At 40.2% G+C, this 288,358-nt stretch overlaps 8 protein-coding genes, 4 long non-coding RNA genes and 1 pseudogene across 18 annotated transcripts; 8 read left to right on the plus strand and 5 right to left on the minus strand.

Moving 5' to 3' along the window:
- Positions 1-4,097: 4,097 nt before the first annotated feature.
- On the plus strand, positions 4,098-181,332 carry LOC309492466 (C-type mannose receptor 2-like). Of its 2 annotated transcripts, none has more exons than XM_082161467.1 (6): positions 4,098-4,291; positions 59,491-59,529; positions 59,610-59,960; positions 108,810-108,925; positions 179,926-180,163; positions 180,328-181,332. In XM_082161467.1, exons 1-6 carry the CDS (start codon positions 4,189-4,191, stop codon positions 180,687-180,689), a joined length of 1,209 nt encoding a protein of 402 aa, XP_082017593.1. In that variant the 5' UTR covers positions 4,098-4,188; the 3' UTR covers positions 180,690-181,332. The 2 variants fall into 2 exon arrangements, with proteins under 2 accessions (XP_082017593.1, XP_082017594.1); XM_082161468.1 differs by lacking the exon at positions 4,098-4,291 and adding an exon at positions 59,086-59,312.
- LOC309492552 lies at positions 11,713-13,156 on the minus strand. The gene is made up of 3 exons (XR_014203574.1): positions 12,787-13,156; positions 12,209-12,283; positions 11,713-12,074 (listed from the first exon to the last, which is right to left on the minus strand). It is a non-coding gene; the product is annotated as an uncharacterized lncRNA (long non-coding RNA).
- On the plus strand, positions 130,139-131,940 carry LOC309492534 (macrophage mannose receptor 1-like; annotated as a pseudogene). Its single transcript, XR_014211757.1, has 4 exons — positions 130,139-130,177; positions 130,258-130,611; positions 131,115-131,310; positions 131,475-131,940. The product of XR_014211757.1 is annotated as a macrophage mannose receptor 1-like (transcript).
- On the plus strand, positions 138,666-142,518 carry LOC309492433 (uncharacterized protein). The gene is made up of 2 exons (XM_082161406.1): positions 138,666-139,442; positions 139,592-142,518. Exon 2 carries the CDS (start codon positions 140,501-140,503, stop codon positions 142,451-142,453), a length of 1,953 nt encoding a protein of 650 aa, XP_082017532.1. The 5' UTR covers positions 138,666-139,442; positions 139,592-140,500; the 3' UTR covers positions 142,454-142,518.
- Positions 153,655-166,814, plus strand: LOC309492943 (early activation antigen CD69-like; the record flags this gene model as incomplete). The annotated part of the gene is made up of 4 exons (XM_082161978.1): positions 153,655-153,680; positions 153,859-153,897; positions 153,978-154,325; positions 166,723-166,814. The coding sequence occupies exons 2-4, from the start codon at positions 153,861-153,863 to the stop codon at positions 166,812-166,814; spliced, it is 477 nt and encodes a 158-aa protein (XP_082018104.1). The 5' UTR covers positions 153,655-153,680; positions 153,859-153,860.
- LOC309492567 lies at positions 170,836-175,669 on the plus strand. Its single transcript, XR_014203592.1, has 3 exons — positions 170,836-170,933; positions 175,372-175,402; positions 175,542-175,669. It is a non-coding gene; the product is annotated as an uncharacterized lncRNA (long non-coding RNA).
- Positions 170,923-177,834, minus strand: LOC309492500 (uncharacterized protein). 2 transcript variants are annotated; one of them, XM_082161517.1, is made up of 6 exons: positions 176,308-177,824; positions 175,707-175,921; positions 174,359-174,428; positions 174,112-174,286; positions 173,745-173,907; positions 170,923-172,405 (listed from the first exon to the last, which is right to left on the minus strand). In XM_082161517.1, exons 1-5 carry the CDS (start codon positions 176,324-176,326, stop codon positions 173,745-173,747), a joined length of 642 nt encoding a protein of 213 aa, XP_082017643.1. In that variant the 5' UTR covers positions 176,327-177,824; the 3' UTR covers positions 170,923-172,405. The 2 variants fall into 2 exon arrangements, with proteins under 2 accessions (XP_082017643.1, XP_082017644.1); XM_082161518.1 differs by lacking the exons at positions 170,923-172,405; positions 173,745-173,907 and having other exon boundaries at positions 174,118-174,260; positions 176,308-177,834.
- On the minus strand, positions 180,999-181,767 carry LOC309492575. The gene is made up of 2 exons (XR_014203599.1): positions 181,425-181,767; positions 180,999-181,137 (listed from the first exon to the last, which is right to left on the minus strand). It is a non-coding gene; the product is annotated as an uncharacterized lncRNA (long non-coding RNA).
- Positions 181,768-208,034: 26,267 nt separating this feature from the next.
- LOC309492429 (ATP-binding cassette sub-family C member 12-like) lies at positions 208,035-249,464 on the minus strand. 3 transcript variants are annotated; one of them, XM_082161397.1, is made up of 28 exons: positions 249,433-249,464; positions 248,880-249,046; positions 247,388-247,534; positions 247,016-247,163; positions 245,393-245,629; positions 245,053-245,226; positions 244,805-244,952; positions 244,558-244,706; positions 243,789-243,896; positions 243,247-243,453; positions 243,090-243,161; positions 242,885-243,009; positions 237,407-237,479; positions 237,040-237,243; positions 234,416-234,541; positions 234,207-234,285; positions 231,763-231,866; positions 231,475-231,663; positions 230,829-231,055; positions 230,593-230,730; positions 227,875-228,064; positions 224,207-224,296; positions 223,890-224,079; positions 213,033-213,192; positions 212,629-212,707; positions 211,901-212,014; positions 210,322-210,486; positions 208,035-208,963 (listed from the first exon to the last, which is right to left on the minus strand). In XM_082161397.1, the coding sequence occupies exons 2-28, from the start codon at positions 249,023-249,025 to the stop codon at positions 208,871-208,873; spliced, it is 3,882 nt and encodes a 1,293-aa protein (XP_082017523.1). In that variant the 5' UTR covers positions 249,026-249,046; positions 249,433-249,464; the 3' UTR covers positions 208,035-208,870. The 3 variants fall into 3 exon arrangements, with proteins under 3 accessions (XP_082017523.1, XP_082017524.1, XP_082017525.1); XM_082161398.1 differs by lacking the exon at positions 249,433-249,464 and having other exon boundaries at positions 248,758-249,022; XM_082161399.1 differs by lacking the exons at positions 247,016-247,163; positions 247,388-247,534; positions 248,880-249,046; positions 249,433-249,464 and adding an exon at positions 245,926-246,062.
- Positions 213,305-217,877, plus strand: LOC309492944 (uncharacterized protein; the record flags this gene model as incomplete). Its single annotated transcript, XM_082161979.1, has 9 exons — positions 213,305-213,546; positions 215,979-216,067; positions 216,308-216,457; positions 216,587-216,732; positions 216,867-217,003; positions 217,128-217,221; positions 217,312-217,423; positions 217,512-217,730; positions 217,821-217,877. 8 exons carry the CDS (start codon positions 213,305-213,307, stop codon positions 217,559-217,561), a joined length of 1,020 nt encoding a protein of 339 aa, XP_082018105.1. The 3' UTR covers positions 217,562-217,730; positions 217,821-217,877.
- Positions 249,465-267,849: 18,385 nt separating the features above from the next.
- On the plus strand, positions 267,850-269,570 carry LOC309492559. The gene is made up of 4 exons (XR_014203580.1): positions 267,850-268,079; positions 268,260-268,361; positions 268,492-268,712; positions 268,789-269,570. It is a non-coding gene; the product is annotated as an uncharacterized lncRNA (long non-coding RNA).
- Positions 269,571-284,067: 14,497 nt separating this feature from the next.
- Positions 284,068-285,030, plus strand: LOC309492510 (uncharacterized protein). The gene is made up of 2 exons (XM_082161533.1): positions 284,068-284,381; positions 284,466-285,030. The coding sequence occupies exons 1-2, from the start codon at positions 284,310-284,312 to the stop codon at positions 284,940-284,942; spliced, it is 549 nt and encodes a 182-aa protein (XP_082017659.1). The 5' UTR covers positions 284,068-284,309; the 3' UTR covers positions 284,943-285,030.
- A 177-nt stretch (positions 285,031-285,207) lies between these two features.
- LOC309492465 (putative nuclease HARBI1) lies at positions 285,208-288,140 on the minus strand. 2 transcript variants are annotated; one of them, XM_082161465.1, is made up of 5 exons: positions 287,775-288,140; positions 287,225-287,247; positions 286,007-286,840; positions 285,715-285,921; positions 285,208-285,573 (listed from the first exon to the last, which is right to left on the minus strand). In XM_082161465.1, exons 1-4 carry the CDS (start codon positions 287,968-287,970, stop codon positions 285,718-285,720), a joined length of 1,257 nt encoding a protein of 418 aa, XP_082017591.1. In that variant the 5' UTR covers positions 287,971-288,140; the 3' UTR covers positions 285,208-285,573; positions 285,715-285,717. The 2 variants fall into 2 exon arrangements, with proteins under 2 accessions (XP_082017591.1, XP_082017592.1); XM_082161466.1 differs by lacking the exon at positions 287,225-287,247 and having other exon boundaries at positions 285,212-285,573; positions 287,775-287,871.
- Between the last annotated feature and the right edge of the window lie 218 nt (positions 288,141-288,358).

Genomic DNA, 288,358 nt, shown 5'->3' on the forward strand with positions numbered 1-288,358 from the left:
GATGTAAAGATTGTCCACCCTGAAAGTCTAAATGTGGACCTAAACAAATGAGTGATGAGGATGTGTTAACATGCAAATGTGTTCATGTTCTATAAACTAACACAGAACAGCAGGAGTATGACACGAAACTAAATAAGAATTTTCTAAATAAGACTAATTCTTAAAAATGTAACAATGTTTTAATGAACACATTCCAGCCAATCACAATCAAGTATTTAGACGGAGGAAATAAAGACGTTTATTCTGAAACAGCAGAAGAAGATGATGATATTATTTCAGTGGGATAATGAGTCTAATAATCTTTACTAACATTAGAGATGGACTATAGAGGAATGAAAGCATAATATGAGCATTTTAATGAATGTCTGCCGTGATCTCCTCCTCAACACCAGCGATCTCGGCTCTCAGAAGAGGAAAAAGAAGAAGCCTATATATATGAGCAAAACAGTTTATACCTTTTTTCCACAGAAAAACAAACAAACAATTGTCTTCCTTTACTCTTTTTTAAAGCTTCAAACCCTCAAGCCCCAAACTCCCTCACTGGTCAAACTCACTCCTTCATCTCACACACGTTTCTTTCTCTTTGACTGGAGCCTCAAACCGTGTTTTTTTTTAAAGGCTCTCAGTAACCAGTATCACCAGTCTAATACCCACACCTGCAGTCTTGGCCACTAGAGAGTATGTGCACGTAGCAGGCTACAAGTGAGCACATTCTACTGGTGCAAAGATGTATGGGGCGCCGTTTGTAAAGCGCCCCATATTTGCATATTAGTTAAATATTTAGTTTCACCCGAAACATTTAGATTCAACATTTAGATTTAGATTTAACATTTAGATTTAGATTTAGCATTTAGATTTAGCATTTAGATTTAACATTTAGGTGTAACATTTAATATTTAGATTTAACTATTTAAAATATCTCTAAGTTGACAAATATTGTTGTAAATGTGCTAAAAAGTGACTGTCAAAAATTCATACCAGTTTTTTAAACATTGTTTGAAACTAAATGTGACAAAATGTTGCTGTTATTTTCAGCGTGAGCCGCTTTACAAACGGCGCCTCATAAAGATTAGATTAGATTAGATTAGATTAGATTCAACTTTATTGTCATACACAAGAACAGGTACAAGGCAACGAAATGCAGTTTAGGTCTAACCAGATAGCAGCAAGTGCAGGATATACAGTGGTTCCATAAGTGCAGAACATGGATATGAACTGAATAAATATAGAATTGAATACTATTATAAACAGAATTTTACAGATAGATTTGTCCTTTTAATATATACAGATAACTATTACTGTGAACAGAATTTACAGCTAGATATGTACTGAATATAATATACAGATGGCTATTACTATAAACAGAATTTTTACAGATAGATCTGTACAATGAACATAATATACAGATGGTTATTACTATAAACAGAGTATACAGGTGAATATGTACTATGAATATATATACAGATGGCTGTTACTATAAACAGAATGTGAGCATAATATACAGATGGCTATTACTATAAACAGAGTTTTGCAGATAGATATATGTAATAAGTTAGGCTAAAATGAGCAGTATAACAATGGATTTAAAGTAGTGCAAATAAAGTTTGGAGTAAAAAGTGCAGTGGAAAGTAATTGCATATTACAGTAAAAGTACGGTATTGCAAATGTATATGTAAACAATTGGTACTGTATAAATAAACAGTCGGCAGTGCAAATTGAGCATATTCCAGTCAAGGTAAGTAGGTAGTAGTGCAAGATGCATATGTAAACAGTTGTTACTATAATAACAGTCAGCAGTGCAAATGAACATTATAGTATTGCAAATAACAAAATGGAGGCAGGTGTGAGGAGGGAGAGGAGAGTCAATCAGTATATGAGGGGAGTGGGATCAATGAGGGTTAGAGTTTAATAAAGAGACAGCTCTGGGGAAAAAACTGTTCTTTAGTCTGCTGGTCCTGGTCCGGAGGCACCTGAAACGCCTGCCGGAGGGCAGGAGAGAAAACAGTCTGTGGGCTGGGTGAGAGGAGTCCTTAAGGATGCTGCGAGCTCGATGCAGACAGCGTTTCCTCTGGATGTGCTCGATGGCAGGTAGTGGAGTCCCAGTGATGCGCTGGGCGGTTTTCACCACCCGCTGCAGTGCCTTGCGCTCTGCAACAGAACAGCTCCCATACCACACTGTCGCACAGTTGGTCAGGATGCTTTCTATTGCACAGCGATAGAAGTAATACACATAAAGATGTGTATTTGTACATTTTACAACATTTGCAAATGCTTTTTATCACTTAATTAAAAGCATCATCATTACTTGTAAATCGTGTTACATATATGTATATGCCTATAGGCTCTGCTGTACAGACACTTAGAGGATTATTTAAAAATGCAAAGCTTTGAGAATCAAAATAAAGCTCTGTAAACACTTGCATTTTTACAACACTGTAAGTGTGTCCCATCGGGTAATCAAAAGTTCTACACACACTTGCGGTCTTCATGCCCACTTGAACACTTGGGCCAAACACAAGGAAAATGTCATGCAAGTGTAGCAGGAGTGCATTAAGAACATTTATTTTGTGATTCCACTTGCCATGACCATTTTTGGGTTTTCCTCATTCTTTCCGTCCACCAGTGACACACTTTGCTTCTTCCCAGTCTGCATGTGCGTTCCCAGCGGTGGGTCACGCAAGTTTACATGCTGATTTATGAAGGCCGTAACCTTGTAAATGATTGTTTCATAGGTTATACTGTTGTAAGTGTGACTTCAAGCTCCTCTGTGATGGACACATTATCTGTTTTTTCCTACAGATGTTATAAAAGGAGGATTTGATGGGACAAATTTCTGCATTCAAGAGTGATTCTGAGTAGACACAACACAGATAACACACCACTACACACGTAGACAAATGGTGAAGTGCAAAGATCGCAAGAATGGAACGGCCATTTATGTCAAGATGATCCGGGATGAAACATGAGTTATGCAGTCCAGCAATATCATTAAAGCTGCTGTTTAGTTGTGAATGTTCAAATGTAAATTGTAAATGTTCATATCATTTTTTGATTAAGGTTCATATTAACATAGACTATTACTGACAAAGACGTCAATATGCAAATATAGAGAAACAGAGGAAGACAAACACAAATAAGGTGGACAAATACACAAATAAGGAGGAAGTAAAATATGAAAATTAGTTTTAGTACAATACACAAATGATGTGATGAGCTGAAAGAGGGATGAGAGCAGATATAATAATAGCGTAGTGTAAATCTGCAGACAGAAACATCAGACTCAGGACAGAAACACACGACCTCTAAAGTAAGAACATGTTCATTCTTCAAACACAATTACACTTTCAGATGTTAATATTGTCTGAATGATTATGTACAGTGAACTCATGCTGCTGTTCAGATACTAAATGAATTGTCATATTTTACTCCAAAATGAATCTGGGAATGTTTGAGTTTTTCTATGTGTTTCTTCCTCAGAAATGGACCAAACTCTATATTTGATTCTTCTTCTCATTGGTGAGTGTGTTTATGGTTTATAGTTTCATCAGGTTTGACCCTGTTATGAAAAGCATTAAATCAAACGCTCTCTCTTTCACAGCTCTCTGCTCCGTATCTGAATGTGTTCAGCGTCAGTATCACTTTATAAACGTGAACAAGACCTGGACTGAAGCTCAGAGATTCTGCAGAGAGAATTACACAGATCTGGCCACCGTTGACAACATGAACGACATGAACGAGCTGAAGAAGAGTGTGAATGATAGAGGTGTTCAGGATATCTGGATTGGGCTGAAGAGGAAATGGCAGTGGCCTTCAGGTGAACCTGCGCTCTATCTGAACTGGGGATTTGGACAACCTGATGGCAGAGATGAGTGTGCAATGATGAGAAATGGAGAATGGCATGATTGGCCATGTAGTAACAGCCTGACCTTCATCTGCAGTTCATCTAACAGTAAGTGCAGCTCCATACAATCACAATACACATTCATTTATAAAAGATACACCATATTCTGTACTGTAAAATCTAATTAGTTAGACTTACTTAAAAGCATACAAACCGATTGGCTTAAACAAATCAAGTAAAGTGAAATAGGGAATAGTATGTTGTACTGACAAAAGCTTAGTTAGAATAGTTCAGGTACACAAGAGTTCCAGTAACTAAAAAAGAACCGAGAGTACTTGATAATTGACATGGCTACTGGACAACCTGAAGGCAGAGATGAGTGTGCTAGGATGAGAAATGGACAATTTCATGATTTGTCATGTAGTGATACTCGTCATTTCATCTGCAACAGTAAGTGCAGCTATTTACAATTACAACCATTCATTTATTGATGCACCATATATATAACGGCTCCAGAACGTCTTCTACTAACACACACACACAGTATTAACGGTAACACTTTATATTACGACCCGCAAACAACTGCGTAAGTAAACCGAAAATACGGTGTACGTTTCTGTAATTATAGTATACTTCCGTGTAAGTATAAGGGAACAATATGTTAAGTTTTGGGTAATAAAGGGGTACAACCAGATATACAAGCAAATTATTTATAATGTAATTATTTTAAAACTAACAGGTACCTATTCTGTTAATATATTCCAGGCAAAAATTGTACGTCTGTTGTATATAAAGGTTTTTATCACATTTCTAGCAAAATATGTTGTTGTGCAATGTAGTTACAGGGTAATTTTGACATCTGTGGGTTGTAAATTAAACTTGGCTGTATGTAAGCACAGTATGATAAAATGTTTATTTATTGGCTTTTCTTACTAAACTACTTAACGTCAAGCCAAAAAAAAAAGTTTATGCTATGATTTTAATTTAGAACGTACCATGTAGTACTTAGTACTTACATTATCACTTTGTATTGCAATGACACTTAAATGTCAGGGCAAATATACTGTGTAATTAAAAGGTATTTTTTGTTTTGTTTTCTTAATACGAGTACCTTTCTCTGTAATTACTGTGCAAATAGTGTTGTTTCGTATTGTTACATAGTAAGTAGTGTTTGTTACCCGTTTCAACTGTGTATTTACAGGGTAAGTGTAACTCCTGCGGGCTGTAAATTAAAGTGGCGCTTGTTACCCCCTTGTTCTGTGTAGTTACAGGGTAAGTGCAGTAAATATACAATAAAGGATCCCATTTAATTTCTGACTTTTATTTTACAAAAAAATTTCAAAACACTTTTTCATCTTAATAAAACATTGTCTTTTCTACAGTATACTAAAACAACAAAGTAACCCATTATACCGCGCCCACAGACACACACACACAATACACAAGACGAGAGAGAGACAGTGGATTCATGAACTGTGACAGTACCCCCTCCCCTAGGAACGCCTCCTGGCGGACTTACCTGTCGATTGTAATCATCGATCAGGGAGTGATCCAGAATGCCCCTAGCAGGAACCCAACTTCTCTCCTCCGGACCGTAACCCTCCCAGTCCACCAAGTACTGGAATCCGCGTCCCCTCCTTCTCAAATTCAGAATACGGTTAACCGAATATGTTGGTTCCCCATCTACGAGACGCGGCGGGGGAGGAACCGGGACCGGCGGATTAATGCGTGCATAAAACACAGGTTTTATTTTTGACACATGGAGGGCGGGATGAATTCTCCTGTACGCAGGAGGAAGTTTGAGTCGGACAGTCACCGGACTAATGATTTTGGTGACAGTGAACGGGCCAATAAATTTAGGAGCCAGTTTGTTAGATACGGATCGGAGAGGAATGTTCTTACTAGAAAGCCACACTTTTTGACCAACGACGTATACGGGAGGCTTCGACCTGTGGCGATCGGCCTTAGCCTTGGTGCGCACCCCCACCTGGAGAAGAGTCTCACGGGCTCTGTTCCAGGTGTGACGGCACCTCTGGATGAAGGCGTGAGCGGAGGAGACCGCGACTTCGGATTCCATACTGGGAAAAACTGGTGGCTGGTAACCTACACTACATTCAAACGGAGAGAGGCCCGTGGATGACACTGGTAACGAATTGTGGGCGTACTCCACCATCGAGAGTTGTTGACTCCAGGAGGAAGGATTCTTGGTGACCAAACATCGCAACACTCTCTCCAAATCTTGGTTGGCTCTCTCGGTTTGTCCATTGCTTTGGGGATGAAACTCCAAAGATAAACTGACGCTCGCCCCCAGTAGTTTACAAAACTCTTGCCAAAATTTGGACACAAATTGGGGACCCCTGTCAGAAACCACGTCCATCGGGAGGCCATGTAAACGAAAGACGTGATCTATAACAGTTACCGCTGTCTCCTTGGCGGAGGGTAATTTAGGCAAGGGAATAAAATGAGCCGCCTTCGAGAACCGGTCCATGACGGTCAAAACGACCGTCTTGCCCTGGGAGGGCGGAAATAAAATCTAGTGCGATGTGGGACCAGGGTCTTGAAGGGACTGACAGCGGTTGGAGTAACCCATCTGGGGGTCGATTGGAAGTCTTACCAGTGGCACAAACCGAGCAAGCCAAGACAAAACTGCCGATGTCGCGAGCCATTAATGGCCACCAGAATCGTTGCTTTACTAAAAAACCTGTGCAGTTGACCCCTGGATGACATGCTATGCTGGAACTGTGTCCCCACAGAATGACGTCGGTCCGATACCCCTCTGGCACAAACAAACAATTCGGTGGGCAATCGGGCGGAGGAGTTACCCCTTCTAAGGCCGACATGACCTTCGATTCGATCTCCCACCTGAGAGTGGAGACAAATAGGGTCTCGGGTAAAATACACTCGGGAGTGGAAAAAATAAACCAGCCAAATCAGCATATTTTTATCAGCATAATTTTTGTTGTTTTTGAACAATTATTGTATTTATTGTTTACTAGCAGTGTCTATGAAAGGTTTTACTGGATGGATGTGTGGATACAGATCATGGGTGCAAGTGCGCCACATACACATTTAGCTCGTGTGCGTGTATTATGGTTAAAACAAATGTTTTGTAGAGATTTAATGCGTTTGTACCAGCTATTATGGCAACCCCTAACTGCACAAATTATGCCGGTGTTCCTGGATTTCATCAAGGTGATAATTTTAAGAATATTTTGTGATTTAAAAGTATAATAATTTTTGCAATGTGCACAAAGTTAATGGTGCTGTTATACTAAGAGGCTTTTCTATTATTTTTATCCATCCTCTATTAGCCTGGGAAAACCCAGACAACTTCCGGCAAAATTAGATATGCTCTGCAAGTAGTCTGGCAAAGAGCTCATTCAAGCCCATTTCTAATCCCTCGAAATCGTGGCACCAATCAGAAACGTTGGGGCGGGCTTTACACGATGACGATCGCTCTGATTGGTTTTAGGTCCATCCAATTGCGCAGGCCAGGCGCAGCAACTTTTAAATGCATTATTATATTAAAATTGCAAACACATGAGGACAGTCTCCATGAAAGACCCACTGGCAGATGAACGTGCTACTACATTTCTCTCCGAAACGGTAGGAAATGAAATTATATTTAATAGAGGATTTTAACTGTGACAAGATGATTGACAGGGCAGTTTACGTGACAGGATGCACGCGACAGATCCGTCCGATAAAGATGACGAAGTAGTGTGTCCCAAAGCTTGCCTACTTTTTTGCAACACATTCAAAAGTAAATACCTTTTCTTCACAAAAAGAGTGCATACTTTTATGGCGTAGTGTAACTTAGGCGAATTGGGACGCAGCATATGGCTTTACACGATGACGATCGCTCTGATTGGTTTTAGGTCTATCCAATTGTGCCCAGAGGCATTTGAGCGACATCCGTTGGTGACGCCCCTTTGGAAATGAGTTATTAATGAAGCTTTGCCAGACCATAACTCAGTTACTACTGAGAATGGTCTGGTTTTAACCAGGCTAATCCTCTATATCACTTATCCTAGGCTAAATAAAAGAAACACACTTCTTTATTGCTGTACAGTCCAACAGCAGTATAAAATATAGCCTTTAGTAAATTAAAACCTATTAAAGGGCAGGTTTAATGGTATTTGATGCATTCTGATGTATTAGCACAGTTGAAGAGTTGGATTACTCATGCTAAACATTGGCAAAGGTTAAAAAAAAGAAGTTAGAGTATTTCTAGGCCAAACTCACACCTCCTCTTTCCTTATTTTTTTTTTTAAATCACTTTTAACAGAAAACATGATGTACCTTATAAAACAAGTTGATAGTCAAATTCAGGTACATGTCTTGACTGAGCAGTGTTTACTGCTTTTGTTAATAAATGTAGAGTTTTTTTCTAGGTTTTTGTGTTTATTTTTCAAGTACCGTATTTTCCGGACTATAAGTCACACTTTTTTTCATAGTTTGGCTGGTCCTGCGACTTATATTCAGGTGCGACTTATATATCAAAATTAATTCAGACTGAGATGAACCAAGAGAAAACATTACCGTCTACAGCCGCGAGAGGGCGCTCTAGTTGGCGGAGTTATTCAGAAGCGACACCATATGAAGAAAATTCAATGGATTCAGTGATGTGGAATGAGATCGCGGGAGCTTGGTGAACTTGTTTACTGGTAACTTGCTTGTTGGACTCCCTGGCTTATGTTAATTTAGCCTATTCAGCTTCCCAGGTATATGTTCTTTATGCTATTGTGTAGCTGAATAACTGTTAATGTGCTGCGTTAACATACCGGACACCTACTCAGCCTGTTGTTCTGTGTGCTACTGTGTAGTTAAATAACTTGCCTTTCCAGATTAAATGTCTGTTCTTGGTCTTGGATTTTGTGAAATAAATTTCTAAATAAATGCGACTTATACTCCAGTGCGACTTATATATGTTTTTTTCCTCTTCATGACGCATTTTTTGACTGATGCGACTTAAGGCGGCCGCACACCGGACGCGCAGCTCAGCGCCGCGCCGCGCCGCGCCACGTCTAGGACAACTGTCACCTGAAAATCCGATAACATCAGCAATTTTCTGATTTCTGTAAATAAACATAAAACTAAATGTATATTGCAGCACAGGGTGAAGTCCGTATATACATTAACTACGATTTGAGACACACACATGTACATTTTATATAAAACTATGTAAATGGCGCTCTGTGGCGCGGCAGGATTTTGAACACGGTCCTGAGCCGTCGCGGACAGACGGCGTAAGGCGCCGCCGGTGTGTGTACTCTCATAGAGAATAGTGTGTTCGAATTTAAAAGACATGGTGCTGCGCGGCGCGCCGCCGAGCCGCGCGTCCGGTGTGCGACCCCCTTTATACTCCGGAGCGACTTATAGTCTGGAAAATACGGTAGTCTTATAGACCCTTGATGCACCACTTTTGTTATATTCATTAGAAGCTACTCTATTTATACCTTAGCTTTCTAAACTGCATGTTTTCATGCAGCTTAATATATGATATGATCTGTACTGTTATAACATGTATATACCCGCTGTATAGTCTTAAAGGTGATCTAAGTAACTTTTTTTACCTTAACGGAACAGCTTCGGAGTCAGTGGAATGGTTATATTACTTATTTCGGGTTGAATGGTGGTGGTTTCGCAACCCCCTGGTGCCCGAGAGCGGAAAAAACTCACTTGCAACTTTGGGCCGGCGGGCTCTAAAAATACTTTATTTTTAACAACAGGAGATAAAGAATTTACAAACGTGTGGAGAGCCGAAACATTTCAGCACTCGGACAGCGCCGTGAGTGTTTTAAAAGCATTACCGGTACTTAAAAATGTTTCTCATCTCATCATATCCAGAGGTACAAAGTAATCATATACAATAAATCCGTGGGGTAGCATTTAAAAAAACATTTAAAAATAGATGCAATATTTACATTTGTTTAAAGCAAAACATTTAATTACTTACCAGGCTACAGGTGAAGCAGCTCTTTACGCCTTCTAACATCTCGTAATCGGTCCTCATTTATGTCCAAGAGACTCAATAATAATCTTTTACATTTTAATCCTTTAATTTTTCATATTATAAAAAGGGTTGTGTGCTGCTGCGCATCCATGTGTGATAAGCAAACGCGCATTGTCGTCCCGTAATACTAATGCGCTCATTAAATAACAAAAACAATATGGCGCCATTGACTTTAGACTTTAGAGCAGGTTTTAGTTGATCAATGGTGTAGTCTATTTTTGTTGCCTCAAAATAGCAACGCACCAACAATGTGCCTGAACACACCTCATTTTCAGACCATGGGCGCAAAATTGGGCACAAATGCATTTGCTGTTTAAACAACATGGTGCAAAACGTGAAAATGATCATTGCGCCGGGTTGAAACTAGCAAAAGACACTTGCGTCCGGGTGTATGATAGGGCCGTCACTGTTTATGTGATACCCAAAAAATTATTGGTGTACTAGTGCAACCTTTTTAGATATTCTACTAACTACATTTCTGTACTTGTGATTACAGGTGACAATAGTGTCATGAATCGGGCTCTTTCCTCTTTCTCATCTCTCTCTCTTGCTTCCTCTCCTGTGCTGCGTTCCAAACCGCATACTCAATGAGTAGGTACTTAATTTCAATAAGTACTTACTTAACGAGCGCTAAAAGAGTAGGTACTTTATAGCCAGATCTCGTTGAGTATGAATGCGAACCGGACATCTGCCATGTTGACGTTATCATGTGACCTACGACGCGTTATCACAAGAGCCACAACTTGAAAAATTTGAACGACACGTTTAATTCATCTATCTGTAAATATCTTGATATTGATTAAACTTGCTCATTTTGTGGTCTTTTTGAAGAAACTGCTGCCCATTTATTTTGTGAATACATTTAGGGTTGATTTAAGTTCTTATATTTAACCCTACTAATGTGACCCACCGTTATATCCTTAACGATATAATTTATTTTTATTACAAAATCCCCAAATTGTCATCTCTTGAATATGTTGTTAATTTCTTTATTTTATATCCAAACATTTTCATCCACAAGCAAAAGTGGCAAACTGCTTTATGTTTTCCTCTTTTTCTTGCTGAATTTAACTCTCGTTTCATCCCTCAGGCCTATAAATAACAAAAAATAATTTTTGAAGTGTATTATAACTAATTATTTAAGAAAATATATATTACGATATTCAACCTTGTAGGTTCTTTTTTCCTGTGTATAAAATCTCATATTATGTATGCAAACCCATGATTGATATATGTGTGTGTATATATATATATATATATATATATACACACATACCTCATAACACCAGTAACTCGACAGCCCTACCTAGAACGGTTTTCTCCAGCGTTTGTAATGTCTGCACAAAAGAGATGGGCAGCTGTGTGAAGATTCGCCTTTAGAGAAAACTGTTGATTTTATACTCGAAAAATTTAAGTATAATGATATTAAATATGAATATTACCCCAGAATGAATTGCATTGCTATCCCACCCCAAAACATACAATAATAACAACGATAAATGCTGACCAATACTTAATTATATTACTTTTTACTGAAAATAATTCAATAAAACAAACAAAATGTAATGTGTCATATGACATAGCTATGCATGAATACACTCTAGATGTGTATAGTGAACATATCTACATTTTCATTCAAACAATAAATAAAGCATTAATTAAATAATTATATTTTATTTACTGACAACAATGAGAAATATTAATAAATTAGTAAAAGAATGAATCAAAGTCACCATCACACAATAAACAAATGCATATACAAGTCAACACATGAAACAAAGCTTTATTCAAACTACAATCATGTATGTATGTAGGCTACAGGCACTGAACCCCACATCCTTCTGCCGTCTCAACACAGCGGTTCCCATTCTGCAGCTTTATTCTGATGAATCAGCTGACCGCCAGAGATGAGCCGTGCTTTCGTGCCTGAGGTTGTTGCGTGATGCGTTGTGCTTCACAATCTGAGGGCAGGTGGAGTGATGGAAGGTCTCTCCATGGCACCATCTCCAGGATTCAGCTCTGGGCTCCTCATCCTCAGTGCTCACACCAGCCTGCTGACATTTCAGATCCTACAAAAATGCACAAACATAACACAAAAACAGTCATTTTAACCGCACAATGTCATTTGATTTCAGTATTATTTAGAAGACAAAAACGTTGTTTTTCACAAATGCCGCCATCATCTTCCCTCGCAGGTCCTGCTCCACCACAAAAGATCTGCAGCAAATGCACAGAAATCAAGAATCAGAAAAGTGCTGTAATAGCTCTGTTTGAAATTACAATAATTAAAATTAACTACAACTTAATATTTAAATAGTTGTTGTTGTTATTCATTTCTGTAGTATACTCACTCAAAGCCTTTGATGGCAGCATTCAGCTTCATGAGCCACTCTCCACTGGATAAACACACATCTGTTCATCTGTCCCTGTAACATCCAGACAAGATTCACATTACATCTGTGATTTATGAGCTCAACACTACATTTACATGTTGAGGTTGTTTTAACTTTTTATCCAACATAAATGTTCCTCAATTTATCAACATAATGGACAAATAAAATAGATAACTTATGTTTAGTTACTTTATAGATTTGTTCTAGCACACATTCATCACTCAGATGTCTATTTCATGTAGTGATGTGCTCTTCTGCAACTTACTGAAGATTTTCCTGTCAGATGTAAATAGACATTTAAAATAAGCGTCTTTAAGATGTATATGGTTTATGTAAATCCACTTTAGAGACGTAACTTACGTGTCCTTACTGGAGCTCCCCTGTTAGCTAACGTTATACATAATAAAACGTGTCTTTACAGCAAAATCACAACTATACTACACTGTGTAACGTCTTTACACCTTCAACAATTCAACAGTTTACTCTACCGTAGTTCAACACATGCAATTTTAACACAAGGAACCATGTTTACTCACATTTGAAAGCACCCGCGTCGCTGATCTCCGCGATGTTTGATAATGACGTGTCCTCTCGCGTGGCCTCCTGGGATAGAAGAGTATCCACGGATCAGCACTCAAAATCTGTGTGGAAGCAGTAAGCCATCCGGGAACTTCTCGCCTACTCTTTTATGAATACTGATGTTTCGAACGTACTGCTTCCTTCACGTACTGTTTTCGCCTACTATATAGTAGGAAAGTAGGCATATTCGAACGCACTTAAGCCCGAATCTCGCGATAATTAGTACGTCACCCAGGTAATTCTCGCCTACTCTTTTGGATTCGTACATACTTTTTCGCTCGCCAACTCTTTTTCCCATACTAAATAGTACGGAAGTATGCGGTTTGGAACGCAGCCCTGGTCTTTTTCCTCCTTACACCATTTCCCCGTTTCTTTTCTCTCGCTCAGCTGTTCTCTATCTCATCATCTCGTTAACGCTCACACCTGTTCTCTCTTCCTACTGATTTCTTTCCCTATTTCTTCTCCCTCTTTTCCTTTGTTCCCTGCCAGAGTATTACCTGATATGTGTTACGTACCTGATGTTTCTCTATCGTTTACCAGTCTTGTCGTGTCCAGTGTGGTATATGCTGTCTCCTGATTATTACTTCTGATCATCATCTGCTTGCCTGCCTCTGGCTGTCGGTTCCAACTATTGTTTGAAGCTACTCATCCGCTACTTGGACCCTTCTCCGCACCCTGGTGGGATTTCCAGTACCTAACCTGCGGACTTCAGTTGCCTTTTTCCTTAAAGAGACTTTCTGTTTGAACTGTTTTTGCCTGTCGGCACCTGTGTTCTGATTTTGCCTATCAGCGCTTCTGAGTTTATTAAAGAGACATTTAATCTGCCTTTGCGTTTGGGTTCTCTCTCTCCAACTCTCATCATGACAAATAGCATCAGATGGGGAACAGTTTTCTGTTCCTACTTATACCCCAGGGACAACTCTGCAGTCCTATGCCAAGGACCTACAGCAATTTGTGGCCTCCTGTCCCCAACTTTGGAAGAAAATTGAGGACATGAAAAAAGAAAATAAGCCGCTACCTATAAAAAATAAGTTCCGGCATTGATTTTTTTTTTGTGTACAATTTGTTTAAACCAATTGTTTGTTTTCTCTGTTCAACTGTTGGCGATTATTGTTATTTATACACGTTGTACAGTGTAATTTCAAGATTATTTCTGTTCTGTTTACAGTTTGTACAGTGTTGATGTCATTTCAACATTGTGATTGTTTATTGTTAAATTTGTTTTAATCAATGTTTTTGGTTTAAATTGTGCTACTGTTCTTTTACAAGTACTAATTTAGAAATTTGTTGATAATGCTAATGGTGAAGCTAGGTTTGTCTGTTTCAGCATACTGGTTTAATGTTGTATTTACCCTGTAACTACACAGAACAAGGGGGTAACAAGCGCCACTTTAATTTACAGCCCGCAGGAGTTACACTTACCCTGTAACTACACAGTTGAAACGGGTAACAAACACTACTTACTATGTAACAATACGAAACAACACTATTTGCACAGTAATTACAGAGAAAGGTACTCGTATTAAGAAAACAAAACAAAAACCTTTTAATTACACAGTATATTTGCCCTGACATTTAAGTGTCATTGCAATACAATGTGATAATGTAAGTACTAAGTACTACATGGTACATTCTAAATTAAAATCATAGCAGAAACCATTTTTTTGGGGGGGCTTAACGTTAAGTAGTTTAGTAAGAAAAGCCAATAAATTCAATTTTTATCATACTTTATATACAACAGACGTACAATTTTTGCCTGGAATATATTAACAGAATAGGTACCTGTTAGTTTTAAAATAATTACATTATAAATAATTAGCTTGTATATCTGGTTGTACCCCTTTATTACCCAAAACTTAACATATTGTTCCCTTATACCTACACGGAAGTACACTATAATTACAGAAATGTACATCGTAATTTCGGTTTACTTACGAAGTCCTTTGCAGGTTGTATATCTGCTTCTTACCCCTTTATTACCCAAAACTTAATTATTGTTCCCTTATACCTACACGGAAGTACACTATAATTACAGAAACGTACACCATCATTTTGGTTTACTTACGCAGTAGTTTGCGGGTCGTAATATAAAGTGTTACCGTATTAACTTATAAATTAAAGGTGGGGAATGTTACTTCAGAGAGGCCAGCAATATCAAGCTAGCTTTGAAAGCATGAGATCCCACTCTCCCTTCAGAGTCTCCAAACCCACGGCTCCTTTAAAACACAAGCACACACACAGCAGAGTCGGCTAAGCACCAAGAGAGACAGCGTTAAATTACCTCATGACTCATAAACACAATAAAATTACAATAATAGTATGAACGCAGAATAAGCCCGTTGTTTTGGTTCAGGAGGAACTGTAAAAGACGACAGCTGTGTGTTTGTGGCGCTCAGTGACTGTGTGTTTCTGCAAAGCCTTACAGAACGCACTGATGATGTGTGCCGTCTGCGCAGAAGGTGCATATGCAATGATTTATCAACATTAAAACACAAAGAATATAATTTTTTTCAGGTATGCTAGTTTTCATTTGCATATCTTAAGTGTAGAAAAATATATAAATCCAGAGGTTTTGTAGACAAATTTGCAAATGTTTTAAATTTCGATTTTTGGGCTATGTGTAATATAAATAAATAAATAAATGCTTAAAAAGAACAATACTCAAACGTTATGTATACTGATAAACTGTTTGCAGATATTCTCTTTGTCAAGTATCCTTGGTCAATTTGTTTTTAAGCCAGATTACAAAACTAACTCAAACCCCTATTGTTACAAAAATGATAATTAAGGTAAATTATTGACTGACTGTATTCAAATGAGTAAAACAGATAAGTATTATTACTCACATCATCACTATGCCTCCTTTTCAGATATCTGAAAAATGCCACTAAATTAAGCAGCCTTTTCATGCTAAAATGCTAAAACTGTTTTATCTTCAATCATGGAGGTCTGCACAATCGGGCCGTTTTGTCTATGGTGCACACTAGGGATGTTTGGACCCCAATATATATATATATATATATATTTTTTTTTTTTTTTTTTAAAGAAGGCCTTAAACACTTTATTATCTTTTACCTTTATAGTTGTAGACTAAATTTAGTTTAAAGAAGATATAGCCTACATTTCTCTTTTTCATTAAGGGAGATATGGAAAATATGCCATGCTTTAGTTTAGTGGAGGATTTCTGTCCCCTAGTGGAAAACATCTCAGGTTACGACTGTAACCCATGTTCCCTGAGAAGGGAACGAGACACTGTGTCGTTGAAAACGACTCTTTGGGGACGCTCCCTTAGCGTGCGCTTCTGAAGTATGAATGAAACTAATCCAATCCTGATTGGTGTTGCGTCATGACGTAACATGTGACGGCATAACCGGATGCATAAAAGTGACGCCGGCACTAAGTATGGTAACCCATACTTGGAATTTGACCTCTGCATTTAACCCATCCAAGTTAATGCACACACATTAGGAGCAGAGTAGTGAGTAGTTAACACACACACACTGCAAACGTGGATACACACACCCAGAGCAGCGGGCAGCCTTTTGTGTGGCGCCCGGGGAGCGATTAGGGGTTAGGTGCCTTGCTCAAGGGCACCTCAGTCATTTCCCACTGGTTCTGGAATCGAACCAGCAACCTTCGGGTTACCAGTTCAACTCCCTAACCACTAGGCCATGACTGCCCCTAGCAAGCCGCTCCGAGGCATCAAGGGCCGTGGCAAGACGACGCAGTGTCTCATTCCCTTCTCAGGGAACATGGGTTACAGTCGTAACCCGAGACGTTTTCCACTAGGGGACAGAAATCCACGGTTTGCTGGGCAGCGCCGGCTTTAAGCGAAGATGCCGCTTCAGGAGAAAGATAGCTCGCTAAAGCTTCCTCCATCTGCGGCATCTTGCCATAACCCGCCTCTCTCGCACCCACCATATTCGAATAATCATATAATGAATGTGATGAGATACGTGAAGAGTGGGGTTTTTCCCAGGATCTAGAGATCTCTTTATGAAGATCTGGGAAAAACGGTAAGCCCCGGCGCTGAGGTTGTGATCTGTGCTGCTGGAATCTCTCCTCTAGCTTGCTTCGACGAGTATCATCCTGCTTATCTTGTGGCTAGCTGATGTTGAGTCTGGCCACAGCACGCGTCGCAACCTCTACCAGCTCCTCATAAGCGGGAACATGAGCCAGCGAGTGTGACTTATGTTCCTCGCTTCCGATGCTGAGCACATCCACTTCCTCAGAAGCAGATAGCTCGAGCATCGGGCACTCGTCACGGGCAGAAGAAGCCGCATCGCGGGCGTCTGCGCCGTGAACGAGCGTTATAGAATCTGCGGATGATGAACGAGAAAGTGCCTCGGCAGTCTTCAGTCGATCTAAGCTGCCGCGCCGCCTCAACGGACGTGGGACCTGAACCTGGCCATCATTATTGAAAACAGCCAAGCGGGAGCACAGCACTCTAATAGGGAGTGCTTCACAGTGTTCACAGGCAGCCCCCTCGAGAGCCTGTGCATGCTGCGCTCCTAAACAATACACACACAACTGATGCGTGTCCCCACCCGTGAGATATATAGGGCAGGGTTGCACACACTTCGTGTATTGTTCACTCGCCATACTTATAGGGTTTTTGCAACACCAAATAAGACAGACAGTTTCACAGAGAGCGAAAGCTAATGTGTGTGTGTGCCGGCGTCACTTTTATGCATCCGGTTATGCCGTCACATCATGTTACGTCATGACGCAATACCAATCAGGATTGGATTAGTTTCATTCATACTTCAGAGGCGCATGCTAAGGGAGCGTCCCCAAAGAGTCGTTTTCAACGACGCAGTGTTGAGTTCCCTCGATAGGGAATAAAAAACTTTAAAAGGAAAATGACATTATGAAATTACCACCATAACCAGTAGATGGCAGCAGAGGAATCGTTTGCTCATACAGTGCTGCAAGTATGATGTCACTGTGTAGGCCAACCGACAGTTCGCATCACACTGGTTCCCTCGACAAAAACACAATAGGATTTTCCCATAGGCTTTTGGATTATCGCTAAAAACAAGCTCTGTGATCAACAAAATTTTATGATACTTGCACGTTTTGTCCATCAAAATCACAGATGAACACAACTTTTATGAATTTTGAAGCATAAATGCAGTCGCCAGAAGTAAAAAGCTAAAGTTTGGCTATAAACGAACTACACAATGGTCCCACAAATTCAAGACTATCATCACTAAAGCTTCTGACAACTCTTTCAGTTTTTATCTAAAGTCATGTTCCCAGAACATTGAGTTGGAATACAGTTTATAAGAGCAGAATTATGAGCATAATGAGTCTGTAAAAGTGGACTGAGTTTATCTGTTCGGCGTGATGACATTTAATCTCCGACAGCCTCTGAAGTCCCATTTAGCCACTTGTTAGCAACAGCCTTTTTCAAGACATGTAACAGCTTAAAAAAATCACCAGTGGCGTAATATTGATGTATTTTATGCCGTAGAATAAAACGTGAAAGTGTCTTGAGCTTGTGTTCACCACAGACATTATTTCAGCCATTTAACCAAAATCCCATTCAAAAAACCCATTGACTTCGGGACGATGGAACCAGAAGTGCTAAAATGCTAATCTCTACAAAGTGATGTCATACTTGAACCACTCGATTTGCTCTTGCCACTTCATAATGTAGTTCTTTTCATGTTTTGCTTTTGGATTTATTATAAAATAGCTTTAATAACAAGTAAATATATATAAGTAAATAATGCATTAAATATTTTTGGGATTTAAAAAAAAAAATAGTAAACTGATTTTTAAACATTGCTAAAGGACACAAATTGTATTACAAAAATATTTAAAGCTGCTAAAATTACCCAGACAACACAGACTTGTTTTCTTCTTCTGGTCTATATTGCTGCAGGTCTATTAGTCTGCATTTACACCACAGCACTTAATGCACAGGTTTATTTTGACAAAGGTTTTGTCCCGTCCATTCCTACAGTTATCACTGTCAATCATAACAATTTCAGGAGTGACTGAGGAACAATGTAACGGATTCATTCCTGTAATTATCTATTTTTTTCTTGGCAATTTGGGATGCAGTTTTCATATTCTATGGTTTACGTATCCAGTTTTATAAAGTCCTTTCCATTTCTGGCCTCACTCTCTCTCTCTCTGTGTGTGTGTGTGTGTGTGTGTGTGTGTTTAAGTTTCCTCGGAAATACTTCCATATTAATTAAAACATTTTCCTTACAAATTATATTATCAGCATAACAATTTGAGTAAATGTAACTGTGTAAAATATAATCACGTAATTATTGTATGTAATCCATGTAATTTGTTAGTGAATATAGAACAGACTGTGGATAAATGTAGAATTTTGTTTTATGAAAAAAAAAAATGAAAAAAGGAACAAACTGATTTTTTTTTGTGTTTTTTTCTTAAAGCGAACACAGGACTTGTCTTTGTCAATCAGCAGAAGAACTGGACAGACGCTCAGAGTTTCTGCAGACAGAATCACATTGATCTGGTCAGTGTGAGGAACCAGGATGAGAGTCAACAGGTTCAGAAGATCATCAATGATAGTCACATATCTAATGATGTCTGGATCGGTCTGTTCAGAGACTCATGGCAGTGGTCAGATCAGAGTAACTCCTCATTCAGATACTGGAAGTCTGGTGAACCTAATAATGCTAGAGGTGTTGAAAACTGTACAATGCTCAATCCAAATGCTCAGGGAAAATGGAATGACATAATTTGCAACAAGCAATTTCCTTTTGTGTGTCATGAAGGTGAGCAGATCCTCACAAACACACACAATCCATCCATCACCTCCAGATATCTTAAAGTTCACGCTACATGTCTGACATGACAGATTCCTCCACAGTGTTTGTTCTGCATGTTGTTTTTGATCAGTCTCTCTCTAGTTTTTGCTTGTGGTTTGTTTTGTGTCCAGATAAACTGATTCTGATCACAGAGACTCTGACGTGGCCTGAAGCTCTGAGATACTGCAGACAGAATTATACGGATCTGGTCTCGGTTCATTCAGAGGAGATGCAGGAGGAGGTGATGAATGTGGTTAAACGTGCGTCTACTGAGGCGGTGTGGTTGGGTTTACGTCACTCCCATATTTTGGGCATCTGGTACTGGGTGAGCGGAGAGACCGTGTGCTATCAGAACTGGGCTCCAGGGAACGGCACAGGAGACGAGGACTGTGAGTCTGGAGTGAGATCTGGAGCAGTTCTGTCTGGAGGAGATCAGCGCTGGATCAGCCGTCCTGAGACTCACAAACTCAACTTCATCTGCAGCAGATCTTAGGAGTGAAGGATATGTCATTATCATCAGATAATGTGCTTATATCAGTAAAATTAAATTAATTTCTGTAATTTAAAAGTATCATATGAGTCTGTTTAATATCAATGCAATGTTCTTTGGGTATTTAAAATACTAATGTGCACTATATGTTTTAAAGACCCCATGACATCAACATGAGTTTTCATCTGTGGCTTTTAGAAACATTTATATTTTAAATTCGCATTAGTTCTCCCCTGAAAAAACGGCTAATTATTTTCAACACAGACTGTTCAGTCAAACATACTTGCTGTTAAATAGAAAGTAGAAGATCATGATTCGAGGATGTGTCTCAAAGTATATTGGCTGTTTAAAATAAAAGCAAAGCACAAGCCACGTCAGTTGATTTCATGGTATCTTGTTATTCTGGTGGTGAGGCTTCTTTCTTCTCCTCACTCCTGTGTTTTGCACTAGTCATATATTTACTAATTACTTGTTTAAAATATAATTGTGAGCATCTATATGTGTCTCAATTAAATTAAATATGGTTTATTCTTAAAGCTACAATATGTCTTTTTTTTCGCCACTAGGGGTCACTAACCTCTTACAATAACAAAGGCGTCGGTTGATGACGCAGTGATAAGAGGAATCATGGAGCTTGTCGTCATGCTGATGGATCTAATAATGTTTGTGGATGTGTGAATACTGTACATTCATGTTTTTTATTACACGGCTTGGTTGAATTCTAATGTAGAATGCATAGAATTATTTCTTGATAACACACCGTTGCCATGAAAAACAGAGCGTTGCTATGGATGCAGGATTCTAACCGTAGAGACGGAACGGACTATTTTCAAAAACAATCGTTTTTAAATCAATAAACTCCTTTTTAAATCAATATTTTGTGTCAAATTATTGTTCTCTTACGAGAGGTTCTCTCGTATTGCGTAAGTTTAGCTTACGCTACGGGTAAAGTCATCTTTTCTTGAGATATGAAGCAAAAAAAAAAATTATCCTTAATTTTTATATCTTGTCAACGCAGTGCGGCAGCAAGCAGACCTAGAGCAGGCAATCTAGCGTGCTCATAGGCTGCTCTGCGGCAACTGCAGCAGCCTATCACTGAGCCCTTGGCGTGACGTCACGCCCAATGTGCGCGAGCAGCGCGCCTACGCGTCACGGCCCGAGGCGGGGCGTGGCAGAGGGTATAAATATGGGCTGAGAGGCTGCTTTCACTGATTTTTGTCTCTTCAGCGAAGCTCTAGGCATCGCTGATCTCTGAGGAAGCCGCCGTTGAAACCAGCGCCTTGCAAGCCGAGGATTCTGCCTGAGGAAGCCGGCCGCCTTCGCCGCCTTCAGCTATCCCTGCCTGCTTCGCTATCCGGCGAATATATCCTTTATTTGCTCTATGTGTGTGTGTTGTGTGCTCGCCCCGCGACACACTTTGCATCTAAAAGAGCGCGAGGCGTTGTTTCAAATGCCTCGCTCATCCTGTGGCTCGTCAGAGCCACGCTCAGCGACGGAGACCGCCTTGTGATTGCGCTCTCTGCCTGGCCTTCTACCCGGGCGGCTGCGTTCAGCGAGCCGGGTATGACAGCTGAGCGCTCGCCGGAGCCCCTCCCGCGAGCCTCGCTCTCTCCTTCTCCCCCGCCCTTCACCGACGCGCAGCGGCCGGCCATTGCCCGCACTGCCGTCGCCTCGGGGGACGAAGCAGATGACGTCAGACCCCTCTGTCAAGCCGCGCAAACGGCGCCGCTCACAAGGGATGTCAGAAACGGACGGTCTCGGGCTATAGCTTCCTTTACGTTACAAGAAAGCTACCCCCCCGTCACTGGCTAAAGGAGAGTAGAGTGTTAGCGGACTAACCTCCATTCCTGACATATTTCTCAGTCCCCTCCTAAGCTCAGGCGACTGGAAATACATATATTGCAGTAACGAGCCTGTTTTTATGCACGCACGCCTGCAAACTAACGCTACGCAAAACATGACGACGCTCGCCCTTCCTGCGCTCTCCCCCTCTGTTCGAGCCGCGCAAACGCGCCGCTCACAAGGGATGTCAGAAGTAGGCGGTCACGGGCTGGCTTCCTTTACGTTATAAGAAAGCTACCCCGCGTCTCGGTCGCGCGCGTCACCTACCGGCCACCTCCATTTATCAGTCCCCTCCTAAGCTACAGGCGACTAGAAATATATATGTTGCAGTAAACGAGCCTGTTTTCTTACACACACGTCTGCAAACTAACGATGTCACAGCACATGATGACATCTTCCCGCTCTCTCTCCCTTTGTCCGAGCCGCGCAACCGCGCCGTTCTCAAGGGATATCAGAGCGGACGTCACGAGCACCGGCGAAAAGAGGAAGTCCCACCCAGGTCGGACTAAACTCCGTTCCTGACATATTTCTCAGTCCCCTCTAAAGTTCAGGCGGCTGGAAATACTAATACTGCAGTAAACGAGCCTGTTTAATACACGCGCGCCTGCAAACAAACGCCGAAACGAAACACGACGCTCTGTCATATGCTCGCGCTAACTGAGAGCTTATGTGTGCCCCTGTGGCTCAGTGGCAGAACACTAAGCTTCCGCGCGGGAGACCCGAGTTCGAATCCGACTCTGGCGGCAGATATATATATTTTTTCTGCTGGCTTCTCCGAGCTCGCGGCAGCTTTCTTACATACAGAAAGTGAACCCGCATCTCGCACCCTCCCGCTCACAGGATGGTGCTTGAGTATTTATGAGCGTCTAAAGATATGAGCCATCAAAGCATTTCGCTCTATCAGTTTCCTATAACGCCAATGGTGTTATAAGTGTAGAATATGTGCCCACTCCCACGTGCTCACTGCTACACACAAACACGGTCTCCCCGGTAACGCTCACAGAGCGCACTCTCATAGCGGGCATGCGCCGCTCGAGTGCTAAGCGTAGAGAATGTGCCCACAATTCTGTGCCCACACCTACCCACTGCCCGCTCTGTTACACAGTTACCCCGGGTTGCAGATCCTCCAAAGCTCACAAACATTCCGGCTCTGGCCGAAGGCCGGCTCACGCCGAAGGTGTCATGAGTGTAGAATATGTGCCCACGCCCCAGTGCTCACTACTACACGCAAACACGATCTCCCCGGTAACGCTCACAGAGCGCACTCTCATAAAGCGGGCACGCGCCGCTCGAGTGCTAAAGGTAGAGATTGTGCCCACTCTTCCGTGCCCACACCTACCCACTGCCCGCTCTGTCACACAGTTATCCCGGGATGCAGATCCTCTAAAGCTCCCTTACACTGGCCGTGTTGCATATGTAAGCCCTGTGCCCGCTCACGAGCGCGCGCACTTACTAACAAACACGTTAAACCTCATGCCGCTCTCGCGCCACGGGTTTCTAGCATCAAAATGTGCCCCGTCCCCAGTGACCGGGCCGTTATGTGCTGTACAGCCAGTCACCATTGTTCGCGAGCCCCCGTATTCGAGCACCGGCAGCGCGCGCGCCGCCCCGTCCTCTCTGATAGAGGTTCCCATTCCCGCCCAGCGCGGCGATCCGAACCCAGAGATCATTCGACCCCTAGCTATGTGTGCGAAAGCATGGCAAGCTATCCAGGGCGTGTCAGAATGGGTGCTGAATACTATAATGCACGGCTATTCGCTTCAATTCGCTCGCCGTCCCCCGCGCTTTCTAGCACGGACAGAGACGAGAGTGAATACAGAAGTAGCGCATCTGCTTCAGGCAGAAATAGCAAAGCTGCTGCACAAAGGGGCTATGGAACAGGTGCATCCTTCTCAGAGCGAGTCGGGCTTTTACAGCCGTTATTTCCTCGTACCCAAGAAGGACGGAGCGCTGAGACCTATTTTAGATCTGAGACATTTGAACAAAGCTCTCATGAGACGGCCGTTCAAAATGATCACAACCAGACAAATCCTCGCGCAAATTCGCCCGGGAGACTGGTTCATCTCTCTCGATCTAAAGGACGCATATTTTCAGATTCAGATAATACCCCGTCACAGGCCATTCTTGAGATTCTCCTTCGACGGTCGGGTATATCAGTACACCGTCCTGCCGTTCGGTCTATCTTTAGCACCCCGTACATTTACGAAGTGCATGGACGCGGCTCTCTCTCCCCTGAGGAGACAAGGAATGCGGATACTGAATTATCTGGACGACTGGCTAGTCCTCGCGCAGTCAGAGGTAGACGCTCACAGAACAGCGCTTCTCAGCCATCTGGAATGCTTGGGTCTCTCGGTCAACTGGACCAAGAGCTCATTACTGCCCCGCCAGTCGACTTCCTTTCTCGGAATAGAACTGGACTCGGTGGCTATGACGGCCAGATTGTCAGAGCAGTGCGCGCGCCGGATTCGACATCTCGCCGCGTCTTTCCAGACGGGCAGTCAGGTTCCGCTGAGGACATTCCAGCGAGTCCTGGGGCATATGGCCTCAGCTGCAGCAGTGCTCCAGCTGGGCTTACTGCGCATGCGCCCGCTTCAACGCTGGCTGAAAGCGCGAGTGCCTCACCGAGCCTGGACGGCCGGCCGCTTACGAGTCAGAGTGGATCATGGCTGTGTTTCAGCCCTGCAGCCCTGGCTAGCAGCCGAATGGTATCGCACGGGAGTGACGATGGGAGTTGTCTCGCACCGGAAAGTTGTCTCGACAGATGCGTCCAACCTAGGATGGGGAGCGCTATTAGAGGGCAGACCGGTCTATGGCCCTTGGTCAGACCAGGAGAGTCACCTTCATATAAACTGTCTAGAGATGCTGGCGGTCGAGAAAGCGCTCAAGCACTTCCTCCCATACCTACAGGGCCACCATGTACTAGTCCGCACGGACAACATGTCAGTGGTAGCCTACGTGAACCGTCAGGGCGGTGTCAGATCCAAAACACTCTGCGCCCTGGCGGAACGCCTCCTTGTGTGGGCTCAGCACTCACTGCGCTCGCTAAGAGCCGCGCATGTGCCGGGTCTCCTGAACGAGGGTCCAGACAGACTGTCCAGGGACAATGTTCCCCTGGGGGAGTGGTCTCTGCATCCCCAAACAGTCCAGTCACTGTGGCGCCGTTTCGGCAGAGCGGAAGTCGACCTCTTTGCGTCAAAAGACAACGCGCACTGCCCACGGTTCTTTTCCAAGAGCGAGGACGCGCTGGCCCAAACCTGGCCCAGCGGCCCGCTTTACGCTTTTCTCCCTGTCTCTCTGCTGCCACAAGTCATCGGGAGAATCAGGGAAGCGCGCCACACGGTGCTCCTCATAGCCCCGTATTGGGAGAATCAAACGTGGTTCCCAGATCTAATACGGCTGGCGGACACACCCCCCTGGCCGATACCGGTGAGAAGAGACCTTCACTCTCAAGCCCGCGGCTCGATCTGGCATCCTCATCCAGAGCGCTGGTCTCTGCATGTATGGATAGTCAACGGATACCCGTTGACTTGCCAACAGGGGTTGTGAACACGATCACACAGTCTAGAGCTCCCTCTACGAGACGGCTCTACACATCTAAATGCTCTGTGTTTAATAAATGGTGCACCGCCCAAGGGCTGGATCCACAAACATGTGAGGTGTCGCGTGTGCTTTGTTTCCTCCAAGAGCTGTTGGACATGGGCAGGTCCCCCTCCACGCTCAAAGTATATGTTGCGGCCATATCAGCTTTTTCCGACTCGGCGCTGGGCCGCGCATTAGGGAGGAATGAGTTCATTATCCGCTTCCTTAGAGGAGCTAGGAGGATGAACCCCCCGCGACCCCCCTCGGTTCCTATTTGGGATCTTTCCCTGGTCTTAGAGGCCATGAAAGCGCATCCCTTTGAACCCATGGAAACTGTGGATATGAAATACCTCACGCTCAAAACCGTTTGTAGTGGCGGACCACTCTTAGCTGGGACGTATTGCTTAGCTTCTTTGACAAGCTATCCAACACAGTGAAACTTAAATTGTACCTTTTTGAGGTGGATGAGACGGGATTCCAGCAGATAGGTAAACAGGGCAGGTAAGTAGAGCAAAGCAGGCAGCAGGCAGGTAAGTAGGTTGGTAGTAGCAGACAAAGTATGGACTCCAGTAATCCAACAAACGATTGGTAAGTGGTTGAAAAATGGTGGTTAAAAAAGGCACAACTTAATATCAAAAAATAATGTCCAAATATTCAATAGAGATCCAATAAAGATTCAATAGAGTTTCAATAGCGATGTAAAGAACTGTATGCTTAATACATTCCAACAGCTTCCTTGTTCTTTCTTTTATTTTAGAAATGTGAGAGGCGGCCATCTTTATCTACAAACATTCTCACCGACCGTCAAACTAAAAGTCCCTACAAAATAAAGGACCCTAAATCTAACAAAATATACTAGTGCTCCAATAGCACAACAATTTAGATTAAACTCAAAATGGCTCCTACATAGCCGGCCCCTTATAGCTATTGCAGGAAGCAAGCTATAACTAACTAAATGTAATTTTCCAAGGAGCCATATATTATTCCCTTAAACTCATTATGCATTATTTACAAGAATAAATGAGTGCAAAGATTCAGTGTATGTATCTGTATGACAGTGTGTGCTCGTGCGCAAGTTCATTCAGGTCTCACTCAGCTTTAGATTGCTGGCCTTCTACTAGCAAACAGATCTTACTGATAGGTCTTTCAAGCTGGCTTGTTTTGGTTTGAAGCCGTACACTGCGGACCAAGCCTTTAGAGTCAGGGAAGGCTTCAGTGACTCTAGCCAGCATCCATGATCCTCTTGGCGCTGTGCTATCAGCTACTAGCACGACGTCTCCTGGACAGAAGTTGCGTCTGACACGAGACCATTTTTGCCGTGTTTGCAGAAGAGGGAGGTATTCTCGGACCCAGCGTTTCCAAAATAAGTCGGCAATGTACTGGATCTGTCTCCAACGATGTCTGGTGTAAAGATCTTCTTTCACGAACAAACCTGGAGGTAGAACAGGCTGCACCTTAAGCTGCAGTATATGATTAGGTGTTAACGGCTCCAAGTCATTTGGGTTATCAGAAACAGTCGTGAGTGGACGGCTATTGAGAATGGCCTCAACCTCACACATTACTGTCTGAAAGTCTGGGCCACTGATCCATGTTGTTCTTTTCAAGAATGTGTTGACATGTAGTCCTCGGGAGGCATAATCAGCGGGATTGAGTTTTGTGCCTATATACTTCCATTGGGAGACATCTGACTCACTTCTGATGACATTAACACGGTTTGCCACAAAGGTTAGGAATCTTCTGCTTTCATTCCGGATGTACCTTAGAACAGTCATGCTATCTGTCCAAAACAGAGACTTTTCCAATTCCATATGCAACTCCTCAGATAGCATCTTGTCCATTCGTACGGCCAAAACTGCAGCAGTGAGCTCCATTCGTGGTGTGGTCATCAGTTTTAAGGGAGCAACTCGGGCCTTTCCCATTATAAAGGTGACGTGGACCTTGTTGCTGCTAGTCAGCCTAAGATAGGTAACTGTTCCATACCCCTGGTCACTCGCGTCACAGAAGTGGTGCATCTGTGCCGTTTTGACATCTCCAAAGTTGTTTGGTACAAGGCATCGGTTGACCTTGAACTCTCTCACTCTTGGAAGATCTTGCCACCATTGCTTCCAAGCTTGAGCGTGAACCTCTGGCAATTCTTCATCCCATCCAATGTTCTGCTTGCATAACTCTTGCAAGATGTGTTTTGCCGGAAAGGTGAGAGGTGCAAGGAATCCAAGTGGGTCATATATAGAACTGACCATGGACAGAATCCCACGTCTGGTGCATGGACGCTCCTTTATGGTCACCTGGAATGTGAAAGTGTCTTCCTTAACACACCATTGCACACCGAGAGCTCTTTCAACTGGCAAATCTTCTATGTCAAGGTCAAGATTCTTTATGTCCTTGGCCCTCTCAGGCTCTGGAATGGAGGCCAATACAGCTCTGTTGTTACTAATCCATTTGGTCAACTTAAAGCCTCCAGTTGCACAGAGTAATTTCAGCTCTTTACAAAGTCCAATGGCATGGCCCTCTGTGTCCACCGCCTTCAACAAATCATCTACATAGAAGTTGTTCTTGACTGTGCTAGTTGCATCAGCTGAGAAGTACCCCTTGTTATCCTCAGCTGTCCTCCTTAAAGCATAACTTGCACAGCTAGCTGATGATGTTGCACCAAAAAGATGAACGATCATCCTGTACTCTTTCAGTGGCTGACTAACGTCCCCATTTGGCCACCAAAGAAAGCGCAAGAAGTTCACATGATGAGATGGGACCTTTACTTGATAGTACATTTTCTCCACATCAGCCATGATAGCAATGTTGTCAAGACGAAAACGGACTAAGACCCCAATTAAGCTGTTTGTAAGATTGGGTCCTTGAATGAGTTCAGTGTTCAGTGAGGCACCCTGATAAGCTGCAGAGCAGTCAAATACCACACGCAAGCTCCCCTTCTTTGGGTGAAACACACCATGGTGTGGAATATACCACACTTTTCCATTTTCCTGCATCAACTGGTCTTGGGGTACAAGTTCAGCATGTCTGCATGATAGGACCTTTTCCATAAATGCCTTATACTCATTATGAAAGTCACTATTCTTTTGAAACTTTCTTTTTAAAGACAATGCTCGTTGCTCTGCCATGTGACGGTTGTTTGGCATCATAGGATTATCCTTCTTGAATGGCAAAGGCAATTGATAATGTCCATCCATTATTTCAACAGAGCTGTCCATTATCTGCATGAATTTGTGGTCTTCCACCGACATTTGCTTCTTTTCCTCAAAACTTTTTTCTGGGAAATCATGATTGTATTGCTGAATCAAAAGTTCACTCAGGTTATCAACAGAAATCCGATGTGCATGAACATATTTCTGACCTTGCTTGTTGATGCATGCATCCTCAGTATGGAGAAGTCCATTCACCACCCAACCTAGCAGTGTTTTAACAGCGAAGGGTCCATTACCCTGGCTATTGATAATTCTCCAAGGTTCCATCAATTTGGGCGCATTAATCCCAATCAGAAGGTCAATCCCAGCATTAATGTTGGGAATATCAACATCTTGAAGATAAGGCCATTTTCGAATATCTTCTCGTCTGGGGATATGTTCCCTGTTGACTGGAAATTCCAGCTGAGTGTAAACTTCAGGCAATTTTATGAATTCCTTTCCTTCCAAGCTACATACTTCCAGGCCCTTGACTACCAGGCTGTTAACAGATTTCTTTTGCCCCATAGTGCGCAGAAGTATTTGTTGATGTTTCCCATTAGCATTCAAGTTCCTCCTAAGTTGTTCTGTGCAAAAGGTTGCGGAACTCCCTGGGTCAAGGAAAGCGTATGTCTGAATTACATGATTTGAATTACTCATTTTGACTTGAACTGGTATTATTGCAAGTGTACAATGTTTATCACTGCAATCAAGTGCTTCTGTTTTCAGTGAAACCAACCCGCTGCTCACTGCCTTTTTGTCTGAAGGACCTGCATTACTCTGCTCTTTCGTTACATTTTGAGGTATATGCAAGATAGTGGGATGTAATTTTGAACAAATTGAACAGGTTTGTCTATTTTTGCAAGTCAAACTCATGTGTCCTTTAGCAAGACAACCAAAGCAGACACCTTTAGTCTTTAGCAGCTCAACTCGTGCGTTGTGAGACTTCTTCATCAGTTCTTGACATGACACAATCTCATGCTCACCATTACAGGCAGGACAGAGTTTTGATGAACTGTTTTTGGGCACATTGGATACTTGCATTGTGCTCTCTGTGTTGTTCTTTGGCGCAACTGCTACTGTTGTGGCGAAACTGCTCCCTCTGCTCTTCTGCATGGAACTCATTGGCTTGCTACTGTTAGCGGCTGTTTTTGATGACCTTCTGTTTGAGGAGCTGTCTTGGAGGTAACCAAAAACTGGGTCTTGTAAAATCCTGGCCTGCCTTTCCAGGAAGAGGACAAGATCGTCAAATGTGGCTCTTGCTCCTGTTCGTTCCCTGATGTCAAAAGCATGTGATCTCCATTTTTCTTTCACTTTGTAAGGCACCTTGGAGATTAGAAGCCTCAGGTTTAATGGAAGGTTCAGCTCATCCATGTACCTTAAGGTACGCATTACATTACAGCATCCACGGAGGAAAAGAGCATAACTGTACAGAGCTTCTCCATTGTCTGATGGGATATTATTCCAATTTAAGGCTTTATCCATATAAGCATTAGTAATTTTAAATTCATCTCCAAAATGAAGTTCCAATAACCGTTTTGCCTCTGCATACCCTCTATCTGCATCCATATGAAGGCAACTTCTGACCAGCTCCTTAGGTTGGCCAGAGGTGTATTGTTCAAGGTAATACAGTCTGTCTTGGCTATTGCTGGTGTTTTTCTCAATACAGTGTTCAAATGCCTGCATAAATGGTCTGAAGTTCAGAGGTTCACCGTTAAACATGGGTAGGTGCCTAGTTGGAAGTAAAGTCATTTTCTGTTGCTGTGCAATAAGATCAGCAACAGCACCCAGGTTGCTGGTATCTGAACTTAAAGGCGCATGTGGAAAGGAAGTACCTGCAGCTGCTTGACTGGTCGGATTCAATTGTAAGGTCTGAATAGGCCTTTGTGACCTCCGCAGTCTTGTATCCTGTGTTAAAACCTTTTGCAATGGTGTTTTGGGAACAGTAGAGATTCTGGCATATTCCACTGGTGAGGGTTCTGGATGAACATGTTCCTTGATTCTGTCATAATTGTTCTCCAGATACGCATTCATGCCATCTCCTTGCAATTCTGAAACTTCTGTCGATATGAGTTTAGAGTTCATAGATTCAGCATCAATGCTCTGTAACACTCGTACCTTTGCATTAGCTGCAGCCAACTCTGTTTCAAGTTCAACTCTTTCCATTGCATTTTGCACTTTAATTCTTTCCATTTCCAAGGCGTGTTTTTTCTTCAGTCCTTCAGTACGTTGCAATAGAGCTGCCTTTTCAGCTTCAGCTTTTAAACGTGCGGAAGACACTGACGAAGATTTTGAGGCAACACTGGAACTAGAACGTGAACGTTCTACTTTACTGGCACGTGCTGCCACAATGGATATACTGTCCAGAGGAGACACCACAGTTTGAGGTTCATAGCTTTGAGCACTCTTCCACATTTCTACCTCATTCAAAAATGTTTCAAAGGTTTGCATCCTTGGTTGGTACCAATCATCATTGTCACTTTTCTTTTCCTCTTCTTCATACAGCACTTGCACAGATTGATGAACATCTTTAAGTTCGTCCAATGCCACATGGAGATGTTCAATGCCTGTGTCGACGGCTTCAATATCTCCACCTTTTAATAATTCCTTTAATTCATTCATTTTACGTGTACACACGCCAAGTTTTCCTCTGCGCGTTGCGCAAAGCTCTTTAAGTTTGTCATCAGCCATATTTGAGCTTTTTTGAGAACAACAAAAAATATGTTACTTTCTTTTTCCTTTTCAAAAAATTATAACACAGCACAGTTATCTTCAACTCTTCAACTGAGCAAAAATCATAGTCCGCTCCAGTAGCAAATCCAGTAACAAACAATAATGCACTCCAATAGTGAACTTGAAAAGGTAAATTCTCAAAAGATCCAAAACTTCGTCAACTCCAAAGTATCAAAAAACTTTTATGCTTCAGTAACAGTCAAACAAATGCTTCCATGGGTTCCAAACAATTCAATTGTGAAGCAGTGTAAATGGTTGCAAAGTTCTTTACTTATTGTAGTAGCGGACCACTCTTAGCTGGGACGTATTGCTTAGCTTCTTTGACAAGCTATCCAACACAGTGAAACTTAAATTGTACCTTTTTGAGGTGGATGAGACGGGATTCCAGCAGATAGGTAAACAGGGCAGGTAAGTAGAGCAAAGCAGGCAGCAGGCAGGTAAGTAGGTTGGTAGTAGCAGACAAAGTATGGACTCCAGTAATCCAACAAACGATTGGTAAGTGGTTGAAAAATGGTGGTTAAAAAAGGCACAACTTAATATCAAAAAATAATGTCCAAATATTCAATAGAGATCCAATAAAGATTCAATAGAGTTTCAATAGCGATGTAAAGAACTGTATGCTTAATACATTCCAACAGCTTCCTTGTTCTTTCTTTTATTTTAGAAATGTGAGAGGCGGCCATCTTTATCTACAAACATTTTCACCGACCGTCAAACTAAAAGTCCCTACAAAATAAAGGACCCTAAATCTAACAAAATATACTAGTGCTCCAATAGCACAACAATTTAGATTAAACTCAAAATGGCTCCTACACCGTTTTTCTGATAGCCCTGTCTTCAGTCAATCGTGTGGGTGACCTGCATGCGTTATCAGTTAACGCGGCATGTCTCGAGTTCGGACCTAATGACTCTAAAGTCATTCTCAAACCGAGACACGGTTATGTCCCCAAGGTGTTGGGCACACCCTTCAGAGCACAGGTCATTTCTCTCTCAGCTCTGCCGGCTACCGGCAGCGAAGTTGACAGTAATCTCCTTTGCCCTGTCAGAGCGCTGAGAAATTACATTACGCGCTCCGCCGCCATGAGGCGCTCGGAGCAGCTTTTCGTTTCGTTTGGTGGGCGCACCAAGGGTCTCGCCGCCTCGAAACACACTCTGTCCAGATGGATAGTGGACGCTATTGCAGCTGCTTATGCGTCTAAAGACCTGCAATGCCCTTTGGGCATCAGAGCCCACTCTACTAGAGGCATGGCCTCGTCATGGGCTTGGTCTAGCGGAATTTCTATTCATGACATTTGTACGGCGGCGGGCTGGGCCTCCCCATCTACATTTGTTAGATTTTACAATCTAGAAGTTCCCGCCCTGCAGGCTAAACTTTTATCAGTCTAAATCTCGCGTAGGCCGGCCCACTTCTGTGCGCGGGCTACTGCTGTTTGATTTAGCCCTCCTGGTTGAGCTGTACAATATAAGGGTTGGTTAGTCAGACCGGCCGCGCCGTTCTGTTCCCCCTACTATGTGCTTATGTACTTGCGCTAGCCATATCATTGGCCGCCTGGCTCACACTCTCGTGTTCCCCGGGCTTCCCTGGGACTCATTCAGTGGATGCCGGGCGCGCACGGCGTTGACAAGGGAGTTCCCGTAGCGTAAGCTAAACTTACGCAATACGAGAGAACCTCTCGTAAGAGAACGTACTCGGTTACCTAACGTAACCTCTGTTCTCTCTAGAGAGGGAACGAGTATTGCGTAACCCGCCGTGCTCGCGCCACGAGCTCACTCGCTTCTGCGACAAAAACCAGTGAAAGCAGCCTCTCAGCCCATATTTATACCCTCTGCCACGCCCCGCCTCGGGCCGTGACGCGTAGGCGCGTTGCTCGCGCACATTGGGCGTGACGTCACGCCAAGGGCTCAGTGATAGGCTGCTGCAGTTGCCGCAGAGCAGCCTATGAGCACGCTAGATTGCCTGCTCTAGGTCTGCTTGCTGCCGCACTGCGTTGACAAGATATAAAAATTAAGGATAATTTTTTTTTTTGCTTCATATCTCGAGAAAAGATGACTTTACCCGTAGCGTAAGCTAAACTTACGCAATACTCGTTCCCTCTCTAGAGAGAACAGAGGTTACGTTAGGTAACCGAGTACAATTTATTTGGTAGGTAGCCATGTAATAAGCGGGATAATGTAGAGCAAGGCGGTTGTTATAGCGAATACACTACCCACAAGTGCTGAATCACTACTCACACAGGACAGTTTATTTGACAAATTAAACTTGTGAAGTAACGCAGCGCTGTTTCACTTTCTCTAACGTTACACTATCACACCAAACTGCATTTGAGTGTGTTGAAAGTTATGTTATTTATTGTGTTAGTTTGTTGGCTATATGAGACTTGCAGTAAGCTAGATCATAGGTCTCGTCAAGTCTTAAAGCTCTGTCAAGTCCAAGTTTGTCGAGAAGCTCTTGGCATCTCGAAAACAACATGCCGATATTGATCCTCGTTTTAGTTCTCCTTTTGTCCCAAAGTCTGCTTGTAATGGTCAATAGTGTTTGAACAAAACAACAACAGCGTGAGCGTGGCGATAAACATTACGCAGTTGTACACGTCTGTTGCCATGGTTACTATGGCAGTACTAGCAGAAACCAGGGATAACGCGGATATTACGTCATTGACAGGCGACAAGTGACAAGAAACGGGCTCTGTTTAAAGGTGCAGTGTGTAATTTTTAGCAGCATCTAGTGGTGAGGTTTGCGAATTGCAAACAGCCAGTCACTCACGGCCTATCCCTCCCTTTGCAAACTCGAAGGAGAAGCTACGGTGGCCGACGAGCTGTTATGCTGTAGGTTAACGTTAGTGTTTTACGGTCAATAGTACAATAGTACTAATCAGCTGATTGTCTCACGAACGTAACCAGCACATTTATACCCACATAGCAAAGCCATAACACAGCGAGGGAGAAGAACTAAGTTACATGAAACAATCTAACTACATATTTTACACCACTGACAAGGGAAAAGTCACTTCTCAAGATGTCTGTGGCTAGCTTCTAGGTAATGCTAACATTTAGGGGTGTCCCCGACTATGGATTTTCATAGTCGAATCAGAATCGTCAAGTCTTGCCTATAGTCGACTAACAGTCGAATCATGTGTATGGGGGCGGGGCTTTAACATTTCAAAGCCGCGATGTACAGAAAATCACACAAAGATATAGAAGAACATGTATAAAAACATTTTGGATCAATAAAACTAAGAAATAACATTAATAACTCCAGAAAGTCCACACTGCAGACAGGATTTGCATTTCACATGCAAAATTTTTTTTTATTAAATCGGCTAAATGACCTGTGCGAGCAGGCTTTAAGTACAGCACAACATCAATGCACCGAAAAAATAAACAATTAATTAAATATGAACAGAATATACCTTTCAAATAAATAAAAATACAAAACGAAATAAATCAGAATCAAGTCACAAGATGAGCAAATGTGTGCAAAATGCCTAAAGTGCAGGGGAACATATATTCAAAGCACAAGCCACAAATAGTTAGATTAGATAACCCTGACAGACCAATAAATTAAATTAAAATAAAGAAATTATTAAAATAACGATAGTAGCCAGAATTTTCAACTTTGTCTTTTTAACTGCAGAAACAACAATAAATGCTAAACTGGAGTCGCAGTCTTTTTAGCTAAAAAAATTTTTCACAGCATCCAAAAATCAAATTAGAACCGGCTGAAAAGTTTTGAAATCACTTGTACCCTATACCTGATCGAGAGAACAAATCCAGTCTTTCACTCTGTCTGTGTCCGTTGGAGTCTTTTGTGTGCGCGCTGATAAAATACATTCTAAAACACGCAACGTGAAAAACGTTTAATGACTCAATCTCCTAAAATAGTTCAATTAAGGAAAACCATGATCGCACTTCTGCCGGCCAGCAGTTTTTCCACGGGACATTCTAAAATGCTTAACGTGAAAAAAGCTTTTAAAACGCTTAAAAGGCACGGACCGTGGCTTAATGTACACAGTAGCCTACACACTTTATGTGCAGATAAGCAGATGAACCCAGAATATGAACGCAATGTGTTCCTCCTATATTTTTTATTTAACTATTTTAGGAGATTGAGTCGTTAAACGTTTTTCACGTTAAGTGTTTTAGAATGTATTTTATCCGCGCGCACAAAAGACTCCAGCGGACACAGACAGAGTGAAAGACTGGTTTTCCTGATGCTAAATCCAGCCTTGGAGAATATCCTTTCTGATGGTGTAGCCTACATGATCCACACTTTAGATTTTCTTATCCCAGACATTGTTAAAGATTTAAATCCTTGCCGCCAAGACGCTCCTCTGTCGGTCACGGATTGAAAGTGAAACTTAAATCTGTCACGGGGTGTTTGGATTTATTCACGTACGTTAAAAAATATTTATTAAAAGCTTCTTTCTTTGCACATTTTTATATACAGCATTATCATAATAGGCTGAATATTAACGTATTGACAGAAAACCGGTAGTTCTATGTGAAATCAGACATACAGCCAAAGTGGCATGATCCTCGTTTCATAACACCTCTGCGAAGATTCGACCGTGAGATCGGTAGTCGAATCAGGCTCCTCCAATCGAAGCATCGAATCTTCGACTATTCGGGGTCACCCCTACTAACATTATGAAACAACAGTTTTCATTTGCATTGTTAAAGTTGGAATACCAAACCTGTCGCTTTGAAAAGCCTTTTTCCCTCATAAGACCCTTCCATCGGTGAAAAGCCATACCGATGTTGACCCGTGATTTTTGCCTACGTTTCTCCCTTATTTTTCTGGCTTCTTCATACTTTCTCTTCTTCGAAGCAGATTTACCCTCCGTCGGCTCTTGTCCTAAACAATAACTGTGGTCATTAATTTTCCCGAAAATCTGCTGCGTCTTTTTCTGCTGCTTCTCATTCAAGTTAGTGACGAAACGCACTCTGTAGCGCTCTGTTCGCTGTCGGCTACGGTAGAAACATGACGTCACGATATGTCGACCTTCATAGAAGGTGGTGCCCATGGTTATGTAGATATAAATGACTCATTCTAAGGTAATAAAAACATAACTGTTCATTAAGTAAGGTCTTTATAAACCACTGAAAACATAGTTATGGATCTTATATTGCATTTCTGTCAATAGATCCTCAGAAATATTACACATTGCACCTTTAAAATTGTGAATTTCTCTGAATTTACAAATTCTTGGAAACATTTAGGATAATGTAAGTACACAATTGAAAGAAATATATAACACTATGCAAGTGGTTTTTGGATATTTTGATACAAAATTCGTACATATTGTACCTTTAAAGAAAAACTAAGAGTTGAGTATAAAGTATCTTGTGTACCATGTGAATAGTGTACCGCGTGGCGGCCTCAGCTCATTAGAGATAATGAAGGGACTGTACATCTCCATGGTTTCAAACGGATTACATAAACTGAGATTATTATTTTTTTATATGAATTACTTCATTTAAAAAAAGACAATTCAAGCTTTATAAAGACATATCTCTCGTGAAAGTGTGGCAGGCATTTGCATGAGTTACAGTTCATTTTCGGAAGCGTTTCAGAATGGACTTCACTGACAGAAAGACGGCAGAACTTTTTAGTTATTTTTTTTTGCGAAAAGCACAACAGTGTATACAAAGTAGACACTTAACACAATCAAATTATGTATAACACTTATATCATTACTATGAACAGTCAAATCCTATACTGAATGCCGCTAAAAATAGGTCAGATATATGCGGTGCTTGCCTTGCATTATGATCATTGTATATTAAACTTGAGCATTCACTTAAGCAACGCTAGCCATTATAGACATACAGACCCTTTCTAAAAAATTTGAATATCATGGAAAAGTTTATTTATTTCCATAATTCCATTCAAAACGTTAAACTTCCATAGATTATAGATGCAGGGCATACAACTTAAACGATTCCAAGTATTTAGTTGTTTATTTGTACATAATTTGGGCTTCCAGCTCATAAAACCCACAAAAACAGGATTTCAAAAAATTTGAATATTACATGAAATCACACAGTAATTACACAGTAATACCATGGTCATTGAACCAGGTTTTGGTTCTTTTGGCAGTGTGTGCAGGTGCAAATCCTGCTGGAAAATGAAGTCAGCATCTCCATAAAGCTTGTCTGCTGAAGGAAGCATGAAGAGCTCTGGAAATGTCCTGGTAGACGGCTGCGTTGAGTGGACAGCACAGTGGACCAACACCAGCCGATGACATGGCTCCCCAAACCAACACAGACCGTGGAAACTTCACACTGGACTTCAAGCATCTTGGATTGTGTGCCTCTCCATTCTTCCTCCAGACTCTGGGACTTTGGTTTCCAAATGAGATGCAAATCTGCTCTCATCAGAAAAGAGGACTTTGGTCCACTGTGCTTTATTAAATCCAGAGTCAACGCAGCCGTCTACCAGGACATTTTCAGAGCACTTCATGCTTTCTTCATTTTCCAGCAGGATTTGCACCTGCCCACACTGCCAAAATAACCAAAGCCTGGTTCAATGACCATGGTATCACTGTGTAATTACTGTGTGATTTCATGTAATATTCAAATTTTTTGAAATCCTGTTTTCGTGGGTTTTATGAGCTGGAAGCCCAAATTATGTACAAATAAACAACTAAATACTTGAAATCGTTTAAGTTGTGGGCCCTGAATCTATAATCTATGGAAGTTTAACGTTTTGAATGGAATTATGGAAATAAATAAACTTTTCCATGATATTCAAATTTTTTGGAAAGGGTCTGTATTTATTCAAATCAGAGTAAATAGGACCAATAAGTTCAAGCATAATAGCCAATTATAAACAGATTTCCTCAAATAAAAGTTCATCCACATAAGTCAGCATGTTAAGGTTACCACGGCAACCACTTGCTTGTCCGGGTTTGAACTCGCTTCTAGTGTATGAAAAGTATCTTTACACATGACGGACGGCAAAAATCACCAGAAAAGCTTGACATGTACTTACAAGTACATTATTTAAGCATATTCTCTTTGTTAGGATCAAGTAAGTGTCAAGTAAGTTTCATTCATAATGTTTCTTCTTAAATCTGATATACAATTTCATACAGTTTTGTCCCTCATTACCAGTAGTATAAGAAGCCTAAGCAAGCTTAATTGTTATTTGCTAGTTTGACATGACAGAAGAAAACGGAAAGGTTTTGTGTAGGTTGTCAATGTTTTTATCATTCATCAGCTTGAAACAAAATCGTTCTAAAAGTGATTCCAACGATTGTTCTTCTGTGCTGTTATAGACCTTATGTGCCAGAGAAACAAGTGCGCAACATCTTTACAATATTGTCTTTGAACTTCCGTTTTAGCGGTAGCTCTGTATCGCTGTGGAAGAGTAATTAGCTGGTGAAGTGGATTTACTTATTGTAGAGTTAACGAAAGTTATCATGAGCATTGTAATGGTTAAAGCAGATGTCTTAACAAAAGTCAGTAGACCTGGAAGATTTTAAAAAGGGAAGTTCATTCATAAATTCTTAAGATCGCTGTGGAAATACAAACCGGAAGACAAAAGACAACAAGCGCAGCGCTGAAAAGGTGCAGGGCTACATAAGGTCTATAGTTGTGATGTAAGGTGTGTTGGACATCGGCTGTGGCTGGATCGATCGGTGAGAGTTCGCGTTCAGGAGCTGAAAACTGAGACGTGAAGTCGGACACTTTCTGCTTCTCGTAGTGACGCTAGCGCTGTGTTTGCATACTTTACCACAGCTGAAGTGAAATAAATGCTATATTTGTCAAATACACAGACACTTCAGATACTTTTCTATTTAATACGTTATGCAGCCTACACTGTAGTACTGCTTAATACAGCGTCTGTTTATACAAGAATAAAGTTCAACATAAGCTTATATATAAATACCAATGTAATGGGGTCTGCGTTTTTTTATCAGTTATATTTTGACATTATATACATGACACAATATAACATCGACTAGATGAAAAGATTTGTGAGCATTAGTGGAACTGAAAGTGTGAGAATAAACACAAAACACACCTATCGTTGTCATGCGGTGAATCTGGCCAATCGTGGAACAGCTGTGTCGTCATCAGAGCTCGTGAGTCACTCTGGAGAAGCTGATCTGGCTGAGTCCTCCTGCTCTGAATCACTCTCGATGTACTTTGATGGCATACGTCACAGTCACGTGGCGTCGGCGCTGTCTCATATTAAGTGACACCTGATATTAATAAGCAGAATCACTGAAGGAAAGAGACTCGCGGGTTCAAGTCTCAGTGCCAGCAGGAAATGTAGGTGGTGGGAGTGAATGAACATTACCCACATGTAGCGAGTGACATAAATCACATGATTCAAAATTAAGTGTCTGTATTAAATAGCAGACTCTGATAACAAACAGAATTGAAATGATTAACACTTTGGGCGATTATATGTGTAAATGGACCAGGGGCGTAGCACAAGATCCCGGGCCCTATGCATTGGCAGTCCTGATGGGCCCCCATGTTCCTCAACCCTTATTGCTTATACATGACATTGGAGTTTTCCCCCCAGTAAATGCCATTGAAGGTAGCCTAATATTAATGCCATATGTGCTTAAGTCATCATTTCAGACTTTCTTACCATACTCTGGTCTACAGTCACTTTACTTAAATGATTGAAAGTGAAATGCTCTGGAAGTGTATGTTCTGCTCTTTCAATGGGTTGTCTCAGTTCATTTTTAGCACTAACGATCGCAGAGATATTCAAGCAGTTTAGCACTATGGATTTCGCGTTCTAGTTTGTGCTCACCTTTCTTTGAAAAGAAGTCAGTTACCAATTGTTTCCCCTCATTTTGTTTTCTTTCCTTCTCCTGTCTTTCCTTTCTTTTTTGGTGGCCTGATTTGGCTTTCTTTCAGAAAGACATTTCTACAGCAGAAGTTTGCACTCCACCAGATGCTCAACTAACTAACTTAAACAAAATGCGTGCAGATGGACTAAACCATTTGGCGCATTAGCAAGGGGTGGGTCCGTGAGACCTTAGATAGTCTTTACTTTTTTCTATTCAAAATGTAGTCAGTCAATCAACCGAGTTATTCAGCCAATACACTTACTTTACATTTCATCTGACATTCATTTTGAAATTTAATTATGAAATGAAAATATCCAGGTAAAATAAAATATATTCCAGACTTTTCAAGGGCCCTCTCTCCCCTTGGGGCCCTGGTAATCAGTACTGGTTTTACCCCCACAGTCCGACGCCCCTGAAATGGACCAATCGCCCACCAGAAAATCACAGGAACGGCAACTGGAGGTAGTGGATATTCACTGAAGAACACAGGAGCGTGTTGTGATTCATGTGCTGATTTTTTATCTCTGTGAAGTACAATTGAGTTTAAAAATCTTTCATAATTGCTGATTGTTGTACTTTCACAGTGGTGGTAATGTAGAATTCAAGTGTGTTAACAATATAACACATGTTTGATAACTGATTAAACAATGGATTAGATCAGTAAATCAGGGGTCATACCATGATGGTAGTTGAACAAACTCAGGGTTACAGGATTAGTTTCGAGTTGACAAAACCAAACCAATCCAATCAGGTTTGTTGGTACCGTGACTATCGCGATGAACACTGCTAAAAGCCGAGCCACTTTCATGGTGCCTAAAATCCAGGGTTGGTGCAAACTAAACTGAAACATAATTTGTTAACTTAAACCGGCTTCATGGTTTAGGCTTCAGGCCACTACATGTTATCATCAATACATTATAATCATTTACTACATAATCATTTGTCACTGCTTTTTTTCTATAACAAATGTGCTTTATAACAGCCAGAGAAAAACTAATGTTAGAGTTAAGTGTAACTTAATAAAACTAACAGATGAATAAGAAAGAATGAGACAATGGAATATGTCTAGAACAATAACACACTGTTTCTGCTTCTGTTTCACGTCAGAGATGTAAAGATTGTCCACCCTGAAAGTCTAAATGTGGACCTAAACAAATGAGTGATGAGGATGTGTTTACATGCAAATGTGTTCATGTTCTATAAACTAACAAAGAACAGCAGGAGTATGACACGAAACTAAATAAGAATTTTCGAAATAAGACTAATTCTTAAAAATGTAACAATGTTTTAATGAACACATTCCAGCCAATCACAATCAAGTATTTAGACGGAGGAAATAAAGACTAATTTATTCTGAAACAGCAGAAGATGATGATGATATTATTTAAGTCGGATAATGAGTCTAATAATCTTTACTAACATTAGAGATGGACTATAGGGGAATGAAAGCATGATATGAGCATTTTAATGTCTTTATCTCATCTCTCTTGTGAATGTGACGGGTCTCAGCTCTCAGAAGAGGAAAAAGAAGAAGCCTATATATGAGCAAAGCAGTTTATACCTTTTTTCCACAGAAAACAAAACAAAACAATTGTCAGTAAAGTCAAGTCAAGTCACCTTTATTTATATAGAGCTTTTTACAATACAGATTGCATCAAAGCAGCTTCACATTGATAACATGAAAATAATACAACAAAGTTTGTTTCTAGAAGAAAATTGCGTCATCGTCCACCTTAAGTAAGGCAGATCAATAATATTGTTGAATATTAAATTTCCCCAACTAAGCAACCCAAAAGCCAAGACAACAGTGGCAAGGAACCAAAACTCCATCAGTGACAGAATGGAGAAAAAACCTTGGGAGAACCCAGGCTCAGTCGGTTCTCCTCTGGCCAACGAGCGAACAGTGTATGATTATGATCCAGGCAGCATTACAGGTCAGAAGTCAGATTGCTCGTGTCGATGAGGCCTTCATAGGGCTGATGAGGCTGGCACTTCAGGGATGCGTCATGGATGGGTCCAGGTGCAGGTCCACTATCTGATCTGGATACGGCCGGGGTCCAGCTGACTTCAGTAAACAGGGAGAGACTGGTTGACACTTCAGGACTGCGTTGTCATCGTGTCCAGGCGCAGGTCCTTCATCGGATCTGGATACGGCCTGGATCCGGTAAACCTTGGATAAACAGAGAGACTAATATTAGCGTAGACGCCATTCTTCTTATGATGTAACAAGTACATCAGGATTTATGGGAAGTGTTCCCGGTTCCGGCTGACCTAATCTATGCAGCCTAACATTGAATTATAGAAGTCTATAATGTATTAAGTGTATGCTAGGTCAAAGAGATGTGTTTTTAGTCTAGATTTTAACTGACAGAGTGTGTCTGCTTCCCGGACAATGTTAGGAAGATTGTTCCAAAGTTTTGGTGCTAAATAGGAGTTGATTTGGATATTCTAGGTATTATCAACTGGCCGGAATTTTGAGATCGCAATAGACGTGAAGGACTATAATGCGTTAAGAGCTCGCTCAAGTACTGCGGAGCTAAACCATTAAGTGCTTTGTAAGTGATCAGCATTTAAAAATGTATACAATGTTTAATAGGGAGCCAATGCAGTGTTGACAGAACTGGGCTAATATGGTCATACTTCCTGGTTCTGGTAAGAACTCGAGCTGCTGCATTTTGGACCAGCTGTAGTTTGTTTATTAAGCGTGCAGGACAACCACCAAGAAGAGCATTACAATAATCTAGCCTTGATGTCATGAACGCATGGACTAATTGTTATGCATTTGTCAATGAGAGCATATGACGTAATTTAGATATATTTTTAAGATGAAAGAATAAGATACTACACACGTGACTTTTAAATGAAAGATTGTTTACTGGTTTACTGGTCAAATAAATTGAAGAACGAGTGAAATCCTGAGTTTGATCAAGTCCTTCCCTTTTCAAGTGTGGGAAGCCATGATGTTTTAAATACACTTGACAGTATCAAAGAGCACACCCAGGTTCCTAAACGACAATGAAGGTTTGTCAGAGCAGCCATCAAGTGTTAGACAGTATTCTAGATTATTACGTGAGGACATTTGTTGTCCAATAATTAGAATCTCTGTTTTTTCAGAATTAAGTAGTAGGAAGTTGCTAGTCATCCAGTTTTTTATATCAGCTGTGCATTCCGTTAATTTTGTGAATTGGTAAGTTTCGTCTGGGTGTGAAGAAATATAGAGCTGCGTATCATCAGCATAACAGTGAAAACTAATTCCATGCTTCCTAATGATATCTCCTAAGGGTAGCATGCTCAGAGTAAACAGCAACAGTCCTAGTACTGAGCCTTGTGGTACACCATACTGAACTTATGATCGATAAGACATCTCTTCATTTACTGCTACAAACTGATAACGGTCTGGGGTGCGTTCTCCGAAACTACCTTAACGCTACGTCGTTCTTAAGTTGTACCTTAAGAAGTACCTTATCGTTAATACGTGGTTTCCGAAACCTTCTTAGTTAAGTATACCTTCTGTAAGTCATACGTTCGTAAGGTTGGTCTGGAGCGCTCTTAGCTATACCTTATCGCTGCTGACGGTTCATACCGCTAGTGGCCACCACTACGCAAAAAGCTTTTTTACATCGCAGTTTAATTACACATAGAAAATTTTATATGAACATTTAATATAAAATCTGATTTAGTATTAAAATTACATTTTTACTTTACTTAAAAAATTTACACATAAAATACTTATGTTGTTATAGCCTACACCCAGTGTATGGAAGTGTTTTCATTAATAAAGTTTCCATACACTAATGGTTGTTAGCTTTTTTTAATTAGGCTACTATCCTAAGGCACATCAGCTGGCGAACCATTTGACAGAAAAGGCTTAGGAGTCTATATAAAGAAAGATGAGTTTACACAAACTTTATAGCTATGGCAGCGAGACAGCGAGTACTTGTTTTAAATCAAAGACGGCGCCGTCCGCGGAGCCAGTTAGTGTATGTCAACTACATGGCTGGTGGATAATCAGCATACGTTGTGGAGAACATTAACACACTTATGGCCGTGAGGGTTTGGGATTGCACACTTGCTAAATTATAAACACATACTCATATTTATTTCTGCATGTACATATTTCAATGAGCCCCGATAAATGCAGTTTGTACTATTTCTAAAACGCTTCTTTATAAAGAACATTGTTTTCTCAATACTTTACCTATACCACTGTGAAGGAAAGAGCGCACAATCGATCATCGAGGCATCGATATCAACCTATTCAGCGCCTCCACCATGGACAGCACCTGCTAAGGTCGAACTTAAGAAGGTTTACCTTAAGCAACATCCTAAGGTATAGTTCGGAGAACACACGTAGGAAAGGTATACCTGTAGTTAAGGTGTACCTTTTGAGTCTTCGTAGCGCGCTAAGAGACAACGTTATCGGAGAACGCACCCCAGATTAGTATGATTTAAACCATGCTAATGCAATTCCACTAATGCCAACATAATTTTCGAGTCTATTTAAAAGAATGTTGTGGTCGATAGTGTCAAATCCAGCTCTAAGATCGAGTAACACTAATAGAGAGATACAACCACGATCGGATGATAAGAGCAAATCATTTGTAACTCTAATGAGAGCAGTCTCAGTACTTTGGTACGGTCTAAATCCTGATTGAATATCCTCGCAGATATCATTTCTTTCTAAAAAAACCAACATAGTTGTGAAGATACTGCCTTTTCTAGTATCTTTGACAGAAAAGGTAGATTCGAGATTGGCCTGTAATTGACTAATTCTATAGGATCAAGTTGTGGTTTTTTAACAAGCGGTTTAATCATAGCCAGCTTAAAGTTTTTGGTAAGTATCCTAATGACAAAGATGAATTAATGATATTAAGAAGAGGATCTGTGACCTCTGGAAGCATCTCTTTCAGTAGCTTAGTCGGTATAGGGTCTAACATACATGTTGTCGATTTAAATGATTTAACGAGTTTAGTAAATTCTTCCTCTCCTATAGCAACGAATGAATCAAATTTTTCCTCAAGGAGACTACAATGCACTGCCTGATGCAATACTGTAGTAGATGGTTGCATAGTTATAATTTTGTCCCTGATATTATCAATCTTATAAGTGAAGAAGTTCATAAAGTCATTACTGCTGTGTTGCTTGGAAACTTCTGGGCTTGAAGCTTTCTTTTTCGTTAGTTTAGCCACTGTTTCAAATAAATACCTAGGATTATGTTTATTTTCTTCTAATAGGTTTGAAAAATAAGCAGATCTAGCAGCTTTTAAGGCCTCTCTGTATGCAATCGAGCTCTCTTTCCATGAAATGCGAAATACCTCTAGTTTTGTTTTCTTCCAGTTGCGCTCCATTTTTCTGGCTGCTCTCTTAAGGGCCCGAGTGTGCTCGTTGTACCACGGCGTTGGACTATTTTCTTTAATCTTCTTTAAGCGCAACGGAGCAACTGTGTTCTTCTTTAATCTTCTTTAACCCCCTGAGGTCTACGGTATCGCCGGCGATACCAGCTCACTTTTTTTTTATCAATGTAAAAGAAACTCATAAATACTCTGTTGACTTTGATTTTCCATAGGAGTTTCATACATCAATCGATTCTGTTAAATGTGTATTATTTTTGTGTATACTCACAATAAAAACAAAGTGTTGTGCTTTTTGCCAAATAAAGAAAAATAAACACGAAGCGAGTTCTGCCTTCTCTCTGCCAGTGAAGTCCATTCTGAAACGCGTCCGAAAATGAACAATAACTGAGCGAATACTCAGTCAAACAGGCATACAAAGACACAGGCATGAAGCTTGAATTCTCGTCTTTTAAATGAAGTAATTTATATAAAAAACAAATATCTTCATCTTGTGAAATCTGTATTAAAAGAGAGCGATTCCAGTCGAGCTCATCTCATCTCATTACGTTATAATCGGCCCCGCCCACGGAGAGCGCGCGCTATTCAAACGCAAATGACTGAGACGATCCCATACAAACTGTGAACGCCCACATATCAGCTCGAGAAAACACATCAAGTTTATTCAGATAAGTGTAGTTGTCTACACTGTCTCGCAGCGCTGTGAGGAATAATAATAATGGAAAACTTACCTCAGAAGTGCTGGTATTTCGAGGAGCAACGGATGGAATAATGTAGTACGTTTTTTTTTTTCATTCTCAAGTAAATCGCGTTTCTGTGTGAATGAATGAACGCAGAGATGCGCTGTTTACCACAACTCGCAAAAAGACGGTTTAAATTTGAATTGCGTTTCTGTGTGTGAATAAATGATCTGCTTTTAGCAAACTATTTTGCTATACTGAGTAAAATCGATTGAAATATGTTGAAATAAAATGTATTTGTATAAGCAACGTATTAAACTGCAAATTAACATTTATATTCCTTATAATAAAAACGAAAGACCTATGTTACAGACATATGAAAGACAACATTTCGTTGATTAGTTTTGGATAGATTACACATTTTTACTGTAAAATATCTGCCACCTCAAATAAGCTTTTGTTTGCCAATTTTTGCTAATATGTTAAATATAGTATGTTTTGTCAATGTAGGCTATATTCGAAGTTTGAAGATTACACTTCAATTGTTGTTGTAATTGTAACCTTTTTAATAAAAATATATATATTTACAAGGTAGATGTAAACAAATTTTAAAAGGTAAATATAAGCATTTTCTTTAAATAATTTTTATTGTGTTTTATTATTGAAAAATTTGGGGAGAGGATACATATTCCAAAACTGAAAATACAGTATGAGAATTAACTGCACAATTAATAGACATGTTTTCCTTGGATATTATACAATTTGCAAGCAAAATTTGTGAAAAAAAATAAATAATTGACATGCTTCCAACTGTGAACCAATTTGGTAGAATATATATATATATATATATATATATATATATATATACTGTATATATATTGCTCTTGCATTCTTTCTTGTGGCTATAGGTGACACACCTGAATGAATGGCTCATTAAGTATGCGGGCCCCATTGTCTCCTGAGGTGTGAACCACTACATATGCATGATGCTGTTGAATGGTTGACGCCCCTTGCGCATATTGCCTTTACAAACAAAAAGTGTTTTACAAGATTTAAATCAATGTATTGTGTTATGTGAATGATAAGGGCAGGATGATTTTCACATCATTTTGAAGAAAAAACTCTAGGCAAAGACATCAATTAGTCAAAAGTCTTATTGACACGTATTTAGTATGTGTTTTGTGGCCTTATTTCAGAAACTTTAGTTTTTAGTTTTTTCAATAACCATGCATAAACATTATTCTCTCAAAAATACAAACATGTACATGCATGTTGCTCACATATTATGGTAGCCCTGTTTGTGCTAAATAGAGTGTAATTATACCTTTGCCATTAATATGTTTATAAGCAACTGAAAAAAGCACAAATGTCAGGGCATGTCAGAACATCTCAAGGACCCCAAAAACCCCTCAGACCTCAGAGGGTTAAGCGCAACGGAGCAACTGTGTTCTTCTTCGCAATATCTAGTTCTTCTAAGCTATCTGGGATGCTGAGATGATGAAACTGATCAGGAAGATTTTTAATAAAGCAATCTTTAGTGAAAGAAGTGATAGGTCTAACATATTTGTAACATGGAGTCGGCTTTGCAGCCTTGGCTAAATGAAGTTTACACGAAACTAGATAATGATCTGAGATGTCAACGCTCTGCTGCAGAATTTCAACGGCATCAACATTGATTCCATGTGATAATATTAGATCTAGAGTATGATTACGAGAATGAGTAGGTCCTGACCTACTCATTAGACACATTAGACAAAAGCAGGAGTTAGACACGTGTTGTCTAACTCCAATAGAGTTCAGAATGTCTTTAAATGCCAATCCCAATGCATCTTTTTCATTATCTACATGTATATTAAAAGCACCAACAATTAGGACTTTATCTGCAGCCAGTACTAGTTCTTTGATAAAGTTTTATCAAAGATAAATTTATCATTTACACTATAAACTCACCTAAAGGATTATTAGGAACACCTGTTCAATTTCTCATTAATGCAATTATCTAATCAACCAATCACATGGCAGTTGCTTCAATGCATTAAGGGGTGTGGTCCTGGTCAAGACAATCTCCTGAACTCCAAACTGAATGTCAGAATGGGAAAGAAAGGTGATTTAAGCAATTTTGAGCGTGGCATGGTTGTTGGTGCCAGATGGGCCGGTCTGAGTATTTCACAATCTGCTCAGTTACTGGGATTTTCACGCACAACCATTTCTAGGGTTTACAAAGAATGGTGTGAAAAGGGAAAAACATCCAGTATGCGGCAGTCCTGTGGGCAAAAATGCCTTGTTGATGCTAGAGGTCAGAGGAGAATGGGCCGACTGATTCAAGCTGATAGAAGAGCAACTTTGACTGAAATAACCGCTCGTTACAACCGAGGTATGCAGCAAACCATTTGTGAAGCCACAACTAGGCATGTGCCGGTATCAAATTTTCATGCTGCGATTAATTGATTGAGCTTTTATCACGGTATACGGTATTATCACGATATTTTAATTGTTTAAGAGAAACGGATGGATTGGGGGGATGTAGAAAAAAAACAACTTGCATCACAATAGGTGTAATTGTGATTGTCAAAATATTTGGTAACTAAACAGAATTTTACACAATTTTCACGATTTCAATTCAATTCTTGGGATTTGATTTCAATTTTGATTCAATATTGACTCTTTGGATAAATATTAGGTAGGCTACAGCAGATAGCCTAAATGTTAATATTTCTCTAGAAAAAATATATCTCACATAATGCTGTAAACATACATAGAGCCCTGTCAACTGGTATTATTAAAGGTTAAAAATATAATTTGGTTTTCATTATAATAACAATTATGACACAAGTAAAAATATAATACAAATGTAATATAGTGCACATATTTAGCAAAATACTCCTGAGTCCTCTCTATAGCTATTTTTTTCTAGTCAACTAACGTGTTGGTCATTAAATAGCTTTCCTGAGGTAAATGTAACGTTCTGTGACATAATTGTTCACCTGCAGTTTTATTGACCTCTTTTCGTGGTTGAAAAACACTGATTGATCGATATTATGTATGAGGCACAAATACCTTTCAGTAAGTTGTACTGTATCTTTAAAGAAAAAGTAGCAGATGATCGGTTTACTTGAACTGAGGCGTTACAGCGATAGGTCACGTCACATTTACAAACGCCAAAACGGTATTTATTGTCTGAATTTCGTAATAAAATGGACAGAACCTGAGAGCTGAGAATTTTTTTTTCATATCAAAAGTAACCTGCTCTGTCTAGTCTGTCGGTGTCGGTGTCCTCTTTGCTCTGCGATTTTTCTCTGCGTGAGAAAATGGATGTGTGGCGCGAGAGCGTGTGAAAAGTGTAAATTGCGTGAGTCTCAAGCTGAATGCGTAGAGTTGACAGCCCTGCTTTTAGAAGGGGGATAAATCCTTTATTTTACTGTCAATGGATAAATCGTCGGCAGCGTTCCTCCTTCCGCCATGCTGCTTCTCCTTGTGAGGATCGTTTACATTAGACTAGAGTGCGCACTGCGCCGCATGCACACAGTGCTTCTTCATGTGGGGATTGTTTACATCAGAGTGCGCACGTGTTTTGCGCAGCATATACGCAGTGTTTGTTTAAGCGGTTGATGGAAAATAAGCTAATGCGCGTTCTATAAATATAAATTCTGATCTATTATTTTTCACGGTATTTTGAAGTGCCCGCGATAACAATATCGTGCATATTCATTACCGCGATTTATCGCATTACCGAATACCGGCACATGTCTAGCCACAACACGCACAACCTTGAGGCGGATGGACTACAACAGCAGAAGACCCCACCGGGTACCACTCATCTCCACTACAAATAGGAAAAAGAGGCTACAATTTACACAAGCTCACCAAAATTGGACAGTTGAAGACTGGAAAAATGTTGCCTGGTCTGATGAGTCTCGATTTCTGTTGAGACATTCAGATGGTAGAGTCAGAATTTGGCGTAAACAGAATGAGAACATGGATCCATCATGCCTTGTTACCACTGTGCAGGCTGGTGGTGGTGGTGTAATGGTGTGGGGGATGTTTTCTTGGCACACTTTAGGCCCCTTAGTGCCAATTGGGCATCGTTTAAATGCCACGGCCTACCTGAGCATTGTTTCTGACCATGTCCATCCCTTTATGACCACCATGTACCCATCCTCTGATGGCTACTTCCAGCAGGATAATGCAACATGTCACAAATCTCGAATCATTTCAAATTGGTTTCTTGAACATTACAATGAGTTCACTGTACTAAAATGGCCCCCACAGTCACCAGATCTCAACCCAATAGAGCATCTTTGGGATGTGGTGGAACGGGAGCTTCGTGCCCTGGATGTGCATCCCACAAATCTCCATCAACTGCAAGATGCTATCCCATCAATATGGGCCAACATTTCTAAAGAATGCTTTCAGCACCTTGTTGAATCAATGCCACGTAGAATTAAGGCAGTTCTGAAGGTGAAAGGGGGTCAAACACAGTATTAGTATGGTGTTCCTAATAATCCTTTAGGTGAGTGTATGTTGTTACATTAAGAACCAACACTTCAAAAGAATTATATTTAAAACAAGACTTCTTAGTAATTCTGAAAATATTACTATAAATTACAGCAACACCTCCCCCTTTGCCTTTCAGACGAGGCTCATGTTTATAACAGTAATCTTGCGGGGTGGACTCATTTAAAGTAATGTAATCGTTTGGTTTTAGCCAGGTTTCTGTCAAACACAGCACATCTAGGTTATAGTCTGTAATCATATCATTAACAATAAGTGCTTTTGAAGTAAGGGATCGAATATTCAGCAACCCAAGCTTTATCATTTGCTCATTTGTATTATATCTGTTTTTTATTTGTTGAACATCAATACAAATTTTGCCCTTAGATGGGTTTGTATGTTTTTTGTATGTCCTAATTTGGGGAACAGACACAGTCTCTATATGATGATATCTAGGTGAAAGAGGCTCTATGTAATGGGATTTATCTGATTTTGAGCTCTAAGACTATGTGCCATATTACTAGAGAGAAGAGCAGCACCATCCCAGGAGGGATGAATACCATCTCTTTTCAACAGGTCAGGTCTGCCCCAAAAACTTTTCCAATTGTCTATTTTCTATATTGTTTTGTGGACACCACTTAGACAGACAGCCATTGAGTGAGGACAGTCTACTAAGTATCTCATCACTCCGGTGAACAGGAAGGGGGCCAGAGCAAATTACAGTGCCTGACATCGTACTCAGAGCTGCCAACTCTCACGCATTCACCGTGAGACACACGCAATCGACACTTTTCACACGCTCTCACGCCACACATCCATTTTCTCACGCACAGAAAAATTGCGAATCAAAGAGGACATGAACACCGACAGACTAGACAGAGCAGGTTATGATATAAAAAAATCTCAGCTCTCAGATTCTGTCACTTTTATTATGAAATTTAAACAATAAATACCGTTTTGGCGCTTGTAAATGTGACGCGACAGATCCCTAGCGGCACGGGAACCGATCATCTCTAGCTAATAGTAAATAAACACGAATGAACACTGTTGAAAGATACCGTACAACTTGCCGATATGTATATTCCTCATACATAATATCGACCAATCAATCAAACAAAGGGGTCAATAAAACAGCTGGAGAACAATTATGTCACATAACATTTACCTCAGGAAAGCCATTTGATGACCATAATATAGGCTATAGCACGTTAGTTGACTAGAAAAAAAGAGCAATAGAGAGTATTTTTCTAAATGTGTACTATATTACATATTTATTATATTTTTACTTTATAATAATGATATTTTATATAATTAAATAAAGTTGTTAATATAATAAAAAAAAACGCATTATATTTATTTGAGTTATTTTTAACCTTAAATAATACTGCCAGCTGATAGGGCTCTCTGTATGTTTACAGCATTAGGTGAGTTGTTTTTTTCTTGAGAAAAATGATTGCCTATCTTGTGTAGCCTACCTAATATTTATCCAAATGAGTCAATATTAAATCAAATCACAATAATTGAATTGAAATAATAAAAAGGCGTAGCTTGCCAGAAATTGTACCATGTAAACATTGTAACATGTTGTCACTAAACCTAATAAAATTCAGGTTAGTTACTAAAATGTTTTGACAATCACAATACACTTATTGTGATGCAATAAAAAAATTTACAAACCCCCAATCCCCCCCCCCCCGCGCTGTCGCCGCCGCCGCCGCCACCATAAATCTCACTCCAAGCAAAACTCAAAATTTGGCAGCTATGCGTACTTGCGAGTTCACACACCTCTTTAATAAAAAATTTTGTGATCTCCGACTGGCGGAGTCGAGCATCATTAGTGCCGACATGAATAATAATCTTAGAGAATTTATGATTAGCATTAGCCAGCATTTTAAATTTGCTTTGATGTCAGGCGCTCTGGCTCCCGGCAAACATGTGACTATGGTGGCTGGTGTCTCTATTTTCACGTTCCGTGTGATCGAATCGCCAATAACTAGGGCACAATCAACAGGATTCACAGTGGGCGTTTCACTGAGAGGGGAGAGCCTGTTTAATGTTGTAATCGGAACGGAGGAGCGGTGTTTTGTCCCGCAACTACAGCATCTCACGGTCACCCAATTGCCCTGCTGCATGGGCTCTGTAGCCGGAACCGAACAATGTACAGAGTTCACTAAAGCCCCTTTCACACAGAGATTCCGGAAAATACACGGATAAAGTGACCCGGGATTTGACCCGGGTTCGTTTGATTTTGGTTCATTCACACTGCCAGTGATTTTCCGGAATCAGAGAGTGCGTTCACACACAACCCGTAAAAATGCCGTAAAGACACGTGACATCGATGTGACTTGTAATCTCAGCAGCGTCTTAAGTTTGCTTATGAGCTGCGATCTCTCTCTCGAGAAACCACGCTTGTGCATTTTTTTCTCTGATTCGATCATAAAATTGCGCTTTACGTACCGTTTCACAGCTGGCGAACGATCCCGGCTTCAGCGTCATCACTACGACACGGCATTATTACGTCTTTTGTTCACACAGCGCGCGTTCCGTGACTGAACACGGCAATGTTACTAGGTCCCGACCCGGCATCGATCCCGGCATAAATCCCGGGTCGAGTTTGCGTTCATACAGAAGGCACTCCGGCAATTTGCCGGCAATTTCCCGGGTTCAAAGCGCTGTGTGAAAGGGGCTTAAGCCAGTCGCATCCAAAGCAGTATCTAAAGCCCTTGTATTCTTACAATTAACCTCGATTAAAGCTTGGATGCGTATCTCTAGTTCTGAAATCTTCCCCGTCAGCTTTACTATATCCCTGCATTTATCACATGTAAATCCTGTGCTGGCAGAGAAGGCTATGCTAAACATGTTACATGAAGTGCAAGTAACAATAAGAGGAGGAGATGACATGACTCACCGTGTCTGTTGACTGATCCTACTCACTTAAGTTGTTTGATGAAGAATTTTTTTATATATTTTTATAAATAAATAAAGAGCGGACGGATGGCACGCTAACAGGCTAGCGAATTACTAGCGTGTTGTGCTGGCAATAACGATTTAGATTGAAGCTAGCGATGTCAGGTTAATGTGTGATGTTGAGTAAGTTATATTTAGCAGTATAAACAACAAGGAATGATAGTAAATAATGATTCATAACAGAAAGATATACGAAGCTTACAGACGCAAACCAACGCAACAGCAGCAGCAGGAGCAACTAGTAATTGTCTTCCCTTACTCTTCATTATGTCTTTTTTAATGCTTCAAACCCTCAAGCCCCAAACTCCCTCAATAGTCAAACTCACTCCTTCATCTCACATGTTTCTTTCTCTTTGACTGGAGCCTCAAACAGGGGTTTTTAAAGGCTCTCAGTAACCAGTGTCACCAGTCTTCACTTATGGACTCAACCCTCATTGTTCAGTTCAAACAGCAACAGATAAAAGTGGCCTAAAAACAGAGAAACTCAAACATGGGGTCTGTCCAAATACCCACACTTGGCCACTAGAGAGTATGTGCACGCTACATGCTATAAGTGAGCACATTTTACTGGTGCAAAGATGAGTATTTGTAAATTTTACAACATTTGCAACTGCTTTTTATCACTTAATTAAAAGCACCATCATTACCAGTAAACTGTGTTACATATATGTATATGCCTATAGGCACTGCTGTACAGACACTTAGAGGATTATTTAAAAATGCAAAGCTTTGAAAATCAAAATAAAGCTCTGTAAACACTTGCATTTTTACAACACCATAAGTGTGTCCCATCGGGTAATCAAAAGTTCTACACACACTTGCGGTCTTCATGCCCACTTGAACACTTGCGCCAAATAAAAGGAAAATGTCATGCAACATTAATTTTGTGATTCCACTTGCCATGACCATTTTTGGGTTTTCCTCATTCTTTCCGTCCACCAGTGACACACTTTGCTTCTTCCCAGTCTGCATGTGCGTTCACAGCGGTGGGTCACGCAAGTTTACATGCTGATTTATTAAGGCTGTAATCTTGTAAATGATTGTTTCATACGTTATACTGCTGTAATTGTGACTTCAAGTCCCTCTGTGATGGACACATGTATGTTTTATTAATTATTTTCTTTCTTTAAGTGGTTTTCTTTATGTTGATTTTATCCCTTATCTTTCTCAGCGTCGTTCATTACTGCTCTAAGGGCTGCTCGAGTCCTCATTATCTGTTTTTTTATTACAGATGTTATAAACGGAGGATTTGATGGGACAAATTTCTGCATTCTAGAGTGATTCTGAGTAGACACAACTCAGATAATACACCACTACACACTGTTGATATATTGTCTGAAAGACATGACTTGGGAGATCGCTGGACCTCGAAACTTCCTCCTTTGCTGTCGGACATACCGGAGTATCTGCGCCGTTCACCTGCTGTTGTTCTTCCCCGCAAGAAACGTTACAGGAGACGGGGAAAACGCGGAGGTGCGCTGGTACGACTCAAGGCTTACCTGGCGTCCACCTGTGTGACGTGTCCTGATGGATGCTACGTTCCTGCTGTTGCCGGGCGTTTGCTGAGGATGAGAGATCGCTGGTTGCGTCCTGTTTTCCCTGACCCACAGATTATCTCCGAGGCTCATCTGCTGACGGTGCCATCTTCTCCCAGGCAGGCTCGGATCCACCGAGGTGGTGGTGTGGATTTTTTTAACCTGCGCCCGTTAGATCGTGTGGCGTCTGCAGCCACAGCCAGTGAGGATCAGACTCTTCGTTTGGCTTTGTTTAATGTTAGATCGCTAGCCAACAAGACTTTTCTCCTCAATGACTTCTTTACTTCTCGGGAGTTGGATCTCATGTTCTTAACGGAAACTTGGCTCCATGATGGCGATCTTACGTCTTTCTCCGAACTTCTTCCTCCCCGATGCGGCTTCCTCAGCTCCCCTAGGATCACAGGTAGAGGTGGAGGGCTAGCGCTGTGTTTAAGTGTACTTTTCAATGTCGAGAGATTCTGTTTGACAGCTGCTCCAGCTTTGAGCTGCAGTTGTTCGAGTTAAATTTCCCAGTGATCGTATTATGTGCGGTGGTGTATCGACCTCCAAAGTTTAACAAGGATTTTATTCAGGACTTTGCTGATTTTGTGGCTGGGATTGCGTTAAAATATGATCGCTTTTTAATTGTTGGTGATTTTAATATACATGTATGCTGCGAATCCAGACTGATGTCTAAGGATTTTAGTACTTTTATTGATTCTTTTAATCTTATGCAGTCTGTCACTGGTCCGACACACGAAAAAGGTCATACTTTGGACCTCATACTGTCATATGGCTTAGATGTTGCCGTTAGTGAAATATGTGACATTGGTATGTCGGATCATCTACCCATCGTTTTTACTATAGTTGTCCCCTGCTCGGACACTTTGACTGTTGCTCCCGCACGCAGTGTGCGTTCTATTAACCCTCAAACTGCCTCACAGTTTTCTGTTGCTTTTAAAGACTCAGTGCTGTACAATCTTGAAGATTGTATTTTTGAAGTGGATGAACTCACAAACCTTTTTGACTCTACCTGTACTGAAATACTAGATTGTGTTGCCCCACTAAGGGAAAAACGTACTAAAACGCTATCTGAACCTTGGTTAAATGACCATACCCGCTCTCTCAGACGTGTCTGTAGAACGGCTGAGAGAAAGTGGAAAAAGGACAAACTTCAAGTGTCATTTCAAATTTTAAAGGATACATTACATAAATACCAGGGAGCGGTTAAATCCTCAAAAACTAATTTTTTATCTCACCTGGTTGCTAATAATAAACAGAGGCCGCAGGTTCTTTTTAAAGTGTTTAACTCTCTTGTTAACCCTTGTGAAACAGATTGTGTTGTGCCATCCACTTTGTTGTGTGAAAATTTTCTTAAATATTTCATAGATAAAATCGCTGGCCAGAGTTTTTCATCACCTGCATTTACTAGTGACCTCTCGGTTCCATCTTTATGCCATGCTGTCCTCCAGCAGTTTGAGCCAGTCACATTACATGTTCTCTCTGACATAGTTAAGCAGCTCCGTCCTACAAACTGCCTGCTGGATAGTATCCCTGCCCGATTACTCAAAGATGTTTTTAACATTGTTGGTTCCAGTATTTTAAGCTTGGTTAACGCATCTCTCAGCTCAGGGTGTGTTCCCGTAGCTTTTAAACATGCAATCGTGCAACCCCTCTTAAAAAAGAAAAATATGGATCATTCGGTTTTTTCGAATTTTAGACCCATTTCTAAACTCCCATTTTTATCTAAAGTCTTGGAGAAGGTAGTTTTTAATCAACTGCAATCATTTTTAGATGATTTTTGCATTTATGAAAAGTTCCAGTCTGGTTTTAAACCCCGCCACAGTACTGAAACCGCCCTTCTAAGAGTATATAACGATCTTCTCTTAGCAGTTGATTCAGGAAAATCAGCTGTTTTAGTCCTTTTAGATTTGACTTCTGCCTTTGACACTGTCAACCACTCTATCCTCTTATCCCAACTCGAACAAAGTGTTGGCGTTACGGGTACGGCCCTGAAATGGTTTAAATCATATTTGACAGATAGGAGTTTTGCTGTCCACCTTGGGAATTGCTCTTCATCTGCTGCACCTCTTTCTTGTGGGGTTCCCCAAGGTTCCATTCTGGGACCCATGCTCTTTTCCCTGTACATGCTGCCCTTAGGGTCCATTTTTAAAAAACATAACATTTCTTTCCACTGTTTTGCAGATGATGTACAAATCTATTTGCCTGTAAAAAACAATGAGAAGAACAACATCCAACCTTTGTTAGACTGCTTGAGTGATCTCAAAATTTGGTTAGATCAGAATTTTCTATGTCTCAATGATAAAAAGACCGAAATTGTTGTGTTTGGTCGTGCGGGACATTTAAGTGAATGTGCAGATGTTCTTGGTACTCTATGTTCCCATATTCGACCTTTTACCAGAAATCTGGGTGTAATTTTTGACAGTGCTTTTAAATTTGACAAACAAATTAGTTCAGTTGTTAAAACTAGCTTCTTCCACTTGAGACTTCTGGCTAAGGTCAAGCAATACATGCTACGCAAAGACTTTGAAAGAGTCATACATGCTTTTATTACGTCGCGATTAGACTACTGTAACTCTTTGTATGCCGGATTTGAGCAGTCATTACTTCGACGGCTACAGTTAGTGCAGAACGCAGCAGCTCGACTTTTAACCGGGACCAAAAAACGTGAACACATTACACCAGTATTGGCCTCACTTCACTGGCTTCCTGTTTGTTTTAGAATTAAATTTAAAATTGCATTAATTGTTTTTAAAACCTTAAGTGGGTTGTCGCCTTCATATTTGACGGAGCTTCTACATGTCCACACACCTGTTAAAGTACTGAGGTCTTCTGACCAGATGCTCCTCGATGTGCCCAGATCTAGGCTAAAAAACAAAGGTGACAGAGCGTTTGCAGTGGCTGCTCCTAATATCTGGAATAGTCTACCAATTTATGTAAGGAAAGCTCAGACTATTGAAATATTCAAGTCCTTGCTTAAGACGCATTATTATGCTTTGGCTTTCAATTCTAGTTGAGCTTTGATATCTTGACCTGTTGGTTATTTTGTTTGTAGGCCTACTTTGTGTGATATTGTCTGTATAATAATTTGTTTTTGTTTCTTTGTTGGATTTTGTGAAGCACTTTGGTCAATTATGGTTGTTTTTAATGTGTTATATAAATAAAATTGAACTGAACTGAACACACGTAGACAAATGGTGAAGTGCAAAGATCGCAAGAATGGAACGGCCATTTATGTCAAAATGATCAGGGATGAAACACGAGTTATGCAGTCCAGCAATATCTTTAAAGCTGCTGTTTAGTTGTGAATGTTCTGTGGTGGCAAACAATTTTCTAATACTGAATAAGAGACAAACAGGTATCACTTTAACAATTATGTATTTCCTTGCAAGGAAAGATCAGCAGTCATACAGTCATTACAAAGTGCCTGCAGAGTGTGATAACAAGTGGGGGGTATCCTTCATTCTTTATAGTCGTCCCTCCCCCAAGGTTGTTTTCCCGAGGCTAAATCAAGATACATCTTAGCCATAACTAACACATTGTTTAGATTTGTCTATCATATTTAATCATATTACAGCCTTGAATGGAGACTCTCTGTCCTGGTCATACATTCAGTCACATTAACTTTTGTCAGGTCATACACAAGGACATACACATACATATATTAATAAGAATACGTATCGACACCACATTAATCTAATTACCATCATATTTCTAAGATTCTATGAATATAATTAAATGCAAACATAATAGAAAATTTAATTTCTTCCACAGTTCAAATGTAAATTGTAAATGTTCATATAATTTTTTGATTAAGGTCCATATTAATATAGACTAATACTGACACAGACGTCAATATGCAAATATAGAGAAACAGAGGTAGACAAACACAAATAAGGAGGAAGTAAAATATGAAAATTAGTTTACACAAATGATGTGATGTTGGTATGAGAGCAGATATAATAATAGCGTAGTGTAAATCTGCAGACAGAAACATCAGACTCAGGACAGAAACACACGACCTCTAAAGTAAGAACATGTTCATTCTTCAAACACAATTACACTTTCAGATGTTAATATTGTCTCAATGATTATGTACAGTGAACTCATGCTGCTGTTCAGATATTAAATGAAATTGTCATATTTTACTCCAAAATGAATCTGGGAATGTTTGATTTCGGAGTTTTTCAATGTGTTTCTTCCTCAGAAATGGACCAAACTCTATATTTGATTCTTCTTCTCATTGGTGAGTGTGTTTATGGTTTATAGTTTCATCAGGTTTGACCCTGTTATGAAAAGCATTACATCAAACGCTCTCTTTCACAGCTCTCTGCTCCGTATCTGAATGTGTTCAGCGTCAGTATCACTTTATAAACGTGTTGAAGACCTGGACTGAAGCTCAGAGATTCTGCAGAGAGAATTACACAGATCTGGCCACCATTGACAACATGAACGACATGAACGAGCTGAAGAAGAGTGTGAATGGTGGACGTGTTCAGTATGTCTGGATTGGGCTGAAGAGGAAATGGCAGTGGTCTTCAGGTGAACCTGCGCTCTATCTGAACTGGGGATCTGGACAACCTGATGGCAAAGATGATTGTGCTTTCATGACAAATGGAGAATGGCATGATTGGCCATGTAGTAACAGCCTGACCTTCATCTGCAATTCATCTAACAGTAAGTGCAGCTCCATACAATCACAATACACATTCATTTATAAAAGATACACCATATTCTGTACTGTAAAATCTAATTAGTTAGACTTACTTAAAAGCATGCAAATCATTTGCCTTAAACAAAAATATGAATAGTATGTTGTATTGACAAAAGCTTAGTTAGTATAGTTCAGTTATACAAGAGTTCCAGTAACTAAAAAAGAACCGAGAGTACTTGATAATTGACATGGCTACTGGACAACCTGAAGGCAGAGATGAGTGTGCTATGATGAGAAATGGACAATTTCATGATTTGTCATGTAGTGATACTCGTCATTTCATCTGCAACAGTAAGTGCAGCTATTTACAATTACAACCATTCATTTATTGATGCACCATATATATAACGGCTCCAGAACGTCTTCTACTAACACACACAGTATTAACTTATAAATTAAAGATAGCTTAGGTAATTTCAGAGCAATATCAAGCTAGCTTTGAAAGCATGAGATCCCACTCTCCCTTCAGAGTCTCCAAACCCACGGCTCCTTTAAAACACAAGCACACACAGCAGAGTCGCCTAAGCATCAAGAGAGACAGTGTAAAATTACCTCATGACTCAAAGCACATAACATTACAATAATAATGAACGTAAACAGCATACGGAGCTCTAGTTGTACCACCTGACTGCTGTAGATTAATTTCGGCGTTGATAGTGTTGATATAGAAACACATCAATCCGAGTCTGAGGACGTGAACAGCTCCAGTTTGTCACCTCATAATTACGGTTACTCATGGTGTGAACGCAGCATGAGCTCGTTGTTTTGGTTCAGGAGGAACTGTAGAAGACGACTACTGTGTGTTTGTGGCGCTCAGTGACTGTGTGTTTCTGCAAAGCCTTACAGAACGCACTGATGATGTGTGCCGTCTGCGCAGAAGGTGCATATGCAATGATTTATCAACATTAAAACACAAAGAATATAATTTTTTTCAGGTAGGCTAGTTTTTCATTTGCATATCTTAAGTGTAGAAAAATATATAAATCCAGAGGTTTTGCAGACAAATTAGCAAATGTTTTAAATGTTGATTTTTGGGCTATGTGTAATATAAAAAAAATGCTTAAAAAGAACAATACACAAACGTTATGTATACTGATAAACTGTTCGCAGATTCTCTTTGTCAAGTATCCTAGGTCAATTTGTTTTTAAGCCAGATTACAAAACCATCACAAACCCCTAATCTGTTCCAAAAATGATAATTAAGGTAAATTAATTGACTCATTGTTACGTACTGCTCCGAGAGACGAAGGTTAAGGATCCAATTGCAGTTTTATTTAAAGGGTTATACAGAATCGTATTCAAAATCCAGGCAAAAGTCATACACAGGCAGGCAATCCAACAAACAGACAAATCCAGAGGGTGAGGCAGAAAACAGGAAAACCAGGACACGGGCAGAGATCAGGAACAACCACAACAAAGGAAATGCTCAGAAATGCAGTGGAAACGTACAAGACTTCACAGGGAATGATGAGGTAAACCAGGCTTATATGGGGTGAACTAAACAATATAATGAGACACAGGTGAATGTGATAATCAGGGATGATGAGTCCGGGCAGTGAATTATGGGAAATGTAGTAGTGAGTGAATAATGATAGTCTGATGCATAGACATAATAAATACATAGACGCCCTATTGGCCGCTGGATCGTACGTCAACGGCGCCGCCATACTGCGGAGGGCAACTTTCCCATACCTCACATAACGAGAATTGAGAAAAATGCCTATTTCGTGTGTGCTGCTTGGGGCTTTACAAATCGCCACACAATTTCTGCAGGTCTATTAGTCTGCATTTACACTACAGCACTTAATGCACAGGTTTATTTTGACAAATGTTTTGTCCCGTCCTTTGCTACGGTTATCACTGTCAATCACAGCAATTTCAGGAGTGACTGAGGAACAGTGTAGCGGATTCACACCCGTAATTATATATTTTTTCTTGGCAATTTGACTTGCAGTTTTCATACTCTATGCTTTGCCTATCCTGTTATATAAAGTCCCTTCCATTTCTTGCCTCGCTCCTGATGTGTGTGTGTGTATGTGTGTGTGTGCACGTGTGTGTGTGTGTTTTAAGTTTCCTCTGAAATACTTCCATATTACTTGCAATTTTTTCCTTACAAATTATATTATCGGCATAACAACTTGAGTAAATGTAACTGTAAAATATAATAATGTAATTATTGTATGTAATTCATGTCATTTATTAGTGAACATAGAACCGACCGTTGATAATTGTCACACTTTCAATGTTGAGTCAATTTCTGTAAAGAAAATATTTTTCTAAAAAAAGTCCAGTTCATGTAATGATAGTCCATCAAAACAAAATCAAGCATCGAGATACACTGCAACTATATTAGTTTATAAATTACTAGTCTACAGTACAAGTATGTTAAATGTTTATATATATATACACAGTTGTGGTCCATCAAGTGTGGGGGGAAATCACATTATAAAATAAATGCTTTTCTCCAAAAGACGCTGGCCATAATTATTATCTCCCTGTTATTACTTTTTGCAACCTCCTTTCGCCAAGATAACAGATCTGAGTCTTCTCCTATAATGCCTGATGAGTTTGGAGAACACCTGACAAGAGATCAGAGATCATTCCTCCATGCAGAATCTCTCCTGATCCTGCAGATTCCCAGATCCATGTTGGCGCTTCTTCTGTTCAGTTCACTCCACTCATCTTCTATAGGGTTCAGTTTAGGGGAAGCTTCATTTTCTGCTCAGTGACCCATTTTTGTGTTGATTTTGAGTTTGTTTTGAACTGTTGTCCTGATGGAAGATCCAACCACGGCCCATTATAAGATTTCTATCAGAGGCAGTCAGGTTTAGATTTTTTTTTATCTGTTGATATTTGATAGAATCCACGATGCAATGTATCTGAACAAGATGTCCAGGACCTCCAGCAGAAAAATAGGCCCACAACATATAAGATCCAGCAGTGTATTTAACCGCAGGCATGGGGTACTTTTTATCCCTGTTTGCTCCAAACACATCTGCTGGGTTTGCTGCCAAAAATCTATTTTTTAGTTTCATCTGAACACAGAATCCGGTCCCTTTAGAAGATCCAGTCGTGTCTGAAAACTGAATATGCTGGAGTTTATTTCTGGAGGAGCGAGGAGCATTTTTCTTGAAACCCTCCCAAACAACATGTGGGGATTTAGGGGTTGTTTGATAAGATTTTTTTTAGGCTTTCTGACCCCCAAGACTCAACTAATCTCTGCAATTCTCCATCTGTGATCCTTGAAGAGTCTTTGGCCACTCAAACTTTCTTCCTCACCGTCCATTAAGACAATATAGACACACATCCTCTTCCTGGCAGATTCGTAACATCTTTAGTTGATTAGAACTTCTTAATTATTGCCCTGATGGTCAAAATGGGGATTTTCAAATCTTTAGCTATTTTCTTACATCCACTTTATATTTTGTGAAGCTCAACAATCTTTTGCTGCACATCAGAACGATATTCTTTGGTTTTCCTGATTGTGACTGATTGATAATTAAGGGAATTTGGCCTTTGTGTATTCGTCATATTTAAACTCCTGTGAAACAAGAAGTCATAGCTGGACAATTTCATGTTCCTAGTCACCCTGGTGTGCTAAATAAAGGTAGATATTAATGGGAATATACTTCAGAGATATTTTACTCGTAAAAAATTCTAGGGGTGCCAATAATTATGGCCGACGTGTTTTGGAGAAAAGCTTTTATTTCATAATGTGATTTACCCCCCACTTTCAATTATTTTACTTCAATGAAAGGTTAGATTTTTAAATATGTTAATTATTAAATAATTAACATATTTAGATGCAGTGTAACATCTTCCTCTGTTTCCTCTCTTCAGGCTTTTAATCAAGTGTTCTGAAGAGGAAGCGCTTTAAAATCATAGTAATAATCAGAAATGTTACTGAAAAACAAAAACAAAAAGAACAAACTGATTTTTTTTCTTTTTCTTAAAGTGAACACAGGACTTGTCTTTGTCAATCAGATGAAGAACTGGAGAAACGCTCAGAGTTTCTGCAGACAGAATCACATTGAATTGGTCAGTGCGAGGAACCAGAATGAGAATCAAAAGGTTAAGGATTTCATTAGTGGTCTTCAGTATTCTGGATCATGGATCTGGATCGGTCTGTTCAAAGACTCATGGCAGTGGTCAGATCAGAGTAACTCCTCTTTCAGATACTGGGCTCCTGGTGAACCAAATAATAGTGGAGGAAATGAAGACTGTACAGCGGTCATTCAGAACACACAGTGGATAGACATCTCTTGCAACAAGCAATTTCCTTTTGTGTGTCATGAAGGTGAGCAGATCCTCACAAACACACACAATCCATCCATCACCTCCAGGTATCTTAAAGTTCACGCTACATGTCTGACATGACAGATTCCTCCACAGTGTTTGTTCTGCATGTTGTTTTTGATCAGTCTCTCTCTAGTTTTTGCTTGTGGTTTGTTTTGTGTCCAGATAAACTGATTCTGATCACAGAGACTCTGACGTGGCCTGAAGCTCTGAGATACTGCAGACAGAATTATACGGATCTGGTCTCGGTTCATTCAGAGGAGATGCAGGAGGAGGTGATGAATGTGGTTAAACGTGCGTCTACTGAGGCGGTGTGGTTGGGTTTACGTCACTCCCATATTTTGGGCATCTGGTACTGGGTGAGCGGAGAGACAGTGTGCTATCAGAACTGGGCTCCAGGAGAGGAGAACTGTGTGTCTGGAGTGAGATCTGGAGCAGTTCAGTCAGGAGGAGATCAGCGCTGGATCAGCCGTCCTGAGACTCACAAACTCAACTTCATCTGCAGCAGATCTTAGGAGTGAAGGATATGTCATTAGATAATGTGCTTACAGTATATCAGTACCAAAAAAATTAATGTGCACTATATGTTTTAAAGACCCCATGACATCAGCATGAGTTTTTATCTGTGACTGTTCAGTCAAATGTTCAGAGAATTTACTTCCTGCTCAGCTACTGTTCGGACGCTCTTGCTTACTGCTCCGCGCTTTGCTCTATCACTTTTATATTTTATCTTCTATACTTTTATAATTTGAGCTCCTTTTATCACCTAATTTTAACTTCAGCAAATCAGCACAGTGCTCAAACGACAAAGTTTGGATTACTACAAAAACGCAAAATTCTTCTACCCGACCAGCTTACATTCCGGGGAAAGGAAAACACAACTGCCTACAAGGATAAGAGAGAAAATGCCTCTTCTGGAATCTACTTGCTGCACTAACTGCCACAGACTTTTACAAAGGATTGCAGTTCTTGAAACAAAGTTATTTACGGGACCACCAAACCAGACGGAACACACAACAGAGCTTCGTCAGGGACACCCTCAGCATATAGCCGGTGTGTCCCATGAAACTAGTGCTCCTCGACAGGTAGAGAAACAAGCCGATCGACTTACGAATCGATGGCACAAACAGGGAGCGAGACCCAAAGGCACTCGAGACATCAGATTGTCACGAGCCCCACATAGTGCCGCAGTAGCATCCTCTACCCCAGATACAGCTCTGACAAAGATTGCAAACACTGGTCTCCCACCAACACCTATACATCTTGAGAACAGATTTGAAGTACTAATGAATGTAAATGAGGAATCCCCAAACGTGATAAATGTGATCGAACACAGACTGTATCAGCCAGTAGCTAACACTGATGCTAACTGGCGCTCAAGGTCGAGCAGACAGCGGCACTCAGCTCAGAGCTCAGCCGAGCCCAGGACTCTGATAGTGGGGGACTCCATAATCAGAAACATTAGCAGCAGGGATACAACTACATGCTGCCTTCCACAAGCAACAACTTCTGATATAAACAGGGAACTTCAGAACATTCTAATGAAACATAAGACTGCAAATCGACTCATCATTCATGTGGGGAAGAATGACATTCATAAAGAGCAGTCAGAACTCCTTAAGAAGGATTTCAATGAACTTTTTGAAACACTTAAAAAACTGAAAGTTCAGACATTCATCAGTGGACCACTCCCAGCAAGAGGAACAAACAGGTTTTCACGGTTGCTTGGGATTAATACATGGCTGCAAAAAACCTGCAATATAAAAGGAGTAAACTTCATTGACAACTTCAATCTCTTCTGGAGTCAGAGACAACTATTTCATCGGGATGGCCATCACCCAAACAAACTTGGTTCAAGAGTGTTAAAGGACAACATCTACTTCTCCCTCAATCATCCTTCTGCAGTGTGTGTCAATCCACTCAATCAGAACGGCACACACACACCTGGACACAGTATGAATGACCACAGGACTTCACTTCATGATGTTGACATATCACACAAGGACAATGATAACACCACTGAGCCACAACAACCTCTGCTCACGGACACAATCTCAGCTGAGCCCTGCCCACAGAGCTCACCACAGACAGACACATCAGAACTGCTCCAAGATTCAGCACCCAAGGACGACTTCCTGGAAAACAGCCAGGGAAGCCAGGACAGCATATCACAGCCTCCTATAACACCAGAGCAACAGCCCCTTTCACCAGACACGTTCTCCCTCTCGCCAGCAACTCCACTCCTGTGCTTCTCACAGAAAATGGAAGAACTTGTGCATGCTGGAACCAGACTATCACACTCTTTTGCTGCAAGCCCCCAGATATCAACCAAAAAACGTCGGGCACCGCTACCACCAAAGCCTGCAGGCCCAGCTCGCCCTCCCCCTGCCTCTGTGAGAGCTCTTCAGCCTCTGCCACAACGCCAGGGCCCACACCCTCCTCCATCAGCTCGAGGTGAACCAAAAACAACTGATACCAGCTCTCAGTGATGTGTTTTGGGTTCCTGTTATGATAACAGTAATTTTCTCAAATGTTTACAGAACAAGCGGGAACCCAGTGTGCCTGTATCTTTCTCTATTGCTGTTCTATTACAAGATAGAAAGTCTAAGGCCTTCAATAGCCGTACAGCAAACTCAACTAATCTGGTGCCTATTGCACGTCTAACTAAGATTGGTGTAGGGAAAAAAAGTAAGACTGTTAAGTTAGCAATTTTAAACATCCGCTCACTTAAAAATAAATCACTTCTAGTCAATGACTTAATAACCACAAACAACCTGGATTTTATGCTTCTAAATGAAACCTGGCTAGAAGACAGCTGCAGTGCAACAATCCTCAATGAAACAGCCCCTCCTAACTTTACTTTTATAAGTGTCTGCAGAGCTGTTAAGAGAGGTGGGGGTCTAGCTGCTCTTTTTAAAGATATCTATCAATGTAAGCAAATATCATTTGGGAACTACACGTCTTTCGAATATCTGGGTATTGTATTAAAAGGTGCTCCACGCATTTTACTCATCATTATTTACAGGCCTCCAAAATACTCTCCAGCCTTTGCTGAGGACTTTACAGAACTGTTATCAACAATTACCTCACAGTTTGACTGTTTTGCCATTGCTGGAGATTTTAACATTCACATAGATAATGCAGAAAACAATATGGCAAATAGGGCTGTGACGGTGGCAGTTTTTTACCACCGCGGTGGTAAGGGACCAACTACCGGCGGTGTTGCGGTGGTTGGGAGGTTGTTTTGAAATGAATAATAAAAATAAAAAAAACAACACACTAAAGCCGGTAAAGCATTGAAATAAATATCAGTAAATACTAGTAACTTACATCATATAATAAAGTTGAATCTATTTAAAAAAAAATAATAATAATAATATTTCCACACAAAGACGCGTGATATAGCCTACCGCTCTGCGCTTTGAGAGGGATGTGGGACACGAGCAGGAAAGAGACCATCAATCTCTTTTATGATATCTTCATGTTAACTACTTGTTGTAAAAGTTATGAAGAGCGAATTTTATCTTCAACAAGGGCAAGGCATTTGGGCTATGTTTGCGCGCTGCCAGAGAAAGCCAAACTAAAATCACCCGCGCGTGTGAAACGCGCTTTACAAATGAACTTAACGCGCCTTACCAATTACCATATGTCTAATAACAAGCACAAACTGTTTAAAAAAGAATTTGACGTACAAGTAGCCTAAAAATGTAGGCTATCTGTCCTACAGCGTTTTTTCTACTTTACCACAGTAAAGAATACGAAAATAATAGATCTAATTAAAAGCGAACAAAGGAAGAAACGTTTATAATCCCCTTTGGAAATGGGTGAGACGCGAGTGAAGATATGGGAAAAGAAACAAGAGATTCCATGCAGGGATGAGTCACGATTTTGTAATATTCGATTAGTTGATTTAATTATAGAATATCTAATATGTTGTGCGATTATTCTCTAAAATAAAATCTCCATGTTCTGGTGCTGATGCGGTGGTGACGAGTTCATGTAACCAGAGGGTGACGCTGCCAGTAACGCACATAACAGCTGTCACAAAGAACCGGCAAAAGTAATGATTATGAATGTGTCAAATATAGCAAGGAGACATTTGAATTGTTTATTAATAAAGTGTTTTTTTTGTGTCAGTGTCGGGCTGCAAAGATGAAGTTGACGATGCGGACTCGTCATCTTCGCAGTGAACGCGCCTATAGAGAGAAATGCACACTTCATACGGAATGCATATGCTAGTCGGTTTATTTTCGTTTTGAATTGTTTTGTTTAAAAGTAGACAATTCAAGCTTTCTATAAGGAATAACTAATGGAATATATTTAAATTCTCTGATAATCGGTTGTCCAGATCGCAAACCAGAATTCAAAGCCGACAAAGTTTAAATGTATGGGCTAAACTCTCTCATTCGTCATGAATTCAAACTTTTCCATGGCTGCGATATAACATTTAATTGCTAACCTATTATGTCTTTTGTAAACAAAGCTTTGTGTGTCATAATATTAATGTAAAACAGCATTCACAAACGAAATATTTTTTTGGCGAACCACCGCCGGTACTACTCAGCCACCGCGGTGGCGCTTTACAACCGCGGTGGTGCGGTTGTCAAGTTTACCGGCACAGCCCTAATGGCAAAAGAAATCAAAACTGTTTTAAAAACTTTTGATCTGACTCAGCATGTACATGGACCCACACACAATCATGGACACACTCTAGATTGACTTATCAGTAAGAGTCTAAACATCTCATCGATTGTTATTAAGGATGTAGCACTGTCTGATCATTTCTGTATTTTCTTTGATATATTGATCTCTCCTGCCACTGAAGCTAGATCTCTGTCTGTCAAGAAGAGATGCTTAAATGAGAACACTAGTGTACTATTTATGAAGGCTATATCCTTAACACCAAGCATATCTGCTGACTCTGTTGATCTTCTCCTTGATTCTTTTAACTCAAAAGTTAAAAGTGCAATTGATGATATTGCTCCTGTGAAAGTCAGGAAGAAGAGTGGCAGACAAAAAGCACCTTGGAGAAACTCAACAGCAGTGCAAAATATGAAAAGACAATGCAGAAAAGCAGAGCGCATGTGGCGGAAGACAAAACTTGTAGTCCATTATAACATCTACAAAGACAGCCTGCATGCTTTCAATATGGAACTAGGCAAAGCTAGACAGACTTTCTTCTCAAATATTATAAACTGCAATTTAAACAACACACGCACTCTTTTTGCTACTGTAGAGAGACTGACAAACCCCCCAAGCCAGATTCCCAGTGAAATGCTCTCAAACAGCAAGTGCAGTGAGTTTGCTTCTTTCTTCTCTGACAAAATCAATAATATCAGAAAGGTGATCAGCACATCCTTGAGTTGCGCTGGGGTTAGACAGATCAGACCACCTGAGAAAGTAGTAACTTTGTCTGATTTCAAAAAAATTGATGGAAAAAATTTGGGAGAAACCGTACAGCACCTTAAAACATCAACATGCGCTCTTGACACACTTCCCACATCTTTTTTCAAAAGTGTGTTAAACAGTTTAGAAGCAGATCTTCTAGAAGTGGTAAATGCCTCACTTCTCTCTGGGAGTTTTCCAAACTCCCTGAAAACTTCAGTTGTCAAGCCCCTCCTGAAAAAGAACAATCTGGATAAGACCATATTAAGCAACTATAGACCGATCTCAAATCTTCCTTTCATAGGCAAGATCATTGAAAAAGTTGTCTTCAATCAGCTGAACAAATTCTTAAGCTCGAATGGATACTTTGATAATTTTCAATCTGGTTTCCGACCGCATCACAGCACAGAGACAGCGCTCATAAAGATAATAAACGATATTCGCTTAAATACTGATTCAGGCAAATTATCAGTGCTGGTACTACTCGACCTCAGTGCTGCATTTGACACTGTCGATCACAACATACTTCTGGACAGGCTGGAAAACTGGGTGGGGCTTTCTGGGATAGTCCTAAAATGGTTCAGGTCATACTTAGATGGGAGAGGTTATTATGTGAGTATCGGAGACCATAAGTCTGAGTGGACATCCATGACATGCGGAGTCCCTCAAGGCTCAATTCTTGCGCCACTCCTGTTCAACCTGTATATGCTCCCAATGAGCCAAATAATGAGAAAGAACCAAATTGCTTACCACAGCTATGCAGACGACACACAGCTGTACTTAGCCCTATCGCCTAATGGTTACAGCCCCATTGACTCCCTGTGCCAATGCATTGATGAGGTCAACAGTTGGATGTGTCAAAACTTTCTTCAATTAAACAAAGACAAAACTGAAGTTATTGCGTTTGGAAACAAAGATGAAGTTCTCAAGGTGAACGCATACCTTCACTCTAGGGGTCAAACAACTAAACATCAAGTCAGGAATCTTGGTGTGACACTAGAGTCAGACCTTAGTTTCAGTAGTCATGTCAAAGAAATAACTAAATCAGCATACTATCATCTGAAAAATATTGCAAGAATTAGATGCTTTGTTTCCAGACAAGACTTAGAGAAACTTGTGCATGCTTTCATCACCAGCAGGGTGGATTATTGTAATGGACTCCTCACTGGCCTTCCCAAAAAGACCATAAGACAGTTGCAGCTCATACAGAACGCTGCCGCCAGGATTCTGAGCAGAACCAGAAAATATGAACATATCACACCAGTCCTCAGGTCTTTACACTGGCTCCCAGTTAGATTTAGGATTGATTTCAAAGTATTATTACTGGTATATAAATCATTCAATGGCCTAGGACCTCAATACATTGCAGATATGCTCACTGAATATAAACCCAACAGATCACTCAGATCATTAGGATCATATCAGCTAGAAATACCAAGGGTTCATTCTAAGCATGGCGAGTCTGCTTTTAGCTATTATGCCAGCCGCAGCTGGAACCAGCTTCCAGAAGAGATCAGATGTGCTCCTACAGTAGTCACATTCAAATCCAGACTCAAAACACTTCTGTTTAGCTATGCATTTACTGAATGAGCACTGTGCCGCTGTTCGTCCGACTGTACTGTACTGTATTTCATTTTATTTTTCTAAACTGTTTTAATTATTCTTATTTCTTTTTATTATTTTAATTTCTTCTATGTAAAGCACTTTGAATTGCCATTGTGTATGAAATGTGCTATATAAATAAACTTGCCTTGCCTTGCCTTGCCAAACATACTTGCTGTTAAATAGAAAGTAGAAGATCATGATTCGAGGATGTGGCTCAAAGTATATTGGCTGTTTAAAATAAAAGCAAAGCACAAGCCACAACAGTTGATTTCATGGGATCTTGTTATTCTGGTGGTGAGGCTTCTTTCTTCTCCTCACTACTATGTTTTGCACTAGTCATATATTTACTAATTACTTGTTTAAAATATGATTGTGAGCATCTATATGTGTCTCAATAAAATGAAATATGGTTTATTCTTAAAGCTACAATATGTCTTTTTTTTCGCCACTAGGGGTCGCTAACCTCTTACAATAACAAAGGCGTCGGTTGATGACGCAGTGATAAGAGGAATCATGGAGCTTGTCGTCATGCTGATGGATCTAATAATGTTTGTGGATGTGTGAATACATTCATGTTTTTTATTACACGGCTTGGTTGAATTCTAATGTAGAATGCATAGAATTATTTCTTGATAACACACTGTTGCCATGAAAAACAGAGCGTTGCTATGGACGCAGGATTCTAACCGTAGAGACGGAACGGACTATTTTCTTTAGCGGAAGCAATACAATCGTTTTTAAATCAATAAACTCCTTTTTAAATCAATATTTTGTGTCAAATTATTGATTTATTTGGTAGGTAGCCATGTAATATGCGGGATAATGTAGAGCGAGGCGGTTGTTATAGCGAATACACTACCCACAAGTGCTGAATCACTACTCACACAGGACAGTTTATTTGACAAATTAAACTTGTGAAGTAACGCAGCGCTGTTTCACTTTCTCTAACGTTACACCCAGCGAGCAAAAAGTCGTCTAGAAGACGTCTAAAAGACGTCATTCTTAGACATCCAGAAGACGTCCTCACAGGAGCCAGAATGAAAGTTTTTTTTACGTCTTTTCTGGACATTCTATAGATGTCAAGTAAAGACTTGCTACAGATGTAATTGTTAGACATCTAAAGGCAGTCAGAATAAAAGTTGTATTAGAAGTGTTTTCTGTAGTAGAAATGTCAAAGACTGTTAAAGACCTATACTGACATGGAAATCCTATATGTGCATTTTTCAAGGATCCAACTTTAAAAAATATTTACTTACAAATATTTACAACAGTGGCAGTGAGGGAGCTAGTTCTCACTGAGAAAAACCCAGTTACTCAATGTTAATGGTTGTCGTGTCATGAAACTGCAGACACACAGACCATAGACCTAAATAAGATTTTAAAGAATATTGATAATATTGAATATTCAATTGAATAACTGTGTAGTGTTTATACTAATCTTGCATTTGTATATCTTAACAATATAACTGTAATAAACTGCTTACCATTTTCCTGTAAAACAAACTAATCACTCCAAGAAATCAACTATTTAAATCTCAAAATATATTTTTATTACTATTTTGTTCTGCTGGACCAAAACTTAACAGCCGGAAGACTAAAGTATAAATTAACACAATACAACTTAAAAGCCTGAACAGTAAAGTTGTAAATTAACACAATTTCCCTTTAAATAATCTATAAAATGTTAAAACAATATAACATAACAATTAACAAAATATGGCTGCTATAAGGTTCACAAGCTTCATTTATAGCAGCAAGCAGTTTCAGATGATCGGCTACAGACTTTATTTGGGCCTCTATTGCAGCTGGGTCCCATTTCATGACAGCAGCTACAATCAAAGCAAAAAAATCCACATGTTAAATAAATAAATACAAAAGCCACTGTTGTGGTTTAGCTTATAGCAGAGATACATGGTTGAAAATTTTAGTACTCGAATCAATTAAATGAAATAAATCACAAATCAAGTAAAATTACATCAAGCCTGATATAAGGCATTCCACACACACACACACACACACATATAGGTGCCATTTACAACAACATGTGATTTTAGTGATCGGATAGCTATATGATCTTGAAAAGACCAGGATTAAATGCCCTCCGAAACGCATTCGTGACGCATTTGAATCTGATTGCTCACACCACTTCAGGAGGAGGTCTGGGCCGCATTCCAGAAGAAACTGGACAAGTGTAAATGCATCTGGTTGTTGAAACCACATGTAAATTTTACTCCTCCCAAAAACGCTCTAAAATAAAGTTGTGAGAGCATGTTATAGGCTATATGTCATGTTATAGCAAGTTATGACGACGCTACTGCCGCATCGCCGCTGACCATCTAACGTTATTCATCAAGCCAATGTGCAAACTATCGCAAATTAAAGTGAAAGTAAGTCCCCGATGCTTAACACACAGTTATCATCATTAAAAGTAAAGAAACGAAATGATCTTACCAGGGCTGTTGCGCTCTCTCCTATTGCGGTCTTTGATTTAGAAATTTTAACGGATGATCAATAAAATGCAGCTCATATCTGTTGCTTTCGGTGACGTGAACACCATTAAATTTGCATAGCGAGGGAATCGAAGATCGGATTTATATCCGTTTTGCAAAAACACATTTATGTGACCAGGTGTAAATGGAATTGTTGTGATAAAACAGATAGCTATCCGATCTGAGAAAACAGATCAAGTGGCCAGGTTTAAACAGCCCCATATACACACACACACACACACACACACACACACACACACACACACACACACACACACACACACACACACACACACACACACACACACACACATATTAGGGGTGTAAGTTAACGGTTCACAAAATTCATGGTTCGGTTCAATACGATACACTTGTGTCATGGTTCGGTACGTTTTCGATACAGGAAAAAGAAAGAAATGCCAGAGAAATTTCCTTGATTTAATATTTGTAACTTTTTTTTTTTGTATTAAACGTACATCATAAAGTATGATTTTTTTTACTTTGAGGAATGATGAAGCTATAATTGACTCTTAGAAGCATGTAAAACAGCTCCTTGAAAAAAAAATGTAATGTAATATTGTAGTTATAAACAAAGGTTTATTTTAGTTCAGATTAACATTTGAGGGCAGTAATTTTCAGTGGGGATCTCTTAGCGCCGTGTAGTAACAGTGTCGCTTGATCAAGATCGGCTCGCGCTGCACTGGTCCAAACTGATAAACGGCCCGTGAAGCACATAATAACAGCACCTGCTTTCTGGTCAGTTAGCCTACAGTACCTGCTTTCTGGTCAGTTAGCCTACAGTACCTGCTTTCTGGTCAGTTAGCCTACAGTACCTGCTTTTTTTGTGGAAACCAAATCTTTTGATTGTGAGAGAGCCATGTGTTAAAAGTCAGATGGCACTTAAGCTACTTTATGATTTGCCCTATGTCTGAACAAAAGAAATAAAAGTTAACTATCTATACCATATTGAATTGCATGCATCATATTTTTGCAATGCGTTGAATCGAAATCTAATCGCACCGGATCGTAATAAAAGTGAATCGTATTGCATTGCTTCGGTAGCTGGCAGCTGCTTATATGTATCATTAATGTATCGTTGGCTATGATCGAGATGCGTATCGTATCGGCCTCAGTTATGGAGATGCACATCCCTAATACCTATATAGGAAAAGTAATACATTTACATACTGTGAATCGTTTTTTCCATCGAAAATCGCAATTGTATCGAATTATGACATTTTCTTAATCTTACACCCCTAATATAAACACATATAGTACTTTGGAGACCAATTGTGTTGAAATAACATTGAGACAAAGGAGGTAGAGGTCGAATACTCCCTTCTCTTGGTAGCTGTTCTGATGAATGACGGATCCTGGCCACAGAAAGATAAAAGAGAGAGGTAAAAGGGGGGAATTAATTAGCATGGGTCACATTTCATTCGTTTTGTCTGGTATCTAAAACTTATGACTGATAGAAAAATGTGCATCACCAAAAGAAGGAACATGTAGATTAACACAGTGGATCTGTCCAAACGGTAATCGTTTTAATAACATTGTCATCTGTACAAAGAAAAAACGTTTCCGTTTTTAGTACATTGTTGATGTGTAAAAGTTCCTTGAGTTTGTGTGTTCTTGACGTCTTTTCTTTTAACCCTGCAGTTAGTTACATTAACGCATCTGTTAATAAAAGTTTTACCTATGGAACTTCGGTATGATGAAAATGTGTGTAATATAGCAAACCCAAACAAACATCTCAATTATTCTATGTTAAATTGAACTCTTCCACCATATCTACTTTAAAATGAAACACAGGAACTTGCCATCCTAGGTCACATTACCATAAATATAATATAAAATTACTATAAGATAAAATTACTTCAGTTAATTTACCATCGGATGCATGTCCCCCTTTGCTAACCCTTTTGTGGAAGGGCTCTTTGTGAAGGGATTTAGATGTTTGCTTCGAACACCCCTTTAATTGTACATTTATTAAATCACATGTAATGTTTATAAATAATACTAGGTAAAGGAGAGCAAACTGATTCCCCCTTCATTTTATCTACCTTATGCCGACCAAAAGGTATATGATTTTCTTTCTTCAGATGAAAACACATATTTTAGAAAAAATAAACTAGACTTTTAGAAATATTATCCATCTCTTGTGTTTGTGTGTCAAATAATGCAAGTGAATAGACACCAAAATGCTGAAGGTCGAAAAAGTCCAAGAGCATTGTAAAGCTCACATGATAAGTGCAGAAAACATCTTGTGTGAACAACACAGCAAGCTGTGAGTACGCTGTATGAAGTTTCTGGCGTATGCACTTGCATTATATTGGCTTACAATAATGGATAATTTTTCAAAAAATCTTTGTGGAAAGAAAGTCACATATATATCTAGAATGGCACGAGAGAAGAAAAAAAGAGATCATTTTTTAATTTCGGAGTGCATTGTGCCTTTAAAATTGACTGCGGATTTAAATACTGGGTAACACTTTATTTCGATAGTCCACTTTAGACATTCTACTAACTATAAGTAACTTTGCAACTACATGTCAACTATCTGTCATTAGAGTATTAGTAGACTGTCTGCTTAATAACACTCTGTTTTGTTGGTCCCCTAACAGACATTCTACTGACTATAAGTTACTTGGCAACTACAAGTCAACTTATTCTCCTAACCCGAATCCTAACATCTAAACTTAACCTACCAGTCTATTGACTGTCTACTACAGCCTACTAATACTCTAATGAGAGTTAGTTGACATGTTAGTGAAAGTGGACTATCGAAATAAAGTGTAAGCAGATACTGCAGTGGATACTTACTAGTGATGGACTTGTTTCTCTGTTGGTGCCTATTCTGCTCCATAAGTCCAATGCTTGATCTAAAAATATATATTTAAATAAAAAAAAAAGTGTGTTAATAGGATTATTGATCGCGTAACAAAGGACCATTTTTTAATGTTCCATAAGTGTTGTATAAATCTGGAGAACCCTTACTAAAAATAAACAATGTTTTGCGACACTAACCGAATGGTAATAAATTATTGTAATACGTAAAATAGGAAAGAGGCCGCACTATGCATAAACTTTTAGAGTGCTGGCCTGGATAATTGTAATACGTAAAATAGGAAAGAGGCCGCACTATGCATAAACTTTTATTTGCAAAAACAGGTTTCGGCGCGTGCCTTCATCAGTTTGCACGCGCCGAAACGCATTTTTGCAAATAAAAGTGTATGCATAGTGCGGCCTCTTTCCTATTTTACGTATTACAATTATCCAGGCCAGCACTCTAAAAGTTTATTAATATATGCAGTGAAGCCTGCTCCTATACTCACTATCCACCATAAAAACATGGTTTCTACACTATAATAAAAAACATGGTTAATTTAGCAAATGTCCTTAAAGGATTAGTTCACCTCAAAGTTGAAAATTGTGTCATCATTCACTCACCCTCAAGTTGTTTTAAACCTGTATGAATTTCTTTCTTCTGCTGAACACAAAGAAAGATATTTTGAAGAATGTCGGTAACCAGACAGACTTGGGTCCTATTGACTTCTATAGTAGGGAAAAAAAATACTATGGAAGTCAATGGGACCCAAGTTACAGACATTCTTCAAAATATCTTTCTTTGTGTTCAGCAGAAGAAAGAAATTCATACAGGTTTGAAACAACTTGAGGTTGAGTAAATGATGACAGAATTTTCAACTTTGAGGTGAACTAATCCTTTAAAAGAACAGCTCATCCAAAAAAAAAAAAAAAAAAAAAAAAAAGTTATCTCATTATGTAGCTTACTCACCCATATGTTGAAATTGTATGAGTTTCTTATGTAGAACCATAATTAAGATATCTTGAAAAATGCCTTTTATTTTTGTCATAGGCAACAATGCATACAGTTGTTTTATTCCCAAAATTCTTGTGTTTCACAAAAGTAAGTTATACAGGTTTGAAAATACTTTCATTTTGAAAGACATTTATTTTTGGGTCAGCTAGGCCTGTAAACTCAAGAAGATAAAGCTTGTCTGGAGGGTTTGAACCAGTGCATTTGAGCAGATTCACATGTTCTGCCTCTATTTCACGTGTATTTTATGACAATACTCACCGCATCTGAACATTGTGTGGCTGGATAATATTTATTCCCCAAATGCCTGGATCATGAAGGAAACACACACATACACATCAATATTAGTTATTTGTTTTACTTACTTACGGAGACATTTGCAAAAGCTTGCTAAATTGACTCACCAGCTCCAAAACATATTATTACGACTCGTTAATTTAACTAATCGGTTAGCCATCCCACGATCAATAGATTCATAAGCCTAGTTTGCAGATTCTTATAGTATAAGACTGTGACAGTTCCTTTCTGTCTAAAGATACAATATATGAAGAGTTCAGATGCAAAAGCCTCTAAGTGCCATCTGAAATTTTCTTCTAGAATGATCATTTTTATCAAGCTTGTATATTTAAGTTCAGTAATTTCACTTAAATGGCAATGAAAATGACCTATTAATTGTCCTTCAAGTGAAATTACTGAACTTAAATATACGAGCTTGATAAAAATGATCCTTTTAGAAGAAATTTTCAGATGGCACTTAGAGGCTTTTGCATCTGAACTCTTCATATATTCTCAGTTCACTCGTTGTAAGCTCCCATGCTGGGTTTTATTTTATCATAAACTAAGTTAGACAAGTTACACAAGTTACATGCTAGCAGCACATAACATTAATACATTGGAATACCGTATGCACTAACAATATTGCTCTAATCGCGTTTAGATTCTCAATTTAATACACTATATCTTGATGTAGCAGAATTTGTATAAAATAAAGTTTTACCTTCCGTAGATTGCAATATTTCCGTTGATAAAATTCTTTGTCCATATTCCTTGTTTGTTCTTCATGTACATCCAGCAACACCCAGCAACTCGCTCAAAATAAACATTTAGCAGTCCGATGAAAAATAATCCATGTTTTAAACGATGTAAAACCCACAGAATAGGCAAATATTGAAGATCCCGCGCAGCAGCAAAGCAAACACCGACTCACTCAACTGACGTTTATTCAAACTTGACTCGTAAAGGCGCGCATAGTTGTCATTGGCTAGATTCCTGGATGACAGTCAGAATAAACAGAGAATAACCAATCATGCTCAAAACAGCTAGGAGAGACAGGGCGTCGTAAAGGGGGGGTAAAGGGTACCGAGTACCCAGGGCCCGAGGCGGGGGGGGGCCCTTAGAAGTCAGTTTTCTATACATACATATATATGCACTAACATTTGTATAGCATTTATGTACAAATAAAAAAGTTCCTGTGCAAAACTAAACTTGTAGTTAGGCACTGGTTTGGTATAAAAAAAGTCATTTCCATGCTGTGCAGGGCCCCACCACCCCTCTCGAATCAATGTAAATGGTACGACCCGCAGGTCAGGTGCTTCTGCTGCGGACCTGCGGTCGGTGAATCAGTTGATGAGACAGGAGCTGGAGTGAGCCGTGATAGGGACTAGGAAGACAGGGGAAGAGTCATGTCTTTCCTTAAGAAAGGAAAATCAGGGGCTCAAAAACGAAAAGAAAAGAAGATTAAAGAGAGAAAGGCAAATGAGGGCAAGCAGTTGCTCACTCAGTTTTTTTAAAAGAAAGGTGAGCTCCAAATGCATCATCGAGCATTGACATTGTTTTAACATAAATATCTACTCCAGGTAGAATAGCATACATTTATGTTCGTACTCTATTTGAATTATATATCAATACTTTATAGTATCACACCCTACATAGCGAGCAAACAATGTTTCTGGGTAAATAACGGAGTGAGAAGCAGACGGAGGCGGAGCTGGGAGCTCAACACACTGCCACTCCAGGCAGATGCGCAGCTTGTCTCCTCTTCTGCTGCAGTTCTCTCCAGAGTCAGAAGTTTACATGAAAACACTGTATATTTCCCTCCATTGTCAAAATCTAACACCCGCGAAAACACAGATCGTTAGCGCCGATTTTACCGCATTGTTATGCAAATTAGCTCGCGCACGCTCTTACATTAAGTACAGGATTGTTCTCAGTTTAATGCACATCTTATTGATTGAAAATGACTTATTTTAAAAACGTAATTCAAAGACTGAATGTCTAGTTTGGCGGTTAGTGTACCCTGTGATTCTATAGTCTGCATTTATTTTAAACAGACAAATAATCATCAATTATCTTGTACTTTTGACAATAAAACAAAAATATATTAATCAGAGTGTGGCTTATTTTGTTTACATTTTAAGTGTTTTTATGATAAAAATGCAATACCCCACCCATTGGTATCACTATGGTATTTGGTACGGGGGCCCAGCAAGATGGTTTGTACCCAGGGCCCAAAATTTGGTGCTACGCCCCTGCCCCTAGAGACAGCCAATAGTGTGGCAACATTGCAATTACAGGGAAATATGAAAATATAATATAATATATAATAAAAAAAAATATATATATATATATATTGCTATTTATTTGGTTGTATTTGTAGGCTGGCTGTTATATTTAGGCTAATCAATTGGTTAAATTGTTTTTTCATTGCAGTGCATGATTAAAAATTCAACAATAAAAATGAAAGATTAAAAATACTGTAAGAACTTACAGTAACTGACCATATATAATATTTATTTACCACTGTTCTGATAAAGTGCAATTTAATAGAGCAAACAGTATATTAAACAGAGCAAACACTGCATATATTCATATACAATTCTGTATGTAGATCTATATGAAAATCTAAGGAATTGGCATCATGGTGGTGACAGTTACATTCATGTGACCCATAATGACCCTTTTACACTTTCACAAATTATTGACCTTTCCTTTAGAAACACTCTTATGCCTAATAATGTCAACATCCCTTTTCACCCTGTGTGGCACAGTTACACAACCTGTTGGTTTAGAGTTAATCCTCTGTCCAACGCAACACTTTGGTAACATTGGCATAATTCTATACAAGTTACAACATAATACCCCGGGTTTCACACTTCACAGGCAAGCCTGTAGTCCCAGACTAAAATGCATGTTTGAGCTGTATTACCTGAAAGCAACTTATCTTATGGCAGTGCCATTGTTTTGTCTCAAGATGCACGCCAGTAATGTTTTTTTTTTTTCTAAGGCACATTTTTAAAAGCTATAATTAAATACCCAAATTGAACTAAGGAGAAATCCTGGCTTTATCTAAACCCTGTCTGTGAAACCGGGTCTGGGTTAGAAATTAAGGGTTAAGGTTAACCCTAACCCTAACCTTAAGACTTGTCTACAGACTTTTATTTAACAGCATGGTGTTAACTGCAGTGGTTAGGCCTTTAGCATTGATAAAGGACAAAAATCTTCTCACTGTGACAGTCTGTTTAATAAAGATTGTTTGTATGGATTGTCCCTAAACTAGAGCTATTGATGCATTCAAGACATACCTAGTATCATAAAGATCGTATTTACAAATTGAACACACATGAACGCCGCCACAATGATGAAAATATGAGTAGGAAGCTTGGGATTTTCTTTAATCCACAATCTCGAGTTATGAGTGTGTCAGTGAGAAACATTGTGGAATACCACAATACTTGGGTATTTAGCAGTTACATTGTCAGACTTTTCTATTTACGATGAAGTAAGCTAATGCCTGCACAAAATATGACAGTGTTATAGTATAACAATATAACATGTAGGCTAATGATACATTTTACAGTGGCTTCATAAATTAATTTAAAACATAAAAAAATTAATAAAAAATAGTAAAACCTCATGAATACAAACTTAAAAGTGCCATGTGTGCATCATGAACCCTGTTGGTGTCTGACCAGCAAGATCAATTTAACAGTTAATGATATAGTCCGTAACAGTCAGTTAATTAATTTACAGATATTGTTTGTCATTTTGTTCTGAACTAGTTCTGGCTGTCAGTCATTGACTGTTTCTGGATTTCAACGGACGTCTAGATTATAGTCAGTATGAACGTCTGTTCTGAACTAGTTCTGGCTGTCAGTGGACGTTTAGATTATGGCCGGATTGGACATCTTTATTCACGTCATTTATGGACTGTTTCTGGATGTCAACATGAAGTCAGCATCTCCATAAAGCTTGTCTGCTGAAGGAAGCATGAAGAGCTCTGGAAATGTCCTGGTAGACGGCTGCGTTGAGTGGACAGCACAGTGGACCAACACCAGCCGATGACATGGCTCCCCAAACCAACACAGACTGTGGAAACTTCACACTGGACTTCAAGCATCTTGGATTGTGTGCCTCTCCATTCTTCCTCCAGACTCTGGGACCTTGGTTTCCAAATGAGATGTAAAATTTGCTCTCATCAGAAAAGAGGACTTTGGTCCACTGTGCTTTATTAAATCCAGAGTCAACGCAGCCGTCTACCAGGACATGTTCAGAGCACTTCATGCTTTCTTCATTTTCCAGCAGGATTTGCACCTGCCCACACTGCCAAAAGAACCAAAGCCTGGTTCAATGACCATGGTATCACTGTGTAATTACTGTGTGATTTCATGTAATATTCTAATTTTTTGAAATCCTGTTTTTGTGGGTTTTATGAGCTGGAAGCCCAAATTATGTACAAATAAACAACTAAATACTTGAAATCGTTTAAGTTGTATGCCCTGCATCTATAATCTATGGAAGTTTAACGTTTTGAATGGAATTATGGAAATAAATAAACTTTTCCATGATATTCAAATTTTTTGGAAAGGGTCTGTATTTATTAAAATCAGAGTAAATAGGACCAATAAGTTCAAGCATAATAGCCAATTATAAACAGATTTCCTCAAATAAAAGTTCATCCACATAAGTCAGCATGTTAAGGTTACCACGGCAACCACTTGCTTGTCCGGGTTTGAACTCGCTTCTAGTGTATGAAAAGTATCTTTACACATGACGGACGGCAAAAATCACCAGAAAAGCTTGACATGTACTTACAAGTACATTATTTAAGCATATTCTCTTTGTTAGGATTAAGTAAGTGTCAAGTAAGTTTCATTCATAATGTTTCTTCTTAAATCTGATATACAATTTCATACAGTTTTGTCCCTCATTACCAGTAGTATAAGAAGCCTAAGCAAGCTTAATTGTTATTTGCTAGTTTGACATGACAGAAGAAAACGGAAAGGTTTTGTGTAGGTTGTCAATGTTTTTATCATTCATCAGCTTGAAACAAAATCGTTCTAAAAGTGATTCCAACGATTGTTCTTCTGTGCTGTTATAGACCTTATGTGCCAGAGAAACAAGTGCGCAACATCTTTACAATATTGTCTTTGAACTTCCGTTTTAGCGGTAGCTCTGTATCGCTGTGGAAGAGTAATTAGCTGGTGAAGTGGATTTACTTATTGTAGAGTTAACGAAAGTTATCATGAGCATTGTAATGGTTAAAGCAGATGTCTTAACAAAAGTCAGTAGACCTGGAAGATTTTAAAAAGGGAAGTTCATTCATAAATTCTTAAGATCGCTGTGGAAATACAAACCGGAAGACAAAAGACAACAAGCGCAGCGCTGAAAAGGTGCAGGGCTACATAAGGTCTATAGTTGTGATGTAAGGTGTGTTGGACATCGGCTGTGGCTGGATCGATCGGTGAGAGTTCGCGTTCAGGAGCTGCAAACTGAGACGTGAAGTCGGACACTTTCTGCTTCTCGTAGTGACGCTAGCGCTGTGTTTGCATACTTTACCACAGCTGAAGTGAAATAAATGCTATATTTGTCAAATACACAGACACTTCAGATACTTTTCTATTTAATACGTTATGCAGCCTACACTGTAGTACTGCTTAATACAGCGTCTGTTTATACAAGAATAAAGTTCAACATAAGCTTATATATAAATACCAATGTAATGGGGTCTGCGTTTTTTTATAAGTTATATTTTGACATTATATACATGACACAATATAACATCGACTAGATAAAGAGATTTTACTGTTATAAAAACAGATTTGTGAGCATTAGTGGAACTGAAAGTGTGAGAATAAACACAAAACACACGTGATCGTTGTCATGCGGTGAATCTGGCCAATCGTGGAACAGCTGTGTCGTCATCAGAGCTCGTGAGTCACTCTGGAGAAGCTGATCTGGCTGAGTCCTCCTGCTCTGAATCACTCTCGATGTACTTTGATGGCATACGTCACAGTCACGTGGCGTCGGCGCTGTCTCATATTAAGTGACACCTGATATTAATAAGCAGAATCACTGAAGGAAAGAGACTCGCGGGTTCAAGTCTCAGTACCAGCAGGAAATGTAGGTGGTGGGAGTGAATGAACATTACCCACATGTAGCGAGTGACATAAATCATATGATTCAAAATTAAGTGTCTGTATTAAATAGCAGACTCTGATAACAAACAGAATTTAAATGATTAACACTTTGGGCGATTATATGTGTAAATGGACCAGGGGCGTAGCACAAGATCCCGGGCCCTATGCATTGGCAGTCCTGATGGGCCCCCATGTTCCTCAACCCTTATTGCTTATACATGACATTGGAGTTTTTCCCCCAGTAAATGCCATTGAAGGTAGCCTAATATTAATGCCATATGTGCTCAAGTCATCATTTCAGACTTTCTTACCATACTCTGGTCTACAGTCACTTTACTTAAATGATTGAAAGTGAAATGCTCTGGAAGTGTATGTTCGGCTCTTTCAATGGGTTGTCTCAGTTCATTTTTAGCACTAACGATCGCAGAGATATTCAAGCAGTTTAGCACTATAGATTTCGCGTTCTAGTTTGTGCTCACCTTTCTTTGAAAAGAAGTCAGTTACCAATTGTTTCCCCTCATTTTGTTTTCTTTCCTTCTCCTGTCTTTCCTTTCTTTTTTGGTGGCCTGATTTGGCTTTCTTTCAGAAAGACATTTCTACAGCAGAAGTTTGCACTCCACCAGATGCTCCACTAACTAACTTAAACAAAATGCGTGCAGATGGACTAAACCATTTGGCGCATTAGCAAGGGGTGGGTCCGTGAGACCTTAGATAGTCTTTACTTTTTTCTATTCAAAATGTAGTCAATCAACCGAGTTATTCAGCCAATACACTTACTTTACATTTCATCTGACATTCATTTTGAAATTTAATTATGAAATGAAAATATCCAGGTAAAATAAAATATATTCCAGACTTTTCAAGGGCCCTCTCTCCCCTTGGGGCCCTGGTAATCAGTACTGGTTTTACCCCCACAGTCCGACGCCCCTGAAATGGACCAATCGCCCACCAGAAAATCACAGGAACAGCAACTGGAGGTAGTGGATATTCACTGAAGAACACAGGAGCGTGTGGTGATTCATGTGCTGATTTTTTATCTCTGTGAAGTATGTGGTGGTAATGTAGAATTCAAGTGTGTTAACAATATAACACATGTTTGTTAACTGATTAAACACTGGATTAGATCAGTAAATCAGGGGTCATACCATGATGGTAGTTGAACAAACTCAGGGTTACAGGATTAGTTTCAAGTTGACAAACACCAAACCAATCCAATCAGGTTTGTTGGTACCGTGACTATCGCGATGAACACCGCTAAAAGCCGAGCCACTTTCATGGTGCCTAAAATCCAGGGTTGGTGCAAACTAAACTGAAACATAATTTGTTAACTTAAACCGGCTTCATGGTTTAGGCCTCAGGCCACTACATGTTATCATCAATACATAATAATCATCTACTATATAATCATTTGTCACTGCTTTATTGTGCTTTATAGAAAAATGTGCTTTATAACAGCCAGAGAAAAACTAATGTTAGACTTAAGTGTAACTAATAAAACTAACAGATGAATAAGACTGAATGAAACAATGGAATATGTCTAGAACAATAACACACTGTTTCTGCTTCTGTTTCACGTCAGAGATGTAAAGATTGTCCACCCTGAAAGTCTAAATGTGGACCTAAACAAATGAGTGATGAGGATGTGTTTACATGCAAATGTGTTCATGTTCTATAGACTAACACAGAACAGCAGGAGTATGACACGAAACTAAAGAAGAATTTTCGAAATAAGACTAATTCTTAAAAATGTAACAATGTTTTAATGAACACATTCCAGCCAATCACAATCAAGTATTTAGACGGAATAAATAAAGACTAATTTATTCTGAAATGATGATATTATTTCAGTGGGACTATGAGTCTAATAATCTTTATTAACATTAGAGATGGACTTCAGGGGAATGAAAGCATGATATGAGCACTTTAATGTCTTTAATGTCTATCTCGTCTCTGTTGTGAATGTCTGCCGTGATCTCCTCCTCAACACCAGCGATCTCGGCTCTCAGAAGAAGAAAAAGAAGAAGCCTATATATATGAGCAAAACAGTTTATACCTTTTTTCCACAGAAAAAAAACTAAACAAAACAATTGTCTTCCTTTACTCTTCATTATGTCGTTTTTAATGCTTCAAACCATCAAGCCCCAAACTCCCTCACTGGTCAAACTCACTCCTTCATCTCACAGACGTTTCTTTGTCTTTGACTGGAGCCTCAAACAGGGCTTTTTAAAGGCTCTCAGTAACCAGTGTCACCAGTCTTCACTAATGAACTCAACCCTTCTCTGTTCAGTTCAAACAGCAACAGATAAAAGTGGCCTAAGAACAGAGAAACTCAAACATGGGGTCTGTCCAAATACCCACACTTGGCCACTAGAGAGTATGTGCACGCTACAGGCTATAAGTGAGCACATTCTACTGGTGCAAACATGAGTATGTGTATTTTGTTATCTGTACAACATTTGCAACTGCTTTTTATCACTTAAAGCTGCAGTCCGTAGCTTTTTAGGGTTAAAAATAATCCAAAATAATTTTTTGTTTTGAGCAAGTACATAACCAGCCAGTGTTCAAAACTCTCTGCTTTCTTTAGCTTGATTCAAAATGGTACGCTTGTAATAATGATTTTAATTCCAGAGGTACTGGTGGATTTCCGCGGGAAATTCGAGGATGTCTTTGCATCATTACGTCACATCTGTCCACATAAAGAAGAGTCTCGGCTAGTAGGCAATGAGTGTGAGGATGCTGGAGGTGGAGATTTATAGCCTTTACTCACATCACTTGATATAATTAAACTTATCAATTTGATGGCGGATCCAGAAAGGTTCAAACGACAATCACCAGGACATTCACCCGCTGTAAAATGCGAAAGACTTCAGACTTTGGAGAAAAAAAGAGACTGCAACCGGCCCATGCGAAAACAAGGATGAAACTCGGAAGGGCATTAAATGTCGTCACGCAATGCTGATGTTGTTAACATTAACAATTTGAGAACAAAGTATAATTTGCACGGTTTGACGTGATATGATAAGCGATCGTTAGATTTAATCGGCTCGATTTACTGCAATGTTTTTTTCCCCTTAACATTAGTTGGTCTGAACAAAAGTGGATGTTACTTACTTGTTTAGACGACATTTTCCGATGAAAATTCTTATGTTGGTCATACTTCCAAAAAGTAGAATCTGTGATTGCGAATGACAGTATCAACACCACCGGCGCGGTGACTGACAGCCGCACATTCTCCTCAAAACATTGGATTCATCCACGCTGTGCCATGCCGAGGCACAACCCACGTAAAGTTGATAATTCCGCGGATAACTGCAATTGCAGATTTCGAACAGAGATGGCGACAGAGAGGAAAAACTGCGGACTGCAGCTTTAATTAAAAGCACCATCATTACTTGTAAATTGTGTTACATAGGCACTGCTGTACAGACATTTAGAGGTTTATTTAAAAATGCAAAGCTTTGAGAATCAAAATAAAGCTCTGTAAACATTTGCATTTTTACAACACCATAAGTGTGTCCCATCGGGTAATCAAAAGTTCTACACACACTTGCAGTCTTCATGCCCTCTTGAACACTTGGGCCAAACACAAGGAAAATGTCATGCAAGTGTAGCAGGAGTGCATTAAAGGGGTCATATAATGCCATTTTTGTACAAGCTAATATGATTCTTTAGGGTCTAAATTAAAAGTTTGTAATATACTTTAATTAAAAATTCTCATTAGTATTGTAAGAAAACACTAATTTTACCTGGTCAAAAACAGCTCTGTTTTCAGCACGCCGTTTCAGTGCATGTGTCTTTAAATGATAATGAGCTTTGCTCACCCCGCCCCTCTGTTCGGTGGGTACACCGTATTAGACATTCTCTGACCGTATCTAACACAATAACCACGTGTTATTCGTTATAAACGTGGGATTATGAATTATATTGAGAACGTCGTACATAGAAAACATGCCGTAATGTACCCTGAGTGTAAACCTTAGACGCATTCATCGTGAAGCCTGCAGCAAGGTTTGCAAATTTCGCAAAGATTAATATAAATACTAATATAAAGGTTAATAAAACATTACACTCACATCTTCTGGAGGTTCAGCAGGAACACGTTGGTACCGATCCGTTTTTTCTCGTTTGTGAAGCTGTCTGGTGTGAAATGATTCGCGCTCGTGGGAATCCCCGTGAGGGAATCCCCCAATCCTTTGGGCATATTGCTTCAAAAACAAAACTCAGCCACTGCTTCTTCAACGGCTCGGATTTAGGAACATCCAAATGACTGCTGTGTTCCTTATTACATCTAAGAACAGAACACCACAATCGCTTAGACGCCATTCTACTCCAGCATATCAACAATGGCGGACTACTATGACGACGGCTGTCACAGCTTGCTCAGGGCGGGTCTTGTGTTGAAACACGGCTGTCAATCACAATAGCGGGAGGGGCGTACGATCTTATGACGTCACAATATCGAACGGCTTGATTTCAGAGATGGTCAAACATATAAGGAGATTAAAACAAAACCACTGGATGGATTTTTATCATGATAGGATGGTTGTGTACAGGCACTGCCAACAGACATTTCAGTGCAATCAACTTGTAAAAGTACATGTACCATTATATGACCCCTTTAAGAACATTTATTTTGTGATTCCACTTGCCATGACCATTTTTGGGCTTTCCTCATTCTTTCCGTCCGCCAGTGACACACTTTGCTTTCTTCCCAGTCTGCATGTGCGTTCACAGCGGTGGGTCACGCAAGTTTACTAAGTTTATTAAGGCCGTAACCTTGTAAATGATTGTTTCATACGTTATACTGCTGTATTGTGAATTCAAGTCCCTCTGTGATGGACACATGTATGTTTTTTTTTTTATTGTTTTCTTTCTTTAAGTCGTTTTCTTTATGTTGATTTTATCCTTTATCTTTCTCAGTGTCGTTCATTACTGCTCTAAGGGCTGCTCGAGTCCTCATTATCTGTTTTTTACTACAGATGTTATAAAAGGAGGTTTTGATGGGACAAATTTCTGCATTCTAGAGTGATTCTGTGTAGACACAACACAGATAACACACCACTACACACGTAGACAAATGGTGAAGTGCAAAGATCGCAAGAATGGATCGTCCATTTATGTCGAGATTGTCACAAACTGCTCCGAGACACAAAGGTTGAGATCCAAATGCAACTTTTAATTAAGGGGTAATCCAAAGAACAGGCAAGGTCCAACACAGGCAGGCAGTCCGTACAAACAAACACACAAAACAGGCAGAGGTCAGAGGCAAAAGAGTAATCCAGGGAACAGGGCAAGAAATCCAAAACCAAGCGATATGAAAGCCGGGAGAATGCTCAGAATTGCAGTGTGACACTAAAACAAAATTTTGCAGTGAGTGAATGAGTGAACATGGAATAAATAGGCTGAAACTAACAAGGTAATGAGATACAGGTGAATGCAATCAGTGATGATGAGTCTGGGCAGTGAGTTCTGGGAAATGCAGTTTGTGAGTGAAACATGATAGTCTGGTGTGGAGTGCCCTCTGGTGGCTCTCAAGGGCACTCCAGCTGGTGACCGTTACATAGATGATCAGGGATGAAACATGAGTTATGCAGTCCAGCAATATCATTAAAGCTGCTGTTTAGTTGTGAATGTTCATGTAAATTGTAAATGTTCATATAATTTTTTTATTAAAGGTATAGTGGAGGATTTTCTTTTTCCGGGTGGATCATCAAGACTATTGGTCCTCCTAATTGTCAATTATTCTGGTGATATGTTTACGTAAGGTCGTTGTACGTGCTCGTCCTTTCTGCGCATGCACACTTTCAGGTGTATATGTGTGGTGAGCTATGGTTTCAGCCATTCATTGAAGCTCGCCGTTCTCACCGGGTTTTTTTTAAATGTCTGAGGGTCGCAAGAGAAAAAGTGTCTACGAATTGTATGACAAGAAGAGAAAGGCCTCTGAAGAAAGAAACAAGACCAGAGTGTTTTTGGGAGAATATTTCACACGCTGGCGTACGCTAAAAGCACAGGTTAGGCTTCCCACTGATGCCTCAGTCGCGAAGTTTCTACTCGACAGGTCAAGTTTGGCATGCTATCTGGAGAAATCCATTTAAAATCACTGCTAGTAAAAGTTAATGTAAGCTATGATTAGCGATCTTGCAACTTGTAAACAGAGCGTGCATGAGGAGAACTAGGCTCGTGCATGCTCTCTCGTGCACACGTTTAATAGGCGTTCCCTCTCGGGAGCAGGAGTGTTGCGCATGTGCATTTTTTCAAAAAGTGGAGAGGGCGGTTCTTTTCTAAAATTCGGGAAAATCCTCCACTATACCTTTAAGGTTCATATTAATATAGACTAATACTGACACAGACGTCAATATGCAAATATAGAGAAACAGAGGTAGATGAACACAAATAAGGAGGAAGTAAAATATGAAAATTAGTTTTAGAACAATACACAAATGATGTGATGAGCTGAAAGAGGGATGAGAGCAGATATAATAATAGCGTAGTGTAAATCTGCAGACAGAAACATCAGACTCAGGACAGAAACACACGACCTCTAAAGTAAGAACATGTTCATTCTTCAAACACAATTACACTTTCTGATGTTAATATTGTCTCAATGATTATGTACAGTGAACTCATGCTGCTGTTCAGATACTAAATGAAATTGTCATATTTTACTCAAAAATGAATATGTTTGAGTTTTTCTATGTGTTTCTTCCTCAGAAATGGACCAAAATCTATATTTGATTCTTCTTCTCATTGGTGAGTGTGTTTATGGTTTATAGTTTCATCAGGTTTGACCCTGTTATGAAAAGCATTAAATCAAACGCTCTCTTTCACAGCTCTCTGCTCCGTATCTGAATGTGTTCAGCGTCAGTATCACTTTATAAACGTGAGGAAGACCTGGACTGAAGCTCAGAGATTCTGCAGAGAGAATTACACAGATCTGGCCACCATTGACAACATGAACGACATGAACGAGCTGAAGAAGAGTGTGAATGGTGGAGTTGGTCAGTATGTCTGGATTGGGCTGCAGAAGACGGGTGTTGATAAATGGCAGTGGTCTTCAGGTGAACCTGCGCTCTATCTCAACTGGAAACCTGGACAACCTGAAGGCAGAGATGATTGTGCAATGATGAGAAATGGACTATGGGAGGATTTGCCATGTAGTGATAATCGTAATTTCCTCTGCAACAACAGTGAGTGCAGCTATTTAAAATTTCAGCAACCGTTCATTTATAGATGCACCATATACCCAATATGACGGCTTCAGAAAATGTTCTACTAACACACACAGTATTAAGTTCTAAATTAAGGGTAGAGTAGTCATTTTCGAAGAGCCTAGCAATATCAAGATAGCTTTGAAAGCATGAGATCCCGCTCTCCCTTCAGAGTCTCCAAACCCACGGCTCCTTCAAAACACATGAACACACACACACACAGGGAGCAAACAAAGCGTCACGAGAGACGGTGTTAAACTACCTCATGTCTCAAAGGATATAATCTAATGTAGTTCTTTTCATGTTTTGCTTTTGGATTTATTATTAAATAGCTATAATAACAAATTATTAATGCTAATAAAATCATACATTAAATACTTTTAAATATTTTTTGATTTAATTAAAAAAATCGAATAGGCAGATTTTTAAACATTGCTTTAAAAAGGACACGTGAAAAAAGAGTGCTTTATAAAATGATCTTAAAAGCTTCTAAAATTACCCAGACAACACAAACTTGTTTTCTTCTTCTGGTCTATGTTGCTGTGGGTCTATTAGTCTGCATTTACACTACAGCACTTAATGCACAGGTTTATTTTGACAAAGGTTTTGTCCCATCCGTTGCTACGGTTATCACTGTCAATCACAGCAATTTCAGGAGTGACTGAGGAACAGTGTAACGGATTCACTCATGTAATTATATTTTTTCTCTGAATTTTTTTCGTGCAGTTTTCATACTCTACGCTTTGCCTATCCTGTTATATAAAGGTTTCTGGCCTCGCTCCCTGTGTGTGTGTATTTAAGTTTCCTGGGAAATACAGTACTTCCATATTTCCTTACAATTAATATCAGCAAGACAATTTGAGTAAATGTATCTGTAAAAGGTAGAGGATGATGCCCCTCCCCCTTTAGAACAATGTGCATTTATGTTTAAAATGTAACATTTTCAATGTAATGGAAACATGTTTCTGATGCTTCCACCACTGCTCTTATTCACATTAAAATCCCATAAAATAGCGTAAGACAAATGAACACTGATTTATGAAACCGTTTTTTAAATTGTTTTTTTTCTTGAAGCGAACACAGGACTCGTCTTGGACAATCAGACGAAGAACTGGAGAGACGCTCAGAGTTACTGTAGACAGAATCACACTGATCTGGTCAGTGTGAGGAACCAGAATGAGAATGAACAGGTTAAGGATGTCATTAATGATCATAAGTTATCTGATCAATATGTCTGGATCGGTCTGTTCAGAGTCAGAGACTCATGGCAGTGGTCAGATCAGAGTAACTCCTCATTCAGATACTGGAAGTCTGGTGAACCTAATAATCATGGAAGTGTTGAAAACTGTACAGTGATTGGACTAAACGCTCTGGGACAATGGCATGACACCTCTTGCAACGACCAATTTCCTTTTGTGTGTCATGAAGGTGAGCAGATCCTCACAAACACACACAATCCATCCATCACCCCAGATATCTTAAAGGGTTAGTTCACCCCAAAATGAAAATTCTGTCATTAAGTACTCACCCTCATGTCGTTCCAATCCCGTATGACCTTCGTTCATCTTCTGAACACCACTGACAGCTATTTAATCAACACTTTGAAGGCCCAGAAAGGTAGGAAAAACATTGTTAAAATAGTCCATGTCTACAGTGGCTTATCCTTAATTTTATGAAGCAACGAGAATACTTTTTGTGCGCCAAAATAAACTAAATATTGAATTTATTCAGTCATTTCTCCTCTTTCGTATCAGTCTGCGTGTGTTGATGACGCAGGATCTGGCGTTCTGACACATGACCCCAAGCAGAGGAAGACGCACGCGAGGTCACGCATTGTTGCTCTCATGAACGCGACTCGGAGACTAATACTGAAGAGAAGAAAATGTTGAATAAAGTTATTTTATTTTTTTAGCGCACAAAAAGTATTCTCGTTGCTTCGTAAAATTAAGGTTAAGTCCACTGTAGTCACATGGACTATTTTAACAATGTTGTAACAATTGATTTTCCTGCTAAGACAAAAGCTGAGATAAAACGTATTCGGTTACCTAATGTAACCCCGGTTCTCTCTAGAAGAGGGAACGAGTATTGCATAAGTTGCTTACGCTACGGGTAAAGTTGTCTTTTCTCAAGATCTGAAGCCAAAAAATGATCCTTAATTTTGTATTTATTGTCAACGCAGTGCGGCAGACAGCAGACCATAGCAGGCTGTACGAGCGTGCTCATTGGCTGTCCTGCGGCAACTGCAGCAGCCTACCAGTGAGCCCTGCGTGACGTCACGCCCAAAGAGGGCACTTCACGCCCTCCACGCGCCTGGCCCGCCAGAATGGGTGTGGCTAGTGTGTATAAAAGAGGGGCTCACAGGCTGGAATTCTGGTTTTCATAGACTGAAGCGAATAAGCTCGTGGCGCGACATGGCAAGGTTACGCAATACTCGTTCCCTCTTCTAGAGAGAACCAAGGTTACATTAGGTAACCGAGTACGTTCTCTTACGAGAGGTTCTCTCGTATTGCGTAAGTTGCTTACGCTACGGGAACCCCTTGTCAATGCCGTGCGCGCCGAGCATCAATGCATGAGTCCCAGGGAAACCCGGGGAAAATAACATGCGAGAACAGGCGGCCAGCAACGCGGGCCAGCACATGTCATAAGCACTTCATAAGGGTACAGAGCGGCACTGCCGGTCTGTGTATAAACCCGAGGAGAGTGCGGCCAGCAACGCGGGCCAGCACAGTACACAAGCACATCACAGGGAAAATATGTAGAGCGGCCTCGCCGGTCCATGTATGAAAAGTGTAAGCCCTAGCGCCACAAGTGAAGAATAGGCGGCCAGCAACGCGGGCCCGCACTAATACATCAGCGCATGATGGGAAAAATACAGAGCGGAACCGCCGGTCTGTATATAGAGACTTTTATCCCTAGTGCAGCTTACCAGAAAAGCTAGTAATACATAGGAGTAGTCTGCGCATAATAAATGGGTAGAACATACATCCCGCTTAGACTGATAACAGTTTAGCCTGCAAGGCGGGGACTTCCAGATTATAAAATCTCACGAATGTGGAGGGGGAGGCCCAGCCTGCCGCCATACATATGTCGTGAATAGAAATCCCGCCAGACCAAGCCCACGAAGAGGCCATGCCTCTGGTGGAATGGGCTCTGATGCCCATAGGGCACTGCAGGTGTTTGGACGCATATGCAGCTGCGATTGAGTCCACTATCCATCTGGACAGACTCTGTTTCGAGGCGGCGAGACCCTTGGTGCGCCCACCAAACTAAACGAAAAGCTGCTCGGAACGCCTAAAGGCGGCGGAGCGTGTGATGTACACTCTCAGCGCCCTGACGGGGCATAGGAGGTTATCACTATCATCACTATCGGATGCTGGCAGAGCCGACAGGGAGATGATCTGCGCCCTAAAGGGAGTGCCAATCGCTTTTGGGACGTAACCGTGTCTCGGTTTGAGGATGACTTTAGAGTCATTAGGTCCGAACTCGAGACACGCGGGGCTGACAGACAGCGCGTGTAAATCTCCCACACGTTTTACTGATGCCAGAGCTATCAGAAAAACGGTTTTAAGCGAAAGGTATTTCAAATCCACGGATTCTAATGGTTCAAAGGGAAAAGCTTTCAGGGCCTCCAAGACCAAAGAAAGATCCCAGATAGGAACCGAGGGGGGCCGCGGGGGGTTCATCCTCCTGGCTCCCCTAAGGAAGCGGATGATGAGCTCATTTCTTCCTATTGCATGGCTGTGCGTCGTCTCAGCGAACACTGCGATAGCCGCAACATATACTTTGAGCGTGGAGGGGGACCTGCCCTTGTCCAACAGCTCTTGTAGGAAGGACAGCACCCGCGAAACCCTGCATGTGCGTGGATCCAGGCTCCTAGTGGTGCACCATTTAGTGAACACTGACCATTTAGACACGTAGAGTCTTCTCGTGGAAGGGGCTCTAGACTGCGTGATCGTGTTTATGACCCCTTCTGGCAACTCAGCGGGTATCCGTTGATTACCCACGCGTTCAGAGACCAGCGCTCTGGGTGGGGAAGCCATATCGATCCGCCGGCTTGAGAGAGGAGATCTCTCTTGACCGGGATCGGCCAGGGGGGTGAGTGCGACAGCCTCACTAGCTCTGGGTACCATATTTGGTTCTCCCATCGCGGGGCTATGAGGAGCACTGAGTGGCGCGTTTCCCTGATCCTCTTTATTACCTGTGGTAACAGAGTGATCGGAGGGAAAGCATACAGCGGGCGGCTGGGCCAGGTTTGGGCCAGCACGTCCTCGCTTTTTGAGAAAAACTCGGGCAATGAGCGTTGTCTTTTGACGCAAATAGGTCGACTTCCGCCCTGCCGAACAGGTGCCACAGTAGCTGGACTGTCTGAGGGTGCAGGGACCATTCTCCCGGGGGAATGTTGTTCCTGGACAGTCTGTCTGGACCGACATTCAGGTGGCCAGGCACGTGCGCGGCTCTCAGCGAGCGCAGCGCGTGGTGAGCCCACACTAGAAGGCGTTTCGTCAGATTGCAGAGATTTCTGGATCTGACACCGCCCTGTCGGTTCACATAGGACACCACAGACATGTTGTCCGAACGGACTAGCACGTGGTGATCCCGTATATGTGGGAGGAAGTGCTTGAGCGCATTTTCGACCGCTATCATCTCCAAACAGTTTATGTGGAGGCATTTTTCCTGGTCTGACCACAGGCCAAAGACCGGTTTGCCCTCGAACAGAGCGCCCCAACCTGAGTTGGATGCATCCGTCGAGATAACTTTGCGGTGTGAGACGGCTCCCATTATCACTCCCTGCTGGCACCAGTCGGCCTCTAACCAGGGTCTCAGCGCTGAAACGCAACTCTGAGCCACTCTGATTCGAATGCCGCCGGACGCCCAGGCTCGGCGAGGCACACGGGCGTTCAACCAGCGTTGTAGGGGGCGCATATGTAATAGACCCAGCTGAAGCACTGTAAAGACAGGCCGAACGGCAGGACGGTGTACTGATATACCTGACCATCGAAGGCGAATCTCAAGAATGGCCTGTGACAGGGTATTATCTGGATCTGAAAGTAAGCGTCTAGTCTCTCGGGCGAATTTGCGCGAGAATCTGTCTGGTTGTGAGCATTTTGAACGGTCTTTTCATAAGAGCTTTGTTCAAAAATCTCAGATCTAAAATTGGTCTGAGAGCTCCATCCTTTTTGGGCACAAGGAAATAACGGCTGTAAAAACCCACCTCGCTCATAGAAGGATGTACCGGTTCTATGGCCAGTGTGCTACTATAGGTGTGCTACTTCCCCATTCACTCTCGTCTCGGTTCGCGCTCGAAGCGTGGGGGACGGCGAGCGAATTGCAGTGAATAGCCTTCTCTCACTGTGCTCAGCACCCATTCTGACACGCCTGGAATAGCTTCCCATGCTTTTACATGTATAGCTAAGGGCAGAATGGCCTCCGGGTTCCGATAGCCTTGATGTACGGGCTCGAGAACCTGATTTGGAGGCGCGGGCGCGGCGCGCGCGCTCTTGGTGCTTGAATTCGGCAGCTCACATACAGAGATGGCTGGCCGTTTTACACACATTATCCCGGTGGCTTTGGACGGGGAACATATTGTGCGATGGACGGCGCGCGAGAGCGGCGCTGGGGGTGCAGTGTTCGTTAGTACTTGTGAGCGCTCGGGGGCGGGCACAGGACTTACACACCGCGAGTGACCGGTAGTGAGGGGCCGTGTAACAGAGCGGGCAGTGGGTAGGTGTGGGCACGGGGCTGTGGACACGTGACCTACATTCAACACTCGAGCGGCTTTTGTCCGCTTTAAGAGAGTGGGCTCTGGTAGAGACACGGGGTTTATAGTGCTTGTGTGTAGGGGTGAACACAGAAACGTAGGCACATTTTCTACACTTGAAACACATGCGGCGTGAGCCGAATAACCAGACATTGAGCTCTTTTTGAGATTTCTCTGGGTCGCCGTGAAAACGGCGGTTGAGTGCAGGCGAGCGGGTCGATTTACCGGCTCGTTGGCTGCGAGATAAGCGTCTGCAGTAGCCATGACGACGGGGACTGACAGAGCGTGAAGGATGCCGTTAACCAACGATCCCGTTAACCGCTGGGCCGAAGAGGCTGGGATGGGGAGAGCGGGGCGTTGAGAAACACCCTCATGTCGGCGAGCGTCAACCAGAGGTGCCTCTCTGTGACGGTCAGCGAAGACATGCACCTACCAAGAGCCTTTGCAGTGGATTTCGTGGCGCGAAGGGAAAGGTCCGTCGCGCTGCGTAGATCCGTTATGGAAACAGGGTCCGAGCCTTTCTCGTCCAACACACGGAGGAGATCAGCTTGGAGGATCTGTCGTATCGCCATGGAATGCAGGGCTGATGCAGCTTGTCCGGCGGCAGTGAAAGCGCGGCCGACAAGGGCAGAAGTAGTCCTGCAGGCTTTAGACGGGAGGGCAGCCTTTGAACACCCCGCAGGGACAGGCGGAGTGACAGCATCGCCGTTGAAAGCTTCAAGTCGAGCCCGCAGGGTCACTGGTAGGCTGCTGCAGTTGCCGCAGGACAGCCAATGAGCACGCTCGTACAGCCTGCTATGGTCTGCTGTCTGCCGCACTGCGTTGACAATAAATACAAAATTAAGGATAGTTTTTTGGCTTCAGATCTCGAGAAAAGACAACTTTACCCGTAGCGTAAGCAACTTACGCAATACGAGAGAACCTCTTGTAAGAGAACTCACCCTACAATAAAGCAATAAAACACACCCTGGACAGAAGATCGCAAAGACAGAGCACAGGACATTGTCTTGTCCAAACTTTTCTCCTTCCTTATCTCTGCATCCCCCTCTCCCTCCTCCCTTCCTCTCTTCCTGCGAGTCGAGTCACTAAAAGTTCACTGAGATTGTCTATATATCACATATGATGTATCTTGTGAATCTATTGTTTTTCCTTTTCATGTTTGGTATCATTTTAAGTGTCTCAGTGCGATTTGTAAAATGGTCTTAATTTCAGTGCAGTCATTGGTATAATGAGAAAGATTGAGAACTTAGTCCTGCAGGCTTTAGACAGGTGTTATTCGTAGTATAACTATATACTACGAATATCTACATTATTCGTAGTAGATTAATGTGTAGTCTGGTGTTTCTGCAAATCTCTACCAGGATAGATCAAACGGAAGGCACTATGAATGGAGCATGGGGCACATCATTAAGGAGACCTTCCGATTACTGACTTAGCACGTTGCATATTGCGACTATTAAAAAATTAAACCTTTGTTATGAGTCAGCAGTGAGCGGCCACTTAAGGATAAAATAGTTGCACTGCATCCTCTGACTATTCGACGTGACGTCTCAAAGCGACAACGGGTCCTTAATGAATGAATAATTGAAAGTATGGGATACTCACAGTAATCAAAGATCTAAATTAAGTCATTATCAATAGTTATGATTTTTTTCTAATAAGAAACACGATCTAAATTTGATTATCATTTGAAATTGGAGTCAGATTAAGAGTAGAGCTAAAGTAATATTGAAACTAAATTCTAATAAATTAAGTGAACTTCACTGGAGCGCTGAAAAGACATACACGCATAATACCTTCACCACCGTTGGATTCCGTTGTTGGGCCAATGGATGGACATTACAGTGTCTTTCCAAAATATCTTGATTTGTGTTCTAAAGATGAATGAAGGTCTTTTGTGTTTGGAACGACATGAGCGTGAGTAATCAATGACAGAATTTTAATTTTTGGGTGAACTAACCCTTTAAAGTTCACGCTACATGTCTGACATGACAGATTCCTCCACAGTGTTTGTTCTGCATGTTGTTTTTTATCAGTCTCTCTCTAGTTTTTGCTTGTGGTTTGTTTTGTGTCCAGATAAACTGATTCTGATCAAAGAGAATCTGACGTGGCCTGAAGCTCTGAGACACTGCAGACAGAATTATACGGATCTGGTCTCGGTTCATTCAGACGAGATGCAGCGTCGTGTGATGAATGTGGTTAAACGTGCGTCTACTGAGGCGGTGTGGTTGGGTTTACGTCACTCCTGCACTGTGGGCCTCTGGTTCTGGGTGAGCGGAGAGACCGTGTGCTATCAGAACTGGGCTCCAGGGAACGGCACAGGAGACGAGGACTGTGAGTCTGGAGTGAGATCTGGAGCAGTTCTGTCTGGAGGAGATCAGCGCTGGATCAGCCGTCCTGAGACTCACAAACTCAACTTCATCTGCAGCAGATCTTAGGAGTGAAGGATATGTTTGTGTTGTTCTTAAGCAAAAGATTTTTTAACTGGCAAACACTTTTTTTGTTTTAATCATCAGATAATGTGCTTATATTTTGCATTATATAATGTGCTGTAATTTAAAAGTATCATATGAGTCTTTTCTCTATGTAATGTTCTTTGGGTATTTAAAATACTAATGTGCACAATATGTTTTAAAGACCCCATGACATCAACATTATTTGTGACTGTTCAGTCAAACATACTTGCTGTTAAATAGGAAGTAGAAGATCATGATTCGAGGATGTGCCTCAAAGTATATTGGCTGTTTAAAATAAAAGCAAAGCACAAGCTCGTTCCGCATGTCTTCAACCCGCCCATAGGGGGTGTGATCTCACTCACAGAATGTACATGTAACCCTGCATAATTAAAATGTATTATGAAAAGGAATAAATTAAAGAGTGTTAAAATAATAAACTAACCAGAAATAAGACTGATAATAAAAGTGTAAGAAATTATAAAATCAAAGTAAAATGTATGTTAGTGTGATGATTGACATTGCAGTAATCATCCAATCACATTAAGTATAGATTGAAGTCCCGCCCCACCACGTTAGTTGCTGTATGGGGGAAACCATTTTTTTTCTCGACGAGACTAAGATAAGCAGCAGTATAACTTGAGCACGAGCTGAAAAGAGGAGTCAAAGAAGATAATAATACATATATGCATTTAGTTTGGTCAGAGGTTTTATAACTGGGTCTTAGACTTTCTGTCAGAAAGAAGATTTAGAGTTAGAGTGGGATCAGAAATATCTGAGGAATTTGAAATTGTTAATGGAATTCCTCAAGGTAGTGTTATTAGTCCAGTTTTATTTAATGTTATGATTAATTATATTTTTATGAATCTGGACAGAAGGATTGGATCAGCTTTGTATGCAGATGATGGGGCCATCTGGGCAAGAGGACGAGATCGCATAAGGGTAAGAAATAAAATCAAGGAAGCAATAGGAAAGGTAGAACAATGGTCGTATAGCTGGGGCTTTAAGCTTTCTCCAAGTAAGTCTTGCCATATGATATTTACAAGGAAAAAAGGGATAGAAAAACAGAACCTACAGTTATATGGACATAATATGGAAACAGTAGATCATTTTAAATATCTTGGTATGTGGTTAGACCAAAAGGGAACATGGAAAATACACGTTGAAAAGGTGGAATCAAAATGCAAGTAAGTCATCAATTTAATGAGAGCAGTAGTGGGGAAAGACTGGACAGAGTGAAACCAGACAGAGTGGTGTGTTGTGTTGATTCTATAGCAGCTCTATACAGTATTCAAAATATGAAATCTAATAGAGAAGATCTAATGCTAGATATTCAACAAAGTTTATTTAGATTACAGAGACTACAGATAGATGTGCGATTCTGTTGGGTACCTGCTCATATAGGAATAAAAGGGAATGAGGGAGCAGATAAAATAGCAAAAAAATCAACCAGGACGAATGATACCATAAATATACCCCTTGGAAAAGGAGAAGCTAAGGCAACAATTAAAAAAGAAATGATGAAAAAATGGCAGGACAGGTGCAGGGTTCTCAAGTTTTATCAAAAGCTTGGAGTGAGATCACATGCGGTTAGGGGAGGAGCCCTAATGGAGGCCCGCCCCCGCCTGTCCCCGCCCCCCAATTTTACCCATTGTTCATAATTAACCAGCACAAATTGAAATTATAACAATTGGTAAATCTGATAAATGACAGAGCAATTCATCACATCAAATATACTATTTAATGTTATATTTCAAATTACAAATATACAAAAATATAACAAATTGCCCCTCGTGAGAATTTTTTTTGCATTTTAATGTTAAATCCATCAATCTGGTGCACTTTGAGAGTTCAAAATTAAAAGCTCCAAACTATATTCAGTGTGCAAATTAAACAAAGAAAAATTTAAACCTCTTTTAGTTACAGTGTCTATTTACATTACACCTACTACATAATAATAGTTATAATATTAATCCTATGACCGTAATAGCCATATTTTGTAAAAACAAATGCACAAAAAAATAAAGGAAACTTTCATAATTAGATTTGAACCTATTTCTATACTTGAAAGAGATAAGCACATGATCTTTTATTTTGACGCAAACTGCATCAAGCTTTTATTTTGGCGGAAAACATGGTTTACAAACGCCTCTCATTAAATTTCTAGTGAATTGCGGTAATCGTCAAATATGCAGATATGGAAATAATCTGTAACTGGGTTATGGGTTCCTACACTCATGACATGGCCTAAGTGTTTTGAAAGTAGTTATGCTTACCGCGGATTACTCATCTCTCTCCTGATCCTCCTCACTATCATCATCATCACAGGAGCTGATGAAGGGCAGAAAACATACTGTATATTTTGACACAGTTTACAGTGTCTGCTTTAAGGGCCAGTTTCTATTGTTTCACGCTATTTCTCTGCACATTCCTTGCGTTTCTTCTCCATCTCGCTGAATATTTTGACAGATACACACTGACACTGCTGCACGCTCGCTCACTCGTTTAAAGTTGTGATTGGGCCAGCCCAGTGTCAATCAAGAAAAGAACCAATGGGCCGCTGATCTACATGTTTCATGGGCTGGTCTGTCAGAAAAAAAAAAAACTACTTTTTTTGACCAATGCATTACACTAGCACAAACCCAGCGCGTTCGCGCGATGTTGTTGGTTACCTAGTAACGAACGTACGGTGCGTGCACACTTTGTGTGCGTGCGCCTCGTACACAACGTTATAAAGCTTGCAGGACAACTTGGTTGGCATTGCCTTTTCAGCGTGAGAAATACATGGTGTGGCGTGTGAGCGTGTGAACTGGTTGAATCGTGTGTCTCACGGCCAATGCGTGAGACTTGAGAACCCTGCAGGTGGGATGTGGATACAAGTGGAAGGAAATATTACAGATTGCAAAAATCTATTAATGCACAGGGTGTGAATAGAAGTAACAGAAGAGAGGAGAGTGTTTTAACCAGGCTAAGGTTTGATCACACAGGATTAAATAAAACATTGTTTTTAATGGGTAAAAGTCAATCTGATGAATGTATAGAATGTAGGTCCAAGGAAGATGTTGAACACGTATTATTGCATTGTAAGAAATATAGGGATGAGAGGATGAGACTAAATCAAAAGATAAGTCAGGTAGGAAGAAATTGGAATATTGAAGGTTCGTTAGGCACAACAGGAGATGGGGTAAAGGATGCACAGAAAGCAGTTGTACAAAAACATAGGAATATATAATAGGATTTAGGTAGTATATAAATTTTTTATTTTTTTATTTTTTTTGATGATATAGTTATAATAATATGTATATGTTACATACTCCTATACAGTAGGTGGCAGTATGCACCTTTACAGTCATGGTTGCAATCTGCCATAAAGCGAAAAGAAGAAGAAGAAGAAGTTTGGTCAGGTTTTCTCCATGCTGGAACTCAGTTAGAGGACGATGTAAGATGGCGAGTCAACCCACATGAGACGAACGCTGACTGAAGCGAACAGTTGAATCTAACCCAGGAATCGGGTAGGACAATTCCAATTACCTGCTAGTTCACCCAAACGGAGCCACATTTTCTTTAATTTTCATTCGAGAGACCGCTCAAAGGAATATCTTTGCGGAGACGGGACTATTTTCTTGTTTTTCCTTATTGTTTTTTTTACCACACGGAGTTTTGCAGAACTGTCGAATCGAATCATTTTCCCGGTGAATCTATCGAACTGAACTATTTTGAACCGAGTCACTTGAACTGAATCTTTCTGAACTGAATCTTTGCACTGAAGTCTTTTGGATTGAATGTATTGAACCAAACCTTTTGAGTTTTATTTACCAAATTGAATGTACTGAACAGAGTTATTGAACAGAATCTATTGAATCAAAAATTCTTGAATTGTTCTTGTAACATTTTGAATTTCAAAGAGATTTTTTTTTTTTATAAAAAAAAAAAAATTGGAGTTAACTGAGGTTGTCAAAAGTTAAAATTGCGAACTTGTTATACGATTGCAGTCTAACTGAATTCTATAGTTATTGGGTGCACCCAGATTAGTATGCATAATTCATGCATTGCATTTTGATTTAGTTTCTTTGTCATTACAATCTATTAATCAACTGACACTGTGAATATTGTTAAATTTCTTTCTTTTACTTTCATTTTATTCTCTACAAAGAATCAATTTATTTCCAATACCGATTTATTTACTCACAAATTTAAGCTGTTTAATTTATGCCTTCTGAGCCGAACCTACTGGCCTATAGATAAATATTAGTATATTGTCAGTGCCTGTCAATCAACGCAGGTGTTACATACAAACAGTGTCAGCCATCTTTTTTTTTTAAGCTTAGCTAACAGGCTCTTGCTCTGTGGAGAAAGCTGAGTAGTAGGCTGAACACGATGGTGAAAGGTAGTTTTGAAGATCTTATGGCAGAAGGGGATTTTGAAGATCTGATGCACGAATCCGATGCCAGTGGCAACCTGTACGAGCCGCAATACAGCGATGAACAGTTGCGGATGATGGAGGAACAAGAGGCGGCCGGAGCAGCTGCGGCTCAGGAGTGACCTCGTACGGCAGCGAAGCAAGTGCATTCTGGGAGTTGTTGTCTTTCATCCACATGAGCCAAAAATACATTTTCTGGCTTTTCTCAGTCTAGAAAGCTCCAACTTCTAAAATAATTTCACATTTCTACTACATAAATGACCCAATTTAAATACACATTCATCTTTCCAGCGGTGAAATATCCCTTTAATAAAACTAACCCCACTGCGCAATGTGACGTCGTAGTGACGTCATTTTCATGTAATTTTTGGACGTCCAAATTTGGTCCATTGAAGGGGTTGTTTTGTAACGCCAGGCGACGTCTTTTTTCGACGTCTTCCGCACGTCATTTTTCGACGTCTTTCGCACGTCATTTTTCGACGTCTTCCGCACGTCATTTTTCGACGTCCATCCACAAAAGTTTGTTTACAATAAATCGCGCTCAGTGCTCTCAAACAAAACATCGGCTTCTCACACACACACACACACACACACACACACACACACACACACACACACACACACACACACACACACACACACACACACCTTGCTTTACCTGGGACTCGAACTCGTGATCATCTGCTCCACGTGCCAACGCCCTACTGTTTGAGCTACAGAGAGAGTGATATAATTTATGATTATCGCGTTTAGGCTAAAAATAGGTTCGGCGCTTGGATCACGAGCATCTTGCAGTACATTTAAAATATTTAAAATATAATATTTTAAATATTTTAAAAATATATTACATTTTAAATATAGCGATTTGGAAACGTGGATGGAGCAGTGAATAGGTTCATTACACAGCAAAATGACACGACAAACTCGCGTTTTGGAAAAGAGCTCTTCATTTGTAAATTAAAAAAAATTATAATAATCATGTAAATTTCCTGCACCTGTCATAGACGTCCAAAAAATTACCCAGTTCAGGTCCAATGTTGAACGTAAATATGACGTCCAAGTTGGGTCATGGTTGGACGTCCAAATAGTGGACCTAGTTTGGACGTCGAAAAAAATCACCCAGTTCAAAGGTCCAATGTTGAACGTCAATATGACGTCCAAGTTGGGTCATGGTTGGACGTCCAAATAGTGGACCTAGTTTGGACGTCGAAAAAAATTACCCAGTTCAAAGGTCCAATGTTGAACGTCAATATGACGTCCAAGTTGGGTCATGGTTGGACGTCCAAATAGTGGACCTAGTTTGGACGTCGAAAAAAATTACCCAGTTCAAAGGTCCAATGTTGAACGTCTATATGACGTCCAAGTTGGGTCATGGTTGGACGTCCAAATAGTGGACCTAGTTTGGACGTCGAAAAAAATTACCCAGTTCAAAGGTCCAATGTTGAACGTCTATATGACGTCCAAGTTGGGTCATGGTTGGACGTCCAAATAGTGGACCTAGTTTGGACGTCGAAAAAAATTACCCAGTTCAAAGGTCCAATGTTGAACGTCTATATGACGTCCAAGTTGGGTCATGGTTGGACGTCCAAATAGTGGACCTAGTTTGGACGTCGAATAGATGTCCAGAATTGGTCATGGACCGACGGACCCAATATAGACATGATCTGCACGTCTATCCGACGTCCAATGTTTAGTGGGAACAGATGAATAAGAAAGAATGAGACCATGGAATGTGTCAATAACATGTACAATAACACACTGTTTCTGCTTCTGTTTCACGTCAGAGATGTAAAGATTGTCCACCCTGAAAGTCTAAATGTGGACCTAAACAAATGAGTGATGAGGATGTGTTTACATGCAAATGTGTTCATGTTCTATAGACTAACACAGAACAGCAGGAGTATGACACGAAACTAAAGAAGAATTTTCTAAATAAGACTAATTCTTAAAAATGTAACAATGTTTTAATGAACACATTCCAGCCAATCACAATCAAGTATTTAGACGGAGGAAATAAAGACCTCCTAGAGAGTATGTGCACGCTACAGGATATAAGTGAGCACATTTTACTGGTGCAAAGACGAGTATGTGTATTTTGTCATTTGTACAACATTTGCAAATGCTTTTTATCATTTAATTAAAAGCACCATCATTACTAGTAAACTGTGTTACATAGGCACTGCTGTACAGACACTTAGGCCCAATCTCAATTCTATTTAACCCCTAACCCTTCGCCTACCCCTTACCCTTGCCCCTTGAAACAGAGTGGCAAGGCGTAGGGGTGAAAATATTCCCCTAAGAAATGGGACACCACTACTATACCGTTACACGTCATTATACGTCGTCGCTAGCGCCTACGTCACAGGAGATGCGCCAATGTTTAGCACAAACTTCCAAGATGTCGTCGTCAGCTGTAGTCATCTCAATTGCATGGGTTGCAGCTATTTTTTTGCATTTTTCTTCTGAAGTTCGCAGAAAACAACGGAGATGACGATATCTTCGACGCCTAAGTATTTTTGGACGTCAGGAAACGTTGTTCGTTGTCAGTGCGAAAACGAATGAGCCTCCGGGTTTCCTCAGGTGTACCTGTTTGATAAAGAACATAAAAGACTGGTGACCATGTTGCAAAAAGCATGAAACTGTGTAAGCACTGTTCGTTTATATCGTGTTCACATATAACCACAAGAAAACAATGCGTTCATAGCAGACGTACAGTAAAAGATAAGCCAATTCCCTGCCGCAATTACATTCAACAGTTATCAGACATGAACATATGTTGTTGGACTATCGTTAATGAACTTCAGCGATTTTTTTGCAAACGTTTCTTTGAAGAACATGACCGTAAATATGAACACAAGATTGAATGTGACATAAAGAAAATGATTATTGGCAGCCATGTTGCCTCTGTAGCCGGTGTATGCAGGGACATTTCTCATACCCCTTCGTTTGAAGTGTGGTCCCGAAAAATCTTAATTTCAAGGGCTATCTGTGAATGTTCACATATTGTTTTGATTAAGGTTCATACAAATATAGACTAATACTGACAAAGATGCCAATATGCAAATACAGAGGTGGACAAACACAAATAAGGAGGAAGTAAAACATGAAAATTAGTTTTAGAGAAATACACAAATGATGTGAATGAATGAATGAGGCATTTATATAGCGCTTTCATATGTACTACTGTACACCCAAAGCGCTTTACAATCATATCAGGGGATCTCTCCTCAACCACCACCAGTGTGCAGCATCCACTTGGATGATGCGACGGCAGCCACAGTACAACGGCGCCAGTGCGGTCACCACACACCAGCTATAGTAGAGAGAGAGAGAGTGATAGAGCCAATTCAATGTAAGGGGATTATTAGGAGGCCATGATTGGTAAGGGCCAATGGGTGGAATGTGGCCAGGACACCGGGGTTACACCCCTACTCTTTACGAGAAATGCCATGGGATTTTTAATGACCACAGAGAGTCAGGACCTCGATTTTACGTCTCATCCGAAGGACGGTGCTCTTTGACAGTATTGTGTCCCCGTCACTACACTGGGGCGTTAGGACCCACAAAGACCACAGGGTGAGCGCCCCCTGCTGGCCTCACTAACACCTCTACCATGTGATGAGCTGAAAGAGGGATGAGAGCAGATATAATAATAGCGTAGTGTAAATCTGCAGACAGAAACATCAGACTCAGGACAGAAACACACGACCTCTAAAGTAAGAACATGTTCATTCTTCAAACACAATTACACTTTCAGATGTTAATATTGTCTGAATAATTGCTAAAACCACTATTTTTTATTTATTTATTTATTTATTTATTTTGAATTACATGATCATGATTTACTCGTATTTCTGGATTTTTCTGTTTCTTCCTCAGAAATGGACCAAACTCTATATTTGATTCTTCTTCTCATTGGTGAGTGTGTTTGTTGTTTTATTTATGGTTATAGTTTCATCAGGTTTGACCCTGTTATGAAAAGCATTAAATCATTACCCAATGTCAAAGCATATAATCTAATGTAGTTCTTTTCATGTTTTGCTTTTGGATTTACTATAAAATAGCTATAATAACAAGTTATTAATGCTAATAAAATAATACATTAAGTACTTTAAAATATTTTTAGATTTAATTAAAAAAAAACCATTTAATTTAATTTAAACATTGCTTTAAAAAGGACACGTGAAAAAAGAGTGCTTTATAAAATGATCTTAAAAGCTTCTAGAATAACCCAGACAACACAGACCTGTTTTCTTCTTCTGGTCTATGTTGCTGTGGGTCTATTAGTCTGCATTACTACACTACAGCACAGGTTTATTTTGACAAATGTTTTGTCCCATCCGTTGCTACGGTTATCACTGTCAATCACAGCAATTTCACTGACTGAGGAACAGTGTAACAATGCGGATTCACTCATGTAATTATATTTTTTCTCTGCAATTTGGCGTGCAGTTTTCATACTCTATGCTTTACCTATCCTCTGTGTGTGTGTGTGTGTGTGTGTGTTTAAGTTTCCTCAGAAATACTTCCATATTAATTGCACATTTTCCCTTACAATTAATATCAGCATGAGAATTTGAGTAAATGTATCTGTAAAAGGTAGAGGATGATGCCCCTCCCCCTTTAGAACAATGTGCATTTACGTTTAAAATGTAAGATTTTCAATATAATGGAAACGGTTTCTGATGCTCTTATTCAGTTTGTTTATTTATATTTATACAAATATTTATTTATTTGTTTCAATAAATTCCTCTTGAAACAAACTTTGTTGTATTATTTTAATTTAATACTGTGAAGCTGCTTTGATACAATCTGTATTGTGAAAAGCGCTATACAAATAAACTTGACTTGACTTGACTTATTCACATTAAAAACCATAAAACAGCGTAAGACAAATGAACACTTATTTATGAAACAGTTTTTTTAATAGTTTTTTTCTTGAAGCGAACACAGGACTCGTCTTGGACAATCAGCAGAAGAACTGGAGAGACGCTCAGAGTTACTGCAGACAGAATCACATTGATCTGGTCAGTGTGAGGAACCAGAATGAGAATCAACAGGTTCAGAAGATCATTAGTGATCATCAGTTATCAGAATCAGAATCAGAATCGGAATCAGAATGAGCTTTATTCGCCAAGTGTGCACAAACACACAAGGAATTTTTTGTGGTTTTTACAGGAGCTCTTGGTACATACATACATATATGACATTAGAACAGGCATTTAAATGAGAACATAAATAAATAGAATAAACAATAATAATAGTTCTAGTATACATCTGAAACAGAAGACTTATGTACAGATTTGTGCATTGTGTGTACAGCTCTATAAATAAAATTTGTATATGTATTTACACAAAACAAAAACCTCTTGCTTCTCTCTCAAGTACTGAATGAGTTATACAGCAGGTGTTAATTGCTGTTTTAGCTGTTTAAGCTGGAGATAGCATGGGGGAAAAAACTGTTTTTGTGCCTAGATGTTCTAGTGCGCAGAGATCTGTAACGTCTGCCTGACGGCAGAAGTGCAAACAGGTTTTGGCCGGGGTGGGAGGGGTCTGTGATGATGTTCCCTGCCCGTTTCTTCACTCTGGCATTGTACAAGTCCTGAAGGTTGGGGAGGTGTACACCAATGATCCTTTCAGCTGTCCTAACAGTCCGTTGTAGTCTTCTTATATCTGATTTGCTGGCTGACCCAAACCAGACAGTTATAGAAGTGCACAGAACCGACTCAATAACAGCTGAGTAAAACTGAGTCATCTGCGCTTGTGGTAGGTTGAACTTTTTCAGTTGACGAAGGAAGTACAACCTCTGTTGGGCCTTTTTGACAATGGAGTCAATGTGATTGTCCCACTTCAGGTCCTGAGAGATGGTAGTGCCCAGGAACCTGAATGACTCCACTGCTGTCACAGTGCTGTCCATGATGGTGAGAGGGGGGAGTGCAGGGGGGTTTCTCCTAAAGTCCACTATCATCTCCACAGTTTTGAGCGTGTTCAGCTCCAGGTTGTTATGACTGCACCAGACAGCCAGCTGTTCAACCTCTTGTCTGTAAGCAGACTCGTCACCGTCCTGGATGAGGCCAATGACTGTGGTGTCGTCTGCAAACTTCAGGAGCTTGACGGAGGAGTCTTTGGAGGTGCAGTCATTTGTGTAGAGAGAGAAAAGCAGTGGGGAGAGAACGCACCCCTGGGGGGCACCAGTGCTGATGGTAAGGGTCCGAGATGTGACTTTTCCCAGCCTCACTAGCTGCTGCCGGTCTGTCAGGAAGCTGATGATCCACTGACAGATGGATGAGGGCACAGAGAGCTGGGTTAGTTTATTCAGGAGGGTATCCGGGACGATGGTGTTGAAAGCGGAGCTGAAGTCCACAAACAGGATCCTTGCATAAGTCCCTGGTTTGTCCAGATGTTGGAGGATGTAGTGCAGTCCCATGTTGACTGCATCATCCACAGACCTGTTTGCTCGATAAGCAAACTGCAGGGGGTCCAGCAAGGGTCCAGTGAGGTCCTTCAGGTAGGCCAGCACCAGTCTCTCAAATGACTTCATGACCACAGATGTCAAAGCAACAGGTCTGTAATCGTTAAGTCCAGAGATTTTAGGTTTCTTGGGTACCGGGATAATGGTGGAGTGTTTGAAGCAGGAGGGGACTTCACACAGCTCCAGTGATCTGTTGAAAATCAGTGTGAAGATGGATGACAGCTGGACAGCGCAGGCTTTGAGACAGGCTGGTGAGACACCGTCTGGGCCTTTGGCTTTCCTTATCTTCTGTTTCCTGAAGACTCTGCATACATCCCCCTCACTGATCTGAAGTGCAGGCTGAGAAGCAGTAGGGGGGAGGGAGGGGGGTGTTGATGGTTGTGTGTAGAGACGGTCAGAGCGGGTGTGGGGTGTGAGAGCAGGCTTTTCAAATCTACTGTAAAATACATTGAGATCGTCGGCCAGTCGTTGATTCTCAACAGTGTTGGGGGATGGTGTCTTGTAGCTGGTGATGGCTTTCAGGCCTTTCCACACTGATGCAGGGTCGTTAGCTGAAAACTGGCTTTTCAGCTTTTCAGAGAAGCTCCTCTTAGCTTCTCTGATCTCCTTTGTCAGTGTGTATTTGGCCTGTTTGTACAAGGCTCTGTCCCCACTCCTGTAGGCATCCTCTTTGGCCTGACGAAGATGTTTTAGTTTTGCAGTGAACCATGGCTTATCGTTGTTATATGTTATAAAAGTCCTAGTGGGGACACACATGTCCTCACAGAAGCTGATGTAAGATGTCACAGTGTCAGTGAGCTCATCCAGGTCAGTGGCAGCAGCTTCAAAAACACTCCAATCAGTGCAGTCAAAACAACCTTGTAAGACCTGCTCTGTTTCGCTGGTCCATCTCTTTACAGTTCTTACAACTGGCTTAGCAGATTTAAGTTTCTGCTTGTAGGCTGGGAGAAGATGAACCAAACAATGATCAGAGAGTCCCAAAGCTGCTCTGGGGACAGAGTGGTATGCGTCCTTTAAAGCAGTGTAGCAATGGTCCAGTATGTTAGTGTCCCTGGTGGGGCAGGTGATGTGCTGTCTGAATTTAGGCAGTTCACGGGTGAGATTAGCTTTATTAAAATCGCCGAGAATGATAGTGAAAGAGTCCGGGTAACTTTGCTCCGTGTGTGTGATCTGATCAGCCAGCTGTTGCAATGCCGCGCTCACACACGCGTCAGGGGGAATGTACACACTCGCCAGAATAAATGAGGAAAACTCCCGCGGCGAATAAAAAGGCTTACAGTTAATGAAGAGAGCTTCCAAATTAGGGCAGCACATCTTCGTCAACACTGTCACATCTGAACACCAGCCTTCGTTGATATAAAAACATAATCCACCGCCTCTCGTTTTCCCAGTTAACTCGGCGACGCGATCCGCTCTGAACAGCTGGAAGCCCGTTAGATTTAGCGCACTGTCCGGTATGGAACCGTTCAGCCATGTTTCTGTGAAGCAAAGAGCAGCCGAGTTTGAAAAGTCCTTGTTTGTGCGGGTGAGGAGTAGTAGTTCGTCTGTTTTATTTGCTAGAGAGCGGAGATTTGACAAGTGAATGCTCGGCAGCGGAGTCCTGAATCCGCGCTGTCGAAACTTCACGAGCGCGCCCGCGCGTTTCCCTCGTTTGCGTCTTTTGAAGCGCTTGTACAGGATCGCAGCTCCGCCAACTAGGATGTCAAATAAAATGTCGGAATGCTCAAAAGTCGGCAAAATGTCGTTTGGTGTGTTGTTCCTGATGTCTAGGAGTTCGTTCCTAGTTAAACTGACGGGGAAAAGGTTACATAAAACAGGACAAACAAACAAAAACAGTAAAAGTACTGAGGAGCTCAAAACCGAAGCAGCCATCCGCGGCGCCATTTTGTTACCAATTTGTTATCTGGATCATATGTCTGGATCGGTCTGTTCAAAGACTCATGGCAGTGGTCAGATCAGAGTAACTCCTCATTCAGATACTGGAATACTGGTGAACCTGATAATAGTGGAGGAAATGAAGACTGTACAGTGATCGGACCGAATTCTCAGGGACAGTGGTTAGACATCTCTTGCAACAACCGATATCCTTTTGTGTGTCATGAAGGTGAGCAGATCCTCACAAACACACACAATCCATCCATCACCTCCAGATATCTTAAAGGGTTAGTTCACCCAAAAATGAAAATTCTGTCATTAAGTACTCACCCTCATGTCGTTCCAATCCCGTATGTTCTTCGTTCATCTTCTGAACACCACTGACAGCTATTTAATCAACATTTTGAAGGCCCAGAAAGGTAGGAAAAACATCGTTAAAATAGTCCATGTCTACTGTAGAGGTTTGAAATCTTGAGATATGCAATGGCTTACACTAATAACTGTCTAATATTATTCCAAGCAGCTAGTCCCATTTGCAGTGTCCATTGCCAGCCCAGCAACACAGTTCAATAAATCCACTTCAGAAACGTTGTTGAAATAAAATATGAAAATCTCCGGTTTTATTCCTTGGTTTCAAATTTACAAAAAAGAAAATGTGAGCTGACTAATACACTTATTCTAGTTGCTAATGAAATAAAAGATTCTTAATAAAAGTAGCTAAAAGTTAGCAGTTATCAGGTAAGAAAACCGTTAGCTTCCACAGCTCATTTAACATTTTAACCATTACACGAACTTCTAAATGAAATAATTTACCTTTTTAACATTAACTCTTATTCACATTACTATGAATTGTACTTTGGCCTCTACATACCCGGCCCCTAATTGCCTTCTATCCTAGAAGCAATTACAACTTAATGTCTTTCTTTTGAGTAAAACTCAGTAACAGTCCTTCTCATACTGCTTCCTGAAGTAAGCAGAGTTTAGTTATTGGCCTCTCAAGTTCATTCGTCTTTGTCTTGACTCGAACCTTGCGGACCACTCCATGCTCGTCCTCCATAGTCTTAACTAGGGCTGGGTATTGTTAGGAATTTCACAATTCGATTCGATTCGATTTCGATTCGATATTGATTTATTAGCTTCGATATCGATTCAATAATAAGTAAATACACAAGTAATTAAGTACCTGAGTATATTTTTAAATAATGTGTGCAGTATTAATGTTTAAGAACAAATTGACCCCAGTATGTTTCCTGTCATGGTTTATTTAGCAGAACAAACTGTACAATATTGTACGTGTTGAATACAAAACACAACTGTAACAAACAGGTGCTTTATTAACACCACTAAAGTGCATGTAACTGTTAGTAGAAAGATTTCTTTCTTCCTATACATTCAAGTTATAAAATAAATGTAAACATAAGCACAAAATGTGCATACTCATAAAAAAAAAGTGCAACCATAGATATTATAACATTACAAAGTGCTATTTTGTCAACACAATAAATAACACTGCCAATTAAAAGTTCCTATTTTTGCCCTTCGAAATATTATGATAGTTAAAAGACATGGCTACAAGTGAGACTGTGTATCGTGATTCTGTACTATTCTGCTAGTTGAAAATGTATTATGCAATAACATAATATTACTCTGAGAGAGTGTGTGTGGTGATTTGTGCATACATGTCAGCGCGGCATCGCTCGTCAAGTTCGCAGAGAGCTTATTCAGTCCATTTTAAATTCTGATTTTGGCCGCCTCTCAAATGGGTTAAACCATCGATATATTGCCTATGAAGTTCAAGTAAATGCGCTAGAAAATCCGCGCTTATTCAAGGATGTGCATTTATTTCATGGACGGAGAAAGCGCCGACGCCTGCATGATTTCATCTGACGGTAGCATATTATAATCTGTTCCGTGAGAGCAGAACGAACGAGTCTTTATTGACGTTTTTAAATCTGAAAACTCCAAAAAGCAACGAAATTGTCAGACATCCATTAGTGCATGTTCACAGAGGAAAACAACTGAAATACAGCGCTGGTTGTTCTCTCGAACGATACTCGACGACAACGACGGAATCCTAAGCCGTGGGCGAAGTAACGTTAATGGGTGTATTAAATTGTATGAAATAATCCAGAAAAAAAGCACAAAACACTGCAGAGAGGGCAAGTTCAGCAGCTAAAATTTGCTGAGGTGAAGTGACAGCTAGTAACAGCAGACAAATGGCTAGCATTGACATCAGTGGGAATATCAACTAAACGGATGAGTTATAAAAACATTCACCCTCCTCACAGTTGTTATGAAGGGCAACATTAGCTGTATAGACCAAAGCCTCATAGAAATCCAGGCTGTAAACATGTTTTTTTCTGCTGTAAAGTTGGTCATTTTAAAATGGGGAGACAGATTTGACTCACTTCTGCAGCCGCCTGCTTGTACAACGCTGAACGCTCTCACTAAAGTGTTGCCCACAGCGCCGCCACTGGCCGGCGGGCTGAATCGATTCATAGGATTTGATGAATCGATATTGAATTGAGAAACAAATAATTGCAATGCATTGATGAATCGATATTTTTACCCAGCCCTAGTCTTAACGATTTTTCCCATCAGCCATGATCCCCTGGGAGCTGATTCGTCGACAATCAAGACTACATCTCCCGGGATGAAATTCCGTGATGGATGGTTCCATTTCTGTCTCTTCTGGAGTTGAGGCAGATATTCCTTGGTCCAGCGCTTCCAGAATAGATCGCTCATATACTGGACTTGCCTCCATCTTTTACGCGCATAAGTATCATCCTTATGGAAGAGTCCTGGTGGTAAGTTGGGGTTAGTCTTGAGCAGAAGTAAGTGCTGTGGGGTAAGAGCTTCCAGATCATTAATATCGTTGGAAGGCATGGTAATAGGCCTACTATTCAGAATGGCTTCACATTCACAGAAGAACGTCTGAAGACTTTCCTCATCCAAGTTTTGTTCTCTCAGTGTAGCACCCATGATTTTCCTGATGGAGCGGATGATTCTCTCCCACACCCCTCCATGGTGGGATCCGGATGGTGGATTGAATAACCATCTGATGTCACGTTGGAGCAAGCGATTTGTTCTCGATTTGTGAAGTATTCCACTCCTTTATTGCCTTTCTGAGCTCATGATCAGCTCCAACAAAGTTGGTTCCATTATCAGATCTCATCTCCTTCACCTGACCTCTTCTCACAATGAAGCGACACAGAGCTTGAATAAAGGAGTCTGTTTCCAATGATGTTGCCATTTCTATGTGGACCGCACGACAAGCAAGGCAAGTAAATATCACCCCATATCTTTTTACAGATGATCTTCCACGTTTAATGTTGAATGGCCCAAATAGATCCACTCCAGTTCTGGTGAAGGGTGGTTCGTCTGGTACAACTCTGTTTCTTGGTAAGTCCGCCATCATTTGTGTGCCTGATGCACCATGTTGTCTTCGACAGATAGTACACCGTGACAGCATTCTTCTGATTGACGAGGGAGCATCGATAATCCAGTACTTTTGACGTACATGAGACAAGACATGATTACGTCCACTGTGTCCCAGCCGCTCATGTGAATCCTGGAGAATCAGATCAGCCACACGATGGTTCTTAGGCAGGATTATCGGGTGCTTGGCTTCGGCTGGCATTGATGCTCGACTGAGCCTCCCTCCAACACGAAGGATTCCCTCTTCAAGTTGTGGATTCAGTCTGAAGATTTGACTACTCTTCTTGATGGAGTCCTTTCTCCGAAGAGCAGATATCCTGAAACATACTTTGCTGACAATGGCTGATGATATCCATCTCAGCTTGTCGCAGATTGTCCACGGTCAGGTAAGTCTGTTTGAGACTCTTTTTGTAGCTCAACATCTCCCTGTTCACCCGTTGTTGATCACTGTACAATCCATTCATCTCCTTTCTCTTCCTTGACAGGTTTACCAGGGTTCCCCTGAGTCGTGTGAGCCACGCCACAGCCTTCTTGAGGTGTATCCATGAAGAATAGTATCCAATTAGTTGTTGCATTGCATCAGTGCTTTCTTCTGCTGTTGTAGCATTGACAAGTATGCCTTTCTTGACCTCGGGATCTTCAGCCGTGAGCTCTTCTAGGTGATCGTACTTGTCTGGCCATTCCCTTTCGGGTTTACTGAGGAAGACAGGCCCTGCAATCCAAACTTCATTCTTCATGAAGACACTCACCTTTTGTCCCCTGGAGGCGCAATCAGCAGGATTCAACTGAGTGTTGACGTAGCTCCATTGCTGCACTTTTGATGCTTGCAAGATTATGACAATCCTGTTCGCCACAAATGTCTTAAATCTGATGTTCTCATTTGCTAAGTACTTGAGTACGGCAGTCCTGTCCGTCCAAAACCTGGAATCTGACAGTGGCAACTGTAGTTCTTTCTTCAGCATGACATCCACCTTCACAGCTAAGGCAGCCGCCGTCAGCTCCATCCGCGGGATAGTTGGTGGTTTGAGAGGGGTAACCCTTGACTTTCCCAAGACAAATGAGCAGCATATTTGGTTGCTACTGTTCTTCTGGACTAAGTAAGTAACAGTACCATAGCCTGTTTCGCACGCGTCACAAAAGTGATGCAGCCGAGCTTGCACTGTTTTCCCAAACTCAGGTGGCTTAAAGCACCGATCCACTCCAAAGTCAGTGAGCTGTTGAAGTTCTTTAGTCCACTCTGTCCATTGTTGTGCGAAATGTTCTGGCACAGTGTCATCCCAACCTGTTCTTAGTCTACACAATTCTTGCAGGATGTTTCTAGCAGGCAGTATGACTGGCGACAACAATTCCCAGTGGGTCGTAGACTGAACTCATCGTAGACAGGATTCCTCTCCTAGTGAGAGGCTTCTGCTCTATGTGCACGTGGAACTTGAACTGATCTGACCGGATACACCACTGTACTCCCAAAGCTCTTTTGATGGCGAGTGAATCCTGGTCAAGATCGAGATCTTTGACTTCTGTTGCCCGGTCCTCAAGTGGAATGTTTAACCCCCTGAGGTCTACGGTATTGCCGGCGATACCAGCTCGCTTTTTTTTTATTAGTGTAAAAGAAACTCATAAATACTCTGTTGACTTTGATTTTCCATAGGAGTTTCATACATCAATCGATTCTGTTAAATGTGTATTATTTTTGTGTATACTCACAATAAAAACAAAGTGTTGTGCTTTTTGCCAAATAAAGAAAAATAAACACGAAGCGAGTTCTGCCTTCTCTCTGCCAGTGTAGTCCATTCTGAAACGCGTCCGAAAATTAACAATAACTCAGCGAATACTCAGTCAAACAGACATACAGACACACAGGCATGAAGCTTGAATTATCTTCTTTTAAATGAAGTAATTTATATAAAAAAAAAATATTCTCATCTTGTGAAATCTGTATTAAAAGAGAGTGATTCCAGTCAAGCTCATCTCATCTCATTACGTTATAATCGGCCCCGCCCACGGAGAGCGCGCGCTATTCAAACGCAAATGGCTGAGGCAATCCTGTGAACGCCCCCATCAGCTCGAGAAAACACACAAGTTTATTTAGATCATTGTTTACACCGTCTTGCAGCGCTGTGAGGAATAATACTAATGGAAAATGTCCCTCAGAAGTGCGGGTATATCGAGGAGCGAGCTGAGGAATACTATTAAGTTTTTTCCTTCTCACGTGAATTTCTTCACGTGGGTTTCTGTTTATGAATGAATAAACGGCATGAATGCGCGCTGTTTACCACAGCTGGCAAAGACAGTTTAAATTTAAATCGCTTGTGTGAATGAATGATGATGTTTTAGCAAACTGCATTGCTATACTGAGATAAGTAAACATCGACTGAATGTTGAAATAAAATGTAGGCTATTTTTATAAGCAACGTATTAAACTGCAAATTAACAATATGCCCTAATATTTCATGAAAACAACGTTACAGTCAGACGAAATATGAAAGACAACATTTTGTTGACTAGATTTGGGTACAGTTTTTACTGTAGAATATACTGCCACATCAAATAAGCTTTTGTTTAGCAATTTCTATATATAAAATACTATTTTTGTCAAAAATAAAGTCATCACCTAAGATGTTAGCTGTTCCAATGTTGGTTATATTCAAACTAATGAATACATAGATAAAATGTAGGCCTATAATCATTTTTTTTTACAAAGAAAGAGTACACTTGAAATATTGTTGAAATTGTAATTATTGTTGTAATTGTAACCGTTTTAATAAAATAGCAAAACATATTTACAAGATAGATGTAAGCAAAATCTTAAATGGTCAATATAAGTCTTCTTCTAAATATATCTTTTGTCCTTGCATTGTGGCTCAGTCAGTGTCACACCTGAATGAATGGCTAATTATGCAGAGTGGGTGTATTCTAAGGTGTAAACTACTCCTTGTTCACGCCCCCTCGCATATTGGCTTTCCAAGCAAAACCTGTTTTACATCAATTTAAATCAATGTATGGTTTTATGTGAACGATAAAGCAAGACTATTTTCACATAATTTTGAAGAAAAAACTATAGGCGATGACATCCATTAGTCAAAAGTCTTATTGCCACATATCTAGTATGTGTTTTGTGGCCTTATTTCAAAAACTTTAATTTTTAGTTTTTTTGATAACCACGCATAAACATTATTCTCTCAAAAATGAAAACATGTACATACATGTGGCTCACATATTATTGTAGTCCTGTTTGTGCTATATAGAGTGAATTTACACCTTTGCCATTAATATGTTTATAAGCAACTGAAAAAAGCACAAATGTCAGAGCATGTCAGAACACCCCCAGGGCCCAAAAAAACTCTCAGACTCCAGAGGGTTAACAAAACATTTTGATTGTTCGTCATCCATTTTGTCAGTCTAAAACCTACTGTTTGACAGATGGCCTTCAAGTCTTGGAGTAGTCTGACTGCTTCTTGTTCAGTGGCAACTGATCTCAAACAATCGTCTACATAAAAATTATTTAAGACTGTATCCACTACTGCTGCACCAAACATGTCCTTGTTGTCCTCGGCACACCTTTTCAGCGCATAACTCGCGCAGCTTGGTGAGGAGGTGGCTCCAAACAAGTGTACCTCCATTCTGTACTCTTGCAGCTCCTTTGAGGTGTCGCCGTCCGGCCACCACAAAAACCTGAGGAGGTCAGCATCTTCTGGTGGGACTTTGACCTGGTGGAACATCGATTCCACATCCGCCATAATTGCGACTTGCTCTTGACGGAATCTAGTCAAGACACCAACCAGACTGCTTGTCATGTCAGGCCCTTGCAGTAATTGTTCATTGAGTGTGGTTCCCTGATATGAAGCGCCACAGTCAAATACCACTCGCATTTTATGCTTCTTAGGGTGGTAGACACCGTGATGCGGAATAAACCACACCTTTCCATCACTCCGTTTTAGTTCTTCATCTGGGACCTTTACAGCGTAGCCCTTCTTTATCACATCATTCATAAAGCTGACATAGTCCTCTTTGAACGTCTGATTTCTCTGAAGCTTCTTTTTCATGTTGAGCGCTCGTTGCTCTGTCATTGCTCTGTTGTTGGGCATTTTCACATCTTTGTTCTTCAACGGCAGACCAATAGAGTAGTGGCCGTTGACCAGCTTTGCCGATTTGGAGACTCTGTCCATAAACAGTTGGTCTTCCTTAGACATTTCTAACTGCTCTCCTTGAGCATTCTCAGGAAAATCATACTTGAATTGCTGAGTCCACAAGTCTTCAAGTCGAGCCACTGAGATCCGATTCATCTGGATCTGCGGGTATCCATTCTTTGTCCAGCTTCTGATGTTCTCACGCAGCGGTCCGTTTACTGTCCATCCCAAAGTTGTGCGTACTGCATACAGCCCATCCTTGACACTGCGGATTACCTCTTCTGGCTCCAAAGCCTTTGCCACATCAGTCCCAATCAGAAGACCGATATCCGCGTTGATCGATGGAATTCGTACACCTCGTAGATGTGGCCACCTATCCACATCTTCTTGGGTTGGAATGTTCTCTTTACTTGCGGGGATAACCTTTTGTGCGAAAACACCTGTAAGCTCGATAAAGTCATCACCTTCTAGGCTACTCACTTCTAGGTCTGATACAGCTTTACATGAGACTGTCTTTTGGTCTCCCATAGTAGTGAGTAGGATGTTCAAATTTTTTCCCTGCAGGTGAAGGTCGTTGGCCAGCTTGTTAGTGCAGAAAGAGGCGTTACTTCCTGGATCCATGAATGCATAACAAGTCAGCACCTTGTTGCCTTTCTTTGCCTTTACTCTCACAGGAACGATGGCGAGGACACTACCTGTACCCCCGACCCCAGTCTGAGAGCATGCTTCCCCTGCATCCACGAATCCACTGACAACAGTTTGCTCTTTCATTGGAGACTCCTCTTTTGGCTCCTCCTGTGAAGACTCTTCCTTAGGTAAGTCTTTGAATTTCTGCTTTATGTGTAAGAGCGTAGGGTGTGTCGCTGAACATATCTGACAGCTCTTCTTTTCTTCACAGACATTACTCATGTGTCCTCCTATAAGACAACTGAAACAAAGTCCTTTGCTCTTAAGGAATTCAAGCTTTTCTTTGTGCAACTTTCTTTGGAGTTTCTTACACTGTTCCATGGTATGATCTCCCAGACAGAAGATACAAGGTTTCATGAAGGCTTTGTCCATGTTTGTTCCCTTCTCCTGAGCTTTCTTGTTTCCTGCACCAGCAACATCTTTCTCAGCTTTCTGTTCCTTTACTTCAGTGGCTAGTGTTGTGATGTTTTTCTTTCCACTTGACCTTTCAGTCTGGCGCTTTGTTTGTCCTGAGATTTCACCAAACACAGGGTGTGCTGCCATTTCAGCCTGTGTGTTGTCAAATGACACTACGTCTTTGAACTTTGTCCGCCGATCTTGCTTTTTCTGAATGTCTATGGCGACACTCCTGAATCTCTCTCTCAGCCTGTATGGGAGCTTTGAGATGATCGTGCGCATGTTAGCAGCATTTTCCATCTCTTCTAAGTACTCCAGATCTGACATTGCATTATTGCAGTTTGTCAAAAAGAGGGCATATGCTTCAAGTGCCTTGGTGTCATCTGCTTTAATGGCAGGCCAGTTTAAAGCCTTGTCAAGATATGCCATGGATATCTTATATTTATCACCAAAGCGTTCCTTTAGCAGTCTCTTGGCTTCAGGGTAGCCCTGATCTGGATCCATATGAAAACAGCTGCGCACTAAGTCATTAGGCTGCCCATTTGTGTGCTGTTCTAGATAGTAAAGCCGATCTTTGCCGTTTTCAGTCTTGCTTTCTATGCGGTGCTCAAAGGCTCTCATGAAGAGACGATATTCTAATGGATCTCCCTTGAAAACTGGAATGTTCGGTGATGGCAATGTATATAGCCTTTGCTGCTTTATTAGGCTTTCAGTGATGTCGTTTTGTCGTTGCATGACGGTAACCAGATTATCTGTGTGATTATCTGAAGTGACAGGAGCTCGTATCGCATCTGCGCCTCTTCCACTAGTGTGGCTATGCCAAGTTTCACCGCTAGCTACACTTCTCTTACTGTGGCTGATATCTTGTTTCCTTGGCGCAGACATCAATATTTCCACCCTACTGCCTTTGGTTCTACTTGACACATCTGAACTTTCATATTTTCTTAACACGGCTAATCGTGCATCAGTTGCAGCGAGCCCTGCTTGCAGCTCCAACTGTTCCTTTTCAACCTTGAGCTGTAGTTCTTGCTCCTCTAAAGTCTGTCTTTTTCTCAATGTAGCTGACTTGGCTAACAGAGCAGCTCTCTCTAATTCAACCTTTAAGCGCTCAGCACGAGCTGACGATGTTGCAGAAGTAGCAGAAACAGACTTAGATTTTCTAGACTTACTAGATGTGACTGACACACTATCTTCAGGATGTATCTGCTCACTAACCTTGTTAGCCTCTTCTCTGTGTAATATTGCATTCTGTATCCATGCATTCACTTCTTGCACAAATTCTCTGTGCTCCTTATTTCTTGGCTCAAACCAATCCCTTTGATCTGCGTTCAAATTCTCTATGCATTCAATCTGGCAGAATATGTCTTTAACGTCAGCATTTATTTGACTAAATTCCTTTATCAGTGTTTCATACTTGGCCAACAATTCCTTTGCTATGATTTCAACATTTGCATCATCATCCATTAAAGCATACAAATTGTTCTTTTTCTCAGTAAGTTGTGCTAGTATGGCTCTTCTGGAGCTTATTTTCGTTTGCAGCTTATGCTCCAATGCTTTAAGTGTTGGTTTAACCACTCGTTTTTTCTCAGTTAGGCTTACCGCGGCTTCTGTTCCTGTCTCCGTCATGATTGCTTTGATAGTCAGTCCATTTTTTTTTTACAGGTTCCACTTGCAACAGTCGCGCAGCAGCAACAACGAACTCGTCGAGACTGTTAGCAATCCACTTAACTTTAGCACTCACCAGCCACGAGCACAGCACATGATCATTCTAGTTGAGAAAGTCAGTCCCTCGTTGTACCTTCATTCATGTTCCACTTTCCGCAAACCTCTCCAAAGGCTCGTTGTCCAATGTCAAGCCGGTTTTATTACTAATGTAGAGGTTTGAAATCTTGAGATATGCAATGGCTTACACTAATAACTGTCTAATATTATTCCAAGCAGCTAGTCCCATTTGCAGTGTCCATTGCCAGCCCAGCAACACAGTTCAATAAATCCACTTCAGAAACGTTGTTGAAATAAAATATGAAAATCTCCGGTTTTATTCCTTGGTTTCAAATTTACAAAAAAGAAAATGTGAGCTGACTAATACACTTATTCTAGTTGCTAATGAAATAAAAGATTCTTAATAAAAGTAGCTAAAAGTTAGCAGTTATCAGGTAAGAAAACCGTTAGCTTCCACAGCTCTCAAGATCTGAATCATATTGGCCGGTTCTTAAAGAGGCAGTACACTATTTCACCAATATGTACTAAATCCTATAAGAACATGAATTCTAGTATGCTTTTAACCTTTTAAGTATTCTTTAACATTTTAACCATTACATGAACTTCTAAATGAAATTATTTACCTTTTTAACATTAACTCTTATTCACATTACTATGAATTGTACTTTGGCCTCTACATCTACAGTGGCTTATCCTTAATTTTATGAAGCAACGAGAATACTTTTTGTTCGCCAAATAATTTTTTTTTTTGACTTTATTCAGTCATTTCTCCTCGTGAGTAATTTATTACAGACTTTTCATTTTTGGGTGAACTAACCCTTTAAAGTTCACGCTACATGTGTGACATGACAGATTCCTCCACAGTGTTTGTTCTGCATGTTGTTTTTGATCAGTCTCTCTCTAGTTTTTGCTTGTGGTTTGTTTTGTGTCTGGAGGAGATCAGCGCTGGATCAGCCGTCCTGAGACTCACAAACTCAACTTCATCTGCAGCAGATCTTAGGAGTGAAGGATATGTCATTATCATCAGATAATGTGCTTATATCAAAAGCAGCTTTACAGTGATAGCAGAAAAATAATGCAACAAAGTTTGTTTCTGCTGTTCAAGTTCATTGACGGTATCATTCGATGGATCGTTTTTGAGTATGAAAACCCCAGATATCAACAGCAAGTCACTAACCCTAAACTGTAGGATAAAACTGTATAAACAAAATAATTTTTATCATATTATTGCACTTATTATTAACCATTAGACTTTATTTCTGTCATACATCTATAGTAGCCTGGATGCCAGCCGAACTTAGCCCCGCCCACCAAATTTTTAGAAAAAGTTCGGTCTGGACTCGTTCCGTTGAGGAGCTATTATGCCCGAACAAAAATTGTTCGGACCAATCAAATTGTCAGGGCGGGCTTTATACGATGATGGACAGATGAGCAACGTAACGTAATCATCCACGTCACCAACGAGCGCTTGGGTTGAATTCGTTTACAACAAAGATGACTGCCGCTGGAGAATTGAGATTTCATGAGTTCACACTTACAAATAAGTCAGATAGAATAAATGCATATTTGGCGTGCTGTTTGAGGAGAGGCTCCGGGCTCGGTATTTGGCCCGAACCCAAAGTAGACTACTCTCCCCGTATTCCTGGCTGTGGAAGAACAAGCCGAGAGTGAGTGGAGGGATGCTGGAAACTGTCAAGGAATGTTAGGTGAGTTGACAAAGTGAATAAATATATGCTTCCTCTCATGCTGATAGTGTAGACCAGACGGTCATTGTTTGATGGCAAGTTGATTGGATTGATTATTTGAACGTGCTCCTCCCGAACTTTGTTTATAAAACATTATGTGTAGATTCCGCCATCGCGTCTGTTATAGAAGATATCGACAGCGCATTCATTTTAAAAGAGGAACAGAGAACCGCGATCAAGGCATTTGTCGATCGGAAACATGAATGAAAAACATACGTCACTTACTCCGTTGCTCTGATTGGTTGTAGGTCTATCCAATTGAGTGCAGAGGCATTTTCCTTCCTGGTTCGGTTGAAACACGCCCCATAATCAAAGCTCAATGGAGCAGTATCAGACTCACATTCTGACTAGAATCTGAGTATGACGACGTCAGGCTACATCTATAGAAGCTCTTGTTGAGAATTAAATGTTGATGTTTTATTGAAAATGTTTGGTTTCAGTGTTTGCTTTAGTTGTGCTGTGCTCTGGAACCTTGACTTTATTAATATTAGTTATTCTTTGACTGCTGCAACAAAATGTGAGCAGGTGATGGTGATGTTATCATAATTTAGTGACCTGATTCCATCATTTTATCTAATTCTAATCTTTGATTAAGTGTGTTATTAATTTTACATTATTGATTGTAGCAGCCCTGTGGTTATACAGCAATATGAGCTCCTGCATCAGTCAGACACACAGGCATCAAAAATCAGCATATGAATCTCAACATGTTAATAATGATCAACAAAAAGTTTCATGCTGCAATGCATGCTGGATGCCACCATGTGTGACGTGCCTCTGAGCCCATCCTACTCTAGCCGGCTATGTGTTGGGACTCATAATGTGAAACACCTGCAGAGAATTATCAAAGGTTTTGGTTCTCTGACTCTCTTCGGTTACCCTTTTGTCTTCTGTTGCTCCTTTGTTATTTGTTTATCATTCATTTGCTTCATGTATCAGTTTAGTTTGGGGATTTATGTTTGCAGGCCTGTATGTATGTGGGAATGTGTTTAATATTTTGTGCTGTAAATTACGTTGCTTATTCTTTATTTACGTTGATGTTCAGAGCGGAATGTTTTCCATAGCTGTGTTTTTCTTATTTAGTTATTCGTTTTAAACTTTATTTTTTATTAATAAACACTTTTTGATTCGCTTTTGTTCTTGTTGCCTCCTTCATTTGTCGTGGCTCTGAGCCGGTCGTGACTCCATGGTACAAAACTCCCAGCATGCACTGCAGCATGAATAAATTATGCAGATGAATAGTCTTACTATTTTATTTATTTGTTTTTTTATTTTTTATGTTGTTTTGTGACTTTCTGTAGCCTGAGTGTATATTTTTGTGTTAGTTGGTTTGATTGTCACTATTGTTGAGATTCATGTGCTGATTTTTGATCTCTGTGAAGTACATTTCTTTGTTGTAGTTTCACAGTGTCTGATTGTTGTAGTTTCACAGTCGTGGTAATGTAGAATTTAAGTGTGCTTGTTAGAGCCATAATATACATTGTGCAAATATGATAATATTGAAGTTTTGTTACATTATTACTCATTGTACTTGCATTTTTTACAAAGATTAAGAATGTTTATACTGTAATTATTTATGCTTTTGTTATGTCCTTGCTAACTGATGAGGGGATTAAGACGTCATATCCGTGTGGTGGGTAGTAGCAAGTGACGGAGCGATACAGTTTTTTGACCGCCGTTCCATATTTTGTTGTTATATAAAGTTAAAAGGTTGTTCTTGCTTTGAAGTACAAAATAAACAGGAATGAAAAAGGAATATAACGACTTGGATGAGTGCGTCGCATCAGACTGGTTGCTTTGAACGAATGGTGCATATTGGAGAAGGAGTGCCGTTTCAGTGTTAACAATATAACACATATGTGGCGACCCGGACGAGGCGGAGGGCCGTGAGAGAGCGACGCGAGGCCGGTGGCGTGATTGCTGATGAGCAACACCTGCGTGACACACTGGTCTCGTATCTCTCACGGAGGAGTGGAAGCATAAAAGGAGGAGTGACGACGGTGAAGGATGAGAGAGGCCAGGCCTGGATTTTATTTGATGTTTATGTTTTATTTGATGTGACAGCAGTCGTCCATTAGAATGAGACCATGGAATGTGTCAATAACATGTACAATAACACACTGTTTCTGCTTCTGTTTCACATCAGAGATGTAAAGATTGTCCACCCTGAAAGTCTAAATGTGGACCTAAACAAATGAGTGATGAGGATGTGTTTACATGCAAATGTGTTCATGTTCTATAAACTAACACAGAACAGCAGGAGTATGACACGAAACTAAAGAAGAATTTTCGAAATAAGACTAATTCTTAAAAATGTAACAATGTTTTAATGAACACATTCCAGCCAATCACAATCAAGTATTTAGACGGAGGAAATAAAGACTAATTTATTCTGAAACAGCAGAAGATGATGATGATATTATTTCAGTGGGATAGTGAGTCTAATAATCTTTACTAACATTAGAGATGGACTTCAGGGGAATGAAAGCTTTCATGTCTTTATCTCGTCACTGTTGTGAATGTGACGGGTCTCAGCTTTCAGAAGAGGGAAAAAAGAAGCCTAATATATGAGCAAAAACGTTTCTATTTTTTTTCCCCAAAGAAAAAAAGAATTGTCTTCCCTTCCTCTTAATTTTGTCTTTGTTAATGCCCCAAACTCTCTCACTAGTCAAACTCTCTCAATATTCAAACTTTAAAGGCTCTTAGTCATAGATATCCATATAAGGCTAGATGTCTTAAGGCGGAGTCTCGAACGGCATCACCGGCGGCCATCTTGTCACAGGGAAGCTTTCTGGCGAGCTCTGTGGTATCTGATGTAAGGTGAGTGATCAGCACGAACACAAATCCTCTTATCTCGCTGAAATCTTGACGGATTTACAAACGGTTTGGTTTCTTACAAACGTTATTAACGTGGCTATAATTCCGAATGCTTGAACATGTATGTTATAATTATTAATGTGTGCAGTGTCATAACTACATCTCTGACGTTTATAACAAACCAAACCGTTTGAAAATCGGAAGAAAATTGAGCAAGTTATGGTTATTTAAAAGTACATGCACCATTAAACGAGTGAGCGAGCACACTGTGGCAAGATGGCCGCCACGTGCGGACGTCGACCTCCATTGGCCAGCAGCGCGCACGAGACATCTAGCCTTTATTATATGATATCTATGCTCTCAGTAACCAGTATCACCAGTCTTCACTAATGAACTTAACCCTTCTCTGTTCAGTTCAAACAGCAACAGATAAAAGTGGCCTAAGAACAGAGAAACTCAAACATGGGGTCTGTCCAAATACCCACACTTGGCCACTAGAGAGTATGTGCACACTACAGGCTATAAGTGAGCACATTCTACTAGTGCAAAGATGAGTATGTGTATTTTGTCATTTGTACAACATTTGCAAATGCTTTTTATCACTTAATTAAAAGCACCATCATTACCAGTAAACTGTGTTACATATATGTATATGCCTATAGGCACTGCTGTACAGACCCTTAGAGGTTTATTTAAAAATGAAAAGCTTTGAGAATCAAAATAAAGCTCTGTAAACACTTGCATTTTTACAACACCATAAGTGTGTCAAATTAGGTAATCAAAAGTTCTACACACACTTGATCACTTGGGCCAAATACAAGTGTGCCGTCCTCGATATGTTAACTTAATATCCTGACGGCCAGCTAAACCTTTTCCCCACACCAAGACTCTGAAGATGAATTCTTAGTTCCACAGGTTTATTGGAGTTAAAGGGATAGTTCACTTTGAAATTAATTTTTGGTATGTTTTAGCTTACCTCAAGGGCATCCAAGATGTAGGTGTCTTTTTTTCCGCAGTAGTTTCAATTTTGATATTTTTAGGTCAAACCGTTCTTGTCTGTCAGTCATATAATGCAGGTCGATGGTCACTGTCTCAAAGAGCATGCACAGAGTCCAAATTAAAACAATTCCCCATCGTCCAAATTAAACAATTCCCCATCGTAAGTACACATTGATGGCCTAAGACACGAAACGAGCGGTTTGTGTGAGAAAACGAACAGTATTTATATCGTTTTTACCTCTTATACACAGCCACGTCCGAGTGATCTGATCTGACGTGTACGCAGACTGGTGCATAGATATATACTCTAGATGTCGCCTTGTCTACGGCAGTTCATTGGAACGAATGTCTTTAAGGCGACATCTAGTGTATATATCTATGCACCAGTCTGCGTACACGTCAGATCAGATCACTAATACACATGGCTGTGTATAAGAGGTAAAAACGATATAAATACTGTTCGTTTTCTCACACAAACCGCTCGTTTCGTGTCTTAGGCCATCAATGCATACTTACGATGAGGAATTGTTTAATTTGGACGATGGGGAATTGTTTTAATTTGGACTCTGTGCATGCTCTTTGAGACAGTGACCATAGACCTGCATTATATGACTGACAGACAAGAACGGTTTGACCTAAAAATATCAAAATTGAAACTACTGCGGAAAAAAAGACACCTATATCTTGAATGCCCTTGAGGTAAGCTAAAACATACCAAAAATTCATTTCAAAGTGAACTATCCCTTTAAGGAAAATAGTGAAACTGCAACACACAAAACAGCAATGACAAATTACACATGAATAAAGGCTAATTTGCACAATTACTGTTGCATTTTTGTTTGTACTCATTTTAACACTAATAAAGAAATACATGTGAACTACATTCTGGTCATTATACTGTAGCACCTTTACCGTGCAGTTCGTAACAAATTAACACGTGAGAGCTAGCATATGCATAGCCGACGTGAGTTCAAACATCGGCAGATTACACTCTACAAACTTACAATTATTGTCAAAAATAACAAATAATATTTCCAGAATAATCTCACAAAACAAAGTATACATACCGACGATGCTACGTCAGACATGAGAAGTAGACAGATGCGATTGAAGCGCCATGAAAATAACCAACTCGAGCAAACCGCTGAAACACGCATGAAGTGCGTGAGACGCGAGTATTTTCTTCCCCACTACGGATCACGTAATAGGACATTTAGCACAGCGCGATCTTAAAGTGACCATGACCTAAATACAAACACATAGGAAATGCATATTACTGGAACACATTAGAATAGTTTACTGAAATGCTGACTAAAGGTAAAGCAAGTTTATCTTCTGTAACTATATAGGCTTAATGCTTCTTTACATTTTCTTACTCACAACAAAACAACAAGAACAAAATGTAATATAAGTAGACAAATGGTGAAGTGGAAAGATGGCAAGAGTTGGTGGACAGGCCGATACATGTCAAGATGATCAGGGATGAAACATGAGTTATGCAGTCCAGCAATATCATTAAAGCTGCTGTTTAGTTGTGAATTAATATAACAATATAAATTGTGAATGTTCACATATTTTTTTGATTAAGGTTCATATAAATATAGACTAATACTGACAAAGATGCCAATATGCAAATACAGAGGTGGACAAACACAAATGATGAGGACATAAAACATGAAAATTAGTTTTAGAGAAATACACAAATGATGTGATGAGCTGAAAGAGGGATGAGAGCAGATATAATAATAGCGTAGTGTAAATCTGCAGACAGAAACATCAGACTCAGGACAGAAACACACGACCTCTAAAGTAAGAACATGTTCATTCTTCAAACACAATTACACTTTCAGATGTTATTATTGTCTGAATAATTGCTAAAACTGCTTTTTTTATTTTTTATTAATTAATTAATTTTTTTATTTTTAATTACATGATCATGATTTACGCCAAGATGAATATGTGAGTATTTGGGATTTTTAATGTGTTTTTCCTCAGAAATGGACCAAACTCTATATTTGATTCTTCTTCTCATTGGTGAGTGTGTTTATGGTTTATAGTTTCATCAGGTTTGACCCTGTTATGAAAAGCATTAAATCAAACGCTCTCTTTCACAGCTCTCTGCTCCGTATCTGAATGTGTTCAGCGTCAGTATCACTTTATAAACGTGTTGAAGACCTGGACTGAAGCTCAGAGATTCTGCAGAGAGAATTACACAGATCTGGCCACCATTGACAACATGAACGACATGAACGAGCTGAAGAAGAGTGTGAATGGTGGACGTGTTCAGTATGTCTGGATTGGACTGGAGAAGACGAATGTTGATAAATGGCAGTGGTCTTCAGGTGAACCTGCGCTCTATCTCAACTGGGCTACTGGACAACCTGAAGGCAGAGATGATTGTGGAATGATGTCAAATGGACAATGGGAGGATTTGCCATATAGTGATACTCTTAACTTCATCTGCAACAGTGAGTGCAGCTATTTACAATTTCAGCAACCGTTCATTTATAGATGCACCATATACTAAATATGACGGCTTCAGAAAATGTTATACTTACACAAACAGTATTAAGTTCTAAATTAAGGGCAGGGTAGGCATTTTCAGAGAGGCTAGCAATATCAAGCTATCTTTGAAAGCATTTGATCCCACTCTCCCTTCAGAGTCTCCAAACCCACGGCTCCTTTAAAACAAGTTTCCTCAGAAATACTTCCATATTAATTGCACATTTTCCCTTACAGTTATTATCAGCATGAGAATTTGAGTAAATGTATCTGTAAAAGGTAGAGGATGATGCCCCTCCCCCTTTAGAACAATGTGCATTTATGTTTAAAATGTAACATTTTCAATGTAATGGAAACATGTTTCTGATGCTTCCACCACTGCTCTTATTCACATTAAAACCCGTAAAACAGCATAAGACAAATTGACACTGATTTATGAAACAATTTTTTTAATTGTTTTTTCTTAAAGTGAACACAGGACTCGTCTTTGTCAATCAGACGAAGAAATGGAGAGACGCTCAGAGTTACTGCAGACAGAATCACATTGACTGATGAACCTGATAATAGTGGAGGAAATGAAAACTGTGCTGTTATCGAACACACCGATCTGAGACAGTGGATAGACATCTCTTGCAACAACCGATATCCTTTTGTGTGTCATGAAGGTGAGCAGATCCTCACAAACACACACAATCCATCCATCACCTCCAGATATCTTAAAGTTCACGCTACATGTCTGACATGACAGATTCCTCCACAGTGTTTGTTCTGCATGTTGCTTTTGATCAGTCTCTCTCTAGTTTTTGCTTGTGGTTTGTTTTGTGTCCAGATAAACTGATTCTGATCACAGAGACTCTGACGTGGCCTGAAGCTCTGAGACACTGCAGACAGAATTATACGGATCTGGTCTCGGTTCATTCAGACGAGATGCAGCGTCGTGTGATGAATGTGGTTAAACGTGCGTCTACTGAGGCGGTGTGGTTGGGTTTACGTCACTCCTGCACTGTGGGCCTCTGGTTCTGGGTGAGCGGAGAGACCGTGTGCTATCAGAACTGGGCTCCAGGGAACGGCACAGGAGACGAGGACTGTGAGTCTGGAGTGAGATCTGGAGCAGTTCTGTCTGGAGGAGATCAGCGCTGGATCAGCCGTCCTGAGACTCACAAACTCAACTTCATCTGCAGCAGATCTTAGGAGTGAAGGATATGTTTGTGTTGTTCTTAAGCAAAAGATTTTTTAACTGGCAAACACTTTTTTTGTTTTAATCATCAGATAATGTGCCTATATCAGTACAATGAAATTAATTTCTGTAATTTTAAAAGTATGATATGAGTCTTTTCTCTATCAATGTAATGTTCTTTGGGTATTTAAAATACTAATGTGCACTATATGTTTTAAAGACCCCATGACATCAACATGAGTTTTCATCTGTGGCTTTTAGAAACATTTATATATTAGTTATCTTCTGAAAAAACGTCATTATATTTACAGACCGTTCAGTCAAATATACTTACTGTTAAATAGAAAGTAGAAGATCATGATTCGAGGATGTGGCTCAAAGTATATTGTACGGTGGCCGAGAGAGCTCAACGCGCTGCAACTGAAGAAAACACATGCAAATAGAAAAACACCTGCAAATTAAGAAAACATCTTCATCAGTTTCACAACACATGTGTGCTCCAAATACTCACAACACAACCAAATACAGAAACGCGCTGCAAAAGTTCACAACACAAACAAATACAGAAACGCGCTGCAAATAGGACAGAACACAACGGAAATGTTTCCGGGGAACCCAATAAGTGACGGACCCGACTGGGACGTGCTTACAGCTGTCTACTTTTATTATTATTTAATTTTTTGGCAAAACATACAGAGATGACACGTTTATGGCATACAACTTTGTATACAATATAAAAAATGTATTTACAATATGTTCAATGTCATAAGAATACTAAAAAGAACAATGAGCTGAAGACTAAAATAAATAAATACATAAAGATAGAGAAAAAGACCATGAGGGAAAGACATTAATCTATACATCAGTTACATTGAACACATTTTGTCATGTTATGTTAAAATAAGTTTCATAAGAAATGTTAGAATGCAGCTAGGGTCCAAATATGAGACGGCAAGTTTTAAAGTTGAGACACTCACACACAGATATAACGCATATTTTAAAAACTTTGTTGTATAAAATGTATATTTATTTGCAACAGTTATGTTAACAGCAATATATTTCTGGTAAGAACAGCTATTCAGCTGATGGACACGCGCTGCGTTGTCATGGGAACATCCCAGGTGAAAATAATGAGGAAAATATTACGTTGTCTTTCGTTGCTCCCTTCATCAACATAATGGCACACAAGTGCCCCGCTCCCTCCAAAGTGCCCAATTCAAGGGCTCTGCCGTCTGCCCTTTTAAGAGAGTAGGGCATAGGTAAAGCTCACGAGCAATAAGCACGTCCCAGCCGTCCGTCACTTATTGGGTTCCCCGGAAACATTTCCGTTGTGTTCTGTCCTATTTGCAGCGCGTTTCTGTATTTGTTTGTGTTGTGAACTTTTGCAGCGCGTTTCTGTATTTGGTTGTGTTGTGAGTATTTGGAGCACACATGTGTTGTGAAACTAATGAAGATGTTTTCTTAATTTGCGGGTGTTTTTTCTATTTGCATGTGTTTTCTTCAGTTGCAGCGTGTTGAGCTCTCTCGGCCACTGTAATATTGGCTGTTTAAAATAAAAGCAAAGCACAAGCTCTTTCCGCATGTCTTCAATCCGCCCATAGGGGGAGCGATCTCACTCACAGAATGAACAAATAGTGTCAGCCATCTTTTTTATTTAAGCTAAGTTAACAGGCTCTTGCTCTGTGGAGAAAGCTGAGTAGTAGGCTAAACACGATGGCGAAAGGTAGTTTTGAAGATGATATGGCAGAAGGGGATTTTGAAGATTCTGGGAGTTGTTGGATTTCATCCACATGAGCCAAAAATACATTTTCTGGCTTTTCTCAGTCTAGAAGGCTCCAACTTCTAAAATAATTTCACATTTCTACTACATAAATGACCCGGTTTAAATACACATTCATCTTTCCAGTGGTGAAATATCCCTTTAATAAAACTAACAGATGAATAAGAAAGAATGAGACCATGGAATGTGTCAATAACATGTACAATAACACACTGTTTCTGCTTCTGTTTCACGTCAGAGATGTAAAGATTGTCCACCCTGAAAGTCTAAATGTGGACCTAAACAAATGAGTGATGAGGATGTGTTTACATGCAAATGTGTTCATGTTCTATAGACTAACACAGAACAGCAGGAGTATGACACGAAACTAAAGAAGAATTTTCTAAATAAGACTAATTCTTAAAAATGTAACAATGTTTTAATGAACACATTCCAGCCAATCACAATCAAGTATTTAGACGGAGGAAATAAAGACTAATTTATTCAAACATAGGGTCTGTCCAAACACCCACACCTGCCGTCTTGGCCACTAGAGAGTATGTGCACGTAACAAGTATTTAGACGGAGGAAATAAAGACGTTTATTCTGAAACAGCAGAAGATGATGATGATATTATTTCAGTGGGATAATGAGAGTTCAACAACCTTTACTAACATTAGAGATGGACTAAAGGGCAATGAAAGCTTTCATGTCTTTATCTCGTCTCTGTTGTGAATGTGACGGGTCTCAGCTTTCAGAAGAGGAAAAAAAGAAGCCTAATATATGAGGAAAAACGTTTCTATTTTTTTCCCAAAGAAAAATAATTGTCTTCCCTTCCTCTTCATTTTGTCTTTTTTAATGCCCCAAACTCTCTCACTAGTACGGAGCCCCCCTAGTCCCACTTTGGCAAAAAAAAATTATTATAACTATCTTGTGGCCTCAAGATAGTAACTCGTGGCCTCAAGATAGTAACTCGTGGCCTCACGATAATAACTCGTGGCCTCAAGATAGTAACTCGTGGCCTCAAGATAGTATATCTCGTGGCCTCAAGATAGTATATCTCGTGGCCTCAAGATAGTAACTCGTGGCCTCAAGATACTAACTCGTGGCCACGAGAAAGTGAGTTTTTTCAAGGCGAACGTTCCTTTTAATGTTTCCATGGCGACGCGTCACGCGATACACCGCAGCCACAATAATACTGTATGACAGATGTGTCGCTTTTATTTCGCTTTTCCTTTTTTATTCAAAATATTCACAAACTTGCTTACCATGTCATCAACTAGCCCCTGAGAGTACGGCGCCACATTTAGAATGTTCAGTGCTGCCAGATCCAAACTGTGCTTTCGCGCATTGGCTGGCGCTGAGCCAGAGTCGGACGCGTTCAGCGCTGTCATCACAACTAAGCAGTTTTTTCAACTTCATAATGTTTATTTTTGGTTTCAGATATTTAAAAGCACGAGTAAAACAATACATTTGGAGTTTGTAAAACACACTGATGTCTGTGGAAGCAGCAATAACAATCTATTCAAATATAATTTGCCGACATGTGTTATTCATATTAGACAAACATAGTGCAAGACAAGGAACAATAAAGTTTACTCTATTCTTCTCAGTTCACCGGCCACTTTCTTGCATTTATTTCGGGAGAAACTGATGAATTTACGTGCTGTAAATCCGACTGACAGGACAACATTGCAGCGCCCATCTCATGTTATTATAGATCAAGATTATTTATAAAGGTTTTTAAACGAGCCAGAGTCGGACGCGTTCAGCGCTGTCATCACAACTAAGCAGTTTTTCAACTTCATAATGTTTATTTTTGGTTTCAGATATTTAAATACACATAAGCACGAGTAAAACAATACATTTGGAGTTTGTTAAACACACTGATGTCTGTGGAAGCAGCAATAACAATCTATTCAAAGATAATTTGCCGACATGTGTTATTCATTGTAACGGAGAGCAGATCACCAGTTGCATGGTGATTAAATCAAATTAATTAATTCAGTCTAAATCTACAAAACCCCTGTCTCGCTCTGACTCAAGCTATTCTCACATTCCAAAGAACTCTCATTTACGACACCTCTGCTGTTTTGAGATTGCTCTACGCAAGACGTGCAGCCCAAACGGCGCCGAAAAATGGTGCAAATCATTGACTATCTCTCACTCTACATGATCTCTTACGTCTAAACCAACAGAGACCGTCTGTTTATGGCCGGGAGAGCCTCACGCTGACCAATGAGAGCGATCCCGAAAGCACTCCCCCCTAGGGAGTCCCTCGGACACTGATTTACACATAGACACTAATTAACTCTTCACAACAATAAAACAGTGTTGTAGAGACCAGATGCCCGAAACATGTGGTCTGTGCCTAATACATCAATCCAAAGAGCCAAACGCACGCACACACATAAGCCTCACCCGCAGTGACGGGGACAAGAGTTCAGCGGACGGGTATGAACTTTCAAGACGCACTCACGCACACACACACAGAAACACACGCAGATCCCACCACGTGGGACCAAAATCCTTGTATGAAATATTTTAAATGTATTTTCTTGATGTGTGTCTGATCCCCTGTCCCAAATATTATGCCTATGTAGTTTGTTGGCCTGTAATCACTCTGTGGTGTCCACAATTACAAGAAATGATGTACCTCCTTGATTTCAGATATTAGAACTGTCATTCGCGGTATTGCCGTGTTCCACGAACAACAACGATGCTGAATCTTTAACACAAAATATCAGAGAATGGATTGTTTTATTAAATACCAGTGGTATTAAGTTATGGACGAATTCATCGTTCAAAACCCCGCGGAAAGGAGGCGTATAGACCTCAAAACGTCAGGAGGTGGGCCCATACGTTGTTAAAGACGATTGGCCCACGTACGTGAGGGAGGCGTGAGTTTAGCCCTTTAAAATTGCGCGCCCCTTTCCTCTCATCGCAGTCCGCCAGAGAGAGAAAAAGACGACACGCCTCCTTCCCTCAAGGAAGCTCCGCTCGCTTTTATTTTCCTTTTATTTCCAAGTCTTTTCTTAGAACTACTATAGTATAGTCTTCTGAAACCAACCCACAAAACCAACTTAAGGCTAAAGATAATCTTTGCTGAGTCTTCGCTCGCTCCAAGTCGCCATAGCAACCAGAACGCTGTGACCACGTGATCCAGGTGTCTTTATCCAACACAGACGAAAGCACTCAAGGAAGGCCGATCTTTCAAACAGAGTAACGTAGATCTTTTAAATTTGCAATCTGAAGGAAAAGCTGTTTTAAGTTGTCTAAATATTACTGAGAAACGTTGGGGTTTTGTGGTGAATGACTAAACTGTTTCTATCCCTCTCTCTAAATTCTCTTTCACACACACAAACATACACGTTCACACACACACACACACACATACTCTCACCCACGTGTGCCGAGATAAACACACTACCACGTGCTCACGGAGCGACACACCCACCTTACAAACGCTACCATCTCCATTCTCACACACACACCTAAAATCATTCGTATCTCAACTTAGTTTCCTCTCGCTGAGTTTCTCTCTCTCTCTCTCTCTCTCTCCCAAATCTCTCTCTAAAACCTTTTTATTTTGTTGTATTTCTGTATTACGATCGTTATATTGCCTGTTTTGTTTATGCATTTTTACTCCTGCGTGATTTAAAATAATTGTGTAATCGCTAGCTTGTTTAAATAAACTTTGTTAAATCATTTGAATTAAGTTTGCCTGTTTTGTTTCAAATTCTGAGTCCCTGATGAGTGCAGATTTTACCTTATAAGCTCTACGATTGGTTATTCTTAAAAGAAACCTAAAATTGTCTAAAACACGGAGATAATTATCTTCTTTGTGGCCACAAGAAAGTGTTATCTATCAGTGTTAAAGACGCCCGATTTCCGTTCATAAAGTATACATTCTGTCCGCTGGACGGCCAGTCTGCATGGTAAATGAACAAACTCAACTTCTACCTCAAATTCCCCCAAATTGAGTAAATGCTACCCGTCTCTATCAGTGATTATTACAAGTAATTGTGTAATCGCTGATACAAGCCGAGATTTTGACCTATTCCCTAATTTGAATAAATTAATTTATGGAAGCAACAGATGCATATTCACATTGATGAATATTACCGCTAATTTGAGCTAATTAATTCCCCAACACAAAGTCATTGTTGTTACATAAATATTGGTTTTTTGAATGCGGGCACTCTCATACTCAGTTTTGATACAAATTGTGCAATTTGATATTCATGTGTGATTTTTGAAAGTTTAACGTTTTTGTGCGCGTTTGAATCTTGTAACGTTACCGAACAAGTATTGAATTACTGAATAAGTCGACTCGAAAAACTGATCAAAGGGCAAAAAGCCATAACCCACCAGTTAAGTCTGGTCGTGGAGAAAAACTGCAGTTAAGTTTACAGTAGTGTTGCGAGTCCAAAATTAGAGGAAAATAAACATCTCTTTTGCTTGACCGTACATGTAATTCTGTTTTAATACCTGTGTTGGAACAAAGGAGTCCATCAGGCATTGTTACCGGTATTTCTGTAAACCCCGAGAGCAAAGTAAGCTACTCCGGTCAGAAAGAATATATTCTATTGTATGTCGCTAGCAACGACACTTACGGGTTAAACCACTGGCTTTGCTAAACCAGCAAGAAACCCACGTTATAGTTCTGCACAGAACCGAAACAAAAGATCCGCCGTGATCTCTCAAGAATTTATTTGCAGTGTGATTTTTGTGTTTGCAAAAGGTCTGCGTGACCTTTTTAAAGAATTTATTTGCAGTGTGATTTTTGTGTTTGTAAAAGGCCTGCACGCGTGAAATTGCGATTGCTGAAGTCAATCTTACAGGCGTGTATTGTTCTCATGTTTTAAATTTACCACCTCGTGTCTTTGCTCCGCGTAAGCGCAACACTGCCACCGCGTGGTCGAAGACGGGGTAAACACCCGTCGGCCATTTCCTTCCGCCTTGATTTTTGGTGATAAAAAATAAATAAATAAATTCGCGGTCGTAAGTATCTAAGACGCTGTTTAAATACATATTTGTATTTACAGCTCGCTAAGTTCATTTAAAACAACCCTTGTATTTTGGACTGAGACAGTTTATTGTGAATTTAAATTCCCAGAAAGGAAACCGGAAATTATAGGGTGTCTCAATCCAAAAGCACTGATAGTTCACCCGGAAGAGGACAGTGCCCCACGTGGCCACACCCCTCCAGGTCAACTATCCCTCTTCTCCTCAGGGTCACTATACCCTGCTGTGTTTTCCACTTCTAAATCTACATTGATGATTCTTTTTGGGTTTATTCCCATTTTTAAATAATCATTTAATAACAACTTCAATGTTATAGTGATTATTTTATTTTGTTGTTGAAATCCTTCCATTTCTAAAAAAAAAAAAAAAGATTTTTTTTTTTTTTTTTTTTGTTATTCCCAATCATCATACCCCTGAGAAAGACAGAGCCCCCTAGTGGAAACTCCCTGTCCAAGTCAGCTTTCTACAAATTTACTCTGTTGAATTTCATTCCATAGATGCTGATTTCGAATGATTAGTTTGTAATCATTACAAAATAACTTAAGTGTTGCTTGATTGTTATAAATAACCATTCGAATTCTCTGTTAAGGTACCCCAGGATTATTTGGATTTGATTTTAAGCCAATTTTGAATTAAAAGTTTAAGTGTGTCCAACAGTTAAGGCGAACCGACGAGAGGAAGAGCGCCCCCTAGAGGCTCTATTAAACCACTACAGTGGTCTACCGCACCGCTTCTCCTGTTTCCACCTACATCGAGAAACCGCTAACCTTCTTCTGTTTCACCTTTAACTGACAAGACCATACACCCCTTTAATTCGGTTTTTCCGCTTCAAGGTTTTTTCCGCTTTGTTTTAATTTTTTTCTCTCCTCTACGAAGTTTTATTTTGTTATTATTGTTTTACCACATAACCCATTTGGTGTAAGCAAGAAATCTTAATTCACTTTAAAGTCCCTTGTTTCACTCCATGTTGTGGCTCTTAAAGGCAAGAATCTCAGCACTTGCAGTGGACTAGGAAAGTCCCGGTTTGACCTCTGTGGGTGAGTCTCCCGACTGACGTTTCCGACACTGACCGTGCGGTGACCCTTGAGTTTCTCTTACCTCTGCCACGGGCGGCGGCACGCAGTGCGTGACCTCAGCAATCCGGTGCTTCGGAGTGTCAGCCATAAAAACCGACGCAAGAGTCAATTGTTGGGACCGCTGCGCAAACACTAGGCAGACCCTGCCATCGTTCTGTGACGCACTCACCTTTGCATTGCGTGTGGTTGGTTGATATCTCCGGAACTACTAGGATTGTGTTAAAAGTCACCCTGTTTGAGGGGTCGTGTCCGTGAGCAGAGTAACGGAGAATCCAAGGTCACGGCGGCCAGGTGTTCGGGGCGCCAGGAAGGTTGACCGCGCTCGGGGAGGGCCGGCCGGGGCGACCTCCGTCCATTTCAGGTAAGACTAAATCATTTGAAAAAAAAAAGAAAACTCTGCCTCCCACTATAAGCCACATAATCTTAAATATCTCCCCCAAGGCACATCCTTTGTGCTATTAGTGTCCAAATTACAGCTCAGATCAAATCACTGATATTTTTGTTTTTGTTTTTGTGTTCAATTTCTGTTTCTTCCTCCCCTTTAAATCCTCGCCTACTCGTGCCTTGCATGTTCTGTGGTAACTTGTTTTTCAGTGCACCAACGAGACCCCAAAAAGCTAAGTAATAGAGGGACAACTGAACAGTCTCTATTCCGGGTCCTATGCTGACCCGCCTAACTGTCTAAAGTCAGTTAGCCCAAAGTTCTATAGACGGCATACCGTCCTATAGTTTATTAGCTTCACGACACGATTGCATTGGCCCTTCTTGTGTGTGTGTGTGTGTGTTGTGTTTTCTCTCGCCTACAGTGAGTCAACATGTCGCGCTCATCCAGCCCTGCGGCTCACTGGAGTAGCCTAGAAGCGTGGCTGTCCGCCATGACTTCCGGATGTCTATCCAAAGACTTCGGTGACCCAAAACTCCTGACCCAACAGGAACTGGACAACAACGTGGACCAGATCATGTCCCAGGACCCCACGCAGGCCTACAGTTCAAAAGAATGGAGTCGCCTCATCGGGAGTCTCTCTCACTACCTGGTGTCCCAGGCACGTCTGCTGGAGGAGGACAAAGCCAAGCTGGAAAAGGACAAAGCCAAGCTGGAAAAGGACAAAGCCCAGCTGGAAAAGGACAAAGCCAAGCTGGAAAAGGACACCGCTGGACTAAAGACTCAGCTAAAGGAGGCCTGCAAACAAAAGGAGCTGGCACAACAACAACTGGACGAGCTACTTCTGGGAACTGAGGAGGAAACACACCCGGAACTACAACAGGAAGTGGAAAGACTACAACAGGAAGTGGAAAGACTACAACAGGAAGTGGAAAGATTACAGCAGGCCCTGGAGGACCTGCGTCTGGACACGGACAGGACAGTGGAGGCGGAGAAACAGTCCACGGCTGCCCTAAATTCCAAGCTGCTACGTGGAGAGGATCTGCTAGCAAGAGCACGCACAGAATTAACGGACAGAGACGCTAGAGTCAAAGTTTGTGAAACATTTTTGCAGAAAGCCCGAGCTGAAATTGACGAGCTCATCCAACAAAGACATGAGCTTAAGGGCGAGCTGGACATGGTCCACTGTGAACTCAAACATGTGTACGACCTACAAGATAAGCGGGAGGGGGAGACACACACCACCCCGTCTCTCCTTACCCGCGAACCTGCACTTCACAGCCAAACTATTAAAGCTAAAGAAGAAGAGGAAAGCCCACGCCCTGACACTATCTCACCTGTTGGACCCGTCCCGGAAAGACGAGCCACCAGTCACCGCACAGCCTCTAAAGAACTGGACAAGCTGGCAAGAAACATCCCTACATTCAACCCAAATCCAGCAGGTGGCAACGACGTGCACTCTTATTTAACCGATATTGAATTTCACTTGCAAACTGTGGACAATGTCACGACTTGGGACAAGTTATATCTCCTTCGGACCACTTCTGGGCGCATCGTGAGAAGTTTCCTGGATCGCCAGCCAGAATCCGTTAAAACGAACTATCCACAATTACGACAAGCCCTGATCCGTGAATTCTCTGATCCAGACTCGGACCAAGGCATCATTGCGGCAATGGACCTCAAACAAGCTCGTCTGGAAACGCCGCAAGCCTACTACGAACGTCTGCGGCTCGCCTACTTCGGACCGAGGAATGAGGCACACATGGAAGAGGACGTGAGTTTCAAAACGCTTTTTCTGCGGAATCTCCACCCAAGTCAAAGTGCGCACCTGGGCGTTCTAGTCTGTCCACGGACCCTGTCAATTCAACAGTTACGTGACCTGGCCCACAAAGCGTACGTAAAACAAAAGACTGTGTCTGAAAAACCTGTAAAATACCCCACAGTGTGTGCCGTCGCTGCGCCCGGTCCAGAACTTGCCCTGGAGGGTGCACAGCCTGCCAACTACGAACCCGGCAACAAACAGTCCCGACCGTTCCAAGCCGGCAGAGGACAGCGAAACCGGGGAGGTGTCCGCCCAAGGCCGCAAAATGATCGTTTCGGTGGATCCTGGGACCGGCATCGCTTCCCCCACAACCAAAAAGGCGGAGGCAGCTGGGAAGCCGACCGCAACCCCAGAAGGGGCCGACCCCGATCTCCCCGAACCACAAGCCCAGATCAACGGCCAAGGGACCCATCTCGACATGACAACGGTAAAGTCAAAATGGAGCCCACACCCGACAGAAACAGTGCAGCCACGCCCGAAGAAGCAGAACTCATAAGAGCACTGAGAAATCTTGTCCAAAAGAAACCTCACAAGGAAGACAAAGATAAACCAGACACCGCATGACTAGCCCACAGGCCTGAAACCAATGCTCCTCACGCTGACAGCCCACCTGAAACTAGTGTTAAACCTCAGACTGCTGAACTCGCTGTCACATCACAAAATGACAGCTCCACTCACTCCCTCAAACTGACAGCCCCGCAAAACACTGCTGTCAAACCAAAGACTATCGAACTCGCTGTCACATCACAAAATGACAGCTCCACTCACTCCCTCAAGCTGACAGCCCCGCAAAACACTGCTGTCAAACCAAAGCCTATCGAACTCGCTGCTGCATCACCAAATGACAGCTCAACTCACTCCCTCCAGCTGACAACAACACTTCCTGCACAAGACTGCAGCAGCTCTCACAACAAAATGCCAGACAGCGCTGTCCTAGTAATCTGCACCAACAACGAGACACTACAGACCTACCCCCACTGCTTGTCAATCAACACACAAGAGCCCATGCCACAACTCCTGGGCAACCTCATTGAGAGAGGAGTGGCACGAAAACTGTACTTAACCATCACCTTAGAAAAGGAAATGCAGCTCGAAGCCCTGGTGGACACAGGTTCTGTCCTAACGCTAATTTCTGCTCAACTATTTCAAAAACTCAAGTGTGAAGCGCAAAGACAAAACCGAACTCTTAAATTCCACACTTGTGAGCTGAACGTGCAGTCATACAGCCAGAACGACATCCAGCTAAAGAACTTAGCTCCCATTCACCTGGCAATCGGTCCTATGAGCGTAGTCCACCCTGTGTATATTTCCCCTGTGAACACTTATCAATTTCTCATAGGCAAGACCTGCTGGACCGTTTTGAACCCTTGTTGGACTTCAAGCATCTACAAATTTGGGCTCAGGTGCGCGAACCCCTCCCCCTCCAGCCGCACAAATCCATTGAGCCAGAATGCCAAACCACAAGGATCGTGGAAATTCCCTCAGCCAGACATGAGGATGAAATCCCCACAGCTGTTCAGGGTTCAAGTTCGCTACTCTGCACGTTCAGAACAACGCCGGACTCCGATAATTACTGCCCCCAGGTAAAAACTCCCCTGCAGCTGCAGGACGTAACCGCAACAGACATTATCCTGGCACTATGGGCAGACAACTCAGCTATAAGCTTGTCACTATTCAATGCAATTCTTGAACAGACTCCAGACCTGCCCTACACCTGTAAACGCACCCGTTTCCCTTTGAACCCAGAACCAACCTCATTGACATCTGCCAAAGGGATCTGTGCCTTGAACTTGACATGGAATCACCGGCACTTGACCCATTACTTCCTGATCCTGGAAGACCCAGCTCACGACGTCTACATTGGAGCAGACATCTTGATTCGCCTCAAGGCTCATGTGGACATGTTTAATGAGGTTGTATGGGCTCCATTGATTTCACTGCCACCTGTTCCCTTCAGTCATGACAATCTACTGTCAGGTCAGACCATCCCTGAAGTCTGCACCCTCATCAACGAACAAGGAACAGTCATACCTGCTTACACGAAAGGCGTCACCGTGCGCCTCAACCTGCGACAGGGCCAAACCCTAAACCACACACTGGCTTTCTTCCAACCTTCACCTGAATGTGTAGAACTCGGACTCACCCTCGAAGCCACACCCCTCACTGAAGTGTCATCTCGGGTAGTCTACATTCTGTTCAACAACTGCACAGCAGCTGACATCAAAATCCCCAAAGCCTACCGACTGGGATGGCTAGTCAGTAATGACTTTCATGACTTTGAACTGATACTACCCGTAATAGGGCCTATTCCACCTGCACTGATACCTGAGGGACATACTGACAATACATTGTTCACAGCACCCTTCCAATTCATTGCCATCACATCTGTCATGTCGGTAGCCAAACACCGCGTGTGCAGAACAGAGCTGACAGAGGATCAACACCTCACAGTGTACACAGTCTCCCACCAGCCCGTCAGTGAAGCTAACGCACCCGCCGTGCCGGTTGAAACCAACCCGACTGATGACAAACCAACAGAGGAACCATACCAAGGTTTCGAATTGCAAGTGCAACAAATTCTACAGGATGCTGATGCCCTTCAGGATGATGCAGACCGCCAAAGACTAAAAAAAGTCCTATACAAGTTCAAAGAATCATTTGCGAAAGACTCTTTAGACTGTGGTCTGACGGACCTCCACACAGTGCGTATCCCCACGCACCCTGAGGCTCCGCCCACCTTTGTCAAGCAATACAAGATTCCCATTGCCTCACACGAACCGGTGCGGGAAATCATCGAATCAATGCTTGAGAAAAATGTCATTCGAGCCTGCAACAGCACATACTCTGCGCCACTATGGCCCGTTCTCAAGCCTAATGGAAAGTGGAGACCGACCATCGACTATCGCAAATTAAATCAACAGGTGCCATTGTCACGATGGCCCATGACTCAGCTGGAACAGGAAATCCCACAAATCAGAGGAGCCACCATCTTCTCTACACTCGATGTGGCCTCTGGATTCTGGACCATTCCAGTACACCCTGACGACCAACACAAGCTGGCATTCACGTTTGGCAACCGACAGTACACCTTCAACAGGTGTCCGTTCGGATATGCAAACTCACCCGCTGAATTCAACATATTTCTGAACAAAGCATGTCCAGACGCCAGGATGAGAGGTAACCTGATTTACGTCGACGATGTGCTTATGAAAAGCACGACGGTGGCAGACCACCTAAAAGAAATTGACTATGTTTTAAACCAGTTATCTGCTGCCGGCGCCAAAATAGCCCTCCACAAGGGGCAGTGGTGTAAAAGCAAGGTCAATTACGTTGGCTTGCTCATTGGACCCCATGGCATTGAACCACAATCAAACCGTATTCATGCCATCCAAAACATCAAGCCCCCCACTAACGTCTCAGAACTTCGAAGCTTTCTAGGAGTTTGCAACTACTCCCGACAGTTCATCGAAAACTATTCAGACATCGCCAGGCCTTTAACAACTATGTTGAAAAAGGACTGCCCTTTCGTCTGGTCAGATGCTCAAGAACACGCCATGGTAGAACTAAAAAGACATTTATGCACAGCTCCATGCCTTGCTTACCCTGATCCACAAAAAGAATTCCACCTGGAAGCTGGGTTTTCAAACCAATGTCTCAGTGCTGGCCTATACCAACAACATGACCAAGACAAGAAGGTAGTCGCATATGCCAGCAAGACACTTCTCCCTCCAGAATGTAAATTCTCAGACTGCGAAAAAGCTTTGCTCTGTACAGTGTGGGCAATTCAGCGCTTCTCCAACTACATTGGTGCACAAAAAGTCATCATAGAAACATGCCACCAGCCCGTCATGTTCCTCAATAGCCAGCGAATCCGCGACGGCGTTGTCACTAATTCACGCATTGCTACATGGCTAATGGCTCTCCAAGGACGAAACGTCGAGGCAAGATATGCACAAAACCACAAATCCGCTCTAGGTAACGGCTTGGCGGCCTGTCAAAACTGCTCTGACAACTCTCCTGCCGCAACGCTGAACACACCTGAGCCCCAAGAACCACCACTGACCTGCCACAGGTACTTTGACAAGAATGCGTGCGAAGGCATGCCCACAGCCTACGTGGACGGATGCTCCTACAACAGCGAGGGCATCCTAAAAGCAGGTGCAGGGGTACTGTGGGTGAACGACCACCCATGCCCACCACAACACTTCAAGCTAGGCCCCAAGTCATCACAGTATGCAGAAATCGCAGCAATTCTCATAACTCTGCAAATCGCAGCATCAAACAACATCAAAGAACTTCTCATCTGCACAGACTCTAACTATGCCAGACTCAGTTTTGTATGCCATCTCCAGACCTGGAAACAGAATGGTTTCAAAACTGCTAACAACAAGCCTGTAAAACACCAACACCTGTTCCAGGAATGTGATAACATCACAACGACACACGATCTCGCCGTGTACTGGAAAAAGGTAAAAGGACACTCCAAACTCCCAGGTCAAGACAAAGACTTCAATGACCACACTGACGCCCTCGCAAAAGCGGGCGCCCTACACGGTGAACCGTGGAATTCCCCGAAACCCTCACCCACCCCCGATGTAGCAGTGCTAACCCGAAGCAAGAAACCATCACCTGCTACTGCACCTGCTTCGCAGATGCTGTCACTAACCCCACAAATTTCAAACAACGACCTTGCAGAAATGCAAGCCTCAGACAATGCCATAAAGACTATGATTCTCCACCTCAAAGACCCCTCCCCCAACCCAATCGCACCGTCTGACACCACTGATAACTCAGATCTCAGACACCTACACAACAGCAGACACATGCTGCGTGTGCGGGACGACATTTTATGGTTTGTCACCGATGACACCACTTCGCCCAAACTTGTCGTGCCCCGATGTCAAAGGGGGGAGATGATAAACCACGCCCACAACGCACCTTACGCGGGGCACCACGGTACCAGAGCCACGTATGAGACACTTAGACAAGTGGCATACTGGCCAGGTATGCAGCAGGATGTGGCAGAGTATGTGAGAGAATGCCTGGTCTGTTGCCAGTTTCACCCAACAAACCTGACTCACAGAGCCCCGTTGCAACGCAGAGGAATCACATTTCCCTGGTCAGATCTCCAAATTGATTGGGTGGGACCGCTGCCCAGATCGAGCAGAGGTAACAAATACTTTCTCACGGTGGTGTGTCAGTTTACCAAGTGGGTAGAGTGTTTGCCAGCACCTAACGACACCGCCCAAACAACGGCATATCTCCTGATGAACCACATCTTCTCCCGATTCGGGTTGCCACTGAGAGTCAATTCAGATCGAGGTACCCATTTCACCGCAGAGATCATGCAAAAGATCTGGAGAATTCTAGGGGTACAAGCCAAACTTCACATCAGTCACCATCCGATCTCATCCGGACAGGTAGAAAGGTCTAACCGAACGGTGGTCGCCATGTTGAGAAAATATGTGTCGGCTAACCAGAAAGACTGGGATGTGAAACTTCCCCTGGTGCTGATGGCTATCCGAGCCACACCACAGGAATCCACCAGAGTGGCTCCATTTGAACTCATGACTGGGAGGCAGATGACTCTGCCCTTACACCTGTTGTACCAACCAGGAGACAACAACCTCGTCACTGCCTACAACACGTCCCAATATCTGGACGAGCTCCATAGACACTTGAAAACAACTTTCGCTTTCGCTCAGCAACACCTGAAGACCAGCGCTGAAGGCCAGAAAGCCTTTTACGACAAAAAGGCATCGCACCAAGAACTCAGTGTGGGCGACAAAGTCCTGTACTACAGTTTCGCCTTGCCACCCAAGCAACTGTCAAAAAAGTTTCTGCCTCACTGGACTGGACCACATGAAATTGTGAACAAACTCTCTCCTGTAGCATACCAGATCCAGCTTAAACGGGGACCAAGAGAACCCGTTCTCAAATGGGTCCACCGAAATCAAATTAAAAGATATGTGGCCCGTAGTAGGGACAGACAAGAAGAGGCCAATACGAACTAAACTCAACCGCCGTCCCTACAGGAAAGAAGACTGTCCCATCCCCCGGGACAACCCTTGCTGATCTGTGCCTTCTTTCTTTCCCCTTCTCATCCACACCTCTCTCTCTCTTGCCTGTAACAGGATGCTGCTGTGGATTGCCATCATGTGCTTTCAGTCGACCAGAGGCCAGCCACCACCCGATGTCATCTCACCGGGGCCAGCCTCGGGAATCGTGTTGAGAGAACAGCCTGGACTGCTTATCACAAATTGCCGCACACACACACAGAAAGTGTACGTGCGACTCGACCCCCGAAACGTCTACCGTGCGCACTACCCGAGGTCCGCCACCCACTACAGTTGGGCGGGTGCCAGATGGACAGAAACCGCCCTCGACCATGCTGAAGCTGACATCGTCCACATGCTGAACCAACTTGAAAAGGTGACTCTCACCCAGGCCGAACTGAGTGGACACAACAGACGGTCCAAAAGGTTCCTCGGAGCCCTACTCGGAGCCGCTGCAGCTGTGGGCACGCTGTTCAACATCGGTATGTCTAGCGTCAATGCCGTGAACATCGCCACGGTACGAAGACATGTGACAGAAATCCAGACGGAACTCCCACAGCTGAAAGACCAACTCACCACACAAAGCGCATCCCTAACCACCATAGGCAAAACACTGAGAGGTACAGTCACCATCCTTAACACACATAGCGTCATGTTGAACCAAACTTTGAACTCAATGAGACAGATGTTCACAGTCTTCCAGAATGACTTTGCCCAAACTCAGTTGGTCACCGCATTGATGTCCGACATGCTCAGAGAAGTGAGCTCCTCCATGGACAACCTAGCCATGGGAAGGATCCCGCCTTACCTAATACCCCTGAGTCTCGTACAAACCGTGCTGGCTTCCGCCACCACCGCACCCACGGATCCGATACAAACCCATCTCGCCTACTCTTTAGGTAGCGCCATTCCCCTGTACGTTGACCCGGCACAGCGGGAGGTTGGCTTCCTCCTCAATCTGCCAATCATCGAATCAAGCCGAATCTACCGTCTTAAAGACATTGTCAACATCGGATTCTGGCAACGGGACACTCAGTTTAAAGTACGGACTCCCGACGTGGTAGCGTACCATGACAGCGACCCCCAACTGTACCTAGCACCTAACCTACACATGTGCACCCGCACGAAAGACATTCACTATCTCTGTCCCAGCAAACCTTTCCTCAGAGATAACACCGATGGAATCTGCGGCCTCCAACAACTAGCCAACGACGCACGTTGTCCGGCCGATGCGAAACCTCGCAACCAGGTCACCGAGACGCAAGCTGAGATCGTAGGAAACCGATGGCTCGTGAACACTCCAGTACGGTCAGCGACACTGACCTATGACCAACACGACACTGCTACACGTGTCAACCTGCTCAACCAAAGCATGTGGATTCAAGTCCCACGAGGAGCCATCCTCCACCTAGATGACCTGGCCTTGTACCACCTCCCAAGTGAAGAGTACCAAGCCGAGCTAGAAATTCCGTCGTTCTTCAAGAACCGCAATTTCACTCTAGATCCCGAACTGGAAGATTGGATTGAAAAGGGGGGGCCACAAGTTATCGACATAGCTCCCCTGGACTCAGCCCTTCAAGCATTGTCCCGACTACCCATTCTGAACACTTCACCTGTGGTACAAACATGGACAGCCGCTGATACCGCACTGTGCATTACCAGCATCCTCGGACACGCCCTAGCTTTGGGTTTGGCCTATATCCTGTACAGAAGGATCAACGCAATTCGAACCTCCACAGCCAAGCTCACAGAGGCAGTCTCCGTCGGCTTCAGGAGAAACCTCCGGAAGGATGACTCCCCACCAGAGCAAGCTGAAGACCTCATCGAGCTCACGCTGCAGTCCTAAGCAACACCCGTGTGCAGCCTCCGCCCATCCATGCACCTGCCATCTGACCGTTGTTACCGTGATGACTCGACTAGGCCCATACACGCCCGGTCGACTCATCAAAAGGGGGAATGTAACGGAGAGCAGATCACCAGTTGCATGGTGATTAAATCAAATTAATTAATTCAGTCTAAATCTACAAAACCCCTGTCTCGCTCTGACTCAAGCTATTCTCACATTCCAAAGAACTCTCATTTACGACACCTCTGCTGTTTTGAGATTGCTCTACGCAAGACGTGCAGCCCAAACGGCGCCGAAAAATGGTGCAAATCATTGACTATCTCTCACTCTACATGATCTCTTACGTCTAAACCAACAGAGACCGTCTGTTTATGGCCGGGAGAGCCTCACGCTGACCAATGAGAGCGATCCCGAAAGCACTCCCCCCTAGGGAGTCCCTCGGACACTGATTTACACATAGACACTAATTAACTCTTCACAACAATAAAACAGTGTTGTAGAGACCAGATGCCCGAAACATGTGGTCTGTGCCTAATACATCAATCCAAAGAGCCAAACGCACGCACACACATAAGCCTCACCCGCAGTGACGGGGACAAGAGTTCAGCGGACGGGTATGAACTTTCAAGACGCACTCACGCACACACACACAGAAACACACGCAGATCCCACCACGTGGGACCAAAATCCTTGTATGAAATATTTTAAATGTATTTTCTTGATGTGTGTCTGATCCCCTGTCCCAAATATTATGCCTATGTAGTTTGTTGGCCTGTAATCACTCTGTGGTGTCCACAATTACAAGAAATGATGTACCTCCTTGATTTCAGATATTAGAACTGTCATTCGCGGTATTGCCGTGTTCCACGAACAACAACGATGCTGAATCTTTAACACAAAATATCAGAGAATGCATTGTTTTATTAAATACCAGTGGTATTAAGTTATGGACGAATTCATCGTTCAAAACCCCGCGGAAAAGGAGGCGTATAGACCTCAAAACGTCAGGAGGTGGGCCCATACGTTGTTAAAGACGATTGGCCCACGTACGTGAGGGAGGCGTGAGTTTAGCCCTTTAAAATTGCGCGCCCCTTTCCTCTCATCGCAGTCCGCCAGAGAGAGAAAAAGACGACACGCCTCCTTCCCTCAAGGAAGCTCCGCTCGCTTTTATTTTCCTTTTATTTCCAAGTCTTTTCTTAGAACTACTATAGTATAGTCTTCTGAAACCAACCCACAAAACCAACTTAAGGCTAAAGATAATCTTTGCTGAGTCTTCGCTCGCTCCAAGTCGCCATAGCAACCAGAACGCTGTGACCACGTGATCCAGGTGTCTTTATCCAACACAGACGAAAGCACTCAAGGAAGGCCGATCTTTCAAACAGAGTAACGTAGATCTTTTAAATTTGCAATCTGAAGGAAAAGCTGTTTTAAGTTGTCTAAATATTACTGAGAAACGTTGGGGTTTTGTGGTGAATGACTAAACTGTTTCTATCCCTCTCTCTAAATTCTCTTTCACACACACAAATATACACGTTCACACACACACACACACACATACTCTCACCCACGTGTGCCGAGATAAACACACTACCACGTGCTCACGGAGCGACACACCCACCTTACAAACGCTACCATCTCCATTCTCACACACACACCTAAAATCATTCGTATCTCAACTTAGTTTCCTCTCGCTGAGTTTCTCTCTCTCTCTCTCTCTCTCTCTCTCTCTCTCTCCCAAATCTCTCTCTAAAACCTTTTTATTTTGTTGTATTTCTGTATTACGATCGTTATATTGCCTGTTTTGTTTATGCATTTTTACTCCTGCGTGATTTAAAATAATTGTGTAATCGCTAGCTTGTTTAAATAAACTTTGTTAAATCATTTGAATTAAGTTTGCCTGTTTTGTTTCAAATTCTGAGTCCCTGATGAGTGCAGATTTTACCTTATAAGCTCTACGATTGGTTATTCTTAAAAGAAACCTAAAATTGTCTAAAACACGGAGATAATTATCTTCTTTGTGGCCACAAGAAAGTGTTATCTATCAGTGTTAAAGACGCCCGATTTCCGTTCATAAAGTATACATTCTGTCCGCTGGACGGCCAGTCTGCATGGTAAATGAACAAACTCAACTTCTACCTCAAATTCCCCCAAATTGAGTAAATGCTACCCGTCTCTATCAGTGATTATTACAAGTAATTGTGTAATCGCTGATACAAGCCGAGATTTTGACCTATTCCCTAATTTGAATAAATTAATTTATGGAAGCAACAGATGCATATTCACATTGATGAATATTACCGCTAATTTGAGCTAATTAATTCCCCAACACAAAGTCATTGTTGTTACATAATATTAGACAAACATAGTGCAAGACAAGGAACAATAAAGTTTACTCTATTCTTCTCAGTTCACCGGCCACTTTCTTGCATTTATTTCGGGAGAAACTGATGAATTCACGTGCTGTAAATCCGACGGACACATGCAGCGCCCATCATGTTATTATAGATCAAGATTATTTATAAAGGTTTTTAAACGACTAAACACACTCACTTACACGTATGTGAGAGTCGGAATATCAGATAGGCTAGTTGATGACATGGTAAGCAAGTTTGTGAATATTTTGAATAAAAAAGGAAAAGCGAAATAAAAGCGACACATCTGTCATACAGTATTATTGTGGCTGCGGTGTATCGCGTGACGCGTCGCCATGGAAACATTAAAAGGAACGTTCGCCTTGAAAAAACTCACTTTCTCGTGGCCACGAGTTAGTATCTTGAGGCCACGAGTTACTATCTTGAGGCCACGAGATATACTATCTTGAGGCCACGAGTTACTATCTTGAGGCCACGAGTTAGTATCTTGAGGCCACGAGTTACTATCTTGAGGCCACGAGTTATTATCTTGAGGCCACGAGTTACTATCTTGAGGCCACAAGATAGTTATAATATTTTTTTTTTGCCAAAGTGGGACTAGGGGGGCTCCGTACACTAGTCAAACTCTCTCAATAATCAAACTTTAAGGCTCTCAGTAACCAGTGTCACCAGTCTTCACTAATGAACTCAACCCTTCTCTGTTCAGTTCAAACAGCAACAGATAAAAGTGGCCTAAGAACAGAGAAACTCAAACATGGGGTCTGTCCAGATACCCACACTTGGCCACTAGAGAGTATGTGCACGCTACAGGCTATAAGTGAGCACATTCTACTGGTGCAAAGATGAGTATGTGTATTTTGTACAACATTTGCAACTGCTTTTTATCACTTAATTAAAAGCACCATCATTACCAGTAAACTGTGTTACATATATGTATATGCCTATAGGCACTGCTGTACAGACACTTAGAGGTTTATTTAAAAATGAAAAGCTTTGAAAATCTAAATAAAGCTCTGTAAACACTTGCATTTTTACAACACCATAAGTGTGTCAAATCAGGTAATCAAAAGTTCTACACACACACGATCACTTGGGCCAAATACAAGAACAAAATGTAATGTAAGTAGACAAATGGTGAAATGGAAAGATGGCAAGTGTTGGTGGACAGGCCGATACATGTCAAGATGATCAGGGATGAAACATGAGTTATGCAGTCCAGCAATATCATTAAAGCTGCTGTTTAGTTGTGAATATAACAATATAAATTGTAAATGTTCATATATTTTTTTGATTAAGGTTCATATAAATATAGACTAATACTGACAAAGATGCCAATATGCAAATACAGAGGTGGACAAACACAAATAAGGAGGAAGTAAAACATGAAAATTAGTTTTAGATTAATACATAAATGATGTGATGAGCTGAAAGAGGGATGAGAGCAGATATAATAATAGCGTAGTGTAAATCTGCAGACAGAAACATCAGACTCAGGACAGAAACACACGACCTCTAAAGTAAGAACATGTTCATTCTTCAAACACAATTACACTTTCAGATGTTAATATTGTCTCAATGATTATGTACAGTGAACTCATGCTGCTGTTCAGATACTAAATGAAATTGTCATATTTTACTCCAAAATGAATCTGGGAATGTTTGATTTCTGAGTTTTTAAATGTGTTTCTTCCTCAGAAATGGACCAAACTCTATATTTGATTCTTCTTCTCATTGGTGAGTGTGTTTATGGTTTATAGTTTCATCAGGTTTGACCCTGTTATGAAAAGCATTAAATCAAACGCTCTCTTTCACAGCTCTCTGCTCCGTATCTGAATGTGTTCAGCGTCAGTATCACTTTATAAACGTGTTGAAGACCTGGACTGAAGCTCAGAGATTCTGCAGAGAGAATTACACAGATCTGGCCACCGTTGACAACATGAACGACATGAACGAGCTGAAGAAGAGTGTGAATGGTGGACGTGTCTGGATTGGGCTGCAGAAGACTGGAGTTGATAAATGGCAGTGGTCTTCAGGTGAACCTGCGCTCTATCTGAACTGGGGACCTGGACAACCTGATGGCAGAGATGAGTGTGGAATGATGTCAAATGGACAATTCCATGATTTGTCATGTAGTGAAAATCATAATTTCATCTGCAACAACAGTAAGTGCAGCTATTTAAAACTACCGTTCATTTATAGATGCACCATATACCAAATATGACGGCTCCAAGACATTTTCTACTAACACACACAGTCTTAACCTATAAATTAAGGGCAGGGTAGGCAATTTCGGAGAGGCTAGCCATATAAAGCTAGCTTTAAAAGCATGAGATCCCACTCCCCTTCAGAGCGTCTCCAAACCCACGGCTCCTTCAAAACACAAGAACACACACAGCAGAGTCGGCTAAGCATCACAAGCAAGGTTATAATCGTAAACGAAAACGAACGAAAAAACGAAAACTAGGTGGGAAAAACATTGTCGTTAACTGAAATAAAAATAAAAACGAGGCATTACAAAAAAAAAAACGATAACTAACGATAACTGTAATGTGTGTTTGGCAAAACTAACTAAAATAAAATAATTTATTTCAGTAAATGTCCTTCGTCTTTGTCAATGTCTTTCAAAGAGCAAATAACGTTCAGCGTTCAGCTGCATTTCCTTTCCCTGCTCTCCCGTCTCTCTGTCACACACACACACACACACACACACACACACTCACACACACACAGCCCCTCCCCTCCGTGCACACCGCGTCTATGAGAATGAGTGTTCGTTGAAAGCAAGTTTGCGAAAGGTTGGTATCTCGTGAACACCTTTACACAATCACACATTAAAAAGTGGTATGAAAAATATTTTAAATTCTGAATACAATTTTGTCAGTGTGTTAATGTCGACCCGAGAAGTGATTGTGCCTTCTTTAGAAAGTTAACTAGTCGCAAGTTTGAGGTAAAATGCAGTTGGGTTGTCGATGTCAAAACACTATAAGCTGTGATTCTGTCATTTTTTTGCTCTTACAATGTTTGCTGCTTCAGTCCAGATGAGTATTGTATTGGGTACATTTAGTATAGGGTGTGGAATTGTATAGATGTGTAGATTTTTGGTACGAGGTAAAGGAATTTAATCTCATTAACCCATGTGATAATAATCATCAGCTCATTAACCCATGTGATAATCATCAGCTCATTAACCCATGTGATAATCATCAGCTCATTAACCCATGTGATAATCCTCAGCTCATTAACCCATGTGATAATAATCATCAGCTCATTAACCCATGTGATAATCATCAGCTCATTAACCCATGTGATAATAATCATCAGCTCATTAACCCATGTGATAATAATCATCAGCTCATTAACCCATGTGATAATCATCAGCTCATTAACCCATGTGATAATCCTCAGCTCATTAACCCATGTGATAATAATCATCAGCTCATTAACCCATGTAATAATCATCAGCTCATTAACCCATGTGATAATAATCATCAGCTCATTAACCCATGTGATAATAATCATCAGCTCATTAACCCATGTCAAGTCAAGTCAAGTCAAGTATATTTGTATAGCGCTTTTCACAATACAGATTGTATCAAAGCAGCTTCACAGTATTAAATTAAAATAATACAACTAGGTTTGTTTCTAGTGGAATTTATTGATTGATAAAATTTTATTAAATATCCCCAAAATATCCCCAACTGAGCAAGCCAAAGGCAACAGTGGCAAGGAACCGAAAAACTCCATCAAGTGACCTAATGGTGTCCTAAAACTCCATCAGGTGCCTTAATGGAGAAAAAAAAAACCTTGGGAGAACCCAGGCTCAGTCGGGGGCCAGTTCTCCTCTGGCATTTATGAGCTAGAGGCCGGATTGTAGTTTGAACTGTGGGATTATATGAATGCCTGGCTGAAGAGATGCGACTTTAATCTAGTTTTAAACTGGGAGAGCGAGTCTGAGCAACGAACAGGTTCAGGAAGACTATTCCAGAGTTTTGGAGCCAAATGTGAGAATGCTCTCCCTCCTTTGGTGGTTCTGGATATCCTAGGTATGACCAAAAGCCTTGAATTTAGTGATCTTAAAGAGCGCGATGGATTATAGGGCGATAGAAGATCCGTTAAATAGACTGGAGCTAAGCCGTTTAGGGCTTTATAAGTCAGTAGCAATACCTTGTAATTAATACGGAACTTTATAGGTAACCAATGCAGTGATGATAAAATCGGTGTTATATGATCATATTTTCTTGATCTCGTAAGAACTCTAGCGGTGGCATTTTGGTCTAACTGTAGCTTGTTTATCGAGGATGCAGGACAACCAGCTAATAAAGCATTACAGTAATCCAGTCTCGAGGTCATGAATGCATGAACTAACTTTTCTGCATCAGAAACTGATAGCATATTACGTAGCTTAGCAATGTTTCTAAGGTGGAAAAAGGCTGTTTTTGTAACATATGAAATATGATTTTCAAAAGACAGGTTGCAATCGAGTATAACACCCAGGTCTTTTACTGTAGAGGATAAAGTAACAGGACATCCTATGATGTTAAAGTTGTATTGTGCGAGGTTTTGTGGGCGGTTTTTTGAACCGATAAGTATTACCTCTGTCTCGTCTGGATTTAATAAAAGAAAATTACGCGTCATCCAATCTTTTATATCTTTAACACACTCTGTCAATTTGGAAAATTTAGCGTTTTCATCCGGCCGTGATGAAATATATATTTGAGTATCATCAGCATAACAATGGAAACTAATTCCATGTTTCCTTATAATATTTCCAAGTGGCATCATATATATAGAGAATAACAGAGGGCCTAACACAGATCCCCGCGGCACTCCATAGTTTACTGGAGTTATGATCGATTTTTCTCCATTTAAATAGACAAAATGGTAGCGGTCAGATAGGTATGATTTGAACCAGCTTAAAGGGATACTCCACTTTTTTTGGAAATAGGCTCATTTTACAGCTCCCCCAGAGTTAAACAGTTGAGTTTTACCGTTTTCGAATCCATTCAGCCGATCTCCGGGTCTGGCGGTACCACTTTTAGCATAGCTTAGCATAGATCATTGAATCGGACAGGACCATTAGCATCTCTCTCAAAAAAATGACCAAAGAGTTTAGATATTTTTTCTATTTAAAACTTGACTCTTCTGTAGTTACATCGTGTACTAAGACCGACGGAAAATGAAAAGTTGCGATTTTCTAGGCTGATATGGCTAGGAACTAAACTCTCCGCAAAGCAAAGTTTCTTGATTATTACGCAGGAATGAGAGTATAGTTTCTAGCCATTTCAGCCTAGAAAATCGCAACTTTTCATTTTCCGTCGGTCTTAGTACATGATGTAACTACAGAAGAGTCAAGTTTTAAATAGGAAAAATATCGAAACTCTTTGTTAATTTTTTTGAGAGAGATGCTAACGGTCTTGTCCGGTTCAATTCATTATGCTAAGCTATGCTAAAAGTGGGACCCCCAGACCAGGAGATCGGCTGAATGGATTCGAAAACGGTAAAACTCAACCGGTTAACTCTGGGGGAGTTGTAAAATGAGCCTATTTCCAAAAAAAGTGGAGTATCCCTTTAATGCTTGTCCTTGAACACCAGTATAATTTTGTAGTCGATCTAAGAGTAATGTGTGATCTATAGTATCGAACGCAGCACTAAGATCAAGTAAAACTAGTATTGAGATACAGCCTTGGTCAGAAGCTAAAAGTAAATAATTTGTGATTTTAACGAGCGCAGTTTCAGTGCTATGATGCGGTCTGAATCCAGACTGAAACTTTCATAGATATCATTTTGTTGCAAGAAAGAGCCCAGTTGAGCGGACACCACTTTTTCTAATATTTTAGACATAAATGGAAGATTTGAAATGGGTCTATAATTTGCTAGGTTATTATGATCTAATTGTGGTTTCTTAATGAGAGGTTTTATAACTGCCAGTTTAAATGTTCTTGGAACATGACCTAAAGATAAAGACGAGTTAATAATATTGAGGAGAGGCTCTTCCACTACAGGTAACACTTCTTTCAATAGTTTAGTTGGTATATGATCTAATAAACATGTTGTTGTTTTAGATGAAGTGATAAGTTTATTTAACTCTTTTTGTTCTATAGTTGTAAAGCACTGTAATTGTTCTTGCGGGGTGATAATTGAAGCTGAATTATAAGGCGCAATTGAAGATTGAACGTTTACAATTGTGGTTCTGATGCTTTCTATTTTCTCAGTGAAAAAGTTCATGAAATCATTACTACTGAACTGTAACGGGATATTTTGTTCGGGTGACGTCTGTTTATTTGTTAGTCTAGCCACAATGTTAAATAAAAACCTTGGATTGTTTAGGTTGTTTTCTATTAGTTTGCGGAGGTGCTCAGCCCTGGCCGCTTTTAGGGCCTTTTTATAACGTGACATACTGTCTTTCCACGCGATTCTAAAGACCTCTAAATTAGTTTGTTTCCATTTACGCTCTAAAATACGGGTTTCTCTCTTTAAAACATGCGTAGTATTGTTGTACCATGGTGCTTTAATTTTCTCTCTGACCTTTTTTAATTTAATAGGTGCAACCGCATCCAATGTTCTAGAGAGAATGGTGCTCATAGTGCTAGTTAGTTCTTCTAGTTCATCTGTTTGTTTGGGTTCAGGCAGCAGCTGAGACAGATTAGATAAGCAGTTTGAGAAATTATCTATGGTGGATGGGAGGATTGTTCTGCCTGGTTGATAACGCGGCGCCGCATGACATATTACAGCAGTACGTAATATGCAAGTTACCATGTAATGATCAGTGACATCATCACTTTGTGGAATGATATCTGTATCGGTTGGATCGGTTCCATGTGATATAATTAAATCGAGTGTATGATTAAGACGATGTGTTGGTCCGGTGACGTTTTGCTTGACGTTTTGACCCCAAATGAATTGAATAAATCTGTAAACGCAGCCCCTAATGCATCATTTGGATTATCTACGTGTATGTTAAAATCTCCAACAATTAATGCTTTATCGACATTGACTAATAGGTCTGAGAGAAAATCTGCAAACTCTTTTAGGAAATCAGCGTAAGGCCCTGGCGGTCTATATACGGTAGCCAAGGCTAGAGATAATAGGGATGTTTTTCTAACATCTAAGAGCGTAACATTTAGTACAAGTACTTCAAACGAAATAAACTTATAACCCGTTTTCTGAGTAACACTGAGAATATCTCTATAGATTGTTGCAACACCGCCGCCACGACCAATCAGACGGGGCTCATGCTTATAGGAGTATCCTGATGGAGTAGACTCATTTAGACCGAAATAATCATTTGGTTTAAGCCAGGTTTCAGTAAGGCAAAGTACATCGAAGCTATTATCTGTGACTATTTCATTTACAATAACTGCCTTAGGTGTGAGTGATCTAATGTTTAGAAGACCTAGCTTTAGAAATGGTTTTTGTTTACTAATAGCAACATTTTCTGTTTTAATAACAATTAGATTTTTCCTAGATCCTGCAGTAGATTTATTATTTGATCTCACTAAACGAGGAATAGACACGGTTTCTATGCAATGTTCTACACTAGCATTTATATCAGTTAAATTGGTGCAGCAGAGACTATGATTTGGACTTTTGGTTACTAGTCAAAGGGTATTTAACATTTTGGAGATGTTATCTGACAGAAGATCCGCTCCGAATCTGCTTGGGTGTAAGCCATCAGCCCGGAAAAGCCTAGGACGCTCCCAAAACAGATTCCAATTATTTACAAAGAGCAGTTTCTGCTCATTGCACCATGACATTAACCATTAATTTTGCACAAATAATCTGCTGAACTTTTCATGCCCTAGTCGGTATGTGGGAATCGCGGTCCTGACACAATGATCATTGTTTCAGGCGATGTGCTGCGTACCGTATCGATTAGATTCCTGAAGTCTTTCTTCAGAATCTCCGTCTGGCGCAGCCTGATGTCGTTCACTCGCGCGTGCAGGACCACAGTTCCGACGCGCTCGTCACCGTTCAGGATCTCGGGAACGCGAGCAGCGATATCAGAAACACAAGCACCAGGAAAGCAGTGACTGTGCACCTTACTTTTACCTAACGTAGCGTGTACGTGCCGAACGATGGAATCGCAGATGATCATAGCATTGCGTTCTGTTTCGCGAAGAGGGGAGAAGCGGTTTTGTGTGGATAACTCGAAAACCGGGAGGGTCGGAGAAAGTCTTGGTCTGAACCTGACTCGCGTCTTCCGCTGCGGAACCACCCAGGCTTCGTGGTGGCGTGTTGGAGCCGGAGTGAACGAGACCATGGCTGATTGCGACGGATGCTGAGGAACGCACGGAGTAGACGCGGTCGGAGTCAGCGGGTTAGTAACGTTAATCACTGATTTGTTTACATCGGCGTGTGATGTTTCAAGAGCTAAACGCCGGTCTCTCAGCTCGGCCTGTCTCAATAAAAGGTTGTGGATCTGTTTCTCAACAGCTTCCAGCTCAGACTGCAGTGCGTGCAGCTCAAATGTGTCCTCACCTGCACCAAAAGGTAGACTACTTACATATGATATATTCGCCATTTTAACAGATGGACAGTGAGTTAGCAACGAAGCTACCAGTGATGCTATCAATATTAATACTAATTTATGACTGAAGTTTTGCTATAATCCGTCTTTTTAGTGGTAAGGGTGTAGAGTAGACGCACGATAGGCGAAAAAATGTTTGTTTGTAAGTGAGTGTGGAGAAGACGCGTTCAGCCGTGATCCACTGGAGTAACCTATAAGAGTATCCGGATCACTAAAAGGCTTGAGACGCATCTGCTCAACAGTCCGCGTTGTAACTATGAGGTTTGAGCAGTAGTGCTTCTCAGTGAGGAAAAGTAGAAAATGTTCGTTGTAAGTGAGTTTAAAAAGAAAAATCAAGAATTATATATCAAATCGATAGAGCTCCAAAGACAACAACGCGTTCAGTCGCGACGCATACCCATGTGATAATCAGCAGCTCATTAACCCACGTGATAATAATCATCAGCTCATTAACCCATGTGATAATAATCAGCTCATTAACACATGTGATAATGAGCTGATGAGTTGAATCAGGTGTGTTTGATCAGGGAGACAAAGAAAACGTGTAGTGTTGGGGGTCCTTCAGGAGCCGGGTTGAGAAACACTGCTGTAGAGTTTTTTTTGTTTTTTTCATGTTCGTGTCTGTAACAAATGAGCTCAAAGGGGAAATATTAATAATAACTCATAATTACTTATAGTGACAGTTATGTCTTAATTTGTGTCAGGAGTTATGAAATGAAAAAATGCGTCGATACCTTTAATATGAATTATGACCGTCAGCTGGTCCATTCAGAAAAAAAAAACTCTGTGCTGTCGTCATGACAGCGATTCACAAAACAACGTCCCTCAGGGCTTTAGCTCAAAAATGTGCAGATTTGGAGAAATATTGATAGATTCTCATAGATTTACATCATATTTCTATAGACAGGAATAATATTTACTGAATTTATACCCAAATGCGTCGATGTAATCATTATGAGCGCTTTCATACTCTGATCTATTGTGTTTTCAATCCATACCAATAGCCTGAGGGTGCTATATTCACAATAATACTCCATATATGGAATATGAAGAAGAGCCATAATCATGTGACATTCCAGGAAGTCACGGACACACACACAGCTAACACAGAGATCGCTGTAACATGCAGATATAGACGTTTTGAAGACAATAAACATGATTGCAATGATATTTGATTTGCCTGTGTTCTTCAAGCTATGTCAGGTATTTTCATAATAATAGATTATATTTATAATGTAATGCTAATCGAGACTTTATCATCGTGCAGAATCCTATAAAATAATATATTTTCTGACTGATTTTTTTATCTGAAGCCAAATTAGATCACAGAAGACTATTTAAACTGATACTTGCATGGACTGTGCGTGGACACAATTCTTAAAGTGGTTGAAAATTGAGTTTGTTGATGGTCCCGTGAGTGTCAAAAGTCACTGTACAAGTTGCAGTCGTTTTCTTCTCTGCTGAATGGAGAAGATATGATGAACTTGCATGGTGGTTTCGACACTGTTGTGGTTGAGAGAGTCCTCTCTCTCCTGAGTGAGCACATGGCTGTTGTGAGTCGAAGCCTGCAGCCCAGGCCATCTGAAGCCACGCTGGACAGCACGGCATCCCGAACGTATCGAGAAGGCCAGGAGTTGATCATTGCCCGTTCAGTGATTGCAGTTTTCTGGATTGAAGAAAATAGCAGTCTGACTCCTTTTTAGAGCGTGAAAGCATGGCAGACGGTGCGCACGGCCTGCTGGGCCCTTGGGCCCTAGTGGGAGGGGTCCCCACAGTATCAGCAGAAGCAGCAGTAGAGGCCAGAAGAGAAGAGAGAGGAGGATCACTGTGGATTTGTCTCTAATAAAGCCTGAGAAAGGCCCCACCTCTCCGGGTTTGCTTGACCAATGAGAAGGGTGGAATTTCCCAAGCGGGAAGATTCCTCTGTGGTTGATTTATGAATCTTTGTTCTAAGCGTGCTCATTTGCAATGGCAGCTGGATTGGTTTCTGAAGGCGAAGCTAGGAAAGATTCTTGTAATACTAATATAATTTTTTTGGTACAAATACCAAGTAATTGTGTCTGATTTGTCTCAGTCGTTACATGTCTCAGATTGAGCTCCCTGACACTCTGACAGCAATGTCTTGTGTGGCTCAAAAATGGGTTGAATACATGCTGTTCATGTACGTCTTCTTTAGTCTGTTGGCTATTTAGGGTTTTTCCTGGCACACGTCACTTACACATTTTGCACTTACTGCGGAGTCTTGAGTAGACTGTTCACATATTTGTGCCCATATGTACATGTTATGTACTGGTGTTATTGCTGAATACATATTTCTCAAATTGTATGATGTTTTTGTTGAGTTATTATTACACAATACTTTTTTCTGACCTTTTTGAATCTTGCCCCTGACAAATAACCCAAATTACAAAAAAAAAAGACTAAAACTAACACTAAAACTAATAAAAAACTAAACTAAAACTAAGCATTTTCAAAAAATAAAAAATAAACTTTAAAAACGAATTAAAACTAAACTGAATTTGAAAACAAAAAGTCAAAACGAAATAAAAACTAATAAAAAATGCAAAACTATAATAACCTTGGACAAGAGACTGTGTTAAACTACCTCATGTCTCAAACCACATAATGTAATTGTCACAGTGGATTGCAGGAAGGCAGACTGAGACGAGGATATATTTCCAAAACGAAGGTTTATTTGTAATTAAACACAGGACGGCAGAACAGGTAGACACACACACTCACACACACACACACACACACACCCACACGTTACGTATGACTCTGAAGCTTCGATGTGCGTATCCACACATGCGACACAATTTCTAGTGAAGCCCCGAATCGGGGTGTGTATTGGTTTACTAGAGTCACGTGATCGACGACAAATGAAGCCTCACTTTCTGTCCAATCACGTGCGCGTTTCACTTTGGGTGTCAGAAGGCTCGAACCCCAGATCTTATTTAACAAGTCATTGTTGGCTCAGTCTGGTTGATGGGTTTGTGAGGAGAAAAAATGAATTTATTTAATGAACAAATAAAACACAAACATGTAAGTCTTTTATTTGTACACATAACATTGAAACTATGGAGTGTGTTGTGGTTGCTTCATCTGCCAGAGCTTCTAACACATAGCCTAGAAATCTAGACGCACCCTAGCGGCAGCAAAATGTATTTTGCAGCCAGGGCAGTCTAGCAACTCTCCATTGACTTTCGAGCTGCAAAAACCTAAATTGGGTCAGGCCAATCACGTCGTGTATAGAGTAGGCGGGGCGGGCTTAACATATGACGACAGAGTTGCGACGGTTACTTGCCACTTGAAAACAAAGAATGGCGGCTGCTGGCGAACATCTTTCGAATCGGCTTTGTCCGCGACTCTGGAGGACTTGGAGTTAAGTTTTTCTTTGAGAAAAGAGCATAGAACAGCACTGAAGTCATTCTTAACCCCCTGAGGTCTACGGTATCGCCGGCGATACCAGCTCGCTTTTTTTTTATTAGTGTAAAAGAAACTCATAAATACTCTGTTGACTTTGATTTTCCATAGGAGTTTCATACATCAATCGATTCTGTTAAATGTGTATTATTTTTGTGTATACTCACAATAAAAACAAAGTGTTGTGCTTTTTGCCAAATAAAGAAAAATAAACACGAAGCGAGTTCTGCCTTCTCTCTGCCAGTGTAGTCCATTCTGAAACGCGTCCGAAAATTAACAATAACTCAGCGAATACTCAGTCAAACAGACATACAGACACACAGGCATGAAGCTTGAATTCTCTTCTTTTAAATGAAGTAATTTATATAAAAAAACAATTATTCTCATCTTGTGAAATCTGTATTAAAAGAGAGCGATTCCAGTCGAGCTCATCTCATCTCATTACGTTATAATCGGCCCCGCCCACGGAGAGCGCGCGCTATTCAAACGCAAATGGCTGAGGCAATCCTGTGAACGCCCCCATCAGCTCGAGAAAACACACAAGTTTATTTAGATCATTGTTTACACCGTCTTGCAGCGCTGTGAGGAATAATACTAATGGAAAATGTCCCTCAGAAGTGCGGGTATATCGAGGAGCGAGCTGAGGAATACAAGTAAGTTTTTTCCTTCTCACGTGAATTTCTTCACGTGGGTTTCTGTTTATGAATGAATAAACGGCATGAATGCGCGCTGTTTACCACAGCTGGGAAAGACAGTTTAAATTTAAATCGCGTGTGTGAATGAATGATGATGTTTTAGCAAACTGTATTGCTATACTGAGATAAGTAAACATCGACTGAATGTTGAAATAAAATGTAGGCTATTTGTATAAGCAACGTATTAAACTGCAAATTAACAATATGCCCTAATATTTCATGAAAACAACGTTACAGTCAGACGAAATATGAAAGACAACATTTTGTTGACCAGATTTGGGTACAGTTTTTACTGTAGAATATACTGCCACATCAAATAAGCTTTTGTTTAGCCATTTCTATATATAAAATACTATTTTTGTCAAAAATAAAGTCATCAACTAAGATGTTAGCTGTTCCAATGTTGGTTATATTCAAACTAATGAATACATAGATAAAATGTAGGGCCTATAATCATTTTTTTTTACAAAGAAAGAGTACACTTGAAATATTGTTGTAATTGTAATTATTGTTGTAATTGTAACCGTTTTAATAAAATAGCAAAACATATTTACAAGATAGATGTAAGCGAAATCTTTAATGGTCAATATAAGTCTTCTTCTAAATATATCTTTTGTCCTTGCATTGTGGCTCAGTCAGTGTCACACCTGAGTGAATGGCTAATTATGCAGAGTGGGTGTATTCTAAGGTGTAAACCACTCCTCGTTCACGCCCCCTCGCATATTGGCTTTCCAAGCAAAACCTGTTTTACATCAATTTAAATCAATGTATGGTTTTATGTGAACGATAAAGCAAGACTATTTTCACATAATTTTGAAGAAAAAACTATAGGCGACGACATCCATTAGTCAAAAGTCTTATTGCCACATATTTAGTATGTGTTTTGTGGCCTTATTTCAAAAATTTTAATTTTTAGTTTTTTCGATAACCACGCATAAACATTATTCTCTCAAAAATGAAAACATGTACATACATGTGGCTCACATATTATTGTAGTCCTGTTTGTGCTATATAGAGTGAATTTACACCTTTGCCATTAATATGTTTATAAGCAACTGAAAAAAGCACAAATGTCAGAGCATGTCAGAACACCCCCAGGGCCCAAAAAAACGCTCAGACTCCAGAGGGGAAAAAAGGAAGATGTGTTCGTAGTTTTGCCGGCCAGATATGGCAAAAGTTGAATCTATCAACTAGCTCCGCTGTTGGGAAAACGCTCTGGTTGGTTGAAGCGCTGTCCTATTGCGTGCAGAGGGAATTTGAAAGACAGCCGTTTATCCCGCCCCTCGGAGTGAGCGTGTCTATGGTGAGTTGCCAGACCCAACATCTTGATGTAGGTCTGGCTTGCCAGGCTATCTAACACAGGCTTCTGGCTGCTTTATTTTAAATTAGCACCAGATGGCGCTGTTCTCGACACTCTCGAAGCTTTGAATCTTTTCCCGGAACGGTCAGGGGAACGCCTCAGTGATTCATGAGGCTTCATTTCCCCATCCCTACAATCTATTAGTCTGCATTTACACTACAGCACTTAATGCACTATTTTGACAAATGTTTTGTCCCGTCCGTCGCTACGGTTATCACTGTAAATCACAGCAATTTCAGGAGTGAGTGCGCTTCAGTGTAACAGATTCACACCCGTAATTATATATATTTTTTCTTTGGCAATTTGGCGTGCAGTTTTCATACTCTACGCTTTGCCTATCCTGTTTTATAAAGGCCCACTTGAACATTTCTGGCCTTGCCCCTGTTGTGTGTGTGTGTGTGTGTGTGTGTGTGTGTGTGTGTGTGTGTGTGTGTGTGTGTGTGTGTGTGTGTGTGTGTGTGTGTGTGTGTGTGTGCAAAACATAAAGCAGCATAAGAATAATGAATAATGGACAAACTGATTTATGAAACTGTTTTTCTTTCTTCATAAAGCGAACACAGGACTCTTCTTTGTCAATCAGACGAAGAACTGGAGAGACGCTCAGAGTTACTGCAGACAGAATCACATTGATCTGCACTGTTAGCCCTTACCGGGTTTTTTTACAGTAAAATACTGGCAACACTGTTGCCAGCTAGTTTCTGTAATGAATCTTTAACAGTGACTAACTGGCAACAGTGTTGCCAGTTAATTACCGTAATTGAACCATTACGGTGACTTACTGGCAACAGTGTTGCCAGTTAATTACTGTAACTGAACCATTACGGTGACTTACTGGCAACAGTGTTGCCAGTTAATTACTGTAACTGAACCATTACGGTGAATAACTGGCAGGAGTGTTGGCAGTTATTTACTGTAATGACACAAAACCACTCAGTATAATACTGCATATAAATTTACTGTATATAATATTTTTGTAACACCAGAATTACTACTGTATGATGCAATATTCTTATTTTCTTAAAAAACAGAGAAAGCATATAAAATGTTCATACAAATATATTTTATTCATTTGGATAAACAAATACATAACACGAAATATATCACAAAATTAAATGTAGCGCCTGCTTCAGGTCACCAGGACACCACGGCCTAATGGGCACCCAGGTAAGTCATACAAGAGGATACGTGGACCAGTACTCTAGATTCGTAGGGAGCAGCAGTGAGATATTAAGTGAACAGACAGACAACAAAGATAAGTTAGAATAATGTTGCAAAATTTATATAAAAGGGAAAAAAATATGAATGACTTGAATTAAAGGGGTGGTTTACTGCTTTTTTTCTTTGCATGATTGTGTTTGTGGGGTGCAATATAACATGTCTTCGGGGTTTTTTGTTTTTTTTAAGTCTTATTTTTCATAAATTTCACCTTTATTGTAAGCCGCTTTCTCCTCTGTCATTTGAACGACTGGTTGACTTCCTGATTCTATGAAACCACTCCCTCGGAAACAGGCAATGGGCTCAGATTGGTTAGTTGGGCCGGTGTGTTGTAATTGGCTAAACTGCGTAGTGCATGTTGTCCGGAAACTTCACGCCCATTACCTTTACGGGCGAAAGTTGCATGTGCTCCGGTCAAATGTAAATAATGGTGTCAATACTGCCGTATCAGTTTGAGCCAGATCAGACCCAGAAAGCGGCAATGAAGAGAGTCAAGCAACCTCCGCAAACACGGCTCTTACAAAACGTTTCTGAATGGTACATTTTTTATTATTATTATTATTCTATTCTAATCTACTATTATTATATATGAATTCCGATATGCTGTTACTTGAAAATGCTACTGCTGCTTGTTAGCTTTTGAGATACGGTTTTCTCCTGATTAAACATTTAATATAACTGAATAAATGACTGAGTAATACAGTTTTTTAAAGTTATTGTTTTAACTTCAGCAGCTGAAGTTTGCTGTTGCGATTAGGCTTTATAATTTTTTGTAACTTTATACACGTTTGTCTTATACACACAAAATAGCATCGAACTAACTGGCTATAAACAAACAGCGTTGGCATTGGTTTACGTTCCTGATCAAATCGATCGTCATAAAATATACATGGAAAATACATTTACAAAATTAGTACATAATTACAAATTCAGGTTCAAAATGTTTGTACGCGTTTGTACGTGTAAGTGGCTACTAAAGCCAGCGCTGGCATTTGTTTACGTCCTTGATAAAACTAAAACATTACGTCTGAAATTATACATGCAAATACATTTAAAATGATTAAGTCTTACTTACAGGTTGTGGCCCAACAACTGTTGTCTCTGGTTGTAAAGTTGGAACTGCTTCATGTTTTAGTAAGAGTTTCTTGTTGAATCCGGCATTGAATTCGTGGAGATTCTGGAAGCTGTCTTCCGTAAAATGCGCAGCACAGAGAGCTATTACGATTGACATTTTCAGGAACATAATCAAACATAAATTTTAGCCATTGTTGACGAACTACAGCGTCCGTATGAAGCCCGAACACCGAATACCTGGCAGCTGGGTGAAAATAACACACTTTCGACGGCATGGCTACAGCTCTCCACTATAACTCTTCCTCTTCGACAAAGCCGCAGAAATATGGCCATGCCCCCTTTTTTGCATGGGTTAGCTACGTATAAAACCCGGGAAGTATCTCGTTGTAGTCCCATTCGAGTCGTTTTTGTAGGCATTAAACTTCCTGATTTTTAAAAGACGATATCTCTGCTTACGTTGAACTTTCAGCGCAGCAACTTTGCAGATAATGTTCATGCACCAACAGCAACATTACACACTATTTAAAATGAAAAAAGTGAAATCACAATCAACCACCCCTTTAACAAATTGTCTCTCATTCAGTAAAGAACAGAAATGGCAGAAAAGAAAGATGGTCAATGGAATAACAATGAAACCACAGATTTGCCAATAAATGCAGGAAAAATAAAACAATTAAATAAAATGGTTTCTGTTTTTTCCTCGTTAGAATTATTAGTTATTTATCCCCTTTTAATCTCTTTCTTATAGAAGTTAGCCTATTTATTTCCTTTTAATCACTTTTTTTTCTGAATTCAAGAGAGAGAAAAAAACAATCGTCCATACCCCAGTGAATGGTTAGATGCAACAGTTCAGGCCTACTGTCGTGGTGAAAGGGAAAAATACACGACTGTCGAGTGAGAAGAGAAAAGAGTTCGACAGTTCATTCTGTCATCTTGCACAGTCTTTTCCTCTGTCCGGGGAAAACTAAGAGGTGAATCCGCTGAAGGTTTTGTTTTAATCAAGATTCGGTTCAAATGAGTTCAGTCCGTGTCATCGCCGTGTTCACAATGAAAACACTTAACTAACTCAAAATCATTCGTAACAGCAAAATATAGTTCAGTTCAAATAAAATAAATATATATATCTAGACGTTTTGTCTAGTTTTTGAATCACAATCACTGTTATTTTCTCTCAGAATTATCTCTGTCGATTTCTCTGTGCTAACAACTAATTTCTCTCTCCGCGCGCTGCTGACGTCATTTCCCCATTCGCGTCTCTCTCCTGATAGGTCAGCACTCAGCAGTAAACTTATGGGGGTATTATTGTTGCAATATTCCAAATAAATAGATTAATATTCACAAATAAATGTAAAGAGATTCACAAAAATGTATCCAATTCACAAATAAATAGATTAAGATCCACAAATAAATGTAAAGAGTTTCACAAAAAAATATAAAATAAACAAATAAATAAAATGAGATTTGCAAATAAATGAAATATTTACAAATATTTTTCTTATTTTACAAACACAACTCTGCCTGGCATTTATTTGTGAACCGCTTTCTGTGCATTTGTAAATCGCTGCACACATTTGTAAGGATGTGTGTGAGGTGATAGCCAATGACAGGCTTTGAGGGCAGGTACACTGAGAGTTACAAACACGCCCAATATTTTGTTAAAGTAATGGCGGACGCAAGCCCTACTACCGACGGAGCTTGCCAAAAAAATAAGATAAGAAAATATAGCAATGCAAAGAGAGCATCGGATAAAGCCCGGAGTAAAACCAGAGTAAATCTGGGTCTGGCGTTTGTCAGATGGCGGCAGATGAAGTTTTCATTTGGATTGAAGAGCGATGCAGAGTTGGCCACGTTTCTATTGGACAGGTACAGTAATGTAATACCTCATTTATCAGGTTAGTCAATGAGTGCTCTAGCTATGTACTGCTGCTAGATTGTTATTTTGCTAGATATCGACATTATTTGTTCTTGTTAGCTGATCCTACTTTATTAAATAAAAAAAATAATAACATTGATTTAGGAGTATGATTTATTTCTGCAAGTAGGTCAACATGAGAACTAACGTTATGCAAACGTTAGCTAGCTAAATTAGTCCAAGCAGACGTTCCTTTATTCCATGTGCTGCTGGAAAATATTGTAACAACCTAATGTTCGCAAACATTCATTGTGATCTCTGCAAAAGAGAAAGTAAAAAATATGCTTTGTGGGTTCAGGTTGGTCGACCAAACGTAATAAATTGCACGGAATTTTTAGCTATATTTTGCCTTGTGCAAGTTGGTCAAAAGACGCATAATGTTTATCCCCTATGCCTGGTACAGTACTGGATAGTCCAGATGACGTCGTGATTAGTTGAGCTGTATGTTTATTCTGTTTTCCGTAGTTATGAGAAGGGCCCATCTACTTCTACCCCATCCAAACGAATGTCGGTGTTCATTGCTCCAGGCTCAACTATTGGAGGTGGCTCGGCTTCGGACAGGTTAGTATTCTTAGTTCGTAACGAGTTTCAAATCTACGGAAGCATATTGCATTCACTTGAGGAAAAAAAAAATCTACTCTGTTTTTCTGAATTAATGACTTAATTATCTCAGAATTATGAGAATTTTTTCTTGAAATAAAAATATTTGCTCTGTTTTTCTGAATTAATGACTTAATGAATTAATCTCATAATTCTGAGATAATTAACTCGTTAATTCAGAAACAGAAAAAAATATTTTTTTTATGAAAAATGATCTCATAATTCTGAGATCATTTCGGAAAAACAGAGCAAAAACTTTTTTTCCATGAAAAATTATCTCGTAATTCTGAGATAATTAACTCGTTAATTCAGAAAAACAGAGTAGATTTTTTTTTTTTTCTCAAGTGAATGCAATATGCTTCCGTACAAATGCTAGTGATTCATACTTCTATCTAGCCCCCCCAAAAATAATGTACTCTTCAAAACTAAAGGGATATGGAGAAGTTTGAGGATATTCTACAGTTGACAGAAGAAAATGATAATGCGCGCGACTGCAGAATCCGACACGTGCGCCTTGCGGTCGCTAGAGTTTTTTGACATATGTCAGCATGACATCAGAGCAAGCGGTCTCGGACACATTTCTAACCGGCATGCATCTCGCGATTCTGCGCAGATTTTGCTCATCTCAAACAAGCCTATTCTCTTAAAGGCAACATAACATTCGAAATACAGCATACATTTTTCGTATTCACAACATGAGAAAATTAACAAAAAGAAAACACTTTTGGATCATTTATGGAAAAAAAAGTTTTAACTTAGCAATTCTGAACTCGGATATTAATTTACTTTTCTCTTCTTTTAGTAACCACTCTTGGCTTACTTTTTATTTTCTTAAGTTGTATTTGTAATCACTCTGACAACAAAAAACACAGCCAGTGCATGGCCAATTGGCTAAATAACATCTTACAACCTCAGTAAATATTATTAACAAAATACAAGCATTCTTATTTCCTTAAGAATATAACAAAAAAAGTTAAATAAATAAACAATAATGCCAGTGTATTTTAGTAACTTAATTCATCAAGCATATTTTAAATACAAATTCAAATAAAAAAATATATATTTACAATAAAATATAACCAAATAGAAATAATGTTTTCTTCCTTTATCATTCACACACACACACACACACACACACACGCACACACGCACACACACACACACACACACACACACACACACACACACACACACACACACACACACACACACACACACACACACACACACACAAATGAACAAAGCCAGTGCATTTTAGGGAATTCTATCAATTTATCTGGCATATTTCCTACATAACTGGCAAAATAATTACATCATATCACCACAATATAAAAGTATAACCAAAAAAAAAAAAAAAAAAAGCAAAACAATAAAAATATACACCATCAAAAATATAATAATCAGTCACCATTGACCCACATGTTGTTCCAAACCTGTAATAATTTAAAAAAAAATTACCAGTTTATATCTTTATAATGAAAGTCTTAATAAATACTGCCCATGCTTACTTAAAGGTACAATATGCAAGAATTTTGCATTAAAATATCCCATAATCTCAAGGCCAGTGTTATATATTTTGTTAAGTTGATTACTTACAATATCCCAAATGTTTCCAACTATTTTTAAATCGTGAGAAAATTGCGATTTTAACCAAGGAAACGGGGCGTTAGAGCAGGGGGGAGCTGGGAGTCGCCAGTCAATGGCGTCATATCCGCGTTACCCTCGGTTTCCGCTCGTACTGCGTGGAGTCCTGGACAAATGCGGAAGTTGTAGTTGTAGCGTCTATCAAGCAACACACGTAGCTTGTTTCTTGCAGTCGTTATGGAACATAATTATTCTTTACCGATTGCAGCTGGTTCTGTCGACAAAGTAACGTTATGCTTAATTTTATATTTCCTAATGTAGCATTCGGTATGTAAGGGAAGTATTATTGCTTTAGATTTCTGTTTAGTTTATTGACATTGTTTATCACGTCTGGTGTTTATGGCCATGTAAATAAATATAGCATGTGTTATACATAAATATTAATCAGTATTTTGGCAAATGATGTGGGTATGTTCGAATGTACTTTTACAACAATTGTTTAGAACACGTAAAACTGCCCCGCGTTATCACAACAATGAATTCGACATACAGTAACATCTATGATAACCAATGTAGTATTAAACCTTACTTTTCTTGCGGTTAATTCATTTTAATGAAATAAAAGTGTGATGAGGTTCAAGAGTCAGGAAGGAAGAAGACAGGGGTCGGTGTGACTGGGACTCGTACTTTATTAAAATAAAGCAAAACAAACAAAAGTCGTGCACAACGCGCATTCACCGTGGCAACCGCGACGGCACAAAACAGTTCAAAAATGAGAGCTCGGATCCACCGGTTTTCTTTCTCTGCGTCCAATTTTCTCTTCAGTCTCTCTCTCGTTCCAGCGCGCGGCTTATAAGCGGTCTCTCCACGCGGATCACTGCAATAAGACACAGGTGTTCGTCATTTGCACTTGACCTACTTGCTCGTCTCTTCTCTCTCCCATTACAGACCGCGCTGAACCCCCCCCCCCCCCCTCGCCACAAAAAGCATGTCATTATAAAAAAAGAACTTAGCCTCATCCATGAACATGATTTTAGATTCCCGTCTGACTGATTTACATCCACGGTGGAGTTTAAAACGACAGTTCCCATCATTCCACGCTCCTTCACATCGTCATCAAGCTACGCCGTTGTTGTTGTTTGGAATGTAGCGCCCTCTAGAGGCCAAAAATTCTTGCATATTGTAGCTTTAATTAGATGTTTTCCATTCAAATTCGGTAAGGCTCTGCAAAAATGTATGGACATGTGGATTCACATTTTGAACCTTTCTTTTAACTGTAGACCCAGTTTTGCGGCTAGTTCCAAAATTTGCAGCACACTTTGTCCCCTCAGGATTTATTCTCACAAAGAATCTAATCATCAAATCAGACAACATACATTTTAGAATTTTATCAGTTAGTAAAAAAAATAAAAATAAAACTGTATTATAAGAACCAAGTACAACAACAAATACATATTGGAAAAAAAGTTTAAAAACAGTAGTTGTTCCCATGTGTATTTGGACTAGCCATTCCTTTAATAAGACCATGATTGGACATAATGATTTTAACACTTACCGTTGAATTAGCTCAAGTGTGGCACTGGCTGACTCCTGGTACTCAATATTAAAAACATAAAAGCAACCAAAAAGTGCAGAGAGTGCTGCAGCAATATCCAGCTCCTCTTCAATGCAATGTGTGACTTTCCCCTCAATGCTGACCATCCACTTAGATGAAGTTAGAAGTTTATCACCTGAAATATGAAAAGTCACCATAAAAACTGCAAAGAAACATATAGGTTGTTTACTATATATTTTATGCTTACCAAGCATGATGAGCCTTGGTGTGGTTGGTAGGGTTTGCTCAGTCTCTATTGACATCTTAGTGGAAGTTTCCTTGAAAACAAGATAAATAAAAGATTACTTAGCAAAAACTTAGCAATGTTTCCATTTAAAAGGTTATTTTAATAGTTTTATTTAATTATTTAAATAAAAATGAGTCATTAAAGGGATAGTCATACACAAAATGTAAAAAAAAATTTTTTTTTTTACTCTCCATGTTGTTAGAAACCTATTTGTGCCACATACGAATGTAAGTGTAATCTATTTTCCTGGTCTGTTTTAATTATTTGTTTAATCTTATTAAGAAATTGAGTTATTTTGGATAGGCTACATTAAAAAAGTTTTGTCTTAACGGAAAGCAACTTGCACTGACATATTTTAAGATATGTCAGTGCAATTGTTTTGTCTCAAGATACACACCAGTGTTTTCTAAGCATGTTTATCAAAAATTCTTAAATGTCCTAGTATTAATTTTAAGCCATATCTGTGAAACCAGGACTCCATTTATTGTTTTAATGGGTTACTTTATTAGTGATGTAATGTCATAATTACTTACATCTACTAAAATGAAGAGAGAGTTTTCTTTTTCTTTGAAGTATTTCATTGTCAGTAGGATGGCTGATATGGCAGTCTTGTTATTAGTTGCTGGTGTGGCTTCAATTTCTTTTAGGAGAGCCTGGACCTCTGCATTCCATTTTAATGTCTGTTTTTGAAAGTAGTTGACAATCCTATTGCTTTTGCCAATCAGGCATTCACTGAGGCGACTGCTTATGTCAATCCCTGTTAGAGTTTCAAAATGATTGCATAAGCCTCTTTTAGTGAATAAATATGGCCACTCAACTTCTATGTCACTAATGGCTGGAGGGGGACATGAATTAATCAATTGTCGCTGATAAATGTAAGTCTCTTGCATTAGGTTGTCCACATCAGACAATTCAGTAGAATGTGGGCCTCCATACTGAAACTTTTCTAATAGAACATTTCTCTTCATTTCAAGAGATTCTGTGGTCTCTCCATCAGGCATGGAGGTAGGTTGCCAATTAATGCATCCATAACTATCAACTTTACATCTAACTTTTTTGACTGTGCAGCTGTTCAGTTCTGTTTGGGTTGACGTATTCTGTGTGCTACATTGTCTCTATTAACATGTTCTACTCTGTTTTTCAGCTGTCTTTGAAGTGAACTATAGCCTTTTCCCAGTTGTTCCCCTTCCTCTGAAAAGTCTCCGAATGTTAAAGAATGTTTAGAAAAAATTTGTTTAGCTACTTCCCCACAGTCAGCTAAGTTTGGGTTTGGGCACAGTTCTCTCATGGCTGCCACAACATTTCTTACAAACTCTCTCCTCGGTCCAAGTGGAGCCTTCTCCTTATTGGATGCTGCTTGTAGAAGGGCTGCAGGCATGCGTTCCCAAGGAATCTGGAATATACTGAGCCAATCAGAACTTGAAGGAGTGTAAGAAGTGGAAGGCTGTTCAGATAGTGAGTCGTGTGGTGGTACTGGAGTGAATGTGATCTCAATTGGCGTTTCATCCACTTGGCCTCTAGACGCTTTGAAAAATACAGAGAAACAAAGTGAAAAGTTGTATACGGCGTGGTTTCACAGACAGGGCTTAGACAGATTTTATAAACATGCCTTAGAAAAAAATAAGACAAAAAAATGGCACTGACATATTTTAAGATAATGTATTTCAGTGCAAGTTGATTTCAGTTAAAACAGGCCAAACATGCCTGATAGTCTGTGAAACCATTTTTTTTTTACATTTTAAAAAAATTCTGAAGGACTTTTATAATAACTTTTAACTATACATGGAACAGCTGTATGTAAATTATTTCTCTCTTATGAGTGTTCTACAAAAAAACAGCATAAAATGTAATGGATCATAATGGTGAAAATAATGAGCAAAAACATGGTTTAGCAGCATATTTTGTCTTACCTCTTTGTTTGAAGTCCATTAGTAGTTTTCGACACTGTATAGGGAATAAGAAGTCCTGAAGATCTGTTACCTCTACTAGCGCAAGATCCTGTGTCTTCTGAACACCCACCACAAAACAAAGATGATTGGCCACATCTTGAAGTTTGTTGACATCTAATTCTGGGAGAACTCTTTTGATTTCTTGTTGTATCTGCTCTGTGTCTGAAGTTAAAAAGAACACACTGAGTGATGTAATGACACCACAGAAAGGCCTGCCACTTTATACACTGGAAGGGGATAGTAATCCAACAGACTGTCAGCATTAACACACACATACTTCGGATCATATTTTTGCAGAGAGTGAACTCCAAGGTCAGACAAAAGCACCGATTCATACAATTCAACAACAAAGTGGACATCGGTTGGACTAATGAGTATCAGTGATATTTTTCCAAAGATATACCCACAGCTGTTGTTGTCTACAACAACAACAAGGCCATTGGTATATTTGGTTCCTTTATAAACAACTCCTGATACCTCTGAAGTACTTTGAGTGACACAGTTAGCTTCCCTTATTGCAGTTTGTATTTTTGTATTATATAACTGGGCATTGTGTACATGTGTTTCACTGACAGATTGAATTTTAGGAGGAAATAACTGGCCACAAGCTAGATAGGACTGCAACATCTGGTGCCTTTCTGCCAAGGTTTTACAAAGATGCAAAAAATTGTGCAGTTTTCTTGCACAGTTCTTAAAATATGAATGTTTACTTTCAAACCTGAGGGTCCACAGGCGAATCAATGGTCCAAAATGTAGTAAAAGGTCTGCATAGTGCAACAAGTAATGATGCTTTGCTTTCAGACTCTCGTAAGGAAACAAGGAGCTTCTTGCAGAGACATATTCTTGTGTTAAAAACTTGAGGTAGCCAATCTCATTATGACTAATTTTTGGAGCACAAATCAACTCAACCATTTCTTTCAGTTTAAGGCACAATTGCCAAACATCACTATCGATTGGGTTTTCAATTTTACTTCCTACATAAATTGGTAAGAGCCTCAAGAGACACCAATTCTGTGTAGCAGAACCACCAAGTCGTCGTCCATCTGCTTTAACAGCACATGGTGCATTGTGAGAGTCACTTCCTAAATGCCTGAATTGTGTAATGGCTCTATTCAGCTCATTGTAGGTGAAGTGCTTTTCTGCAGTGACCAAATGTTTTATGTAAACTGCCAAGTCATTAGCCACAATACCTTCAAATAAATCATGTCCTAAGCATGGAGGTAGTCCACCACACACATGAAAAGAATTAAGGGAATTGAAAACTGAATTGAATTTGATGCCATCTACCATACATTGATCAGTAGTTGTGAGCTGATCAACACTATGCGCATAATTTCTGTTTGTTCTTTTTAGGCCAAGATTTAAAGGTTGTTGGCGAAAAGTGTCTCTGTCAATTAGACAGTACCGACAGAAATACTTGTTGGTACTGAAATTTTCAGAAAAGCCACCTATACAATGAGACCCAAGATTATCCCCACAAATGGCAATTAGCCCTGCTTTAAGAATAGTGCCATCAACAGACTGAAATCCAGAATCCTCTAAATATTTTAGATCAGCAACAAGGCTGGAAAAGACCTTCTGCTGACCAAACTGTTTAAAGTCCTCATCTCTACACAGTAAAACAAGCTGCATTGGGTCAACTAATGAACGGTACTGTGGCAGAATCTCACCTAGGGTCATGTACACTGCCAGGATTTTATGTTTCTTTTTACCCGAGCCAAGTGGATTTACGACTTCAAATGCATCCTGGTACAACATAATTGATATTGATGATGGATGCTCATGAAAGATGGCATTTTGCTTGCTGCATGTGCCATCCTTTATATCCTCCATCACTTTGTCAACAGAATCAAGCATTTTTGACTGGCTGTACTGTTCCCTCATTGATGTTTGCCTAAACAGAGATGCAAGAGTTTCTTTAACTGGCACATACTGACAAAAGCGTTCTTTACCAGCTGTGTCAGTGCCCAGGTATATCTGTTTTGGCTCAACAAAGTTGAACTTTTGTTTGAAGAAGTGTTTTCTGGTTTTGTCAGACTTTAACTGACCCTCATTGTACAAAGTTAAAAGATCTTGTGTAACTAGTTCATCAATAAGTTTGTCTATGTCACATGATGGTATATTTGATGATGACAGCAGCTTTTCTTTTAGTCTAACAAGCATGGCCTGCATTCCATCAACATGAACTGCTTGAAATTCCTCGATAATTGATTGAATTGTACTGGCAGGTAACAACATTTTGCCTTGCATCTTTAGGTAAAACAGAGCCAAGTTATGTAAAAAAGGCTCTTCATCAGTATTTACATGACTTTGAAAAGATGATGTAGATGGTACCTCACACAGATCTATAGGAGGTAGTTGACCATCAAGAGACAGATCTGTTGGTGTTGCTGTCTCACCCAGTTTGTGGAGACAAGACTGCTGCACTGGACCTGGCTGCTTATGCTTCCGCGATATATGAGTGGTGAATGATGTTCTCACTCTAAAATTTTTCCAACAGCCCTCAACTGGACAGCAAACTTTTCTACCATCTCTAATATGAATTCGCAAGTGGAAGCACAGCTCTGAAAAATTACTAGCCACAAATTCACACCCTAGGACCTGACAGTGGAGGTTCGCCTGTGGATGCCTATGTGTAACATTATCTTGTTTTTGTGACTGCCTGTGATTTCTGTGCATATGAGACCTAAACGAGGAGAATTTCTTAAATGTACAAGGGCACTTCTGCATTCCACAGGCATATTGAAAATTTGCTCTATGTTGGTGTCTTTTTATATGTGCATAAAAAACGCTTAGTTGGTGGAAAGGCACATTGCAGAGTTTGCATCTGTACATTATGGCAAATGTTGACTAACCCATTAAATGAATAAATAAAACATTACTAAATAAATAAACAAGTTGGGTTGGTCGATTATTTATCAATTAAATATTGTGCAACACCAAGGGATGTAACTGAAAGTTGTGAGGAGAGGCTAAAAAGTCAGCCAACAGCTTTCTGGAACCAAGGGAGTCCAAGAACAAATAATAACGATTTAACTTCACATAAAGTATTCTAGAAACCTCACTTATATTTGAACAGTTTAACGTTACTTACTAGTATAAGGTTCCATTTTAGGGCTTAAAACTTGAGAACGTAGCAACTGAAATGATTAACGATGCACGCTGAAACGTAAACAACTATGACTTGACCGCCAGGTTGCCTTAAAGGGGCAACGCCTTCGCGTTTAGGATAAGGCAGTCAGTTCGTGCATGTGTGTGTTAATGCATAAATCCTTGGTTTCTGCCTGAATCTGTCTACACTTCACGATATAATGTGACGTAATGCACTCGAGTAGTTTCGGAGGACAGTAATTTACTGATTAATGTTACAGTTGGTACCTGTAATGGGTACATAGGGTTATTTACTGTAATTTATTATTTGAGCTGCATAAATTCTTAAAGATGCACCTCATATTACAGTAAAATACTGTTCCCAGATGATACAGCAAAAAACTGGCTATTTTACAGTTATTTACCCTAGAAAATACAGCAAGGGCTAACAGTGTGGTCAGTGCGAGGAACCAGAATGAGAGTCAACAGGTTCAGAAGATCATTAGTGATCATCATTCATCTGGATCATGGATCTGGATCGGTCTGTTCAGAGTCAGAGACTCATGGCAGTGGTCAGATCAGACTAACTCCTCTTTCAGATACTGGGCTTCTGGTGAACCTAATAATGATGGAGGAAATGAAAACTGTACAGTGATCGAACACACCGATCTGAGACAGTGGATAGACATCTCTTGCAACAACCGATATCCTTTTGTGTGTCAGGAAGGTGAGCAGATCCTCACAAACACACACAATCCATCCATCACCTCCAGATATCTTAAAGTTCACGCTACATGTCTGACATGACAGATTCCTCCACAGTGTTTGTTCTGCATGTTGTTTTTGATCAGTCTCTCTCTAGTTTTTGCTTGTGGTTTGTTTTGTGTCCAGATAAACTGATTCTGATCACAGAGACTCTGACGTGGCCTGAAGCTCTGAGATACTGCAGACAGAATTATACGGATCTGGTCTCGGTTCATTCAGACGAGATGCAGCGTCGTGTGATGAATGTGGTTAAACGTGCGTCTACTGAGGCGGTGTGGTTGGGTTTACGTCACTCCTGCACTGTGGGCCTCTGGTTCTGGGTGAGCGGAGAGACCGTGTGCTATCAGAACTGGGCTCCAGGGAACGGCACAGGAGACGAGGACTGTGAGTCTGGAGTGAGATCTGGAGCAGTTCAGTCTGGAGGAGATCAGCGCTGGATCAGCCGTCCTGAGACTCACAAACTCAACTTCATCTGCAGCAGATCTTAGGAGTGAAGGATATGTTTGTGTTGTTCTTAAGCAAAAGATTTTTTAACTGGCAAACACTTTTTTTGTTTTAATCATCAGATAATGTGCTTATATCAGTACAATTAAATTTATTTCTGTAATTTAAAAGTATCATATGAGTCTTTTCTCTATCAATGCAATGTTCTTTGGGTATTTAAAATATTAATGTGCACTATATGTTTTAAAGACCCCATGACATCAACATGAGTTTTCATCTGTGGCTTTTAGAAACATTTACATTTTAAATTTGCATTTATTCTCTTCTGAAAAAAACGTCTCATTATTTTTACAGACCGTTCAGTCAAACATACTTGCTGTTAAATATAAAGTAGAAGATCATGATTCGAGGATGTGGCTCAAAGTATATTGGCTGTTTAAAATAAAAGCAAAACACAAGCCACGTCAGTTGATTTCATGGGATCTTGTTATTCTGGTGGTGAGGCTTCTTTCTTCTCCTCACTCCTGTGTTTTGCACTAGTCATATGTTTACTAATTACTTGTTTAAAAATGAAATATGGATTATTCTTAAATAAAAACTAAAAGTTGAGTATAAAGTATCTTGCAACCTGTAATTCAAAGGAGTGTTCAACAACAGCAGCTCAAATAAACTTATTTACAAACAGCATTTTTGTGTTGTGACATTTATAAAACTTAAATTTTAATAATAGAAAATGTTGAATGATGGTAAACATACTTAATTTTTATTAACAACTCAACATTCTACACAGTAAAACCCTCAGTGTTAAATGGACACTACTCAGTGTATGTATGGGTTTAATCTACATTCCAAAACTTCCGTTAATTAGATATTTATGTGATTAAAGTTTGACTTTATTTCAGTCATACGTCTACAGAAGTTCTTATTGAGGGAATCACCCGTTTAAAAATGCAGAAGAAAGGAGAGTCTGCTGGCAAAAAAAGATTGTGACAGAGCTTGTAATAAAACAAGAATCAACATAAGCTTGGATTTTCGGAAGATGATCTGCGAGATGCGAGAACTGAAGGATTTGAAATGTGGAAAAAGATGCAGAGATTGTGTTTTTATTACTCAACGGGCGAGTAAGGTATTTTATTGAGCAAGTCAAGTCAAGTCATCTTCATTTATATAGCGCTTTTAACAATGTAGATTGTTTCAAAGCAGCTTTACAGAGATAAACGTATAATTTATGGTAACAGAGATTGTTTTGGCTTTATATCGGTTCTTTAGTAAAGTTATTTTCCAGCTAAGGTTAGTTATGATTGATTCGCTTCCGTCACAATGATCATTTGTTATTAAATTAGGGGCCGCTAAGACGACACAATTCTCTCTACACAGACTTTAAACACGAACCTGTGAGAAACGCTGATGGCGTTCACGTGCGCATTAAGAATTGGTTCTATAGTTATGTGCGTTTGAATATATGTACGCAGGTTTGTAATTCCCTACAAACCAAGTCTAAACAAAGTACTGGTGTTTCCTTATAATTTTTGATACAGAATTTATTTTATTTTATCAATTCGGGGTAGATACATGAATTGAGTTTCCCGACAACGCTTTATCTGTAGAGTGGTAAAGGGATCCTCCATAGGGAGAGACTAGTTGGCACTTCAGCACTGCGTTGTCATCGAGCAGATAAATTGCTATATGTACTGTAGCTCTAACATACTTCACTGTAAAGCATTGTCTATTGTAATAGGTAAAGCTTTCTAGTCAGCTTGAGATCCTTATTCACATACTATACATATTGATTAAAAACTTATAGTTGGTTAAATTAATTCCAGGCGTCACCTAGGTGAAGTGTACAGTAGATCAAGAACACTGGAAATGTTCATTACATTAGGCTTGTTTGTTCCCTGCACTGAGGGGAGGACTGAAATAAGTGCAGTCACAATGGACAGTTCTCACTTTTAGTAATGGATCAGATCAGAGTCGAGATCAAAGACGGATATTGTGTGATTCACACTGATGTGCTTTGTTGCTAATAAACTGGATGAAATTTATGAAAAACTCGCTCACATCAACAGACATTGGGCCTCATTTATAAAATGTTGTGTAGAAACCGTCCTACATTCGATCTTACGATAATTTCTCAAATGTGCAAATGTGTGAGTCAAAGAATGAACATCCAGAAGTGAAATTTATAAATTGCTAAATAAATTAATCTTGAAATTAAAGTTGAAATTATGCGCAGCTGAATGGTTTACGATCTCCTCTTTGTAAATGCTGCCTAATTAATGTCATTAACATATAACAGATCACCAGTCAACATCCAAATGCTTTACTTGAGCACTTCTTGTGTTTATTTGCCTCTTCTCAATAAATCGCTTGTATTCCTCATTTCTAAGTCGCTTTGGGTAAAAGAGTCTGCAAAATTAATAAATGTAAATGTCCTGTGAAGTGGATCATAAAATTTGCATGAAATTGTCTTTTTGGGACAAAAATTACTAGTTATTAGTTTGTACTTGGTTGTTTTTTTTTCTCTACACATTCTGATATGCTGAAGTTGCACATTTCTTTCTGGTTATAATTATTCCAAGACCACACCTGAATTTAAGTTTTTATTCAGCGATCGCCAGTGTCTGTCTAACACTAACATCTCGTCAGACCTGCTCATTAAAGAAGCCTAAAGACGCATTACAATGGGTTTGAAAGGCCAATCAGGTTTCACTCTGTTAATCCTCAATCAAAACCAACACATCAATGTTCACATGTATGTGTTTATTTCAGTACAAGTGCATTATACAAACACAGTAGAAAGAAAAATTACATTTATCAGCTACTCGCAAAGATAGGAAAAGTTTTTTGCTTACATTTTCAAAACATCATGTAAATAAAGGCCACGTCCCGATGTACATTCTTAACATAATTAATTAGGAGTGAAAATGCTCCTTTTTTTGCTTCCTAAATTTTCTTTGAGCATTGTCCTAACTAGCAATATTGATTTAGTGACTTCATTATGAAAACCCGAATATGGACCATTACCTAACCTTTGCTACTACTATAATACATATCTACGATGAAATATACTGAACATTACAAACTGTTTGAAGTGTTTCTCAGTTTGGGTGCATTGCGTCTCGTAGTGTATCCAGGATTGCTTGAAGCTCCTCTGTTGTCTCCTTTATTTCTGTGACAAATGTCATGGTCTCAGACTTCAGCTCTTCTGCTTGTTGAGTGTCTGTGGGCAGCAGATCTGTTGTGTCGCTGTTATCTGATGTGTTCTCAGTCGACCCAGTGGTTTGGTTGCTGGTGGATTCTGATTCTCGTTCACTCTCTCTTAAAGCGTAATCTTGGCGGAGTTTGTGGATTTCTCTGGAATCGAGAAAAACAAAGAAGATGTCAACAGCTACAAAAAGTGCAGATTAAACTCCTGTAGCCGTTTCAGCCACACGGACGACTCTCGCAGCCTGAGCTGCAACTTTCCCAACATTTACAACTTCAATTAAACGGAGAAGCTCTGGAATTCCTCCCAGTCCTCGTCCAAGTCGAGCTCCAGCACTCGTTCCAGCTTGTGCATTGGGAAACGACCCATTGCTTGTGAAAAACTCTTTTTCTAAATTTACCACTGCTATTTGGATGTTTTGGATACAGCAAATTGTGGAGGTAATTTTTTCTTGGAACTCTGTTATCATCATTTTGATCTTCTGGCGGTTTGTTTACTGGTTAACCATGTTTGTTATGTTGCTCACACCAGATGTTACTCCACCAGCTACAGCTACACCGATTCCCACTCCTGTTACTATCAGAGAAGCTCCGAGAGTGAACGGAGCCAGAATAAGCCCAACTACAGATGTGATTCCTCCAGCCAATCCTACTACACCTCCTCACCACCAGAAGTGGACCATCTCCAAACCATCTGCCAACTCTCTCAGTACATCTAGAGTCTTGTAAAGCTCTCTAATAGTTTGTATGCTTAAAAAAAAAAAAAAAATCAGTTTTGGCCTATAAAGCAAATACTAGCTTTATTTCTGTTTTCTGCTTCGGCATTTTATAGAGCCAATTGTATAAATTATGCAGCGATAAGTGTGTAATAAAAAATAAATAAAATGTGTGTGTGTGTGTGTGTGTGTGTGTGTGTGTGCTTGTAATATTTGAGAGAGAAAAACTCTACTATACTACAAATCCATCCGCTGTGTGCACCAGTGGAGTTTTGCTGCATTTAATGGGGAAAGTTTGGTACTGCGCCCAAACAAGATCCTACTGACAGCTAATTTTTTGAGATATTATCCTCAAATTTGGAACACAACTTGTTTAGACTTATGGCTTTGATTTTCTAGCAGTTTTAGATTTCAACATGTTTCATAAAATACAAATTTTATATACAATGTGTATTTTTATATAAAAATTGTATATATAACATTTAAAAAATGTTATATAAAATGTATAATATATAAAAAAATTCATAAATCATTTTCATAAATTTAAACCTAAATAACTTTTTTTTGGTTTTACTTTTTAAAATGTTTTTACTTCAGCAATAATCTGCCAAGGGTCTTCGTTAAAATGAGACCAAAGCTACAGTTTTATAATGAACTGCACTTTAATGAACTAATAATGAACTGCACTTCTACATAATTTATTGATCTTTGTTAATGTTAATTTCAACATTTACTAATACATTATTAAAGAAGTATTATTATAGAAGTAAAACAAAGTTGCACAAGTAAAGTTTTAAAAAAAAAGTGACATAAGTTTAAGTTTATGAACATTTTAAAAATATAAAATACATATTGCTGTATTTTATATAAAGTATATATATTTACAAAACATTTTCAACTTTAAAACTCCATCTATTGGTATTTATCTATTGCTGTCATTTCTTTTGATAATTAGTCTCCAAATATAAATAATAGAGTCTGAAAGCTTTCAAATAATATGTAGTTAGTCAAGATTACTTTAGGTTTAGAATAAGTTATTATTGTTATAAATGTAGAATGGCAAGTGAGGGGCAGTCTTAAAAATCGTGGTTAAAAACATTTTAATAAATCAGATGTTTATTCTTTGTATTGTGTGAAAAGTATTGATATTAAAAATGTATGTTATATATGTATATATAGTGTGATTTTTGGGAAATTGTATTGAATCCAGTTAGGCTCAATTTGATCCGGACCATACAGTAACCTGAAATCTAACAGTGCATGAGGGTCAACGGTTTATTGACCCTCGCTAAGCCACGCCCGAAGACCGCCACAGGCCACGTGGCTTAGCAACCGTAACTGGCGTGGATCAAGCAGTGTGGGATGCCCCATTCATAACTAAATGTCGACAGGATTAACAAAAACACCTACGTTTGCTCCAAGGTAAGAACACGCTAATGTTAGCTAGCTAGCTAACTCAGCACAGCATTGCTTGGAAATAATGATGGTTCTTTGTTCATAATGCATATATTTGAACGTAAAATAAGATGATTAAGGGCAAGACGGACGCTCACTGACATACTTTAAAATATATTTCAGCATTTTGTTAATCGATGGCTACCCCTGAGTACCCCAATCCGATCGCGGCTCTCCCGGTGTCAGTTCTAAGGAGGGAACATCACAGGGCTTGCTGGAGATCTCCAAGGAAAAGGTTGGGATGCAAACTTAATCAGTTCATTAACAGTAGTCACTCTTATGTGCTGTCATACCTGTTTACTACCGTGTAGACTTTGGGCAGCGAGATTTATTACAGAACACAGCATGCTCTCATGCTTTATACAAAGTGCATTGTATTTGTTTCTGGTAAGAAACATATACAGGATCAGAACCCCAACAAAACAACAGTGTGATAAAGTGTTATTCCATGGGGGTATCAAAAGTTAAGTTATTAGAAGGGTTTGTTAAACTTTAATGATTTCATGAAGACAACTAAACAATTGTTAAACTGATAGTTTACTGAATCATGTGTGACAGGAAGCCAGCACCTCAAACTCCACCGAGGACACATTTCACAGTACATCACAACAGAGTGACTCTACCTATGGTAAGTTTAAACCATGTTTTTTACCTGTTTTTAGTCACTGATTGCAACTGGGAAGGAAGTAATCAAAGAAAAACTAATCTAATTTGTCTTTCATCTCATCCCACTTTTCTGCATCTAAATGTATCCGCTGCAAGTGGTAGTCTTCTGCGCACATTACAAAGAAGTCACACCAAGTGCCTGTGAGTCCCAGCTGCCCTATTATTTGGTAGTAATACGCGTGGGTCTCCTTTAGCTTGTAACCAGCATCTGCCTGTCTTTGGAGATAGGGACAGTCTTGACAGCTGTTCTTGATTGGATGTGCCCTTGATTGTCACAGCCAAGGTGTCAAAGTCGGCTCTCCTAGAGCATTTTGTCTTGAACACACTTGACGTTAGTCGGGGATAGGGATGGGAATAGATACGATTTTATGGTAATGCTTTAGATTACAGCCCGGAAAATACTGCATAATTAAAGCGATTTTACAGTGTAACTTTCTGTAATTATAGTGTACCTATAAAGTACTTAAGTTTGGGGAATAAAGGGGTAACAACCAGGAGAAGTATTATAGATCTAAGGGGTACTTATTCTACTATTATGATACAACAATCACATCTGGGACCAATTTATAAAGGTTTACAGTGATATTAGATTGTGTATGTATTACACAATCTAAATTATTAGATAATCTAAACAATATTGTGTATAATATTATCTAAACAATATTGTGTATGTATTTGTATTGTACTTACCCTGTAACTACATGGAACAAGAGGGTAACAAGCACACTTTCATTTACGGCCCGCAATGTCACACTTACCCTGTAACTACATGGAACAAGAGGGTAACAAGCACCACTTACCCTGAAACTACATGGAACAAGAGGGTAACAAGCACCACTTACCCTGAAACTACATGGAACAAGAGGGTAACAAGCACCACTTACCCTGTAACTACATGGAACAAGAGGGTAACAAGCACCACTTACCCTGAAACTACATGGAACAAGAGGGTAACAAGCACCACTTACCCTGAAACTACATGGAACAAGAGGGTAACAAGCACCACTTACCCTGTAACTACATGGAACAAGAGGGTAACAAGCACACTTTAATTTACAGCCCGCAATGTCATACTTACCCTGAAACTACATGGAACAAGAGGGTAACAAGCACACTTTAATTTACGGCCCGCAATGTCATACTTACCCTGAAACTACATGGAACAAGAGGGTAACAAGCACCACTTACCCTGAAACTACATGGAACAAGAGGGTAACAAGCACCACTTACCCTGAAACTACATGGAACAAGAGGGTAACAAGCACCACTTACCCTGAAACTACATGGAACAAGAGGGTAACAAGCACCACTTACCCTGTAACTACATGGAACAAGAGAGTAACAAGCACACCTTAATTTACGGCCCGCAATGTCACACTTACCCTGTAACTACATGGAACAAGAGAGTAACAAGCACACCTTAATTTACGGCCCGCAATCACACTTACGTCACACTTACCCTGAAACTACATGGAACAAGAGGGTAACAAGCACCACTTACCCTGTAACTACATGGAACAAGAGGGTAACAAGCACCACTTACCCTGAAACTACATGGAACAAGAGTATATTTCCCAGTATTAAAAACAATTGCAATAATTTTTGTTTTACTTGCCTTGAAACATGTAAGCACAAACTTAAACATCTGCACTTCTGCTATAAAAAAAAGCACTTTTGCTATAAAAAAAAGCCTATACAGTTTGTATTGGTACACAATTATTACAAAAAGGTACACAATGTATGTTCTTGCTAAATTGCTCTCAAATGTAAGATTGTTGTATCATAATAGAATAAGTACCCCTTAGTTCTATAATACTTACAGTACAAATATTTTTTAGAATTCTCCTGGTTGTTACCCCTTTATTACCCAAACTTTACATATTGTTCACTTATACTTACATGCAAGTATTGCATAGGTACACTATAATCACCGAATGTTACGCTGTAAATTCATCTTACTTACGTAGTACTTTCCGGGCTGTAATCTAAAGCGTTACCGATTTGATCAATATCAATGCCACTACCGATTCTGCTTATCGATCCGATTCTTTAACAATTCTCTTATCGATTCCTGATAGCACTGTGTGGAAATAAGTATTCATATGCTTTTTCGGCAAAAACAACAAGTGGTAAAACAAGTGTGTACAGCAAACTGTACTTTTTATGTAATTTATGTAATAAATGGAACCTTATTGTAAAGTGTTACCGATTAGTTATACACCGATTCAGACGTCTCGTGAGTTCAGTGTTGAAAAGATCAGTTGTTTTAACCATTAATTAAAATTAATCGGTTCCGATCGGTTCAAAGGAGTCATTAGTTCGCGAATTGGACGTGTCATACGCTACGCGTTGTGTGATTATCCCAGCAGTTAGGACATGGACATCCCACAAGGTTTGTGTCATCACAGAAAACATTACATCACTGGATAGTTTTTTTCGTTTATTTAAAGTGTGATTTTATGTCAGCTGAATGTGCGGAACACTTTTCAGAGAAGATAAGGCAACGTATTTTAGCACAATTCACACCCAGCGGTAATCTCAGAATGCTCCACATGAAACTTTGGTCTTCCGACCTTTTATCATCGTGTCGATTTATTTTGATTAATATGTGCGCGGGAGAGAGAGCAAGACGCAAGCGCTTAGTTTGGAGACGGTGAAGTCTTGTTTACACTTTCGCCTGGCTCCGAAGAGAGAGAGAGAGAGAGAGAGCGCGTGCGACCGGGTCTCTCTCTCTGCTCGTTCTTTCAGTTAAGCATGCGCCCTGTCACAAGCGCAGCAGTTCATCTACATTACTCACCGATCAAATAAGACTTTGGCGGGACAAAAAAAATCGCTTTGGCGGCCTCTAAAAAAAATTCAATGCAGGAAAAACCCTGTTAAAAATATTAGTAAAATAAAATAAAATTTATTAGTAAAATAAAGCCAAGCTTTAGATCATCACTCCCTCTCCATGATTCCCTCCTCTGCTCAAATCGCTTTGACGTCATGACGCACAGATGCGTAGGACGCCGTGCTATAGTGCCCGATAAGGACAAAAGGGACAGTTGTGAGTTCACGGTCTGTATATACTATGGCTGGGACTCGGAGCAAGAGCATCGATAAGGGGAATCGTTAACGTCGAGGGCATACAATATCGATGGTTCATAAAACTTAGAACCGGTTCTCGAGTGGAACTGGTTTTCAATTCCCATCCCTAGTCGGGGAGCCCGAGCGAGATGCCAGATGTGATTTGTATCTTGTCGTCTGGTCTCTCTTGCTAAAGCTAAAGACCGGGATGGTGTGATTGTCAATTCTCTGTAACTACACGTTTTGTTCATGCTGCACTGCACAGAAATTTGACGGCTGTGTTGGCAGAGGGAAATCCAGGAAGTCGTTTAACGGCTGGTTCGCAGATGATGGTCCTGCAGAGTCAAGGAGAGGAAGCTGTAAAACAGAAGAAAATAACATAAATTAGTAACATTCCATTTTTCCTTTCTCCTTTTTGTCATTTACAGAAGAACATGATATGGGCGACCATGGAGAGGAACTGAGAACTCTTAGACGGTGGGCCGAGTCCGTCTATGTCGTAGTTCAGTGGTCGGGAACCTATGGCTCGCGAGCCACACCTGGCTCTTTGGCAAAAATCATGTGGCGAGGTCTCTCACCCCCTTTACCAACAAATGATCGATAAAAAATAAATAAGACACATCAACAGAGACTGGCAGAAAAAGCAGCCAATTACAATTCCCTCCCAGCTAGCAAAAAGTCGTCTATTAGATGTTGAATAGACGTAAATCTTCAACGTCTAATTACGGTCCACTGAAGGTTGAAAATGAAAATTGAAAAGACGTCAAATTTGTCCGACTTTTCAACATTGAAAAGGTCAAAAGGTCGACCAAAACAGGTCAATCTTCAACGTTTACTCGATGCCTATTGACAATTGTCAATTCTCAAGTCCCAACACATTAACACGCCAAATAACATTTTAGATTAACATATGAATGAAACAAAGCTTTAAAGAGAGAATAGCTTTATTATACTTAAAACAGCAAAAAAAAAATATATATATATAGTGCAATAAAACACAGATTTCACATTCCAAAAGCACATTCCAAGAGTCAACACAAAACACAACTCAGAAAATGTACACTACAAATGTTCACACTTTGCGACCTCCACCTCCATGTTTATATATACAGTATATATATATATATATATATATATATATATATATATATATATATAAACATGAAAAATGCAGTAAAAAATTGTATCCTGGAAGGCTTTTTTCTCACTGCTACACCACCCCTTCATGTTGAAAGAAGCCATTAGGCTGTTGGTGAAAAGCCTGAGAATACATGCACAAAATCATAGGGTGAGGTCCACGCCTACATTCTACAAATATTCCTTTATGCTTGCATTATTCCTAATGAATCATCTCTTTCCGCATTTTTGCATAATTACATTCTATATTCTGAGCATGTGACAGTTGTTTAATACCTGTCCATCCCTTTATGGACGCAGTCTTTATCGTTCCTCCCTCCCACCTTTGAGAGCTGGGACACCTGCACATAACAAATGAAAAGCCACTCAATACATTATGAATAAACCCATGGTGTTGGTAATATACTGATTGTTGCCAGATTGAGCTTAAATGGCAACTGGTCATGTTGACTCATCCATACATGTTGAGTCCATGCAAAATATTACAGTACACCTCCAATACAAAGGCATTAAAATACGCCTTCAAATTTTTTTAGCACTGCGTGTCCCTCAATTACACATTCTATAAAGCTGTGCATGTTAACAGATGCACTAGAAAAGAATAGTTTTGTACAATATAGATCATTTAGACTTTATGGAGACTTGGAGGTCTAGTCTAATTGACATAGTTTAGTCCAATTTCCGTATAAATCTTACCCTTTGTTCCCAGAGGTTGCGGTCCTTGAGATGTGCCTCTTCTTGAGCAAACTCTTCTAAGGTTTCTAGCCTAGCAACATGGACAGCAGAATTCAGGGGCTCATAGTGCCTCCTGACTCTTTTTATCTCATCAAAAATTTTAACTAGCTTTCCAAGCAATGACTTCTGGTATTCTGTAGAAGAAAATACATTAATTTATTTTTGTCAAGTATTTTATAAATCTTACTTTATGATTATTAAAGAATGATACAATAATAAATATTGACCATGGACGTACTAGCTTGAGACATGGGGAATAAGCCTGTCTCGGACTTTGATGGCCTTCGAACTCCACGCTGAGGTGTGAGAGAACACCTAGATCCTGAAGAAAAATAACACAAAAAAAAACAGCGTTGAAGCTCATTGAAATATTTGTTAATTCTCCTACCTCACTTATTGACATTATTGCAGGAGCAGCTGTCTTTAAAAACTATGAAGAATGCAACTGATCATGGACTCACTGGATGAGGATGCCCGACCTTTTCTGCTCCCGGACTGTGATGGCCTTCGAACTCCACGCTGAGGTGTGTGAGAACCTCTAGATCCAAAAAAAAAAAAAAAAAAAAAAACAAACATTGAAGCTCATTGAAATCGTTTTTAAAGACAGCTACTCCTGCAATAATGTCAATAATTGAGGTAGGAGAATTGACAGCTATGAAGAATGCAACTGATCATGGACATGAAAAAATTTACTAGCCAATGGCGATTCTATTGCTAAGGTGTATGTAGAGGGTTGTAAAAAAATGTTTACTGACTTACTGGCTGACTCTGGACTAAATGCTTCTGATGATTCAGACCTTGTGGGTGAACGGTGAAGCGTTGGACGAGAACATCCAGAAACTGAAAAAGGAACAGGACGGTTGAAAGACTTTGTTTTGAGCCCAGACTTAAAAATACTTTATATTCCATTTGCATTGTGAGCAAGTAAAGTAGAATAAATAAAAACATGAAATTTCTGTCTGAAGATGCAGGACTCTCTGGTGGTCTAAATTAAATGGTGGTGTTAGCCAGTTCTGGGGGTGCAGGTAAATGAAGCCTAGCGCAAGTTCTGCCAGGAAGACTCAATCGTTCACATCACTTATTACCTTCTCATCTATCCAATCATATCCTAATAGCCCAGTATAAAAGGGTGGTACTTACACATGTCTGAGTTCGCAGATGCTGTCGCTTCAACCACCTCCATCCTCCCCAACCACCACCAAGACGGGACCTTTCCTCCATCCCCCCCAACACCACTATGCTGGGTCCTCCCCTCCATCCTCCCCAACACCTCCAGACGGGCTCTCCCCTCCATCATGAAGACGCCAGGATGTCCTCTTCCTCCTTCCACCACCACCAGATGGCCCCCTTCCTTACTTCGCAGGGGGTGGGCTGCGCCCCTGCCTTCGTCTTCAGGCAGGATATGCAGATTCCGTACCCTCGGAATGTGAGTTACGGACGGGGCCTACGCCAAAGAACTTGATTGTTTACTGAGGTCTTAAATAAATGTTAATTGTCACAGTATTAATTCTCCCGAGTCTTTCTGGTAGAACTGGAGCAGCATTGCATTGTGTCCTGTGTCCAGCATTGCATTTTGTCTGGGTGTAAACTCAGGATTTCAGGCTCAGAGTCAGAGGATTCTACATGCTCTGTGTATCCATAATCAGATTTGTTATATTGTACAAGTTCTTGAAGTCCATCACCATCACTTATATCACTTGGTACTGAATGAATATCAAGGTTGTCATCACTATCCAACTGAGCAATGGCATTAACTTCTGCTTTTCTTTTTCTCCAACTTCTTAAGTATGTCATTTAATATAATACAATTAATATAATTGTATGTTGACATTATAGATTTTTTAAATTGATTTGATTTTTAAATATATAAACAAAACGCTTAATAGTGATTGCAAAGAAACCCAAAACACAGAAATTGGTTAATCAACTTCCCAATAATTATAGGAGGTACATTTACGTGCAGACATCATGATGCTTGCTACAATTTAAATAGTGTATTCCTGGATTCTCTCAAGGACTGCCAAGGATATTAATTCTCAATCTCGAACTTCACCATATAGCTAACAATGGGGTTTCGTGCTTGCCGTACGGCAAAATTGTGTCAGTTAGGCAAGCTAGCTAGCTGAGGTAAGCGCAAGTTTAGAAATAGCCTAAACAAAGCTGAACTTAATTAATCTGGCTATCTATGATGTAACATAAAAAAAAATAAAAAAAATCACAAACAGTTAAACCTTAATGGCTTTTTAATATCCACATATTGGGAATTTCACACAGATAGCTAGCTAACTGTCCATCGGTGTGGTGTGTACACGTGGTAGCTAGCCGCATAATGTCTAGCTAGTACGTTTACAATAAAAAAAAAGTCAGGGTTGGTTGAAATAAGGTAAACGTTTATAATGTTACACTTATTTTGCCATCATAGCTAATTATTTTGTCATAGCTACTTACTTTACACAGCTGCTTATGACGTTTTCGCTTTCTGGTGTGAAGAGCTTTCTGGCGGTCGGCTTGATGGGTGGAAAAATACAGAGCGCGCGCGCTTCCTCTGCTGCATGCATGTTCACGCGCGCGCCTCATTGCTTCTTCTTCTTTCGGTTTTCGGAAGTATGAATCCTCATTGCACGTACAGTTTCAATGTATTTTTTTTTTTATAACTTTGATGAATATTTTCTTCTCCTCCTGTATTTGTCTGACCCTGCTGACCTAATGAGTATTTCACTGTCCAATGGTCATGCCTTAACTGCAATTTCTAGTTTTGCATTAGCATTGCATTCTTCTCATGGGCATCAGTTAAATCTCTTTTTTTAGCTTATTTTATCTGTAAAAGAAAACTTGCCTAATAATTCTGCACACCTGAATATAAGGCGTTTTTCATTTCCAGCCTTCATGAACAATTATAGATCACTTATAAATGATTAAATACAAAATGAATTGTAGTTATTACGATTAATGTGGTTTGGAATTGGTCAAATGTGCCTGGAAAAAAAATATGATCAGAAAATCAACGTGCCTAATAATTCTGCACGCACTGTACATGACATCATTTACTCAAAGATGACTCTAAAAGTAATGTTTTCCTGACAAAGACACACAGTGGTGTGTCAGGCCTCTCCAACAGGAAAACACTGAAACAGCACTGTATGGGGGTTCCTGGTAAAGAGTCCCAAAGACTGCTCTGTCCCCTCGCCTTAAATACCAGAACAAAAGGGTTATACAAATATTGTTTAGAGTTGTTTGGGCCAATCCATTTACCCCAGGGGGTAGCACCTGGTTTCAGGAGATATCGTAAAGAGATATCACCCAGAGAGGAGAAACAAGATTCACCTACTTCTTAATCTTTCTCATTATACCAATGACTGCAATGAAATTAAGACCATTTTACCAATCGCACTGAGACAATTAAAATGATACCACACATAAAAAGGAAAAACAATATATTCACAAGATACACCATATTTGTTATATAGACATTCTTAGTGAACTTTCAGTGACTTGAGGAGGGAGAGGGGGGATGAGTTGAAGTCAAACAAGGAGACAGGGAGATAAGTTTGGGCAGGACAAGGTCCTGTGCGCTGTCTTTGCTATCTGCTGTCCAGGGTGCATTTTATGGCTTTATTGCAGGGTGAGTTTTATTTTAACAGGAAAATCAGTCCTTACAGATATAATAATAGCGTAGTGTAAATCTACAGACAGAAACATCAGACTCAGGACAGAAACACACGACCTCTAACGTCTTCAAACACAATTACACTTTCAGATGTTAATATTGTCTCAATGATTATGTACAGTGAACTCATGCTGCTGTTCAGATACTAAATGAAATTGTATTTTTTTTTACTCTAAAATGAATCAGGGAATGTTTGATTTCTGAGTTTTTCTATGTGTTTCTTCCTCAGAAATGGACCAAACTCTATATTTGATTCTTCTTCTTATTGGTGAGTGTGTTTATGGTTTATAGTTTAATCAGGTTTGACCCTGTTATGAAAAGCATTAAATCAAACGCTCTCTTTCACAGCTCTCTGCTCCGTATCTGAATGTGTTCAGCGTCAGTATCACTTTATAAACGTGTTGAAGACCTGGACTGAAGCTCAGAGATTCTGCAGAGAGAATTACACAGATCTGGCCACCGTTGACAACATGAACGACGTGAACGAGCTGAAGAAGAGTGTGAATGGTGGACGTGTTCAGGATGTCTGGATTGGGCTGAAGAAGACTGGTGTTGATATATGGCAGTGGTCTTCAGGTGAACCTGTGCTCTATCTGAACTGGGGATCTGGACAACCTGAAGGCAGGGATTGTGGAATAATGTCAAATGGACAATTTCATGATTTGTCATGTAGTGATAATCATCATTTCGTCTGCAACAACAGTAAGTGCAGCTATTTAAAACTACTGTTCATTTATAGATGCACCATATACCAAATATGACGGCTCCAACACATTTTCTACTAACACACACAGTCTTAACCTATAGATTAAAGGTAGAGTAGGCAATTTCGGAGAGGCCACCCTGCTGAAAAAAACAATAGAAACCATTACAGAATTGCTAATGGTTTCCACTACAAAACCATTACAAACCATCAGCCGTTAACCATTAAAACCATTACCAAGTGGAGTCCATTACATAGTGTGTTTTGGGCCATATTCCATTAGGATTTATTGGTTTTAAGGGTGTCCATTACAAATTTGTATTGGTCATGATTTGTATTTTAATGGTTTCCATTACAGTTTTGTATTGGTTCTGATGGTTTCATTACAAATTTGTATTGGTCTTGAATTGCACATATTTAATGGTTTCCATTACAGTTTTGTATTGGTTAAGATTTGTAGGTTTAATGCTTTTAGCTGTTAATAATTAGAACATTAATTATAGTTTTTAATAAATTAATTTGAATTTGAATTATAACTACTATTATACACAATTGATATAAACTTCACACCAACTTTTCAATAGCTTACAGCTCAGGTTTTGTTTTGCAAAAAGAACATGCACCTGAAATACAAATGATATACAGTATTAAGACCTGCTTTTTTACTCAACCCAGCTGGAAATAAACATCTGACACAAAATATTAATATTACATTTGTATTAATTCAGTTTTTTTACATTAACACATTGTGTGGCTTCACTGGGGCTGACTGAGTAGACCTGCAAAAAGAAGGAGAATTCATTAGGACAATGTACCTCTTAAACCACATTACCAGTATATAAGATTATTCATAAATGATTTATATATATTCATCCAACATCTTTGGGCGTACTTTGAGCAGATTCAAGATCTTTGTAAACTTTGTCCACTAGTCATGTAATGTTCAGCATTACAGTCATCTTTTATTTAATCTTCTCCAGGTGTAGGTTTTAAATTATAAAACAGATAGTTCAACTAGGGATGCACCGAAATCAATTGTGTGATAAATACATAAATAGGTAAATTGGCTATTTGGCTAAACTGATTTACCAGTATTTTTTTTTAAAGTCCTGTTCACACACGATCTCTTAACAGTAATTCACCAGTGAGGACTATGTGTGAAAGGGGCTAATGATGTAATGAGGTCCCAGGTGTTTGTTATGTTTTAGAGTTTTACAGTGGCTTAGAAAAGCAATTCAGCCAATCATGAGGACCAGAACCATCCATTTTACAACACTACTCGAGCACTCAAGAAGTGTAGGAACTGATGTGTCAAAGAAAGTGGTCAAGCTTTCAACAAAAAAAGCTGCTCAACAGTTACCCAATGAAATGATGAACATAGAAATCTACAAAGATATTATTAGAAAACATTTCTAGGGCTGCAACTAACGATTCTTTTAATAAGTAATTAAACTGTTGATTTTTTTTTTTTATTAATCGATGAATCGGATAAAACAAGTATTTATTTTCAACCCTTTATTCAAAAACAGAACTGACAGTGCAAACTTACAGTGCAAAAAATCTCCCGAAAGTGCACAAACAACAGGTTGCTCCTTGAACATCCCTGAGCTGTTAAAGTTATAAAATAAAATAAAATAAAATAAAATAAAATAAAATAAAATAAAATAAAATAAAATAAAATAAAATAAAATAAAATAAAATAAAATAAAAGAAGTGGACTAACACAAAAAAACATACATATGTATGCTTTACATCTGCCAAATATAGGCTTTTTTTTAAATAAAGTGCACAAAAAGATGTATTTTTTTTTTTTTTTTTGTTTAAAGGGACCTGAGCTGTCAGAACAATAAATAATTAATAAAAAAATAATGAACAATACAAATCAGAAAACTTAACAGGATTTGTTCGAACGTCAGAACTTGTTCTCTACACTACACTCACAGATGCACACACTCACAAACTTGTGTTGTTTTTTTGTCAAAGATGTTATAATCTTTAACAAAATGTTTGACATTATTTGACAAGCACATGCACACAAAAGTCTCGCGCAGTCGGATAATAGGTCATTGCAATACAACCCCTTCAGGCTGATTCAAGACAGGGTTGTATTCGCTATAACAACCGCCTCGCAATACATTATCCCTTACTTAAGAAATGGGTATTTATACTTCTCAGCCAGGTATTTCCGTACACTTAGGAGGCGCTTATTTATTTCCTCTGACGGAATCATAGAGATGAATTTACTACCTTTTACTACCTTTTTTACCACCTCCACAATATTTTTTACTACCATCACGACATCAAGCAGCAGCCCTTTTTTGGGGGGTGTGGGGGGGTGGGAGGGGTATGTAAAGCACCACTTACTACTTACTATAAGGTATAAGTGTGACACTGTCACACCCATCATACATATTAGGTACACTAATGTTTATTTGTTATCATTAAGTATTGTCATTGTCAATTATGTTTTTTTTTTGTAGTGTCGAGTTGAGTTTCAGTTGTCCTTATCTTAACCCTAGCCCTTGAGTTATCTTAACCATTTCCCTTAGCCCTAATAAGGTGAATAATAACCTTGGCACTTTGTCATTGATTGCTATCAACTCCGACTCACTCAGGGCTCGACATTAAGCCTTTTCAAATCTGTCATTCACTTGTCCGAGTAAAAAAGTTGCTTGTCCAGAATGTTTTTGGTGTGTGTGTGCTGTAAATATAATTTATTCTGAAGAAATATCCTCATCTGTGTTAAATCAGCTCTGATATATTTAAATCTGCATATTGTCATATCTGCACCTTTAAAGGGCATCCCCCCCCCCCCCCCCCCCCCCCCCCCAATCTTATTCAATGTATGCTTCATTTAAATTTTATCAATAGATTAAATTGGAATAGCCTAATAAGATAATATAGGGCTGTTGTCACCCTAGGAAGGGCTGATCAAATTAAATAATTTACACTGAAAATGTACAACTGCATTAAATAATGTTATGAATATGAGATCGTTTAAAATATTTTTGAATATACAAATAAGAAACGTTGGAAAGAATGATACTTTTAAACATGAAAGTAAACCGCCAGTAGGAGGCGGCAGGCGACCGTCTTAGGCCCCGTCCACACGGAGACACGTTTCGCTGTATACGTATACATTTTTTATCGTATTGGCGTTTCGTCCACACGGATGCGGCGTTTTCGGACCGCTATTTTTTTAAACCGGGTCCCAAGGTGGATAAATCTGAAAACGCCGCCCTTGCGTTTTCGTGTGTACGGCCAATCCGTATATTTTGTGAAACGATAATTTGTTACATTTATATAGCGCTTTTTCTGAGACCTCAAAGCGCTTCACATAGAAGGGGGGAATCTCCTCAACCACCACCAATGTGCAGCATCCACTTGGATGATGCGACGGCAGCCATATTGCGCCAGAACGCCCACCACACACCAGCTTACTGGTGGAGAGGAGACAGTGATGAAGCCAATCAGTATATGGGGATGATTAGGAGGCCATGATGGACAGAGGCCAAGGGGCAAATTTGGCCAGGATGCCGGGGTTACACCCCTACTCTTTTTCGAAGGACATCCTGGGATTTTTAATGACCACAGAGAGTCAGGACCTCGGTTTAACGTCTCATCCGAAGGACGGTGCTCTTTTTGGCAGTATAGTGTCCCCATCACTATACTGGGGCGTTAGGACCCACACAGACCACAGGGTGAGCACCCCCTGCTGGCCTCACTAGCACCTCTTCCAGCAGCAACCTGTTTTTTCCCAGGAGGTCTCCCATCCAGGTACTAACCAGGCTCAGCCCTGCTTAGCTTCAGTGGGCAACCAGTCTTGGGCTACAGGGTGATATGGCTGCTGGCCATATACGATGATGTCATCACACCAAGTGTCAACTAGTCAGACACCGTTAAGTCACAGCAACTACATTTATGGTTTTTCATATTGTTCAACAAAGTTCTTGATTAAAAAAGAAAAAAAAAAAAGAAGCTACTGTGCCTAATATTCTAATATTATTGTTGTATACAGCGCGCAAGGTTTATGCGCGAGCTCCAAGTCTTCTTCTCCGTTTTTAGTGTATGTCTGTGGCAGAATTACAGCGCCACATACTGGTCTGGCATGTATACTACATCGTTTTGAGTCGGTTTCAGTGGTTTCGTGTGTACGCAGATATTTCTTGAGATGACGCCGTGTTTACGTAAAACATTTTTTGAACGGGGAAAAAAAATATCGGATAGGGAAAGCTCTGGCTTCGTGTGGATGTGGCCTTAATGAGCGAGTCATTGAGTCATTCATTCAAACGATTCATTCAAACAACTGATTCATTGAAGAATGAGACATGTTTATGAATGGGACATTGAATCTTTGACTCAGCCAATTCGTTCAAAACGCTGAATCATTCAGTAATGAAACACGGTTAAGTGTTGCTGTGAGATGCGTTACGGTTCTGCTGTGATATTTGTTTGGAACTATTTTTGCTGCTGAAACAGAACAAAAACAGTCAATATTGTGTCTAAAATGTAAGTAACTTAATTTGAACTGTTTATTGAACTGTTGTATCAAAAGCAATGTCACATTTTCAGTCGTGATGGTACTCAAGAAAACAGCACTCGTCGTGTGAGGTTGCTAAACTGTATCATATGTTAAAAATATTAAAACACATTTTGAATTTTGGCACTGGCAGTAACGTTATGTTGTTAACTGAGTTTAAACTGAGTTTACATTTGTTTGGATTTCTCCTCGAGAGGCTGCGCGAGCCTCAACAGCGCAACCACCGTCAGTAATACTCATCCACTATCGATCGCAACTTACAATAAATATAATACAATCAGAATCATTCTCTCATTTTAGTGATTCCCTAGTTATTTATTTATTTTTTGTTATTGACGTTTAATCAGGCTACTTGTCCGGTCGGGCAAGTAAAATTCTCTTTTACATGTCCCTTCAAAAAATCCACTTGTCCCGGACAAGCGGACAAGTGTTAATGTCGAGCCCGTCAGGTCCTGTTGTTAGCACCGTATATATTTTTTAATTATGCTAGATGAAGTTAAAATATGGAGACACAAATATTAAGCAAAAAAATGGAAACTCATATATTGAGGTGGTGATGAAAAATTTACTACCAAGTCAAATTGCGTTTGTTACCTTTTACTACCTTTCAAGGGCCTTAATTTTGGTAGATTATTTTTACTACCGCACGGACACCCTGTCTGAGGTGTGACCCCTTTCCTCCAGCCTCTGAGACAGACACTCTGTTTAGAACACACACACACACACACACACACACACACACACACACACACACACACACACACACACACACAAATAAATAAAAAATTTTTTTACTTCAAGTAAAAAACACTTTGTATTTACAAATTATTTGGTAAATCATTAGTCATGATCAGTTCATGACTAATGATTTACCAAATAATTTGTAAATACAAGGTGTTTCGTGTATTATGTGATAATGGAATGACAATAATTCATTAATAAATGCGCAAGATCAGTGTGAAAATACAGACCGGAAGACAAAAGACAAAGAGTGCAGTGCTGAAAAGGGGCAGGGCTACACAAGGTCTATAATGTGTCTTGTAGGGCCGTAATCAACCAAAGAAAATCTTGGTCGACTGAAGTCCAGAAATTTCTACTAAAAATCGACAAAAAATGACGTTAGAAAAATCAAGAACGTACCAATTAATTGACTAGTCAACTGGGAGATTACAGCCCTAGTGTCTTGTGTTGAGATTTAATTATAGATAAATTTGACAGTTTTACCTTTGATAGCTGAGATCTTTTCTGGACTCAGAGGTGGTTTTGCCTCAGCCGTTTTTATTGCGTTACATTTCATCCCCGTAACGCTCCTCTGTTTGAGGACTGGGGTACCCCATATGACTACAGCCAAGCTCTTACATTTCATCCCCGTAACGCTCCTCTGTTTGAGGACTGGGGTACCCCATATGACTACAGCCAAGCTCTTACATTTCATCCCCGTAACGCTCCTCTGTTTGAGGACTGGGGTACCCCATATGACTACAGCCAAGCTCTTGCATTTCATCCCCGTAACGCTCCTCTGTTTGAGGACTGGGGTACCCCAAATGACTACAGCCAAGCTCTTGCATTTCATCCCCGTAACGCTCCTCTGTTTGAGGACTGGGGTACCCCATATGACTACAGCCAAGCTCTTGCATTTCATCCCCGTAACGCTCCTCTGTTTGAGGACTGGGGTACCCCATATGACTACAGCCAAGCTCTTGCAGAATTTTGAGTCCCCCTCTAATCTCCTCACGACGTCCCACTTTCCTGTGGGTATCAGGACTCCATGTTCTAGATCCTGAAAAAAATGTATAAGACCATTTTAGCTCATTTAAAATATCTATCTATATATAATTTATACAGTAATGAATATGCTTTTTTCACATTTGATTACTTTATTCAAATGTCTGTACCTGTTAGATCTACCTGAAGAACTCTAAAAACAGTTTATTTCATTTGTAGCCTTTCTTTGTTCTATTGTATTTATTTGTCCTATTTGTAATTCGATTATTGGTTCTTATTTTGTCACTGATTGTTTACTTCTTTTAAATTCACATTAATTAAGATGGTAGTTTTTGTTGTAGTATCAAGATTGGATTAAATAATTGATATTTCACTGGTTTTGACAAACATTTGAACATTTTAATTTGATGGACAAGTTAAGCCAACTAATATGATTTATATTCTTTTGGTTTATCTACTAATACATTTATAAATTACAAATGCAGTGAAAATTCAGGGATCGGTTACGGTATCGGTATCGGCGAGTACCAAAAATCAAAGTATCGGTATCGGACTCGTTCTGCAAAAAGTGGTATCGGGACATCCCTAATTAAAATGATAGGAATATGTAGAGTTTGTGTTTTACAGTCTACGAAATACCTTGTCATCCCTGTGTCTTATGCTCTGCTCCTCTGCTGGTTCTTCTGGACCGTGAACTGGCTGCTGTGGGAGTGGAGTCTGGCCTGCAGAAGAGGACGCTGGCTCCTTTTGTGTTACTGTAATATCAGAGTAAAGGCCCATTCACACCAAGAATGATAACTATATTCGTTTTTTTTTTATCGACATTGACATTTGTCTGATTTTTTTTTTATCAATCACCGCCTATAACTTACATTTGAATGTGTCCAATTCTTTCTAAGAACTTTAAAAACATGCATGTAAAATTAATAGTCAAACAGTTTTAAAATGCTCACGTTTGAGTATTATAGCCGTTTGCTCCTCTGCTGGTTCTTCTGGGCCGTGAACTGGCTGCTGTGGGAGTGGAGTGTGTCCTGCAGAAGAGGTCTGTGGTAGAGTCCTGCACGGGTTCGGGTACCCGCGGGTGCCAGTCAGTGGGCCGCCATCGGCCCGCTGGACCTATGTTAGCTTAACGTTAGTCTACTTCAATAGCTGACAGGACAGAAAAGTAAATATTGCATCGAAAATAACAGGAATGAAAAGTATTAATGACACTTACCTGACAGAAAAAGTAAAAAGGGTGGTTAGTGAACGGGCAGATCAGTTTAAATTATTATACTGTTATTTCAGTTGGCACTTCGTCACGCGCAAGCTAAGCTCCGCCCCCTTTTGACGTGATCAACATCTCGTCTCGAGCACTTTTTTCATCATTATTTATTTTTTGAGACAAATATGCGTAGAAATAGGCAAAAATATAAGCTATACCTGGAACCTCAAAGTAAGACAAAGATACCTCGCCAGACACTGTGTCGATATGACAGGCCAGGTGTTGATGTTGACGAGGAAGAGAGCCAAACAGCTAATGAAACAGGTACCGTAGTCACGCTTATTATCCAGTAGGATTGTCCCGATTATTTGAATACATTTGATTATTAAAAAATGTAAATAAAAATTTTAGTACATTGGACGGAGGTGATCCAGCAAAGTCTGACATACTTACTGAAGAATAACTTTTGATTTTTAATAGACAAATAAATAAATAAAAACCCAGAGAAAAGGAGAAGAATTCTCATCGGATATCAAAATAAAAGTCCTCACACAACATAAACCAGTTAAATAAAAGTATTAACAGTGAAACAGAGATAGTGGTCATAAGTTTCATATTTCTTGGTCATTAAATTTTTTTGTAGAACCTATTTTTAAAAGGTTATTTAAATATTATAAAATGCATTATTTGTGATATATTTACATACTGGATATATGAGATTTCTTCACCTTGTTTTTTTCTTGTTGCTTATGGTATTTTTAATAGATATGCTCTCGGAGGCAGGGAGTGAGAGAGACAGCATTCAGAACAGAGAGAGTGAGAGAGACAGCATACAGAACAGAGGGTGAGAGAGACAGCATACAGAACAGAGAGAGTGAGAGAGACAGCATACAGAACAGAGAGAGTGAGACGGAGAGCATACAGAACAGAGAGAGTGAGAGAGACAGCATACAGAACAGAGAGAGTGAGAGAGACAGCATACAGAACAGAGAGAGTGAGACGGAGAGCATACAGAACAGAGAGAGTGAGAGAGACAGCATACAGAACAGAGAGAGTGAGAGAGACAGCATACAGAACAGAGAGAGTGAGAGAGACAGCATACAGAACAGAGAGAGTGAGACGGAGAGCATACAGAACAGAGAGAGTGAGAGAGACAGCATACAGAACAGAGAGAGTGAGACGGAGAGCATACAGAACAGAGAGAGTGAGAGAGACAGCATACAGAACAGAGAGAGTGAGAGAGACAGCATACAGAACAGAGAGAGTGAGAGAGACAGCATACAGAACAGAGAGAGTGAGACGGAGAGCATACAGAACAGAGAGAGTGAGAGAGACAGCATACAGAACAGAGAGAGTGAGAGAGACAGCATACAGAACAGAGAGAGTGATACGGAGAGCATACAGAGCAGCCATTCAATGTTGAGTACACCATTTGTGGTATGTGAAAGTTTTGTGATCTGTTTTCCTGATGTATTGAAAGCTATAAAAGGCCATAAAGTTACACATTCAAAAAAAAAAAGAAGCATGGAAACAGGCAGCTACAGAGTCAGATGAAGTACAATTATTCACTGTCCCTCTTGCTGTCAGTGCAATGTCATGATTGTAACATAACTGTAACATTATTGTCAGAATGGTCCAGAAAGTGAAGCAGCCACGATAACAACACTCAACTCCATATGCAAATTATCTGAACTGATGACAGTTGAGTACAGTAGTGAGGTAGACGTTGTACCAGGCTCAAGCAGACCTTCAGAAACACATGTGAGTACTAGTTTAGCTTGTTCTAATAAACATTTATAATGTACACTATAGTCACAAGTTTTCAAAACAATTGACTGAAATGTTTCTCTTGACATTAAAAACCTTTTGATCTAATTTGTTACAGTATTTATTCATCTTTGTTAACAAAAGTTTATAAAAATACAGCTGTTTCATGATTGTTACATAGATGTCATGATTGTAACAATTGTAACAGATGTCATGACATAGATTTAATAACATAGATTTCATGATTGTAACACGGATGTCATGATTGTAACATAACTATAACATTATTGTCAGAATGGTCAATGGAAAACAGCTGAACTGATGACAGATGAGTACAGTAGTGAGGTAGACATTGCACCAGGCTCAAGTAGACCTTCAGAAACACATGTGAGTACTAGTTTAGCTTTTTCTGATAATTGTTTTTTTCTCTCTCTCAGGTACACATGTACTTCTTTAAGTTTTGAATTATAAATTTATCATTTTGGAGGGTCTGTACTTTAAAAAATATAACTATGAACCTACGTGCATATGTGTATGAGCAGACCTACACACAACAATACCTTTAACAGAGATGTTGCTTTTTTAAAGGCATGCAGTGGAACAGAGTCAGAGTCTGAGATAGACCATATGACAGGCAGCACGAAGCAGAACACTCCTGATCCCCTGTCAGTGATTGGCCTACAGCCTGACATGGACACTGCTTTGACTGCCATAGGAACTACCACACAAGCTGAGGCCATGCTCATGATTATGAGCCATGCAGCAAAGCATTAAATAACTGGCTGCCAGTGACATGATTTACTGCAGTTGATAAATAAATTGTTTGGGCAAGAGGTTGTACCTCGATCCAAGTATCTTTTTTACAGAGTGTTTAAAAACAGTTGTGAGGGAGTAGAATTTCAGTTCTACTGCGAAAAATGTTACTTCAATATAGGAACAGTCCAGGAAATCAGTGACAAACACATTGATGAATGTGGATCATGTGGCAGCACTTTTGATTCTGGTTCTATGAATGGAGGTAACTTCTTTATCAATGTTCCTCTTGCCCCACAAATTCAGACTCTGCTTGAAAGCACAGAAGCGAGTGCCCATTTGAATTATAGGTTTGATAGGCAAAAGAGTCGTAATGAGATGTTGTCAGACATCTATGATGGGGAGAAGCACAGACATTTGTCTGGCCCAAATCAGATCCTCTCAGATTCTCACAACCTATCATACATTTTCAACTCAGATGGAAGCCCTGTGTTTAATTCTTCAAAGTTCTCTATATGGCCCATCCACATAATGATCAATGAGCTTCCCCCTGAACTTGCAGTGCCGCAGGGATCTGTATTAGGCCCTCTGTTATTTTCAATATGATGCCACTTGGAAATATTATAAGGAAACATGGAATTAGTTTCCATTGTTATGCTGATGACACTCAAATATATATTTCATCACGGCCGGATGAAAACGCTAAATTTTCCAAATTGACAGAGTGTGTTAAAGATATAAAAGATTGGATGACGCGTAATTTTCTTTTATTAAATCCAGACAAGACAGAGGTAATACTTATCGGTTCAAAAAACCGCCCACAAAACCTCGCACAATACAACTTTAACATCATAGGATGTCCTGTTACTTTATCCTCTACAGTAAAAGACCTGGGTGTTATACTCGATTGCAACCTGTCTTTTGAAAATCATATTTCATATGTTACAAAAACAGCATTTTTCCACCTTAGAAACATTGCTAAGCTACGTAATATGCTATCAGTTTCTGATGCAGAAAAGTTAGTTCATGCATTCATGACCTCGAGACTAGATTACTGTAATGGTTTATTAGCTGGTTGTCCTGCATCCTCAATAAACAAGCTACAGTTAGTCCAAAATGCCGCCGCTAGAGTTCTTACGAGATCAAGAAAATATGATCATATAACACCGATTTTATCATCACTGCATTGGTTACCTATAAAGTTCCGTATTAATTACAAGGTATTGCTACTGACTTATAAAGCCCTAAACGGCTTAGCTCCAGTCTATTTAACGGATCTTCTATCGCCCTATAATCCATCGCGCTCTTTAAGATCACTAAATTCAAGGCTTTTGGTCATACCTAGGATATCCAGAACCACCAAAGGAGGGAGAGCATTTTCACATTTGGCTCCAAAACTCTGGAATAGTCTTCCTGATACTGTTTGTTGCTCAGACTCGCTCTCCCAGTTTAAAACTAGATTAAAGTCGCATCTCTTCAGCCAGGCATTCATATAATCCCACAGTTCAAACTACAATCTGGCCTCTAGCTCATAAATGCCAGAGGAGAACTGGCCCCCGACTGAGCCTGGGTTCTCCCAAGATTTTTTTTTTCTCCATTAGGTCACCTGATGGAGTTTTAGGACACCATTAGGTCACTTGATGGAGTTTTTCGGTTCATTGCCAATGTTGCCTTTGGCTTGCTCAGTTGGGGAAATTTTGGGGATATTTAATTTAATTTTATCAATCAATAAATTCCTCTTGAAACAAACTTTGTTGTATTATTTTAATTTAATACTGTGAAGCTGCTTTGATACAATCTGTATTGTGAAAAGCGCTATACAAATAAACTTGACTTTTCTTTTATTAAATTGTTGTAGTTTACAATATTCCTGACATAAATGTTCTTAATATGACAGTATGTTCTTTTTTGGACTTTGGAAATTAATTATTTAATTATGTTATATAACTTTCAGTAATATTTAATATTACAGTAAGGTGTAGTTGATTTTTTTGTTTGTTTCTGGAATATCCTATTATTGGAGCACTAGGAGGTGCTCTACAATTCAATCCACAGGTGACCCTCAAAACTCCAACACAGAAACTCTTATTCTCAACATAACAGAACATTATTTACAAACAAACAAACACAACAAAGATGCATAAATAGGTCTTAAATTCATTAAATTTATTATCTGCAAATATTTTAAACTGTAGATTCACAGGTCATAACAGTTTCATATAAAAATGTAGGCCTATGCATAATATATATATATACACACACACACACACACACACACCGATGCTGAAATTCCAACATTTCATCAGTGTCTCCAGTGAGTAACCGTGGCCCAGTAAACTCTGGTGCTGGAGAAGGAGAGAGACAGCTGGCGTCCAAGATGAGAAACACACACACGGACTCACCTCGAAAGTTCTTAGAAGCATACAAGCCTTATATACAGTACAAGACAGAAACGAGACTTTATTATGTGTGAAACAGATATAATATCAAAGCGCAATACATGCACAAACAATCAAATAAATATTTAAAATACATATGAATCTATGAAAACTGAGAACATTTAAAAGCTTAGTCTGTAACTGTTGTGTCTAAATGACAAAATATGAAGATAGACATATAACGCACATTAATCTTTAAAAGATTCAGTTGACTGGAATAAAAAAAAAAAAAAAAAAAAAAAAAAAGTGCAAATCCATGTGGTTTTAGGCTACCTGTAAATGTAATGTTGAAGAGAAGTGTGGCAGCGTGCTATATGCTGTTTTCTTCATATTAGTGATAGCTTATAAGGTCACACACACATTCTGCGAGAGTCATGTACATATAGATGTGGTGAACCACTTCCGGTATCGATCAAATTCTGCATTCTGTGAGAATGTTTCCAAGCGCTTCACGAGTTGGCTCGATTAGCTGCTGCTAGAAGAGAGGCAAACAGAGAGTCCGGCCTCTGTATCAGGTCCTGCGGCGGGTCAAACTCGACCACCTGGAGAAAACACAACAGGGCTTATATTCACCTCACTCTTAATGTAAGAGCGATTGTGTCGAGGCTTTCCGTTCTCATCCACTTCCAGTTAGTTTAGCTGCTGTACAAAAACTGCCTGTTATGCTGCAAACTATGGAAGCTTGTTTCCGCCACTAAATAAAACATTTTAAAAGATCATTGCGACTTTTTCTCTCACAATTGCGAGTTTAAATCTCGCAATTCTGACTTTATTTCTCAGAATTGCGAGATATAAAGTCAGAATTGTGACTTTTTTCCTCGCAATTGTGACTTTATATCACGTAATTCTGACTTTATGACACATAATTGCGAGTTTATATCTCGCAATTCTGACATCTTTTCTCAGAATTGTCCGATATAAACACAATTATGAGATATAAAGTCCAATTCTAAGGGAAAAAAATACGGACTTTTTTTTATTCTTTTTTTTACCTCAGAATAGTTTGTTTCTCACAATTCTGACTTTATAACACGCAATTGCGACTTTATATCATGCAATTCTGACTTTATTTCTCAGAATTGCGACTATTTCTCACAATTCTGACAATATCTTGCAATTGTGAGAGAAAAAAAGTCAGAATTGTGAGATAAAAAGTCGCAATTATTATTATTTATTTATTATTCAGTGGCGGAAACAAGCTTCCATAGCAAACTGATATTTGTCATCATATTATTTTAATTTATAATCATAATCATTTTACCATTTGCAGCATTCTGTTATTCTTCCGGTTATTAGCTGCAAATGAATCGGAAGTGCCCACAAAATCACAGAAAATAGCTTATGCGTTGCTACACAAGGGGAATAGAGGTCTTCAATAATGCTATCAGACAGTAATGTACTGTATTTAGTTGAATGTAATTGTAATAGTGTGAAAAATGTATAATTCATCAAATTTCTGCTACTCAATCAGTTGCAGAGAGAGATTGAGTTTGATAATGAGAGATGATCCATATCTCATTAAAGTGGGGAAGGTTGGAATATTAAATTCACTCAGAATGGAAATTGTAATTGTTTTATCCAGCATTTGGTTTTTCTGCTTATATACATTATAATTGCACTACTGCCCTGTACTGTATAAGTTTGATGATAAAGATGTGTTCTCTTGTGTTACTGATTTGGTATAAACCCCCTCTTCAACCAATGGTACATTCCTCACGTGTTGCACAGAGATTGTTGATCCAGAACAGATGATTGTAACACTGTCCCATTTTATGCTTGCAGTAAACACACAAAAGTGAAAAGGCTTCGCTGGTGTCTGTCTTTATTTGGGCTGATCCTGTGGTGCGTCCAGTGGTCCGTTACATAATGTCAATTTCTATATTAAAAAGTAGTGGATTACCTTGCCCTGCTCCATGACGAGTATGCGGTCACTCTCCAACACGGTGTTAATCCTGTGGGCGATTGTGAGCACTGTGCAGTGCTGGAAACCCTCTCTGATGGTGCGCTGGATCATGCTGTCAGTCTCGGAGTCTATAGACGCCGTCGCCTCATCCAATAGAATGATCTATGAACACGACTTTATCAGACCCTGTTAAGAGCAAGGGATTCTGGTAGGGATGCACCGATACCATTTTTTTCAGAATCGATCCGATACCAAAAATTCTGAGTATCGACCGATACCGATCCGATACCAGCGCAATTTTTTTTTTTTTAATCAAGTAGAATTTCTATAACTCTGTGTTGAACTGATAATAAGAACTGAAAAAAAGAAAAACAACAACAACAAAAAAATATATGATCATAATCTGACATAAATGCTATTATAAACTAGATTAGTGGATAATTCAGCAGTAAAATTTAGTCTAGAAAAATCACGAGTGCACAATAATTGTATAAAATCTGAACAGTTTGTGAAAAAAAAAAAACGTTTAGTGGGGAACAAATTAGAGACAATAAGTGTAACACTAAATCTGGTAAAACTTTACACATTGCTCTTTGCATTGTTGTAAAATACATTCATGAAGATAACAAAAATCAAAAAGATCAATTATTATATAATTATTATATAATTTTGAATAACATTGAGACATTTTTTAAATGTATAGCACAGCTGTTTAATGAGGTAGCAACATATGATAGATAGGACAGAACAAGAAAGGCTATTAATAATCTTTCATTGCGTCACTGTATTATGATATGAAAGGCTCCAATACAGTGCGGCACACAGCGCTTATGCGCATCCCGAGCGCAGAATGATGCGCTTGAAGCAACACGAGTCACAGTGCGCAGCGCGTCGAGTCCGCATTGAAAAGTTTAAAGCACAAAGACAATACATATTGATGCGTAGTGTATTATACAGTATCTATCTATGCAATAGTTTATTCAGCATTTTCTTTTAACAGTTTTAAATTTCAGTAACTGTGCGCGTGAAGAACAAATAGTGCTCTGACTTTACTCCAGTGTTGTGATCCTAACAGACACCCGGTAGAAACTAGAAAGTAACATGATTAAGGTACAGCAATAATATCCAGCGAAACCATAGATCTTTATCTACAGATCAAGTATAATAATAGTATCATTGAATCATCTTGGAGAGAGTTTCATCATGTTAACTGTCGTAACCGAACGCGACGCGCTGTCTGAATGCTGAATGGAGAATGATTGACAGCCGCAGCTGAGGGAAACGTTTACGTGAGCTTGAATTTAACGACTTAAATATTAATTTCTATCTTACATTATACTATATAATGGCTTCAGAACACTTATAATATTGTGCACGAAAACTTATGGTGCTTTATAATGTTTGTGTGCCTTTTGTGGGGCTTAACAATAACACAGAATAGTATACCACAATATCGGATTTGGATCGGCCTTGTCCGATACCCGATCCGGCAAAAATGGCAGTATCGGAGCCGATACCAATACTGAGTATCGGATCGGTGCATCCCTAGATTCTGGTGTGTGTTTTGTAGTCTTACTTTGGACTTACGGAGCAGTGCTCTGGCCATACACATGAGCTGCCGCTCTCCAACTGAGAAATTCTCTCCGTTCTCCACTACTGGAGAGTGTAACTTCTCTGGCAGCTTAGCAATCTGCAAGAGAGAGAAAGAGAAGTGCGGATGACACCTGAATGCTTGAGTGTTTATTTTATATACTATGACCATTATATGCAATTACTGTTTCTCCTTTCTATTTAATGTTACCTTGGACCAAAGTGTGAAAGGTACGGAGAAGAATTTAAGCAGATGTTACGTCTGTTTCATCACTATAGTGCAGCTCACAGTAACTTATTACTTTTACTACACACTCTTATATTGTGCGTTTCTTTCTTTTTTGCTCTCTCAATAAATGATATCCTCACATAAAAGGCTAGATTAACTTCATGGTGTTTGAGCTGCTCCTAGTAGAAACCATGAGTGTTGAAATAATGAAACTATGGCACCCCGCTGATCACCTGAAAAGCAAACTTTATCATATACAGTGAAAGAAGTAGAAGTGCATCGTTACTTAAAACCGGTAATGTTGATCAAGTCTGAGACCTGTAGCTGAAAAAGAGTGAGCATTCAGGCTGTGTTCTACTATTTGAAAAATGAGGAACATATTTGGAGAAGCCCTCTGACACAAGATCTAGAGAAGTACGTACTTGAAACATAATCAAAACTATATCCAGTATTGCTTGCGGGCCTTGTGTAGAGTGAGTCTTTACCGTGTCCTTCATGAAGGTCTTTTCTAACGCCAGCCAGAGCTCCTCATCTTTGTAGTTGTTAAACGGGTCCAGGTTATACCTACACACAGTAAAACACACACACGCACACACACACACACACACACACACTAAAGGCACAGTTCCTCAATCTGCACATTTCAACATGTACAAGAATACAATACACAAAAATGTACACAGATTGAGGTTATAAGTATCGAGGATAATTGCCATTTTATTTTTCGATATCACACAATGAATGTTGCCTTATTTCAGTTCAGGTCATTTCAATGAATAAGACTGCTAGAATAAGTACTTATTGTGAATAAAAAAAAAAAAAGAGTAAAGTAAATTGAATCATCGTGACGTAATGAATAGAAGTGTAGAGTTGGTCTGTGAGAGGTCACCTGACAGTGCCGATGAAGAGTACAGGATCCTGTGGGATGACGGACAGTTGGCTGCGAAGATCTTTCAGGCCCAGCTTGCAGATGTCCACATCATCTATCAAAATAGTGCCCTCAGCCGGCTCTGCCAAACGGAACAACGCCACGCCTAGAGAGGACTTCCCTGAATCAGAAAGAGAGCGGCAATGAGTGAAACTATATGAGATGCAGAAAATCCTCATTTATATTACATGACTTGACTTCTTCGGGGAATCTGAGATTTTACAACAGCGGACATGGAGGGTGGCTGGCACCGGAAGGAGGGTGCGTTGGACGGCAGGTGTGTGGTAACGGAGTCGGAGGAGAAGTTGGAACAACAAGCCGGCAAGCACGTGGAGATTGGAGATCACCTTTCTGTGGGAGCAACTATGGACGGCTCAGTAGAACCCCGGCGGGGGAAAGTTTCTTTACCATCGGACAGGCTGTGCCAACGGAATGGTCAGCAGTCAGAAGCTGGTGGCAGGGGACACACAGAAAGGTCTGCACAAACTCATACTGACGCTTCCGTGGTGGAAAAGCTACAAGCAGAGTCTCCATTCCTGGACTTCAGTTTCACCAAAGGTCTACACATTATGCACCTCAATGTTCGCAGTCTTTTTTCCAAATTAGATGAGATAAGATTGATGATGTGTAATAGTAAAGTTGGGATTGTGTGCTTTTTGGAGACCTGGCTGGACGCCTCGATCAGTGATACAGAAATTTAAAATTATGTTCTTTTAAGAAAAGATAGAAATCGTAATGGGGGTGGAGTATGTGTTTATATTAGGGCTGATATTTGTTTTAATCGCAGAATGGATTTAAATCACAATCTTATTGAAGCTGTGTGGTTTGATGTACGGTTAACTAAAAGTAAGCCTATATTAATTGGGGCTCTGTATAGACCTCCTGATCAGAATCATTTCTCTCAGTTGTTGGAAGAATCTTTTGTCCCCTGTAGTGATTTTAATGATTAGGTTATAATGATAGGTGATTTTAATACTGATGTCTCTAACAAGGAGCATGGGATGTACAAAGCCTTAAATAGGTTTTGCCAGGTTTTTGATTTACAGCAATTAATTCAAGAGCCCACACATGTGGCTAAAATGAGTCAAACGGTCATTGATCTCATTTTGGTATCTGAGCAATCTATGATTTCTCAGAGTGGGGTTGTAAATTGTACTATGAGTGACCACTCATTTTATTGTACAAGGAAAAAGTATAAAGTTGTATTGAAGAAACAAAACACAATTAAGATCAGGTAATTGAAAAAAATATAGTCGTGAGGTCTTTATTGAGTGTTTGAATTCACTGAATTGGCCTTTAGTGTTATGTTCGGATGTTGATGAAGCATGGGGGCAGTAGATAAAGTTGCTCCGATAAAAACTATTAGAGTAAACCTGAGGTCAGAGCCATGGATGAATGGTGATATTTTAGAAGCAATTAGTAAGAGAAATAAAGCCTTTTCTGTATTTAGGAAGAGTAAAGAGTAGGATGACTTGGATAATTATAAGAAGTTAAGAAATATAGTGCAAAAGATGAATAAAACGTGTAAAAGAGACTTTTTTCGTGAGCATAAGGTGACCCAAAGAAACTTTGGCAGTCATTGAAACAAATTGGGTACAGTAATAGGCTTAAGACAAAGACAAAACATATTTGCCTTAACATCAATGGGGAGCTCTCTTCTAATCAATTAAAGGTTGCGGATAAATTTAACTCCTTTTTTACTTGAAAAGTAAAAGCTACCAAGAAAACCTGGGTTATACTGTATGATGGTGAGGTCATGTTTAATTATTATTCTAAGCTTGGAGTGGTAGCAGACTCTTTTGGCCTTTCTATGGTTTCACAGGACGAGGCATTAAAGTTATTAAAGGAACTTAAGTGTTCGAAGGCAATTGGTCTAGATGAAATACCTGCCAGATTTTTAAAAGATGCTGCAGAATATATTTCTCCATATCTCACTCATATTTTTAATCTTTCAATTATGTCAGGTACACAGTAAAAAATGGGGTGTTAATATTACAGAGTAAAGTTATTTTAACCCAGAGAGAGTATTTTCAACATTTTGGAGAGTAAAGTTGCTCTATCAGTGGAGTTAAAAGTGAGTGTAAAAATCTGCAGAAACGCATGACAATTTCAACTCTACAGCAGTGATGAATACCCGCCACTCTGCTGTGCTGAAGATTGGCACGTTTGTCGGTGGAGGAAGATCGCTCTGGAGTAACGTTAGGCCACTGATATTGCTAAGTAAGTAATAAAGTATAAAACGGTCTTTTTTAACTTCACATAATTTTAGAGTTGTGCTGATATTAGTTGAGGTCATAATACAAGTAACCAGCTAGAGCAATCCGTATCGGTAACTGTGTTTCTTTAAGTGTTGCAATATTTTCACGAATGAATTTGGTCAGAATGATTTATGCGTAAAATAACGTTAGCTCGGTCGATATAACAACAAAATATTTAATACCTTTTTTTTTTTTTAGCTTCCCAGGCAACGTTAATCTGGGTTTTTTATATATGCTGGTAATGTTAGCATGCTTCTGATTGTTAATGTTGGTCTTATAAAACGATAACTTAGATCACTGATTGCATGACGTGTTTGTTTAACATGGCTTAACCATTTTAACGGGTTACTGTTCGAACTAAAATAGCTAATGAGCTAGCTAACTTTGGCACAGTTATTTGGTAGCTAGTGGGACACCGTGCCTCGAAACTTTAACTAGCCTAAGTTAACGTTAACCCATTTGCTGCAGAAAATAGCCTAACGTTATATTCAACCAGCATAACTTTGTCTTCTTCAGCCACCCTTTGTAATTGCAGTGTAACATCTTAAGTAATGCATAGTGCATTGCCACTAATGAGAGAAATGGATAGGTAACTCGTAGTTGAACCAGCCCTAAATTATGATTTTGAATATATATTTTTTGTTAACAGGGGCAAAATGCTGTTGCGTGTTCAATTCGGGGAAGAGCAGAAAAATGTCAAGCTGTCTGAGCTGACATTCGATGCTTTCTTGAAAGAAGGTGGGTACATTAGGTTAAAGCAATCTACATCACCCAATGATACAGCATTAACCTATTATGTTATGATATCTAGTTAGGTCAATAATCATTTCTGCTGTGCTTTATATTTTCAGTTACATAAAATCAGGTGCAGATACTTGTCTTTCATCATTTTGTGAATACATGAGGCAAACTTAAATATGACCTTTGATTCTTGTGAGAAGGGAATGCATGTTTTTTTTATCAATTTTTTTTAAACAGCGTGTCTAAAATTCAACATACCAGAAAGCAGGCAGCCAGACATTAAGGTGTATGACCAGTCAGACACAGAAGTTGACACAGAGGTTTTTGAAGAAATAGTGAAGGAGTCACCTGGAACTTTCAGAATCATGCTGGGCAATGGAGGACTTGGTATTCATTCAGACAATTCACAAATTAGTTTGTTTAGTTTAAAGGCCGCAATGAGAACATTTATTGTCTTAAAAATAACTGTTTCTTGTAATATGTTTCTATGTTTTGTACAAATTTCATATTGAACAGGTGCCTCTCAATCATCATCATGCTCGGGTACATCTGATGACACCGTTATCCTGAATTTCACGATGTGTGACCCTGTTGAAGAAGAAGCCACTGCCGAAGGAAGCCAGCCTAAAAGGCCATGCCACGTAAACTATGAGGCAAAAGCGGTAAGTGGTGGAAATTGCTGTTAAGTCCAATCTGAATGTTGTTTCACCATGGGAAGTGTTCTTTAGATAACTATTTTTTTCAGCATTACATTTGGTTTTACAATAACGGAAAGCACATTTTATTCCACCTATAGTTAATTGAAAAAATCCTAACATCAAAGCCTGGTGGTGAACGCATTATGCAAGAGTATGGAAAAACCAAATCTCTGACAGATGCCACCAGAAGACAGATGATTAACATACTTGCTGCTGAGATGACAGAAACACATGGGTAAGCATTAAGCATATAGATGGGCTGTAAAGAAACATTGTTATTGTTGTACAGTTATTAATTATGTAAATTTTGTTGTGCAATGTCAGTTTAGTGTGATGTTAAATTTGAATTCATATGCTAGGACATCCCCCCCCAAAAGTGTCAGAGTGATGTATGCACAGGGGATAGTAGCTTTGTTTCCCTATCTAGAAGACCCATACTCACAACATGGATATGTAAGTAAATGGGTTATTGCAACATTATGCACATATTCACTCTTTGAAATGTTAATAGTACTCCTTTATAATTTATTTATAATCACATAGGAACATTACTACGATCCGGAGAGTGGTTCGGGATACCTTGCATGGCGATTGAAGACCATACAAAGAAAAACAGCAGAGGAGAGAGGTGCCTCAGTTAGCAAATCTCCTAAAGGTATGTTTACTGATCAGTGACATGTGATTATAATGGTGACCTGTGAATTGTACAGAAATGAGTTCTTAACATTGTATTTTGTCTTAAGTTGGTGGGCCAGGCCGTGGTCGTCAGCTCGTCAGCCCTTCAGCCATCTGATGAGGATGTGGAAGCAGTTATTTCTGTTTTGAGACACTCTGCTGATGAAAAGACTGTCCGTGAGAAGATGGAAATGTCCTTCATATATCGGCAAGCAATGGTCAACGATGAAGCCAAATCATCAGATGTCTTCTTGGTCTTCCCACGATTTCTGGACACACCAGGACTGGTATGACATCTTAATTCACTGCATCACCAAAATATCCAATGTAGCATTAGGTATTACTCATCACTTCTGTCTATGTGTGTTACATTGCAGATAGAACAAGATTTCAGACTTCTGTTTGGTGAGGCCACGGCCAACAAATTCTTGGAGAAGTGGCCAACCACTTTCAAAGCAAAAGTAATAAAGGAAAGCCATGGACTTGTACCCACCACAGAACTCTTGGATTTGATGCGCAATGCTGAGTCAGCTGCTGAAGTTGAGAATGGTATGAATGGAACTGTTTTACTTTTTAATGTAGGTGTTTAGTGTACATTTTCGTAATGGTGCAAGTTGTCAATTTGAATGCTATGCTATGGCATAATTTTAACCAGGTTTTAATTTACTTATTTGTAGGCTGGGACAGTGACATGTCTGCCATCTTGTTGCTGCTACCACCATCTGCACAAGGTAGAAAGAGGCCGGGAAAGCTGTCTGCATATCAAGCTGTAGATCAGCTCATCAGATTTCAAAAGGTATGCTTAAAGGATTAGTTCACTTATAAAAATTGTTTTGCTGATTATTTACTACTATTATTTATTTACTTATTTACAAAGTACAGTGAATTCTGTAGTGATTTCCATGGAAGAGATCGTTCAAGATATCCATCAGCATGCTAAAGAGACAGTGATAAAGCATGTATTTAGTAATGAAAGAGAAACGGAAATGTGCAAGAAAGTTGAGGCGTGTTTTGAGGGGTTAGAGAATCCTTTCACAATTCTAAATTCGGAATACAAGCGATCAAATTTATGACTGACAAGTGGGAAATAGTAGAACCAGTTGAATGTGTGATTGGTTCAAGATTTGACACAAGACGAAATAAAAAGACTGGAACATATGATCAGGTAGTAGTTCAAGATAAATTCATGTATATTCCAATTTTATCTACACTGCAGTCAATATTTAAAAGTCAGTATGTTGCAGAAATGTTGCAAAGCTCAGCTACCAGCGACTCTAGACAGAGATATTTGTGATGGATCTTTTTTTAAAAGTCACCCCCTGTTCTCAACTGAGAAGCAGACAATACAGATCCAGATGTTCTATGATGACTTTGAGGTCGCCAACCCTCTGGGTCCTAAGCGAGGTATTCATAAATTGGGTGGAGTATATTTTACTTTAAGAAACTTCTCTCCAAAATGGAATTCTTTTTTGGCTAACATACACCTGTGCGCCTTATTTCATACTCAAGATGTTAAACGGTATGGTTTTAGTGAAATTTTTGCTCCCATTGTTCGAGACATTAAAGTGTTAGAGAGTGATGGTATTGAGATTCCATTATACAATGGTTATGTTCGTGGCACTGTAGTACAGGTTACTGGTGATAATTTGGGTTTGCATAGTTTGTTTGGTCTGGTGGAGTCTTTCAGTGCAAGGTACTGTTGCAGGTTCTGTTTAGCGGAAAAGGAGGACTTTCAGACAGAATTCTCTGAAGATTCTTCCAAAATAGTTTTGCGCACCAAAGATATACACACTGCTCACTGTCAAGAAATGGCTTGTAATCCATCCCTTCCATACGTTTTTGGTGTGAAAAGGTCATGCATATTAAATTCATTGGAGTATTTTCACACAACAGAGAACTTCTTAGTTGATGTGATGCATGATGTGTTAGAAGGGGTGGGCCAGTACGAATTGAAGTTACTATTTCTGTATTTGAAGGAAAAACATGTTACATCAGCAGAAATACATTCAAGAATACAAAGTTTTGATTATGGTTTCATGGAGAGAAACAACAGGCCTGTAGCTGTTAATTTAGGTGAAGGATCTAATGATCTGGGACTGAATGCAGCTCAGTCTTGGTGCTTACTTAGGAATGTTCCTCTTATCTTTGGAAATTTGGTAACTTCTACTGACCAACACTGGGGCCTGCTTCTTTTACTACTTCAAATAATAAACATTATATTCTCGCCCATGTTATCTCAAGGTTTATGTGTATATTTAAAACATTTAATTGTGGATCACCACACACTGTTTAAGAAGTTGTATCCTCAGAAAAACCTTTTACCAAAGCACCATTTTCTTATCCACTATCCCCGCTGCATCCAGAAAATTGGGCCTGTCCTTCATAGTTGGTGTATGAGGTATGAAGGCAAGCATAATTTTCAAAAAACTGCTTAAATCGTTTAAAAACATTACCAAAACGCTGGCAAAAAAGCATCAGAATCATATGGCGCATAGTTGGCGAAGTTTAACAACTTTTAGTCGGTTAGACATTGGTCCAGGAAAAATGGTGTCTTTAAATTTGGTAAAAGGAGGTTCTGGAATTTGCAAGTGCCCAGTAGCATTCAGGTTATGAAGGTTAATTGGGCTAAACATAATGGGTTTGTTTATCGCCCATACTTAGTTATCTGTGGCAAAGTTGAATCTGAAGTGCCTGTGTTTTATCAGATTGAGTCAGTTCTGATAATGTGTGAAAAACTGTTGCTACTCACAGTGCCTTTAGTTACAGTACTCTTTTCAAGAACATTTCCATGCATATGAGGTGATCAGATCAAAGCAGGATTTCATTTTTTTTCATGTCGACAACCTGCATTACCCTAGGCCTTTTGACATACAAATGTCATATGGAGGGAATGACACAACTCTCCTTGTCGTGCCATATTGCTTTCTCTGGTAAACATTTTTATGATGTTATATGTTTCTGTCAGAGACAAGGCAATAGGTTTGCAATGTAAATTGACTGACACTGAAATGCTCTATTATTTGTACAATAAATGGTGAGTGCTGTGATCTAGTGTTATTGTGCTTGTTTTCATTTGATAGTAGTTGATGGTTCTATAATTCAGTAACTGCATCTTATGATTTATATATTTTTTAAAACACTGTAGAGAAATGAAAAGTAAATATTACACTTTAAGTGTCATTTTTTTAAAGTAAAATTGTAGTTAAATTAACTCTATACAGTGTAATCATATTACTCTTAACAGTGTGATTAAACTACAGTGTTAAATACTTTTACACATTTCATTGTTATTTTTTACACAATATTGAGTAGAATTAACTCTAAAAACTTGACACTGACCAAAGAGTAAATTTTACACTGATTTCGAGTGGGACCAAATGTTATCTGAAACAGAGTTAAATTCAACTCTATAGGAGTTAAATTGACACTTCTGTTTTTACTGTGTAGAGTTCCGAAAGATCTGAAGCTTGCTAGGGTTGTTCCGCTATATAAAGAAGGGAGCAAATTAGAAGAGGGTAATTATAGACCAGTTTCGATTTTGGGGGTTGTATCAAAAGTTCTGGAGAGAATAATCAGGGATGCAAACAGCGCGCTTTTCGGCGCCTCCCGCTTTTTTCACGTCAGTTTGTGTGACTTTGGGTGACAAGACATCTGAAGCCATTCCATAGCTTAATGTGAGGGACAGAAGTCTATTTACATCATTAAAGTGTACGGAAACTCATTTTCCCTCCTCTGCGGCTGTCAATCATTCTCCATTCAGAAACGTTATTCAAACAGTGCGCCCGCCTCGTCCGGTTACAGCAGGATGCACGGTAAAACTCTCTCCAATATGATATATTCACATTATAATGCTTGATCTGTAGAGAAAAGGCTGTGGATTTGCATAAAATGTCTTTATTTTGCTGGAGTTTGTTGCTGTTTTTAAACGACTCGCTACCGTGTGCCTGTTAGATCACACACATCACAAGGACTATGAATCGGCATGAAACGTACAATAACTGGAATTTAAAACTGTGAAGAAACAAATGATCAACAAACTGTTGGACAGATATACACTAGGATTTGTGCGCTCAACATGTCTTCACTTTGTGCCGTGAACTTTTAAATGCGCACTTGCTGTGACTCCATGTTGCTTTGAGCACATCATTCTGCACCCGCAATGTGCATACGCGCTTTGTGCGCTCTGTTTGGTTTTGCGCACTGAAAGATTATTAAAAGCCTATTTATTTATTTTATACCTAACCTGCTCAATACATTTAAAATAAGCATAATTTAATTGTGTATTATTTCTGTGTAGTGTAGCGTAGGCTATATAAATGTATACACTTCTAAATTCTTGACATTAATGTATAAATATAAAATTGAGAAATGTATGATTGCCTGATTGAATTTTATAAGAGTACTAATAGCAATTTGTTTTTATTAACATGTTTAGATTTTATACAATTACTGTGCAGATTTTTTTCAAGAATTACTTTTTGCTGCTGATTTATACACTCACTAAGTTTAATAAAAATACATAATATATTTATGTAATATTTAAAGGTGTTAACCATAATCTTACACTGCAAAATGATAACTTACAAAGGATTAAATTCATCACAATTAAGTATCTGGATATTTGCCGCGGGGCGAGGGCTTCGATAACCTCTCTCTTTTTTGACCATACATGTGTTTGCATCCCTGAATAATACAAGAGCAAATAAATAATTACATTAGTAATTCTGATTTGTTTTATGAATTGCAATCTGGTTTCAGAACATCTTATTCTACGGATACGTGTTTATTATATTTGACAGATTATTTAAGAAGAGAGATCGACTTGGGTAAACTTTGTGGCATGGTATTATTAGACCTCCAGAAAGCATTTGATACCGTTGACCATCAGATCTTGCTGATTAAACTAAAAGCCCTAGGTTTTAAAAGTATGGCATGTGAATGGATTCGATCATACTTGACTGAGAGGTATCAAAGAGTTGATATTAACAGCACTCTGTCTGAGGCTAGAGAAATAATGTGTGGGGTGCCTCAGGGTAGTGTCCTGGGTCCATTGTTGTTTCTCTTGTATATAAATGATATGAAATCTGTTTGCAATTGTAATCTTTTTCTCTACGTGGATGATTCAGCCTTGGTGTTCTCCCATAAGGACAAAGAAGTTATTGAGAACCATTTAAGTGATGAGTTAAAGAACATAAGTGAATGGCTGATAGAGAACAAACTGTCTTTGCATCTGGGGAAAACTGAATCTATTCTATTTGGTTCAAAAATAAGGTTGAGTAGGACTCCTGAGCTCAAAATTTATGTGGGTGGCACCCAGATTGAAGCTAAACATTTTGTAAAATATTTAGGCTGTGATTTGGATAGTTGTGTGAGTGGAGAAAGTATGGGTCAAAGGGTTATTATAAAAGTGAACCAAAGAATTAAATTCCTGGCACGTAAGGCTCAGTTTCTAAATAAAGAAACTTTAAAAATGTTAGCAAATGCTTTAATTCAGCCACACTTCGATTATGCCTGTACTACATGGTACAGCAGCACCCCCAAGAGGATAAAAGTTCAACTCCAAACGGCACAGAATTAATTAGTCAGGTTGATTTTAAACCTCAACAATAGGAACCATGTCGGCTCTCCCGCACATAAGAAATTAAAATGGTTAACAGTTGAAAACAGGGCGAGACAGTTGAAACTGAGATTAACATGAAATATTTTGTATAGGAATGAGCCAAAGTATTTTAAAGATTATTTTAAGCTTATTAGGAACTCTCATAGCTACTCAACTAGAGGTAGTGCCACAGACATAGTTCCTTGTAGATTTAAGAGCTGTTCTGGGCAAAGCACCTTTTTGTATATGGCAGCAATGGAATGGAACAAACTCCCAGTTGAGATTAAGTTAAGCCAGTCAGATCGTTGTTTTAAGAGAGCATGTGGTGAATGGTTGCTAAATGCTAATTAGATTACATTTTTTATGTGATCTTAAGGAATATTTATTATTGCAGTGTATGTATTTGATTATTTTATTTTTATTTGAATGTGATTGAATGTACAAGGTACCTTTTAGTCATCTGTAACTTGCCTGGCCATCTTTATCAGACTACAACGAGGACCACAATGGAAATAAGTTTGTAACTTTCTTGTGTTATCCTCGACAGTTCTGATTAATGTATAATGTCACTGTGATGACTTCTTGTTATGCATTTTTTGTTACTGTCTAATAAATAAATAAATGAAAAAAAAAAAGACTGAAATCCACTAGCTACTTTATGCATTTTTATGATGGCAGTCACATTTGGTCATAAAGTCGAATGACGACTTTAACATTGATTCCCCATCTCTTAATTTAATCCATTATGCATTACTACATCAATCTGAATTTATAACAATAATCGGAAATTATTCTTAACATTTAAAAACATAAAATTAAGCTTTGAATATAACATGTTCTCTCTCACCAGAGCCAGTACGTCCCACAATGCCAAGCTTTTCCCCTGGATTAATATGAACGTGGAGATTACAGAGGACCATGGGCGTGTTGTCCCTGTATCTCATACTGTAGTTTTTAAAGGTAATGGCGCCCTCATGTGGCCAGCCGGCGGGGACGTGAGCACCTTGGACACTTCGTGGACCCTCTGATACACAACTCTGCAGCACACAATGAAGCAGTGATGCATTAAAACTATATTCAAGCTATGTTCATGATTATCTGAACTGGCTAAACTGAATATGAATGCATGATGACCCGAAGGTTGACCTAATGTTCGTCTCTTACCGTAATATACTCCAGCAGTCTCTCTACACTGGTGAACTTCGCCTCCAGCTCAGTGGACAATCTCACCACAAACTGAAGGATTCCAGTCAGCTGAAACGGCATGAACACAAAGTGCTCAGATATCCTTCAGTTGTTTGCCTACTGTTTTAGGGGCCGTTTACACCTGGCCACTTCATGTGTTTTCTCAGATCGGATCGGATTTAACGCACATCTGTAATCAGTCACTGATTACACCTCTAACGCACATCTGTAATCAGTCATTTCTAAATGGTTGTGTTCCCAAGAAAATGAAAATGGCAAAAGTTATTCCACTGTTCAAAAATGGAAATAAACATAATTTGACCAATTATAGACCAATCTCATTGCTTCCTCAATTTTCAAAAATTATAAAAAAAATAATAATAATTTAATACTCAGATTAGAATTTTTTTTTGAAAAATATAAACTGATTAATGAAAGTCAATATGGATTTATAAGCAAAAGATCTACATCTATAGCTATAATTGATGCTACATAAGAAATATCAAATGCATTGGATAATAAAAAAAATTTACATCGGAATATTATTGATTTGAAAAAAGCCTTCGACACTATCAATCATGCAATATTACTTAAACTAGAAAGGTATGGGATACGAGGGGTAGCTGGAAACTGGGTAAAAAGCTATTTAAGTGACAGAATGCAATATGTGCAGATGGGTGAGTCCTCTTCTGATTGTCGTGTCATTTCTTGTGGTGTCCCCCAAGGGTCAGTATTGGGCCCTAAACTATTCAACTTGTACATCAATGATATATTTCATGTTTCAAAATTACTCAAGTGATTTGTTTGCAGATGATACCAACATTTTCTATTGTGATGACAATTATGATAAGGTTATTAATGTTGTAAATACGGAACTAAGGAATATAAAAAAAAATGGATGGATAGTAATAAATTATCTTTAAATTTAGATAAAACTAAAGCTATATTATTTGGTAATTATAATTTTAAAAAAAATGGATAAGATGATTGAGATAGATGGGATACAAATTGAAAATGTCTCTGAAATAAAAAATTTAGGAGTTACAATAGACAATAAACTAACTTGGAAAACTCACATCAGACACATAAAAACCAAAGTCTCCAAAAGCCTTGCGATAATAAATAAAGCCAAACAGGTACTTGATGAGAATACACTCCGTATTTTGTATTGTTCCCTGATTCTACCGTACTTAACTTACTGTGTTGAAGTATGGGGAAATAATTATAATAACTTAATGCAATCACTATTTATTTTACAAAAAAGGGCTATACGTACCATACACAAGGCTGAATATCTGGAACACACAAATCCACTTTTTCTTAAATCGAAATTATTAAAAATACAGGACCTAGTTAAATTTAATTCGGCACAATTTTTATTCAAAGCATTTCATAACCTATTACCTGCTAACATACAAAAATTATGCACACAGAGAGAGCAGTTGTACAGTTTGAGGAGTTATGGGAACTTTTTAATACCAACGATCAGAACCACTAGGAGGAGTTTCTGTGTGTCTGTATGCGGGGTTAAACTATGGAATAGTCTGGGGCTTGAACTCAAACAAAGTCAAAGCATTCATCAATTTAAAGCACTCTATAAACAGAAGGTCTTGTCACACTACAAGGAGGGCATGGTTTAATTATTTGGTGTTGTATTCATGTATTCATAGTCTGTCTTATTTTACCTTGTAGGTATTTTGATTACCATTGTTGGTATTATTATAATTGTTACCTGTAGTAATATATGGTGTGTATTTAAGATATATATATATATATTAGGGGTGTAACGGTTCACAAAATTCACGGTTCGGTTCGATACGATACACTTGTGTCACGGTTCGGTACGGTTCGGTTCGGTACGTTTTCCATACAGCAAAAATAAATAAATGCCAGAGAAATTTCCTTGAATTAAATTTTTTTTATTATTATTTTATTTAATGAAACTAACATCATAAAGTATGATTTTTTTATTTTTGTTGCTTTTTTTACTGAGCAATAATGGAGCTATACTTGACTCTTCTTATGAGCATATAAAACAAAACAGCTCCTTGGACAAAATGAAATGTAGGCTAATATTGTAGTAGTAGGCTAGTTATAAACAAAGGTTTATTTTAGTTCAGATTAACATTTGAGGGCAGCAATTGTATTCATAATGTCAAAATAAAACAGACGTAATGTTACTTGAAGGCATTATAGCCCACTATTCCTGACAAACTTCCATACCTTGCAGTTAGTGTTACTACAGCAAATCCACGGTGAATGTTGCTGATCTGTGGACACCGGCCAGTTCATTCATGGCACGATGTTTCTTCCTGGTTTCCACGTCAGCGCTGTTTGATTCGTTAATAACAGAGAAATGTGCATGTTTCTCACTAGATCTCGCAGCGATGTTATTACTTCAGTGGCGGATTCAAAAAGCATTTGAAATTCAAATGCTTTCTTTACTGGTCTGGATCTCTTAGCGCTGTGTGGTGTTTCTTGATCAGGCTCGCGCATAGGGCTCGCGAGTCCCGCTTCACAGGTCAAAACTGATAAACGGTCCACACAAACACAATAAGAGTAACTCAGTTTCGTTCCTTACATTGCATTTGCCAGTTGATGTTGTGGTCGCGCCAGCCTCTATGAGCGCGCTTGCCACCCGCGACGCGCCTTCTTTTGAAATAACGAAATTTTGGTCGGCAGAAAAAATGGTCCAACGAACCGTTCGGTACGTAATGCGTACCGAAAACCGAACCGAAAGCCTCGTACCGAACGGTTTGATACGAATACGCGTATCGTTACACCCCTAATATATATATATATATATATATATATATATATATATATATATATATATATATATATATATATATATATATATATATATATATATATATATATATATATATATATATATTTTTTTTCTTTTTTTTTTTCACAGTAGTCGATTGTCGAGTTCACGCGCGTGATCATAGATACTAAACCTATGCGCGTGAACTCAACAATCGACTACTGTGGACTTCGACCGAAAACAGGAAGTAAATACAGGTATGTGCGCTGGCTGAATTAACATCATTTTTATTAATATCTTTCACATCTACTGCAGTCAGATTCACCGTGTTCACTCTGAAGGAATCCCTCACAATGGCACTTGTAATGGCACATCAAGGATGTTAAGAGGCTAAAAGCAGATTTAAAACGTGCCCCATTGAAGTCAATAGGGTGCACATTTTAAAAAGAGGATGGTAACCGTGTAGGCAACACCGATTTTTGTCGTTGTTCTCTGTACTGACAGCACTCCAAATTTACAAAAAAATGAGCTCAATGTTAAAATTGACCGGAGTTCTCCTTTAATGAATAAAGTTGAGCGTGTTCCAGTAGCGTCGTCATATCTGGCTATAACATTACATATAGCCTATAACACGCTCTCACATGTTTTGTTTTTTTTTGCATTTTTGGGAGGAGTACAATTTACATATGTGGTTTCAAGAACCAGATGCATTTACACTTGTCCAGTTTCGTCTGGAATACGTCTCAGATCTCCTCCTGAAGTGGTTTGAGCGATCGGATTCAAATCCGTCTCGAATGCGTTTCGGAGGGCATTTACACCTGGTCTTTTCACGAGTGGCCAGGTGTAAACAGCCCCTTAGTCTAGCTGTGAGAGTTACCTGTATCGTGTAAGATAAGGCCAGGCCCTTTAGAGAAGGGTTTATGGCCTCATTGGGGCTGAGCACTACGAACAGTGCCACCATTAGAGTCACAGTAGCGGACAGGAAGCCTAGCCAAAACGACAGCCAGCGAGTCCCACAGTTAAACAGCAGGAAGTGGTTTGAGTTGATGTCACTCAGCGTCTTAAACCTGTTATTGGAAACACAAACAATTTGAGGCTTTGAATTCATTGGATGTTTGCTACATGTGTGGGGGCAACGTAGGCTCTGAGCTTATTAGTGTTGGCTTTGCGTGAAGAGAAAAAAATATTTCGTACCGAGTTCTCTTTAAAGGAACACTCCACCGTTTTTTCATATTAAACTATGTTATTCCCTTAACTGAGACGAGTTGATACATACCTCTCTCGTCTCAGTGCGTGCACTCAATCGCGCAGTGACACTTTGATAGCACTTAGCTTAGCCCAGTTCATTCATTAGGGATCAAACAGAGATGAAGTTAGAAGCGACCAAACACCTCCGTTTTCCCTATTTACATACAGTTACACGAGTAATTACACGACCAAGTATGGTGACACAAAATAAAACGTGGCGCTTTTCTAAGCGGGTTAAAAGGATAACTATAATGTATGGCGGAATAGCACTTGGGAGCACTTCGACTCGGCGCAGTAAAAAGTCACGTTGGTTCTAATGACAGAAGTGAGGGGGAGAGGATTTTTCAGGAGTGATGATATTACTGCGCCGAGTCGAAGTGCTCCCAAGTGCTATTCTGCCATACATTATAGTTATCCTTTTTAACCCACTTAGAAAAGCACCACGTTTTATTTTGTGTCACCCTACTTGGTCGTGTAATTACTCGTGTAACTGTATTTAAATAGGGAAAACGTGGAGGTGTTTGGTCACTTCTAACTTCATCTCTGTTTGGATCCCTAATGAATGAATTGGGCTAAGCTAAGTGCTAGCAAAGTGTCGCCGTGCGCCAGAGCGACTGAGTGCACGCACTGAGACGAGAGAGGTATGTATCAACTCGTCTTAGTTAAGGGAATAACATAGTTTAATATGAAAAAACGGTGGAGTGTTCGTTTAAAAGCCACAGTTCGCATGGCCTAAATGTAATTTAAAACGATACAACAGTTAGTTCTGATCCTTACGGTCAAACAGCACTGGGACTCTTTTTGCAGGTTACAACATTACATCAGGAGTGATTCAACTGATTCAGTCAAAAGTAGTTTCATTCAGGAATTTGGTGGAGTTTCATTGGTGGAGGAAAACAAAGAATTGTGTTTTATTGTGTTGCAATTCAATTTCAGTTTCAATATTAACTTCTTGTTTATTAGACTGTTGCAATCACACTCGTAATCGTATTGTTGGTCCAAATATTAAAGGTCCCATGACATGAAATGTTCACTTTCTGAGGTTTTTTAACATTAATATGAGTTCCCCTAGCCTGTATATGGTCCCCAAGTTTCTAGAAATTTCAATCGGTGTAAATCGAGCTTTTGCTATCTTTCTCTGCCTTTGAGAAAATGGAGGCTCATACGCGCTGATCTTGAATCTCCTCCTTATGACGTCATAAGGAGGAAATGTTACCTCCCCTGTCTCTGCTTTGCCCGCCCAGAGAATATATTTTCCGCCCATGACAAAATGCGCTAGGAAGTAGGAACGCGCGCGCGATTTTAGTTTGTCCACGAGAGATATCATGGCTTTTGAGCGAGCGAAGCATAACAATTGCTCAATAATTGGATGTACAAATGAACACCGAAGGGTCAATACAGAGCTGGGCTTGCTGAACGTCTGAAACTAAAGTCTGGATCACTCTCTTTGGCTCAGCTACACACCTCGGACAAGTAAGTCAACTAATGATATATAAGTGTGTTGCTTTACTGTTTATGGTTACCTAGATTGTTACACGTAGAATGTGGCTGTAACATTATCTATGCAGCTATGCAGTTTATGTGTGTGAATACACACACTGTAACGCGAGTGTTGTACACTTCTTTGTTATTTGGATAACCGTTTTCCTGTTGGTTATATGGCGCGCGCGATATCCGCATTTCAAGATCGCAGAGCTTGATGTAACTTAATTGTAATAAGATAAATACAGACGTTACAGATCTCTCATGAAAAGGCAACAGTAGGTTAGCGTTAGCTACATGATAATAACTGTAAACCATCCGAATAAAGTACCGTATCCAGACATAATATTTTTAACTAACCATTCGGAAACGTCCTGCTGGAGCCGCTGAGTTGCAACTTCTTCATCCGTTGCTTCTCCATCTGGATCAGAAGACTGCGTGTCTTCGTGCCATTGCTATATCCAACGTAAACATGCACGCCACGGTACCGTTGCGCAAGATGGTCAAGGCCACACCCCCCCTCCACCTTGCGTCGCCTTTCTCCTCCTCATTATCATTTAAAGCTACAGACACCGAAACGGCCCGTCTGAAGGAAGCTCATTCTGGGACTGGCTTAAAGTGGCTATAATTCTGCACCGAGGCTGAATTTTTGGAAAGAGATTTCAGATACAGTACTAGGGACCACTAAGGCCTATATTAAAGCCTACAAAAAGTAGCATGTCATGGGACCTTTAACACTTTTGCTTGTGTGTTATAGCTTAGAATAATTACTGGGGAATGATTCATGAGGGTCACTCATTTCAAGTGCAACATGTCTTTCTTAAATATTTTCTAATATAAAATTGTATTGTCAGTAATATCTTACCGTTCAATGTACTGCTTTCTTTTGTCATAGGCATGGATGGTGCCAAGTCCCTGTATGGTAGAGGTGGTGAGAGAGATCCAGGGAGAACGGCTCACATTCTCCATCCTCTTCATCTGACGAATGCTCCTTTGGAAAACACTATGGCAAAAGAAAACGGCATGAATCTGTGATTGTTATATTCCACTTCTGATCAAAAACACATCATATGATGTTAAGGTGCGATGTTCGTGTCTTACTATAGGATTGAGGCGAAGATGAGTCCGAGAACTACCACACCGATCAGGAGGAATGGGAATACTGCGCAGATGATGAGAACGGTGAAGGTCACGATCAGACAGAACTGCAGAAAGTTCTCCATGTTGTACGGCAAGACTGCGTCGACCTCATCTTGGTCTTTACTGAATCGGTTCACCAGGCGGCCGGTTGGAGTCGTGTCGAAAAAACTCATTGGGCTGCCAAGGATCTGATGAAAAATATAGTCAAATGGTATCACAATTCTTCTCAAATGGTTTTCATTTTATTGAACAAATAGTAGCACAATGCTCACATGTCAAATGATTTAAAAAGATTTATTTAATCAAATTTTTTCTGTAATTAATTATTATCGAGATTAATCATACCTAACATTGCAGTTTTTTATCTATTTTTTTATATTGTAATACTTTCACAGTGAATCTCCAAAAACAAAGATGGTTTATTTTAAATATTAAAACTTTTTACAATGCACTATGAATGATTACTGATCAGTAGTGATACTGATGTCTACTAAATATATATATTTTTTCTTATTTTAGACATTTGCGTGGGCCTTCGGGTCAAAAAGGTTGTGAATTATATGATCTAAAAGCAAAAATTCAGGGAGTGTAAATCTGCTAATCTTACCCGTTTGAACATTGTGTCGTGGAGTTCGGAAGAGGCACGCAGAGTGACTTTAGTGAAGGTGTAGCCCTTGGCAACACTCAGCAGGACCATGGCAACAATAATAATGCCATAAATCATTTGGTAGAATGACAGGTCTGGATTCTCTGATATCTCACCGCTGTTTGCTGTTAGATTAGGACTGGAATTGTTCTACAAGAACACACAGAGAAAAAAAAGTTTGAAAAGGGATGGTAAGGTCTTGATGAGTCAGATGAGTGTGAGTGTGAGTGTGTCTGTGTGTGTGTTTACCCCTGATCCCTGTTCTAACCAGTAACTGAGCCACCAATTGCTGAAAGCAGTCGATCCCACATGAAGAGTGAAGACAAGTATAACAACTGCCAGCAGTGTATACCCTACAGAGATAGAAGTAAAGAGAAAGACAGAATGTGAAACAGTGTTACAGCGTTTATAACGTACGGACAGAGAGAGAGATGGAGAGAGACAGCAAAGAACAGAAACCTCCAGCAGCTTTGCAGTATTGGTGGTAAGTCCTCCACGTAACTGAACCTTCAAGGGACACTTCTTGTGTTACCAACTGATCCTCTTTCCCTGAATCAATCAATCAATCAATCAATCAATCACACACACCTATAAATCAGATTAAAGTGAACATAATGGACTTATTCATAATAATATATTGTGAAGATGTTTATACATCTACCTCTTGTTTCTGTGGAGTCGTTGGGTAATTCATTTGTTACATGTTTCTCATCAGACATTTCAATAGCTAGAAAGAGAAAAGAAAGATAGATGTATGTTAGCAGATGTTTGTCTCACCAAAAGTGCACAGTTAAGAGGATGAATTGCTTATGAATGTGTGGTGATGCGATCAATTACGAGAGTGATTAGGGGCGGATACGGTGCGTTCAGGGAGTATAAAAGGAGATGAGATTGACATCTCATTAAGCGTGTCTTTCTGGTTCCTGGGAAGTGACGTAATTTCTGGCTCATCGTGTTTATGTCCAGGAGTGTTTGGCTGAGGAGTATGTTAGACATGTCGAACAACTATTTGTCAATATGAGGCCACAATTTGCACGCCATCGAGTGCACTGGGCGGTATGAGTTACCATATGCAGTGACACGGGGGCCAGGAGGTGTTGCAGCAGGCTTCGTGGGCGCTGTTAGGCTTTATGTGACCGATTGTTGGTCCTGTGAATTAGGATTGCCTGCAGCTGGTAGTCATTATTCGAACTGGAGGCTTCGGAACGGAGTTGTATTCTCCTCTGCAAGCTGTCTTCGACCATTCCTTTGCCTTCTACTGGAACGACGCATTTACTGCCGATCTGTACTTTTACTCGAATTACTTGACGATCTCATTTCAGTGAACGAGGGTCTCCTTGATGACCGGAACGATAGCGCGTTCACAGCCTGTAGTGACGCATCTAAATTTAGTCTTTTCCAGAATTGACATTAAGACTTGAGTAATTTACAGCGGCGAGAAGCTACTGGGTTTTTTTGTCACTACTATTGTGTTTTATTGCGAATATTATGTCTCTTTGAATGTTGGTTGTTTGTGAATGTGCTTTTGAGTATTCTATTGTATTGCAGTCTGAGAATACATTTTTATAGGACAGCGCTGGGCTGACAGAGTTAACGATTGCATTATTTTGACAAACTGATTCTTTCTGGTAGCACGTGACAAGTGTAATTGATAGACCATTAGGCTACATGGAATTTGTTTGTGTGTTTGTTTGTATTATATTGTCTTCTCTTGCACTCAGAATTGGGGCTCCAGATTAGCCAGAGTCCTCTGTGTGTGGTGGTGGTTCGGCTATCGATCTGCAGTGTTCACAGCAGGTGAATTTGGTGTTGTGTGAGAGCACGAGTAGTTGCTGTGTTTATTGGATAGGCAAGATGAACTCCCCAATTCTGAAGTGGTAATGTGTGTGTGTCTGTGTATCATGCTCTATGACTGATGCATTCCCCTTTCTTTAATGTTTGTATATTCAAAAGATATCAGTTTGTATTTTATTGTTCGTATTGAATAAAATCTGTGAACGGTGTATCCATTGTCTGATATCTGACTCAGCCACTGCGAATCTGTGTGCTTTACAGTTATATAACTGTGGGTCCCCGGCCCATTTCCGGGGTGGCGTAGTCGGTTTAGTGCCATAATAGGCATTGTAGTAAACATTTGAAACCCAGATTTCCACAAATGCATGATCATTACATTTAATATTTGGAAGATGTAGGGATTGCATATGTAAACTGTAATTCCTCCAAAGGCTATCAAGTTAGGTGAAAAATTTGGCTCACATCTGTAACACAAAATGATGTGCTTAATGTTCACGCTAAACGTAAAGGTGTTTATAGAACTTCTATGGAAGCCGTCATGCTTTGCTTTGATAAACCTTTCTTTTATAATTCAATTATTATTAATTATGTTCCGCTATTTAATTATATTAAATAATTGTGATATTGCAAAAATTTATAAATAAATTACATATTTGCATAGTGAAGAATTTTGTCTTTTTTAATTTATTACAAAATAAAATAATGTCAGGAAAAGTCACTGCAGTTAATAATGAAAACATTATATATTTTTAAATCATGTAAAAAAAATATATATATATATATATTTGAAAAAATAATCATTTATTTAAAAGGACTGCTTGAAAAAGTTTACACTTGGTCAGCTCCTAAAGAGATCCAAAATGAGATAACACCCTGAGATAACACATTCATCCACTAACCTGGGTTTTCTATGCCGTTGACTTTGGGCTCATCTGCATTGGTCTGTTTCTGTAGCTTGGAATCAGCTTCTGTATTTTCCTATACGATCCAAAAGTGAAAAATAAGAGGAAATGTGTAGTTTAGTATTGGAAGCCAATACATGTCAACGGAGTAAATGAGTTGTGTTTGAATGGCTCATGTCATGTGTAAAATAATCGAGAGTGGTTACGTTGCTCTGGATGTTGTTAATGAGATGAGCGTAGCGGCCTTTAGCTTTCATCAGATCACTGTGAGTGCCTGCCTCCATTATCTCCCCATTATCCAACAACACCTCCTCATCACAAAACTCCAAATACTGCAAACACAACAGAGCGGAGCAGCTGAGGACACATACACATCTATAGCTGCCAACTTTTGAGTAAAAATTTTAGAAATTAAAAAAAAAAAAATTTGCATCACAATAAGTGTATTATGATTGTCAAAACATTTTAGTAACTAAACTGAATTTTAGGTTTTAGGTTTAGTGACAACAATGTTACAATGTTTACATGGTACAATTTCTGGTAAGCTACGCTTTTTTTATTATTGCTTGACACAAATTTAGCGATTTCCATTCAATTCTAGTGATTTGATTTAATATTGACTCATTTGGTTAAATATTAGGTACACAAGATAGGCGTTACATTTTCAAAAAAACACAAAAAAAAACTCACATAATGCTGTAAACATACAGACAGCCCTATCAGCTGGCAGTGTTATTAAAGTTACAAATAACTCAAATTAAATATAATGCGTGTTTTTATTACAATAACAACTTTATTTAATGGTACAAGTAAAAATATAATAAATATGTAATATAGTACACATATTTAACAAAATACTCTCTATAGCTCTTTTTTTTTCTAGCCAACTAACATGCTATAGCCTATATTATGGTCATTAATGGCTTTCCTGAGGTACATGTAATGTGACATAATTGTTCTCCAGCTGTTTTATTGACCCCTTTCCGCGCTTGAAAAACACTGATTGGTCGATATCATAGACTCTAAAAAAAGATGGACAATGCCCCTTTGCTCTCTTCCATTGGTGAGAAGTGAAGCTGCCAGTGTCCCGATATGGCGCTGACATCTTGGGGCTTGATCTTGATCTTGGGGCAATCTCGGGACCAGACCTGCGCAGTACACAGTAGCGATCTCGGGACCAGACCCGCGCAGTGGCGATCTCAGGACCAGACCAGCGCAGTAGCGAGACCTGCGCAGTAGCGATCTCTGGACCAGACCCGCGCAGTAGCGATCTCGGGACCTGACCAGCGCAGTAGCGATCTCGGGACCAGACCAGCGCAGTAGCGATCTCGGGACCAGACCAGCGCAGTAGCGATCTCGGGACCAGACCAGCGCAGTAGCGATCTCGGGACCAGATCTGCGCGGTAGCGATCTCGGGACCAGACCAGCGCAGTAGCGATCTCGGGACCAGACTAGCGCAGTAGCGATCTCGGGACCAGATCTGCGCAGTAGCGATCTCGGGACCAGATCTGCGCTGTAGCGATCTCGGGACCAGACCAGCGCAGTAGCGATCTCGGGACCAGACCAGCGCAGTAGCGATCTCGGGACCTGACCAGCGCAGTAGCGATCTCGGGACCAGACCAGCGCAGTAGCGATCTCGGGACCTGACCAGCGCAGTAGCGATCTCGGGACCTGACCAGCGCAGTAGCGATCTCGGGACCAGACCAGCGCAGTAGCGATCTCGGGACCTGACCAGCGCAGTAGCGATCTCAGGACCAGATCTGCGCAGTAGCGATCTCGGGACCAGACCAGCGCAGTAGCGATCTCGGGACCAGACCAGCGCAGTAGCGATCTCGGGACCAGACCAGCGCAGTAGCGATCTCGGGACCAGACCAGCGCAGTAGCGATCTCGGGACCAGACCAGCGCAGTAGCGATCTCGGGACCAGACCAGCGCAGTAGCGATCTCGGGACCTGACCAGCGCAGTAGCGATCTCGGGACCTGACCAGCGCAGTAGCGATCTCGGGACCTGACCAGCGCAGTAGCGATCTCGGGACCAGACCAGCGCAGTAGCGATCTCGGGACCTGACCAGCGCAGTAGCGATCTCGGGACCAGATCTGCGCAGTAGCGATCTCGGGACCAGACCAGCGCAGTAGCGATCTCGGGACCAGATCTGCGCAGTAGCGATCTCGGGACCAGACCAGCGCAGTAGCGATCTCGGGACCAGACCAGCGCAGTAGCGATCTCGGGACCAGATCTGCACAGTAGCGATCTCGGGACCAGACCAGCGCAGTAGCGATCTCGGGACCTGACCAGCGCAGTAGCGATCTCGGGACCTGACCAGCGCAGTAGCGATCTCGGGACCAGATCTGCGCAGTAGCGATCTCGGGACCAGATCTGCGCAGTAGCGATCTCGGGACCTGACCAGCGCAGTAGCGATCTCGGGACCAGATCTGCGCAGTAGCGATCTCGGGACCAGATCTGCGCAGTAGCGATCTCGGGACCAGACCAGCGCAGTAGCGATCTCGGGACCAGATCTGCGCAGTAGCGATCTCGGGACCAGATCTGCGCAGTAGCGATCTCGGGACCAGGGACGCTTGGTCGATATTATGTATGAGGAATATACATTTCGGTAAGTTGTACTGTATCTTTCAACAATGTTCATTCGTGTTTATTTACTATTAGGTAGAGATGATCGGTTCACATGCCGCTAGAGATCTGTCACGTCACATTTACAAACGCCAAAACGGTATTTATTGTTTGAATGTCATACAAAAATTGACAGAATCTGAGACAGAAATCCTGCAAAGCAAATGATTGACATTATGGATTATGTTGTGAGAGAGATTACCTGCAGTTGATGAGTGACCAGAATGACGGATTTGCCCTTCAGCTCTTTCTTGATGCATTCCTCAAAAATGTGCTTCCCAACGTGCGCATCGACAGCAGACAGAGGATCATCCAAAAGGAAAATGTCTCTGTTAGAATACACCGCCCTGGCTAAACTGACTCTCTGCTTCTGCCCACCTGAAAGATTAATACCTCGCTCTCCAATCTTGACACACACACACACACAAGCAATATTATTATCCCCATACGTTATATGTATTCTTCCTTTCAACTGTACTCCTTAGTATTATAAACATTTAATGGTTAAATAAAATAAAAAACAAATAGTAGTATCTAATCAGAGTGTTGGTGAGTATGTGGAAACGGACCTCTGTCTGGTCCCCATATGGAAGTATTGCCAGATCAGGTTTCAGACAGCAGGCATGAATAACACGGTCATATCTAAAACACAGCAAACACATAACCGCTTTTCTTTAGGATGCAGCAGTTCATCTCAGTACAAAGGATCAATGTTCAACAATTTGACAGATTATAAAGCAGCTGAGACTGTGACCAGAGCCACAAATTTACCCCATTACAAGCAATTAAAAAACACACCATAAAGCGGTTCACTCTGTCTTCATGGCTATAAAACAGGATCTGGTAGATTACATGTGTTTGAAAGGTGAGGGGCAGCTTCATAGGAGCATAGTAGGACTGACACTGAGGTTAATTAAAACTTTCATTTCAAGACGAATGGGTTAGTGGTGTCTAAAGAGTCCTTGCTCACTAAATTCACACTTACTATGGGGAAATAATGTCAAGTTTCTTACAAAACTACTCTTTTACACTCTAATATGACATTGATCTGCTTACTATTTAGATAATATTTGCATCTATCAGAGAGGCACATACAGTTGTTTGACGAATTTTTCGTGGGTCATTTCAGATTTTGCCACATTGACCAACAAAAAGCTTGACTTCTGTATGAAGCACAGCTCACACATTGCTAACATACTGTTGACAATAGACCATGGACCTTTTTTTAATGTGACCACTGTAACGATGTAGCTTTTCAACCTTCATAATATATTTCCAAGACCCTTGTGATGTTACATCGACTTACAATAGGTTGAATGACACGTCTGCCATAGCCTGACGGGGTCTGTATCGCTTTTACTGGCACTATGTAACTTCGGGGTTCGGGTAGTAACCAGAGCACAAAAAGAACTACAAAATTCGACTGCTTTACGGCATACGTCACTTCCCCCACCACTTCGTCAAATTTGGACGTGAGAGGCCAACCAGCGTTTGTTTTCGGCTTTCGTGCGTATGTTTTTGTCATGGGGGTTGTTTATACCTGGCCACTTCATGCATTTTCTCAGATCGGATAGCTATCCGATCGTGAAAAGACCAGGGGCCTCATTTATAAACGTTGCGTACGCACAAAAGAAGGCGTACGCCGCTCTCTACGCAATAATTGGTATTTATAAAAAGCAAACTTGACGGGAAAATGTGCGGTCCTTCACGCAAGCTCTGACCCAGGCGTACGCACAAAAACGGGTGAAATGAGAAATGGCGACACCGTCGGCAGACGGAAGAAACACGTGAAAGTGTGTCAAAGTGTGTGAAACTTTAGACCGTTGTGTAAAAAAAATGACAATACTGCCTCTCATAAATAACATGAAGACTTTACAAAGCAAGTCTTACAATTAACAGCCTACACGAACACCCGTTTGATCGATCAAAGTGTAAAACACACAAAATCAAACGAAAATTACAACAGAAATGCTAATTAACACATATTTGCAAAAAGAAAAGTGAAATATGTTCTGCAATAATATTGGCATGTTGTGCAATTCATCCTCATAAATAATATAGTAAACAGAACGAAATAATGTACAAAACTGATATTCTCGTCAATGTGTCCATCTGGCGGAGCAGATAGATGCAATTAGATAGATAGATAGATAATTAGGGAGATATAGATAGATAAATAGATAGATGTATTAATTGTCCACTGGGGAAAGTTGTTTTCATAGTAAAACATTTCTTCATCAGCTACGGAATCATGGTATTCATGCATATGCCTTTAGTTTGTTTTATTTTTGATAAAATAACGTATGACGTATGCCTCAACTCTGGCGATGAGTTGCCTTAAAGGCGATGAGACGCTTTTTTGCCTCAACTTTGATGTCCGACCATTTCTTCTTTATTTCGGCCACGGTCGAGGTTGTGAGGCTGCAGCATTTACGCCGTCTGCAACCTTTTGCCACTCAAGTGCCTTTTTGGCATTAGTAATGCCCACACTGTGCCCTCCAAACAACATTTTACTCCTCTTTTCCACCTCGCCAACGATAACTTCTACTTCACATTGAGTGAAGTTACGTTTTTTTTTTTTTTTCTCTCTGTGTTTGCCATGATTTCGCAATCAATGAATATTAACTTGTGGGCGTTTCACGGACTATTTATGGGCATCTACGGGCGTGACATGAAGCCGCAAAAGCTGCGCTACATTTAGAATTGATTGTGATTTATTAAGGGAAAACTGCGTAGGATGTGCGTGCGCACGGTTTTATAAATCCGAATATTTCTGTGCGTACGCACGTCCTATGTTTCATCCGTACGCCACTTCTGACGCAAATCCTACGCAAAGTTTTATAAATGAGGCCCCAGGTGTTATGTCCTCCGAAACACATTCAAGACGGATTTGAATCCGATCCCTCAAACCACTTCAGGAGGAGATCTGAGACGCATTCCAGATGAAACTGGACAAGTGTAAATGCATCTGGTTGTTGAAACCACATATGTAAATTGTACTCCTCCCAAAAATGCAAAAAAAAAACAAAAAAACATGTGAGAGCGTTGTATAGGCTATATGTTATAGCCAGATATGACGACGCTACTGGAACGCGCATCACCGCAGATGAGCAACTGAGCATCTATTCATCAAGCCAACGTGCAAACTATCGCAAATCACAGTGAAAGTAAGTCGCAGACGCTTAACACACAATCTTCATCATTAAAAGTAAAGAAACTAAATGATCTTACTGAGCTGTTACTGCTCTCTCTTATTGCCGTCTTTGATTTTGAAATTTTAGCTGATGATCAATAAAATGCAGCTCATATCTGTTGCTTTCGGTGACGTGCACTCCATTAAATCTGCATATAGTGCGGGAATTGAAGATCGGATTTAAGTCTGTTTTGCAAAAACACATTTATGTGACCAGGTGTAAATGGAATCGTTTTGATAAATCAGATAGCTATCCGATCTAAGAAAACGCATGAAGTGGCCAGTAAATAAATCTCTTATTTGTAAACTTGTTTGCGTTCTATGTAGTAGCGCTTGCTTGTAGTATGTCATTTTTTTACGATGCTGTTCATTCATCCATTGTTGATAATTAGAACAGTCCAATAATTTCCACATATGTCTAGCTAGCTTTCAATAATCAGAGCTGTTAACAGACTTGCTAACAAACACTCGTTTCTCTTACGTGTTTTTTGCGTTATGTTTTATTGCCTAGCTTGCCTCACGAACTAGTTTGCCAGCTGAACTCAGGTGTTGTGGGGTGTATTTATCACGTAGTCCTGAGGGATATCAGACGACGCTGTTTACGATGATTCCTGCGATTATCATGAGAACAGCTTTCAATATCTCACATAATTATCAGGACATAAATAAGCCTTACGTAGAGGTTGTATATTGTAAACGAGCACAATTTGCAAACTATTATGATAAATTGCAATAATCATGTCTAATGACATCATAACGGCCAATGTTATGAAATAATGTGACATACATTTAACTTTATTGATGTTTACATTACAATAAAAAAAAAACACAAATTAAATTATACAGTAGGCCTAGACTATAGGCTATTTACGGAGATATTTACGACAGTGCAAGTATTCCACAGCGACTCTAGGGGTTCACAATTTCTACATAGTGTGCCTTTAATGAATAATCCAGCAAACTCACTCTCCCAACAAAGGCCTGTGAAACTTCCCCCAAAACTAACATCACAAATGAAGCTAACACACTGTATGCAGGACGCGGTGTCTTGTGACAGGACACATTGAGACTGATAAGAGTTTTACGACCCAAAGGAATTTCCAGAGAACCGCGACTCTCACTTAATTCTTGCCGAGGAAGAGAAATAAACCCTGTTAATCCTATATATTCTATATAACCACTTGAGAAATGTGTAAACATGTATCTAATTTTCCCATCTCATGATTTTCCTTTTATGTGGTTTGGCTTTTGTATTCTTGTAAACTCTATTGGGTTAATATTTCAGACTTTGGATACTATGGTTAACCAAAATCATATGTGTGGCATGTTTGGTCTCTATAAACTCCAATCTTCGTTTCCCATTTGTTAATTTTCATTACATTTTGCTAACTGTGTGACGCATTAGTATGATAAGCATCTTAAAGATTATTGGGTTAAACCTCCAATCAAATTACATATTCAAATGCCCTGCTTGAACAATAGGTCGTAAAAATTTCCCCCCAAAGGGAAATCTTCTCATTGGCTCACACTCCTCCATAGGGTGTTACTTCTTCACACTTTAAAAACCCAAGATCAGCTCTTAGCTCTCTCTTACTCTTTTCTGAAATGCTGACGTGAAGATAATGCTGAACTAGGAGTTTCTAAGGACCACCAAACTTGTGCCAGGCTGCGGCCTTGTCTTTCCATTCACCAACGATCCTCTGACTACCACTGGTTCTCTCTCATCAAGACCACATCAGCAAAGATCAACTGGAGCCTCAACAAATTGCATCAGGACAGTTTAATTCAAATGGGCGAGACATGCAAGTATCAAACTTAGTCTCATTATTTGATATATTAAGTATCCTTACCCCTTTAAAGAAGGGCGTGTTAGAACTAATCTGATGGATTGCTTAAGGCTGTTGATCTGCTGAATTTCAACAATGCTATAACTTCTTGCTTCCCTGTTTTCTGCTTCAGCTCTCTTTCCCTTGGTAAACTGTATGCATGTATGTGTGTGTATGTTAGAGTAGTTTAAGTGTTTAGACTAGTTAATAAAATCTTGTTCATGTCACACGTAAAGTTGTCCGTGTCTCAAGCTCATAACTGGAGTCACTAATCATATAGATTTTTGCTACGGCTCTTAGTACTGTAAATTAAGAAAGACATTTCCCATGCCCCGGAAATGTCCATTTCTTAGAGTTAATAAACAATTAATCCTGAGTGTTCATGGGACAAACAGGTTAATTGATTGTAATATTAATTTACGACAGTAAGTTAATTATATTAACTGATCCAAATATTCATAATCAATTATAACCAGTTATTATTGATTATTAATATTGAATATGGCTAATTTGCTACTGTGAGATATATTTATTCATCAGCTCAATTTGTGTTACACATATGAGATTTGATTATTTTTAAATCACTATATCTTCATGAAAGTTTTCCTTTTACCTTTTTACGTAAGTCAGGCTGTAGAAGATTTATCAAGATCTATTGTAGCTTAAAAAAAAGTGTCATGTGTAATTTCATTGCTTTAGCACATGACTGTACGTTTTCGTCTTCGTTCAGTTTAGTGCCGTTTATCACTCTAAATCATACACTGTTCTCCATTAAGCTCTCCTCTTTTGGCCAATAAAGATGATAATATGATAGACTTTGTGTTGGCATTTGGCCTCCAGTAAAATGTGATACTGTAACTTCAGATGTGGGTTTAAATGTAAAACTCTGGCAACCGCACTGCCTGTTTTTGATTGTACATTTTGGAAATCATTTTACTGTGCAGAAGTGAACTCTCCCGACGCTTTTCAACAGAATGTTCAAAGAATGTGCTTTGACCAGTTTTGTTTTTGGTGTTCTCTAGTTTTACCTGGTTTGGTCAAATGGTTCTTCCATGAGGATATTGTCCCTTACAGTCCCGTGGAATATCCAGGCTTGCTGGGAAACATATGCAAATGTTCCATTAGCTGATACAGACCCACTCACAAGATGCATCTGCAGGAATAAACGATTATACTGTCAGTCACACCTCATCACATGTGTCTTGGACGTAGAAAAGACAGGTGGTGCCACACCTGCTCAAGAATACTTGATATCAAAGAGGTTTTTCCACTTCCAACACTGCCACACACTCCAAGCAGACTTCCCTATAATTGAAAAGAGAGAATCATTAGTCTCTTGTAGTGTCAGGACACATATAGTGCCTCACATTATAATATATTCATATCACACCTTTGAAAGAGTGAAGCTGATGCTTCTGATTGAAGGTTGGGAGTGTGACTGGTGTGTGGCGCTTTGAGAGGGATCTTGTGGTCTTTCAGTGGTGTTCATGTCATCTGGCAGGCTCCAAGAGAATGAGGCCTTTTCCATGACCAGCGCCAAATCCATATTTTTATCCTGGGTAAGATAACCTTTGGGGTTCTGTACCAACATAAGTTTCTGTAGAGATGCATTATCATTAAATATTCTGTTATTTGCATTGTACAGCAGAGGCAAATCAGGAATTCAATGTAAAAGACGTGACTGATGCATTTTAGAGTATCAAGTTACAGCATGTGTAAAATACAGCACGTGAAAATATATTTTCCACACACTTATCTTTATTTATAAGTTACACATATGAACAATATTTACATCTATCCCAATATGTCCTAAACCAATGCCTAATTATAATGGGGCCAAAGGTACAAATTCGTAGGGAAAAGGAGGAACTCTTTAAATGAGAGAAAATTATCTTTGATTTTGATTGAGAGAAACCCGTGAATGAGTCCAACCTTGAGTCTCGCAAGAGCCACTTTAGCCTCAGCAACAGCTTTAACAGAGAAAGGCAACAAGCCCATAGATATCTTCATGCAGTTAAATACAGAGATGATAGTGTACGCCTGTGGGGAAACAGAAAACTCACTTCTTTCATCAAAGTTTCAAGTACATCAGAGTCATGTGCCAGTTTACGTGATGTAAGGAATTACAACAGTTAAGCCAGTTAGGACAGAACAGTGCTTTGAACAGAATTATTCAAATACAAAATAAAAACAATAAATCGATCAATCAATGTATAAGTAATGACGTTTTACACATGTACACTACCATTCAAAAATGTTGGGTTAGTAAGATTTTTAATGGTTTTGAAAGAAGTCACTTATGCTAACAAGGGCTGCATTTATTTGATAAAACAAAAACAAAACAAAAAAAACAGTAAAACAATAATATTGTGAAAAATTACTACAATTTAAAATAGCTTTTTTTGTTTTAATACATTGTAACTTGTTGTGATGGCAAAGCGGTTTCAGAAATCATTCTAATGAGCTGATTTGGTGCTCAAGAAACATTTCTTATTATCATCAGTGTTGAAAACCGTTATACTGCTTAATATTTCTGTAGACATTTTTTTTTTAGGATTCATTGATGAATAGAAAGTTCCAAAGAAAAGCATTTATTAAAAAAAAAAAAAAAGTTAATTTCATTTTGATCCCTAACTTTTGAACGCTAGTGTAAACTTATCCATTTTAAAGCAAATTATAAGCCTTTTTTTTTTGTACTCACAGTAGAAGTTTGAAGAGGCAGATTCAGTGCAATGTGGACAATGAAGGTGAGGATGGTTGCCAGTGTGGGGGCTATCGTTGTTAAGACTCTGTTTAAACTCTGAACATAACCAGCCTTTTGTAATATCAACTTCTCATTTTTCCTAATATCTATAGCCGAAAAAAACAAAAAAAAACAAGGAAAGAATGGGTAAGAGAAAACACAGCATTTCACAGAGTCATGAGTAAAATACGGACGGACGGACAACCTGTGATTGTTTTCTCAAAAGACTCCTCCCACGCATACATCTTAATGAGCTTGATGCAGGTCAGAACCTCATTCATTGTGCGAACACGTCTGTCTGTCACAGATACAGCCCGCCTTCTGAACACACCAATCAGCCTGGCAATTGATAACTATAGCACACACATACAAACAGACAGGGAAAATACGAAATATTACCGAGACGGGTAGATCTCGAAGATGTGTTACACAAAACAGAAAAGACCATCACACCTGTATTGGGAGGAACACCAGGTAGACCAAAATTCCAGTTAGTGCCGTGTATCCCAGAATAAAGCAGGCATATATGAAACATATGATCAGCAGAAAAGGAACAAACAGCAGAAACGTTCCAAACAGGACCGCCTCAAACATCCGATGGCCATCACTCGTCAACACGTTTATAGTCTGAAACAAAACACAGAAATAATGCACACAACAGTTTATGACAAACACTATTTGTATTATATATATTAAAAAGTGTTTGGAGTACTAGAGTAAATAAATACAAATTACTTAGAGTACCAATAAAAAGATTCAGCAGACAGTAAAGTGGCAGTGTTCACTGGTTTACCTCTCCTACACTGATGCTGGTGAGATTCCTGAGAGAGATGATCTTCTTGAAAGCAAGCATGTTGAATGCTCCCTTCACTCTCACAGCAGTACGCAAATTCACAGCCCACATGAGCGACACAAAAAATGCCTTGCTGAATTCAGACGCGAACAGAGCCACGCACACGCCAACGCCGTGCAACAGTGTGTATGTCTCGGGCTGTTCCACGTAGTTCAGGATTTCATACACTAGAACTGACTAGAAGACAGACCAAATGTAAAAATAACATTCAAAACAGATCCGTGATGTGAGGCAGGAACAAAAACAGCACTGAATGCAATATCAAATTTAATTGGAACTATTTTATTCTACTTGACAATATCAATTATTTAATTAAGGAAATAGCATGCCTTTATAGTTTCATACTTCATATTTTTCTCATGGTTATTTATACATGAAAATATACAGATGCTACTATATTTTTACAAGTGGGTCCCTCAAAAGGGGATTGACTTTATAAACTAGAAAGCACTTTAAAGCATTAGTTCACCCACATTTTCCATTCATCAGTTATTAACCTGGAGCCGTATGGATTACTTTTATGATGGGTGGATGCGCTTTTTGGGGCTTCAAAATCTCAGTTACCATTCACTCCCATTATAAAGCTTAGAAGAGCCATGATGTTTTTTTAATATAACTCTGTGTTTGGCTGAAAGAAAAAGAGACACATACACCCAGGATGGCTTGAGGGTGAGTAAATTATGGAATCATTTTCATTTTTGGGTGAACTAACCCTTTAAAGGGATAGTTCACTTTGAAATAAATTTTTGGTATGTTTTAGCTTACCTCAAGGGCATCCAAGATGTAGGTAGTTTTTTTTTCCGCAGTAGTTTAAATTTTTATATTTTTAGCCATTCTTGTCTGTCAGTCATATAATGCAGGTCTATGGTCACGGTCTCAAAACACAAGCACAGAGTCCAAATTAAAACAATTCCCCATCGTCCAAATTAAACAATTCCCCATCGTAAGTACACATTGATGGCCTAAGACACGAAACGAGCGGTTTGTGTGAGAAAACGAACAGTATTTATATCGTTTTTACCTCTTGAACACAGCCATGTCGAAGTGATCTGAGAGTGCGGGTGAGTATAGATACTAGATGTCGCCTTGGCTACTGCAGTTCATTGGAACAAAACCGTAGCCAATGCGACATCTATTGTATATATCTATACCCGCCCGCGCTCTCAGATCACTTCGACATGGCTGTGTTCAAGAGGTAAAAACGATATAAATAGTACTGTTCGTTTTCTCACACAAACTGCTCGTTTCGTGTCTTAGGCCATCAATGTGTACTTACGATGGGGAATTGTTTAATTTGGACGACGGGGAATTGTTTTAATTTGGACTCTGTGCTTGTGTTTTGAGACCGTGACCATAGACCTGCATTATATGACTGACAGACAAGAATGGCTAAAAATATAAAAATTTAAACTACTGCGGAAAAAAAAAACACCTACATCTTGGATGCCCTTGAGGTAAGCTAAAACATACCAAAAATTTATTTCAAAGTGAACTATCCCTTTAAGGAAAATAAAACAATATGTTTTATTGATTATTCAACTGAATGATACAAATTGTACGTACCGGCCCAATAAATACAGCAAAAGTAAATATGATTGAAGCCAAGAATGACACTATTAATCTTGTCTTCTGAAAACGAATGACCACAGCAGGAAGAGATGCCTTCTCCAGGCCCACACGGGCAACTTCTTCGTCCCACAGTCTCTGGAACCTGAACACAACAGAAATCACAACCGCTTTTCATTTTTTGAAGATAGTTGTTTTTTTTTGCCCACAAATACTGTACATTCTCCAAGACTCATCCTGGATTCAGAAAAACATCCTTAGACCTCAGACAACGAGTTAACATGTGACCAGTGCTACACTGCAGCAACTCATTCTGTCGAGACTTCCTGAACTAAGATAAGATTTAAATGAAAAGATTATGAAGAATACCTCTCTCCATTGATGTGGGCTCCATCATGAGGCGAGAGCGAGGGGAAGCCCTCATTTAACCGATTCCTAAAGAGCCTCCACATCATGGGTGTCATCCATGCAAATGTTGTGAATGAGAAGAAACCAGCGTCATCAACTGGGTGTGAGCTGTGCAAAGTAAGAAAATGTACATTTGACATTACATTATGAATTGATCAGACATTTGGAGATTCAGAAATGTCACGTGAATAACAGACTTGTTGAGAAAAACAGAAAAAAACTGAGCATTAGCAATCATGAAAACAAAGGATCTTTTGTTTTTTCTCAGATCTCTTGAGGAAATGGACAGATCACTTTCATTACTGAAATAAAATAAAAAAATGCTTATAATATGTAAAGACCACCCATTGGCCCAACAGGGTGGGCGAAGGGATAATGTTTGTATGTCTTTTCAGCGCTCCAGTGAAGTTCACTTAATTTATTGGAATTTAGTTTCAATATTTCTTTAGCTCTGCATTTAATCTGACTCCAAGTTCAAATGATAATCAAATTTAGATTGTGTTTCTTATTAGAAAATAGTCATAAATATTGATTATGAAGTACTTTAGATCTTTGATTATTCTGAGTATCCCATATTTTCAATTATTCATTCGTGCCTACTGCTCCGTTCATATGCGCCTTTAGTTTGACCTATCCTGGACACAGAGCTGCGGGAGCACCAGCCTCCTCATAATCTACTAAAATAATGATTTCGGAAAACTTCAGAATAAATCAAGATGTAACATTTATTTGTCAGGTAAAAATGTGTAATGCCAATTACACAAGTAAATGATTAAAAGCCAATTCAGAAATAATAAATACATGACATCACTCGCTCAAATATTACTCCAAGAGTAAGAAATGCATTCCTGACAGAGACACACAGTGGTGTGTGAGTGTGGAAGACACGGACACATCTGTATGGGGGGTTTCCTGGTTACAGGTTCCCCAAGACTGCTCTGACACTTCCCCTTATATACCCAGTCCAGAACAAAAGGGTTATACAAATTTGTTTTTGTTTTTTAGAGTTTGTTTTGGGTTCATTCATGTCCCCCAGGGGGTAGCACCTGGTTTCGGGAGATATCTTGAAGAGTCATCACCCAAAGAGGAGAACATGATTCTCTTAAGTTCTCAATCTTTCTCATTAAACCAATGACTGCACTGAAATTAAGACCATTTTACCAATCGCACTGAGACACTTAAAATTATGCCAAACATGAAAAGGAAAAAACAATAGAATCACAAGATACACCATATGTGATATATAGACAATTTCAGTGAACTTTTGGTGAATTGATTCAGGAGGAAAGGAAGGAGGAGGGAGAGGGGGAGACAATGTCCTGTGCTCTTACACTGTGATCTCCTGTCCAGGGTGAGGGTACATTTTGTTGCTTTATTGCAGGGTGAGTTTTATCTCAGCTTTTGTCTTAGCAGGAAATTCAAGTCTTACAAATATGTGGAGAATCTGTCTTACTGTGAGCCAAAAAGGAACGGAATGAGGGCTTTCAAGCTTTGCTGGTACTTGTGCTTCTTAGGGGGAGGTTCTGGTTCCCTGTAATCTAGAACTGGAGGATCTTCAGGAAAGGCACTCGTGACTGAAGATGATGCTGGTGTCCCCATAGCACGGTCTCTTCTTTGTTTCTGCACAATAAGATAGATATGGAAAAACAAAGAGATAAATATCATAAAATAAAAGGAAATGTGAGACAATAGAAAATGAGTCATAAAATATCTCATAACAGGACAAATGTTGTGACAGTGTGAGATGGCCATGATTTAAGCCACACAATTCTTATATATTCATCTTTGCATTTGATCAATAAATAAAAGGACATTACTATATTGGTTTGGTTTAAGATCTTTATTTGTCATTGTACTGAGTCAGTGCACAGGCTTAGTTATTTGGCTTAAGGTTAAAACATTAAAACCAGTTAAAATTCCTCTTTGGCTAAAATGTGATTTATAAAAACATAGCTCAAACTGTTAAAGGTCATTTTGTAATTAAGATGACTTGAAATGTTTCGTACCTGGTGTGTTGTGGGAGTGGACCAGCCGAGTGACAAAGAGATTCAAACAGGAAGTTGATCTGTTTATGGGAATTCTAAAGGAAATTAGACTGTACCAACTTTGATGTCTTAGAGGGGACATAGGGATCTTGATCAATGTGATACAATTATTTTGCATTAACTAAAATTTATCCATGGCTCTAAATCACTAAATCATCTGATCACTTTCTATCTTGCGTAAGCAAGATTTAAAAAACTGTCACAATTGAAGACCACTTTGCTCCCTGTTTTTGTGGCGATGGACTTTTTTTTTTTTTTTGTGATTTGCTAAGGCTCATGGCAGATCCATCACAGACAGAAGAAAAGTAAAATATGCAGTCAGCATCTCACTTAAGAAAGAAACTCCTTTCACATTCTGTTTTTCTGTGAAGGATGAAGTTTTCAGCAGCATTTTTTCAACAGTTCCTGTAAGTTATTAATAAAGATCTTCACATGAACATGAATCATTAAATATAAAATTTAAAATAAATAAATGAATAAACAAATCAATAAAAATCAGTAGCCTTCAGGTTGTGAGATGTTAATTAAAGGGATAGTTCACTTTGAAATAAAATTTTGTTATAAAATTTTGCAATAAAAGTTTTAGCTTACCTCAAGGGCATCCAAGATGTAGGTGTCTTTTTTTCCACAGTAGTTTCAATTTTGATATTTTTAGGTCAAACCGTTCTTGTCTGTCAGTCAAGTAATGCAGGTCTGTGGTCACCACCTCAAAGAGCATGCACAGAGTCCAAATTAGAACAATTCCACATCGTCCAAATTAAACAATTCCCCATCGTAAGTACACATTGATGGCCTAAGACACGAAACGAGCAGTTTGTGTGAGAAAACGAACAGTATTTATATATCGTTGTTACGTCTTGAACACAGCCGCGTCCAAATGATCTGAGGGCGCGGGCGGGTATAGATACAGTATATACACTAGATGTCGCCTTGGCTACTGCAGTTCATTGGAACAAAACCATAGCCAAGGCGATATCTAGTGTATATATATATACCCGCCCGCATAGGGCCACCTTTCATGGCCTCCAGTAGCACAGAAAGGTCCCATACGGGGACTGAGGGAGGTCTGGGAGGATTCAGTCTCCTAGCTCCTCTAAGGAAGCGGATGACTAAATCGTTCCTTCCTATTGACTGACCAAGCGTTGTTTTTGAGAACGCTGCTATGGCCGCCACATAAACTTTGAGCGTGGAAGGGGACCTGCCCTTGTCCAACAGCTCTTGTAGGAAGGAGAGAACCTCCGTCACCCCACAGTCTGGGGGCGACACGCCACGAGCTGTGCACCAGCTGGAGAACACTGACCATTTCGAGGAATAGAGAGGTCGCGTAGACGGAGCTCTAGCCTGCGTGATCGTGTTTAACACTCCGCTTGGGAGGACAGCGGGTACCCGTTGATGGCCCAAACATGAAGGGACCACAGCTCTGGGCGCGGATGCCAAATCGAGCCCTTGGCCTGAGAGAGGAGGTCCCTCCTCACTGGCACTGACCATGGGGCAGTGCTCGCTAGCTGCATCAGAACTGGGAACCAGGGTTGGTTTTTCCAGAACGGCGCTACGAGTAGCACTGAGCATCCTTCTTCCCTGATCCGCTCTATCACCTGAGGCAGGAGAGAGATGGGAGGAAAGGCATAGAGCGGGCAGCGGGGCCATACATGAGCCAGCGCGTCCCTGCTCTTGGAGAAAAATTCCAGAAAGTGAGCGTTTTCTTGAGACGCGAACAGGTCTACTTCCGCTCTGCCGAATTTCTTCCACAGCAGCTGGACTGTCTGTGGGTGTAGAGACAACTCGCCTGTCGGAACATTGTTCCTGGACAGTCTGTCCGGTCCTACGTTTAGGAGCCCTGGCACATGCGCTGCTCTCAGCGAGAGCAGGTTGCGCTGAGCCCACACCAGGAGGCGTTCTGTCAGCCTGTGCAGGTTTCGGGACCTGAGGGGAAGGGCTGGGCGAGTCCCGTAGGACTTGTCATGTCTATGTGTGGATGTGGGCGCGGGACAGCGGGCACATTTACCAAACCGAGAGCATTGTCCGCCTGAGCAGAGCGAATGCACGTAGGTTTCGTTTTTTACAGAAACCTTGAGACATGCAGGACGTAGTGATTGTAGGCACTGGGCAGTGGGCACATCTGCTGCGTTTAGTGCGCAATCGAACTGGGTCGATTTTATGTGCGCGAGCCCTGTGTGACGGGCTGTGCTTGTGTGTAGGAATGGGCACTGGGCAGTGGGCATTTTGTCTACACTCATAACACCATCGGCCGTGGCCGGGACACCAGAAAATACACTCTTTATGGGATTTATCCAACGCATTCTCATCCTTGGGCGTCATAATACTGACGCTTTTGACATTTCGTCTACATCGAACGCACATGGCACCTTTTAGCGTCAATATGAGACGCACAGAGCTTTGTTCGGTTATGGGTAGGTTTAGGTCTAGTGTAGGGATAGGGTTAGACTGCTAGGAGGCGCTTTCTGGCCCATTTCTATCTGCGTCTCATATTGACGCTAAAGGGTGCCATGTGCGTTCGATGTAGACGAAATGTCAAAAGCGTCAATAAATGACGCCCTAGGATGAGAACGGGCTGGATTTATCTGGGTAGCCATAAAAACGGCATTTGTGTGCAGGCAAGCGGGCAGCGGAACTGGCTTGTTGACTGCAAAATACACTGGAACAGTCACATTTCTTGGAACTGAACGAGCGATGAGTTTTGGTGGAAGTCCGGCCGCAGCGGGACTTGGACACCGTCGTTTCCCTAGGCGTGCTAGGACAACTTCGGGGCCTCGGGTTTTACCACAATCCTGGGCCGCGGCCCACACGCGGGGCAGGGCGGCGGCCAGATGAGCGAGAGCGCGGTCTCGCGCTTCGGGCCTGTCGGCGCTGCGAAGCTCTGAGCAGACGGTTTCGCACGGCCTGCTGCAGAACTGGAGCGCTTCGGCAGGAAGTGCTTCATAGCCTGTGACGCTTTCTGTACCTCGGCGAATCTTTCCGCGAAATCTTTGACGGAAGTTCCGAAGAGGCCAGCGGGAGAAAGCGGAGCGTCGAGGAACGCGGCGCGCTCAGACTCAGACATCTCAGAGAGCGTTAGCCATAGGTGTCTCTCAGTCACAGTGAGAGAGGCCATGCTCCGTCCAATGGCCTGTGCAGCAGACTTAGTAGCGCGGAGAGCGAGGTCCGTAGCACTTCTCAAGTCTGGCACGCAAATTGCATCTGGTCCTTTCTCATCCAGATTTCGGAGGAGATCGGCCTGGAAAATTTGCAGTGTGGCCATAGTATGCAGCGCTGACGCAGCCTGCCCAGCGGCAGATAAAGCGCGACCGAGCAGGGTTGACGTCATGCGGCAAGCTTTTGAAGGCAGAGCCAGCTTAGCGCGCCGTCCAGCGGAGGGCGGGCAAAGGTGGGCTGCTATCGCTTCTTCGATCGGCGGCAGCGAATGGTAACCTCTGTTTTTAGCATCGTCAACAGCGGAGAATGCTAGCGAAACAGAAGAGCGCATTCTAGCTGAGAAGGGGGCGTTCCAAGACTTAGCGACTTCTTCGTGTAGCTCAGGAAGAAAGGGCGCTGGTCTGGACGCAGGCGAAGCGCGCTCCCCAGGAAGAAAATATCCATCCAGCCGGTTGTGAGCAGGCTGTTCCGGCATAGATCACTCGAGGCAGAGGCTCGCCGCGGCCTGTGCGAGTATGCGCATCAGCTCTGACTCGATGCTAGCTCTTTTGCCTGACGATGCGCGGACAGAGGGCGCGAGATACGCAGAGCTCGCCCAATCCTCACTGCCCGATGCCAGGAGAGAGCAGGAATCATCCTCCCCGAATGCAGCTTTTTCATCAGCGTCATCGACGGAAGCGGCGGCAGACGGCAGCCGCTGTCCGTCAGGAAGAGACACTGACGAAGCCGGTGAAGCTGGCGGGCGAACCGGCGAGCTTTGACGGGTGGGGGAAGGTTCCGGGACCCGCTGAGCACGGCGCTTTTTACGGCGCGGCACTACAGCGGGCGGAGGTGCAGTCTCAGTGAAATATGCCAGGCGAGTCCTCAGAGTCGCCATAGGCAGTAGCTCGCAGTGATGGCAGCCGCCGTCAGCGAGCACGAGAGCTGCATGATCCTCACCCAGGCAGGAAACGCAGATAATGTGGCGGTCCCCGTCGCTGAGTGTGGCTCTGCACGAGCCGCAGGAAGGCATCTTTAAAAAGACGCAAGCTCTTTTAGACAGTGTGTGTCGCGGCGGCGAACACACACACAACAGAGAGTGTAAAGGATATAGGTGCCGGATGAAGGCGATTGAAGGCGCAGCAGGAAGGCGATTGAAGGCGGCGCGGCCAGCGACTTCAGTGACGACTCGTCCCGCTGTAAGTGCTTCCTCAGACGGCGCGGCTTCTCTCTGGATCCAGCGATGCGTATATCTGAAAAATCAGATATCAGCTGCCTGCGAGCTGTATTTATAGGCCTAAGCCACGCCCGTTTCGGCGGGACGTGACGCAGTGGGCGCGAAGCACCCTCATTGGGTCTGACGTCACGCTAGGCCTCGCTCGATAGGCTGCTGCAGTTGCTGCAGAACAGCCAATAGGCACACGAGCCGTCTTGCCTATGTCTGTATGCTGCCGCAATGCGTTTTACAATAATACAAAATTAAGGATAATTTTTTGGCTTCAATATCTCGTGGAAAAGGGATTTTCCCCTAGCGTAAGATAGTTACGCAGTACGAGAGACCTCTCGTAAGAGAACTACTATTTTTCATACCTCACTGAAGACTATAAGAACTACTATATACAGATTCATGATTAATATTAATAATGCACAATGTTTAAAATAAGGTAATGGTAATGATATGACGCAGCACCTGAAAATAGGTCTAATAGGTTAGACAAACTTAGTCCCGGTCACGTTGGAAGTTACCGAGCTGGGGACTATTTTCAGGCGCTGCGTCATATCATTACGCCTGCTGGACTCATGGTACTGCAGCAAAGTTTCTTGATTATTGCGCAGGAATGAGAGTATAGTTCCTAGCCATATCAGCCTAGAAAATCGCAACTTTACATTTTCCGTCGGTCTTAGTACACGATGTAACTACAGAAGAGTCAAGTTTTAAATAGGAATAAAATCGAAACTCTTTGGTCATTTTTTTTGAGAGAGATGCTAATGGTCCTGTCCGATTCAGTGATCTATGCTAAGCTATGCTAAAAGTATTTAAATGTAGCCTATGCGAAAAGATTAAGAAAAAGCCAATGAAAAAAATATCAGCATATTATACACATTAGACTTAATTAAAATAGGTAACATTTAAATGAAAAAATACTAGTTAATGTCCTCTGATTTATTAATTTTGACCAATTTGCCCTTTCTTTGTTTTGGAAGTGTAAACAGCTTCAAATAATGAGTTGCTATTATGTCAATTTCCAACATTTATTAAATCATTGTTATATCCAAACAGTAGCAATGAGCTGGACAGTATAAACACTCAATAACATCTGTATTCATGCATTAAAGAAAGCATGCCCTCAGCTAATAAAGTGCAGGTTAGTGGAACACCTTCACAGTACCTTTTTTCACTGTGTACATACAGTACATAATGTTTTAAAATTAAGTCAACAGGAACTTTTGTAACAATTCACAAACCACACTGTAAAAACTAGATGTACCGCATGGCGGTACAAAATATGACCGCCGCTCAGGCCTGCACTGGCTTTCCACAAAAATAAATGACGTGGAGCAATTTGGCTGTATTGCGTGTTTATGTATATACCTAAAAAAAGTAGTAGTATGTGCATGTCTGTCTGTGTGTGTGTGTGTGTATGTGTGTGTGTTTGTGTATGTGTCACGGGTGACAAAATGCTGGGAAAAGCGGAACCTTTCTTTTCTCTTTCTATGTCCCCGAGGGGAGTTATTTTGGTGTAACACCTCACTCCGGTTCCGGGTGTAGCGGAGATATTGCGCAAACTAATTACAGCTGATGCACGACAGGTGTGAGGGAGAGAGAGGAGCGGTGTTTGTACAGGCTTTCCGCTTCACAAGAGGAGGATAAAAGAGCCATTCAGAGTCGAATTAATGCGGAGGAAAAAGGTTGGAACCGGTAAGGCGGAGGTTGGAACTGGTAAAGGTCAATCGGTGTTCAGTTGATCAGTTGTTTGGCTGGGTCTCTGTCGTTGTGTTTTGGGGTAGAAGATCGCCGGTTTGGACGCTTACATTGGACGCTGTCATCCTGGAAATTCGTGTAAGTGAGGAACTGCCATTTGAGTCTGTCGTTTGGAGCTGCTTGTGGAATATTACTGGATTGAATTATTGCTTGGATCTGCGCTGGAAGAGGAAAAGAGAAAGATAAGTGAATTAAATTACATCGTGGAATTAAATGTAAAGCTTGAAGCAAAGACTGTGAATGTGAAACTTACTATTGAGGAGGACATCTGTTTCAGATGCGCTGGAGAGAATGGAGAGTTGAATATTCCCATTGAAATGCATGGACGAAGCGAGTTTTTCTGATCAGCCCTACTGTGTGTGAGTGATTTGCAGTTGTTTGCCTTACCTGATGCACGCTGAATTAATGCTGTGGATTTGTAGTGGACACGAGTGCTGTGTGCTATGCTGAGAAGAGTCTCCCAACGCCTGCTTTCATTCTTGTGAAATGATCTACTTGTCCTCATCCAAAATTCAGAACGATGCAACTGAACTGGTGAAGTAATGCTTTGTATTATCCTCTCTTCCACTGAGTATTGTTGTGAAGTAATCCCTTATTGAAGGCTCCTGTTAACCCTCTCTCTCTCTGAAATTACAAGTCTCGTGAAGAACCGTATGGCTGTGGAAAAGTCTGAACCGTTATACTTAGTGATGGAGCCCTGAAGATGTATAACATCGCTGATAAAGTCGCAATTTCCTTTTTATGTCTTGACGAGAGAAACTGCTGTTAAGAGAAGAAACCTTACCTGTTACCTACCGCCTGAGTCCTGCAGATGTGCAGCAACGCTGTGGAGTGAGTTTTAAAGTCACAATTCCCCTTTCACGTCCTGTTAAGAGAATCTGCTGTTAAGAGAAGAAACCTTACCTGTGACCTACCGCCTGAGTCCTGCAGATGTGCAGCAACGCTGTGAAGTGAGTTTTAAAGTCACAATTCCCCTCTCACGTCCTGTTAAGAGAATCTGCTGTTAAGAGAAGAAACCTTACCTGTTACCTACCGCCTGAGTCCTGCAGATGTGCAGCAACGCTGTGAAGTGAGTTTTAAAGTCACAATTTCCCTCTCACGACCTGTTAAGAGAATCTGCTGTTAAAAGAAGAAACCTTACCTGTGACCTACCGCCTGAGTCCTGCAGATGTGCAGCAACGCTGTGAAGTGAGTTTTAAAGTCACAATTTCCCTCTCACGACCTGTTAAGAGAATCTGCTGTTAAGAGAAGAAACCTTACCTGTTACCTACCGCCTGAGTCCTGCAGATGTGCAGCAACGCTGTGGAGTGAGTTTTAAAGTCACAATTCCCCTTTCACGTCCTGTTAAGAGAATCTGCTGTTGAAGAAGTAAACATTACTTGTTACTTATCGTTTGAGTCCTGCAGACGTGCAGCAACGCCGTGGAGTAAGCCTTCCTAGCCACTATCGTTCCATTGTGCCCCGAAGACAGTGGAAAATCGTTTCAGCGGCTACTCCGGTCCAATAGCTCGAGAAGACAGGAGTTGCTCATTCTTTCTTCAAGTTGATTATTATTCAATAAAGATTGTTACCTTTGAACCAAATTACCTGCTTCCTCTTTTGTCCATCTGTTGCGTGCCTGTGGTGTTGGCTCCTCACGGTGGTGTCTGGAGTCAGGGGCGGCTGGTCATCCGAGTCCGCCCCGGCCTGCACCGGTGACACAATTTGGCGTAAGTCGGCAGGATTGCCACCGTGAGTTGTAGCGGCCACAGGTACGCGATGGTGGACGAAGAGGTCCCACCAGTTCGCTCGCAAGTAATGCCCATCATGATGGGAGCCCCTTGGGCACAACGCTATGGAGGACCAGGATCGGAGTTGAGTTTTCAGGACTGGAAGGCGCAGACGGAATATCTGGCTGGATTACAAGGACTGAGCGCATCGCAAAAGGTACAGTTTGTGCTAGGATCGTTAGAAGGAGAAGCCAAAAGGGAAGTTCTTGCTGCATCAGAAGCTACGCGGGCCACTGTGAAGAATATCTTTGATTTCTTGTCTGGAGTATATGGAGATTCTACCCCGGTAGCCATCCTTCGTGCCCAGTTCTTTAACTGTCAGCAGGGGCCTCAGCAGACTCTGCGAGCATACTCCCTGAAACTGCGAGAGCAGTTTGGCCGGCTGAAAGGTCGACAAGATCATGGACTGGGAGAAGGAGAGGGCTTATTGAGAGACCAGTTTGTTTTGGGGCTGCGTGAAGGACCGGTGCGCCAGGGCATACGGCTCCAGCTTCGACGAGACCCCACTATGTCTTTTGAGGCTCTTCGACAAGAGGCCTTGGCGTTGGAGTCAGATCAGGGAGTGACGACTCGGACACCGGTTCGTGTGGCGGCCAGCAGCGCCACAGTGCCCGCGCCTGTTGAGTCAAGTGAGTGGAAGCAGAAGTTGAGGACAGAATTACTGGAGGATGTTAAGGGACAGATGGCAGAGTTGTCTCGGAATCTTTTGGGTGAGCTTCATCGAGGTCGAGTCGAAGGTGGATCGATGGTGCGAGGAAGATCATATTCAGAGGAGGGGCCAAGACCTGTATGCCGCCCTCCGCGTCCGACGGGCCCCCGGTTTCAGTGGGATCATCAGGGTCGACCCATCTGTATCAATTGTGGAAATCCGGGACACATCGGCCGCCAGTGCAACCGTCGTCGAAGCTCTCAAGGGGGTTTTTAGTCCCACCGGTCACTGTGGGTCAAGTGGCCGGGACCCCTTCAAGAGACCCTTGTTCTGTTCCTGTGATGAGAGACGACTGGGTTGGGCGTTGTCCCACCGTAGAAGTTCAAGTTAATGGAATGAAGATTAATTGTCTGGTCGATACAGGTTCTCAGGTCACATTGTTTTCAGAAAGTCTGGCTCTGGAGCTATTCGCGGATCATCGGCTTCACAGGACGGAAACTTCAAGACTCACATTACGTGGAGCGAATGGATTGGATATTCCTTATACTGGGTACATCGTGGTAGACTTTCTGGTTCGAGGGGTTCCTGTCCATCAGAAAGGTGTTGTCATTGTTCGAGACCATTGCTTGGGTCTCCATCGAGCACTGCTAGGGATGAATGTCATTCTGGATTGTTGGGAAGACCTGTTTAACGGTCGACCGACCCGAACATCTCCGTTGGCAGCAAGGCAGGACTGGGACCGGATCCTGGCCGATTGTCAAAGAGTCCATGCGGCCAGTCAGGTGCAAGAGCGGGAAGATATCGGTCGAGTCATCTGCCGGTATGCTCTGTCTGTTCCAGCCCGGAGTGAGGCTGTTCTTTGGGTCCGAGTGCCGGCTGGACCCCGTGAGTCAGGTAACTGTGTCCTGGTAGAGCCTCATGAAGATGGTCAACCCATCGAAGTAGCCCATGGGCTAGCGGTCATACGACGAGGGCGAGTTTCAGTGAAGGTGCGAAACGCCCATCCCTACCCAGTACTCCTTCGTCGACACCAACGGCTGGTTCGAGTTTCATCTGTCCGTCCTGTCCAAGTCCAAGAGCAACAAGATGTCTGTTTCAGGCAGGTGAGCCCTGCGGTGGTAGAAGTTGCCGTCCGTCCAGTGGAGGCCAGTACAGGCCCTGTGAGAGGAGGAATGCCGACCCATTTGATGGGGGAGTCTTTGAAGGGTGAGGACCTGGAAGAAGGACAAGTGTTACAGCTCCAGGAGCTCCTGAAGAGGTGGAAACATGTGTTCTCAACCCATGAGGAAGACTATGGTTGTACAGGAGTGATTAAGCACCAAATACCCACCGGAGAAGCAACACCTAGTCGGGAGCGGTACCGTCCGGTGCCCCCCACTCTCTACACTGAAGTCCGCGCTCTGCTAAAAGGGATGCTAGATGGAGGGATTGTTCGAGAAAGTAGTAGTCCATGGGCAGCCCCGATTGTCCTAGTACGGAAGAAAACGGGAGCCTGGAGATTTTGTGTTGACTACCGCAAGCTCAATAGTGTGACCAAGAAAGATGCATTCCCGTTGCCGCGAATCGAAGATTCACTCACGAGTTTGACTCAAGCAGCATGGTATTCGACCTTGGATTTGGCCAGCGGATACTGGCAAGTACAGATGGATGACCGCGATAGAGAGAAGACTGCCTTCACCACACCGTTCGGGCTATTCGAGTGGGACCGGATGCCGTTCGGGTTGTGCAACGCCCCCGCGACCTTCCAGCGACTTATGCAGCGATGCCTGGGAGGGCAACTAGTTGAATCCACGCTGGTCTATTTGGACGATGTAATCGTTTTTTCCCCTGATTTTCAAACTCACCTGCATCACTTAGAGAATGCCTTCCGGGCCATGGAGAAATATGGGCTAAAATTGAGACCAGAAAAATGCCAGTTGTTTCGCAAAGAGGTACAGTTCCTGGGACATCGAGTCAGCGCTGCCGGTATATCCCCTGATCCAGAGAAAGTTGCAGCAGTCCAAGGCTGGGAGCCCCCACGAACGGTGAGACAAGTGCGGTCCTTCCTAGGCTTCGTAGGATATTATCGACGATTTATTAAAGGATTCTCTGGGCTTGCTAAGCCATTGAACCAGCTTCTTGCTGGTACTGGACGTTCCCGTGGCAAAGGCTCATCGACAGTGCAATGGGACGCAGCATGTGAAACGGCCTTCCAAAATCTGAAGCAGGAACTTTTGGGGGCCCCTATCCTGGCCTATGCAGACTTCACTCAGCCGTTTCTCCTGTATACCGATGCCAGCAATGCAGGATTGGGGGCGGTATTAGCCCAAGAGCAACAAGGAGTGGAGAAGGTAATCGCTTATGCCAGTCGAAGTTTACATCCTGCAGAGCGGAACGCAGCAAACTACAGTTCCTTCAAGATAGAGTTGCTAGCCATGAAATGGGCCATGGCCGAGAAATTCAAAGACTACCTGTGGGGAGCTAAGGTGACTGTGATCACGGACAACAACCCTCTAGTCCATTTACAGACTGCCAAGTTGGGAGCAGTGGAGCAGCGGTGGGTGGCTCAGCTTGCTAATTATGACTATCAGCTCAAGTATCGACCCGGCAGAGAAAACGCGAATGCTGATGCATTGTCCAGACTCCCAGCCATTCAGAGAAACGGTCAAACGCACCTCGATGCCCCTGGTCAAGAGGATGAATTGTTGGTGGCGGTCGTGGAAGCTCCCGGGACCCAGGGGGACATTCCGTCCAGTTGGGGATGGGACCCCGGACGGTGGAGCAGGTTACAGCAAGGAGACGAAGACCTGTGTCAGGTCGCCTCGCATCTCAGGCGAGGATTCAGGCTGCGAGCTGGGGAAAGGCAGGCTCAGACAGTGGGAGTACAACAGCTCCTGAAACAGTGGAAGAGACTGCGGATCAGAGGAGGGGTAATTTGCCGTTCACTGCGAGATCCAAAAACTCAGGAAACCAGGTATCAAGTGGTGGTTCCAGAGGACCAAGTCCAAGAGCTGTTGAATGCCTATCACACCCATGCTGGCCATCAAGGCCAAGAAAAGACTTTGTCACTGTTGAGGAGGTATTTCTACTGGTCAAGGATGGAGAAGAAAGTTGAAGAGTTTGTTCAGAGTTGTCCACGGTGCACGCTGTTCAAACTCCGGAAGGAACCTCGAGCCCCACTGGTTCCCTTTCGGCCGAAGGCACCTCTGCACATCATAGGGATTGATTTCCTGACTCTAGGGAGACCCGCAGATCGATATCAAAACATCCTGGTAATGACGGATCTGTTCACCAAGTACGCTTGGGCCGTCCCCACGGTAGACCAGACGGCAGTGACTACGGCCAATGCCCTTTGGAGAACGGTAATACAGCCGTTCGGCTGTCCAGAGACCCTCCATTCGGACCAAGGTCCAAACTTCGAGTCCCGAGTCATACAGGAGCTGAGCCAGCTCTATGGTTGTCGAAAGACACACACAACTTCGTATCATCCCCAAGGTAACGGGGGATGCGAAAGATTCAATCAGACCCTGTTAGGGCTGTTGGGAACGTTGGAGAGTGAGCAGCAGTGTCAGTGGGCCGAGAGCCTCCCTACGTTACTACAAGCCTATAATAATAGCGTGCACAGCATCACCGGGTATGCCCCTTCTTACCTCATGTTTGGGCGTCATCTACGTCTACCTGTAGACTTGCTTCTGGGCACCGAGGCCACCGAAGGAGAGTACAACACAACGGACTGGGTAAATCGACACCATCAACAACTACTAAATGCCTACAAGCGAGTTTCAGACCATTTGAGTGCTGCAGCAGCTAAGAACAAGCGACTGTATGATCGAACTGCCAGAGAAGCCCCTTTACTGCCTGGAGAGCGAGTGCTGGTAAGGGACAACCGACGTCCAGGGAAAGGAAAGCTCCATGATCGTTGGGAATCGACACCATATGTGGTGGAGCACCGGCAGGGGCCTGATGCTCCAGTCTATTCGGTACGGCCTGAGGGAAAACCGGGACCTATACGAGTGCTTCATCGAAATTTGCTCCGTCCATGTCCGAACTATCCACAGCCAGCGGCTGAAATACAAAGTGCGCCGCTTGCTCCCAAGGTGCCCATGGTAGGGTGGGCAATAGTCCCAGGGAATCCCGAAGCGGAGGCCCGAGCGGCTTCACCCACGCCACCCCGACGGTCCCAGCGGGACAACCAAGGACAGCCGCCTGAGAGATATGGCGAATGGCATTAGAGAAGACCGGTTCCAGGGACTAGAACCGATTGGCAAGGGGGAATGTCACGGGTGACAAAATGCTGGGAAAAGCGGAACCTTTCTTTTCTCTTTCTATGTCCCCGAGGGGAGTTATTTTGGTGTAACACCTCACTCCGGTTCCGGGTGTAGCGGAGATATTGCGCAAACTAATTACAGCTGATGCACGACAGGTGTGAGGGAGAGAGAGGAGCGGTGTTTGTACAGGCTTTCCGCTTCACAAGAGGAGGATAAAAGAGCCATTCAGAGTCGAATTAATGCGGAGGAAAAAGGTTGGAACCGGTAAGGCGGAGGTTGGAACTGGTAAAGGTCAATCGGTGTTCAGTTGATCAGTTGTTTGGCTGGGTCTCTGTCGTTGTGTTTTGGGGTAGAAGATCGCCGGTTTGGACGCTTACATTGGACGCTGTCATCCTGGAAATTCGTGTAAGTGAGGAACTGCCATTTGAGTCTGTCGTTTGGAGCTGCTTGTGGAATATTACTGGATTGAATTATTGCTTGGATCTGCGCTGGAAGAGGAAAAGAGAAAGATAAGTGAATTAAATTACATCGTGGAATTAAATGTAAAGCTTGAAGCAAAGACTGTGAATGTGAAACTTACTATTGAGGAGGACATCTGTTTCAGATGCGCTGGAGAGAATGGAGAGTTGAATATTCCCATTGAAATGCATGGACGAAGCGAGTTTTTCTGATCAGCCCTACTGTGTGTGAGTGATTTGCAGTTGTTTGCCTTACCTGATGCACGCTGAATTAATGCTGTGGATTTGTAGTGGACACGAGTGCTGTGTGCTATGCTGAGAAGAGTCTCCCAACGCCTGCTTTCATTCTTGTGAAATGATCTACTTGTCCTCATCCAAAATTCAGAACGATGCAACTGAACTGGTGAAGTAATGCTTTGTATTATCCTCTCTTCCACTGAGTATTGTTGTGAAGTAATCCCTTATTGAAGGCTCCTGTTAACCCTCTCTCTCTCTGAAATTACAAGTCTCGTGAAGAACCGTATGGCTGTGGAAAAGTCTGAACCGTTATACTTAGTGATGGAGCCCTGAAGATGTATAACATCGCTGATAAAGTCGCAATTTCCTTTTTATGTCTTGACGAGAGAAACTGCTGTTAAGAGAAGAAACCTTACCTGTTACCTACCGCCTGAGTCCTGCAGATGTGCAGCAACGCTGTGGAGTGAGTTTTAAAGTCACAATTCCCCTTTCACGTCCTGTTAAGAGAATCTGCTGTTAAGAGAAGAAACCTTACCTGTGACCTACCGCCTGAGTCCTGCAGATGTGCAGCAACGCTGTGAAGTGAGTTTTAAAGTCACAATTCCCCTCTCACGTCCTGTTAAGAGAATCTGCTGTTAAGAGAAGAAACCTTACCTGTTACCTACCGCCTGAGTCCTGCAGATGTGCAGCAACGCTGTGAAGTGAGTTTTAAAGTCACAATTTCCCTCTCACGACCTGTTAAGAGAATCTGCTGTTAAAAGAAGAAACCTTACCTGTGACCTACCGCCTGAGTCCTGCAGATGTGCAGCAACGCTGTGAAGTGAGTTTTAAAGTCACAATTTCCCTCTCACGACCTGTTAAGAGAATCTGCTGTTAAGAGAAGAAACCTTACCTGTTACCTACCGCCTGAGTCCTGCAGATGTGCAGCAACGCTGTGGAGTGAGTTTTAAAGTCACAATTCCCCTTTCACGTCCTGTTAAGAGAATCTGCTGTTGAAGAAGTAAACATTACTTGTTACTTATCGTTTGAGTCCTGCAGACGTGCAGCAACGCCGTGGAGTAAGCCTTCCTAGCCACTATCGTTCCATTGTGCCCCGAAGACAGTGGAAAATCGTTTCAGCGGCTACTCCGGTCCAATAGCTCGAGAAGACAGGAGTTGCTCATTCTTTCTTCAAGTTGATTATTATTCAATAAAGATTGTTACCTTTGAACCAAATTACCTGCTTCCTCTTTTGTCCATCTGTTGCGTGCCTGTGGTGTTGGCTCCTCACGGTGGTGTCTGGAGTCAGGGGCGGCTGGTCATCCGAGTCCGCCCCGGCCTGCACCGGTGACATATGTGTGTGTCTGTGTGTGTGTGTGTCTGTGCGTGTATGTATGCGTGCGTACATGTGTGTGCGCGTGTGTGTTTGTGTGTGTGTGTGTCTGTGCATGTGGATTTGTATGTGTGTGTCTGTGCATGTGGATTTGTATGTGTGTGTATGGGTGTGTGTCTGTGCGTGTGGATGTCAGTGTGTGTGCATGCTTGCGTTTGTTTGTATTCCTGCATGTGTGTGTGTGACAGTATCATCCTAAACCAGCAACCCTTCGCTCAACAGCACCATCTACAGGCCGATGAGTGTACAGTCACTAAATGTGCACATAAATTAATTTATTTTATACCCCCCCATGGATGAAATTCTACGAAACTTAGCATACCCCCAGAGGATGTCAAGTTAATCATACACATGAAATATGGTTCAGTTCTGAACATCTCAACTGAAGATAGGGGCGATTAAAGCAGAATAATATTGCATTTTCATTTTTTATGGGAGGGGCGCAAATCACAAATGAGTGATTATGGGCTAGGTTGATGTGGGCCCTTAAGACCAACATACCATAAAAATGTCTTCATCCTCTGTGCCACGGTTCAGGTAGTTATTTAGGAAAAACTGCATTTTTGGGGTTTGGGGGGGGGGGGGGCAGCGCGGGGGGGGGAGTGGCTCCCAGGGACCAAACGAAATTTTTCCGTAAAAGTCTAGTGGGGCTACATGCCCACCAAATTTCATGTTCCCCGGTGTTTCGGTGTCCCTGGTATCGTTGACGAAAAATTCAGTAGATGACAAAAAAAACAAAAAAAAAAACTTTGACAATCCCTATATGACCGCTTTCGCTAGCTACGCTAGCGGCGGTCATAATAAAAGGTGCCTGGAGGAACCTTTTGGGGTTCTTCACTTTGCCACACCGGCGGAACCGTCTGTAGATCCTCTAGGACCCTTTAAAAAGGGCCGGTTCTCTGAGGAACCACACAGGTTTCCTGAGGAACTCTTATATAATGCACTGTGTGGAACCGCTTTGGGTGCCTCCAAGAACCAAAAATTATTCTTTTAAATGATTAATTTCATGTTGTTACTATGGTTACCATTATTTTCTATTATAATAAACAAACTGAACCAAATACAAAATAAGAATTGTTTATTACATATTTTTGATCCATTTTAATACATACACTTCCATGCACTTGGGAAAAACAGCTAGTAATAGATTAATATCAATGAATACACAAAAAAAAAATGTATAATACATAAGTAACATGAATAATCAACCAAACATATACAATAGGCTATAAGAAAAGACATCTCAACAAAATACATGGAAACACTCATGGAGGTCATGGAAACATTGTGCAAATTATGATCCTAACCTTTATCTCTATACCGAAATCTCAGATGGTTAGTTATTCAGCTATTTTGAATCATAAAATGTTGAAGTCTGGGATGCTGTGACAGGGCTGCCAACTCTCAGGCATTGAGCGTGAGACTCACGCAATTGACACTTTTCACACGCTCTCACGCCACACATCCATTTTCTCACGCACAGAAAAATTGCGGAGCAAAGAGGTGCTTTTAATATTAAACTAATTATCAGCTCTTAGATTCCGTCAATTTTATTACGAAATTCAGGCAAAAATACGTTTGGCGCTTGTAAATGTGACGTGACAGATCGCTGAGCGCCTCCTCAGTTCAAGTGCACGTGAACCGATCATCTGTTACTTTTTTATTTAAAGATGCAGTACAACTTACCGAAAGTATACATAATATCGACCAATTAGTGTTTTTCAACCACGGAAAGAGGTCAATATATAATAGCAGGAGAACAATTATGTCACATAACGTTACATTTACCTCAGGAAAGCCATTTAATGACCATAGCATGTTAATTGAATAAATAGCTAGAGAGGAGATTTTGCTGAGCACTATATTACACATTTATTATATTTTTACTTATGTCATTAAATAATTGTTATTATAACAAAAACTGCATTATATTTAATTTCATTTGTTATTTTTAACCTTTAATAATACCAGCAGATTGTTTACACAACCCAGTCTCCTACTATACCACAAGTTTTCATTTTCATTTGGCGTAGTATTTACACGCCAAAGTCACATTTTGCGTTGACATGGTACGCAAAACCCTCCCGTTAAACTTCTATTGATGGAAAATGCGTATGCATTGCACGCAGAAATGTATTATAGTCAACGTCATCGTCCCGCCCCTTAATCGTACGAAGATTCACGATTCCATCTCGTGCAGATGCCGAAGGTTTTTTTTATTTATTCTTTTTATAAATTTTTTGTACAGAAACATAACTCATAATCTCTAATGGGGGCGAATGCTGTTACTACACGCTTCATTAATAGTCGGGGGACTGTTTTTACAGTTTAATTCTAAACAATCCATTTCCGGGAAACAAAATGTTTGCAGAATTGTCAATAATTCAATGTGAATAATTGATGCTAGTTATAGTAGTTATATGTCTGCTTTATTTATTCTGCTCTCTGCTTTTGTCTTTTTGACTCATACACGCATTTTTGTTTCTTTGTTTGTGATTGTATTTGGAATGGTAAAAGTATTAACTAATAATAATAATAATAATAATAAATGAATAAATTAAAAATAGGTACATTGGCCTGAATTTTAGTCATTCGCTGCTCCAGGAAACACCCACTACGGCTTGGAAACCAATCAAATGTTTAAACATTTTCAGCGCCCTCATCACTTCCCGCCCCTCAATACAGTGCTCAAGTTTGCTCTTCCATTGAATCATCAGAATACACAAGTAAGTATTTAGCAAAAGAATAAAACATTTCAGTTCTTGTTAACCCAAATTATTGTAAATGCAAGTGTTAATAGCTTCCGATATCTAATGCGTGTCAATGCTGTCAGCATCAAACGTTATTCTTTAAAGTGAGCATGCACATGTAGGCCTGCAGTTGTCAGGCGATTAATGTCTGTTTAAAATAATTCATTATTAAATATTTTAGGATAAAATGTAGTGTAAGAGTTTGCTGTGCGCAACAATTGCTTTTTATTGATGCACTATATGTTTGTGGTTACCTTATGGTGAGATAACTGCACACTACTTTAAGTCAATACCAGGCATTACGTGTAGATCACAGATGTGTGGATTAATCAAATCTCTGTAAACCTGATTTAGCCCAAATTGTTTTTTATTTTGTAATATTCAGTCTGTTTTAATTTTTAAACCCCAAAGCATTATGTATTCACTTTTCTTTTTTCTTTTCTTTTTTTAAAGCTCCCACCAGTTTGCCCATCCAAGAGGAATTTGTTTATCGAGCAGAAACTGGTAACTGTTTACTATAGTTATATGTGATGGCAGCTGGTTTATAGAATTGAAGTAATATTCTGGCAGCTGCAACATACTGTACATGTACTGAATATATCACTGTTTCTTGTTTCTCCTTCAATCAAGTCTCACTCATTGAAGAATTGGGGCACATCCTTAATGACGAATGTGTTCATCCTGAAGAGGTGTCTTTGGTCACAACCTGGCAAAAGCGGCAGTCCCTAAGCCATGAAAGATGGCACATTGCAAGGGAGGCCATGGTTAAAAATATTTTGGCAGCTGAACATGTTCAGGAATGCATCTGCCAACACTGTTTAACTACTGAGGCCATTGTACGGTGCAGGGACTGTTTACCTAGGCAGTATCTATGCAGCATGTGTGATGGAGATGTCCATCAGCACCTACCTCTCCATAACAGGGACTCTATGGCCCATGGGTTCTTCAAGCCATTGTGTCCAACCACTGCAGTGAAGAGACATTCTGAGACATTTGAGTTCTCTGAACAGGGTATGCTTTTCATGTGTCCCATCATTCTTTTCATTCTGTACATCTTAAATGGCTGTACATTAGTGTAAAATTATAATTATATTTAATAAATATATGAAATTATATATTTAATTTTACTTGTCTATGAATCCTTCACTAAGGAGTTTATTTATTTATTTATTTTTGCTTTTGCTTTTTTAGTCCGATATCTTCCGCTACTTTTGCCAGACAAAATCTGTGCCTGTTCAGAAGGTTCATGCAGAGTGATCAGTGGCAAGCCCATTATTGTAATTCATTTTAATGGTAAGATGTATTTTTTTCTCTTTATGAAAACAGCATATAAAGGTTAATATAAGAACTCAATGCTTGCATATAATATCTGTGATTAGGAATTTTAAAGCTGTTGTGATGCATCACTTTTTTTTTATTATAGGCCGGTACAATCTCACCCTTCCATCACTGGAGTGCTCATGCTGCAGGACAAAATGGGCAGTGGGGCTCAGTGATCTCCTCAAGTCTGGCTACTGGCCAGCCTCTATACATTTTGAGACAGTGTATGAGGTTGGCCTTTTTAGGTCTTTTCTGGACTTAAAACTTTTTGCTCCAGGTCTTTCACGTCAAGCATTCCTTGGAATAACAGAGTACAATGGCAGGGTAAATATTGTTATTCAGTGTATACTGTTAAGATGCTGTTTGTTCCTTAAAGTCATTGGTTTGGTTATTTCAACAGAGTGGAGACACATTCCAGAAAGCCTTTCTGGAGTGGACCTTTGCCCTGCATGAGGTTGAGAGGCTTTGTGGTGTCCAGCCATTTAAATGTCCCGCTTGCAGTCCGTCTATGCATGCCATCTCAGTGGACGGTAACAGGAAGCTATACCGGTTCCATAATGCACATGGGTATGTTTTTCTATTGTGCTTGCAAATTGTATAATATCCAAGGAAAACATGTCTAGTAATTGTGCAGTTAATTCTCATACTGTATTTTCAGTTTTGGAATATGTATCCTCTCCCCAAATTTGTCAATAATAAAACACAATAAAAATTATTTAAAGAAAAGGCTTATATTTACCTTTTAAAATTTGTTTACATCTACCTTGTAAATATATATATATATTTTATTAAAAAGGCTACAATTACAACAACAATTGAAGTGTAATATTTCTTTGTAAAAACTAAAGTATACATTTTATCATACATATTTCAAAGTTAAGGATTCATTACTTCGAATATAGCCTACATTGACAAAACATACTATATACATATTAGCAAAAATTGGCAAACAAAAGCTTATTTGAGGTGGCAGATATTTTACAGTAAAAATGTGTAATCTATCCAAAACTAATCAACGAAATGTTGTCTTTCATTTGTCTGTAACATAGGTCTTTCGTTTTTATTATAAGGAATATAAATGTTAATTTGCAGTTTAATACGTTGCTTATACAAATACATTTAATTTCAACATATTTCAGTCGATTTTTACTCAGTATAGCAAAATAGTTTGCTAAAAGCAGATCATTCATTCACACACAGAAACGCAATTCAAATTTAAAAACGCGATTTACTTGAGAATGAAAAAAAAACTTACTTCAGTATTCCATCCGTTGCTCCTCGAAATACCAGCACTTCTGAGGTAAGTTTTCCATTATTATTATTCCTCACAGCGCTGCGAGACAGTGTAAACAAGTACAATGATCTGAATAAACTTGATGTGTTTTCTCGAGCTGATATGGGGGCGTTCACAGTTTGTATGGGATCGTCTCAGTCATTTGCGTTTGAATAGCGCGCGCTCTCCGTGGGCGGGGCAGATTAAAACGTAATGAGCTGAGATGAGCTCGACTGACATCTCTCTCTTTTCATAAAGATTACATAAACAGAGAATTTTTTTTTAATAAAAATTACTTCATTTAAAAGAAGAGAATTCAAGCTTCATGCCTGTGTGTCTGTATGCCTGTTTGACTGAGTATTCGCTCAGTTATTGTTCATTTTCGGACGCGTTTCAGAATGGACTTCACTGGCAGAGAGGAGGCAGAACTCGCATCATGTTTATTTTTCTTTATTTGGCGAAAAGCACAACACTTTGTTTTTATTGTGAGTATACACAAAAATAATACACACTTAACAGGATCGATTGATGTATAACACAAGCATATAAGATAAAAAGTAATCTTTTTTTTTTTTTTTGCACTAAGGAAAAAAACGAGCCTATCGCGCCGGCGCGATAGCCGACCTCAGGGGGTTAAGAGTTTAGAGATAACTGGCACACAAAGGAGGGTGGGTCTCCAGGCAAATGGCCTCCTGCTCCCAAAAAGTGTAAACTCAATGCAAATTCTGCCCCCAGTAAGTCTGGGACGGTGATCAATGCAAATTTCCATTGTTAGCATATGTTTCCATGTGAAAGAAGTTTCTGTCTATATGATGAAATGCAACCAGAGGATCAGCGCGATTCTGTACCTCAGATCAGCCCGTGAATGCTGAGAGCCGCCGGGACTCTCAGCATCATACATTTCCTATATATGTATGTCGGGTTTGCATCTCTTCTCTTTATTCCAGAGCATTTTGTGTTTTGTATTGATTATCTTTGAATTGATAATGTAATTGGCATGATACATTTACCTGACATAATAAATTGTAAACATTTGATTATTCTAACAGGACTCTGACATTATTTTCAGTAAAGAGTTAAAAAGAATAGTCAAACATTCGCTCACATTTAATGATGCACAGATATCATTAAAACCTTTTCATTTATGGAGTCAGATGAAATAACGAGAAAATACATATGAGAAAATGTATTTAATTTAATCAAAAATACTTTGCCACGAGAAAAGACCTTCCCCGCTGACTGGATGCCTCCATTGGGCCGATTGAGCGTGGGCTTACAAGAGTGTAGAGAGTAAGAGGAAAGAGCAGGTAAAGGAGAGAGCCCCAAGAAAGGGACCCAGAGAATAAGAGAGCCAGAGCATCAAAAGAGACAATCAATCTTCTTTTATCCCTTCCATGCCCATGTGACTAAAACCCAAATGTGAGAGGTTCACACTGACCAATCAGATAATTACAACTTCCCCCACCGTACTAAAGGTGTGACAATTCATCAACCCCCAAAACATCTTGGCCTACAGGCCTTGATCCCTATCACCCTCTTTGGGAACTCCAAATGGTCCTTGTGGTTGAAAGAGGGGGTGGAAAACAGTCAAGCAAATGTCTTGGTTCATTTAAAATATCTTGGATTATTTTCAATCCGACACATATAGTCCACAAGACAAAAAAAAAAGTTGAATTTATAACAATGAATGATTGGATTAGGATTAGTTACAGGATTAGTTTCGAGTTGAAAAACCAAACCAATCCAATCAAGTTTGTAGGTACCGTGACTATCTTGGTGAATGCTAAAAGCAGAGCCACTTTCATAGTGCCTAAAATCCAGGGTTGGTGCAAACTAAACTGAAACATACTTTGTTAACTTAAATCGGTTTCATGGTTTAGGCCTCAGGCCACTACATGTTATCATCAATACATAATAATCATCTACTACATGATCATTTGTCACTGCTTTTTTCTATAACAAATGTGCTTTATAACAGCCAGAGAAAAACAAATGTTAAGAAGTGTAACTTAAAGGGATACTTCACCGATTAGCATTAAGCTTTGTATCAGTAGAAACCCGGTAGTATTTTGGATTGATGAATGATGTCCTCCTGAGACGAGAGATTTCTGTATTGTGTGTCTGGAAAAAAAACTCCAATGACACAAAAATCGTCATTTAGCGTCATCGGAGGCTTTGGCTGAGTCCGAAACCGCATACTTCCCTACTATTTAGTATGGGAAAAAGAGTAGGCGAGCGAAAAAGTATGTACGAATCCAAAAAAGTAGGCGAGAATTACCTGGGTGACGTACTAATTATCGCGAGATTCGGACTTAAGTGCGTTCGAATATGCCTACTTTCCTACTATATAGTAGGCGAAAACAGTACGTGAAGGAAGCAGTACGTTCGAAACATCAGTATTCATAAAAGAGTAAGCGAGGCTATTTAATTGTTTGAATGAAAATGTAGATATGTTCACTATACATCTAGAGTGTATTCATGCATAGCTATGTCATTTGACATACATTACATTTTGTTTTATTGAATTATATCATTTTCAGTAAAAAGTAATATAATTAAGTATTGTTCAGCATTTATCATTGTTGTTATTATTGTATGTTTTGGGGTGGGATAGCAATGCAATTCATTCTGGGGTAATATTCATTTTTTAATAGTAATGATACTTACATTTTTCGAGTATCAAATCAACAGTTTTCTCCAAAGGCGAATCTCCGCACAGCTGCCCTTTGTGCAGACATTACAAACGCTGGAGAAAACCGTTCTAGGTAGGGCTGTCGAGTTACTGATGTAATAAGGTCTATATATATATATATATATATATATATATATATATATATATATATATATATATATATCATGGGTTTGCATCTATGGTTTGCATACATAATATGAGATTTTTTACACAGGAAAAAAGAACCTACAAGGTTGAATATCTTAATATATATTTTCTTAAATAATTCATTATAATACATTTAAAAAATGAATTTTTTGTTATTTATAGGCCTGAGGGATGAAACGAGAGTTAAATTCATCAAGAAAAAGAGGAAAACATAAAGCAGTAAGCCACTTTTGCTTGTGGATGAAAATGTTTGGATATAAAATAAAGAAATTAACAACATATTCAAGAGATGACAATTTTGGGATTCCGTAATAAAAATAAATAATATCGTTAAGGATATAACGGTGGGTCACATTAGTAGGGTTAAATATAAGAACTTAAATCAACCCTAAATGTATTCACAACATAAACGGGCAGCAGTTTCTTCAAAAAGACCACAAAATGAGCAAGTTTAATCAATATCAAGATATTTACAGATAGATGAATTAAACGTATCGTTCAAATCTTTTAAGTTGTTGCGCGTGTGATAACGCGTCGTAGGTCACATGATAACGTCAACATGGCAGATGTCCGGTTCGCATTCATACTCAACGAGATCTGGCTATAAAGTACCTACTCTTTTAGCGCTCGTTAACCCTCTGGAGTCTGAGCGTTTTTTTTGGGCCCTGGGGGTGTTCTGACATGCCCTGACATTTGTGCTTTTTTCAGTTGCTTATAAACATATTAATGGCAAAGGTGTAAATTCACTCTATATAGCACAAACAGGACTACAATAATATGTGAGCCACATGTATGTACATGTTTTCATTTTTGAGAGAATAATGTTTATGTGTGGTTATCGAAAAAACTAAAAATTTAAATTTTTGAAATAAGGCCACAAAACACATACTAAATATGTGGCAATAAGACTTTTGACTTATGGATGTCGTCGCCTATAGTTTTTTCTTCAAAATTATGTGAAAATAGTCTTGCTTTATCGTTCACATAAAACCATACATTGATTTAAATTGATGTAAAACAGGTTTTGCTTGGAAAGCCAATATGCGAGGGGGGCGTGAACGAGGAGTGGTTTACACCTTAGAATACAATGTCCCACCCACTCTGCATAATTAGCCATTCACTCAGGTGTGACACTGACTGAGCCACAATGCAAGGACAAAAGATATATTTAGAAGAAGACTTATATTGACCATTTAAGATTTTGCTTACATCTATCTTGTATATATGTTTTGCTATTTTATTAAAACGGTTACAATTACAACAATAATTACAATTTCAACAATATTTCAAGTGTACTCTTTCTTTGTAAAAAAAAATTATTATAGGCCCTACATTTTATCTATGTATTCATTAGTTTGAATATAACCAACATTGGAACAGCTAACATCTTAGTTGATGACTTTATTTTTGACAAAAATAGTATTTTATATATAGAAATGGCTAAACAAAAGCTTATTTGATGTGGCAGTATATTCTACAGTAAAAACTGTACCCAAATCTGGTCAACAAAATGTTGTCTTTCATATTTCGTCTGACTGTAACGTTGTTTTCATGAAATATTAGGGCATATTGTTAATTTGCAGTTTAATACGTTGCTTATACAAATAGCCTACATTTTATTTCAACATTCAGTCGATGTTTACTTATCTCAGTATAGCAATACAGTTTGCTAAAACATCATCATTCATTCACACACGCGATTTAAATTTAAACTGTCTTTGCCAGCTGTGGTAAACAGCGCGCATTCATGCCGTTTATTCATTCATAAACAGAAACCCACGTGAAGAAATTCACGTGAGAAGGAAAAAACTTACTTGTATTCCTCAGCTCGCTCCTCGATATACCCGCACTTCTGAGGGACATTTTCCATTAGTATTATTCCTCACAGCGCTGCAAGACGGTGTAAACAATGATCTAAATAAACGTGTGTGTTTTCTCGAGCTGATGGGGGCGTTCACAGGATCGTCTCAGTCATTTGCGTTTGAATAGCGCGCGCTCTCCGTGGGCGTGGCCGATTATAACGTAATGAGATGAGATGAGCTCGACTGGAATCGCTCTCTTTTAATACAGATTTCACAAGATGAGAATAATTGTTTTTTTATATAAATTACTTCATTTAAAAGAAGAGAATTCAAGCTTCATGCCTGTGTGTCTGTATGCCTGTTTGACTGAGTATTCGCTGAGTTATTGTTAATTTTCGGACGCGTTTCAGAATGGACTACACTGGCAGAGAGAAGGCAGAACTCGCTTCGTGTTTATTTTTCTTTATTTGGCAAAAAGCACAACACTTTGTTTTTATTGTGAGTATACACAAAAATAATACACATTTAACAGAATCGATTGATGTATGAAACTCCTATGGAAAATCAAAGTCAACAGAGTATTTATGAGTTTCTTTTACACTAATAAAAAAAAAGCGAGCTGGTATCGCCGGCGATACCGTAGACCTCAGGGGGTTAAGTAAGTACTTATTGAAATTAAGTACCTACTCATTGAGTATGCGGTTTCGGACGCAGCCACTTTGTCCAGAGGCGAGAGACTACAGCCAGTAGGAGGAGCTCGTTCCGCATGTCTTCAACCCGCCCATAGGGGGATCTCACTCACAGAATGTAGAAATAGTGTCAGCCATATTTTTTCTTTTTTTTAAGCTAAGCTAACAGGCTCTTGCTCTGTGGAGAAAGCTGAGTAGTAGGCTAACCACGATGGAGAAAGGTAGTTTTGAAGATGATATGGCAGAAGGGGATTTTGAAGATCTGATGCACGAATCCGATGCCCGTGGCAACCTGTACGAGCCGCAATACAGCGATGAACAGTTGCGGATGATGGAGGAACAAGAGGCGGCCGGAGCAGCTGCGGCTCAGGAGTGACCTCGTAGAGCAGCGAAGCAAGTGCATTCTGGGAGTTGTTGTCTTTCATCCACATGTGCCAAAAATAAATTTTCTGGCTTTTCTCAGTCTAGAAGGCTCCAACTTCTAAAATAATTTCACATTTTTACTACATAAACGACCCAATTTAAGTACACATTCATCTTTCCAGCGGTGAAATATCCCTTTAATAAAACTAACAGATGAATAAGAAAGAATGAGACCATGGAATGTGTCTAGAAAAATAACACACTGTTTCTGCTTCTGTTTCACGTCAGAGATGTAAAGATTGTCCACCCTGAAAGTCTAAATGTGGACCTAAACAAATGAGTGATGAGGATGTGTTTACATGCAAATGTGTTCATGTTCTATAAACTAACACAGAACAGCAGGAGTATGACACGAAACTAAAGAAGAATTTTCTAAATAAGACTAATTCTTAAAAATGTAACAATGTTTTAATGAACACATTCCAGCCAATCACAATCAAGTATTTAGACGGAGGAAATAAAGACGTTTATTCTGAAACAGCAGAAGAAGATGATGATATTATTTCAGTGGGATAATGAGTCTAATAATCTTCACTAACATTAGAGATGGACTTCAGAGGAATGAAAGCTTTCATGTCTTTATCTCGTCTCTGTTGTGAATGTGACGGGTCTCAGCTTTCAGAAGAGGGAAAAGAGGAAGCCTAATATATGAGCAAAAACATTTCTATTTTTTTCCCCAAAGAAAAAAATAATTGTCTTCCCTTCCTCTTCATTTTGTCTTTGTTAATGCCCCAAACTCTCTCACTAGTCAAACTCTCTCAATATTCAAACTTTAAAGGCTCTCAGTAACCAGTATCACCAGTCTTCACTAATGAACTCAACCCTTCTCTGTTCAGTTCAAACAGCAACAGATAAAAGTGGCCTAAGAACAGAGAAACTCAAACATGGGGTCTGTCCAGATACCCACACTTGGCCACTAGAGAGTATGTGCACGCTACAGGATATAAGTGAACACATTCTACTGGTGCAAACATGAGTATGTGTATTTTGTCATTTGTACAACATTTGCAAATGCTTTTTATCACTTATTATTAGCACCATCATTACCAGTAAACTGTGTTACATATATGTATATATAGGCACTGCTGTACAGACACTTAGAGGTTTATTTAAAAATGAAAAGCTTTGAGAATAAAAATAAAGCTCTGTAAACACTTGCATTTTTACAACACCATAAGTGTGTCAAATTAGGTAATCAAAAGTTCTACACACACTTGATCACTTGGGCCAAATACAAGGAAAAATCTGTAGTAGACAAATGGTGAAGTGGAAAGATGGCAAGTCTGGATGGACGATGATTTCAAGATGATCAGGAATGAAACACGAGTTATGCAGTCCAGCAATATCATTGAAGCAGCTGTTTAGTTGTGAATGTTCAAATATTAATTTAGAATGTTCAAATTATTTTTTTATTCCATAAGTGTCACGGGATGGTAAATAGTGAAGCGAGGATTCATGTGCAGAAAACTCAGGATCTTTATTAAACAAAACTACAAACAAAAACTCCCCGTGGGGGAAAACAAGACAGGCCTCTGGCATCAACCAGGGGCCTATACCATGAAGCCGGTTTAGGTGGCTAGCCAGCTATGTTTCAGTTTAGTTTCCGCCAACCCTGGGTTTTAGGTACTATGAAAGTAGCTTGGCTTTAATCGGTGTTCGTCGCCATGGTATCTTACGCTGCACGGCTAACCTGCTCCGGGGCAGGTTATGTTCTGGATTCAAGATCTCAGACTGAAGTTTGACCAATCAGCTGAGAGCAAAGAAACATAGGTGACGTAACTTATTCCCAGTGTCTGTTACAATGACTTCACCTTTTCTTCCAAATCCTGTGACATCTCAGCGCAAATTGTTTGACGAGCACTTCGTAGAGAAAGAGTTTTTAGCCAGACAAAATCCCCTTGCCTTTCCTGATAGTTACTTGTATGAAAGATACATATTTTCCGCGGAAGGAATGTCTTATTTTTGCGAACTTCTTGAGCCGCACAAAGAATTTAACACGTCGAATTTATGCACTTACTGTACCGCAAATGGTGTTGCGTTGCGTTTTTTTTTTTTTTTTTTTGCAAGTGGTACATACTTGCACGGTGGGTGACGCACAGAAGCTATAGGGGAAAACACGGTTTGTCGACATCACATGAACACTTTTTTTTTTTTTTTTTTTTAAGCAAATTGCACAAATGTACTATACAATATAATACATGTTAAAGGTGCATTAAGCAACTTTTCATGTTAAAAATACCCGTTTTCTAACCCATACATGCTTAAACAATTGCCTGATGGGCTGAATGAGCCGTTCTCTGATCACTGAGATTGTCTCTATAATCCTGTAAAGTAAAATAAATAAGAGGGATTCGGGACGGAATTTTAGACTGGGCGTGACGTCATGCGCGTTCACGGCACGCTCACATAGCTATGTCTGGCAGGTTTGTGTATTCGCCGGCATTCTCCGTAGAAGATGGATTGTAAGAGACCTGCTTGTAGTTCATTTCAAACACCAACGCAAACTCCACGCAAGATAAAAAAAAGAAAACTTGTCTCTAGTGCAACCAAAAGGGCAAAATTGGACTCAGACAGGCGTCGGAATAAGACGAGAGTAAACATAGGGAAGGCTTTCAATAAATGGAGAGATCTCCGGTCTGCTCTAGGGCTCAAACGGGATGCTCAGTTGCCTTTTTTCAAAATATCTACTAAATAAATCTGCACTACATGTAGTTTAATGATTTGCTATTCGATTAAAACAGTTCAAATATCTTGAGTGTGATATAAAATGCTGATATATAAGTTAGATAATTAGACACAAATTTTGAGCAAATTACTGCTTAATTAGGATGTATTGCTATTGGAATATGCTACTTAGCAGATCAATAAAACAGGCTAAACCCCCGCAAATCTTCGGCGGATTAGCCTGTTTGGCTTTTATGGTAACGTCATAGTGCCATTTAATTGTTTATTACCTTGAGACAATTGAGTGTACTTTTTTGACCGACTGTGCTTTGAGCTTTTACAAAGTAACAACTTATATTGTTCATGAACGTGTTTCCATAATAATACAATTTATAGATAATACGCAGATTTATAACTTTATTACCTCTGAAGACATTATGATTGTAAACAAAAGATTTGCGGCTGATGCTCCTTTGGTTATGAACAGCTCGTGCTCGTGCAAGCGTGCGTGTGCGTGTGGTCCATGAGCGTGCACATCTCTGGCTGCAGTTTCACTTGCCGCCAGAGGTGGCATAGTTCTGCAAAAACTCAGAACCTTGCTTAATGCACCTTTAAGAATTTTTTTAAATCTTTATTATTATTCTGTTAATCTTATGATAGGATTCCCTAGCTTTCTTAGTAGTACAAATACATTCTATATTTATGTAAAATGATGTATGTGTAGCCTATGTGTAATATAGCCTATAGCCTATTTTTATAATATATAAAAAATGTGCATGTATCATTTTTTATATATTATAAAAATAGGATATAGGCTATATTACACATATAGGCTACACATACATACATAATTTTACATAAATATAGAACGTATTTGTTTAACTTACACATTAACAATTACGTAGCTTAGCTTGTTTATTGAGGATGCAGGACAACCAGCTAATAAAGCATTACAGTAATCCAGTCTCGAGGTCATGAATGCATGAACTAACTTTTCTGCATCAGAAACTGATAGCATATTACGTAGCTTAGCAATGTTTCTAAGGTGGAAAAAGGCGGTTTTTGCAACATATGAAATATGATTTTCAAAAGACAGGTTGCAATCGAGTATAACACCCAGGTCTTTTACTGTAGAGGATAAAGTAACAGGACATCCTATGATGTTAAAGTTGTATTGTGCGAGGTTTTGTGGGCGGTTTTTTGAACCGATAAGTATTACCTCTGTCTTGTCTGGATTTAATAAAAGAAAATTACGCGTCATCCAATCTTTTATATCTTTAACACACTCTGTCAATTTGGAAAATTTAGCGTTTTCATCCGGCCGTGATGAAATATATATTTGAGTGTCATCAGCATAACAATGGAAACTAATTCCATGTTTCCTTATAATATTTCCAAGTGGCATCATATATATTGAAAATAACAGAGGGCCTAACACAGATCCCTGCGGCACTCCATAGTTTACTGGAGTTATGATCGATTTTTCTCCATTTAAATAGACTAATGGTAGCGGTCAGATAGGTATGATTTGAACCAGCTTAATGCTTGTCCTTGAACACCAGTATAATTTTGTAGTCGATCTAAGAGTAATGTGTGATCTATAGTATCGAACGCAGCACTAAGATCAAGTAAAACTAGTATTGAGATACAGCCTTGGTCACAAGCTAAAAGTAAATCATTTTTGATTTTAACGAGCACAGTTTCAGTGCTATGATGTGGTCTGAATCCAGACTGAAACTTTTCATAGATATCATTTTGTTGCAAGAAAGAGCCCAGTTGAGCGGACACCACTTTTTCTAATATTTTAGACATAAATGGAAGATTTGAAATGGGTCTATAATTTGCTAGATTATTATGATCTAATTGTGGTTTCTTAATGAGAGGTTTTATAACTGCCAGTTTAAATGTTCTTGGAACATGACCTAAAGATAAAGACGAGTTAATAATATTGAGGAGAGGCTCTTCCACTACAGGTAACACTTCTTTCAGTAGTTTAGTTGGTATAGGATCTAATAAACATGTTGTTGTTTTAGATGAAGTGATAAGTTTATTTAACTCTTTTTGTTCTATAGTTGTAAAGCACTGTAATTGTTCTTGCGGGGTGATAATTGAAGCTGAATTATAAGGCGCGATTGAAGATTGAACGTTTACAATTGTGGTTCTGATGCTTTCTATTTTCTCAGTGAAGAAGTTCATGAAATCATTACTACTGAACTGTAACGGGATATTTTGTTCGGGTGACGTCTGTTTATTTGTTAGTCTAGCCACGGTGTTAAATAAAAACCTTGGATTGTTTTGGTTGTTTTCTATTAGTTTGCGGAGGTGCTCAGCCCTGGCCGCTTTTAGGGCCTTTTTATAACGTGACATACTGTCTTTCCACGCGATTCTAAAGACCTCTAAATTAGTTTGTTTCCATTTACGCTCTAAAATACGGGTTTCTCTCTTTAACCCTCTGAGGTCTGAGGGGTTTTTGGGGTCCTTGAGATGTTCTGACATGCCCTGACATTTGTGCTTTTTTCAGTTGCTTATAAACATATTAATGGCAAAGGTATAATTACACTCTATTTAGCACAAACAGGGCTACCATAATATGTGAGCAACATGCATGTACATGTTTGTATTTTTGAGAGAATAATGTTTATGCATGGTTATTGAAAAAACTAAAAACTAAAGTTTCTGAAATAAGGCCACAAAACACATACTAAATACGTGTCAATAAGACTTTTGACTAATTGATGTCTTTGCCTAGAGTTTTTTCTTCAAAATGATGTGAAAATCATCCTGCCCTTATCATTCACATAACACAATACATTGATTTAAATCTTGTAAAACACTTTTTGTTTGTAAAGGCAATATGCGCAAAGGGCGTCAACCATTCAACAGCATCATGCATATGTAGTGGTTCACACCTTAGGAGACAATGGGGCCCGCATACTTAATGAGCCATTCATTCAGGTGTGTCACCTATAGCCACAAGAAAGAATGCAAGAGCAATATATATACAGTATATATATATATATATATATATATATATATATATATATTCTACCAAATTGGTTCACAGTTGGAAGCATGTCAATTTTTTTTTTTTTTTCACAAATTTTGCTTGCAAATTGTATAATATCCAAGGAAAACATGTCTATTAATTGTGCAGTTAATTCTCATACTGTATTTTCAGTTTTGGAATATGTATCCTCTCCCCAAATTTGTCAATAATAAAACACAATAAAAATTATTTAAAGAAAATGCTTATATTTACCTTTTAAAATTTGTTTACATCTACCTTGTAAATATATATATTTTTTATTAAAAAGGTTACAATTACAACAACAATTGAAGTGTAATCTTTCTTTGTAAAAACTAAAGTATACATTTTATCATACATATTTCAAACTTCGAATATAGCCTACATTGACAAAACATACTATATTTAACATATTAGCAAAAATTGGCAAACAAAAGCTTATTTGAGGTGGCAGATATTTTACAGTAAAAATGTGTAATCTATCCAAAACTAATCAACGAAATGTTGTCTTTCATATGTCTGTAACATAGGTCTTTCGTTTTTATTATAAGGAATATAAATGTTAATTTGCAGTTTAATACGTTGCTTATACAAATACATTTTATTTCAACATATTTCAATCGATTTTACTCAGTATAGCAAAATAGTTTGCTAAAAGCAGATCATTCATTCACACACAGAAACCCAATTCAAATTTAAACCGTCCTTTTGCGAGTTGTGGTAAACAGCGCATCTCTGCCGTTCATTCATTCACACAGAAACGCGATTTACTTGAGAATGAAAAAAAAAACTTACTACATTATTCCATCCGTTGCTCCTCGAAATACCAGCACTTCTGAGGTAAGTTTTCCATTATTATTATTCCTCACAGCGCTGCGAGACAGTGTAGACAACTACACTTATCTGAATAAACTTGATGTGTTTTCTCGAGCTGATATGTGGGCGTTCACAGTTTGTATGGGATCGTCTCAGTCATTTGCGTTTGAATAGCGCGCGCTCTCCGTGGGCGGGGCCGATTATAACGTAATGAGATGAGATGAGCTCGACTGGAATCGCTCTCTTTTAATACAGATTTCACAAGATGAGAATATTTGTTTTTTATATAAATTACTTCATTTAAAAGAAGATAATTCAAGCTTCATGCCTGTGTGTCTGTATGCCTGTTTGACTGAGTATTCGCTCAGTTATTGTTCATTTTCGGACGCGTTTCAGAATGGACTTCACTGGCAGAGAGAAGGCAGAACTCGCTTCGTGTTTATTTTTCTTTATTTGGCAAAAAGCACAACACTTTGTTTTTATTGTGAGTATACACAAAAATAATACACATTTAACAGAATCGATTGATGTATGAAACTCCTATGGAAAATCAAAGTCAACAGAGTATTTATGAGTTTCTTTTACATTGATAAAAAAAAAGCGAGCTGGTATCGCCGGCGATACCGTAGACCTCAGGGGGTTAAAACATGCGTAGTATTGTTGTACCATGGTGCTTTATTTTTCTCTCTGACCTTTTTTAATTTAATAGGTGCAACCACATCCAATGTTCTAGAGAGAATGGTGCTCATAGTGCTAGTTAGTTCTTCTAGTTCATCTGTTTGTTTGGGTTCAGGCAGCAGCTGAGACAGATTAGATAAGCAATTTGAGAAATTATCTATGGTGGATGGGAGGATTGTTCTGCCTGGTTGATAACACGACGCCGCATGACATATTACAGCAGTACGTAATATGCAAGTTACCATGTAGTGATCAGTGACATCATCACTTTGTGGAATGATATCTATATCGGTTGGATCGGTTCCATGTGATATAATTAAATCGAGTGTATGATTAAGACGATGTGTTGGTCCGGTGACGTTTTGCTTGACCCCAAATGAATTTAATAAATCTGTAAACGCAGCCCCTAACGCATCATTTGGATTATCTACGTGTATGTTAAAATCTCCAACAATTAGTGCTTTATCGACATTGACTAATAGGTCTGAGAGAAAATCTGCAAACTCTTTTAGGAAATCAGCGTAAGGCCCTGGCGGTCTATATACGGTAGCCAAGGCTAGAGATAATAGGGATGTTTTTCTAACATCTAAGAGCGTAACATTTAGTACAAGTACTTCAAATGAAATAAACTTATAACCCGTTTTCTGAGTAACATTTAGAGAAGCTGTGTCCCAAAGTGAAGGCTGCGTCCTTCGAAGGCCGTATTTGAAGACCGGATGGCCATATTTGAAGGCCGATTGCGTCACCGCGGCGAGACGAAACGTCACAGCGGCGCGACGAAGGACGTCCCAATTCAAAGGCTGCATCCTTGGAAGGTCGCATTTGAAGGCCGATTGCGTCACCGCGGCTCGATGAAGGCTGTCCCAATTCAGTTATGCATCCTTGAAGGCCGTATTCGAAGGACGGTTGCGTCATCGAGCCGCGACGAAGGCTAAAAGCGACGCCAAATGCACCCTTCTTTCCCCATGAAAGGAAGGATACAAAAACGGATCCTTAGTGGCCTATCCTACCCCATAAGTCATTGCGCGCCGGTGACGAAAGCATTTTCATTTGAAAAAATGGCGTCCTCGAGTTCGGCCGGTGAGGGAAAATTCACTTTTAAATGTAAGTATTATGTTTTCATTTACTTAAATAGCTAGCGAAACCACAGTCAAAAGCCACAAGTTTTTATTTCTTATAAACTTCATCTTAACTCATTTGTTACCATTGGGTGGCTTTATTTGTCAGGTGGTTAGACGCAAAACTTGTGCTAATTACTTTAATAATTTTCAGGGAGCAAGGAGCAGACCACTCAGTTTATTACACTGCGGTCTGAAAACGAGCATTTATTCACCGGGGTGAAAAACTCCGCCAGTGTGGCTTGGAGGTAAGACAACACCTACTTGTAAAATTTGCAGTAATCTGTCTCACTTGTGTATTATAATAAATATCATTCACCCTAGAAAACCCACAACAATAAGAAAAGCAGTAGATGATGCAATGGTTTTCACTTTTATGTGTTTTTGTAGTGCTGTCATGCAAGTTATGTTTACAAAGGTTTTAACCACATTTGAGTATCCAGAAATATGATTTCTAAACTATTTTGAATGCATGTCCTGATGTGTCTTTTTTCAGTTTTAACAATGCACTAATGTTAATATTTAATTTGCACCCCTGTGTTATAATTTTTCATAAGTACCCTTTTCTGCTTTTTTAGAGCAATTCTGGAGAAAATGGGCCTGCAGGCGAAGGTAACCCCCATGCAGGCAAAAAAAAAATGGGACAACTTAAAAACAAAATACAAAGTAAGAAAGTTAATACACACATCTTTTCTGAAATATATTGTGCTGTTGTTGTTAACAAGCCATGGTTAATTTGTTCTGCCTTAGGATTGCAAGTATCCTGGGACAGGAGAGGGAGTGGGTGGGAAACCCACTGCTGAAACGTGGCCCTGGTTTGTCCTCATGGATGAGGTGTTGGGGCAGAGGCATTCTACCAATCCCCCTGTCCTTATTGCCTCAATCCGTGAGGACACACCAGGGCCAAGTTCAGCAGTGGGTGGCCACAGTGAGGAGGAGCCAGCACCAGCACCCGCAGCACCAGCACCACCACCAGCAGCAGCACCCGCACCACCACCAGCAGCAGCAGCACCCGCACCACCAGCACCACTAGCACCAGCACCAGCACCAGCAGAAGCACCTGCACCACCACGAGCACGGAGAAAGCGGGACTATGAGGAGGAGATGCTGGACCTCATTAGAGAGGACATGGCTATGCAAAGGGAGGCAGAGGAGAGGAGAGCTCGAGAGAGCAGGGACCGGATGGACAGGCTGTTTGCGCTTCTTGAGCGCATGGTGGAGAAATAGTTTTTTTTTTATAATGTATATATAAATAAGGATTTTTAATTTAAATTAAATGGAAAGAGGAAACTTAAGTTTTGTACAGTTTATTTTTGTAATCTAAGTTATATTAAATTATCTATTTTTTTCCAAACTTGTGTACAGTTTATTTAAAATGAATAATAAACATTACTTTTGTTCCATTTCTGTGCACTGTTTATTTAAGTAACTTGATGTGTTGGGATATGAAATAAAAAGGAACCGTTCTTGACATTGCTTATTTTTTTTAATGACAGGCAATATTTTATACAATAATAACATTTGGAAAAAATAAATAATTATATAGATAAATAACGTTTTATAAATAATAAATAACCATTTACAACATAACTTAAATATCATCTGACAACATAATTTAAATGAACAGTACATAAATGAACAGTACATAAATTAAGATTTCAGCTGAGCAGGGAGACCCTGGTGGTGCCGCTGGACCCCGGTGGGCTCCACAATAGAGACGCTGGTAAGGCCTCTCTGCCGGTGGGTGGGACATCATCTAGGATGGTCTCCAGAGTGTTTGACTGCATAATTTCCACTGTCCACTGCATTGTCTAACAACAGGTTTGCAGGGCTGACTCAATCGACGGCTGCCATCTCACTGAATCATTTCAAAAAGAGGGAAGAATAAAATAAATTCTCATCCTCAAATCAAAGCATCAAAAATTTCAACATGTAAACCCATTCTATGTAAATACATTTTTGGTTTTGGCCATTATAGCTTTAAACTTCTCTGACTTGCCTGTTACCAGTAATCATGGTCAATGGGAACCTCCTCCAGGGCAGACACCTCTGCAGAGAGCTGGTCACGCCAGGGAGCCCCACTGACCGTCTCCAAAACATGCTCCCCCTCATCCTCCGCATCATCCTCCTCATGCTCATCCTCCGGGGCCATGATGTCACCAACCCCAAGGCAGATGTTGTGGAGGATGGCACAGGCTGTGATGACCTGAAAAAAAAAAAAAAAAAAAGATATGGTCTGGAAGAAAGAAGTTAATTATGTTTTTTGCAAATGTATTTTTCATTTAACTTACATGAGGTACAAAGGTGTGGTGCACCTCCAGCGCTTTCAGGAAGATGGATCGGAACCTGGTCTTCATCATCCCAAAAGCACGCTCTATAATGGAGCGTGCCCTGGAATGATGGAGATTAAAGCGCTGGGCTCCCACACCTCGTACTGGCCTCTTGTAGGGAGTGATGAGGGGGAGTGGGTGTTGGAGACATGGGTACCCTCCGTCTGCGAGGATGAAGTGCCCTGGAGGAGGGTACATTGACCTCCTGTACAGTGGGCTGTACCGGAGCACCCGTGCGTCATGCACTGACCCCGGCCAGCCCACGTAGGTGTCAATGAAGCGGCCCTGATGGTCACAAACAGCCTGGAGGATGATGGACGGGAACAGTTTCCTGTTCCTGTAGCATTGACCATCAGGGCCGCTTGGAGGCTTGATGCGGACATGGCAGCCGTCGATTGCTCCAGCAGCTTTCAAGAAAGCTCTGTGTCTGGCCAGCCCTGCAAAGCCACGGCAAACTGCCTCCAGGTCTTCTGGGGTGTTGGGGAACCGAATGACCTGGTGGCGGATGGCCACCACCTCCTCAGCGACCCGGTGGACAATGCGGTGGACAGTGGAACGAGGCATATCAAATGCTCTGGAGACGACCCTATAGGATGTACCACACGCCAGCCAGAAAAGAAATACCAGGGTCTCTATTGTGGAACCCCATCCGTGTTGCCGGTCACTTCTCAACAGGTCCAGCAGCACTCTCAGGGCCTCCCTGCTCAGCCGAAAATCAGGTCGTGTGTCACGGTCATTAAAGAACCCGTCCAGCACTGGGACATTCAGGTTTATCCTGCAGTACAGGGGTGTGGTCTGATTTAGGGAAACAAACAAAGAGAGATTGTTTAAAGTTGTGACAAAGTAATTGTTGGAAGATATAGTGATACTTAAAATACTTTTAGTAAGTATTAATGGCACATTGGGGAAATTTTAGTAGTTATATTTAAAACCTTACTTATGTACAAGTGTTATCTTGCATACTTGTATTTAATTTACTTAAGATATGAAGAGTAAAAGAACAGTTAAGTATTCTGCATAAAAAACTGTTTGTCAGGGTTTTTAGATATTTTGTTACATTCATATTACTGCTTGGCTATGTGTATGTTGCATTTTAATTCTGAATATGTTGAAGGTAGTTATATTTTAATTTACTGTTGAATAGTTTACTATAGAACAAGTTATCATATTGTAAAATACCATGGTTTTGTAGTGTTGCTGTCCTGTGAAAGAGAAAAAAACCCTCATTACTTCACATTTGTATGTGAATACTTAACGAATGTACTTGCTTACAGTCAACCACAGGTTATTTTGAAAATGAAACAAGCACAATTTTAAGGAAATGTTGCTATACAGATGCATCATGCCATATAAAAGGCTGCATCCGAAGGCGAGCGGGAGTAGCCTACCTATATATATTAAAGAGGTATATTTCACTGTATTTATTTAAGAAGTATATTTCACTGTGTTTATTTATTGTTTTGTGTTTTATGCTTCGACTGCGTTAAAACAAAGCACGCTGGAAACATGCCTGAATAAGATCACCATGATCAAGAGAATAAAACTACATAAAAATCGCATCTTCGTAAGGTAACTTAGCCTATAACTAAACATTTGAACAGCTTTATGTGTATTTTGTATTTTCATAAGTAGCCTATCATAACATGACTCAAGTACAGTCTCAACTTGTGTACTCCAGCAATTAAGGACGCAACTTCTGAATATGATGCAGCAAACCAGTTTACTTTACCTGGCCACGGTCTTGACAAAGCCGGAGATACATCACCCGGCGGCGCCGCCTGGGATGAAACATCCCCATCATCTCCTCCAGTAAAACATAAAATAAGAAAAATAAAATGATGTAGTCTTGCTCTTGTTCCATTTTTATTTGTAATTGATGCGTATGATGGCAGCTCTCCTATCGCAGCGTTGCTAGGCGACAGCATAATGGGGAACACCTGGTGGCAATTACAATCCAACGAAGGCTAGACTCGGAGCGTCCTTCTACGGCTGGGAAGGCTGGGTAGGCTGGGTCCTTCGACGGCTGGGAAGGCTGGGTAGGCTGGGTCCTTAGAAGGACGTGTCCTTCGAAGGACGCAGCCTTCACTTTGGGACACAGCTAATATCTCTATAAATGGTTGCAACACCTCCGCCACGACCAATCAGACGGGGCTCATGCTTATAACAGTATCCAGGAGGAGTAGACTCATTAATACCGAAATAATCATTTGGTTTAAGCCAGGTTTCAGTAAGGCAAAGTACATCGAAGCTATTATCTGTGACTATTTCATTTACAATAACTGCCTTAGGTGTGAGTGATCTAATGTTTAGAAG

Source organism: Leuciscus leuciscus (assembly GCF_965113295.1).
Source record: "Leuciscus leuciscus genome assembly, chromosome: 2".
Classification (NCBI taxonomy): Eukaryota; Metazoa; Chordata; class Actinopteri; order Cypriniformes; family Leuciscidae; genus Leuciscus; species Leuciscus leuciscus.

Coding starts and splice junctions, on each gene's coding strand:
- LOC309492466 (XM_082161467.1), top strand. CDS start 4,189: ATGGCTACTGGACAACCTGAAGGCAGAGATGAGTGTGCTAGGATGAGA. Junction 59,530..59,609: donor TTTGATTCTTCTTCTCATTG/GTGAGTGTGTTT, acceptor TCTCTTTCACAG/CTCTCTGCTCCGTATCTGAA. Junction 108,926..179,925: donor ACCAGAATGAGAATCAACAG/GTTCAGAAGATC, acceptor GAGAGTCAACAG/GTTCAGAAGATCATTAGTGA.
- LOC309492433 (XM_082161406.1), top strand. CDS start 140,501: ATGTCGCGCTCATCCAGCCCTGCGGCTCACTGGAGTAGCCTAGAAGCG.
- LOC309492500 (XM_082161517.1), bottom strand. Junction 174,429..175,706: donor TTGGACCGAGGAGAGAGTTT/GTAAGAAATGTT, acceptor CTTGTTTTCAAG/GAAACTTCCACTAAGATGTC. Junction 174,287..174,358: donor ACCAAGGCTCATCATGCTTG/GTAAGCATAAAA, acceptor TTCATATTTCAG/GTGATAAACTTCTAACTTCA.
- LOC309492429 (XM_082161397.1), bottom strand. CDS start 249,025: ATGGGGACACCAGCATCATCTTCAGTCACGAGTGCCTTTCCTGAAGAT. Junction 245,227..245,392: donor CCAGCATCAGTGTAGGAGAG/GTAAACCAGTGA, acceptor GTTTTGTTTCAG/ACTATAAACGTGTTGACGAG. Junction 210,487..211,900: donor CACTGCTCCGTAAGTCCAAA/GTAAGACTACAA, acceptor TCGTGTTCATAG/ATCATTCTATTGGATGAGGC.
- LOC309492510 (XM_082161533.1), top strand. CDS start 284,310: ATGGGCCTGCAGGCGAAGGTAACCCCCATGCAGGCAAAAAAAAAATGG. Junction 284,382..284,465: donor ACTTAAAAACAAAATACAAA/GTAAGAAAGTTA, acceptor GTTCTGCCTTAG/GATTGCAAGTATCCTGGGAC.
- LOC309492465 (XM_082161465.1), bottom strand. CDS start 287,970: ATGCTGTCGCCTAGCAACGCTGCGATAGGAGAGCTGCCATCATACGCA. Junction 287,248..287,774: donor TTTGTCAAGACCGTGGCCAG/GTAAAGTAAACT, acceptor TCTCTTTCACAG/GACAGCAACACTACAAAACC. Junction 285,922..286,006: donor ACCACACCTTTGTACCTCAT/GTAAGTTAAATG, acceptor TTTTTTTTTCAG/GTCATCACAGCCTGTGCCAT.